Source organism: Pseudophryne corroboree, chromosome 5 (assembly GCF_028390025.1).
Source record: "Pseudophryne corroboree isolate aPseCor3 chromosome 5, aPseCor3.hap2, whole genome shotgun sequence".
Classification (NCBI taxonomy): domain Eukaryota; kingdom Metazoa; phylum Chordata; class Amphibia; order Anura; family Myobatrachidae; genus Pseudophryne; species Pseudophryne corroboree.
Window position 1 is genome coordinate 162,384,151 of NC_086448.1, and position 285,111 is coordinate 162,669,261.

Here is a 285,111-nt window from a genome sequence, read left to right on the forward strand (position 1 = left end):
ACAGGATCCCAAGCCTGAAAAATGGGTTGTCTACGCCACAGGGTCCGAACCCTAAAAAATAGTGTCTCTTCGCTACAGGGTCCGAAGCCTGAAAAATGGGGTCTCTTTGCCACAGGGTTCCACGCCTGAAAAATGGGTTGTCTCTTTGCCACAGGGTCCCAAGCCTGAAAAATGGGTTGTCTCTTTGCCACAGGGTCCGAAGCCTGAAAAATGGGGTATCTTTGACACAGGTTTCGAACCCTGAAAAATTAGGTCTCTTTTCCACAGGGTCCCAAGCCTGAAAAATGGGGTATCTTTGCCACAGGTTCCGAACCCTGAAAAATGGGGTCTCTTCGCTACAGGGTCTGAAGCCTGAAAAATGGAGTCTCTTTGTCACAGGGTCCCAAGCCTGAAAAATGGGGTATCTTCGCCACAGGTTCCGAAGCCTAAAATATGGGGTTTCTTTGCTACAGGATCCCAAGCCTGAAGTAGTGCTGTAAGCTTACCTTGTTAAAGGCTAAAAGATACATTTTCTAACTTACAACATAAAATTAATATTGCGTTGGTCCATGGTGGCTGTGCCACTACCAGTTCTCAAAGAACCGGTAACCTCATCGCCTGGAGGCCACGCCTGATAGCCATGCAATAACAGCCACGGGTAAAAAAGGGGTTTCTTTGGCACAGGATCCCAAGCCTGACATATGGGGTTTCTTTGGCACAGGATCCCAAGCCTGAAAAATGGGGTTTCTTTGGCACAGGATCCCAAGCCTGAAAAATGGGGTCTCTTTGGCACAGGATCCCAAGCCTGAAAAATGGGTAGTCTACGCCACAGGGTCCGAACCCTAAAAAATGGGGTCTCTTCGCAACAGGAGTCGAAGCCTGAAAAATGGGTTGTCTCTTTGCCACAGGGTCCCAAGCCTGAAAAATGGGTTGTCTCTTTGCCACAAGTTCCGAAGCCTGAAAAATGGGGTATCTTTGCCACAGGTTACGAACACTGAAAAATTAGGTCTCTTTGCCACACGGTCCCAAGCCTGAAAAATGGGGTATCTTCGCCACAGGTTCCGAACCCTGAAAAATGTGGTCTCTACGCCACAGGGTCCGAATCCTGAAAAATGGGGTCTCTTCGCTACAGGGTCTGAAGCCTGAAAAATGGGGTCTCTTTGTCACAGGGTCCCAAGCCTGAAAAATGGGGTATCTTCGCCACAGGTTCCAAAGCCTAAAAAATGGGATTTCTTTGCTACAGGATCCCAAGTCTGAAGTAGTGCTGTAAGCTTACCTTGTTAAAGGCTAAAAGATACATTTTCTAACTTACAACATAAAATTAATATTGCGTTGGTCCATGGTGGCTGTGCCACTACCAGTTCTCAAAGAACCGGTAACCTCATCGCCTGGAGGCCACGCCCGATAGCCATGCAATAACAGCCACGGGTAAAAAGGGGTTTCTTTGGCACAGGATCCCAAGCCTGACATATGGGGTTTCTTTGGCACAGGATCCCAAGCCTGACATATGGGGTTTCTTTGGCACAGGATCCCAAGCCTGAAAAATGGGGTTTCTTTGGCACAGGATCCCAAGCCTGAAAAATAGGGTCTCTTTGGCATAGGATCCCAAGCCTGAAAAATGGCTTGTCTACGCCACAGGGTCCGAACCCTAAAAAATAGTGTTTCTTCGCTACAGGGTCCGAAGCCTGAAAAACGGGGTCTCTTTGCCACAGGGTTCCACGCCTGAAAAATGGGTTGTCTCTTTGCCACAGGGTCCCAAGCCTGAAAAATGGGTTGTCTCTTTGCCACAGGGTCCGAAGCCTGAAAAATGGGGTATCTTTGACACAGGTTTCGAACCCTGAAAAATTAGGTATCTTTTCCACAGGGTCCCAAGCCTGAAAAATGGGGTATCTTCGCCACAGGTTCCGAACCCTGAAAAATGTGGTCTCTACGCCACAGGGTCCGAACCCTGAAAAATGGGGTCTCTTCGCTACAGGGTCTGAAGCCTGAAAAATGGAGTCTCTTTGTCACAGGGTCCGAAGCCTGAAAAATGGGGTATCTTCGCCACAGGTTCCGAAGCCTAAAAAATGGGGTTTCTTTGCTACAGGATCCCAAGCCTGAAGTAGTGCTGTAAGCTTACCTTGTTAAAGGCTAAAAGATACATTTTCTAACTTACAACATAAAATTTATATTGCGTTGGTCCATGGTGGCTGTGCCACTACCAGTTCTCAAAGAACCGGTAACCTCATCGCCTGAAGGCCACGCCCGATAGCCATGCAATAACAGCCACGGGTAAAAAAGGGGTTTCTTTGGCACAGGATCCCAAGCCTGACATATAGGGTTTCTTTGGCACAGGATCCCAAGCCTGAAAAATGGGGTTTCTTTGGCACAGGATCCCAAGCCTGAAAAATGGGGTCTCTTTGGCACAGGATCCCAAGCCTGAAAAATGGGTTGTCTACGCCACAGGGTCCGAACCCTAAAAAATGGGGTCTCTTCGCTACAGGGTCCGAAGCCTGAAAAATGGGGTCTCTTTGCCACAGGGTTCCAAGCCTGAAAAATGGGTTGTCTCTTTGCAACAGGGTCCCAAGCCTGAAAAATGGGTTGTCTCTTTGCCACAGGGTCCGAAGCCTGAAAAAGAGGGTATCTTTGCCACAGGGTCCGAATCCTAAAAAATAGGGTCTCTTCGCTACAGGGTCTGAAGCCTGAAAAATGGGGTCTCTTTGTCACAGGGTCCCAAGCCTAAAAAATGGTGTATCTTCGCCACAGGTTCCGAAGCCTAAAAAATGGGGTTTCTTTGCTACAGGATCCCAAGCCTGAAGTAGTGCTGTAAGCTTACCTTGTTAAAGGCTAAAAGATACATTATCTAACTTACAACATAAAATTAATATTGCGTTGGTCCATGGTGGCTGTGCCACTACCAGTTCTCAAAGAACCGGTAACCTCATCGCCTGGAGGCCACGCCCGATAGCCATGCAATAACAGCCACGGGTAAAAAAGGGGTTTCTTTGGCACAGGATCCCAAGCCTGACATATGGGGTTTATTTGGCACAGGATCCCAAGCCTGACATATGGGGTTTCTTTGGCATAGGATCCCAAGCCTGAAAAATGGGGTTTCTTTGGCACAGGATCCCAAGCCTGAAAAATAGGGTCTCTTTGGCACAGGATCCCAAGCCTGAAAAATGGGTTGTCTCTTTGCCACAGGGTCCGAAGCCTGAAAAATGGGGTATCTTTGACACAGGTTTCGAACCCTGAAAAATTAGGTATCTTTTCCACAGGGTCCCAAGCCTGAAAAATGGGGTATCTTCGCCACAGGTTCCGAACCCTGAAAAATGTGGTCTCTACGCCACAGGGTCCGAACCCTGAAAAATGGGGTCTCTTCGCTACAGGGTCTGAAGCCTGAAAAATGGAGTCTCTTTGTCACAGGGTCCGAAGCCTGAAAAATGGGGTATCTTCGCCACAGGTTCCGAAGCCTAAAAAATGGGGTTTCTTTGCTACAGGATCCCAAGCCTGAAGTAGTGCTGTAAGCTTACCTTGTTAAAGGCTAAAAGATACATTTTCTAACTTACAACATAAAATTAATATTGCGTTGGTCCATGGTGGCTGTGCCACTACCAGTTCTCAAAGAACCGGTAAACTCATCGCCTGAAGGCCACGCCCGATAGCCATGCAATAACAGCCACGGGTAAAAAAGGGGTTTCTTTGGCACAGGATCCCAAGCCTGACATATGGGGTTTCTTTGGCACAGGATCCCAAGCCTGAAAAATGGGGTTTCTTTGGCACAGGATCCCAAGCCTGAAAAATGGGGTCTCTTTGGCACAGGATCCCAAGCCTGAAAAATGGGTTGGGTACGCCACAGGGTCCGAACCCTAAAAAATGGGGTCTCTTCGCTACAGGGTCCGAAGCCTGAAAAATGGGGTCTCTTTGCCACAGGGTTCCAAGCCTGAAAAATGGGTTGTCTCTTTGCAACAGGGTCCCAAGCCTGAAAAATGGGTTGTCTCTTTGCCACAGGGTCCGAAGCCTGAAAAAGAGGGTATCTTTGCCACAGGTTCCGAATCCTAAAAAATAGGGTCTCTTCGCTACAGGGTCTGAAGCCTGAAAAATGGGGTCTCTTTGTCACAGGGTCCCAAGCCTAAAAAATGGTGTATCTTCGCCACAGGTTCCGAAGCCTAAAAAATGGGGTTTCTTTGCTACAGGATCCCAAGCCTGAAGTAGTGCTGTAAGCTTACCTTGTTAAAGGCTAAAAGATACATTATCTAACTTACAACATAAAATTAATATTGCGTTGGTCCATGGTGGCTGTGCCACTACCAGTTCTCAAAGAACCGGTAACCTCATCGCCTGGAGGCCACGCCCGATAGCCATGCAATAACAGCCACGGGTAAAAAAGGGGTTTCTTTGGCACAGGATCCCAAGCCTGACATATGGGGTTTCTTTGGCACAGGATCCCAAGCCTGACATATGGGGTTTCTTTGGCATAGGATCCCAAGCCTGAAAAATGGGGTTTCTTTGGCACAGGATCCCAAGCCTGAAAAATAGGGTCTCTTTGGCACAGGATCCCAAGCCTGAAAAATGGGTTGTCTACGCCACAGGGTCCGAACCCTAAAAAATAGTGTCTCTTCGCTACAGGGTCCGAAGCCCGAAAAATGGGGTCTCTTTGCCACAGGGTTCCAAGCCTGAAAAATGGGTTGTCTCTTTGCCACAGGGTCCCAAGCCTGAAAAATGGGTTGTCTCTTTGCCACAGGGTCCGAAGCCTGAAAAATGGGGTATCTTTGACACAGGTTTCGAACCCTGAAAAATTAGGTCTCTTTTCCACAGGGTCCCAAGCCTGAAAAATGGGGTATCTTCGCCACAGGTTCCGAACCCTGAAAAATGTGGTCTCTACGCCACAGGGTCCGAATCCTGAAAAATGGGGTCTCTTCGCTACAGGGTCTGAAGCCTGAAAAATGGAGTCTCTTTGTCACAGGTTCCGAACCCTAAAAAATGGGGTTTCTTTGCTACAGGATCCCAAGCCTGAAGTAGTGCTGTAAGCTTACCTTGTTAAAGGCTAAAAGATACATTTTCTAACTTACAACATAAAATTAATATTGCGTTGGTCCATGGTGGCTGTGCCACTACCAGTTCTCAAAGAACCGGTAACCTCATCGCCTGGAGGCCACGCCCGATAGCCATGCAATAACAGCCACGGGTAAAAAAGGGGTTTCTTTGGCACAGGATCCCAAGCCTGACATATGGGGTTTCTTTGGCACAGGATCCCAAGCCTGAAAAATGGGGTTTCTTTGGCACAGGATCCCAAGCCTGAAAAATGGGGTCTCTTTGGCACAGGATCCCAAGCCTGAAAAATGGGTAGTCTACGCCACAGGGTCCGAACCCTAAAAAATGGGGTCTCTTCGCAACAGGAGTCGAAGCCTGAAAAATGGGTTGTCTATTTGCCACAGGGTCCCAAGCCTGAAAAATTGGTTGTCTCTTTGCCACAGGGTCCGAAGCCTGAAAAATGGGGTATCTTTGCCACAGGTTACGAACACTGAAAAATTAGGTCTCTTTGCCACAGGGTCCCAAGCCTGAAAAATGGGGTATCTTCGCCACAGGTTCCGAACCCTGAAAAATGTGGTCTCTACGCCACAGGGTCCGAATCCTGAAAAATGGGGTCTCTTCGCTACAGGGTCTGAAGCCTGAAAAATGGGGTCTCTTTGTCACAGGGTCCCAAGCCTGAAAAATGGGGTATCTTCGCCACAGGTTCCGAAGCCAAAAAAAATGGGATTTCTTTGCTACAGGATCCCAAGCCTGAAGTAGTGCTGTAAGCTTACCTTGTTAAAGGCTAAAAGATACATTTTCTAACTTACAACATAAAATTAATATTGCGTTGGTCCATGGTGGCTGTGCCACTACCAGTTCTCAAAGAACCGGTAACCTCATCGCCTGGAGGCCACGCCCGATAGCCATGCAATAACAGCCACGGGTAAAAAAGGGGTTTCTTTGGCACAGGATCCCAAGCCTGACATATGGGGTTTCTTTGGCACAGGATCCCAAGCCTGACATATGGGGTTTCTTTGGCACAGGATCCCAAGCCTGAAAAATGGGGTTTCTTTGGCACAGGATCCCAAGCCTGAAAAATGGGGTCTCTTTGGCACAGGATCCCAAGCCTGAAAAATGGGTAGTCTACGCCACAGGGTCCAAACCCTAAAAAATGGGGTCTCTTCGCAACAGGAGTCGAAGCCTGAAAAATGGGTTGTCTATTTGCCACAGGGTCCCAAGCCTGAAAAATTGGTTGTCTCTTTGCCACAGGGTCCGAAGCCTGAAAAATGGGGTATCTTTGCCACAGGTTACGAACACTGAAAAATTAGGTCTCTTTGCCACAGGGTCCCAAGTCTGAAAAATGGGGTATCTTCGCCACAGGTTCCGAACCCTGAAAAATGTGGTCTCTACGCCACAGGGTCCGAATCCTGAAAAATGGGGTCTCTTCGCTACAGGGTCTGAAGCCTGAAAAATGGGGTCTCTTTGTCACAGGGTCCCAAGCCTGAAAAATGGGGTATCTTCGCCACAGGTTCCGAAGCCTAAAAAATGGGATTTCTTTGCTACAGGATCCCAAGCCTGAAGTAGTGCTGTAAGCTTACCTTGTTAAAGGCTAAAAGATACATTTTCTAACTTACAACATAAAATTAATATTGCGTTGGTCCATGGTGGCTGTGCCACTACCAGTTCTCAAAGAACCGGTAACCTCATCGCCTGGAGGCCACGCCCGATAGCCATGCAATAACAGCCACGGGTAAAAAAGGGGTTTCTTTGGCACAGGATCCCAAGCCTGACATATGGGGTTTCTTTGGCACAGGATCCCAAGCCTGACATATGGGGTTTCTTTGGCACAGGATCCCAAGCCTGAAAAATGGGGTTTCTTTGGCACAGGATCCCAAGCCTGAAAAATAGGGTCTCTTTGGCACAGGATCCCAAGCCTGAAAAATGGGTTGTCTACGCCACAGGGTCCGAACCCTAAAAAATAGTGTCTCTTCGCTACAGGGTCCGAAGCCTGAAAAATGGGGTCTCTTTGCCACAGGGTTCCAAGCCTGAAAAATGGGTTGTCTCTTTGCCACAGGGTCCGAAGCCTGAAAAATGGGGTATCTTTGACACAGGTTTCGAACCCTGAAAAATTAGGTCTCTTTTCCACAGGGTCCCAAGCCTGAAAAATGGGGTATCTTCGCCACAGGTTCCGAACCCTGAAAAATGTGGTCTCTACGCCACAGGGTCCGAACCCTGAAAAATTGGGTCTCTTCGCTACAGGGTCTGAAGCCTGAAAAATGGAGTCTCTTTGTCACAGGGTCCCAAGCCTGAAAAATGGGGTATCTTCGCCACAGGTTCCGAACCCTAAAAAATGGGGTTTCTTTGCTACAGGATCCCAAGCCTGAAGTAGTGCTGTAAGCTTACCTTGTTAAAGGCTAAAAGATACATTTTCTTACTTACAACATAAAATTAATATTGCGTTGGTCCATGGTGGCTGTGCCACTACCAGTTCTCAAAGAACCGGTAACCTCATCGCCTGGAGGCCACGCCCGATAGCCATGCAATAACAGCCACGGGTAAAAAAGGGGTTTCTTTGGCACAGGATCCCAAGCCTGACATATGGGGTTTCTTTGGCACAGGATCCCAAGCCTGACATATGGGGTTTCTTTGGCACAGGATCCCAAGCCTGAAAAATGGGGTTTCTTTGGCACAGGATCCCAAGCCTGAAAAATAGGGTCTCTTTGGCACAGGCAGTCCGTCCATAATTGTATACCACCTAACCGTGGTTTTTTTTTCTTTCTTCTTTATACATACATAGTTACATAGACATCTCTTTATCAACCAGTCTATATTAGCAGCAGACACAGTACAGTACGGTAGTTCACGGCTGTGGCTACCTCTGTGTCTGCACTCGGCAGGCAGTCCATAATTGTATACTAGTATCCATCTCCATTGTTTACCTGAGGTGCCTTTTAGTTGTGCCTATTAAAATATGGAGAACAAAAATGTTGAGGTTCCAAAATTAGGGAAAGATCAAGATCCACTTCCACCTCGTGCTGAAGCTGCTGCCACTAGTCATGGCCGAGACGATGAAATGCCAGCAACGTCGTCTGCCAAGGCCGATGCCCAATGTCATAGTACAGAGCATGTCAAATCCAAAACACCAAATATCAGAAAAAAAAGGACTCCAAAACCTAAAATAAAATTGTCGGAGGAGAAGCGTAAACTTGCCAATATGCCATTTACGACACGGAGTGGCAAGGAACGGCTGAGGCCCTGGCCTATGTTCATGGCTAGTGGTTCAGCTTCACATGAGGATGGAAGCACTCAGCCTCTCGCTAGAAAAATGAAAAGACTCAAGCTGGCAAAAGCAGCACAGCAAAGAACTGTGCATTCTTCGAAATCCCAAATCCACAAGGAGAGTCCAATTGTGTCGGTTGCGATGCCTGACCTTCCCAACACTGGACGTGAAGAGCATGCGCCTTCCACCATTTGCACGCCCCCTGCAAGTGCTGGAAGGAGCACCCGCAGTCCAGTTCCTGATAGTCAGATTGAAGATGTCAGTGTTGAAGTACACCAGGATGAGGAGGATATGGGTGTTGCTGGCGCTGGGGAGGAAATTGACCAGGAGGATTCTGATGGTGAGGTGGTTTGTTTAAGTCAGGCACCCGGGGAGACACCTGTTGTCCGTGGGAGGAATATGGCCGTTGATATGCCAGGTGAAAATACCAAAAAAATCAGCTCTTCGGTGTGGAGGTATTTCAACAGAAATGCGGACAACAGGTGTCAAGCCGTGTGTTGCCTTTGTCAAGCTGTAATAAGTAGGGGTAAGGACGTTAACCACCTCGGAACATCCTCCCTTATACGTCACCTGCAGCGCATTCATAATAAGTCAGTGACAAGTTCAAAAACTTTGGGTGACAGCGGAAGCAGTCCACTGACCAGTAAATCCCTTCCTCTTGTAACCAAGCTCACGCAAACCACCCCACCAACTCCCTCAGTGTCAATTTCCTCCTTCCCCAGGAATGCCAATAGTCCTGCAGGCCATGTTACTGGCAATTCTGACGATTCCTCTCCTGCCTGGGATTCCTCCGATGCATCCTTGCGTGTAACGCCTACTGCTGCTGGCGCTGCTGTTGTTGCTGCTGGGAGTCGATGGTCATCCCAGAGGGGAAGTCGTAAGCCCACTTGTACTACTTCCAGTAAGCAATTGACTGTTCAACAGTCCTTTGCGAGGAAGATGAAATATCACAGCAGTCATCCTGCTGCAAAGCGGATAACTGAGGCCTTGACAACTATGTTGGTGTTAGACGTGCGTCCGGTATCCGCCGTTAGTTCACAGGGAACTAGACAATTTATTGAGGCAGTGTGCCCCCGTTACCAAATACCATCTAGGTTCCACTTCTCTAGGCAGGCGATACCGAGAATGTACACGGACGTCAGAAAAAGACTCACCAGTGTCCTAAAAAATGCAGTTGTACCCAATGTCCACTTAACCACGGACATGTGGACAAGTGGAGCAGGGCAGGGTCAGGACTATATGACTGTGACAGCCCACTGGGTAGATGTATGGACTCCCGCCGCAAGAACAGCAGCGGCGGCACCAGTAGCAGCATCTCGCAAACGCCAACTCTTTCCTAGGCAGGCTACGCTTTGTATCACCGCTTTCCAGAATACGCACACAGCTGAAAACCTCTTACGGCAACTGAGGAAGATCATCGCGGAATGGCTTACCCCAATTGGACTCTCCTGTGGATTTGTGGCATCGGACAACGCCAGCAATATTGTGTGTGCATTAAATATGGGCAAATTCCAGCACGTCCCATGTTTTGCACATACCTTGAATTTGGTGGTGCAGAATTTTTTAAAAAACGACAGGGGCGTGCAAGAGATGCTGTCGGTGGCCAGAAGAATTGCGGGACACTTTCGGCGTACAGGCACCACGTACAGAAGACTGGAGCACCACCAAAAACTACTGAACCTGCCCTGCCATCATCTGAAGCAAGAAGTGGTAACGAGGTGGAATTCAACCCTCTATATGCTTCAGAGGTTGGAGGAGCAGCAAAAGGCCATTCAAGCCTATACAATTGAGCACGATATAGTAGGTGGAATGCACCTGTCTCAAGCGCAGTGGAGAATGATTTCAACGTTGTGCAAGGTTCTGATGCCCTTTGAACTTGCCACACGTGAAGTCAGTTCAGACACTGCCAGCCTGAGTCAGGTCATTCCCCTCATCAGGCTTTTGCAGAAGAAGCTGGAGACATTGAAGGAGGAGCTAACACGGAGCGATTCCGCTAGGCATGTGGGACTTGTGGATGGAGCCCTTAATTCGCTTAACAAGGATTCACGGGTGGTCAATCTGTTGAAATCAGAGCACTACATTTTGGCCACCGTGCTCGATCCTAGATTTAAAGCCTACCTTGGATCTCTCTTTCCGGCAGACACAAGTCTGCTGGGGTTGAAAGACCTGCTGGTGACAAAATTGTCAAGTCAAGCGGAACGCGACCTGTCAACATCTCCTCCTTCACATTCTCCGGCAACTGGGGGTGCGAGGAAAAGGCTCAGAATTCCGAGCCCACCCGCTGGCGGTGATGCAGGGCAGTCTGGAGCGACTGCTGATGCTGACATCTGGTCCGGACTGAAGGACCTGACAACGATTACGGACATGTCGTCTACTGTCACTGCATATGATTCTCTCAACATTGATAGAATGGTGGAGGATTATATGAGTGACCGCATCCAAGTAGGCACGTCACACAGTCCGTACTTATACTGGCAGGAAAAAGAGGCAATTTGGAGGCCCTTGCACAAACTGGCTTTATTCTACCTAAGTTGCCCTCCCACAAGTGTGTACTCCGAAAGAGTGTTTAGTGCCGCCGCTCACCTTGTCAGCAATCGGCGTACGAGGTTACATCCAGAAAATGTGGAGAAGATGATGTTCATTAAAATGAATTATAATCAATTCCTCCGCGGAGACATTGACCAGCAGCAATTGCCTCCACAAAGTACACAGGGAGCTGAGATGGTGGATTCCAGTGGGGACGAATTGATAATCTGTGAGGAGGGGGATGTACACGGTGATATATTGGAGGGTGATGATGAGGTGGACATCTTGCCTCTGTAGAGCCAGTTTGTGCAAGGAGAGATTAATTGCTTCTTTTTTGGGGGGGGTCCAAACCAACCCGTCATATCAGTCACAGTCGTGTGGCAGACCCTGTCACTGAAATGATGGGTTGGTTAAAGTGTGCATGTCCTGTTTTGTTTATACAACATAAGGGTGGGTGGGAGGGCCCAAGGACAATTCCATCTTGCACCTCTTTTTTCTTTTCTTTTTCTTTGCATCATGTGCTGATTGGGGAGGGTTTTTTGGAAGGGACATCCTGCGTGACACTGCAGTGCCACTCCTAAATGGGCCCAGTGTTTGTGTCGGCCACTAGGGTCGCTAATCTTACTCACACAGTCAGCTACCTCATTGCGCCTCTTTTTTTCTTTGCGTCATGTGCTGTTTGGGGAGGGTTTTATGGAAGGGACATCCTGCGTGACACTGCAGTGCCACTCCTAGATGGGCCCGGTGTTTGTGTCGGCCACTAGGGTCGCTAATCTTACTCACACAGCTACCTCATTGCGCCTCTTTTTTTCTTTGCGTCATGTGCTGTTTGGGGAGGGTTTTTTGGAAGGGACATCCTGCGTGACACTGCAGTGCCACTCCTAGATGGGCCCGGTGTTTGTGTCGGCCACTAGGGTCGCTAATCTTACTCACACAGCTACCTCATTGCGCCTCTTTTTTTCTTTGCGTCATGTGCTGTTTGGGGAGGGTTTTTTGGAAGGGCCATCCTGCGTGACACTGCAGTGCCACTCCTAGATGGGCCCGGTGTTTGTGTCGGCCACTAGGGTCGCTAATCTTACTCACACAGCTACCTCATTGCGCCTCTTTTTTTCTTTGCGTCATGTGCTGTTTGGGGAGGGTTTTTTGGAAGGGACATCCTGCGTGACACTGCAGTGCCACTCCTAGATGGGCCCGGTGTTTGTGTCGGCCACTAGGGTCGCTTATCTTACTCACACAACGACCTCGGTGCAAATTTTAGGACTAAAAATAATATTGTGAGGTGTGAGGTATTCAGAATAGACTGAAAATGAGTGTAAATTATGGTTTTTGAGGTTAATAATACTTTGGGATCAAAATGACCCCCAAATTCTATGATTTAAGCTGTTTTTTAGTGTTTTTTGAAAAAAACACCCGAATCCAAAACACACCCGAATCCGACAAAAAAAATTCGGTGAGGTTTTGCCAAAACGCGTTCGAACCCAAAATACGGCCGCGGAACCGAACCCAAAACCAAAACACAAAACCCGAAAAATTTCAGGCGCTCATCTCTAGTTTCTTTAGCACAGGATCCCAAGCCTGACATATGGGGTTTCTTTGGCACAGGATCCCAAGCCTGAAAAATGGGGTTTCTTTGGCACAGGATCCCAAGCCTGAAAAATGGGGTCTCTTTGGCACAGGATCCCAAGCCTGAAAAATAGGTTGTCTACGCCACAGGGTCCGAACCTTAAAAAATGGGGTCTCTTCGCTACAGGGTCCGAAGCCTGAAAAATGGGGTCTCTTTGCCACAGGGTTCCAAGCCTGAAAAATGGGTTGTCTCTTTGCCACAGGGTCCCAAGCCTGAAAAATGGGTTGTCTCTTTGCCACAGGGTCCGAAGCCTGAAAAATAGGGTATCTTTGCCACAGGTTCCGAATCCTGAAAAATGGGGTCTCTTCGCTACAGGGTCTGAAGCCTGAAAAATGGGGTCTCTTTGTCACAGGGTCCCAAGCCTGAAAAATGGGGTATCTTCGCCACAGGTTCCGAAGCCTAAAAAATGGGGTTTCTTTGCTACAGGATCCCAAGCCTGAAGTAGTGCTGTAAGCTTACCTTGTTAAAGGCTAAAAGATACATTATCTAACTTACAACATAAAATTAATATTGCGTTGGTCCATGGTGGCTGTGCCACTACCAGTTCTCAAAGAACCGGTAACCTCATCGCCTGGAGGCCACGCCCGATAGCCATGCAATAACAGCCACGGGTAAAAAAGGGGTTTCTTTGGCACAGGATCCCAAGCCTGACATATGGGGTTTCTTTGGCACAGGATCCCAAGCCTGAAAAATGGGGTTTCTTTGGCACAGGATCCCAAGCCTGATGAATAGGGTCTCTTTGGCACAGGATCCCAAGCCTGAAAAATGGGTTGTCTACGCCACAGGGTCCGAACCATAAAACATGGGGTCTCTTCGCTACAGGGTCCGAAGCCTGAAAAACGGGGTCTCTTTGCCACAGGGTTCCAAGCCTGAAAAATGGGTTGTCTCTTTGCCACAGGGTCCCAAGCCTGAAAAATTGGTTTTCTCTTTGCCACAGGGTCCGAAGCCTGAAAAATAGGGTATCTTTGCCACAGGTTCCGAACCCTGAAAAATTAGGTCTCTTTGCCACAGGGTCCCAAGCCTGAAAAATGGGGTATCTTCGCCACAGGTTCCGAACCCTGAAAAATGTGGTCTCTACGCCACAGGGTCCATATCCTGAAAAATGGGGTCTCTTCGCTACAGGGTCTGAAGCCTGAAATATGGGGTCTCTTTGTCACAGGGTCCCAAGCCTGAAAAATGGGGTATCTTCACCACAGGTTCCGAAGCCTAAAAAATGGTGTTTCTTTGCTACAGGATCCCAAGCCTGAAGTAGTGCTGTAAGCTTACCTTGTTAAAGGCTAAAAGATAAATTTTCTAACTTACAACATAAAATTAATATTGCGTTGGTCCATGGTGGCTGTGCAACTACCAGTTCTCAAAGAACCGGTAACCTCATCGCCTGGAGGCCACGCCCGATAGCCATGCAATAACAGCCACGGGTAAAAAAGGGATTTCTTTGGCACAGGATCCCAAGCCTGACATATGGGGTTTCTTTGGCACAGGATCCCAAGCCTGACATATGGGGTTTCTTTGGCACAGGATCCCAAGCCTGAAAAATGGGGTTTCTTTGGCACAGGATCCCAAGCCTGAAAAATAGGGTCTCTTTGGCACAGGATCCCAAGCCTTAAAAATTGGTTGTCTACGCCACAGGGTCCGAACCCTAAAAAATAGTGTCTCTTCGCTACAGGGTCCGAAGCCTGAAAAATGGGGTCTCTTTGCCACAGGGTTCCAAGCCTGAAAAATGGGTTGTCTCTTTGCCACAGGGTCCCAAGCCTGAAAAATGGGTTGTCTCTTTGCCACAGGGTCCGAAGCCTGAAAAATGGGGTATCTTTGACACAGGTTTCGAACCCTGAAAAATTAGGTCTCTTTTCCACAGGGTCCCAAGCCTGAAAAATGGGGTATCTTCGCCACAGGTTCCGAACCCTGAAAAATGTGGTCTCTACGCCACAGGGTCCGAACCCTGAAAAATGGGGTCTCTTCGCTACAGGGTCTGAAGCCTGAAAAATTGAGTCTCTTTGTCACAGGGTCCCAAGCCTGAAAAATGGGGTATCTTCGCCACAGGTTCCGAACCCTAAAAAATGGGGTTTCTTTGCTACAGGATCCCAAGCCTGAAGTAGTGCTGTAAGCTTACCTTGTTAAAGGCTAAAAGATACATTTTCGAACTTACAACATAAAATTAATATTGCGTTGGTCCATGGTGGCTGTGCCACTACCAGTTCTCAAAGAACCGGTAACCTCATCGCCTGGAGGCCACGCCCGATAGCCATGCAATAACAGCCACGGGTAAAAAAGGGGTTTCTTTGGCACAGGATCCCAAGCCTGACATATGGGGTTTCTTTGGCACAGGATCCCAAGCCTGAAAAATGGGGTTTCTTTGGCACAGGATCCCAAGCCTGAAAAATGGGGTCTCTTTGGCACAGGATCCCAAGCCTGAAAAATGGGTTGTCTACGCCACAGGGTCCGAACCCTAAAAAATGGGGTCTCTTCGCTACAGGGTCCGAAGCCTGAAAAATGGGTTGTCTCTTTGCCACAGGGTCCCAAGCCTGAAAAATGGGTTGTCTCTTTGCCACAGGGTCCGAAGCCTGAAAAATAGGGTATCTTTGCCACAGTTTCCGAACCCTGAAAAATTAGGTCTCTTTGCCACAGGGTCCCAAGCCTGAAAAATGGGGTATCTTCGCCACAGGTTCCGAACCCTGAAAAATGTGGTCTCTACGCCACAGGGTCCGAATCCTGAAAAATGGGGTCTCTTCGCTACACGGTCTGAAGCCTGAAAAATGGGGTCTCTTTGTCACAGGGTCCCAAGCCTGAAAAATGGGGTATCTTCGCCACAGGTTCCGAAGCCTAAAAAATGGGGTTTCTTTGCTACAGGATCCCAAGCCTGAAGTAGTGCTGTAAGTTTACCTTGTTAAAGGCTAAAAGATACATTTTCTAACTTACAACATAAAATTAATATTGCGTTGGTCCATGGTGGCTGTGCCACTACCAGTTCTCAAAGAACCGGTAACCTCATCGCCTGGAGGCCACGCCCGATAGCCATGCAATAACAGCCACGGGTAAAAAAGGGGTTTCTTTGGCACAGGATCCCAAGCCTGACATATGGGGTTTCTTTGGCACAGGATCCCAAGCCTGAAAAATGGGGTTTCTATGGCACAGGATCCCAAGCCTGAAAAATGGGGTCTCTTTGGCACAGGATCCCAAGCCTGAAAAATGGGTTGTCTACGCCACAGGGTCCGAACCCTAAAAAATTAGGTCTCTTCGCTACAGGGTCCGAAGCCTGAAAAATGGGGTCTCTTTGCCACAGGGTTCCAAGCCTGAAAAATGGGTTGGCTCTTTGCCACAGGGTCCCAAGCCTGAAAAATGGGTTGTCTCTTTGCCACAGGGTCCGAAGCCTGAAAAATAGGGTATCTTTGCCACAGGTTCCGAATCCTGAAAAATGGGGTCTCTTCGCTACAGGGTCTGAAGCCTGAAAAATGGGGTCTCTTTGTCACAGGGTCCCAAGCCTGAAAAATGGGGTATCTTCGCCACAGGTTCCGAAGCCTAAAAAATGGGGTTTCTTTGCTACAGGATCCCAAGCCTGAAGTAGTGCTGTAAGCTTACCTTGTTAAAGGCTAAAAGATACATTATCTAACTTACAACATAAAATTAATATTGCGTTGGTCCATGGTGGCTGTGCCACTACCAGTTCTCAAAGAACCGGTAACCTCATCGCCTGGAGGCCACGCCCGATAGCCATGCAATAACAGCCACGGGTAAAAAAGGGGTTTCTTTGGCACAGGATCCCAAGCCTGACATATGGGGTTTCTTTGGCACAGGATCCCAAGCCTGAAAAATGGGGTTTCTTTGGCACAGGATCCCAAGCCTGAAAAATGGGGTCTCTTTGGCACAGGATCCCAAGCCTGAATAATGGGTTGTCTACGCCACAGGGTCCGAACCATAAAACATGGTGTCTCTTCGCTACAGGCTCCGAAGCATGAAAAACGGGGTCTCTTTGCCACAGGGTTCCAAGCCTGAAAAATGGGTTGTCTCTTTGCCACAGGGTCCTACTCCTGAAAAATGGGTTGTCTCTTTGCCACAGGGTCCGAAGCCTGAAAAATAGGGTATCTTTGCCACAGGTTCCGAACCCTGAAAAATTAGGTCTCTTTTCCACAGGGTCCCAAGCCTGAAAAATGGGGTATCTTCGCCACAGGTTCCGAACCCTGAAAAATGTGGTCTTTACGCCACAGGGTCCATATCCTGAAAAATGGGGTCTCTTCGCTACAGGGTCTGAAGCCTGAAAAATGGGGTCTCTTTGTCACATGGTCCCAAGCCTGAAAAATGGGGTATCTTCACCACAGGTTCCGAAGCCTAAAAAATTGTGTTTCTTTGCTACAGGATCCCAAGCCTGAAGTATTGCTGTAAGCTTACCTTGTTAAAGGCTAAAAGATACATTTTCTAACTTACAACATAAAATTAATATTGCGTTGGTCCATGGTGGCTGTGCCACTACCAGTTCTCACAGAACCGGTAACCTCATCGCCTGGAGGCCACGCCCGATAGCCATGCAATAACAGCCACGGGTAAAAAAGGGGTTTCTTTGGCACAGGATCCCAAGCCTGACATATGGGGTTTCTTTGGCACAGGATCCCAAGCCTGAAAAATGGGGTTTCTTTGGCACAGGATCCCAAGCCTGAAAAATAGGGTCTCTTTGGCACAGGATCCCAAGCCAGAAAAATAGGGTCTCTTTGGCACAGGATCCCAAGCCTGAAAAATGGGTTGTCTACGCCACAGGGTCCGAACCCTAAAAAATAGTGTCTCTTCGCTACAGGGTCCGAAGCCTGAAAAATGGGGTCTCTTTGCCACAGGGTTCCAAGCCTGAAAAATGGGTTGTCTCTTTGCCACAGGGTCCCAAGCCTGAAAAATGGGTTGTCTCTTTGCCACAGGGTCCAAAGCCTGAAAAATGGGGTATCTTTGACACAGGTTTCGAACCCTGAAAAATTAGGTCTCTTTTCCACAGGGTCCCAAGCCTGAAAAATGGGGTATCTTCGCCACAGTTTCCGAACCCTGAAAAATGTGGTCTCTACGCCACAGGGTCCGAACCCTGAAAAATTGGGTCTCTTCGCTACAGGGTCTGAAGCCTGAAAAATGGAGTCTCTTTGTCACAGGGTCCCAAGCCTGAAAAATGGGGTATCTTCGCCACAGGTTCCGAACCCTAAAAAATGGGGTTTCTTTGCTACAGGATCCCAAGCCTGAAGTAGTGCTGTAACCTTACCTTGTTAAAGGCTAAAAGATACATTTTCTAACTTACAACATAAAATTAATATTGCGTTGGTCCATGGTGGCTGTGCCACTACCAGTTCTCAAAGAACCGGTAACCTCATCGCCTGGAGGCCACGCTCGATAGCCATGCAATAACAGCCACGGGTAAAAAAGGGGTTTCTTTGGCACAGGATCCCAAGCCTGACATATGGGGTTTCTTTGGCACAGGATCCCAAGCCTGAAAAATGGGGTTTCTTTGGCACAGGATCCCAAGCCTGAAAAATGGGTTGTCTACGCCACAGGGTCCGAACCCTAAAAAATGGGGTCTCTTCGCTACAGGTTCCGAAGCCTGAAAAATGGGGTCTCTTTGCCACAGGGTTCCAAGCCTGAAAAATGGGTTGTCTCTTTGCCACAGGGTCCCAAGCCTGAAAAATGGGTTGTCTCTTTGCCACAGGGTCCCAAGCCTGAAAAATAGGGTATCTTTGCCACAGGTTCCGAAACCTGAAAAATTAGGTCTCTTTGCCACAGGGTCCCAAGCCTGAAAAATGGGGTATCTTCGCCACAGGTTCCGAACCCTGAAAAATGTGGTCTCTACGCCACAGGGTCCGAATCCTGAAAAATGGGGTCTCTTCGCTACAGGGTCTGAAGTCTGAAAAATGGGGTCTCTTTGTCACAGGGTCCCAAGCCTGAAAAATGGGGTATCTTCGCCACAGGTTCCGAAGCCTAAAAAATGGGGTTTCTTTGCTACAGGATCCCAAGCCTGAAGTAGTGCTGTAAGCTTACCTTGTTAAAGGCTAAAAGATACATTTTCTAACTTACAACATAAAATTAATATTGCGTTGGTCCATGGTGGCTGTGCCACTACCAGTTCTCAAAGAACCGGTAACCTCATCGCCTGGAGGCCACGCCCGATAGCCATGCAATAACAGCCACGGGTAAAAAAGGGGTTTCTTTGGCACAGGATCCCAAGCCTGACATATGGGGTTTCTTTGGCACAGGATCCCAAGCCTGACATATGGGGTTTCTTTGGCACAGGATCCCAAGCCTGAAAAATGGGGTTTCTTTGGCACAGGATCTCAAGCCTGAAAAATGGGGTCTCTTTGGCACAGGATCCCAAGCCTGAAAAATGATTAGTCTACGCCACAGGGTCCGAACCCTAAAAAATGGGGTCTCTTCGCAACAGGAGTCGAAGCCTGAAAAATGGGTTGTCTCTTTGCCACAGGGTCCCAAGCCTGAAAAATTGGTTGTCTCTTTGCCACAGGGTCCGAAGCCTGAAAAATGGGGTATCTTTGCCACAGGTTACGAACACTGAAAAATTAGGTCTCTTTGCCACAGGGTCCCAAGCCTGAAAAATGGGGTATCTTCGCCACAGGTTCCGAACCCTGAAAAATGTGGTCTCTACGCCACAGGGTCCGAATCCTGAAAAATGGGGTCTCTACGCTACAGGGTCTGAAGCCTGAAAAATGGGGTCTCTTTGTCACAGGGTCCCAAGCCTGAAAAATGGGGTATCTTCGCCACAGGTTCCGAAGCCTAAAAAATGGGATTTCTTTGCTACCGTATCCCAAGCCTGAAGTAGTGCTGTAAGCTTACCTTGTTAAAGGCTAAAAGATACATTTTCTAACTTACAACATAAAATTAATATTGCGTTGGTCCATGGTGGCTGTGCCACTACCAGTTCTCAAAGAACCGGTATCCTCATCGCCTGGAGGCCACGCCCGATAGCCATGCAATAACAGCCACGGGTAAAAAAGGGGTTTCTTTGGCACAGGATCCCAAGCCTGACATATGGGGTTTCTTTGGCACAGGATCCCAAGCCTGACATATGGGGTTTCTTTGGCACAGGATCCCAAGCCTGAAAAATGGGGTTTCTTTGGCACAGGATCCCAAGCCTGGAAAATAGGGTCTCTTTGGCACAGGATCCCAAGCTTGAAAAAAGGGTTGTCTACGCCACAGGGTCCGAACCCTAAAAAATAGTGTCTCTTCGCTACAGGGTCCGAAGCCTGAAAAATGGGGTCTCTTTGCCACAGGGTTCCAAGCCTGAAAAATGGGTTGTCTCTTTGCCACAGGGTTCCAAGCCTGAAAAATGGGTTGTCTCTTTGCCACAGGGTCCCAATCCTGAAAAATGGGTTGTCTCTTTGCCACAGGGTCCGAAGCCTGAAAAATGGGGTATCTTTGCCACAGGTTCCGAACCCTAAAAAATTAGGTCTCTTTGCCACAGGGTCCCAAGCCTGAAAAATGGGGTATCTTCGCCACAGGTTCCGAACCCTGAAAAATGTGGTCTCTACGCCACAGGGTCCGAACCCTGAAAAATGGGGTCTCTTCACTACTGGGTCTGAAGCCTGAAAAATGGGGTCTCTTTGTCACAGGGTCCCAAGCCTGAAAAATGGGGTATCTTCGCCACAGGTTCCGAAGCCTGAAAAATGGGGTTTCTTTGCTACAGGAGCCCAAGCCTGAAGTAGTGCTGTAAGCTTACCTTGTTAAAGGCTAAAAGATACATTTTCTAACTTACAACATAAAATTAATATTGTGTTGGTCCATGGTGGCTGTGCCACTACCAGTTCTCAAAGAACCGGTAACCTCATCGCCTGGAGGCCACGCCCGATAGCCATGCAATAACAGCCACGGGTAAAAAAGGGGTTTCTTTGGCACAGGATCCCAAGCCTGACATATGGGGTTTCTTTGGCACAGGATCCCAAGCCTGAAAAATGGGGTTTCTTTGGCACAGGATCCCAAGCCTGAAAAATGGGGTCTCTTTGGCACAGGATCCCAAGCCTGAAAAATGGGTTGTCTACGCCACAGGGTCCGAACCCTAAAAAATGGGGTCTCTTCGCTACAGGATCCGAAGCCTGAAAAATGGGGTCTCTTTGCCACAGGGTTCCAAGCCTGAAAAATGGGTTGTCTCTTTGCCACAGGGTCCCAAGCCTGAAAAATGGGTTGTCTCTTTGCCACAGGGTCCGAAGCCTGAAAAATAGAGTATCTTTGCCACAGGTTCCGAATCCTGAAAAATGGGGTCTCTTCGCTACAGGGTCTGAAGCCTGAAAAATGGGGTCTCTTTGTCACAGGGTCCCAAGCCTGAAAAATGGGGTATCTTCGCCACAGGTTCCGAAGCCTAAAAAATGGGGTTTCTTTGCTACAGGATCCCAAGCCTGAAGTAGTGCTGTAAGCTTACCTTGTTAAAGGCTAAAAGATACATTTTCTAACTTACAACATAAAATTAATATTGCGTTGGTCCATGGTGGCTGTGCCACTACCAGTTCTCAAAGAACCGGTAACCTCATCGCCTGGAGGCCACGCCCGATAGCCATGCAATAACAGCCACGGGTAAAAAAGGGGTTTCTTTGGCACAGGATCCCAAGCCTGACATATGGGGTTTCTTTGGCACAGGATCCCAAGCCTGAAAAATGGGGTTTCTATGGCACAGGATCCCAAGCCTGAAAAATGGGGTCTCTTTGGCACAGGATCCCAAGCTTGAAAAAAGGGTTGTCTACGCCACAGGGTCCGAACCCTAAAAAATAGTGTCTCTTCGCTACAGGGTCCGAAGCCTGAAAAATGGGGTCTCTTTGCCACAGGGTTCCAAGCCTGAAAAATGGGTTGTCTCTTTGCCACAGGGTCCCAAGCCTGAAAAATGGGTTGTCTCTTTGCCACAGGGTCCAAAGCCTGAAAAATGGGGTATCTTTGCCACAGGTTCCGAACCCTAAAAAATTAGGTCTCTTTGCCACAGGGTCCCAAGCCTGAAAAATGGGGTATCTTCGCCACAGGTTCCGAACCCTGAAAAATGTGGTCTCTACGCCACAGGGTCCGAACCCTGAAAAATGGGGTCTCTTCACTACTGGGTCTGAAGCCTGAAAAATAGAGTATCTTTGCCACAGGTTCCGAATCCTGAAAAATGGGGTCTCTTCGCTACAGGGTCTGAAGCCTGAAAAATGGGGTCTCTTTGTCACAGGGTCCCAAGCCTGAAAAATGGGGTATCTTCGCCACAGGTTCCGAAGCCTAAAAAATGGGGTTTCTTTGCTACAGGATCCCAAGCCTGAAGTAGTGCTGTAAGCTTACCTTGTTAAAGGCTAAAAGATACATTTTCTAACTTACAACATAAAATTAATATTGCGTTGGTCCATGGTGGCTGTGCCACTACCAGTTCTCAAAGAACCGGTAACCTCATAGCCTGGAGGCCACGCCCGATAGCCATGCAATAACAGCCACGGGTAAAAAAGGGGTTTCTTTGGCACAGGATCCCAAGCCTGACATATGGGGTTTCTTTGGCACAGGATCCCAAGCCTGAAAAATGGGGTTTCTATGGCACAGGATCCCAAGCCTGAAAAATGGGGTCTCTTTGGCACAGGATCCCAAGCCTGAAAAATGGGTTGTCTACGCCACAGGGTCCGAACCCTAAAAAATGAGGTCTCTTCGCTACAGGGTCCGAAGCCTGAAAAATGGGGTCTCTTTGCCACAGGGTTCCAAGCCTGAAAAATGGGTTGGCTCTTTGCCACAGGGTCCCAAGCCTGAAAAATGGGTTGTCTCTTTGCCACAGGGTCCGAAGCCTGAAAAATAGGGTATCTTTGCCACAGGTTCCGAATCCTGAAAAATGGGGTCTCTTCGCTACAGGGTCTGAAGCCTGAAAAATGGGGTCTCTTTGTCACAGGGTCCCAAGCCTGAAAAATGGGGTATCTTTGCCACAGGTTCCGAAGCCTAAAAAATGGGGTTTCTTTGCTACAGGATCCCAAGCCTGAAATAGTGCTGTAAGCTTACCTTGTTAAAGGCTAAAAGATACATTATCTAACTTACAACATAAAATTAATATTGCGTTGGTCCATGGTGGCTGTGCCACTACCAGTTCTCAAAGAACCGGTAACCTCATCGCCTGGAGGCCACGCCCGATAGCCATGCAATAACAGCCACGGGTAAAAAAGGGGTTTCTTTGGCACAGGATCCCAAGCCTGACATATGGGGTTTCTTTGGCACAGGATCCCAAGCCTGAAAAATGGGGTTTCTTTGGCACAGGATCCCAAGCCTGAAAAATGGGGTCTATTTGGCACAGGATCCCAAGCCTGAAAAATGGGTTGTCTACGCCACAGGGTCCGAACCATAAAACATGGGGTCTCTTCGCTACAGGCTCCGAAGCCTGAAAAACGGGGTCTCTTTGCCACAGGGTTCCAAGCCTGAAAAATGGGTTGTCTCTTTGCCACAGGGTCCCAAGCCTGAAAAATGGGTTGTCTCTTTGCCACAGGGTCCGAAGCCTGAAAAATAGGGTATCTTTGCCACAGGTTCCGAACCCTGAAAAATTAGGTCTCTTTGCCACAGGGTCCCAAGCCTGAAAAATGGGGTATCTTCGCCACAGGTTCCGAACCCTGAAAAATGTGGTCTTTACGCCACAGGGTCCATATCCTGAAAAATGGGGTCTCTTCGCTACAGGGTCTGAAGCCTGAAAAATGGGGTCTCTTTGTCACAGGGTCCCAAGCCTGAAAAATGGGGTATCTTCACCACAGGTTCCGAAGCCTAAAAAATTGTGTTTCTTTGCTACAGGATCCCAAGCCTGAAGTATTGCTGTAAGCTTACCTTGTTAAAGGCTAAAAGATACATTTTTTAACTTACAACATAAAATTAATATTGCGTTGGTCCATGGTGGCTGTGCCACTACCAGTTCTCAAAGAACCGGTAACCTCATCGCCTGGAGGCCACGCCCGATAGCCATGCAATAACAGCCACGGGTAAAAAAGGGGTTTCTTTGGCACAGGATCCCAAGCCTGACATATGGGGTTTCTTTGGCACAGGATCCCAAGCCTGACATATGGGGTTTCTTTGGCACAGGATCTCAAGCCTGAAAAATGGGGTTTCTTTGGCACAGGATCCCAAGCCTGAAAAATAGGGTCTCTTTGGCACAGGATCCCAAGCCAGAAAAATAGGGTCTCTTTGGCACAGGATCCCAAGCCTGAAAAATGGGTTGTCTACGCCACAGGGTCCGAACCCTAAAAAATAGTGTCTCTTCGCTACAGGGTCCGAAGCCTGAAAAATGGGGTCTCTTTGCCACAGGGTTCCAAGCCTGAAAAATGGGTTGTCTCTTTGCCACAGGGTCCCAAGCCTGAAAAATGGGTTGTCTCTTTGCCACAGGGTCCAAAGCCTGAAAAATGGGGTATCTTTGACACAGGTTTCGAACCCTGAAAAATTAGGTCTCTTTTCCACAGGATCCCAAGCCTGAAAAATGGGGTATCTTCGCCACAGGTTCCGAACCCTGAAAAATGTGGTCTCTACGCCACAGGGTCCGAACCCTGAAAAATTGGGTCTCTTCGCTACAGGGTCTGAAGCCTGAAAAATGGAGTCTCTTTGTCACAGGGTCCCAAGCCTGAAAAATGGGGTATCTTCGCCACAGGTTCCGAACCCTAAAAAATGGGGTTTCTTTGCTACAGGATCCCAAGCCTGAAGTAGTGCTGTAAGCTTACCTTGTTAAAGGCTAAAAGATACATTTTCGAACTTACAACATAAAATTAATATTGCGTTGGTCCATGGTGGCTGTGCCACTACCAGTTCTCAAAGAACCGGTAACCTCATCGCCTGGAGGCCACGCCCGATAGCCATGCAATAACAGCCACGGGTAAAAAAGGGGTTTCTTTGGCACAGGATCCCAAGCCTGACATATAGGGTTTCTTTGGCACAGGATCCCAAGCCTGAAAAATGGGGTTTCTTTGGCACAGGATCCCAAGCCTGAAAAATGGGGTCTCTTTGGCACAGGATCCCAAGCCTGAAAAATGGGTTGTCTACGCCACAGGGTCCGAACCCTAAAAAATGGGGTCTCTTCGCTACAGGGTCCGAAGCCTGAAAAATGGGGTCTCTTTGCCACAGGGTTCCAAGCATGAAAAATGGGTTGTCTCTTTGCCACAGGGTCCCAAGCCTGAAAAATGGGTTGTCTCTTTGCCACAGGGTCCCAAGCCTGAAAAATAGGGTATCTTTGCCACAGGTTCCGAACCCTGAAAAATTAGGTCTCTTTGCCACAGGGTCCCAAGCCTGAAAAATGGGGTATCTTCGCCACAGGTTCCGAACCCTGAAAAATGTGGTCTCTACGCCACAGGGTCCGAATCCTGAAAAATGGGGTCTCTTCGCTACAGGGTCTGAAGCCTGAAAAATGGGGTCTCTTTGTCACAGGGTCCCAAGCCTGAAAAATGGGGTATCTTCGCCACAGGTTCCGAAGCCTAAAAAATGGGGTTTCTTTGCTACAGGATCCCAAGCCTGAAGTAGTGCTGTAAGCTTACCTTGTTAAAGGCTAAAAGATACATTTTCTAACTTACAACATAAAATTAATATTGCGTTGGTCCATGGTGGCTGTGCCACTACCAGTTCTCAAAGAACCGGTAACCTCATCGCCTGGAGGCCACGCCCGATAGCCATGCAATAACAGCCACGGGTAAAAAAGGGGTTTCTTTGGCACAGGATCCCAAGCCTGACATATGGGGTTTCTTTGGCACAGGATCCCAAGCCTGAAAAATGGGGTTTCTTTGGCACAGGATCTCAAGCCTGAAAAATGGGGTCTCTTTGGCACAGGATCCCAAGCCTGAAAAATGGGTAGTCTACGCCACAGGGTCCGAACCCTAAAAAATGGGGTCTCTTCGCAACAGGAGTCGAAGCCTGAAAAATGGGGTCTCTTTGCCACAGGGTCCCAAGCCTGAAAAATTGGTTGTCTCTTTGCCACAGGGTCCGAAGCCTGAAAAATGGGGTATCTTTGCCACAGGTTACGAACACTGAAAAATTAGGTCTCTTTGCCACAGGGTCCCAAGCCTGAAAAATGGGGTATCTTCGCCACAGGTTCCGAACCCTGAAAAATGTGGTCTCTACGCCACAGGGTCCGAATCCTGAAAAATGGGGTCTCTTCGCTACAGGGTCTGAAGCCTGAAAAATGGGGTCTCTTTGTCACAGGGTCCCAAGCCTGAAAAATGGGGTATCTTCGCCACAGGTTCCGAACCCTAAAAAATGGGATTTCTTTGCTACCGGATCCCAAGCCTGAAGTAGTGCTGTAAGCTTACCTTGTTAAAGGCTAAAAGATACATTTTCTAACTTACAACATAAAATTAATATTGCGTTGGTCCATGGTGGCTGTGCCACTACCAGTTCTCAAAGAACCGGTAACCTCATCGCCTGGAGGCCACGCCCGATAGCCATGCAATAACAGCCACGGGTAAAAAAGGGGTTTCTTTGGCACAGGATCCCAAGCCTGACATATGGGGTTTCTTTGGCACAGGATCCCAAGCCTGAAAAATGGGGTCTCTTTGGCACAGGATCCCAAGCCTGAAAAATGGGTAGTCTACGCCACAGGGTCCGAACCCTAAAAAATGGGGTCTCTTCGCAACAGGAGTCGAAGCCTGAAAAATGGGGTCTCTTTGCCACAGGGTCCCAAGCCTGAAAAATTGGTTGTCTCTTTGCCACAGGGTCCGAAGCCTGAAAAATGGGGTATCTTTGCCACAGGTTACGAACACTGAAAAATTAGGTCTCTTTGCCACAGGGTCCCAAGCCTGAAAAATGGGGTATCTTCGCCACAGGTTCCGAACCCTGAAAAATGTGGTCTCTACGCCACAGGGTCCGAATCCTGAAAAATGGGGTCTCTTCGCTACAGGGTCTGAAGCCTGAAAAATGGGGTCTCTTTGTCACAGGGTCCCAAGCCTGAAAAATTGGGTATCTTCGCCACAGGTTCCGAACCCTAAAAAATGGGATTTCTTTGCTACCGGATCCCAAGCCTGAAGTAGTGCTGTAAGCTTACCTTGTTAAAGGCTAAAAGATACATGTTCTAACTTACAACATAAAATTAATATTGCGTTGGTCCATGGTGGCTGTGCCACTACCAGTTCTCAAAGAACCGGTAACCTCATCGCCTGGAGGCCACGCCCGATAGCCATGCAATAACAGCCACGGGTAAAAAAGGGGTTTCTTTGGCACAGGATCCCAAGCCTGACATATGGGGTTTCTTTGGCACAGGATCCCAAGCCTGAAAAATGGGGTTTCTTTGGCACAGGATCCCAAGCCTGAAAAATGGGGTCTCTTTGGCACAGGATCCCAAGCCTGAAAAATGGGTTGTCTACGCCACAGGGTCCGAACCCTAAAAAATGGGGTCTCTTCGCTACAGGGTCCGAAGCCTGAAAAATGGGGTCTCTTTGCCACAGGGTTCCAAGCCTGAAAAATGGGTTGTCTCTTTGCCACAGGGTCCCAAGCCTGAAAAATGGGTTGTCTCTTTGCCACAGGGTCCCAAGCCTGAAAAATAGGGTATCTTTGCCACAGGTTCCGAACCCTGAAAAATTAGGTCTCTTTGCCACAGGGTCCCAAGCCTGAAAAATGGGGTATCTTCGCCACAGGTTCCGAACCCTGAAAAATGTGGTCTCTACGCCACAGGGTCCGAATCCTGAAAAATGGGGTCTCTTCGCTACAGGGTCTGAAGCCTGAAAAATGGGGTCTCTTTGTCACAGGGTCCCAAGCCTGAAAAATGGGGTATCTTCGCCACAGGTTCCGAAGCCTAAAAAATGGGGTTTCTTTGCTACAGGATCCCAAGCCTGAAGTAGTGCTGTAAGCTTACCTTGTTAAAGGCTAAAAGATACATTTTCTAACTTACAACATAAAATTAATATTGCGTTGGTCCATGGTGGCTGTGCCACTACCAGTTCTCAAAGAACCGGTAACCTCATCGCCTGGAGGCCACGCCCGATAGCCATGCAATAACAGCCACGGGTAAAAAAGGGGTTTCTTTGGCACAGGATCCCAAGCCTGACATATGGGGTTTCTTTGGCACAGGATCCCAAGCCTGAAAAATGGGGTTTCTTTGGCACAGGATCTCAAGCCTGAAAAATGGTGTCTCTTTGGCACAGGATCCCGAGCCTGAAAAATGGGTAGTCTACGCCACAGGGTCCGAACCCTAAAAAATGGGGTCTCTTCGCAACAGGAGTCGAAGCCTGAAAAATGGGGTCTCTTTGCCACAGGGTCCCAAGCCTGAAAAATTGGTTGTCTCTTTGCCACAGGGTCCGAAGCCTGAAAAATGGGGTATCTTTGCCACAGGTTACGAACACTGAAAAATTAGGTCTCTTTGCCACAGGGTCCCAAGCCTGAAAAATGGGGTATCTTCGCCACAGGTTCCGAACCCTGAAAAATGTGGTCTCTACGCCACAGGGTCCGAATCCTGAAAAATGGGGTCTCTTCGCTACAGGGTCTGAAGCCTGAAAAATGGGGTCTCTTTGTCACAGGGTCCCAAGCCTGAAAAATGGGGTATCTTCGCCACAGGTTCCGAACCCTAAAAAATGGGATTTCTTTGCTACCGGATCCCAAGCCTGAAGTAGTGCTGTAAGCTTACCTTGTTAAAGGCTAAAAGATACATTTTCTAACTTACAACATAAAATTAATATTGCGTTGGTCCATGGTGGCTGTGCCACTACCAGTTCTCAAAGAACCGGTAACCTCATCGCCTGGAGGCCACGCCCGATAGCCATGCAATAACAGCCACGGGTAAAAAAGGGGTTTCTTTGGCACAGGATCCCAAGCCTGACATATGGGGTTTCTTTGGCACAGGATCCCAAGCCTGACATATGGGGTTTCTTTGGCACAGGATCCCAAGCCTGAAAAATGGGGTTTCTTTGGCACAGGATCCCAAGCCTGGAAAATAGGGTCTCTTTGGCACAGGATCCCAAGCTTGAAAAAAGGGTTGTCTACGCCACAGGGTCCGAACCCTAAAAAATAGTGTCTCTTCGCTACAGGGTCCGAAGCCTGAAAAATGGGGTCTCTTTGCCACAGGGTTCCAAGCCTGAAAAATGGGTTGTCTCTTTGCCACAGGGTCCCAAGCCTGAAAAATGGGTTGTCTCTTTGCCACAGGGTCCGAAGCCTGAAAAATGGGGTATCTTTGCCACAGGTTCCGAACCCTAAAAAATTAGGTCTCTTTGCCACAGGGTCCCAAGCCTGAAAAATGGGGTATCTTCACCACAGGTTCCGAACCCTGAAAAATGTGGTCTCTACGCCACAGGGTCCGAACCCTGAAAAATGGGGTCTCTTCACTACTGGGTCTGAAGCCTGAAAAATGGGGTCTCTTTGTCACAGGGTCCCAAGCCTGAAAAATGGGGTATCTTCGCCACAGGTTCCGAAGCCTAAAAAATGGGGTTTCTTTGCTACAGGAGCCCAAGCCTGAAGTAGTGCTGTAAGCTTACCTTGTTAAAGGCTAAAAGATACATTTTCTAACTTACAACATAAAATTAATATTGCGTTGGTCCATGGTGGCTGTGCCACTACCAGTTCTCAAAGAACCGGTAACCTCATCGCCTGGAGGACACGCCCGATAGCCATGCAATAACAGCCACGGGTAAAAAAGGGGTTTCTTTGGCACAGGATCCCAAGCCTGACATATGGGGTTTCTTTGGCACAGGATCCCAAGCCTGAAAAATGGGGTTTCTTTGGCACAGGATCCCAAGCCTGAAAAATGGGGTCTCTTTGGCACAGGATCCCAAGCCTGAAAAATGGGTTGTCTACGCCACAGGGTCCGAACCCTAAAAAATGGGGTCTCTTCGCTACAGGATCCGAAGCCTGAAAAATGGGGTCTCTTTGCCACAGGGTTCCAAGCCTAAAAATTGGTTGTCTCTTTGCCACAGGGTCCCAAGCCTGAAAAATGGGTTGTCTCTTTGCCACAGGGTCCCAAGCCTGAAAAATAGGGTATCTTTGCCACAGGTTCCGAACCCTGAAAAATTAGGTCTCTTTGCCACAGGGTCCCAAGCCTGAAAAATGGGGTATCTTCGCCACAGGTTCCGAACCCTGAAAAATGTGGTCTCTACGCCACAGGGTCCGAATCCTGAAAAATGGGGTCTCTTCGCTACAGGGTCTGAAGCCTGAAAAATGGGGTCTCTTTGTCACAGGGTCCCAAGCCTGAAAAATGGGGTATCTTCGCCACAGGTTCCGAAGCCTACAAAATGGGGTTTCTTTGCTACAGGATCCCAAGCCTGAAGTAGTGCTGTAAGCTTACCTTGTTAAAGGCTAAAAGATACATTTTCTAACTTACAACATAAAATTAATATTGCGTTGGTCCATGGTGGCTGTGCCACTACCAGTTCTCAAAGAACCGGTAACCTCATCGCCTGGAGGCCACGCCCGATAGCCTTGCAATAACAGCCACGGGTAAAAAAGGGGTTTCTTTGGCACAGGATCCCAAGCCTGACATATGGGGTTTCTTTGGCACAGGATCCCAAGCCTGAAAAATGGGGTTTCTTTGGCACAGGATCTCAAGCCTGAAAAATGGGGTCTCTTTGGCACAGGATCCCAAGCCTGAAAAATGGGTAGTCTACGCCACAGGGTCCGAACCCTAAAAAATGGGGTCTCTTCGCAACAGGAGTCGAAGCCTGAAAAATGGGGTCTCTTTGCCACAGGGTCCCAAGCCTGAAAAATTGGTTGTCTCTTTGCCACAGGGTCCGAAGCCTGAAAAATGGGGTATCTTTGCCACAGGTTACGAACACTGAAAAATTAGGTCTCTTTGCCACAGGGTCCCAAGCCTGAAAAATGGGGTATCTTCGCCACAGGTTCCGAACCCTGAAAAATGTGGTCTCTACGCCACAGGGTCCGAATCCTGAAAAATGGGGTCTCTTCGCTACAGGGTCTGAAGCCTGAAAAATGGGGTCTCTTTGTCACAGGGTCCCAAGCCTGAAAAATGGGGTATCTTCGCCACAGGTTCCGAAGCCTAAAAAATGGGGTTTCTTTGCTACAGGATCCCAAGCCTGAAGTAGTGCTGTAAGCTTACCTTGTTAAAGGCTAAAAGATACATTTTCTAACTTACAACATAAAATTAATATTGCGTTGGTCCATGGTGGCTGTGCCACTACCAGTTCTCAAAGAACCGGTAACCTCATCGCCTGGAGGCCACGCCCGATAGCCATGCAATAACAGCCACGGGTAAAAAAGGGGTTTCTTTGGCACAGGATCCCAAGCCTGACATATGGGGTTTCTTTGGCACAGGATCCCAAGCCTGACATATGGGGTTTCTTTGGCACAGGATCCCAAGCCTGAAAAATGGGGTTTCTTTGGCACAGGATCCCAAGCCTGGAAAATAGGGTCTCTTTGGCACAGGATCCCAAGCTTGAAAAAAGGGTTGTCTACGCCACAGGGTCCGAACCCTAAAAAATAGTGTCTCTTCGCTACAGGGTCCGAAGCCTGAAAAATGGGGTCTCTTTGCCACAGGGTTCCAAGCCTGAAAAATGGGTTGTCTCTTTGCCACAGGGTCCCAAGCCTGAAAAATGGGTTGTCTCTTTGCCACAGGGTCCGAAGCCTGAAAAATGGGGTATCTTTGCCACAGGTTCCGAACCCTAAAAAATTAGGTCTCTTTGCCACAGGGTCCCAAGCCTGAAAAATGGGGTATCTTCACCACAGGTTCCGAAGCCTGAAAAATGTGGTCTCTACGCCACAGGGTCCGAACCCTGAAAAATGGGGTCTCTTCACTACTGGGTCTGAAGCCTGAAAAATGGGGTCTCTTTGTCACAGGGTCCCAAGCCTGAAAAATGGGGTATCTTCGCCACAGGTTCCGAAGCCTAAAAAATGGGGTTTCTTTGCTACAGGAGCCCAAGCCTGAAGTAGTGCTGTAAGCTTACCTTGTTAAAGGCTAAAAGATACATTTTCTAACTTACAACATAAAATTAATATTGCGTTGGTCCATGGTGGCTGTGCCACTACCAGTTCTCAAAGAACCGGTAACCTCATCGCCTGGAGGACACGCCCGATAGCCATGCAATAACAGCCACGGGTAAAAAAGGGGTTTCTTTGGCACAGGATCCCAAGCCTGACATATGGGGTTTCTTTGGCACAGGATCCCAAGCCTGAAAAATGGGGTTTCTTTGGCACAGGATCCCAAGCCTGAAAAATGGGGTCTCTTTGGCACAGGATCCCAAGCCTGAAAAATGGGTTGTCTACGCCACAGGGTCCGAACCCTAAAAAATGGGGTCTCTTCGCTACAGGATCCGAAGCCTGAAAAATGGGGTCTCTTTGCCACAGGGTTCCAAGCCTAAAAATTGGTTGTCTCTTTGCCACAGGGTCCCAAGCCTGAAAAATGGGTTGTCTCTTTGCCACAGGGTCCGAAGCCTGAAAAATAGAGTATCTTTGCCACAGGTTCCGAATCCTGAAAAATGGGGTCTCTTCGCTACAGGGTCTGAAGCCTGAAAAATGGGGTCTCTTTGTCACAGGGTCCCAAGCCTGAAAAATGGGGTATCTTCGCCACAGGTTCCGAAGCCTAAAAAATGGGGTTTCTTTGCTACAGGATCCCAAGCCTGAAGTAGTGCTGTAAGCTTACCTTGTTAAAGGCTAAAAGATACATTTTATAACTTACAACATAAAATTAATATTGCGTTGGTCCATGGTGGCTGTGCCGCTACCAGTTCTCAAAGAACCGGTAACCTCATCGCCTGGAGGCCACGCCCGATAGCCATGCAATAACAGCCACGGGTAAAAAAGGGGTTTCTTTGGCACAGAATCCCAATCCTGACATATGGGGTTTCTTTGGCACAGGATCCCATGCCTGAAAAATGGGGTTTCTTTGGCACAGTATCCCAAGCCTGAAAAATGGGGTCTCTTTGGCACAGGATCCCAAGCCTTAAAAATGGGTAGTCTACGCCACAGGGTCCGAACCCTAAAAAATGGGGTCTCTTCGCTACAGGAGTCGAAGCCTGAAAAATGGGTTGTCTCTTTGCCACAGGGTCCCAAGCCTGAAAAATTGGTTGTCTCTTTGCCACAGGGTCCGAAGCCTGAAAAATGGGGTATCTTTGCCACAGGTTACGAACACTGAAAAATTAGTTCTCTTTGCCACAGGGTCCCAAGCCTGAAAAATGGGGTATCTTCGCCACAAGTTCCGAACCCTGAAAAATGTGGTCTCTACGCCACAGGGTCCGAATCCTGAAAAATGGGGTCTCTTCGCTACAGGGTCTGAAGCCTGAAAAATGGGGTCTCTTTGTCACAGGGTCCCAAGCCTGAAAAATGGGGTATCTTTGCCACAGGTTCCGAAGCCTAAAAAATGGGGTTTCTTTGCTACAGGATCCTAAGCCTGAAGTAGTGCTGTAAGCTTACCTTGTTAAAGGCTAAAAGATACATTTTCTAACTTACAACATAAAATTAATATTGCGTTGGTCCATGGTGGCTGTGCCACTACCAGTTCTCAAGGAACCGGTAACCTCATCGCCTGGAGGCCACGCCCGATAGCCATGCAATAACAGCCATGGGTAAAAAAGGGGTTTCTTTGGCACAGGATCCCAAGCCTGACATATGGGGTTTCTTTGGCACAGGATCCCAAGCCTGACATATGGGGTTTCTTTGGCACAGGATCCCAAGCATGAAAAATGGTGTTTCTTTGGCACAGGATCCCAAGCCTAAAAAATAGGGTCTCTTTGGCACAGGATCCCAAGCCTGAAAAAAGGGTTGTCTACGCCACAGGGTCCGAACCCTAAAAAATAGTGTCTCTTCGCTACAGGGTCCGAAGCCTGAAAAATGGGGTCTCTTTGCCACAGGGTTCCAAGCCTGAAAAATGGGTTGTCTCTTTGCCACAGGGTCCCAAGCCTGAAAAATGGGTTGTCTCTTTGCCACAGGGTCCGAAGCCTGAAAAATGGGGTATCTTTGCCACAGGTTCCGAACCCTAAAAAATTAGGTCTCTTTGCCACAGGGTCCCAAGCCTGAAAAATGGGGTATCTTCGCCACAGGTTCCGAACCCTGAAAAATGTGGTCTCTACGCCACAGGGTCCGAATCCTGAAAAATGGGGTCTCTTCGCTACAGGGTCTGAAGCCTGAAAAATGGGGTCTCTTTGTCACAGGGTCCCAAGCCGGAAAAATGGGGTATCTTCGCCACAGGTTCCGAACCCTAAAAAATGGGATTTCTTTGCTACCGGATCCCAAGCCTGAAGTAGTGCTGTAAGCTTACCTTGTTAAAGGCTAAAAGATACATTTTCTAACTTACAACATAAAATTAATATTGCGTTGGTCCATGGTGGCTGTGCCACTACCAGTTCTCAAAGAACCGGTAACCTCATCGCCTGGAGGCCACGCCCGATAGCCATGCAATAACAGCCACGGGTAAAAAAGGGGTTTCTTTGGCACAGGATCCCAAGCCTGACATATGGGGTTTCTTTGGCACAGGATCCCAAGCCTGACATATGGGGTTTCTTTGGCACAGGATCCCAAGCCTGAAAAATGGGGTTTCTTTGGCACAGGATCCCAAGCCTGGAAAATAGGGTCTCTTTGGCACAGGATCCCAAGCTTGAAAAAAGGGTTGTCTACGCCACAGGGTCCGAACCCTAAAAAATAGTGTCTCTTCGCTACAGGGTCCGAAGCCTGAAAAATGGGGTCTCTTTGCCACAGGGTTCCAAGCCTGAAAAATGGGTTGTCTCTTTGCCACAGGGTCCCAAGCCTGAAAAATGGGTTGTCTCTTTGCCACAGGGTCCGAAGCCTGAAAAATGGGGTATCTTTGCCACAGGTTCCGAACCCTAAAAAATTAGGTCTCTTTGCCACAGGGTCCCAAGCCTGAAAAATGGGGTATCTTCGCCACAGGTTCCGAACCCTGAAAAATGTGGTCTCTACGCCACAGGGTCCGAACCCTGAAAAATGGGGTCTCTTCACTACTGGGTCTGAAGCCTGAAAAATGGGGTCTCTTTGTCACAGGGTCCCAAGCCTGAAAAATGGGGTATCTTCGCCACAGGTTCCGAAGCCTAAAAAATGGGGTTTCTTTGCTACAGGAGCCCAAGCCTGAAGTAGTGCTGTAAGCTTACCTTGTTAAAGGCTAAAAGATACATTTTCTAACTTACAACATAAAATTAATATTGCGTTGGTCCATGGTGGCTGTGCCACTACCAGTTCTCAAAGAACCGGTAACCTCATCGCCTGGAGGACACGCCCGATAGCCATGCAATAACAGCCACGGGTAAAAAAGGGGTTTCTTTGGCACAGGATCCCAAGCCTGACATATGGGGTTTCTTTGGCACAGGATCCCAAGCCTGAAAAATGGGGTTTCTTTGGCACAGGATCCCAAGCCTGAAAAATGGGGTCTCTTTGGCACAGGATCCCAAGCCTGAAAAATGGGTTGTCTACGCCACAGGGTCCGAACCCTAAAAAATGGGGTCTCTTCGCTACAGGATCCGAAGCCTGAAAAATGGGGTCTCTTTGCCACAGGGTTCCAAGCCTAAAAATTGGTTGTCTCTTTGCCACAGGGTCCCAAGCCTGAAAAATGGGTTGTCTCTTTGCCACAGGGTCCGAAGCCTGAAAAATAGAGTATCTTTGCCACAGGTTCCGAATCCTGAAAAATGGGGTCTCTTCGCTACAGGGTCTGAAGCCTGAAAAATGGGGTCTCTTTGTCACAGGGTCCCAAGCCTGAAAAATGGGGTATCTTCGCCACAGGTTCCGAAGCCTAAAAAATGGGGTTTCTTTGCTACAGGATCCCAAGCCTGAAGTAGTGCTATAAGCTGACCTTGTTAAAGGCTAAAAGATACATTTTATAACTTACAACATAAAATTAATATTGCGTTGGTCCATGGTGGCTGTGCCGCTACCAGTTCTCAAAGAACCGGTAACCTCATCGCCTGGAGGCCACGCCCGATAGCCATGCAATAACAGCCACGGGTAAAAAAGGGGTTTCTTTGGCACAGAATCCCAATCCTGACATATGGGGTTTCTTTGGCACAGGATCCCATGCCTGAAAAATGGGGTTTCTTTGGCACAGTATCCCAAGCCTGAAAAATGGGGTCTCTTTGGCACAGGATCCCAAGCCTTAAAAATGGGTAGTCTACGCCACAGGGTCCGAACCCTAAAAAATGGGGTCTCTTCGCTACAGGAGTCGAAGCCTGAAAAATGGGTTGTCTCTTTGCCACAGGGTCCCAAGCCTGAAAAATTGGTTGTCTCTTTGCCACAGGGTCCGAAGCCTGAAAAATGGGGTATCTTTGCCACAGGTTACGAACACTGAAAAATTAGTTCTCTTTGCCACAGGGTCCCAAGCCTGAAAAATGGGGTATCTTCGCCACAAGTTCCGAACCCTGAAAAATGTGGTCTCTACGCCACAGGGTCCGAATCCTGAAAAATGGGGTCTCTTCGCTACAGGGTCTGAAGCCTGAAAAATGGGGTCTCTTTGTCACAGGGTCCCAAGCCTGAAAAATGGGGTATCTTTGCCACAGGTTCCGAAGCCTAAAAAATGGGGTTTCTTTGCTACAGGATCCCAAGCCTGTAGTAGTGCTGTAAGCTTACCTTGTTAAAGGCTAAAAGATACATTTTCTAACTTACAACATAAAATTAATATTGCGTTGGTCCATGGTGGCTGTGCCACTACCAGTTCTCAAAGAACCGGTAACCTCATCGCCTGGAGGCCACGCCCGATAGCCATGCAATAACAGCCATGGGTAAAAAAGGGGTTTCTTTGGCACAGGATCCCAAGCCTGACATATGGGGTTTCTTTGGCACAGGATCCCAAGCCTGACATATGGGGTTTCTTTGGCACAGGATCCCAAGCATGAAAAATGGTGTTTCTTTGGCACAGGATCCCAAGCCTAAAAAATAGGGTCTCTTTGGCACAGGATCCCAAGCCTGAAAAAAGGGTTGTCTACGCCACAGGGTCCGAACCCTAAAAAATAGTGTCTCTTCGCTACAGGGTCCGAAGCCTGAAAAATGGGGTCTCTTTGCCACAGGGTTCCAAGCCTGAAAAATGGGTTGTCTCTTTGCCACAGGGTCCCAAGCCTGAAAAATGGGTTGTCTCTTTGCCACAGGGTCCCAAGCCTGAAAAATAGGGTATCTTTGCCACAGGTTCCGAACCCTGAAAAATTAGGTCTCTTTGCCACAGGGTCCCAAGCCTGAAAAATGGGGTATCTTCGCCACAGGTTCCGAACCCTGAAAAATGTGGTCTCTACGCCACAGGGTCCGAATCCTGAAAAATGGGGTCTCTTCGCTACAGGGTCTGAAGCCTGAAAAATGGGGTCTCTTTGTCACAGGGTCCCAAGCCTGAAAAATGGGGTATCTTCGCCACAGGTTCCGAAGCCTAAAAAATGGGGTTTCTTTGCTACAGGATCCCAAGCCTGAAGTAGTGCTGTAAGCTTACCTTGTTAAAGGCTAAAAGATACATTTTCTAACTTACAACATAAAATTAATATTGCGTTGGTCCATGGTGGCTGTGCCACTACCAGTTCTCAAAGAACCGGTAACCTCATCGCCTGGAGGCCACGCCCGATAGCCATGCAATAACAGCCACGGGTAAAAAAGGGGTTTCTTTGGCACAGGATCCCAAGCCTGACATATGGGGTTTCTTTGGCACAGGATCCCAAGCCTGAAAAATGGGGTTTCTTTGGCACAGGATCTCAAGCCTGAAAAATGGGGTCTCTTTGGCACAGGATCCCAAGCCTGAAAAATGGGTAGTCTACGCCACAGGGTCCGAACCCTAAAAAATGGGGTCTCTTCGCAACAGGAGTCGAAGCCTGAAAAATGGGGTCTCTTTGCCACAGGGTCCCAAGCCTGAAAAATTGGTTGTCTCTTTGCCAAAGGGTCCGAAGCCTGAAAAATGGGGTATCTTTGCCACAGGTTACGAACACTGAAAAATTAGGTCTCTTTGCCACAGGGTCCCAAGCCTGAAAAATGGGGTATCTTCGCCACAGGTTCCGAACCCTGAAAAATGTGGTCTCTAAGCCACAGGGTCCGAATCCTGAAAAATGGGGTCTCTTCGCTACAGGGTCTGAAGCCTGAAAAATGGGGTCTCTTTGTCACAGGGTCCCAAGCCTGAAAAATGGGGTATCTTCGCCACAGGTTCCGAACCCTAAAAAATGGGATTTCTTTGCTACCGGATCCCAAGCCTGAAGTAGTGCTGTAAGCTTACCTTGTGAAAGGCTAAAAGATACATTTTCTAACTTACAACATAAAATTAATATTGCGTTGGTCCATGGTGGCTGTGCCACTACCAGTTCTCAAAGAACCGGTAACCTCATCGCCTGGAGGCCACGCCCGATAGCCATGCAATAACAGCCACGGGTAAAAAAGGGGTTTCTTTGGCACAGGATCCCAAGCCTGACATATGGGGTTTCTTTGGCACAGGATCCCAAGCCTGACATATGGGGTTTCTTTGGCACAGGATCCCAAGCCTGAAAAATGGGGTTTCTTTGGCACAGGATCCCAAGCCTGGAAAATAGGGTCTCTTTGGCACAGGATCCCAAGCTTGAAAAAAGGGTTGTCTACGCCACAGGGTCCGAACCCTAAAAAATAGTGTCTCTTCGCTACAGGGTCCGAAGCCTGAAAAATGGGGTCTCTTTGCCACAGGGTTCCAAGCCTGAAAAATGGGTTGTCTCTTTGCCACAGGGTCCCAAGCATGAAAAATGGGTTGTCTCTTTGCCACAGGGTCCGAAGCCTGAAAAATGGGGTATCTTTGCCACAGGTTCCGAACCCTAAAAAATTAGGTCTCTTTGCCACAGGGTCCCAAGCCTGAAAAATGGGGTATCTTCGCCACAGGGTCCGAACCCTGAAAAATGGGGTCTCTTCACTACTGGGTCTGAAGCCTGAAAAATGGGGTCTCTTTGTCACAGGGTCCCAAGCCTGAAAAATGGGGTATCTTCGCCACAGGTTCCGAAGCCTAAAAAATGGGGTTTCTTTGCTACAGGAGCCCAAGCCTGAAGTAGTGCTGTAAGCTTACCTTGTTAAAGGCTAAAAGATACATTTTCTAACTTACAACATAAAATTAATATTGCGTTGGTCCATGGTGGCTGTGCCACTACCAGTTCTCAAAGAACCGGTAACCTCATCGCCTGGAGGCCACGCCCGATAGCCATGCAATAACAGCCACGGGTAAAAAAGGGGTTTCTTTGGCACAGGATCCCAAGCCTGACATATGGGGTTTCTTTGGCACAGGATCCCAAGCCTGAAAAATGGGGTTTCTTTGGCACAGGATCCCAAGCCTGAAAAATGGGGTCTCTTTGGCACAGGATCCCAAGCCTGAAAAATGGGTTGTCTACGCCACAGGGTCCGAACCCTAAAAAATGGGGTCTCTTCGCTAAAGGATCCGAAGCCTGAAAAATGGGGTCTCTTTGCCACAGGGTTCCAAGCCTAAAAATTGGTTGTCTCTTTGCCACAGGGTCCCAAGCCTGAAAAATGGGTTGTCTCTTTGCCACAGGGTCCGAAGCCTGAAAAATAGAGTATCTTTGCCACAGGTTCCGAATCCTGAAAAATGGGGTCTCTTTGCTACAGGGTCTGAAGCCTGAAAAATGGGGTCTCTTTGTCACAGGGTCCCAAGCCTGAAAAATGGGGTATCTTCGCCACAGGTTCCGAAGCCTAAAAAATGGGGTTTCTTTGCTACAGGATCCCAAGCCTGAAGTAGTGCTGTAAGCTTACCTTGTTAAAGGCTAAAAGATACATTTTATAACTTACAACATAAAATTAATATTGCGTTGGTCCATGGTGGCTGTGCCGCTACCAGTTCTCAAAGAACCGGTAACCTCATCGCCTGGAGGCCACGCCCGATAGCCATGCAATAACAGCCACGGGTAAAAAAGGGGTTTCTTTGGCACAGAATCCCAAGCCTGACATATGGGGTTTCTTTGGCACAGGATCCCATGCCTGAAAAATGGTGTTTCTTTGGCACAGTATCCCAAGCCTGAAAAATGGGGTCTCTTTGGCACAGGATCCCAAGCCTTAAAAATGGGTAGTCTACGCCACAGGGTCCGAACCCTAAAAAATGGGGTCTCTTCGCTACAGGAGTCGAAGCCTGAAAAATGGGTTGTCTCTTTGCCACAGGGTCCCAAGCCTGAAAAATTGGTTGTCTCTTTGCCACAGGGTCCGAAGCCTGAAAAATGGGGTATCTTTGCCACAGGTTACGAACACTGAAAAATTAGTTCTCTTTGCCACAGGGTCCCAAGCCTGAAAAATGGGGTATCTTCGCCACAAGTTCCGAACCCTGAAAAATGTGGTCTCTACGCCACAGGGTCCGAATCCTGAAAAATGGGGTCTCTTCGCTACAGGGTCTGAAGCCTGAAAAATGGGGTCTATTTGTCACAGTGTCCCAAGCCTGAAAAATGGGGTATCTTTGCCACAGGTTCCGAAGCCTAAAAAATGGGGTTTCTTTGCTACAGGATCCCAAGCCTGAAGTAGTGCTGTAAGCTTACCTTGTTAAAGGCTAAAAGATACATTTTCTAACTTACAACATAAAATTAATATTGCGTTGGTCCATGGTGGCTGTGCCACTACCAGTTCTCAAAGAACCGGTAACCTCATCGCCTGGAGGCCACGCCCGATAGCCATGCAATAACAGCCATGGGTAAAAAAGGGGTTTCTTTGGCACAGGATCCCAAGCCTGACATATGGGGTTTCTTTGGCACAGGATCCCAAGCCTGACATATGGGGTTTCTTTGGCACAGGATCCCAAGCATGAAAAATGGTGTTTCTTTGGCACAGGATCCCAAGCCTAAAAAATAGGGTCTCTTTGGCACAGGATCCCAAGCCTGAAAAAAGGGTTGTCTACGCCACAGGGTCCGAACCCTAAAAAATAGTGTCTCTTCGCGGCAGGGTCCGAAGCCTGAAAAATGGGGTCTCTTTGCCACAGGGTTCCAAGCCTGAAAAATGGGTTGTCTCTTTGCCACAGGGTCCCAAGCCTGAAAAATGGGTTGTCTCTTTGCCACAGGGTCCGAAGCCTGAAAAATGGGGTATCTTAGCCACAGGTTCCGAACCCTAAAAAATTAGGTCTCTTTGCCACAGGGTCCCAAGCCTGAAAAATGGGGTATCTTCGCCACAGGTTCCGAACCCTGAAAAATGTGGTCTCTAAGCCACAGGGTCCGAACCCTGAAAAATGGGTTCTCTTCACTACAGGGTCTGAAGCCAGAAAAATGGGGTCTCTTTGTCACAGGGTCCCAAGCCTGAAAAATGGGGTATCTTCGCCACAGGTTACGAAGCCTAAAAAATGGTGTTTCTTTGCTACAGGATCCCAAGCCTGAAGTAGTGCTGTAAGCTTACCTTGTTAAAGGCTAAAAGATACATTTTCTAACTTACAACATAAAATTAATATTGCGTTGGTCCATGGTGGCTGTGCCACTACCAGTTCTCAAAGAACCGGTAACCTCATCGCCTGGAGGCCACGCCCGATAGCCATGCAATAACAGCCACGGGTAAAAAAGGGGTTTCTTTGGCACAGGATCCCAAGCCTGACATATGGGGTTTCTTTGGCACAGGATCCCAAGCCTGACATATGTGGTTTCTTTGGCACAGGATCCCAAGCCTGAAAAATGGGGTTTCTTTGGCACAGGATCCCAATCCTGGAAAATAGGGTCTCTTTGGCACAGGATCCCAAGCTTGAAAAAAGGGTTGTCTACGCCACAGGGTCCGAACCCTAAAAAATAGTGTCTCTTCGCTACAGGGTCCGAAGCCTGAAAAATGGGGTCTCTTTGCCACAGGGTTCCAAGCCTGAAAAATGGGTTGTCTCTTTGCCACAGGGTCCCAAGCCTGAAAAATGGGTTGTCTCTTTGCCACAGGGTCCGAAGCCTGAAAAATGGGGTATCTTTGCCACAGGTTCCGAACCCTAAAAAATTAGGTCTCTTTGCCACAGGGTCCCAAGCCTGAAAAATGGGGTATCTTCGCCACAGGTTCCGAACCCTGAAAAATGTGGTCTCTACGCCACAGGGTCCGAATCCTGAAAAATGGGGTCTCTTCACTACTGGGTCTGAAGCCTGAAAAATGGGGTCTCTTTGTCACAGGGTCCCAAGCCTGAAAAATTGGGTATCTTCGCCACAGGTTCCGAAGCCTAAAAAATGGGGTTTCTTTGCTACAGGAGCCCAAGCCTGAAGTAGTGCTGTAAGCTTACCTTGTTAAAGGCTAAAAGATACATTTTCTAACTTACAACATAAAATTAATATTGCGTTGGTCCATGGTGGCTGTGCCACTACCAGTTCTCAAAGAACCGGTAACCTCATCGCCTGGAGGCCACGCCCGATAGCCATGCAATAACAGCCACGGGTAAAAAAGGGGTTTCTTTGGCACAGGATCCCAAGCCTGACATATGGGGTTTCTTTGGCACAGGATCCCAAGCCTGAAAAATGGGGTTTCTTTGGCACAGGATCCCAAGCCTGAAAAATGGGGTCTCTTTGGCACAGGATCCCAAGCCTGAAAAATGGGTTGTCTACGCCACAGGGTCCGAACCCTAAAAAATGGGGTCTCTTCGCTACAGGATCCGAAGCCTGAAAAATGGGGTCTCTTTGCCACAGGGTTCCAAGCCTGAAAAATGGGTTGTCTCTTTGCCACAGGGTCCCAAGCCTGAAAAATGGGTTGTCTCTTTGCCACAGGGTCCGAAGCCTGAAAAATAGAGTATCTTTGCCACAGGTTCCGAATCCTGAAAAATGGGGTCTCTTCGCTACAGGGTCTGAAGCCTGAAAAATGGGGTCTCTTTGTCACAGGGTCCCAAGCCTGAAAAATGGGGTATCTTCGCCACAGGTTCCGAAGCCTAAAAAATGGGGTTTCTTTGCTACAGGATCCCAAGCCTGAAGTAGTGCTGTAAGCTTACCTTGTTAAAGGCTAAAAGATACATTTTATAACTTACAACATAAAATTAATATTGCGTTGGTCCATGGTTGCTGTGCCGCTACCAGTTCTCAAAGAACCGGTAACCTCATCGCCTGGAGGCCACGCCCGATAGCCATGCAATAACAGCCACGGGTAAAAAAGGGGTTTCTTTGGCACAGGATCCCAAGCTGACATATGGGGTTTCTTTGGCACAGGATCCCATGCCTGAAAAATGGGGTTTCTTTGGCACAGTATCCCAAGCCTGAAAAATGGGGTCTCTTTGGCACAGGATCCCAAGCCTGAAAAATGGGTAGTCTACGCCACAGGGTCCGAACCCTAAAAAATGGGGTTTCTTCGCTACAGGAGTCGAAGCCTGAAAAATGGGTTGTCTCTTTGCCACAGGGTCCCAAGCCTGAAAAATGGGTTGTCTCTTTGCCACAGGGTCCGAAGCCTGAAAAATGGGGTATCTTTGCCACAGGTTACGAACACTGAAAAATTAGTTCTCTTTGCCACAGGGTCCCAAGCCTGAAAAATGGGGTATCTTCGCCACAAGTTCCGAACCCTGAAAAATGTGGTCTCTACGCCACAGGGTCCGAATCCTGAAAAATGGGGTCTCTTCGCTACAGGGTCTGAAGCCTGAAAAATGGGGTCTCTTTGTCACAGTGTCCCAAGCCTGAAAAATGGGGTATCTTTGCCACAGATTCCGAAGCCTAAAAAATGGGGTTTCTTTGCTACAGGATCCCAAGCCTGAAGTAGTGCTGTAAGCTTACCTTGTTAAAGGCTAAAAGATACATTTTCTAACTTACAACATAAAATTAATATTGCGTTGGTCCATGGTGGCTGTGCCACTACCAGTTCTCAAAGAACCGGTAAACTCATCGCCTGGAGGCCACGCCCGATAGCCATGCAATAACAGCCATGGGTAAAAAAGGGGTTTCTTTGGCACAGGATCCCAAGCCTGACATATGGGGTTTCTTTGGCACAGGATCCCAAGCCTGACATATGGGGTTTCTTTGGCACAGGATCCCAAGCATGAAAAATGGTGTTTCTTTGGCACAGGATCCCAAGCCTAAAAAATAGGGTCTCTTTGGCACAGGATCCCAAGCCTGAAAAAAGGGTTGTCTACGCCACAGGGTCCGAACCCTAAAAAATAGTGTCTCTTCGCTACAGGGTCCGAAGCCTGAAAAATGGGGTCTCTTTGCCACAGGGTTCCAAGCCTGAAAAATGGGTTGTCTCTTTGCCACAGGGTCCCAAGCCTGAAAAATGGGTTGTCTCTTTGCCACAGGGTCCGAAGCCTGAAAAATGGGGTATCTTAGCCACAGGTTCCGAACCCTAAAAAATTAGGTCTCTTTGCCACAGGGTCCCAAGCCTGAAAAATGGGGTATCTTCGCCACAGGTTCCGAACCCTGAAAAATGTGGTCTCTACGCCACAGGGTCCGAACCCTGAAAAATGGGTTCTCTTCACTACAGGGTCTGAAGCCTGAAAAATGGGGTCTCTTTGTCACAGGGTCCCAAGCCTGAAAAATGGGGTATCTTCGCCACAGGTTCCGAAGCCTAAAAAATGGGGTTTCTTTGCTACAGGATCCCAAGCCTGAAGTAGTGCTGTAAGCTTACCTTGTTAAAAGCTAAAAGATAAATTTTCTAACTTACAACATAAAATTAATATTGCGTTGGTCCATGGTAGCTGTGCCACTACCAGTTCTCAAAGAACCGGTAACCTCATCGCCTGGAGGCCACGCCCGATAGCCATGCAATAACAGCCACGGGTAAAAAAGGGGTTTCTTTGACACAGGATCCCAAGCCTGACATATGGGGTTTCTTTGGCACAGGATCCCAAGCCTGAAAAATGGGGTTTCTTTGGCACAGGATCCCAAGCCTGAAAAATGGGGTCTCTTTGGCACAGGATCTGAAGCCTGAAAAATGGGTTGTCTACGCCACAGGGTCCAAACCCTAAAAAATGGGGTCTCTTCGCTACAGGGTCCGAAGCCTGAAAAATGGGGTCTCTTTGCCACAGGGTTCCAAGCCTGAAAAATGGGTTGTCTCTTTGCCACAGGGTCCCAAGCCTGAAAAATGGGTTGTCTCTTTGCCACAGGGTCCGAAACCTGAAAAATAGGGTATCTTTGCCACAGGTTCCGAACCCTGAAAAATTAGGTCTCTTTGCCACAGGGTCCCAAGCCTGAAAAATGGGGTATCTTCGCCACAGGTTCCGAACCCTGAAAAATGTGGTCTCTGCGCCACAGGGTCCGAACCCTGAAAAATGGGGTCTCTTCGCTACAGGGTCTGAAGCCTGAAAAATGGGGTCTCTTCGCCACAGGTTCCGAACCCTGAAAAATGTGGTCTCTACACCACAGGGTCCGAACCCTGAAAAATGGGGTCTCTTCGCTACAGGGTCTGAAGCCTGAAAAATGGGGTCTCTTTGTCACAGGGTCCCAAGCCTGAAAAATGGGGTATCTTCGCCACAGGTTCCGAAGCCTAAAAAATGGGGTTTCTTTGCTACAGGATCCCAAGCCTGAAATAGTGCTGTAAGCTTACTTAGTTAAAGGCTAAAAGATACATTTTCTAACTTACAACATAAAATTAATATTGCGTTGGTCCATGGTGGCTGTGCCACTACCAGTTCTCAAAGAACCGGTAACCTCATCGCCTGGAGGCCACGCCCGATAGCCATGCAATAACAGCCACGGGTAAAAAAGGGGTTTCTTTGGCACAGGATCCCAAGCCTGACATATGGGGTTTCTTTGGCACAGGATCCCAAGCCTGAAAATGGGGTTTCTTTGGCACAGGATCCCAAGCCTGAAAAATGGGGTCTCTTTGGCACAGGATCCCAAGCCTGAAAAATGGGTTGTCTACGCCACAGGGTCCGAACCCTAAACCGCTACAGGATCCCAAGCCTGAAAAATGGGGTTTCTTTGGCACAGGATCCCAAGCCTGAAAAATAGGGTCTCTTTGGCACAGGATCCCAAGCCTGAAAAATGGGTTGTCTACGCCACAGGGTCCGAACCCTGAAAAATGGGGTCTCTTCGCTACAGGGTCCGAACCCTGAAAAATGGGGTCTCTTTGCCACAGGGTCCCAAGCCTGAAAAATGGGGTCTCTTTGCCACAGGGTCCCAAGCCTGAAAAATGGGGTCTCTTTGCCACAGGGTCCGAAGCCTGAAAAATGGGGTCTCTTTGCCACAGGGTCCGAAGCCTGAAAAATGGGGTATCTTCGCCACAGGTTCCGAAGCCTGAAAAATGGGGTTTCTTTGCTACAGGATCCCAAGCCTGAAGTAGTGCTGTAAGCTTACTTAGTTAAAGGCTAAAAGATACATTTTCTAACTTACAACATAAAATTAATATTGCGTTGGTCTATGATGGCTGTGCCACTACCAGTTCTCAAAGAACCGGTAACCTCATCGCCTAGAGGCCACGCCCGATAGCCATGCAATAACAGCCACGGGTAAAAAATGGGGTTTCTTTGGCACAGGATCCCAAGCCTGACAAATGGGGTTTCTTTGGCACAGGATCCCAAGCCTGAAAAATTGGGTCTCTTTGGCACAGGATCCCAAGCCTGAAAAATGGGTTGTGTACGCCACAGGGTCCGAACCCTGAAAAATGTGGTCTCTTTGGCACAGGATCCCAAGCCTGAAAAATGGGTTGCCTACGCCACACGGTCCGAACCCTGAAAAATGGGGTCTCTTCGCTACAGGGTCCAAAGCCTGAAAAATGGGGTCTCTTTGCCACAGGGTCCCAAGCCTGAAAAATGGGGTCTCTTTGCCACAGGGTCCGAAGCCTGAAAAATGGGATATCTTTGCCACAGGTTCCGAACCCTGAAAAATGAGGTCTCTTTGCCACAGGGTCCCAAGCCTGAAAAATGGGTTGTGTACGCCACAGGGTCCGAACCCTGAAAAATGGGGTCTCTTTGGCACAGGATCCCAAGCCTGAAAAATGGGTTGTCTACGCCACAGGGTCCGAACCCTGAAAAATGGGGTCTCTTCGCTACAGGGTCCGAAGCCTGAAAAATGGGGTCTCTTTGCTACAGGGTCCCAAGCCTGAAAAATGGGGTCTCTTTGCCACAGGGTCCGAAGCCTCAAAAATGGGGTATCTTCGCCACAGGTTCCGAAGCCTGAAAAATGGGGTTTCTTTGCTACAGGATCCCAAGCCTGAAGTAGTGCTGTAAGCTTACCTTGTTAAAGGCTAAAAGATACATTTTATAACTTACAACATAAAATTAATATTGCGTTGGTCCATGGTGGCTGTGCCACTACCAGTTCTCAAAGAACCGGTAACCTCATCGCCTAGAGGCCACGCCCGATAGCCATGCAATAACAGCCACGGGTAAAAAATGGTGTTTCTTTGGCACAGGATCCCAAGCCTGACAAATGGGGTTTCTTTGGCACAGGATCCCAAGCCTGAAAAATGGGGTTTCTTTGGCACAGGATCCGAAGCCTAAAAAATGGGGTCTCTTTGGCACAGGATCCCAAGCCTGAAAAATGGGTTGTCTACGCCACAGGGTCCGAACCCTGAAAAATTGGGTCTCTTCGCTACAGGGTCCGAAGCCTGAAAAATGGGGTCTCTTTGCCACAGGGTCCCAAGCCTGAAAAATGGGGTCTCTTTGCCACAGGGTCCGCAGCCTGAAAAATGGGGTATCTTTGCCACAGGTTCCGAACCCTGAAAAATGAGGTCTCTTTGCCACAGGGTCCCAAGCCTGAAAAATGGGGTCTCTTTGCCACAGGGTCCGAAGCCTGAAAAATGGGGTATCTTCGCCACAGGATCTGAAGCCTGAAAAATGGGGTTTCTTTGCTACAGGATCCCAAGCCTGAAGAAGTGCTGTAAGCTTACTTAGTTAAAGGCTAAAAGATACATTTTCTAACTTACAACATAAAATTAATTTTGCGTTGGTCCATGGTGGCTGTGCCACTACCAGTTCTCAAAGAACCGGTAACCTCATCGCCTAGAGGCCACACCCGATAGCCATGCAATAACAGCCACGGGTAAAAAATGGGGTTTCTTTGCACAGGATCCCAAGCCTGACAAATGGGGTTTCTTTGGCACAGGATCCCAAGCCTGAAAAATGGGGTTTCTTTGGCACAGGATCCCAAGCCTAAAAAATGGGGTCTCTTTGGCACAGGATCCCAAGCCTGAAAAATGGGTTGTCTACGCCACACGGTCCGAACCCTGAAAAATGGGGTCTCTTCGCTACAGGGTCCGAAGCCTGAAAAATGGGGTCTCTTTGCCACTGGGTCCCAAGCCTGAAAAATGGGGTCTCTTTGCCACAGGGTCCGAAGCCTGAAAAATGGGGTCTCTTTGCCACAGGGTCCGAACCCTGAAAAATGAGGTCTCTTTGCCACAGGGTCCCAAGCCTGAAAAATGGGGTCTCTTTGCCACAGGGTCCGAAGCCTGAAAAATGGGGTATCTTCGCCACAGGATCCGAAGCCTGAAAAATGGGGTTTCTTTGCTACAGGATCCCAAGCCTGAAGTAGTGCTGTAAGCTTACGTTGTAAAAGGCTAAAAGATACATTTTCTAACTTACAACATAAAATGAATATTGCGTTGGTCCATGGTGGCTGTGCCACTACCAGTTCTCAAAGAACCGGTAACCTCATCGCCTAGAGGCCACGCCCGATAGCCATGCAATAACAGCCACGGGTAAAAAATGGGGTTTCTTTGGCACAGGATCCCAAGCCTGACAAATGGGGTTTCTTTGGCACAGGATCCCAAGCCTGACAAATGGGGTTTCTTTGGCACAGGATCCCAAGCCTGAAAAATGGGGTTTCTTTGGCACAGGATCCCAAGCCTAAAAAATGGGGTCTCTTTGGCACAGGATCCCAAGCCTGAAAAATGGGTTGTCTACGCCACAGGGTCCGAACCCTGAAAAATGGGGTCTCTTCGCTACAGGGTCCCAAGCCTGAAAAATGGGGTCTCTTTGCCACAGGGTCCGAAGCCTGAAAAATGGGGTCTCTTTGCCACAGGGTCCGAAGCCTGAAAAATGGTGTCTCTGCCACATGGTTCCATGCCTGAAAAATGGGGTCTCTTTGCCACAGGATCCCAAGCCTGACATATGGGGTTTCTTTGGCACAGGATCCCAAGCCTGAAAAATGGGGTTTCTTTGGCACAGGATCCCAAGCCTAAAAAATTGGGTCTCTTTGGCACAGGATCCCAAGCCTGAAAAATTGGGTCTCTTTGGCACAGGATCCCAAGCCTGAAAAATGGGTTGTCTACGCCACAGGGTCCGAACCCTGAAAAATGGGGTCTCTTCGCTACAGGGTCCGAAGCCTGAAAAATGGGGTCTCTTTGCTACAGGGTCCCAAGCCTGAAAAATGGGGTCTCTTTGCCACAGGGTCCGAAGCCTGAAAAATGGGGTATCTTTGCCACAGGTTCCGAACCCTGAAAAATGAGGTCTCTTTGCCACAGGGTCCCAAGCCTGAAAATGGGGTCTCTTTGCCACAGGGTCCGAAGCCTCAAAAATGGGGTATCTTCGCCACAGGTTCCGAAGCCTGAAAAATGGGGTTTCTTTGCAACAGGATCCCAAGCCTGAAGTAGTGCTGTAAGCTTACCTTGTAAAAGGCTAAAAGATATATTTTCTAACATTCAACATAAAATGAATATTGCGTTGGTCCATGGTGGCTGTGCCACTACCAGTTCTCAAAGAACCGGTAACCTCATCGCCTAGAGGCCACGCCCGATAGCCATGCAATAACAGCCACGGGTAAAAAATGGGGTTTCTTTGGCACAGGATCCCAAGCCTGACAAATGGGGTTTCTTTGGCACAGGATCCCAAGCCTGAAAAATGGGGTTTCTTTGGCACAGGATCCCAAGCCTAAAAAAATGTGGTCTCTTTGGCACAGGATCCCAAGCCTGAAAAATGGGTTGTCTACGCCACAGGGTCCGAACCCTGAAAAATGGGGTCTCTTCGCTACAGGGTCCGAAGCCTGAAAAATGGGGTCTCTTTGCCACAGGGTCCCAAGCCTGAAAAATGGGGTCTCTTTGCCACAGGGTCCGAAGCCTGAAAAATGGGGTATCTTTGCCACAGGTTCCGAACCCTGAAAAATGAGGTCTCTTTGCCACAGGGTCCCGATCCTGAAAAATGGGGTCTCTTTGCCACAGGGTCCGAAGCCTGAAAAATGGGGTATCTTCGCCACAGGTTCCGAAGCCTGAAAAATGGGGTTTCTTTGCTACGGGATCCCAAGCCTGAAGTAGTGCTGTAAGCTTACTTAATTAAAGGCTAAAAGATACATTTTCTAACTTACAACATAAAATTAATATTGCGTTGGTCCATGGTGGCTGTGCCACTACCAGTTCTCAAAGAACGGTAACCTCATCGCCTAGAAGCCACGCCCGATAGCCATGCAATAACAGCCACGGGTAAAAAAGGGGTTTCTTTGGCACAGGATCCCAAGCCTGACATATGGGGTTTCTTTGGCACAGGATCCCAAGCCTGAAAAATGGGGTTTCTTTGGCACAGGATCCCAAGCCTGAAAAATTGGGTCTCTTTGGCACAGGATCCCAAGCCTGAAAAATGGGTTGTGTACGCCACAGGGTCCGAACCCTGAAAAATGGGGTCTCTTTGGCACAGGATCCCAAGCCTGAAAAATGGGTTGTCTACGCCACAGGGTCCGAACCCTGAAAAATGGGGTCTCTTCGCTACAGGGTCCGAAGCAAGAAAAATGGTGTCTTTTTGCCACATGGTTCCATGCCTGAAAAATGGGGTCTCTTTGCCACAGGGTCCGAAGCCTGAAAAATAGGGTATCTTTGCCACAGGTTCTGAACCCTGAAAAATGAGGTCTCTTTGCCACAGGGTCCCAAGCCTGAAAAATGGGGTCTCTTTGCCACAGGGTCCGAAGCCTGAAAAATGGGGTATCTTCGCCACAGGTTCCGAAGCCTGAAAAATGGAGTTTCTTTGCTACAGGATCCCAAGCCTGAAGTAGCGCTGTAAGCTTACTTAGTTAAAGGCTAAAAGATAAATTTTCTAACTTACAACATAAAATGAATATTGCGTTGGTCCATGGTGGCTGTGCCACTACCAGTTCTCAAAGAACCGGTAACCTCATCGCCTAGAGGCCACGCCCGATAGCCATGCAATAACAGCCACGGGTAAAAAATGGGGTTTCTTTGCACAGGATCCCAAGCCTGACAAATGGGGTTTCTTTGGCACAGGATCCCAAGCCTGAAAAATGGGGTTTCTTTGGCACAGGATCCCAAGCCTGAAAAATTGGGTTTCTTTGGCACAGGATCCCAAGCCTGAAAAATGGGTTGTGTACGCCACAGGGTCCGAAGCCTGAAAAATGGGGTCTCTTTGGCACAGGATCCCAAGCCTGAAAAATGGGTTGTCTACGCCACAGGTTCCGAACCCTGAAAAATGGGGTCTCTTCGCTACAGGGTCCGAAGCCTGAAAAATGGGGTCTCTTTGCCACAGGGTCCCAAGCCTGAAAAATGGGGTCTCTTTGCCACAGGGTCCGAAGCCTGAAAAATGGGGTATCTTTGCCACAGGTTCCGAACCCTGAAAAATGAGCTCTCTTTGCCACAGGGTCCCAAGCCTGAAAAATGGGTTGTGTACGCCACAGGGTCAGAACCCTGAAAAATGGGGTCTCTTTGGCACAGAATCCCAAGCCTGAAAAATGGGTTGTCTACGCCACAGGGTCCGAACCCTCAAAAATGGGGTCTCTTCGCTACAGGGTCCGAAGCCTGAAAAATGGGGTCTCTTTGCTACAGGGTCCCAAGCCTGAAAAATGGGGTCTCTTTGCCACAGGGTCCGAAGCCTAAAAAATGGGGTATTTTTGCCACAGGTTCCGAACCCTGAAAAATGAGGTCTCTTTGCCACAAGGTCCCAAGCCTGAAAAATGGGGTCTCTTTGCCACAGGGTCCGAAGCCTCAAAAATGGGGTATCTTCGCCACAAGTTCCAAAGCCTGAAAAATTGGGTTTCTTTGCTACAGGATCCCAAGCCTGAAGTAGTGCTGTAAGCTTACCTTGTAAAAGGCTAAAAGATACATTTTCTAACTTACAACATAAAATGAATATTGCGTTGGTCCATGGTGGCTGTGCCACTACCAGTTCTCAAAGAACCGGTAACCTCATCGCCTAGAGGCCACGCCCGATAGCCATGCAATAACAGCCACGGGTAAAAAATGGTGTTTCTTTGGCACAGGATCCCAAGCCTGACATATAGGGTTTCTTTGGCACAGGATCCCAAGCCTGAAAAATGGGGTTTCTTTGGCACAGGATCCAAAGCCTGAAAAATGGGGTCTCTTTGCCACAGGGTTCCAAGCCTGAAAAATGGGTTGTCTCTTTGCCACAGGGTCCCAAGCCTGAAAAATGGGTTGTCTCTTTGCCACAGGGTCCAAAGCCTGAAAAATGGGGTATCTTTGACACAGGTTTCGAACCCTGAAAAATTAGGTCTCTTTTCCACAGGGTCCCAAGCCTGAAAAATGGGGTATCTTCGCCACAGGTTCCGAACCCTGAAAAATGTGGTCTCTACGCCACAGGGTCCGAACCCTGAAAAATTGGGTCTCTTCGCTACAGGGTCTGAAGCCTGAAAAATGGAGTCTCTTTGTCACAGGGTCCCAAGCCTGAAAAATGGGGTATCTTCGCCACAGGTTCCGAACCCTAAAAAATGGGGTTTCTTTGCTACAGGATCCCAAGCCTGAAGTAGTGCTGTAAGCTTACCTTGTTAAAGGCTAAAAGATACATTTTCTAACTTACAACATAAAATTAATATTGCGTTGGTCCATGGTGGCTGTGCCACTACCAGTTCTCAAAGAACCGGTAACCTCATCGCCTGGAGGCCACGCCCGATAGCCATGCAATAACAGCCACGGGTAAAAAAGGGGTTTCTTTGGCACAGGATCCCAAGCCTGACATATAGGGTTTCTTTGGCACAGGATCCCAAGCCTGAAAAATGGGGTTTCTTTGGCACAGGATCCCAAGCCTGAAAAATGGGGTCTCTTTGGCACAGGATCCCAAGCCTGAAAAATGGGTTGTCTACGCCACAGGGTCCGAACCCTAAAAAATGGGGTCTCTTCGCTACAGGGTCCGAAGCCTGAAAAATGGGGTCTCTTTGCCACAGGGTTCCAAGCCTGAAAAATGGGTTGTCTCTTTGCCACAGGGTCCCAAGCCTGAAAAATGGGTTGTCTCTTTGCCACAGGGTCCCAAGCCTGAAAAATAGGGTATCTTTGCCACAGGTTCCGAACCCTGAAAAATTAGGTCTCTTTGCCACAGGGTCCCAAGCCTGAAAAATGGGGTATCTTCGCCACAGGTTCCGAACCCTGAAAAATGTGGTCTCTACGCCACAGGGTCCGAATCCTGAAAAATGGGGTCTCTTCGCTACAGGGTCTGAAGCCTGAAAAATGGGGTCTCTTTGTCACAGGGTCCCAAGCCTGAAAAATGGGGTATCTTCGCCACAGGTTCCGAAGCCTAAAAAATGGGGTTTCTTTGCTACAGGATCCCAAGCCTGAAGTAGTGCTGTAAGCTTACCTTGTTAAAGGCTAAAAGATACATTTTCTAACTTACAACATAAAATTAATATTGCGTTGGTCCATGGTGGCTGTGCCACTACCAGTTCTCAAAGAACCGGTAACCTCATCGCCTGGAGGCCACGCCCGATAGCCATGCAATAACAGCCACGGGTAAAAAAGGGGTTTCTTTGGCACAGGATCCCAAGCCTGACATATGGGGTTTCTTTGGCACAGGATCCCAAGCCTGAAAAATGGGGTTTCTTTGGCACAGGATCTCAAGCCTGAAAAATGGGGTCTCTTTGGCACAGGATCCCAAGCCTGAAAAATGGGTAGTCTACGCCACAGGGTCCGAACCCTAAAAAATGGGGTCTCTTCGCAACAGGAGTCGAAGCCTGAAAAATGGGGTCTCTTTGCCACAGGGTCCCAAGCCTGAAAAATTGGTTGTCTCTTTGCCACAGGGTCCGAAGCCTGAAAAATGGGGTATCTTTGCCACAGGTTACGAACACTGAAAAATTAGGTCTCTTTGCCACAGGGTCCCAAGCCTGAAAAATGGGGTATCTTCGCCACAGGTTCCGAACCCTGAAAAATGTGGTCTCTACGCCACAGGGTCCGAATCCTGAAAAATGGGGTCTCTTCGCTACAGGGTCTGAAGCCTGAAAAATGGGGTCTCTTTGTCACAGGGTCCCAAGCCTGAAAAATGGGGTATCTTCGCCACAGGTTCCGAACCCTAAAAAATGGGATTTCTTTGCTACCGGATCCCAAGCCTGAAGTAGTGCTGTAAGCTTACCTTGTTAAAGGCTAAAAGATACATTTTCTAACTTACAACATAAAATTAATATTGCGTTGGTCCATGGTGGCTGTGCCACTACCAGTTCTCAAAGAACCGGTAACCTCATCGCCTGGAGGCCACGCCCGATAGCCATGCAATAACAGCCACGGGTAAAAAAGGGGTTTCTTTGGCACAGGATCCCAAGCCTGACATATGGGGTTTCTTTGGCACAGGATCCCAAGCCTGAAAAATGGGGTCTCTTTGGCACAGGATCCCAAGCCTGAAAAATGGGTAGTCTACGCCACAGGGTCCGAACCCTAAAAAATGGGGTCTCTTCGCAACAGGAGTCGAAGCCTGAAAAATGGGGTCTCTTTGCCACAGGGTCCCAAGCCTGAAAAATTGGTTGTCTCTTTGCCACAGGGTCCGAAGCCTGAAAAATGGGGTATCTTTGCCACAGGTTACGAACACTGAAAAATTAGGTCTCTTTGCCACAGGGTCCCAAGCCTGAAAAATGGGGTATCTTCGCCACAGGTTCCGAACCCTGAAAAATGTGGTCTCTACGCCACAGGGTCCGAATCCTGAAAAATGGGGTCTCTTCGCTACAGGGTCTGAAGCCTGAAAAATGGGGTCTCTTTGTCACAGGGTCCCAAGCCTGAAAAATGGGGTATCTTCGCCACAGGTTCCGAACCCTAAAAAATGGGATTTCTTTGCTACCGGATCCCAAGCCTGAAGTAGTGCTGTAAGCTTACCTTGTTAAAGGCTAAAAGATACATTTTCTAACTTACAACATAAAATTAATATTGCGTTGGTCCATGGTGGCTGTGCCACTACCAGTTCTCAAAGAACCGGTAACCTCATCGCCTGGAGGCCACGCCCGATAGCCATGCAATAACAGCCACGGGTAAAAAAGGGGTTTCTTTGGCACAGGATCCCAAGCCTGACATATGGGGTTTCTTTGGCACAGGATCCCAAGCCTGAAAAATGGGGTTTCTTTGGCACAGGATCCCAAGCCTGAAAAATGGGGTCTCTTTGGCACAGGATCCCAAGCCTGAAAAATGGGTTGTCTACGCCACAGGGTCCGAACCCTAAAAAATGGGGTCTCTTCGCTACAGGGTCCGAAGCCTGAAAAATGGGGTCTCTTTGCCACAGGGTTCCAAGCCTGAAAAATGGGTTGTCTCTTTGCCACAGGGTCCCAAGCCTGAAAAATGGGTTGTCTCTTTGCCACAGGGTCCCAAGCCTGAAAAATAGGGTATCTTTGCCACAGGTTCCGAACCCTGAAAAATTAGGTCTCTTTGCCACAGGGTCCCAAGCCTGAAAAATGGGGTATCTTCGCCACAGGTTCCGAACCCTGAAAAATGTGGTCTCTACGCCACAGGGTCCGAATCCTGAAAAATGGGGTCTCTTCGCTACAGGGTCTGAAGCCTGAAAAATGGGGTCTCTTTGTCACAGGTTCCGAAGCCTAAAAAATGGGGTTTCTTTGCTACAGGATCCCAAGCCTGAAGTAGTGCTGTAAGCTTACCTTGTTAAAGGCTAAAAGATACATTTTCTAACTTACAACATAAAATTAATATTGCGTTGGTCCATGGTGGCTGTGCCACTACCAGTTCTCAAAGAACCGGTAACCTCATCGCCTGGAGGCCACGCCCGATAGCCATGCAATAACAGCCACGGGTAAAAAAGGGGTTTCTTTGGCACAGGATCCCAAGCCTGACATATGGGGTTTCTTTGGCACAGGATCCCAAGCCTGAAAAATGGGGTTTCTTTGGCACAGGATCTCAAGCCTGAAAAATGGTGTCTCTTTGGCACAGGATCCCGAGCCTGAAAAATGGGTAGTCTACGCCACAGGGTCCGAACCCTAAAAAATGGGGTCTCTTCGCAACAGGAGTCGAAGCCTGAAAAATGGGGTCTCTTTGCCACAGGGTCCCAAGCCTGAAAAATTGGTTGTCTCTTTGCCACAGGGTCCGAAGCCTGAAAAATGGGGTATCTTTGCCACAGGTTACGAACACTGAAAAATTAGGTCTCTTTGCCACAGGGTCCCAAGCCTGAAAAATGGGGTATCTTCGCCACAGGTTCCGAACCCTGAAAAATGTGGTCTCTACGCCACAGGGTCCGAATCCTGAAAAATGGGGTCTCTTCGCTACAGGGTCTGAAGCCTGAAAAATGGGGTCTCTTTGTCACAGGGTCCCAAGCCTGAAAAATGGGGTATCTTCGCCACAGGTTCCGAACCCTAAAAAATGGGATTTCTTTGCTACCGGATCCCAAGCCTGAAGTAGTGCTGTAAGCTTACCTTGTTAAAGGCTAAAAGATACATTTTCTAACTTACAACATAAAATTAATATTGCGTTGGTCCATGGTGGCTGTGCCACTACCAGTTCTCAAAGAACCGGTAACCTCATCGCCTGGAGGCCACGCCCGATAGCCATGCAATAACAGCCACGGGTAAAAAAGGGGTTTCTTTGGCACAGGATCCCAAGCCTGACATATGGGGTTTCTTTGGCACAGGATCCCAAGCCTGACATATGGGGTTTCTTTGGCACAGGATCCCAAGCCTGAAAAATGGGGTTTCTTTGGCACAGGATCCCAAGCCTGGAAAATAGGGTCTCTTTGGCACAGGATCCCAAGCTTGAAAAAAGGGTTGTCTACGCCACAGGGTCCGAACCCTAAAAAATAGTGTCTCTTCGCTACAGGGTCCGAAGCCTGAAAAATGGGGTCTCTTTGCCACAGGGTTCCAAGCCTGAAAAATGGGTTGTCTCTTTGCCACAGGGTCCCAAGCCTGAAAAATGGGTTGTCTCTTTGCCACAGGGTCCGAAGCCTGAAAAATGGGGTATCTTTGCCACAGGTTCCGAACCCTAAAAAATTAGGTCTCTTTGCCACAGGGTCCCAAGCCTGAAAAATGGGGTATCTTCACCACAGGTTCCGAACCCTGAAAAATGTGGTCTCTACGCCACAGGGTCCGAACCCTGAAAAATGGGGTCTCTTCACTACTGGGTCTGAAGCCTGAAAAATGGGGTCTCTTTGTCACAGGGTCCCAAGCCTGAAAAATGGGGTATCTTCGCCACAGGTTCCGAAGCCTAAAAAATGGGGTTTCTTTGCTACAGGAGCCCAAGCCTGAAGTAGTGCTGTAAGCTTACCTTGTTAAAGGCTAAAAGATACATTTTCTAACTTACAACATAAAATTAATATTGCGTTGGTCCATGGTGGCTGTGCCACTACCAGTTCTCAAAGAACCGGTAACCTCATCGCCTGGAGGACACGCCCGATAGCCATGCAATAACAGCCACGGGTAAAAAAGGGGTTTCTTTGGCACAGGATCCCAAGCCTGACATATGGGGTTTCTTTGGCACAGGATCCCAAGCCTGAAAAATGGGGTTTCTTTGGCACAGGATCCCAAGCCTGAAAAATGGGGTCTCTTTGGCACAGGATCCCAAGCCTGAAAAATGGGTTGTCTACGCCACAGGGTCCGAACCCTAAAAAATGGGGTCTCTTCGCTACAGGATCCGAAGCCTGAAAAATGGGGTCTCTTTGCCACAGGGTTCCAAGCCTAAAAATTGGTTGTCTCTTTGCCACAGGGTCCCAAGCCTGAAAAATGGGTTGTCTCTTTGCCACAGGGTCCGAAGCCTGAAAAATAGAGTGTCTTTGCCACAGGTTCCGAATCCTGAAAAATGGGGTCTCTTCGCTACAGGGTCTGAAGCCTGAAAAATTGGGTCTCTTTGTCACAGGGTCCCAAGCCTGAAAAATGGGGTATCTTCGCCACAGGTTCCGAAGCCTAAAAAATGGGGTTTCTTTGCTACAGGATCCCAAGCCTGAAGTAGTGCTGTAAGCTTACCTTGTTAAAGGCTAAAAGATACATTTTATAACTTACAACATAAAATTAATATTGCGTTGGTCCATGATGGCTGTGCCGCTACCAGTTCTCAAAGAACCGGTAACCTCATCGCCTGGAGGCCACGCCCGATAGCCATGCAATAACAGCCACGGGTAAAAAAGGGGTTTCTTTGGCACAGAATCCCAATCCTGACATATGGGGTTTCTTTGGCACAGGATCCCATGCCTGAAAAATGGGGTTTCTTTGGCACAGTATCCCAAGCCTGAAAAATGGGGTCTCTTTGGCACAGGATCCCAAGCCTTAAAAATGGGTAGTCTACGCCACAGGGTCCGAACCCTAAAAAATGGGGTCTCTTCGCTACAGGAGTCGAAGCCTGAAAAATGGGTTGTCTCTTTGCCACAGGGTCCCAAGCCTGAAAAATTGGTTGTCTCTTTGCCACAGGGTCCGAAGCCTGAAAAATGGGGTATCTTTGCCACAGGTTACGAACACTGAAAAATTAGTTCTCTTTGCCACAGGGTCCCAAGCCTGAAAAATGGGGTATCTTCGCCACAAGTTCCGAACCCTGAAAAATGTGGTCTCTACGCCACAGGGTCCGAATCCTGAAAAATGGGGTCTCTTCGCTACAGGGTCTGAAGCCTGAAAAATGGGGTCTCTTTGTCACAGGGTCCCAAGCCTGAAAAATGGGGTATCTTTGCCACAGGTTCCGAAGCCTAAAAAATGGGGTTTCTTTGCTACAGGATCCTAAGCCTGAAGTAGTGCTGTAAGCTTACCTTGTTAAAGGCTAAAAGATACATTTTCTAACTTACAACATAAAATTAATATTGCGTTGGTCCATGGTGGCTGTGCCACTACCAGTTCTCAAAGAACCGGTAACCTCATCGCCTGGAGGCCACGCCCGATAGCCATGCAATAACAGCCATGGGTAAAAAAGGGGTTTCTTTGGCACAGGATCCCAAGCCTGACATATGGGGTTTCTTTGGCACAGGATCCCAAGCCTGACATATGGGGTTTCTTTGGCACAGGATCCCAAGCATGAAAAATGGTGTTTCTTTGGCACAGGATCCCAAGCCTAAAAAATAGGGTCTCTTTGGCACAGGATCCCAAGCCTGAAAAAAGGGTTGTCTACGCCACACGGTCCGAACCCTAAAAAATAGTGTCTCTTCGCTACAGGGTCCGAAGCCTGAAAAATGGGGTCTCTTTGCCACAGGGTTCCAAGCCTGAAAAATGGGTTGTCTCTTTGCCACAGGGTCCCAAGCCTGAAAAATGGGTTGTCTCTTTGCCACAGGGTCCCAAGCCTGAAAAATAGGGTATCTTTGCCACAGGTTCCGAACCCTGAAAAATTAGGTCTCTTTGCCACAGGGTCCCAAGCCTGAAAAATGGGGTATCTTCGCCACAGGTTCCGAACCCTGAAAAATGTGGTCTCTACGCCACAGGGTCCGAATCCTGAAAAATGGGGTCTCTTCGCTACAGGGTCTGAAGCCTGAAAAATGGGGTCTCTTTGTCACAGGGTCCCAAGCCTGAAAAATGGGGTATCTTCGCCACAGGTTCCGAAGCCTACAAAATGGGGTTTCTTTGCTACAGGATCCCAAGCCTGAAGTAGTGCTGTAAGCTTACCTTGTTAAAGGCTAAAAGATACATTTTCTAACTTACAACATAAAATTAATATTGCGTTGGTCCATGGTGGCTGTGCCACTACCAGTTCTCAAAGAACCGGTAACCTCATCGCCTGGAGGCCACGCCCGATAGCCATGCAATAACAGCCACGGGTAAAAAAGGGGTTTCTTTGGCACAGGATCCCAAGCCTGACATATGGGGTTTCTTTGGCACAGGATCCCAAGCCTGAAAAATGGGGTTTCTTTGGCACAGGATCTCAAGCCTGAAAAATGGGGTCTCTTTGGCACAGGATCCCAAGCCTGAAAAATGGGTAGTCTACGCCACAGGGTCCGAACCCTAAAAAATGGGGTCTCTTCGCAACAGGAGTCGAAGCCTGAAAAATGGGGTCTCTTTGCCACAGGGTCCCAAGCCTGAAAAATTGGTTGTCTCTTTGCCACAGGGTCCGAAGCCTGAAAAATGGGGTATCTTTGCCACAGGTTACGAACACTGAAAAATTAGGTCTCTTTGCCACAGGGTCCCAAGCCTGAAAAATGGGGTATCTTCGCCACAGGTTCCGAACCCTGAAAAATGTGGTCTCTACGCCACAGGGTCCGAATCCTGAAAAATGGGGTCTCTTCGCTACAGGGTCTGAAGCCTGAAAAATGGGGTCTCTTTGTCACAGGGTCCCAAGCCTGAAAAATGGGGTATCTTCGCCACAGGTTCCGAACCCTAAAAAATGGGATTTCTTTGCTACCGGATCCCAAGCCTGAAGTAGTGCTGTAAGCTTACCTTGTTAAAGGCTAAAAGATACATTTTCTAACTTACAACATAAAATTAATATTGCGTTGGTCCATGGTGGCTGTGCCACTACCAGTTCTCAAAGAACCGGTAACCTCATCGCCTGGAGGCCACGCCCGATAGCCATGCAATAACAGCCACGGGTAAAAAAGGGGTTTCTTTGGCACAGGATCCCAAGCCTGACATATGGGGTTTCTTTGGCACAGGATCCCAAGCCTGACATATGGGGTTTCTTTGGCACAGGATCCCAAGCCTGAAAAATGGGGTTTCTTTGGCACAGGATCCCAAGCCTGGAAAATAGGGTCTCTTTGGCACAGGATCCCAAGCTTGAAAAAAGGGTTGTCTACGCCACAGGGTCCGAACCCTAAAAAATAGTGTCTCTTCGCTACAGGGTCCGAAGCCTGAAAAATGGGGTCTCTTTGCCACAGGGTTCCAAGCCTGAAAAATGGGTTGTCTCTTTGCCACAGGGTCCCAAGCCTGAAAAATGGGTTGTCTCTTTGCCACAGGGTCCGAAGCCTGAAAAATGGGGTATCTTTGCCACAGGTTCCGAACCCTAAAAAATTAGGTCTCTTTGCCACAGGGTCCCAAGCCTGAAAAATGGGGTATCTTCACCACAGGTTCCGAACCCTGAAAAATGTGGTCTCTACGCCACAGGGTCCGAACCCTGAAAAATGGGGTCTCTTCACTACTGGGTCTGAAGCCTGAAAAATGGGGTCTCTTTGTCACAGGGTCCCAAGCCTGAAAAATGGGGTATCTTCGCCACAGGTTCCGAAGCCTAAAAAATGGGGTTTCTTTGCTACAGGAGCCCAAGCCTGAAGTAGTGCTGTAAGCTTACCTTGTTAAAGGCTAAAAGATACATTTTCTAACTTACAACATAAAATTAATATTGCGTTGGTCCATGGTGGCTGTGCCACTACCAGTTCTCAAAGAACCGGTAACCTCATCGCCTGGAGGACACGCCCGATAGCCATGCAATAACAGCCACGGGTAAAAAAGGGGTTTCTTTGGCACAGGATCCCAAGCCTGACATATGGGGTTTCTTTGGCACAGGATCCCAAGCCTGAAAAATGGGGTTTCTTTGGCACAGGATCCCAAGCCTGAAAAATGGGGTCTCTTTGGCACAGGATCCCAAGCCTGAAAAATGGGTTGTCTACGCCACAGGGTCCGAACCCTAAAAAATGGGGTCTCTTCGCTACAGGATCCGAAGCCTGAAAAATGGGGTCTCTTTGCCACAGGGTTCCAAGCCTAAAAATTGGTTGTCTCTTTGCCACAGGGTCCCAAGCCTGAAAAATGGGTTGTCTCTTTGCCACAGGGTCCCAAGCCTGAAAAATAGGGTATCTTTGCCACAGGTTCCGAACCCTGAAAAATTAGGTCTCTTTGCCACAGGGTCCCAAGCCTGAAAAATGGGGTATCTTCGCCACAGGTTCCGAACCCTGAAAAATGTGGTCTCTACGCCACAGGGTCCGAATCCTGAAAAATGGGGTCTCTTCGCTACAGGGTCTGAAGCCTGAAAAATGGGGTCTCTTTGTCACAGGGTCCCAAGCCTGAAAAATGGGGTATCTTCGCCACAGGTTCCGAAGCCTACAAAATGGGGTTTCTTTGCTACAGGATCCCAAGCCTGAAGTAGTGCTGTAAGCTTACCTTGTTAAAGGCTAAAAGATACATTTTCTAACTTACAACATAAAATTAATATTGCGTTGGTCCATGGTGGCTGTGCCACTACCAGTTCTCAAAGAACCGGTAACCTCATCGCCTGGAGGCCACGCCCGATAGCCATGCAATAACAGCCACGGGTAAAAAAGGGGTTTCTTTGGCACAGGATCCCAAGCCTGACATATGGGGTTTCTTTGGCACAGGATCCCAAGCCTGAAAAATGGGGTTTCTTTGGCACAGGATCTCAAGCCTGAAAAATGGGGTCTCTTTGGCACAGGATCCCAAGCCTGAAAAATGGGTAGTCTACGCCACAGGGTCCGAACCCTAAAAAATGGGGTCTCTTCGCAACAGGAGTCGAAGCCTGAAAAATGGGGTCTCTTTGCCACAGGGTCCCAAGCCTGAAAAATTGGTTGTCTCTTTGCCACAGGGTCCGAAGCCTGAAAAATGGGGTATCTTTGCCACAGGTTACGAACACTGAAAAATTAGGTCTCTTTGCCACAGGGTCCCAAGCCTGAAAAATGGGGTATCTTCGCCACAGGTTCCGAACCCTGAAAAATGTGGTCTCTACGCCACAGGGTCCGAATCCTGAAAAATGGGGTCTCTTCGCTACAGGGTCTGAAGCCTGAAAAATGGGGTCTCTTTGTCACAGGGTCCCAAGCCTGAAAAATGGGGTATCTTCGCCACAGGTTCCGAAGCCTAAAAAATGGGGTTTCTTTGCTACAGGATCCCAAGCCTGAAGTAGTGCTGTAAGCTTACCTTGTTAAAGGCTAAAAGATACATTTTCTAACTTACAACATAAAATTAATATTGCGTTGGTCCATGGTGGCTGTGCCACTACCAGTTCTCAAAGAACCGGTAACCTCATCGCCTGGAGGCCACGCCCGATAGCCATGCAATAACAGCCACGGGTAAAAAAGGGGTTTCTTTGGCACAGGATCCCAAGCCTGACATATGGGGTTTCTTTGGCACAGGATCCCAAGCCTGACATATGGGGTTTCTTTGGCACAGGATCCCAAGCCTGAAAAATGGGGTTTCTTTGGCACAGGATCCCAAGCCTGGAAAATAGGGTCTCTTTGGCACAGGATCCCAAGCTTGAAAAAAGGGTTGTCTACGCCACAGGGTCCGAACCCTAAAAAATAGTGTCTCTTCGCTACAGGGTCCGAAGCCTGAAAAATGGGGTCTCTTTGCCACAGGGTTCCAAGCCTGAAAAATGGGTTGTCTCTTTGCCACAGGGTCCCAAGCCTGAAAAATGGGTTGTCTCTTTGCCACAGGGTCCGAAGCCTGAAAAATGGGGTATCTTTGCCACAGGTTCCGAACCCTAAAAAATTAGGTCTCTTTGCCACAGGGTCCCAAGCCTGAAAAATGGGGTATCTTCACCACAGGTTCCGAACCCTGAAAAATGTGGTCTCTACGCCACAGGGTCCGAACCCTGAAAAATGGGGTCTCTTCACTACTGGGTCTGAAGCCTGAAAAATGGGGTCTCTTTGTCACAGGGTCCCAAGCCTGAAAAATGGGGTATCTTCGCCACAGGTTCCGAAGCCTAAAAAATGGGGTTTCTTTGCTACAGGAGCCCAAGCCTGAAGTAGTGCTGTAAGCTTACCTTGTTAAAGGCTAAAAGATACATTTTCTAACTTACAACATAAAATTAATATTGCGTTGGTCCATGGTGGCTGTGCCACTACCAGTTCTCAAAGAACCGGTAACCTCATCGCCTGGAGGACACGCCCGATAGCCATGCAATAACAGCCACGGGTAAAAAAGGGGTTTCTTTGGCACAGGATCCCAAGCCTGACATATGGGGTTTCTTTGGCACAGGATCCCAAGCCTGAAAAATGGGGTTTCTTTGGCACAGGATCCCAAGCCTGAAAAATGGGGTCTCTTTGGCACAGGATCCCAAGCCTGAAAAATGGGTTGTCTACGCCACAGGGTCCGAACCCTAAAAAATGGGGTCTCTTCGCTACAGGATCCGAAGCCTGAAAAATGGGGTCTCTTTGCCACAGGGTTCCAAGCCTAAAAATTGGTTGTCTCTTTGCCACAGGGTCCCAAGCCTGAAAAATGGGTTGTCTCTTTGCCACAGGGTCCGAAGCCTGAAAAATAGAGTATCTTTGCCACAGGTTCCGAATCCTGAAAAATGGGGTCTCTTCGCTACAGGGTCTGAAGCCTGAAAAATGGGGTCTCTTTGTCACAGGGTCCCAAGCCTGAAAAATGGGGTATCTTCGCCACAGGTTCCGAAGCCTAAAAAATGGGGTTTCTTTGCTACAGGATCCCAAGCCTGAAGTAGTGCTGTAAGCTTACCTTGTTAAAGGCTAAAAGATACATTTTATAACTTACAACATAAAATTAATATTGCGTTGGTCCATGGTGGCTGTGCCGCTACCAGTTCTCAAAGAACCGGTAACCTCATCGCCTGGAGGCCACGCCCGATAGCCATGCAATAACAGCCACGGGTAAAAAAGGGGTTTCTTTGGCACAGAATCCCAATCCTGACATATGGGGTTTCTTTGGCACAGGATCCCATGCCTGAAAAATGGGGTTTCTTTGGCACAGTATCCCAAGCCTGAAAAATGGGGTCTCTTTGGCACAGGATCCCAAGCCTTAAAAATGGGTAGTCTACGCCACAGGGTCCGAACCCTAAAAAATGGGGTCTCTTCGCTACAGGAGTCGAAGCCTGAAAAATGGGTTGTCTCTTTGCCACAGGGTCCCAAGCCTGAAAAATTGGTTGTCTCTTTGCCACAGGGTCCGAAGCCTGAAAAATGGGGTATCTTTGCCACAGGTTACGAACACTGAAAAATTAGTTCTCTTTGCCACAGGGTCCCAAGCCTGAAAAATGGGGTATCTTCGCCACAAGTTCCGAACCCTGAAAAATGTGGTCTCTACGCCACAGGGTCCGAATCCTGAAAAATGGGGTCTCTTCGCTACAGGGTCTGAAGCCTGAAAAATGGGGTCTCTTTGTCACAGGGTCCCAAGCCTGAAAAATGGGGTATCTTTGCCACAGGTTCCGAAGCCTAAAAAATGGGGTTTCTTTGCTACAGGATCCTAAGCCTGAAGTAGTGCTGTAAGCTTACCTTGTTAAAGGCTAAAAGATACATTTTCTAACTTACAACATAAAATTAATATTGCGTTGGTCCATGGTGGCTGTGCCACTACCAGTTCTCAAAGAACCGGTAACCTCATCGCCTGGAGGCCACGCCCGATAGCCATGCAATAACAGCCATGGGTAAAAAAGGGGTTTCTTTGGCACAGGATCCCAAGCCTGACATATGGGGTTTCTTTGGCACAGGATCCCAAGCCTGACATATGGGGTTTCTTTGGCACAGGATCCCAAGCATGAAAAATGGTGTTTCTTTGGCACAGGATCCCAAGCCTAAAAAATAGGGTCTCTTTGGCACAGGATCCCAAGCCTGAAAAAAGGGTTGTCTACGCCACAGGGTCCGAACCCTAAAAAATAGTGTCTCTTCGCTACAGGGTCCGAAGCCTGAAAAATGGGGTCTCTTTGCCACAGGGTTCCAAGCCTGAAAAATGGGTTGTCTCTTTGCCACAGGGTCCCAAGCCTGAAAAATGGGTTGTCTCTTTGCCACAGGGTCCGAAGCCTGAAAAATGGGGTATCTTTGCCACAGGTTCCGAACCCTAAAAAATTAGGTCTCTTTGCCACAGGGTCCCAAGCCTGAAAAATGGGGTATCTTCGCCACAGGTTCCGAACCCTGAAAAATGTGGTCTCTACGCCACAGGGTCCGAATCCTGAAAAATGGGGTCTCTTCGCTACAGGGTCTGAAGCCTGAAAAATGGGGTCTCTTTGTCACAGGGTCCCAAGCCGGAAAAATGGGGTATCTTCGCCACAGGTTCCGAACCCTAAAAAATGGGATTTCTTTGCTACCGGATCCCAAGCCTGAAGTAGTGCTGTAAGCTTACCTTGTTAAAGGCTAAAAGATACATTTTCTAACTTACAACATAAAATTAATATTGCGTTGGTCCATGGTGGCTGTGCCACTACCAGTTCTCAAAGAACCGGTAACCTCATCGCCTGGAGGCCACGCCCGATAGCCATGCAATAACAGCCACGGGTAAAAAAGGGGTTTCTTTGGCACAGGATCCCAAGCCTGACATATGGGGTTTCTTTGGCACAGGATCCCAAGCCTGACATATGGGGTTTCTTTGGCACAGGATCCCAAGCCTGAAAAATGGGGTTTCTTTGGCACAGGATCCCAAGCCTGGAAAATAGGGTCTCTTTGGCACAGGATCCCAAGCTTGAAAAAAGGGTTGTCTACGCCACAGGGTCCGAACCCTAAAAAATAGTGTCTCTTCGCTACAGGGTCCGAAGCCTGAAAAATGGGGTCTCTTTGCCACAGGGTTCCAAGCCTGAAAAATGGGTTGTCTCTTTGCCACAGGGTCCCAAGCCTGAAAAATGGGTTGTCTCTTTGCCACAGGGTCCGAAGCCTGAAAAATGGGGTATCTTTGCCACAGGTTCCGAACCCTAAAAAATTAGGTCTCTTTGCCACAGGGTCCCAAGCCTGAAAAATGGGGTATCTTCGCCACAGGTTCCGAACCCTGAAAAATGTGGTCTCTACGCCACAGGGTCCGAACCCTGAAAAATGGGGTCTCTTCACTACTGGGTCTGAAGCCTGAAAAATGGGGTCTCTTTGTCACAGGGTCCCAAGCCTGAAAAATGGGGTATCTTCGCCACAGGTTCCGAAGCCTAAAAAATGGGGTTTCTTTGCTACAGGAGCCCAAGCCTGAAGTAGTGCTGTAAGCTTACCTTGTTAAAGGCTAAAAGATACATTTTCTAACTTACAACATAAAATTAATATTGCGTTGGTCCATGGTGGCTGTGCCACTACCAGTTCTCAAAGAACCGGTAACCTCATCGCCTGGAGGACACGCCCGATAGCCATGCAATAACAGCCACGGGTAAAAAAGGGGTTTCTTTGGCACAGGATCCCAAGCCTGACATATGGGGTTTCTTTGGCACAGGATCCCAAGCCTGAAAAATGGGGTTTCTTTGGCACAGGATCCCAAGCCTGAAAAATGGGGTCTCTTTGGCACAGGATCCCAAGCCTGAAAAATGGGTTGTCTACGCCACAGGGTCCGAACCCTAAAAAATGGGGTCTCTTCGCTACAGGATCCGAAGCCTGAAAAATGGGGTCTCTTTGCCACAGGGTTCCAAGCCTAAAAATTGGTTGTCTCTTTGCCACAGGGTCCCAAGCCTGAAAAATGGGTTGTCTCTTTGCCACAGGGTCCGAAGCCTGAAAAATAGAGTATCTTTGCCACAGGTTCCGAATCCTGAAAAATGGGGTCTCTTCGCTACAGGGTCTGAAGCCTGAAAAATGGGGTCTCTTTGTCACAGGGTCCCAAGCCTGAAAAATGGGGTATCTTCGCCACAGGTTCCGAAGCCTAAAAAATGGGGTTTCTTTGCTACAGGATCCCAAGCCTGAAGTAGTGCTATAAGCTGACCTTGTTAAAGGCTAAAAGATACATTTTATAACTTACAACATAAAATTAATATTGCGTTGGTCCATGGTGGCTGTGCCGCTACCAGTTCTCAAAGAACCGGTAACCTCATCGCCTGGAGGCCACGCCCGATAGCCATGCAATAACAGCCACGGGTAAAAAAGGGGTTTCTTTGGCACAGAATCCCAATCCTGACATATGGGGTTTCTTTGGCACAGGATCCCATGCCTGAAAAATGGGGTTTCTTTGGCACAGTATCCCAAGCCTGAAAAATGGGGTCTCTTTGGCACAGGATCCCAAGCCTTAAAAATGGGTAGTCTACGCCACAGGGTCCGAACCCTAAAAAATGGGGTCTCTTCGCTACAGGAGTCGAAGCCTGAAAAATGGGTTGTCTCTTTGCCACAGGGTCCCAAGCCTGAAAAATTGGTTGTCTCTTTGCCACAGGGTCCGAAGCCTGAAAAATGGGGTATCTTTGCCACAGGTTACGAACACTGAAAAATTAGTTCTCTTTGCCACAGGGTCCCAAGCCTGAAAAATGGGGTATCTTCGCCACAAGTTCCGAACCCTGAAAAATGTGGTCTCTACGCCACAGGGTCCGAATCCTGAAAAATGGGGTCTCTTCGCTACAGGGTCTGAAGCCTGAAAAATGGGGTCTCTTTGTCACAGGGTCCCAAGCCTGAAAAATGGGGTATCTTTGCCACAGGTTCCGAAGCCTAAAAAATGGGGTTTCTTTGCTACAGGATCCCAAGCCTGTAGTAGTGCTGTAAGCTTACCTTGTTAAAGGCTAAAAGATACATTTTCTAACTTACAACATAAAATTAATATTGCGTTGGTCCATGGTGGCTGTGCCACTACCAGTTCTCAAAGAACCGGTAACCTCATCGCCTGGAGGCCACGCCCGATAGCCATGCAATAACAGCCATGGGTAAAAAAGGGGTTTCTTTGGCACAGGATCCCAAGCCTGACATATGGGGTTTCTTTGGCACAGGATCCCAAGCCTGACATATGGGGTTTCTTTGGCACAGGATCCCAAGCATGAAAAATGGTGTTTCTTTGGCACAGGATCCCAAGCCTAAAAAATAGGGTCTCTTTGGCACAGGATCCCAAGCCTGAAAAAAGGGTTGTCTACGCCACAGGGTCCGAACCCTAAAAAATAGTGTCTCTTCGCTACAGGGTCCGAAGCCTGAAAAATGGGGTCTCTTTGCCACAGGGTTCCAAGCCTGAAAAATGGGTTGTCTCTTTGCCACAGGGTCCCAAGCCTGAAAAATGGGTTGTCTCTTTGCCACAGGGTCCCAAGCCTGAAAAATAGGGTATCTTTGCCACAGGTTCCGAACCCTGAAAAATTAGGTCTCTTTGCCACAGGGTCCCAAGCCTGAAAAATGGGGTATCTTCGCCACAGGTTCCGAACCCTGAAAAATGTGGTCTCTACGCCACAGGGTCCGAATCCTGAAAAATGGGGTCTCTTCGCTACAGGGTCTGAAGCCTGAAAAATGGGGTCTCTTTGTCACAGGGTCCCAAGCCTGAAAAATGGGGTATCTTCGCCACAGGTTCCGAAGCCTAAAAAATGGGGTTTCTTTGCTACAGGATCCCAAGCCTGAAGTAGTGCTGTAAGCTTACCTTGTTAAAGGCTAAAAGATACATTTTCTAACTTACAACATAAAATTAATATTGCGTTGGTCCATGGTGGCTGTGCCACTACCAGTTCTCAAAGAACCGGTAACCTCATCGCCTGGAGGCCACGCCCGATAGCCATGCAATAACAGCCACGGGTAAAAAAGGGGTTTCTTTGGCACAGGATCCCAAGCCTGACATATGGGGTTTCTTTGGCACAGGATCCCAAGCCTGAAAAATGGGGTTTCTTTGGCACAGGATCTCAAGCCTGAAAAATGGGGTCTCTTTGGCACAGGATCCCAAGCCTGAAAAATGGGTAGTCTACGCCACAGGGTCCGAACCCTAAAAAATGGGGTCTCTTCGCAACAGGAGTCGAAGCCTGAAAAATGGGGTCTCTTTGCCACAGGGTCCCAAGCCTGAAAAATTGGTTGTCTCTTTGCCAAAGGGTCCGAAGCCTGAAAAATGGGGTATCTTTGCCACAGGTTACGAACACTGAAAAATTAGGTCTCTTTGCCACAGGGTCCCAAGCCTGAAAAATGGGGTATCTTCGCCACAGGTTCCGAACCCTGAAAAATGTGGTCTCTAAGCCACAGGGTCCGAATCCTGAAAAATGGGGTCTCTTCGCTACAGGGTCTGAAGCCTGAAAAATGGGGTCTCTTTGTCACAGGGTCCCAAGCCTGAAAAATGGGGTATCTTCGCCACAGGTTCCGAACCCTAAAAAATGGGATTTCTTTGCTACCGGATCCCAAGCCTGAAGTAGTGCTGTAAGCTTACCTTGTTAAAGGCTAAAAGATACATTTTCTAACTTACAACATAAAATTAATATTGCGTTGGTCCATGGTGGCTGTGCCACTACCAGTTCTCAAAGAACCGGTAACCTCATCGCCTGGAGGCCACGCCCGATAGCCATGCAATAACAGCCACGGGTAAAAAAGGGGTTTCTTTGGCACAGGATCCCAAGCCTGACATATGGGGTTTCTTTGGCACAGGATCCCAAGCCTGACATATGGGGTTTCTTTGGCACAGGATCCCAAGCCTGAAAAATGGGGTTTCTTTGGCACAGGATCCCAAGCCTGGAAAATAGGGTCTCTTTGGCACAGGATCCCAAGCTTGAAAAAAGGGTTGTCTACGCCACAGGGTCCGAACCCTAAAAAATAGTGTCTCTTCGCTACAGGGTCCGAAGCCTGAAAAATGGGGTCTCTTTGCCACAGGGTTCCAAGCCTGAAAAATGGGTTGTCTCTTTGCCACAGGGTCCCAAGCATGAAAAATGGGTTGTCTCTTTGCCACAGGGTCCGAAGCCTGAAAAATGGGGTATCTTTGCCACAGGTTCCGAACCCTAAAAAATTAGGTCTCTTTGCCACAGGGTCCCAAGCCTGAAAAATGGGGTATCTTCGCCACAGGGTCCGAACCCTGAAAAATGGGGTCTCTTCACTACTGGGTCTGAAGCCTGAAAAATGGGGTCTCTTTGTCACAGGGTCCCAAGCCTGAAAAATGGGGTATCTTCGCCACAGGTTCCGAAGCCTAAAAAATGGGGTTTCTTTGCTACAGGAGCCCAAGCCTGAAGTAGTGCTGTAAGCTTACCTTGTTAAAGGCTAAAAGATACATTTTCTAACTTACAACATAAAATTAATATTGCGTTGGTCCATGGTGGCTGTGCCACTACCAGTTCTCAAAGAACCGGTAACCTCATCGCCTGGAGGCCACGCCCGATAGCCATGCAATAACAGCCACGGGTAAAAAAGGGGTTTCTTTGGCACAGGATCCCAAGCCTGACATATGGGGTTTCTTTGGCACAGGATCCCAAGCCTGAAAAATGGGGTTTCTTTGGCACAGGATCCCAAGCCTGAAAAATGGGGTCTCTTTGGCACAGGATCCCAAGCCTGAAAAATGGGTTGTCTACGCCACAGGGTCCGAACCCTAAAAAATGGGGTCTCTTCGCTAAAGGATCCGAAGCCTGAAAAATGGGGTCTCTTTGCCACAGGGTTCCAAGCCTAAAAATTGGTTGTCTCTTTGCCACAGGGTCCCAAGCCTGAAAAATGGGTTGTCTCTTTGCCACAGGGTCCGAAGCCTGAAAAATAGAGTATCTTTGCCACAGGTTCCGAATCCTGAAAAATGGGGTCTCTTTGCTACAGGGTCTGAAGCCTGAAAAATGGGGTCTCTTTGTCACAGGGTCCCAAGCCTGAAAAATGGGGTATCTTCGCCACAGGTTCCGAAGCCTAAAAAATGGGGTTTCTTTGCTACAGGATCCCAAGCCTGAAGTAGTGCTGTAAGCTTACCTTGTTAAAGGCTAAAAGATACATTTTATAACTTACAACATAAAATTAATATTGCGTTGGTCCATGGTGGCTGTGCCGCTACCAGTTCTCAAAGAACCGGTAACCTCATCGCCTGGAGGCCACGCCCGATAGCCATGCAATAACAGCCACGGGTAAAAAAGGGGTTTCTTTGGCACAGAATCCCAAGCCTGACATATGGGGTTTCTTTGGCACAGGATCCCATGCCTGAAAAATGGTGTTTCTTTGGCACAGTATCCCAAGCCTGAAAAATGGGGTCTCTTTGGCACAGGATCCCAAGCCTTAAAAATGGGTAGTCTACGCCACAGGGTCCGAACCCTAAAAAATGGGGTCTCTTCGCTACAGGAGTCGAAGCCTGAAAAATGGGTTGTCTCTTTGCCACAGGGTCCCAAGCCTGAAAAATTGGTTGTCTCTTTGCCACAGGGTCCGAAGCCTGAAAAATGGGGTATCTTTGCCACAGGTTACGAACACTGAAAAATTAGTTCTCTTTGCCACAGGGTCCCAAGCCTGAAAAATGGGGTATCTTCGCCACAAGTTCCGAACCCTGAAAAATGTGGTCTCTACGCCACAGGGTCCGAATCCTGAAAAATGGGGTCTCTTCGCTACAGGGTCTGAAGCCTGAAAAATGGGGTCTATTTGTCACAGTGTCCCAAGCCTGAAAAATGGGGTATCTTTGCCACAGGTTCCGAAGCCTAAAAAATGGGGTTTCTTTGCTACAGGATCCCAAGCCTGAAGTAGTGCTGTAAGCTTACCTTGTTAAAGGCTAAAAGATACATTTTCTAACTTACAACATAAAATTAATATTGCGTTGGTCCATGGTGGCTGTGCCACTACCAGTTCTCAAAGAACCGGTAACCTCATCGCCTGGAGGCCACGCCCGATAGCCATGCAATAACAGCCATGGGTAAAAAAGGGGTTTCTTTGGCACAGGATCCCAAGCCTGACATATGGGGTTTCTTTGGCACAGGATCCCAAGCCTGACATATGGGGTTTCTTTGGCACAGGATCCCAAGCATGAAAAATGGTGTTTCTTTGGCACAGGATCCCAAGCCTAAAAAATAGGGTCTCTTTGGCACAGGATCCCAAGCCTGAAAAAAGGGTTGTCTACGCCACAGGGTCCGAACCCTAAAAAATAGTGTCTCTTCGCGGCAGGGTCCGAAGCCTGAAAAATGGGGTCTCTTTGCCACAGGGTTCCAAGCCTGAAAAATGGGTTGTCTCTTTGCCACAGGGTCCCAAGCCTGAAAAATGGGTTGTCTCTTTGCCACAGGGTCCGAAGCCTGAAAAATGGGGTATCTTAGCCACAGGTTCCGAACCCTAAAAAATTAGGTCTCTTTGCCACAGGGTCCCAAGCCTGAAAAATGGGGTATCTTCGCCACAGGTTCCGAACCCTGAAAAATGTGGTCTCTAAGCCACAGGGTCCGAACCCTGAAAAATGGGTTCTCTTCACTACAGGGTCTGAAGCCAGAAAAATGGGGTCTCTTTGTCACAGGGTCCCAAGCCTGAAAAATGGGGTATCTTCGCCACAGGTTACGAAGCCTAAAAAATGGTGTTTCTTTGCTACAGGATCCCAAGCCTGAAGTAGTGCTGTAAGCTTACCTTGTTAAAGGCTAAAAGATACATTTTCTAACTTACAACATAAAATTAATATTGCGTTGGTCCATGGTGGCTGTGCCACTACCAGTTCTCAAAGAACCGGTAACCTCATCGCCTGGAGGCCACGCCCGATAGCCATGCAATAACAGCCACGGGTAAAAAAGGGGTTTCTTTGGCACAGGATCCCAAGCCTGACATATGGGGTTTCTTTGGCACAGGATCCCAAGCCTGACATATGTGGTTTCTTTGGCACAGGATCCCAAGCCTGAAAAATGGGGTTTCTTTGGCACAGGATCCCAATCCTGGAAAATAGGGTCTCTTTGGCACAGGATCCCAAGCTTGAAAAAAGGGTTGTCTACGCCACAGGGTCCGAACCCTAAAAAATAGTGTCTCTTCGCTACAGGGTCCGAAGCCTGAAAAATGGGGTCTCTTTGCCACAGGGTTCCAAGCCTGAAAAATGGGTTGTCTCTTTGCCACAGGGTCCCAAGCCTGAAAAATGGGTTGTCTCTTTGCCACAGGGTCCGAAGCCTGAAAAATGGGGTATCTTTGCCACAGGTTCCGAACCCTAAAAAATTAGGTCTCTTTGCCACAGGGTCCCAAGCCTGAAAAATGGGGTATCTTCGCCACAGGTTCCGAACCCTGAAAAATGTGGTCTCTACGCCACAGGGTCCGAATCCTGAAAAATGGGGTCTCTTCACTACTGGGTCTGAAGCCTGAAAAATGGGGTCTCTTTGTCACAGGGTCCCAAGCCTGAAAAATTGGGTATCTTCGCCACAGGTTCCGAAGCCTAAAAAATGGGGTTTCTTTGCTACAGGAGCCCAAGCCTGAAGTAGTGCTGTAAGCTTACCTTGTTAAAGGCTAAAAGATACATTTTCTAACTTACAACATAAAATTAATATTGCGTTGGTCCATGGTGGCTGTGCCACTACCAGTTCTCAAAGAACCGGTAACCTCATCGCCTGGAGGCCACGCCCGATAGCCATGCAATAACAGCCACGGGTAAAAAAGGGGTTTCTTTGGCACAGGATCCCAAGCCTGACATATGGGGTTTCTTTGGCACAGGATCCCAAGCCTGAAAAATGGGGTTTCTTTGGCACAGGATCCCAAGCCTGAAAAATGGGGTCTCTTTGGCACAGGATCCCAAGCCTGAAAAATGGGTTGTCTACGCCACAGGGTCCGAACCCTAAAAAATGGGGTCTCTTCGCTACAGGATCCGAAGCCTGAAAAATGGGGTCTCTTTGCCACAGGGTTCCAAGCCTGAAAAATGGGTTGTCTCTTTGCCACAGGGTCCCAAGCCTGAAAAATGGGTTGTCTCTTTGCCACAGGGTCCGAAGCCTGAAAAATAGAGTATCTTTGCCACAGGTTCCGAATCCTGAAAAATGGGGTCTCTTCGCTACAGGGTCTGAAGCCTGAAAAATGGGGTCTCTTTGTCACAGGGTCCCAAGCCTGAAAAATGGGGTATCTTCGCCACAGGTTCCGAAGCCTAAAAAATGGGGTTTCTTTGCTACAGGATCCCAAGCCTGAAGTAGTGCTGTAAGCTTACCTTGTTAAAGGCTAAAAGATACATTTTATAACTTACAACATAAAATTAATATTGCGTTGGTCCATGGTTGCTGTGCCGCTACCAGTTCTCAAAGAACCGGTAACCTCATCGCCTGGAGGCCACGCCCGATAGCCATGCAATAACAGCCACGGGTAAAAAAGGGGTTTCTTTGGCACAGGATCCCAAGCTGACATATGGGGTTTCTTTGGCACAGGATCCCATGCCTGAAAAATGGGGTTTCTTTGGCACAGTATCCCAAGCCTGAAAAATGGGGTCTCTTTGGCACAGGATCCCAAGCCTGAAAAATGGGTAGTCTACGCCACAGGGTCCGAACCCTAAAAAATGGGGTTTCTTCGCTACAGGAGTCGAAGCCTGAAAAATGGGTTGTCTCTTTGCCACAGGGTCCCAAGCCTGAAAAATGGGTTGTCTCTTTGCCACAGGGTCCGAAGCCTGAAAAATGGGGTATCTTTGCCACAGGTTACGAACACTGAAAAATTAGTTCTCTTTGCCACAGGGTCCCAAGCCTGAAAAATGGGGTATCTTCGCCACAAGTTCCGAACCCTGAAAAATGTGGTCTCTACGCCACAGGGTCCGAATCCTGAAAAATGGGGTCTCTTCGCTACAGGGTCTGAAGCCTGAAAAATGGGGTCTCTTTGTCACAGTGTCCCAAGCCTGAAAAATGGGGTATCTTTGCCACAGATTCCGAAGCCTAAAAAATGGGGTTTCTTTGCTACAGGATCCCAAGCCTGAAGTAGTGCTGTAAGCTTACCTTGTTAAAGGCTAAAAGATACATTTTCTAACTTACAACATAAAATTAATATTGCGTTGGTCCATGGTGGCTGTGCCACTACCAGTTCTCAAAGAACCGGTAAACTCATCGCCTGGAGGCCACGCCCGATAGCCATGCAATAACAGCCATGGGTAAAAAAGGGGTTTCTTTGGCACAGGATCCCAAGCCTGACATATGGGGTTTCTTTGGCACAGGATCCCAAGCCTGACATATGGGGTTTCTTTGGCACAGGATCCCAAGCATGAAAAATGGTGTTTCTTTGGCACAGGATCCCAAGCCTAAAAAATAGGGTCTCTTTGGCACAGGATCCCAAGCCTGAAAAAAGGGTTGTCTACGCCACAGGGTCCGAACCCTAAAAAATAGTGTCTCTTCGCTACAGGGTCCGAAGCCTGAAAAATGGGGTCTCTTTGCCACAGGGTTCCAAGCCTGAAAAATGGGTTGTCTCTTTGCCACAGGGTCCCAAGCCTGAAAAATGGGTTGTCTCTTTGCCACAGGGTCCGAAGCCTGAAAAATGGGGTATCTTAGCCACAGGTTCCGAACCCTAAAAAATTAGGTCTCTTTGCCACAGGGTCCCAAGCCTGAAAAATGGGGTATCTTCGCCACAGGTTCCGAACCCTGAAAAATGTGGTCTCTACGCCACAGGGTCCGAACCCTGAAAAATGGGTTCTCTTCACTACAGGGTCTGAAGCCTGAAAAATGGGGTCTCTTTGTCACAGGGTCCCAAGCCTGAAAAATGGGGTATCTTCGCCACAGGTTCCGAAGCCTAAAAAATGGGGTTTCTTTGCTACAGGATCCCAAGCCTGAAGTAGTGCTGTAAGCTTACCTTGTTAAAAGCTAAAAGATAAATTTTCTAACTTACAACATAAAATTAATATTGCGTTGGTCCATGGTAGCTGTGCCACTACCAGTTCTCAAAGAACCGGTAACCTCATCGCCTGGAGGCCACGCCCGATAGCCATGCAATAACAGCCACGGGTAAAAAAGGGGTTTCTTTGACACAGGATCCCAAGCCTGACATATGGGGTTTCTTTGGCACAGGATCCCAAGCCTGAAAAATGGGGTTTCTTTGGCACAGGATCCCAAGCCTGAAAAATGGGGTCTCTTTGGCACAGGATCTGAAGCCTGAAAAATGGGTTGTCTACGCCACAGGGTCCAAACCCTAAAAAATGGGGTCTCTTCGCTACAGGGTCCGAAGCCTGAAAAATGGGGTCTCTTTGCCACAGGGTTCCAAGCCTGAAAAATGGGTTGTCTCTTTGCCACAGGGTCCCAAGCCTGAAAAATGGGTTGTCTCTTTGCCACAGGGTCCGAAACCTGAAAAATAGGGTATCTTTGCCACAGGTTCCGAACCCTGAAAAATTAGGTCTCTTTGCCACAGGGTCCCAAGCCTGAAAAATGGGGTATCTTCGCCACAGGTTCCGAACCCTGAAAAATGTGGTCTCTGCGCCACAGGGTCCGAACCCTGAAAAATGGGGTCTCTTCGCTACAGGGTCTGAAGCCTGAAAAATGGGGTCTCTTCGCCACAGGTTCCGAACCCTGAAAAATGTGGTCTCTACACCACAGGGTCCGAACCCTGAAAAATGGGGTCTCTTCGCTACAGGGTCTGAAGCCTGAAAAATGGGGTCTCTTTGTCACAGGGTCCCAAGCCTGAAAAATGGGGTATCTTCGCCACAGGTTCCGAAGCCTAAAAAATGGGGTTTCTTTGCTACAGGATCCCAAGCCTGAAATAGTGCTGTAAGCTTACTTAGTTAAAGGCTAAAAGATACATTTTCTAACTTACAACATAAAATTAATATTGCGTTGGTCCATGGTGGCTGTGCCACTACCAGTTCTCAAAGAACCGGTAACCTCATCGCCTGGAGGCCACGCCCGATAGCCATGCAATAACAGCCACGGGTAAAAAAGGGGTTTCTTTGGCACAGGATCCCAAGCCTGACATATGGGGTTTCTTTGGCACAGGATCCCAAGCCTGAAAATGGGGTTTCTTTGGCACAGGATCCCAAGCCTGAAAAATGGGGTCTCTTTGGCACAGGATCCCAAGCCTGAAAAATGGGTTGTCTACGCCACAGGGTCCGAACCCTAAACCGCTACAGGATCCCAAGCCTGAAAAATGGGGTTTCTTTGGCACAGGATCCCAAGCCTGAAAAATAGGGTCTCTTTGGCACAGGATCCCAAGCCTGAAAAATGGGTTGTCTACGCCACAGGGTCCGAACCCTGAAAAATGGGGTCTCTTCGCTACAGGGTCCGAACCCTGAAAAATGGGGTCTCTTTGCCACAGGGTCCCAAGCCTGAAAAATGGGGTCTCTTTGCCACAGGGTCCCAAGCCTGAAAAATGGGGTCTCTTTGCCACAGGGTCCGAAGCCTGAAAAATGGGGTCTCTTTGCCACAGGGTCCGAAGCCTGAAAAATGGGGTATCTTCGCCACAGGTTCCGAAGCCTGAAAAATGGGGTTTCTTTGCTACAGGATCCCAAGCCTGAAGTAGTGCTGTAAGCTTACTTAGTTAAAGGCTAAAAGATACATTTTCTAACTTACAACATAAAATTAATATTGCGTTGGTCTATGATGGCTGTGCCACTACCAGTTCTCAAAGAACCGGTAACCTCATCGCCTAGAGGCCACGCCCGATAGCCATGCAATAACAGCCACGGGTAAAAAATGGGGTTTCTTTGGCACAGGATCCCAAGCCTGACAAATGGGGTTTCTTTGGCACAGGATCCCAAGCCTGAAAAATTGGGTCTCTTTGGCACAGGATCCCAAGCCTGAAAAATGGGTTGTGTACGCCACAGGGTCCGAACCCTGAAAAATGTGGTCTCTTTGGCACAGGATCCCAAGCCTGAAAAATGGGTTGCCTACGCCACACGGTCCGAACCCTGAAAAATGGGGTCTCTTCGCTACAGGGTCCAAAGCCTGAAAAATGGGGTCTCTTTGCCACAGGGTCCCAAGCCTGAAAAATGGGGTCTCTTTGCCACAGGGTCCGAAGCCTGAAAAATGGGATATCTTTGCCACAGGTTCCGAACCCTGAAAAATGAGGTCTCTTTGCCACAGGGTCCCAAGCCTGAAAAATGGGTTGTGTACGCCACAGGGTCCGAACCCTGAAAAATGGGGTCTCTTTGGCACAGGATCCCAAGCCTGAAAAATGGGTTGTCTACGCCACAGGGTCCGAACCCTGAAAAATGGGGTCTCTTCGCTACAGGGTCCGAAGCCTGAAAAATGGGGTCTCTTTGCTACAGGGTCCCAAGCCTGAAAAATGGGGTCTCTTTGCCACAGGGTCCGAAGCCTCAAAAATGGGGTATCTTCGCCACAGGTTCCGAAGCCTGAAAAATGGGGTTTCTTTGCTACAGGATCCCAAGCCTGAAGTAGTGCTGTAAGCTTACCTTGTTAAAGGCTAAAAGATACATTTTATAACTTACAACATAAAATTAATATTGCGTTGGTCCATGGTGGCTGTGCCACTACCAGTTCTCAAAGAACCGGTAACCTCATCGCCTAGAGGCCACGCCCGATAGCCATGCAATAACAGCCACGGGTAAAAAATGGTGTTTCTTTGGCACAGGATCCCAAGCCTGACAAATGGGGTTTCTTTGGCACAGGATCCCAAGCCTGAAAAATGGGGTTTCTTTGGCACAGGATCCGAAGCCTAAAAAATGGGGTCTCTTTGGCACAGGATCCCAAGCCTGAAAAATGGGTTGTCTACGCCACAGGGTCCGAACCCTGAAAAATTGGGTCTCTTCGCTACAGGGTCCGAAGCCTGAAAAATGGGGTCTCTTTGCCACAGGGTCCCAAGCCTGAAAAATGGGGTCTCTTTGCCACAGGGTCCGCAGCCTGAAAAATGGGGTATCTTTGCCACAGGTTCCGAACCCTGAAAAATGAGGTCTCTTTGCCACAGGGTCCCAAGCCTGAAAAATGGGGTCTCTTTGCCACAGGGTCCGAAGCCTGAAAAATGGGGTATCTTCGCCACAGGATCTGAAGCCTGAAAAATGGGGTTTCTTTGCTACAGGATCCCAAGCCTGAAGAAGTGCTGTAAGCTTACTTAGTTAAAGGCTAAAAGATACATTTTCTAACTTACAACATAAAATTAATTTTGCGTTGGTCCATGGTGGCTGTGCCACTACCAGTTCTCAAAGAACCGGTAACCTCATCGCCTAGAGGCCACACCCGATAGCCATGCAATAACAGCCACGGGTAAAAAATGGGGTTTCTTTGCACAGGATCCCAAGCCTGACAAATGGGGTTTCTTTGGCACAGGATCCCAAGCCTGAAAAATGGGGTTTCTTTGGCACAGGATCCCAAGCCTAAAAAATGGGGTCTCTTTGGCACAGGATCCCAAGCCTGAAAAATGGGTTGTCTACGCCACACGGTCCGAACCCTGAAAAATGGGGTCTCTTCGCTACAGGGTCCGAAGCCTGAAAAATGGGGTCTCTTTGCCACTGGGTCCCAAGCCTGAAAAATGGGGTCTCTTTGCCACAGGGTCCGAAGCCTGAAAAATGGGGTCTCTTTGCCACAGGGTCCGAACCCTGAAAAATGAGGTCTCTTTGCCACAGGGTCCCAAGCCTGAAAAATGGGGTCTCTTTGCCACAGGGTCCGAAGCCTGAAAAATGGGGTATCTTCGCCACAGGATCCGAAGCCTGAAAAATGGGGTTTCTTTGCTACAGGATCCCAAGCCTGAAGTAGTGCTGTAAGCTTACGTTGTAAAAGGCTAAAAGATACATTTTCTAACTTACAACATAAAATGAATATTGCGTTGGTCCATGGTGGCTGTGCCACTACCAGTTCTCAAAGAACCGGTAACCTCATCGCCTAGAGGCCACGCCCGATAGCCATGCAATAACAGCCACGGGTAAAAAATGGGGTTTCTTTGGCACAGGATCCCAAGCCTGACAAATGGGGTTTCTTTGGCACAGGATCCCAAGCCTGACAAATGGGGTTTCTTTGGCACAGGATCCCAAGCCTGAAAAATGGGGTTTCTTTGGCACAGGATCCCAAGCCTAAAAAATGGGGTCTCTTTGGCACAGGATCCCAAGCCTGAAAAATGGGTTGTCTACGCCACAGGGTCCGAACCCTGAAAAATGGGGTCTCTTCGCTACAGGGTCCCAAGCCTGAAAAATGGGGTCTCTTTGCCACAGGGTCCGAAGCCTGAAAAATGGGGTCTCTTTGCCACAGGGTCCGAAGCCTGAAAAATGGTGTCTCTGCCACATGGTTCCATGCCTGAAAAATGGGGTCTCTTTGCCACAGGATCCCAAGCCTGACATATGGGGTTTCTTTGGCACAGGATCCCAAGCCTGAAAAATGGGGTTTCTTTGGCACAGGATCCCAAGCCTAAAAAATTGGGTCTCTTTGGCACAGGATCCCAAGCCTGAAAAATTGGGTCTCTTTGGCACAGGATCCCAAGCCTGAAAAATGGGTTGTCTACGCCACAGGGTCCGAACCCTGAAAAATGGGGTCTCTTCGCTACAGGGTCCGAAGCCTGAAAAATGGGGTCTCTTTGCTACAGGGTCCCAAGCCTGAAAAATGGGGTCTCTTTGCCACAGGGTCCGAAGCCTGAAAAATGGGGTATCTTTGCCACAGGTTCCGAACCCTGAAAAATGAGGTCTCTTTGCCACAGGGTCCCAAGCCTGAAAATGGGGTCTCTTTGCCACAGGGTCCGAAGCCTCAAAAATGGGGTATCTTCGCCACAGGTTCCGAAGCCTGAAAAATGGGGTTTCTTTGCAACAGGATCCCAAGCCTGAAGTAGTGCTGTAAGCTTACCTTGTAAAAGGCTAAAAGATATATTTTCTAACATTCAACATAAAATGAATATTGCGTTGGTCCATGGTGGCTGTGCCACTACCAGTTCTCAAAGAACCGGTAACCTCATCGCCTAGAGGCCACGCCCGATAGCCATGCAATAACAGCCACGGGTAAAAAATGGGGTTTCTTTGGCACAGGATCCCAAGCCTGACAAATGGGGTTTCTTTGGCACAGGATCCCAAGCCTGAAAAATGGGGTTTCTTTGGCACAGGATCCCAAGCCTAAAAAAATGTGGTCTCTTTGGCACAGGATCCCAAGCCTGAAAAATGGGTTGTCTACGCCACAGGGTCCGAACCCTGAAAAATGGGGTCTCTTCGCTACAGGGTCCGAAGCCTGAAAAATGGGGTCTCTTTGCCACAGGGTCCCAAGCCTGAAAAATGGGGTCTCTTTGCCACAGGGTCCGAAGCCTGAAAAATGGGGTATCTTTGCCACAGGTTCCGAACCCTGAAAAATGAGGTCTCTTTGCCACAGGGTCCCGATCCTGAAAAATGGGGTCTCTTTGCCACAGGGTCCGAAGCCTGAAAAATGGGGTATCTTCGCCACAGGTTCCGAAGCCTGAAAAATGGGGTTTCTTTGCTACGGGATCCCAAGCCTGAAGTAGTGCTGTAAGCTTACTTAATTAAAGGCTAAAAGATACATTTTCTAACTTACAACATAAAATTAATATTGCGTTGGTCCATGGTGGCTGTGCCACTACCAGTTCTCAAAGAACGGTAACCTCATCGCCTAGAAGCCACGCCCGATAGCCATGCAATAACAGCCACGGGTAAAAAAGGGGTTTCTTTGGCACAGGATCCCAAGCCTGACATATGGGGTTTCTTTGGCACAGGATCCCAAGCCTGAAAAATGGGGTTTCTTTGGCACAGGATCCCAAGCCTGAAAAATTGGGTCTCTTTGGCACAGGATCCCAAGCCTGAAAAATGGGTTGTGTACGCCACAGGGTCCGAACCCTGAAAAATGGGGTCTCTTTGGCACAGGATCCCAAGCCTGAAAAATGGGTTGTCTACGCCACAGGGTCCGAACCCTGAAAAATGGGGTCTCTTCGCTACAGGGTCCGAAGCAAGAAAAATGGTGTCTTTTTGCCACATGGTTCCATGCCTGAAAAATGGGGTCTCTTTGCCACAGGGTCCGAAGCCTGAAAAATAGGGTATCTTTGCCACAGGTTCTGAACCCTGAAAAATGAGGTCTCTTTGCCACAGGGTCCCAAGCCTGAAAAATGGGGTCTCTTTGCCACAGGGTCCGAAGCCTGAAAAATGGGGTATCTTCGCCACAGGTTCCGAAGCCTGAAAAATGGAGTTTCTTTGCTACAGGATCCCAAGCCTGAAGTAGCGCTGTAAGCTTACTTAGTTAAAGGCTAAAAGATAAATTTTCTAACTTACAACATAAAATGAATATTGCGTTGGTCCATGGTGGCTGTGCCACTACCAGTTCTCAAAGAACCGGTAACCTCATCGCCTAGAGGCCACGCCCGATAGCCATGCAATAACAGCCACGGGTAAAAAATGGGGTTTCTTTGCACAGGATCCCAAGCCTGACAAATGGGGTTTCTTTGGCACAGGATCCCAAGCCTGAAAAATGGGGTTTCTTTGGCACAGGATCCCAAGCCTGAAAAATTGGGTTTCTTTGGCACAGGATCCCAAGCCTGAAAAATGGGTTGTGTACGCCACAGGGTCCGAAGCCTGAAAAATGGGGTCTCTTTGGCACAGGATCCCAAGCCTGAAAAATGGGTTGTCTACGCCACAGGTTCCGAACCCTGAAAAATGGGGTCTCTTCGCTACAGGGTCCGAAGCCTGAAAAATGGGGTCTCTTTGCCACAGGGTCCCAAGCCTGAAAAATGGGGTCTCTTTGCCACAGGGTCCGAAGCCTGAAAAATGGGGTATCTTTGCCACAGGTTCCGAACCCTGAAAAATGAGCTCTCTTTGCCACAGGGTCCCAAGCCTGAAAAATGGGTTGTGTACGCCACAGGGTCAGAACCCTGAAAAATGGGGTCTCTTTGGCACAGAATCCCAAGCCTGAAAAATGGGTTGTCTACGCCACAGGGTCCGAACCCTCAAAAATGGGGTCTCTTCGCTACAGGGTCCGAAGCCTGAAAAATGGGGTCTCTTTGCTACAGGGTCCCAAGCCTGAAAAATGGGGTCTCTTTGCCACAGGGTCCGAAGCCTAAAAAATGGGGTATTTTTGCCACAGGTTCCGAACCCTGAAAAATGAGGTCTCTTTGCCACAAGGTCCCAAGCCTGAAAAATGGGGTCTCTTTGCCACAGGGTCCGAAGCCTCAAAAATGGGGTATCTTCGCCACAAGTTCCAAAGCCTGAAAAATTGGGTTTCTTTGCTACAGGATCCCAAGCCTGAAGTAGTGCTGTAAGCTTACCTTGTAAAAGGCTAAAAGATACATTTTCTAACTTACAACATAAAATGAATATTGCGTTGGTCCATGGTGGCTGTGCCACTACCAGTTCTCAAAGAACCGGTAACCTCATCGCCTAGAGGCCACGCCCGATAGCCATGCAATAACAGCCACGGGTAAAAAATGGTGTTTCTTTGGCACAGGATCCCAAGCCTGACATATAGGGTTTCTTTGGCACAGGATCCCAAGCCTGAAAAATGGGGTTTCTTTGGCACAGGATCCAAAGCCTGAAAAATGGGGTCTCTTTGCCACAGGGTTCCAAGCCTGAAAAATGGGTTGTCTCTTTGCCACAGGGTCCCAAGCCTGAAAAATGGGTTGTCTCTTTGCCACAGGGTCCAAAGCCTGAAAAATGGGGTATCTTTGACACAGGTTTCGAACCCTGAAAAATTAGGTCTCTTTTCCACAGGGTCCCAAGCCTGAAAAATGGGGTATCTTCGCCACAGGTTCCGAACCCTGAAAAATGTGGTCTCTACGCCACAGGGTCCGAACCCTGAAAAATTGGGTCTCTTCGCTACAGGGTCTGAAGCCTGAAAAATGGAGTCTCTTTGTCACAGGGTCCCAAGCCTGAAAAATGGGGTATCTTCGCCACAGGTTCCGAACCCTAAAAAATGGGGTTTCTTTGCTACAGGATCCCAAGCCTGAAGTAGTGCTGTAAGCTTACCTTGTTAAAGGCTAAAAGATACATTTTCTAACTTACAACATAAAATTAATATTGCGTTGGTCCATGGTGGCTGTGCCACTACCAGTTCTCAAAGAACCGGTAACCTCATCGCCTGGAGGCCACGCCCGATAGCCATGCAATAACAGCCACGGGTAAAAAAGGGGTTTCTTTGGCACAGGATCCCAAGCCTGACATATAGGGTTTCTTTGGCACAGGATCCCAAGCCTGAAAAATGGGGTTTCTTTGGCACAGGATCCCAAGCCTGAAAAATGGGGTCTCTTTGGCACAGGATCCCAAGCCTGAAAAATGGGTTGTCTACGCCACAGGGTCCGAACCCTAAAAAATGGGGTCTCTTCGCTACAGGGTCCGAAGCCTGAAAAATGGGGTCTCTTTGCCACAGGGTTCCAAGCCTGAAAAATGGGTTGTCTCTTTGCCACAGGGTCCCAAGCCTGAAAAATGGGTTGTCTCTTTGCCACAGGGTCCCAAGCCTGAAAAATAGGGTATCTTTGCCACAGGTTCCGAACCCTGAAAAATTAGGTCTCTTTGCCACAGGGTCCCAAGCCTGAAAAATGGGGTATCTTCGCCACAGGTTCCGAACCCTGAAAAATGTGGTCTCTACGCCACAGGGTCCGAATCCTGAAAAATGGGGTCTCTTCGCTACAGGGTCTGAAGCCTGAAAAATGGGGTCTCTTTGTCACAGGGTCCCAAGCCTGAAAAATGGGGTATCTTCGCCACAGGTTCCGAAGCCTAAAAAATGGGGTTTCTTTGCTACAGGATCCCAAGCCTGAAGTAGTGCTGTAAGCTTACCTTGTTAAAGGCTAAAAGATACATTTTCTAACTTACAACATAAAATTAATATTGCGTTGGTCCATGGTGGCTGTGCCACTACCAGTTCTCAAAGAACCGGTAACCTCATCGCCTGGAGGCCACGCCCGATAGCCATGCAATAACAGCCACGGGTAAAAAAGGGGTTTCTTTGGCACAGGATCCCAAGCCTGACATATGGGGTTTCTTTGGCACAGGATCCCAAGCCTGAAAAATGGGGTTTCTTTGGCACAGGATCTCAAGCCTGAAAAATGGGGTCTCTTTGGCACAGGATCCCAAGCCTGAAAAATGGGTAGTCTACGCCACAGGGTCCGAACCCTAAAAAATGGGGTCTCTTCGCAACAGGAGTCGAAGCCTGAAAAATGGGGTCTCTTTGCCACAGGGTCCCAAGCCTGAAAAATTGGTTGTCTCTTTGCCACAGGGTCCGAAGCCTGAAAAATGGGGTATCTTTGCCACAGGTTACGAACACTGAAAAATTAGGTCTCTTTGCCACAGGGTCCCAAGCCTGAAAAATGGGGTATCTTCGCCACAGGTTCCGAACCCTGAAAAATGTGGTCTCTACGCCACAGGGTCCGAATCCTGAAAAATGGGGTCTCTTCGCTACAGGGTCTGAAGCCTGAAAAATGGGGTCTCTTTGTCACAGGGTCCCAAGCCTGAAAAATGGGGTATCTTCGCCACAGGTTCCGAACCCTAAAAAATGGGATTTCTTTGCTACCGGATCCCAAGCCTGAAGTAGTGCTGTAAGCTTACCTTGTTAAAGGCTAAAAGATACATTTTCTAACTTACAACATAAAATTAATATTGCGTTGGTCCATGGTGGCTGTGCCACTACCAGTTCTCAAAGAACCGGTAACCTCATCGCCTGGAGGCCACGCCCGATAGCCATGCAATAACAGCCACGGGTAAAAAAGGGGTTTCTTTGGCACAGGATCCCAAGCCTGACATATGGGGTTTCTTTGGCACAGGATCCCAAGCCTGAAAAATGGGGTCTCTTTGGCACAGGATCCCAAGCCTGAAAAATGGGTAGTCTACGCCACAGGGTCCGAACCCTAAAAAATGGGGTCTCTTCGCAACAGGAGTCGAAGCCTGAAAAATGGGGTCTCTTTGCCACAGGGTCCCAAGCCTGAAAAATTGGTTGTCTCTTTGCCACAGGGTCCGAAGCCTGAAAAATGGGGTATCTTTGCCACAGGTTACGAACACTGAAAAATTAGGTCTCTTTGCCACAGGGTCCCAAGCCTGAAAAATGGGGTATCTTCGCCACAGGTTCCGAACCCTGAAAAATGTGGTCTCTACGCCACAGGGTCCGAATCCTGAAAAATGGGGTCTCTTCGCTACAGGGTCTGAAGCCTGAAAAATGGGGTCTCTTTGTCACAGGGTCCCAAGCCTGAAAAATGGGGTATCTTCGCCACAGGTTCCGAACCCTAAAAAATGGGATTTCTTTGCTACCGGATCCCAAGCCTGAAGTAGTGCTGTAAGCTTACCTTGTTAAAGGCTAAAAGATACATTTTCTAACTTACAACATAAAATTAATATTGCGTTGGTCCATGGTGGCTGTGCCACTACCAGTTCTCAAAGAACCGGTAACCTCATCGCCTGGAGGCCACGCCCGATAGCCATGCAATAACAGCCACGGGTAAAAAAGGGGTTTCTTTGGCACAGGATCCCAAGCCTGACATATGGGGTTTCTTTGGCACAGGATCCCAAGCCTGAAAAATGGGGTTTCTTTGGCACAGGATCCCAAGCCTGAAAAATGGGGTCTCTTTGGCACAGGATCCCAAGCCTGAAAAATGGGTTGTCTACGCCACAGGGTCCGAACCCTAAAAAATGGGGTCTCTTCGCTACAGGGTCCGAAGCCTGAAAAATGGGGTCTCTTTGCCACAGGGTTCCAAGCCTGAAAAATGGGTTGTCTCTTTGCCACAGGGTCCCAAGCCTGAAAAATGGGTTGTCTCTTTGCCACAGGGTCCCAAGCCTGAAAAATAGGGTATCTTTGCCACAGGTTCCGAACCCTGAAAAATTAGGTCTCTTTGCCACAGGGTCCCAAGCCTGAAAAATGGGGTATCTTCGCCACAGGTTCCGAACCCTGAAAAATGTGGTCTCTACGCCACAGGGTCCGAATCCTGAAAAATGGGGTCTCTTCGCTACAGGGTCTGAAGCCTGAAAAATGGGGTCTCTTTGTCACAGGTTCCGAAGCCTAAAAAATGGGGTTTCTTTGCTACAGGATCCCAAGCCTGAAGTAGTGCTGTAAGCTTACCTTGTTAAAGGCTAAAAGATACATTTTCTAACTTACAACATAAAATTAATATTGCGTTGGTCCATGGTGGCTGTGCCACTACCAGTTCTCAAAGAACCGGTAACCTCATCGCCTGGAGGCCACGCCCGATAGCCATGCAATAACAGCCACGGGTAAAAAAGGGGTTTCTTTGGCACAGGATCCCAAGCCTGACATATGGGGTTTCTTTGGCACAGGATCCCAAGCCTGAAAAATGGGGTTTCTTTGGCACAGGATCTCAAGCCTGAAAAATGGTGTCTCTTTGGCACAGGATCCCGAGCCTGAAAAATGGGTAGTCTACGCCACAGGGTCCGAACCCTAAAAAATGGGGTCTCTTCGCAACAGGAGTCGAAGCCTGAAAAATGGGGTCTCTTTGCCACAGGGTCCCAAGCCTGAAAAATTGGTTGTCTCTTTGCCACAGGGTCCGAAGCCTGAAAAATGGGGTATCTTTGCCACAGGTTACGAACACTGAAAAATTAGGTCTCTTTGCCACAGGGTCCCAAGCCTGAAAAATGGGGTATCTTCGCCACAGGTTCCGAACCCTGAAAAATGTGGTCTCTACGCCACAGGGTCCGAATCCTGAAAAATGGGGTCTCTTCGCTACAGGGTCTGAAGCCTGAAAAATGGGGTCTCTTTGTCACAGGGTCCCAAGCCTGAAAAATGGGGTATCTTCGCCACAGGTTCCGAACCCTAAAAAATGGGATTTCTTTGCTACCGGATCCCAAGCCTGAAGTAGTGCTGTAAGCTTACCTTGTTAAAGGCTAAAAGATACATTTTCTAACTTACAACATAAAATTAATATTGCGTTGGTCCATGGTGGCTGTGCCACTACCAGTTCTCAAAGAACCGGTAACCTCATCGCCTGGAGGCCACGCCCGATAGCCATGCAATAACAGCCACGGGTAAAAAAGGGGTTTCTTTGGCACAGGATCCCAAGCCTGACATATGGGGTTTCTTTGGCACAGGATCCCAAGCCTGACATATGGGGTTTCTTTGGCACAGGATCCCAAGCCTGAAAAATGGGGTTTCTTTGGCACAGGATCCCAAGCCTGGAAAATAGGGTCTCTTTGGCACAGGATCCCAAGCTTGAAAAAAGGGTTGTCTACGCCACAGGGTCCGAACCCTAAAAAATAGTGTCTCTTCGCTACAGGGTCCGAAGCCTGAAAAATGGGGTCTCTTTGCCACAGGGTTCCAAGCCTGAAAAATGGGTTGTCTCTTTGCCACAGGGTCCCAAGCCTGAAAAATGGGTTGTCTCTTTGCCACAGGGTCCGAAGCCTGAAAAATGGGGTATCTTTGCCACAGGTTCCGAACCCTAAAAAATTAGGTCTCTTTGCCACAGGGTCCCAAGCCTGAAAAATGGGGTATCTTCACCACAGGTTCCGAACCCTGAAAAATGTGGTCTCTACGCCACAGGGTCCGAACCCTGAAAAATGGGGTCTCTTCACTACTGGGTCTGAAGCCTGAAAAATGGGGTCTCTTTGTCACAGGGTCCCAAGCCTGAAAAATGGGGTATCTTCGCCACAGGTTCCGAAGCCTAAAAAATGGGGTTTCTTTGCTACAGGAGCCCAAGCCTGAAGTAGTGCTGTAAGCTTACCTTGTTAAAGGCTAAAAGATACATTTTCTAACTTACAACATAAAATTAATATTGCGTTGGTCCATGGTGGCTGTGCCACTACCAGTTCTCAAAGAACCGGTAACCTCATCGCCTGGAGGACACGCCCGATAGCCATGCAATAACAGCCACGGGTAAAAAAGGGGTTTCTTTGGCACAGGATCCCAAGCCTGACATATGGGGTTTCTTTGGCACAGGATCCCAAGCCTGAAAAATGGGGTTTCTTTGGCACAGGATCCCAAGCCTGAAAAATGGGGTCTCTTTGGCACAGGATCCCAAGCCTGAAAAATGGGTTGTCTACGCCACAGGGTCCGAACCCTAAAAAATGGGGTCTCTTCGCTACAGGATCCGAAGCCTGAAAAATGGGGTCTCTTTGCCACAGGGTTCCAAGCCTAAAAATTGGTTGTCTCTTTGCCACAGGGTCCCAAGCCTGAAAAATGGGTTGTCTCTTTGCCACAGGGTCCGAAGCCTGAAAAATAGAGTGTCTTTGCCACAGGTTCCGAATCCTGAAAAATGGGGTCTCTTCGCTACAGGGTCTGAAGCCTGAAAAATTGGGTCTCTTTGTCACAGGGTCCCAAGCCTGAAAAATGGGGTATCTTCGCCACAGGTTCCGAAGCCTAAAAAATGGGGTTTCTTTGCTACAGGATCCCAAGCCTGAAGTAGTGCTGTAAGCTTACCTTGTTAAAGGCTAAAAGATACATTTTATAACTTACAACATAAAATTAATATTGCGTTGGTCCATGATGGCTGTGCCGCTACCAGTTCTCAAAGAACCGGTAACCTCATCGCCTGGAGGCCACGCCCGATAGCCATGCAATAACAGCCACGGGTAAAAAAGGGGTTTCTTTGGCACAGAATCCCAATCCTGACATATGGGGTTTCTTTGGCACAGGATCCCATGCCTGAAAAATGGGGTTTCTTTGGCACAGTATCCCAAGCCTGAAAAATGGGGTCTCTTTGGCACAGGATCCCAAGCCTTAAAAATGGGTAGTCTACGCCACAGGGTCCGAACCCTAAAAAATGGGGTCTCTTCGCTACAGGAGTCGAAGCCTGAAAAATGGGTTGTCTCTTTGCCACAGGGTCCCAAGCCTGAAAAATTGGTTGTCTCTTTGCCACAGGGTCCGAAGCCTGAAAAATGGGGTATCTTTGCCACAGGTTACGAACACTGAAAAATTAGTTCTCTTTGCCACAGGGTCCCAAGCCTGAAAAATGGGGTATCTTCGCCACAAGTTCCGAACCCTGAAAAATGTGGTCTCTACGCCACAGGGTCCGAATCCTGAAAAATGGGGTCTCTTCGCTACAGGGTCTGAAGCCTGAAAAATGGGGTCTCTTTGTCACAGGGTCCCAAGCCTGAAAAATGGGGTATCTTTGCCACAGGTTCCGAAGCCTAAAAAATGGGGTTTCTTTGCTACAGGATCCTAAGCCTGAAGTAGTGCTGTAAGCTTACCTTGTTAAAGGCTAAAAGATACATTTTCTAACTTACAACATAAAATTAATATTGCGTTGGTCCATGGTGGCTGTGCCACTACCAGTTCTCAAAGAACCGGTAACCTCATCGCCTGGAGGCCACGCCCGATAGCCATGCAATAACAGCCATGGGTAAAAAAGGGGTTTCTTTGGCACAGGATCCCAAGCCTGACATATGGGGTTTCTTTGGCACAGGATCCCAAGCCTGACATATGGGGTTTCTTTGGCACAGGATCCCAAGCATGAAAAATGGTGTTTCTTTGGCACAGGATCCCAAGCCTAAAAAATAGGGTCTCTTTGGCACAGGATCCCAAGCCTGAAAAAAGGGTTGTCTACGCCACACGGTCCGAACCCTAAAAAATAGTGTCTCTTCGCTACAGGGTCCGAAGCCTGAAAAATGGGGTCTCTTTGCCACAGGGTTCCAAGCCTGAAAAATGGGTTGTCTCTTTGCCACAGGGTCCCAAGCCTGAAAAATGGGTTGTCTCTTTGCCACAGGGTCCCAAGCCTGAAAAATAGGGTATCTTTGCCACAGGTTCCGAACCCTGAAAAATTAGGTCTCTTTGCCACAGGGTCCCAAGCCTGAAAAATGGGGTATCTTCGCCACAGGTTCCGAACCCTGAAAAATGTGGTCTCTACGCCACAGGGTCCGAATCCTGAAAAATGGGGTCTCTTCGCTACAGGGTCTGAAGCCTGAAAAATGGGGTCTCTTTGTCACAGGGTCCCAAGCCTGAAAAATGGGGTATCTTCGCCACAGGTTCCGAAGCCTACAAAATGGGGTTTCTTTGCTACAGGATCCCAAGCCTGAAGTAGTGCTGTAAGCTTACCTTGTTAAAGGCTAAAAGATACATTTTCTAACTTACAACATAAAATTAATATTGCGTTGGTCCATGGTGGCTGTGCCACTACCAGTTCTCAAAGAACCGGTAACCTCATCGCCTGGAGGCCACGCCCGATAGCCATGCAATAACAGCCACGGGTAAAAAAGGGGTTTCTTTGGCACAGGATCCCAAGCCTGACATATGGGGTTTCTTTGGCACAGGATCCCAAGCCTGAAAAATGGGGTTTCTTTGGCACAGGATCTCAAGCCTGAAAAATGGGGTCTCTTTGGCACAGGATCCCAAGCCTGAAAAATGGGTAGTCTACGCCACAGGGTCCGAACCCTAAAAAATGGGGTCTCTTCGCAACAGGAGTCGAAGCCTGAAAAATGGGGTCTCTTTGCCACAGGGTCCCAAGCCTGAAAAATTGGTTGTCTCTTTGCCACAGGGTCCGAAGCCTGAAAAATGGGGTATCTTTGCCACAGGTTACGAACACTGAAAAATTAGGTCTCTTTGCCACAGGGTCCCAAGCCTGAAAAATGGGGTATCTTCGCCACAGGTTCCGAACCCTGAAAAATGTGGTCTCTACGCCACAGGGTCCGAATCCTGAAAAATGGGGTCTCTTCGCTACAGGGTCTGAAGCCTGAAAAATGGGGTCTCTTTGTCACAGGGTCCCAAGCCTGAAAAATGGGGTATCTTCGCCACAGGTTCCGAACCCTAAAAAATGGGATTTCTTTGCTACCGGATCCCAAGCCTGAAGTAGTGCTGTAAGCTTACCTTGTTAAAGGCTAAAAGATACATTTTCTAACTTACAACATAAAATTAATATTGCGTTGGTCCATGGTGGCTGTGCCACTACCAGTTCTCAAAGAACCGGTAACCTCATCGCCTGGAGGCCACGCCCGATAGCCATGCAATAACAGCCACGGGTAAAAAAGGGGTTTCTTTGGCACAGGATCCCAAGCCTGACATATGGGGTTTCTTTGGCACAGGATCCCAAGCCTGACATATGGGGTTTCTTTGGCACAGGATCCCAAGCCTGAAAAATGGGGTTTCTTTGGCACAGGATCCCAAGCCTGGAAAATAGGGTCTCTTTGGCACAGGATCCCAAGCTTGAAAAAAGGGTTGTCTACGCCACAGGGTCCGAACCCTAAAAAATAGTGTCTCTTCGCTACAGGGTCCGAAGCCTGAAAAATGGGGTCTCTTTGCCACAGGGTTCCAAGCCTGAAAAATGGGTTGTCTCTTTGCCACAGGGTCCCAAGCCTGAAAAATGGGTTGTCTCTTTGCCACAGGGTCCGAAGCCTGAAAAATGGGGTATCTTTGCCACAGGTTCCGAACCCTAAAAAATTAGGTCTCTTTGCCACAGGGTCCCAAGCCTGAAAAATGGGGTATCTTCACCACAGGTTCCGAACCCTGAAAAATGTGGTCTCTACGCCACAGGGTCCGAACCCTGAAAAATGGGGTCTCTTCACTACTGGGTCTGAAGCCTGAAAAATGGGGTCTCTTTGTCACAGGGTCCCAAGCCTGAAAAATGGGGTATCTTCGCCACAGGTTCCGAAGCCTAAAAAATGGGGTTTCTTTGCTACAGGAGCCCAAGCCTGAAGTAGTGCTGTAAGCTTACCTTGTTAAAGGCTAAAAGATACATTTTCTAACTTACAACATAAAATTAATATTGCGTTGGTCCATGGTGGCTGTGCCACTACCAGTTCTCAAAGAACCGGTAACCTCATCGCCTGGAGGACACGCCCGATAGCCATGCAATAACAGCCACGGGTAAAAAAGGGGTTTCTTTGGCACAGGATCCCAAGCCTGACATATGGGGTTTCTTTGGCACAGGATCCCAAGCCTGAAAAATGGGGTTTCTTTGGCACAGGATCCCAAGCCTGAAAAATGGGGTCTCTTTGGCACAGGATCCCAAGCCTGAAAAATGGGTTGTCTACGCCACAGGGTCCGAACCCTAAAAAATGGGGTCTCTTCGCTACAGGATCCGAAGCCTGAAAAATGGGGTCTCTTTGCCACAGGGTTCCAAGCCTAAAAATTGGTTGTCTCTTTGCCACAGGGTCCCAAGCCTGAAAAATGGGTTGTCTCTTTGCCACAGGGTCCCAAGCCTGAAAAATAGGGTATCTTTGCCACAGGTTCCGAACCCTGAAAAATTAGGTCTCTTTGCCACAGGGTCCCAAGCCTGAAAAATGGGGTATCTTCGCCACAGGTTCCGAACCCTGAAAAATGTGGTCTCTACGCCACAGGGTCCGAATCCTGAAAAATGGGGTCTCTTCGCTACAGGGTCTGAAGCCTGAAAAATGGGGTCTCTTTGTCACAGGGTCCCAAGCCTGAAAAATGGGGTATCTTCGCCACAGGTTCCGAAGCCTACAAAATGGGGTTTCTTTGCTACAGGATCCCAAGCCTGAAGTAGTGCTGTAAGCTTACCTTGTTAAAGGCTAAAAGATACATTTTCTAACTTACAACATAAAATTAATATTGCGTTGGTCCATGGTGGCTGTGCCACTACCAGTTCTCAAAGAACCGGTAACCTCATCGCCTGGAGGCCACGCCCGATAGCCATGCAATAACAGCCACGGGTAAAAAAGGGGTTTCTTTGGCACAGGATCCCAAGCCTGACATATGGGGTTTCTTTGGCACAGGATCCCAAGCCTGAAAAATGGGGTTTCTTTGGCACAGGATCTCAAGCCTGAAAAATGGGGTCTCTTTGGCACAGGATCCCAAGCCTGAAAAATGGGTAGTCTACGCCACAGGGTCCGAACCCTAAAAAATGGGGTCTCTTCGCAACAGGAGTCGAAGCCTGAAAAATGGGGTCTCTTTGCCACAGGGTCCCAAGCCTGAAAAATTGGTTGTCTCTTTGCCACAGGGTCCGAAGCCTGAAAAATGGGGTATCTTTGCCACAGGTTACGAACACTGAAAAATTAGGTCTCTTTGCCACAGGGTCCCAAGCCTGAAAAATGGGGTATCTTCGCCACAGGTTCCGAACCCTGAAAAATGTGGTCTCTACGCCACAGGGTCCGAATCCTGAAAAATGGGGTCTCTTCGCTACAGGGTCTGAAGCCTGAAAAATGGGGTCTCTTTGTCACAGGGTCCCAAGCCTGAAAAATGGGGTATCTTCGCCACAGGTTCCGAAGCCTAAAAAATGGGGTTTCTTTGCTACAGGATCCCAAGCCTGAAGTAGTGCTGTAAGCTTACCTTGTTAAAGGCTAAAAGATACATTTTCTAACTTACAACATAAAATTAATATTGCGTTGGTCCATGGTGGCTGTGCCACTACCAGTTCTCAAAGAACCGGTAACCTCATCGCCTGGAGGCCACGCCCGATAGCCATGCAATAACAGCCACGGGTAAAAAAGGGGTTTCTTTGGCACAGGATCCCAAGCCTGACATATGGGGTTTCTTTGGCACAGGATCCCAAGCCTGACATATGGGGTTTCTTTGGCACAGGATCCCAAGCCTGAAAAATGGGGTTTCTTTGGCACAGGATCCCAAGCCTGGAAAATAGGGTCTCTTTGGCACAGGATCCCAAGCTTGAAAAAAGGGTTGTCTACGCCACAGGGTCCGAACCCTAAAAAATAGTGTCTCTTCGCTACAGGGTCCGAAGCCTGAAAAATGGGGTCTCTTTGCCACAGGGTTCCAAGCCTGAAAAATGGGTTGTCTCTTTGCCACAGGGTCCCAAGCCTGAAAAATGGGTTGTCTCTTTGCCACAGGGTCCGAAGCCTGAAAAATGGGGTATCTTTGCCACAGGTTCCGAACCCTAAAAAATTAGGTCTCTTTGCCACAGGGTCCCAAGCCTGAAAAATGGGGTATCTTCACCACAGGTTCCGAACCCTGAAAAATGTGGTCTCTACGCCACAGGGTCCGAACCCTGAAAAATGGGGTCTCTTCACTACTGGGTCTGAAGCCTGAAAAATGGGGTCTCTTTGTCACAGGGTCCCAAGCCTGAAAAATGGGGTATCTTCGCCACAGGTTCCGAAGCCTAAAAAATGGGGTTTCTTTGCTACAGGAGCCCAAGCCTGAAGTAGTGCTGTAAGCTTACCTTGTTAAAGGCTAAAAGATACATTTTCTAACTTACAACATAAAATTAATATTGCGTTGGTCCATGGTGGCTGTGCCACTACCAGTTCTCAAAGAACCGGTAACCTCATCGCCTGGAGGACACGCCCGATAGCCATGCAATAACAGCCACGGGTAAAAAAGGGGTTTCTTTGGCACAGGATCCCAAGCCTGACATATGGGGTTTCTTTGGCACAGGATCCCAAGCCTGAAAAATGGGGTTTCTTTGGCACAGGATCCCAAGCCTGAAAAATGGGGTCTCTTTGGCACAGGATCCCAAGCCTGAAAAATGGGTTGTCTACGCCACAGGGTCCGAACCCTAAAAAATGGGGTCTCTTCGCTACAGGATCCGAAGCCTGAAAAATGGGGTCTCTTTGCCACAGGGTTCCAAGCCTAAAAATTGGTTGTCTCTTTGCCACAGGGTCCCAAGCCTGAAAAATGGGTTGTCTCTTTGCCACAGGGTCCGAAGCCTGAAAAATAGAGTATCTTTGCCACAGGTTCCGAATCCTGAAAAATGGGGTCTCTTCGCTACAGGGTCTGAAGCCTGAAAAATGGGGTCTCTTTGTCACAGGGTCCCAAGCCTGAAAAATGGGGTATCTTCGCCACAGGTTCCGAAGCCTAAAAAATGGGGTTTCTTTGCTACAGGATCCCAAGCCTGAAGTAGTGCTGTAAGCTTACCTTGTTAAAGGCTAAAAGATACATTTTATAACTTACAACATAAAATTAATATTGCGTTGGTCCATGGTGGCTGTGCCGCTACCAGTTCTCAAAGAACCGGTAACCTCATCGCCTGGAGGCCACGCCCGATAGCCATGCAATAACAGCCACGGGTAAAAAAGGGGTTTCTTTGGCACAGAATCCCAATCCTGACATATGGGGTTTCTTTGGCACAGGATCCCATGCCTGAAAAATGGGGTTTCTTTGGCACAGTATCCCAAGCCTGAAAAATGGGGTCTCTTTGGCACAGGATCCCAAGCCTTAAAAATGGGTAGTCTACGCCACAGGGTCCGAACCCTAAAAAATGGGGTCTCTTCGCTACAGGAGTCGAAGCCTGAAAAATGGGTTGTCTCTTTGCCACAGGGTCCCAAGCCTGAAAAATTGGTTGTCTCTTTGCCACAGGGTCCGAAGCCTGAAAAATGGGGTATCTTTGCCACAGGTTACGAACACTGAAAAATTAGTTCTCTTTGCCACAGGGTCCCAAGCCTGAAAAATGGGGTATCTTCGCCACAAGTTCCGAACCCTGAAAAATGTGGTCTCTACGCCACAGGGTCCGAATCCTGAAAAATGGGGTCTCTTCGCTACAGGGTCTGAAGCCTGAAAAATGGGGTCTCTTTGTCACAGGGTCCCAAGCCTGAAAAATGGGGTATCTTTGCCACAGGTTCCGAAGCCTAAAAAATGGGGTTTCTTTGCTACAGGATCCTAAGCCTGAAGTAGTGCTGTAAGCTTACCTTGTTAAAGGCTAAAAGATACATTTTCTAACTTACAACATAAAATTAATATTGCGTTGGTCCATGGTGGCTGTGCCACTACCAGTTCTCAAAGAACCGGTAACCTCATCGCCTGGAGGCCACGCCCGATAGCCATGCAATAACAGCCATGGGTAAAAAAGGGGTTTCTTTGGCACAGGATCCCAAGCCTGACATATGGGGTTTCTTTGGCACAGGATCCCAAGCCTGACATATGGGGTTTCTTTGGCACAGGATCCCAAGCATGAAAAATGGTGTTTCTTTGGCACAGGATCCCAAGCCTAAAAAATAGGGTCTCTTTGGCACAGGATCCCAAGCCTGAAAAAAGGGTTGTCTACGCCACAGGGTCCGAACCCTAAAAAATAGTGTCTCTTCGCTACAGGGTCCGAAGCCTGAAAAATGGGGTCTCTTTGCCACAGGGTTCCAAGCCTGAAAAATGGGTTGTCTCTTTGCCACAGGGTCCCAAGCCTGAAAAATGGGTTGTCTCTTTGCCACAGGGTCCGAAGCCTGAAAAATGGGGTATCTTTGCCACAGGTTCCGAACCCTAAAAAATTAGGTCTCTTTGCCACAGGGTCCCAAGCCTGAAAAATGGGGTATCTTCGCCACAGGTTCCGAACCCTGAAAAATGTGGTCTCTACGCCACAGGGTCCGAATCCTGAAAAATGGGGTCTCTTCGCTACAGGGTCTGAAGCCTGAAAAATGGGGTCTCTTTGTCACAGGGTCCCAAGCCGGAAAAATGGGGTATCTTCGCCACAGGTTCCGAACCCTAAAAAATGGGATTTCTTTGCTACCGGATCCCAAGCCTGAAGTAGTGCTGTAAGCTTACCTTGTTAAAGGCTAAAAGATACATTTTCTAACTTACAACATAAAATTAATATTGCGTTGGTCCATGGTGGCTGTGCCACTACCAGTTCTCAAAGAACCGGTAACCTCATCGCCTGGAGGCCACGCCCGATAGCCATGCAATAACAGCCACGGGTAAAAAAGGGGTTTCTTTGGCACAGGATCCCAAGCCTGACATATGGGGTTTCTTTGGCACAGGATCCCAAGCCTGACATATGGGGTTTCTTTGGCACAGGATCCCAAGCCTGAAAAATGGGGTTTCTTTGGCACAGGATCCCAAGCCTGGAAAATAGGGTCTCTTTGGCACAGGATCCCAAGCTTGAAAAAAGGGTTGTCTACGCCACAGGGTCCGAACCCTAAAAAATAGTGTCTCTTCGCTACAGGGTCCGAAGCCTGAAAAATGGGGTCTCTTTGCCACAGGGTTCCAAGCCTGAAAAATGGGTTGTCTCTTTGCCACAGGGTCCCAAGCCTGAAAAATGGGTTGTCTCTTTGCCACAGGGTCCGAAGCCTGAAAAATGGGGTATCTTTGCCACAGGTTCCGAACCCTAAAAAATTAGGTCTCTTTGCCACAGGGTCCCAAGCCTGAAAAATGGGGTATCTTCGCCACAGGTTCCGAACCCTGAAAAATGTGGTCTCTACGCCACAGGGTCCGAACCCTGAAAAATGGGGTCTCTTCACTACTGGGTCTGAAGCCTGAAAAATGGGGTCTCTTTGTCACAGGGTCCCAAGCCTGAAAAATGGGGTATCTTCGCCACAGGTTCCGAAGCCTAAAAAATGGGGTTTCTTTGCTACAGGAGCCCAAGCCTGAAGTAGTGCTGTAAGCTTACCTTGTTAAAGGCTAAAAGATACATTTTCTAACTTACAACATAAAATTAATATTGCGTTGGTCCATGGTGGCTGTGCCACTACCAGTTCTCAAAGAACCGGTAACCTCATCGCCTGGAGGACACGCCCGATAGCCATGCAATAACAGCCACGGGTAAAAAAGGGGTTTCTTTGGCACAGGATCCCAAGCCTGACATATGGGGTTTCTTTGGCACAGGATCCCAAGCCTGAAAAATGGGGTTTCTTTGGCACAGGATCCCAAGCCTGAAAAATGGGGTCTCTTTGGCACAGGATCCCAAGCCTGAAAAATGGGTTGTCTACGCCACAGGGTCCGAACCCTAAAAAATGGGGTCTCTTCGCTACAGGATCCGAAGCCTGAAAAATGGGGTCTCTTTGCCACAGGGTTCCAAGCCTAAAAATTGGTTGTCTCTTTGCCACAGGGTCCCAAGCCTGAAAAATGGGTTGTCTCTTTGCCACAGGGTCCGAAGCCTGAAAAATAGAGTATCTTTGCCACAGGTTCCGAATCCTGAAAAATGGGGTCTCTTCGCTACAGGGTCTGAAGCCTGAAAAATGGGGTCTCTTTGTCACAGGGTCCCAAGCCTGAAAAATGGGGTATCTTCGCCACAGGTTCCGAAGCCTAAAAAATGGGGTTTCTTTGCTACAGGATCCCAAGCCTGAAGTAGTGCTATAAGCTGACCTTGTTAAAGGCTAAAAGATACATTTTATAACTTACAACATAAAATTAATATTGCGTTGGTCCATGGTGGCTGTGCCGCTACCAGTTCTCAAAGAACCGGTAACCTCATCGCCTGGAGGCCACGCCCGATAGCCATGCAATAACAGCCACGGGTAAAAAAGGGGTTTCTTTGGCACAGAATCCCAATCCTGACATATGGGGTTTCTTTGGCACAGGATCCCATGCCTGAAAAATGGGGTTTCTTTGGCACAGTATCCCAAGCCTGAAAAATGGGGTCTCTTTGGCACAGGATCCCAAGCCTTAAAAATGGGTAGTCTACGCCACAGGGTCCGAACCCTAAAAAATGGGGTCTCTTCGCTACAGGAGTCGAAGCCTGAAAAATGGGTTGTCTCTTTGCCACAGGGTCCCAAGCCTGAAAAATTGGTTGTCTCTTTGCCACAGGGTCCGAAGCCTGAAAAATGGGGTATCTTTGCCACAGGTTACGAACACTGAAAAATTAGTTCTCTTTGCCACAGGGTCCCAAGCCTGAAAAATGGGGTATCTTCGCCACAAGTTCCGAACCCTGAAAAATGTGGTCTCTACGCCACAGGGTCCGAATCCTGAAAAATGGGGTCTCTTCGCTACAGGGTCTGAAGCCTGAAAAATGGGGTCTCTTTGTCACAGGGTCCCAAGCCTGAAAAATGGGGTATCTTTGCCACAGGTTCCGAAGCCTAAAAAATGGGGTTTCTTTGCTACAGGATCCCAAGCCTGTAGTAGTGCTGTAAGCTTACCTTGTTAAAGGCTAAAAGATACATTTTCTAACTTACAACATAAAATTAATATTGCGTTGGTCCATGGTGGCTGTGCCACTACCAGTTCTCAAAGAACCGGTAACCTCATCGCCTGGAGGCCACGCCCGATAGCCATGCAATAACAGCCATGGGTAAAAAAGGGGTTTCTTTGGCACAGGATCCCAAGCCTGACATATGGGGTTTCTTTGGCACAGGATCCCAAGCCTGACATATGGGGTTTCTTTGGCACAGGATCCCAAGCATGAAAAATGGTGTTTCTTTGGCACAGGATCCCAAGCCTAAAAAATAGGGTCTCTTTGGCACAGGATCCCAAGCCTGAAAAAAGGGTTGTCTACGCCACAGGGTCCGAACCCTAAAAAATAGTGTCTCTTCGCTACAGGGTCCGAAGCCTGAAAAATGGGGTCTCTTTGCCACAGGGTTCCAAGCCTGAAAAATGGGTTGTCTCTTTGCCACAGGGTCCCAAGCCTGAAAAATGGGTTGTCTCTTTGCCACAGGGTCCCAAGCCTGAAAAATAGGGTATCTTTGCCACAGGTTCCGAACCCTGAAAAATTAGGTCTCTTTGCCACAGGGTCCCAAGCCTGAAAAATGGGGTATCTTCGCCACAGGTTCCGAACCCTGAAAAATGTGGTCTCTACGCCACAGGGTCCGAATCCTGAAAAATGGGGTCTCTTCGCTACAGGGTCTGAAGCCTGAAAAATGGGGTCTCTTTGTCACAGGGTCCCAAGCCTGAAAAATGGGGTATCTTCGCCACAGGTTCCGAAGCCTAAAAAATGGGGTTTCTTTGCTACAGGATCCCAAGCCTGAAGTAGTGCTGTAAGCTTACCTTGTTAAAGGCTAAAAGATACATTTTCTAACTTACAACATAAAATTAATATTGCGTTGGTCCATGGTGGCTGTGCCACTACCAGTTCTCAAAGAACCGGTAACCTCATCGCCTGGAGGCCACGCCCGATAGCCATGCAATAACAGCCACGGGTAAAAAAGGGGTTTCTTTGGCACAGGATCCCAAGCCTGACATATGGGGTTTCTTTGGCACAGGATCCCAAGCCTGAAAAATGGGGTTTCTTTGGCACAGGATCTCAAGCCTGAAAAATGGGGTCTCTTTGGCACAGGATCCCAAGCCTGAAAAATGGGTAGTCTACGCCACAGGGTCCGAACCCTAAAAAATGGGGTCTCTTCGCAACAGGAGTCGAAGCCTGAAAAATGGGGTCTCTTTGCCACAGGGTCCCAAGCCTGAAAAATTGGTTGTCTCTTTGCCAAAGGGTCCGAAGCCTGAAAAATGGGGTATCTTTGCCACAGGTTACGAACACTGAAAAATTAGGTCTCTTTGCCACAGGGTCCCAAGCCTGAAAAATGGGGTATCTTCGCCACAGGTTCCGAACCCTGAAAAATGTGGTCTCTAAGCCACAGGGTCCGAATCCTGAAAAATGGGGTCTCTTCGCTACAGGGTCTGAAGCCTGAAAAATGGGGTCTCTTTGTCACAGGGTCCCAAGCCTGAAAAATGGGGTATCTTCGCCACAGGTTCCGAACCCTAAAAAATGGGATTTCTTTGCTACCGGATCCCAAGCCTGAAGTAGTGCTGTAAGCTTACCTTGTTAAAGGCTAAAAGATACATTTTCTAACTTACAACATAAAATTAATATTGCGTTGGTCCATGGTGGCTGTGCCACTACCAGTTCTCAAAGAACCGGTAACCTCATCGCCTGGAGGCCACGCCCGATAGCCATGCAATAACAGCCACGGGTAAAAAAGGGGTTTCTTTGGCACAGGATCCCAAGCCTGACATATGGGGTTTCTTTGGCACAGGATCCCAAGCCTGACATATGGGGTTTCTTTGGCACAGGATCCCAAGCCTGAAAAATGGGGTTTCTTTGGCACAGGATCCCAAGCCTGGAAAATAGGGTCTCTTTGGCACAGGATCCCAAGCTTGAAAAAAGGGTTGTCTACGCCACAGGGTCCGAACCCTAAAAAATAGTGTCTCTTCGCTACAGGGTCCGAAGCCTGAAAAATGGGGTCTCTTTGCCACAGGGTTCCAAGCCTGAAAAATGGGTTGTCTCTTTGCCACAGGGTCCCAAGCATGAAAAATGGGTTGTCTCTTTGCCACAGGGTCCGAAGCCTGAAAAATGGGGTATCTTTGCCACAGGTTCCGAACCCTAAAAAATTAGGTCTCTTTGCCACAGGGTCCCAAGCCTGAAAAATGGGGTATCTTCGCCACAGGGTCCGAACCCTGAAAAATGGGGTCTCTTCACTACTGGGTCTGAAGCCTGAAAAATGGGGTCTCTTTGTCACAGGGTCCCAAGCCTGAAAAATGGGGTATCTTCGCCACAGGTTCCGAAGCCTAAAAAATGGGGTTTCTTTGCTACAGGAGCCCAAGCCTGAAGTAGTGCTGTAAGCTTACCTTGTTAAAGGCTAAAAGATACATTTTCTAACTTACAACATAAAATTAATATTGCGTTGGTCCATGGTGGCTGTGCCACTACCAGTTCTCAAAGAACCGGTAACCTCATCGCCTGGAGGCCACGCCCGATAGCCATGCAATAACAGCCACGGGTAAAAAAGGGGTTTCTTTGGCACAGGATCCCAAGCCTGACATATGGGGTTTCTTTGGCACAGGATCCCAAGCCTGAAAAATGGGGTTTCTTTGGCACAGGATCCCAAGCCTGAAAAATGGGGTCTCTTTGGCACAGGATCCCAAGCCTGAAAAATGGGTTGTCTACGCCACAGGGTCCGAACCCTAAAAAATGGGGTCTCTTCGCTAAAGGATCCGAAGCCTGAAAAATGGGGTCTCTTTGCCACAGGGTTCCAAGCCTAAAAATTGGTTGTCTCTTTGCCACAGGGTCCCAAGCCTGAAAAATGGGTTGTCTCTTTGCCACAGGGTCCGAAGCCTGAAAAATAGAGTATCTTTGCCACAGGTTCCGAATCCTGAAAAATGGGGTCTCTTTGCTACAGGGTCTGAAGCCTGAAAAATGGGGTCTCTTTGTCACAGGGTCCCAAGCCTGAAAAATGGGGTATCTTCGCCACAGGTTCCGAAGCCTAAAAAATGGGGTTTCTTTGCTACAGGATCCCAAGCCTGAAGTAGTGCTGTAAGCTTACCTTGTTAAAGGCTAAAAGATACATTTTATAACTTACAACATAAAATTAATATTGCGTTGGTCCATGGTGGCTGTGCCGCTACCAGTTCTCAAAGAACCGGTAACCTCATCGCCTGGAGGCCACGCCCGATAGCCATGCAATAACAGCCACGGGTAAAAAAGGGGTTTCTTTGGCACAGAATCCCAAGCCTGACATATGGGGTTTCTTTGGCACAGGATCCCATGCCTGAAAAATGGTGTTTCTTTGGCACAGTATCCCAAGCCTGAAAAATGGGGTCTCTTTGGCACAGGATCCCAAGCCTTAAAAATGGGTAGTCTACGCCACAGGGTCCGAACCCTAAAAAATGGGGTCTCTTCGCTACAGGAGTCGAAGCCTGAAAAATGGGTTGTCTCTTTGCCACAGGGTCCCAAGCCTGAAAAATTGGTTGTCTCTTTGCCACAGGGTCCGAAGCCTGAAAAATGGGGTATCTTTGCCACAGGTTACGAACACTGAAAAATTAGTTCTCTTTGCCACAGGGTCCCAAGCCTGAAAAATGGGGTATCTTCGCCACAAGTTCCGAACCCTGAAAAATGTGGTCTCTACGCCACAGGGTCCGAATCCTGAAAAATGGGGTCTCTTCGCTACAGGGTCTGAAGCCTGAAAAATGGGGTCTATTTGTCACAGTGTCCCAAGCCTGAAAAATGGGGTATCTTTGCCACAGGTTCCGAAGCCTAAAAAATGGGGTTTCTTTGCTACAGGATCCCAAGCCTGAAGTAGTGCTGTAAGCTTACCTTGTTAAAGGCTAAAAGATACATTTTCTAACTTACAACATAAAATTAATATTGCGTTGGTCCATGGTGGCTGTGCCACTACCAGTTCTCAAAGAACCGGTAACCTCATCGCCTGGAGGCCACGCCCGATAGCCATGCAATAACAGCCATGGGTAAAAAAGGGGTTTCTTTGGCACAGGATCCCAAGCCTGACATATGGGGTTTCTTTGGCACAGGATCCCAAGCCTGACATATGGGGTTTCTTTGGCACAGGATCCCAAGCATGAAAAATGGTGTTTCTTTGGCACAGGATCCCAAGCCTAAAAAATAGGGTCTCTTTGGCACAGGATCCCAAGCCTGAAAAAAGGGTTGTCTACGCCACAGGGTCCGAACCCTAAAAAATAGTGTCTCTTCGCGGCAGGGTCCGAAGCCTGAAAAATGGGGTCTCTTTGCCACAGGGTTCCAAGCCTGAAAAATGGGTTGTCTCTTTGCCACAGGGTCCCAAGCCTGAAAAATGGGTTGTCTCTTTGCCACAGGGTCCGAAGCCTGAAAAATGGGGTATCTTAGCCACAGGTTCCGAACCCTAAAAAATTAGGTCTCTTTGCCACAGGGTCCCAAGCCTGAAAAATGGGGTATCTTCGCCACAGGTTCCGAACCCTGAAAAATGTGGTCTCTAAGCCACAGGGTCCGAACCCTGAAAAATGGGTTCTCTTCACTACAGGGTCTGAAGCCAGAAAAATGGGGTCTCTTTGTCACAGGGTCCCAAGCCTGAAAAATGGGGTATCTTCGCCACAGGTTACGAAGCCTAAAAAATGGTGTTTCTTTGCTACAGGATCCCAAGCCTGAAGTAGTGCTGTAAGCTTACCTTGTTAAAGGCTAAAAGATACATTTTCTAACTTACAACATAAAATTAATATTGCGTTGGTCCATGGTGGCTGTGCCACTACCAGTTCTCAAAGAACCGGTAACCTCATCGCCTGGAGGCCACGCCCGATAGCCATGCAATAACAGCCACGGGTAAAAAAGGGGTTTCTTTGGCACAGGATCCCAAGCCTGACATATGGGGTTTCTTTGGCACAGGATCCCAAGCCTGACATATGTGGTTTCTTTGGCACAGGATCCCAAGCCTGAAAAATGGGGTTTCTTTGGCACAGGATCCCAATCCTGGAAAATAGGGTCTCTTTGGCACAGGATCCCAAGCTTGAAAAAAGGGTTGTCTACGCCACAGGGTCCGAACCCTAAAAAATAGTGTCTCTTCGCTACAGGGTCCGAAGCCTGAAAAATGGGGTCTCTTTGCCACAGGGTTCCAAGCCTGAAAAATGGGTTGTCTCTTTGCCACAGGGTCCCAAGCCTGAAAAATGGGTTGTCTCTTTGCCACAGGGTCCGAAGCCTGAAAAATGGGGTATCTTTGCCACAGGTTCCGAACCCTAAAAAATTAGGTCTCTTTGCCACAGGGTCCCAAGCCTGAAAAATGGGGTATCTTCGCCACAGGTTCCGAACCCTGAAAAATGTGGTCTCTACGCCACAGGGTCCGAATCCTGAAAAATGGGGTCTCTTCACTACTGGGTCTGAAGCCTGAAAAATGGGGTCTCTTTGTCACAGGGTCCCAAGCCTGAAAAATTGGGTATCTTCGCCACAGGTTCCGAAGCCTAAAAAATGGGGTTTCTTTGCTACAGGAGCCCAAGCCTGAAGTAGTGCTGTAAGCTTACCTTGTTAAAGGCTAAAAGATACATTTTCTAACTTACAACATAAAATTAATATTGCGTTGGTCCATGGTGGCTGTGCCACTACCAGTTCTCAAAGAACCGGTAACCTCATCGCCTGGAGGCCACGCCCGATAGCCATGCAATAACAGCCACGGGTAAAAAAGGGGTTTCTTTGGCACAGGATCCCAAGCCTGACATATGGGGTTTCTTTGGCACAGGATCCCAAGCCTGAAAAATGGGGTTTCTTTGGCACAGGATCCCAAGCCTGAAAAATGGGGTCTCTTTGGCACAGGATCCCAAGCCTGAAAAATGGGTTGTCTACGCCACAGGGTCCGAACCCTAAAAAATGGGGTCTCTTCGCTACAGGATCCGAAGCCTGAAAAATGGGGTCTCTTTGCCACAGGGTTCCAAGCCTGAAAAATGGGTTGTCTCTTTGCCACAGGGTCCCAAGCCTGAAAAATGGGTTGTCTCTTTGCCACAGGGTCCGAAGCCTGAAAAATAGAGTATCTTTGCCACAGGTTCCGAATCCTGAAAAATGGGGTCTCTTCGCTACAGGGTCTGAAGCCTGAAAAATGGGGTCTCTTTGTCACAGGGTCCCAAGCCTGAAAAATGGGGTATCTTCGCCACAGGTTCCGAAGCCTAAAAAATGGGGTTTCTTTGCTACAGGATCCCAAGCCTGAAGTAGTGCTGTAAGCTTACCTTGTTAAAGGCTAAAAGATACATTTTATAACTTACAACATAAAATTAATATTGCGTTGGTCCATGGTTGCTGTGCCGCTACCAGTTCTCAAAGAACCGGTAACCTCATCGCCTGGAGGCCACGCCCGATAGCCATGCAATAACAGCCACGGGTAAAAAAGGGGTTTCTTTGGCACAGGATCCCAAGCTGACATATGGGGTTTCTTTGGCACAGGATCCCATGCCTGAAAAATGGGGTTTCTTTGGCACAGTATCCCAAGCCTGAAAAATGGGGTCTCTTTGGCACAGGATCCCAAGCCTGAAAAATGGGTAGTCTACGCCACAGGGTCCGAACCCTAAAAAATGGGGTTTCTTCGCTACAGGAGTCGAAGCCTGAAAAATGGGTTGTCTCTTTGCCACAGGGTCCCAAGCCTGAAAAATGGGTTGTCTCTTTGCCACAGGGTCCGAAGCCTGAAAAATGGGGTATCTTTGCCACAGGTTACGAACACTGAAAAATTAGTTCTCTTTGCCACAGGGTCCCAAGCCTGAAAAATGGGGTATCTTCGCCACAAGTTCCGAACCCTGAAAAATGTGGTCTCTACGCCACAGGGTCCGAATCCTGAAAAATGGGGTCTCTTCGCTACAGGGTCTGAAGCCTGAAAAATGGGGTCTCTTTGTCACAGTGTCCCAAGCCTGAAAAATGGGGTATCTTTGCCACAGATTCCGAAGCCTAAAAAATGGGGTTTCTTTGCTACAGGATCCCAAGCCTGAAGTAGTGCTGTAAGCTTACCTTGTTAAAGGCTAAAAGATACATTTTCTAACTTACAACATAAAATTAATATTGCGTTGGTCCATGGTGGCTGTGCCACTACCAGTTCTCAAAGAACCGGTAAACTCATCGCCTGGAGGCCACGCCCGATAGCCATGCAATAACAGCCATGGGTAAAAAAGGGGTTTCTTTGGCACAGGATCCCAAGCCTGACATATGGGGTTTCTTTGGCACAGGATCCCAAGCCTGACATATGGGGTTTCTTTGGCACAGGATCCCAAGCATGAAAAATGGTGTTTCTTTGGCACAGGATCCCAAGCCTAAAAAATAGGGTCTCTTTGGCACAGGATCCCAAGCCTGAAAAAAGGGTTGTCTACGCCACAGGGTCCGAACCCTAAAAAATAGTGTCTCTTCGCTACAGGGTCCGAAGCCTGAAAAATGGGGTCTCTTTGCCACAGGGTTCCAAGCCTGAAAAATGGGTTGTCTCTTTGCCACAGGGTCCCAAGCCTGAAAAATGGGTTGTCTCTTTGCCACAGGGTCCGAAGCCTGAAAAATGGGGTATCTTAGCCACAGGTTCCGAACCCTAAAAAATTAGGTCTCTTTGCCACAGGGTCCCAAGCCTGAAAAATGGGGTATCTTCGCCACAGGTTCCGAACCCTGAAAAATGTGGTCTCTACGCCACAGGGTCCGAACCCTGAAAAATGGGTTCTCTTCACTACAGGGTCTGAAGCCTGAAAAATGGGGTCTCTTTGTCACAGGGTCCCAAGCCTGAAAAATGGGGTATCTTCGCCACAGGTTCCGAAGCCTAAAAAATGGGGTTTCTTTGCTACAGGATCCCAAGCCTGAAGTAGTGCTGTAAGCTTACCTTGTTAAAAGCTAAAAGATAAATTTTCTAACTTACAACATAAAATTAATATTGCGTTGGTCCATGGTAGCTGTGCCACTACCAGTTCTCAAAGAACCGGTAACCTCATCGCCTGGAGGCCACGCCCGATAGCCATGCAATAACAGCCACGGGTAAAAAAGGGGTTTCTTTGACACAGGATCCCAAGCCTGACATATGGGGTTTCTTTGGCACAGGATCCCAAGCCTGAAAAATGGGGTTTCTTTGGCACAGGATCCCAAGCCTGAAAAATGGGGTCTCTTTGGCACAGGATCTGAAGCCTGAAAAATGGGTTGTCTACGCCACAGGGTCCAAACCCTAAAAAATGGGGTCTCTTCGCTACAGGGTCCGAAGCCTGAAAAATGGGGTCTCTTTGCCACAGGGTTCCAAGCCTGAAAAATGGGTTGTCTCTTTGCCACAGGGTCCCAAGCCTGAAAAATGGGTTGTCTCTTTGCCACAGGGTCCGAAACCTGAAAAATAGGGTATCTTTGCCACAGGTTCCGAACCCTGAAAAATTAGGTCTCTTTGCCACAGGGTCCCAAGCCTGAAAAATGGGGTATCTTCGCCACAGGTTCCGAACCCTGAAAAATGTGGTCTCTGCGCCACAGGGTCCGAACCCTGAAAAATGGGGTCTCTTCGCTACAGGGTCTGAAGCCTGAAAAATGGGGTCTCTTCGCCACAGGTTCCGAACCCTGAAAAATGTGGTCTCTACACCACAGGGTCCGAACCCTGAAAAATGGGGTCTCTTCGCTACAGGGTCTGAAGCCTGAAAAATGGGGTCTCTTTGTCACAGGGTCCCAAGCCTGAAAAATGGGGTATCTTCGCCACAGGTTCCGAAGCCTAAAAAATGGGGTTTCTTTGCTACAGGATCCCAAGCCTGAAATAGTGCTGTAAGCTTACTTAGTTAAAGGCTAAAAGATACATTTTCTAACTTACAACATAAAATTAATATTGCGTTGGTCCATGGTGGCTGTGCCACTACCAGTTCTCAAAGAACCGGTAACCTCATCGCCTGGAGGCCACGCCCGATAGCCATGCAATAACAGCCACGGGTAAAAAAGGGGTTTCTTTGGCACAGGATCCCAAGCCTGACATATGGGGTTTCTTTGGCACAGGATCCCAAGCCTGAAAATGGGGTTTCTTTGGCACAGGATCCCAAGCCTGAAAAATGGGGTCTCTTTGGCACAGGATCCCAAGCCTGAAAAATGGGTTGTCTACGCCACAGGGTCCGAACCCTAAACCGCTACAGGATCCCAAGCCTGAAAAATGGGGTTTCTTTGGCACAGGATCCCAAGCCTGAAAAATAGGGTCTCTTTGGCACAGGATCCCAAGCCTGAAAAATGGGTTGTCTACGCCACAGGGTCCGAACCCTGAAAAATGGGGTCTCTTCGCTACAGGGTCCGAACCCTGAAAAATGGGGTCTCTTTGCCACAGGGTCCCAAGCCTGAAAAATGGGGTCTCTTTGCCACAGGGTCCCAAGCCTGAAAAATGGGGTCTCTTTGCCACAGGGTCCGAAGCCTGAAAAATGGGGTCTCTTTGCCACAGGGTCCGAAGCCTGAAAAATGGGGTATCTTCGCCACAGGTTCCGAAGCCTGAAAAATGGGGTTTCTTTGCTACAGGATCCCAAGCCTGAAGTAGTGCTGTAAGCTTACTTAGTTAAAGGCTAAAAGATACATTTTCTAACTTACAACATAAAATTAATATTGCGTTGGTCTATGATGGCTGTGCCACTACCAGTTCTCAAAGAACCGGTAACCTCATCGCCTAGAGGCCACGCCCGATAGCCATGCAATAACAGCCACGGGTAAAAAATGGGGTTTCTTTGGCACAGGATCCCAAGCCTGACAAATGGGGTTTCTTTGGCACAGGATCCCAAGCCTGAAAAATTGGGTCTCTTTGGCACAGGATCCCAAGCCTGAAAAATGGGTTGTGTACGCCACAGGGTCCGAACCCTGAAAAATGTGGTCTCTTTGGCACAGGATCCCAAGCCTGAAAAATGGGTTGCCTACGCCACACGGTCCGAACCCTGAAAAATGGGGTCTCTTCGCTACAGGGTCCAAAGCCTGAAAAATGGGGTCTCTTTGCCACAGGGTCCCAAGCCTGAAAAATGGGGTCTCTTTGCCACAGGGTCCGAAGCCTGAAAAATGGGATATCTTTGCCACAGGTTCCGAACCCTGAAAAATGAGGTCTCTTTGCCACAGGGTCCCAAGCCTGAAAAATGGGTTGTGTACGCCACAGGGTCCGAACCCTGAAAAATGGGGTCTCTTTGGCACAGGATCCCAAGCCTGAAAAATGGGTTGTCTACGCCACAGGGTCCGAACCCTGAAAAATGGGGTCTCTTCGCTACAGGGTCCGAAGCCTGAAAAATGGGGTCTCTTTGCTACAGGGTCCCAAGCCTGAAAAATGGGGTCTCTTTGCCACAGGGTCCGAAGCCTCAAAAATGGGGTATCTTCGCCACAGGTTCCGAAGCCTGAAAAATGGGGTTTCTTTGCTACAGGATCCCAAGCCTGAAGTAGTGCTGTAAGCTTACCTTGTTAAAGGCTAAAAGATACATTTTATAACTTACAACATAAAATTAATATTGCGTTGGTCCATGGTGGCTGTGCCACTACCAGTTCTCAAAGAACCGGTAACCTCATCGCCTAGAGGCCACGCCCGATAGCCATGCAATAACAGCCACGGGTAAAAAATGGTGTTTCTTTGGCACAGGATCCCAAGCCTGACAAATGGGGTTTCTTTGGCACAGGATCCCAAGCCTGAAAAATGGGGTTTCTTTGGCACAGGATCCGAAGCCTAAAAAATGGGGTCTCTTTGGCACAGGATCCCAAGCCTGAAAAATGGGTTGTCTACGCCACAGGGTCCGAACCCTGAAAAATTGGGTCTCTTCGCTACAGGGTCCGAAGCCTGAAAAATGGGGTCTCTTTGCCACAGGGTCCCAAGCCTGAAAAATGGGGTCTCTTTGCCACAGGGTCCGCAGCCTGAAAAATGGGGTATCTTTGCCACAGGTTCCGAACCCTGAAAAATGAGGTCTCTTTGCCACAGGGTCCCAAGCCTGAAAAATGGGGTCTCTTTGCCACAGGGTCCGAAGCCTGAAAAATGGGGTATCTTCGCCACAGGATCTGAAGCCTGAAAAATGGGGTTTCTTTGCTACAGGATCCCAAGCCTGAAGAAGTGCTGTAAGCTTACTTAGTTAAAGGCTAAAAGATACATTTTCTAACTTACAACATAAAATTAATTTTGCGTTGGTCCATGGTGGCTGTGCCACTACCAGTTCTCAAAGAACCGGTAACCTCATCGCCTAGAGGCCACACCCGATAGCCATGCAATAACAGCCACGGGTAAAAAATGGGGTTTCTTTGCACAGGATCCCAAGCCTGACAAATGGGGTTTCTTTGGCACAGGATCCCAAGCCTGAAAAATGGGGTTTCTTTGGCACAGGATCCCAAGCCTAAAAAATGGGGTCTCTTTGGCACAGGATCCCAAGCCTGAAAAATGGGTTGTCTACGCCACACGGTCCGAACCCTGAAAAATGGGGTCTCTTCGCTACAGGGTCCGAAGCCTGAAAAATGGGGTCTCTTTGCCACTGGGTCCCAAGCCTGAAAAATGGGGTCTCTTTGCCACAGGGTCCGAAGCCTGAAAAATGGGGTCTCTTTGCCACAGGGTCCGAACCCTGAAAAATGAGGTCTCTTTGCCACAGGGTCCCAAGCCTGAAAAATGGGGTCTCTTTGCCACAGGGTCCGAAGCCTGAAAAATGGGGTATCTTCGCCACAGGATCCGAAGCCTGAAAAATGGGGTTTCTTTGCTACAGGATCCCAAGCCTGAAGTAGTGCTGTAAGCTTACGTTGTAAAAGGCTAAAAGATACATTTTCTAACTTACAACATAAAATGAATATTGCGTTGGTCCATGGTGGCTGTGCCACTACCAGTTCTCAAAGAACCGGTAACCTCATCGCCTAGAGGCCACGCCCGATAGCCATGCAATAACAGCCACGGGTAAAAAATGGGGTTTCTTTGGCACAGGATCCCAAGCCTGACAAATGGGGTTTCTTTGGCACAGGATCCCAAGCCTGACAAATGGGGTTTCTTTGGCACAGGATCCCAAGCCTGAAAAATGGGGTTTCTTTGGCACAGGATCCCAAGCCTAAAAAATGGGGTCTCTTTGGCACAGGATCCCAAGCCTGAAAAATGGGTTGTCTACGCCACAGGGTCCGAACCCTGAAAAATGGGGTCTCTTCGCTACAGGGTCCCAAGCCTGAAAAATGGGGTCTCTTTGCCACAGGGTCCGAAGCCTGAAAAATGGGGTCTCTTTGCCACAGGGTCCGAAGCCTGAAAAATGGTGTCTCTGCCACATGGTTCCATGCCTGAAAAATGGGGTCTCTTTGCCACAGGATCCCAAGCCTGACATATGGGGTTTCTTTGGCACAGGATCCCAAGCCTGAAAAATGGGGTTTCTTTGGCACAGGATCCCAAGCCTAAAAAATTGGGTCTCTTTGGCACAGGATCCCAAGCCTGAAAAATTGGGTCTCTTTGGCACAGGATCCCAAGCCTGAAAAATGGGTTGTCTACGCCACAGGGTCCGAACCCTGAAAAATGGGGTCTCTTCGCTACAGGGTCCGAAGCCTGAAAAATGGGGTCTCTTTGCTACAGGGTCCCAAGCCTGAAAAATGGGGTCTCTTTGCCACAGGGTCCGAAGCCTGAAAAATGGGGTATCTTTGCCACAGGTTCCGAACCCTGAAAAATGAGGTCTCTTTGCCACAGGGTCCCAAGCCTGAAAATGGGGTCTCTTTGCCACAGGGTCCGAAGCCTCAAAAATGGGGTATCTTCGCCACAGGTTCCGAAGCCTGAAAAATGGGGTTTCTTTGCAACAGGATCCCAAGCCTGAAGTAGTGCTGTAAGCTTACCTTGTAAAAGGCTAAAAGATATATTTTCTAACATTCAACATAAAATGAATATTGCGTTGGTCCATGGTGGCTGTGCCACTACCAGTTCTCAAAGAACCGGTAACCTCATCGCCTAGAGGCCACGCCCGATAGCCATGCAATAACAGCCACGGGTAAAAAATGGGGTTTCTTTGGCACAGGATCCCAAGCCTGACAAATGGGGTTTCTTTGGCACAGGATCCCAAGCCTGAAAAATGGGGTTTCTTTGGCACAGGATCCCAAGCCTAAAAAAATGTGGTCTCTTTGGCACAGGATCCCAAGCCTGAAAAATGGGTTGTCTACGCCACAGGGTCCGAACCCTGAAAAATGGGGTCTCTTCGCTACAGGGTCCGAAGCCTGAAAAATGGGGTCTCTTTGCCACAGGGTCCCAAGCCTGAAAAATGGGGTCTCTTTGCCACAGGGTCCGAAGCCTGAAAAATGGGGTATCTTTGCCACAGGTTCCGAACCCTGAAAAATGAGGTCTCTTTGCCACAGGGTCCCGATCCTGAAAAATGGGGTCTCTTTGCCACAGGGTCCGAAGCCTGAAAAATGGGGTATCTTCGCCACAGGTTCCGAAGCCTGAAAAATGGGGTTTCTTTGCTACGGGATCCCAAGCCTGAAGTAGTGCTGTAAGCTTACTTAATTAAAGGCTAAAAGATACATTTTCTAACTTACAACATAAAATTAATATTGCGTTGGTCCATGGTGGCTGTGCCACTACCAGTTCTCAAAGAACGGTAACCTCATCGCCTAGAAGCCACGCCCGATAGCCATGCAATAACAGCCACGGGTAAAAAAGGGGTTTCTTTGGCACAGGATCCCAAGCCTGACATATGGGGTTTCTTTGGCACAGGATCCCAAGCCTGAAAAATGGGGTTTCTTTGGCACAGGATCCCAAGCCTGAAAAATTGGGTCTCTTTGGCACAGGATCCCAAGCCTGAAAAATGGGTTGTGTACGCCACAGGGTCCGAACCCTGAAAAATGGGGTCTCTTTGGCACAGGATCCCAAGCCTGAAAAATGGGTTGTCTACGCCACAGGGTCCGAACCCTGAAAAATGGGGTCTCTTCGCTACAGGGTCCGAAGCAAGAAAAATGGTGTCTTTTTGCCACATGGTTCCATGCCTGAAAAATGGGGTCTCTTTGCCACAGGGTCCGAAGCCTGAAAAATAGGGTATCTTTGCCACAGGTTCTGAACCCTGAAAAATGAGGTCTCTTTGCCACAGGGTCCCAAGCCTGAAAAATGGGGTCTCTTTGCCACAGGGTCCGAAGCCTGAAAAATGGGGTATCTTCGCCACAGGTTCCGAAGCCTGAAAAATGGAGTTTCTTTGCTACAGGATCCCAAGCCTGAAGTAGCGCTGTAAGCTTACTTAGTTAAAGGCTAAAAGATAAATTTTCTAACTTACAACATAAAATGAATATTGCGTTGGTCCATGGTGGCTGTGCCACTACCAGTTCTCAAAGAACCGGTAACCTCATCGCCTAGAGGCCACGCCCGATAGCCATGCAATAACAGCCACGGGTAAAAAATGGGGTTTCTTTGCACAGGATCCCAAGCCTGACAAATGGGGTTTCTTTGGCACAGGATCCCAAGCCTGAAAAATGGGGTTTCTTTGGCACAGGATCCCAAGCCTGAAAAATTGGGTTTCTTTGGCACAGGATCCCAAGCCTGAAAAATGGGTTGTGTACGCCACAGGGTCCGAAGCCTGAAAAATGGGGTCTCTTTGGCACAGGATCCCAAGCCTGAAAAATGGGTTGTCTACGCCACAGGTTCCGAACCCTGAAAAATGGGGTCTCTTCGCTACAGGGTCCGAAGCCTGAAAAATGGGGTCTCTTTGCCACAGGGTCCCAAGCCTGAAAAATGGGGTCTCTTTGCCACAGGGTCCGAAGCCTGAAAAATGGGGTATCTTTGCCACAGGTTCCGAACCCTGAAAAATGAGCTCTCTTTGCCACAGGGTCCCAAGCCTGAAAAATGGGTTGTGTACGCCACAGGGTCAGAACCCTGAAAAATGGGGTCTCTTTGGCACAGAATCCCAAGCCTGAAAAATGGGTTGTCTACGCCACAGGGTCCGAACCCTCAAAAATGGGGTCTCTTCGCTACAGGGTCCGAAGCCTGAAAAATGGGGTCTCTTTGCTACAGGGTCCCAAGCCTGAAAAATGGGGTCTCTTTGCCACAGGGTCCGAAGCCTAAAAAATGGGGTATTTTTGCCACAGGTTCCGAACCCTGAAAAATGAGGTCTCTTTGCCACAAGGTCCCAAGCCTGAAAAATGGGGTCTCTTTGCCACAGGGTCCGAAGCCTCAAAAATGGGGTATCTTCGCCACAAGTTCCAAAGCCTGAAAAATTGGGTTTCTTTGCTACAGGATCCCAAGCCTGAAGTAGTGCTGTAAGCTTACCTTGTAAAAGGCTAAAAGATACATTTTCTAACTTACAACATAAAATGAATATTGCGTTGGTCCATGGTGGCTGTGCCACTACCAGTTCTCAAAGAACCGGTAACCTCATCGCCTAGAGGCCACGCCCGATAGCCATGCAATAACAGCCACGGGTAAAAAATGGTGTTTCTTTGGCACAGGATCCCAAGCCTGACATATAGGGTTTCTTTGGCACAGGATCCCAAGCCTGAAAAATGGGGTTTCTTTGGCACAGGATCCAAAGCCTGAAAAATGGGGTCTCTTTGCCACAGGGTTCCAAGCCTGAAAAATGGGTTGTCTCTTTGCCACAGGGTCCCAAGCCTGAAAAATGGGTTGTCTCTTTGCCACAGGGTCCAAAGCCTGAAAAATGGGGTATCTTTGACACAGGTTTCGAACCCTGAAAAATTAGGTCTCTTTTCCACAGGGTCCCAAGCCTGAAAAATGGGGTATCTTCGCCACAGGTTCCGAACCCTGAAAAATGTGGTCTCTACGCCACAGGGTCCGAACCCTGAAAAATTGGGTCTCTTCGCTACAGGGTCTGAAGCCTGAAAAATGGAGTCTCTTTGTCACAGGGTCCCAAGCCTGAAAAATGGGGTATCTTCGCCACAGGTTCCGAACCCTAAAAAATGGGGTTTCTTTGCTACAGGATCCCAAGCCTGAAGTAGTGCTGTAAGCTTACCTTGTTAAAGGCTAAAAGATACATTTTCTAACTTACAACATAAAATTAATATTGCGTTGGTCCATGGTGGCTGTGCCACTACCAGTTCTCAAAGAACCGGTAACCTCATCGCCTGGAGGCCACGCCCGATAGCCATGCAATAACAGCCACGGGTAAAAAAGGGGTTTCTTTGGCACAGGATCCCAAGCCTGACATATAGGGTTTCTTTGGCACAGGATCCCAAGCCTGAAAAATGGGGTTTCTTTGGCACAGGATCCCAAGCCTGAAAAATGGGGTCTCTTTGGCACAGGATCCCAAGCCTGAAAAATGGGTTGTCTACGCCACAGGGTCCGAACCCTAAAAAATGGGGTCTCTTCGCTACAGGGTCCGAAGCCTGAAAAATGGGGTCTCTTTGCCACAGGGTTCCAAGCCTGAAAAATGGGTTGTCTCTTTGCCACAGGGTCCCAAGCCTGAAAAATGGGTTGTCTCTTTGCCACAGGGTCCCAAGCCTGAAAAATAGGGTATCTTTGCCACAGGTTCCGAACCCTGAAAAATTAGGTCTCTTTGCCACAGGGTCCCAAGCCTGAAAAATGGGGTATCTTCGCCACAGGTTCCGAACCCTGAAAAATGTGGTCTCTACGCCACAGGGTCCGAATCCTGAAAAATGGGGTCTCTTCGCTACAGGGTCTGAAGCCTGAAAAATGGGGTCTCTTTGTCACAGGGTCCCAAGCCTGAAAAATGGGGTATCTTCGCCACAGGTTCCGAAGCCTAAAAAATGGGGTTTCTTTGCTACAGGATCCCAAGCCTGAAGTAGTGCTGTAAGCTTACCTTGTTAAAGGCTAAAAGATACATTTTCTAACTTACAACATAAAATTAATATTGCGTTGGTCCATGGTGGCTGTGCCACTACCAGTTCTCAAAGAACCGGTAACCTCATCGCCTGGAGGCCACGCCCGATAGCCATGCAATAACAGCCACGGGTAAAAAAGGGGTTTCTTTGGCACAGGATCCCAAGCCTGACATATGGGGTTTCTTTGGCACAGGATCCCAAGCCTGAAAAATGGGGTTTCTTTGGCACAGGATCTCAAGCCTGAAAAATGGGGTCTCTTTGGCACAGGATCCCAAGCCTGAAAAATGGGTAGTCTACGCCACAGGGTCCGAACCCTAAAAAATGGGGTCTCTTCGCAACAGGAGTCGAAGCCTGAAAAATGGGGTCTCTTTGCCACAGGGTCCCAAGCCTGAAAAATTGGTTGTCTCTTTGCCACAGGGTCCGAAGCCTGAAAAATGGGGTATCTTTGCCACAGGTTACGAACACTGAAAAATTAGGTCTCTTTGCCACAGGGTCCCAAGCCTGAAAAATGGGGTATCTTCGCCACAGGTTCCGAACCCTGAAAAATGTGGTCTCTACGCCACAGGGTCCGAATCCTGAAAAATGGGGTCTCTTCGCTACAGGGTCTGAAGCCTGAAAAATGGGGTCTCTTTGTCACAGGGTCCCAAGCCTGAAAAATGGGGTATCTTCGCCACAGGTTCCGAACCCTAAAAAATGGGATTTCTTTGCTACCGGATCCCAAGCCTGAAGTAGTGCTGTAAGCTTACCTTGTTAAAGGCTAAAAGATACATTTTCTAACTTACAACATAAAATTAATATTGCGTTGGTCCATGGTGGCTGTGCCACTACCAGTTCTCAAAGAACCGGTAACCTCATCGCCTGGAGGCCACGCCCGATAGCCATGCAATAACAGCCACGGGTAAAAAAGGGGTTTCTTTGGCACAGGATCCCAAGCCTGACATATGGGGTTTCTTTGGCACAGGATCCCAAGCCTGAAAAATGGGGTCTCTTTGGCACAGGATCCCAAGCCTGAAAAATGGGTAGTCTACGCCACAGGGTCCGAACCCTAAAAAATGGGGTCTCTTCGCAACAGGAGTCGAAGCCTGAAAAATGGGGTCTCTTTGCCACAGGGTCCCAAGCCTGAAAAATTGGTTGTCTCTTTGCCACAGGGTCCGAAGCCTGAAAAATGGGGTATCTTTGCCACAGGTTACGAACACTGAAAAATTAGGTCTCTTTGCCACAGGGTCCCAAGCCTGAAAAATGGGGTATCTTCGCCACAGGTTCCGAACCCTGAAAAATGTGGTCTCTACGCCACAGGGTCCGAATCCTGAAAAATGGGGTCTCTTCGCTACAGGGTCTGAAGCCTGAAAAATGGGGTCTCTTTGTCACAGGGTCCCAAGCCTGAAAAATGGGGTATCTTCGCCACAGGTTCCGAACCCTAAAAAATGGGATTTCTTTGCTACCGGATCCCAAGCCTGAAGTAGTGCTGTAAGCTTACCTTGTTAAAGGCTAAAAGATACATTTTCTAACTTACAACATAAAATTAATATTGCGTTGGTCCATGGTGGCTGTGCCACTACCAGTTCTCAAAGAACCGGTAACCTCATCGCCTGGAGGCCACGCCCGATAGCCATGCAATAACAGCCACGGGTAAAAAAGGGGTTTCTTTGGCACAGGATCCCAAGCCTGACATATGGGGTTTCTTTGGCACAGGATCCCAAGCCTGAAAAATGGGGTTTCTTTGGCACAGGATCCCAAGCCTGAAAAATGGGGTCTCTTTGGCACAGGATCCCAAGCCTGAAAAATGGGTTGTCTACGCCACAGGGTCCGAACCCTAAAAAATGGGGTCTCTTCGCTACAGGGTCCGAAGCCTGAAAAATGGGGTCTCTTTGCCACAGGGTTCCAAGCCTGAAAAATGGGTTGTCTCTTTGCCACAGGGTCCCAAGCCTGAAAAATGGGTTGTCTCTTTGCCACAGGGTCCCAAGCCTGAAAAATAGGGTATCTTTGCCACAGGTTCCGAACCCTGAAAAATTAGGTCTCTTTGCCACAGGGTCCCAAGCCTGAAAAATGGGGTATCTTCGCCACAGGTTCCGAACCCTGAAAAATGTGGTCTCTACGCCACAGGGTCCGAATCCTGAAAAATGGGGTCTCTTCGCTACAGGGTCTGAAGCCTGAAAAATGGGGTCTCTTTGTCACAGGTTCCGAAGCCTAAAAAATGGGGTTTCTTTGCTACAGGATCCCAAGCCTGAAGTAGTGCTGTAAGCTTACCTTGTTAAAGGCTAAAAGATACATTTTCTAACTTACAACATAAAATTAATATTGCGTTGGTCCATGGTGGCTGTGCCACTACCAGTTCTCAAAGAACCGGTAACCTCATCGCCTGGAGGCCACGCCCGATAGCCATGCAATAACAGCCACGGGTAAAAAAGGGGTTTCTTTGGCACAGGATCCCAAGCCTGACATATGGGGTTTCTTTGGCACAGGATCCCAAGCCTGAAAAATGGGGTTTCTTTGGCACAGGATCTCAAGCCTGAAAAATGGTGTCTCTTTGGCACAGGATCCCGAGCCTGAAAAATGGGTAGTCTACGCCACAGGGTCCGAACCCTAAAAAATGGGGTCTCTTCGCAACAGGAGTCGAAGCCTGAAAAATGGGGTCTCTTTGCCACAGGGTCCCAAGCCTGAAAAATTGGTTGTCTCTTTGCCACAGGGTCCGAAGCCTGAAAAATGGGGTATCTTTGCCACAGGTTACGAACACTGAAAAATTAGGTCTCTTTGCCACAGGGTCCCAAGCCTGAAAAATGGGGTATCTTCGCCACAGGTTCCGAACCCTGAAAAATGTGGTCTCTACGCCACAGGGTCCGAATCCTGAAAAATGGGGTCTCTTCGCTACAGGGTCTGAAGCCTGAAAAATGGGGTCTCTTTGTCACAGGGTCCCAAGCCTGAAAAATGGGGTATCTTCGCCACAGGTTCCGAACCCTAAAAAATGGGATTTCTTTGCTACCGGATCCCAAGCCTGAAGTAGTGCTGTAAGCTTACCTTGTTAAAGGCTAAAAGATACATTTTCTAACTTACAACATAAAATTAATATTGCGTTGGTCCATGGTGGCTGTGCCACTACCAGTTCTCAAAGAACCGGTAACCTCATCGCCTGGAGGCCACGCCCGATAGCCATGCAATAACAGCCATGGGTAAAAAAGGGGTTTCTTTGGCACAGGATCCCAAGCCTGACATATGGGGTTTCTTTGGCACAGGATCCCAAGCCTGACATATGGGGTTTCTTTGGCACAGGATCCCAAGCCTGAAAAATGGGGTTTCTTTGGCACAGGATCCCAAGCCTGGAAAATAGGGTCTCTTTGGCACAGGATCCCAAGCTTGAAAAAAGGGTTGTCTACGCCACAGGGTCCGAACCCTAAAAAATAGTGTCTCTTCGCTACAGGGTCCGAAGCCTGAAAAATGGGGTCTCTTTGCCACAGGGTTCCAAGCCTGAAAAATGGGTTGTCTCTTTGCCACAGGGTCCCAAGCCTGAAAAATGGGTTGTCTCTTTGCCACAGGGTCCGAAGCCTGAAAAATGGGGTATCTTTGCCACAGGTTCCGAACCCTAAAAAATTAGGTCTCTTTGCCACAGGGTCCCAAGCCTGAAAAATGGGGTATCTTCACCACAGGTTCCGAACCCTGAAAAATGTGGTCTCTACGCCACAGGGTCCGAACCCTGAAAAATGGGGTCTCTTCACTACTGGGTCTGAAGCCTGAAAAATGGGGTCTCTTTGTCACAGGGTCCCAAGCCTGAAAAATGGGGTATCTTCGCCACAGGTTCCGAAGCCTAAAAAATGGGGTTTCTTTGCTACAGGAGCCCAAGCCTGAAGTAGTGCTGTAAGCTTACCTTGTTAAAGGCTAAAAGATACATTTTCTAACTTACAACATAAAATTAATATTGCGTTGGTCCATGGTGGCTGTGCCACTACCAGTTCTCAAAGAACCGGTAACCTCATCGCCTGGAGGACACGCCCGATAGCCATGCAATAACAGCCACGGGTAAAAAAGGGGTTTCTTTGGCACAGGATCCCAAGCCTGACATATGGGGTTTCTTTGGCACAGGATCCCAAGCCTGAAAAATGGGGTTTCTTTGGCACAGGATCCCAAGCCTGAAAAATGGGGTCTCTTTGGCACAGGATCCCAAGCCTGAAAAATGGGTTGTCTACGCCACAGGGTCCGAACCCTAAAAAATGGGGTCTCTTCGCTACAGGATCCGAAGCCTGAAAAATGGGGTCTCTTTGCCACAGGGTTCCAAGCCTAAAAATTGGTTGTCTCTTTGCCACAGGGTCCCAAGCCTGAAAAATGGGTTGTCTCTTTGCCACAGGGTCCGAAGCCTGAAAAATAGAGTGTCTTTGCCACAGGTTCCGAATCCTGAAAAATGGGGTCTCTTCGCTACAGGGTCTGAAGCCTGAAAAATTGGGTCTCTTTGTCACAGGGTCCCAAGCCTGAAAAATGGGGTATCTTCGCCACAGGTTCCGAAGCCTAAAAAATGGGGTTTCTTTGCTACAGGATCCCAAGCCTGAAGTAGTGCTGTAAGCTTACCTTGTTAAAGGCTAAAAGATACATTTTATAACTTACAACATAAAATTAATATTGCGTTGGTCCATGATGGCTGTGCCGCTACCAGTTCTCAAAGAACCGGTAACCTCATCGCCTGGAGGCCACGCCCGATAGCCATGCAATAACAGCCACGGGTAAAAAAGGGGTTTCTTTGGCACAGAATCCCAATCCTGACATATGGGGTTTCTTTGGCACAGGATCCCATGCCTGAAAAATGGGGTTTCTTTGGCACAGTATCCCAAGCCTGAAAAATGGGGTCTCTTTGGCACAGGATCCCAAGCCTTAAAAATGGGTAGTCTACGCCACAGGGTCCGAACCCTAAAAAATGGGGTCTCTTCGCTACAGGAGTCGAAGCCTGAAAAATGGGTTGTCTCTTTGCCACAGGGTCCCAAGCCTGAAAAATTGGTTGTCTCTTTGCCACAGGGTCCGAAGCCTGAAAAATGGGGTATCTTTGCCACAGGTTACGAACACTGAAAAATTAGTTCTCTTTGCCACAGGGTCCCAAGCCTGAAAAATGGGGTATCTTCGCCACAAGTTCCGAACCCTGAAAAATGTGGTCTCTACGCCACAGGGTCCGAATCCTGAAAAATGGGGTCTCTTCGCTACAGGGTCTGAAGCCTGAAAAATGGGGTCTCTTTGTCACAGGGTCCCAAGCCTGAAAAATGGGGTATCTTTGCCACAGGTTCCGAAGCCTAAAAAATGGGGTTTCTTTGCTACAGGATCCTAAGCCTGAAGTAGTGCTGTAAGCTTACCTTGTTAAAGGCTAAAAGATACATTTTCTAACTTACAACATAAAATTAATATTGCGTTGGTCCATGGTGGCTGTGCCACTACCAGTTCTCAAAGAACCGGTAACCTCATCGCCTGGAGGCCACGCCCGATAGCCATGCAATAACAGCCATGGGTAAAAAAGGGGTTTCTTTGGCACAGGATCCCAAGCCTGACATATGGGGTTTCTTTGGCACAGGATCCCAAGCCTGACATATGGGGTTTCTTTGGCACAGGATCCCAAGCATGAAAAATGGTGTTTCTTTGGCACAGGATCCCAAGCCTAAAAAATAGGGTCTCTTTGGCACAGGATCCCAAGCCTGAAAAAAGGGTTGTCTACGCCACACGGTCCGAACCCTAAAAAATAGTGTCTCTTCGCTACAGGGTCCGAAGCCTGAAAAATGGGGTCTCTTTGCCACAGGGTTCCAAGCCTGAAAAATGGGTTGTCTCTTTGCCACAGGGTCCCAAGCCTGAAAAATGGGTTGTCTCTTTGCCACAGGGTCCCAAGCCTGAAAAATAGGGTATCTTTGCCACAGGTTCCGAACCCTGAAAAATTAGGTCTCTTTGCCACAGGGTCCCAAGCCTGAAAAATGGGGTATCTTCGCCACAGGTTCCGAACCCTGAAAAATGTGGTCTCTACGCCACAGGGTCCGAATCCTGAAAAATGGGGTCTCTTCGCTACAGGGTCTGAAGCCTGAAAAATGGGGTCTCTTTGTCACAGGGTCCCAAGCCTGAAAAATGGGGTATCTTCGCCACAGGTTCCGAAGCCTACAAAATGGGGTTTCTTTGCTACAGGATCCCAAGCCTGAAGTAGTGCTGTAAGCTTACCTTGTTAAAGGCTAAAAGATACATTTTCTAACTTACAACATAAAATTAATATTGCGTTGGTCCATGGTGGCTGTGCCACTACCAGTTCTCAAAGAACCGGTAACCTCATCGCCTGGAGGCCACGCCCGATAGCCATGCAATAACAGCCACGGGTAAAAAAGGGGTTTCTTTGGCACAGGATCCCAAGCCTGACATATGGGGTTTCTTTGGCACAGGATCCCAAGCCTGAAAAATGGGGTTTCTTTGGCACAGGATCTCAAGCCTGAAAAATGGGGTCTCTTTGGCACAGGATCCCAAGCCTGAAAAATGGGTAGTCTACGCCACAGGGTCCGAACCCTAAAAAATGGGGTCTCTTCGCAACAGGAGTCGAAGCCTGAAAAATGGGGTCTCTTTGCCACAGGGTCCCAAGCCTGAAAAATTGGTTGTCTCTTTGCCACAGGGTCCGAAGCCTGAAAAATGGGGTATCTTTGCCACAGGTTACGAACACTGAAAAATTAGGTCTCTTTGCCACAGGGTCCCAAGCCTGAAAAATGGGGTATCTTCGCCACAGGTTCCGAACCCTGAAAAATGTGGTCTCTACGCCACAGGGTCCGAATCCTGAAAAATGGGGTCTCTTCGCTACAGGGTCTGAAGCCTGAAAAATGGGGTCTCTTTGTCACAGGGTCCCAAGCCTGAAAAATGGGGTATCTTCGCCACAGGTTCCGAACCCTAAAAAATGGGATTTCTTTGCTACCGGATCCCAAGCCTGAAGTAGTGCTGTAAGCTTACCTTGTTAAAGGCTAAAAGATACATTTTCTAACTTACAACATAAAATTAATATTGCGTTGGTCCATGGTGGCTGTGCCACTACCAGTTCTCAAAGAACCGGTAACCTCATCGCCTGGAGGCCACGCCCGATAGCCATGCAATAACAGCCACGGGTAAAAAAGGGGTTTCTTTGGCACAGGATCCCAAGCCTGACATATGGGGTTTCTTTGGCACAGGATCCCAAGCCTGACATATGGGGTTTCTTTGGCACAGGATCCCAAGCCTGAAAAATGGGGTTTCTTTGGCACAGGATCCCAAGCCTGGAAAATAGGGTCTCTTTGGCACAGGATCCCAAGCTTGAAAAAAGGGTTGTCTACGCCACAGGGTCCGAACCCTAAAAAATAGTGTCTCTTCGCTACAGGGTCCGAAGCCTGAAAAATGGGGTCTCTTTGCCACAGGGTTCCAAGCCTGAAAAATGGGTTGTCTCTTTGCCACAGGGTCCCAAGCCTGAAAAATGGGTTGTCTCTTTGCCACAGGGTCCGAAGCCTGAAAAATGGGGTATCTTTGCCACAGGTTCCGAACCCTAAAAAATTAGGTCTCTTTGCCACAGGGTCCCAAGCCTGAAAAATGGGGTATCTTCGCCACAGGTTCCGAACCCTGAAAAATGTGGTCTCTACGCCACAGGGTCCGAACCCTGAAAAATGGGGTCTCTTCACTACTGGGTCTGAAGCCTGAAAAATGGGGTCTCTTTGTCACAGGGTCCCAAGCCTGAAAAATGGGGTATCTTCGCCACAGGTTCCGAAGCCTAAAAAATGGGGTTTCTTTGCTACAGGAGCCCAAGCCTGAAGTAGTGCTGTAAGCTTACCTTGTTAAAGGCTAAAAGATACATTTTCTAACTTACAACATAAAATTAATATTGCGTTGGTCCATGGTGGCTGTGCCACTACCAGTTCTCAAAGAACCGGTAACCTCATCGCCTGGAGGACACGCCCGATAGCCATGCAATAACAGCCACGGGTAAAAAAGGGGTTTCTTTGGCACAGGATCCCAAGCCTGACATATGGGGTTTCTTTGGCACAGGATCCCAAGCCTGAAAAATGGGGTTTCTTTGGCACAGGATCCCAAGCCTGAAAAATGGGGTCTCTTTGGCACAGGATCCCAAGCCTGAAAAATGGGTTGTCTACGCCACAGGGTCCGAACCCTAAAAAATGGGGTCTCTTCGCTACAGGATCCGAAGCCTGAAAAATGGGGTCTCTTTGCCACAGGGTTCCAAGCCTAAAAATTGGTTGTCTCTTTGCCACAGGGTCCCAAGCCTGAAAAATGGGTTGTCTCTTTGCCACAGGGTCCGAAGCCTGAAAAATAGAGTATCTTTGCCACAGGTTCCGAATCCTGAAAAATGGGGTCTCTTCGCTACAGGGTCTGAAGCCTGAAAAATGGGGTCTCTTTGTCACAGGGTCCCAAGCCTGAAAAATGGGGTATCTTCGCCACAGGTTCCGAAGCCTAAAAAATGGGGTTTCTTTGCTACAGGATCCCAAGCCTGAAGTAGTGCTATAAGCTTACCTTGTTAAAGGCTAAAAGATACATTTTATAACTTACAACATAAAATTAATATTGCGTTGGTCCATGGTGGCTGTGCCGCTACCAGTTCTCAAAGAACCGGTAACCTCATCGCCTGGAGGCCACGCCCGATAGCCATGCAATAACAGCCATGGGTAAAAAAGGGGTTTCTTTGGCACAGAATCCCAATCCTGACATATGGGGTTTCTTTGGCACAGGATCCCATGCCTGAAAAATGGGGTTTCTTTGGCACAGTATCCCAAGCCTGAAAAATGGGGTCTCTTTGGCACAGGATCCCAAGCCTTAAAAATGGGTAGTCTACGCCACAGGGTCCGAACCCTAAAAAATGGGGTCTCTTCGCTACAGGAGTCGAAGCCTGAAAAATGGGTTGTCTCTTTGCCACAGGGTCCCAAGCCTGAAAAATTGGTTGTCTCTTTGCCACAGGGTCCGAAGCCTGAAAAATGGGGTATCTTTGCCACAGGTTACGAACACTGAAAAATTAGTTCTCTTTGCCACAGGGTCCCAAGCCTGAAAAATGGGGTATCTTCGCCACAAGTTCCGAACCCTGAAAAATGTGGTCTCTACGCCACAGGGTCCGAATCCTGAAAAATGGGGTCTCTTCGCTACAGGGTCTGAAGCCTGAAAAATGGGGTCTCTTTGTCACAGGGTCCCAAGCCTGAAAAATGGGGTATCTTTGCCACAGGTTCCGAAGCCTAAAAAATGGGGTTTCTTTGCTACAGGATCCCAAGCCTGAAGTAGTGCTGTAAGCTTACCTTGTTAAAGGCTAAAAGATACATTTTCTAACTTACAACATAAAATTAATATTGCGTTGGTCCATGGTGGCTGTGCCACTACCAGTTCTCAAAGAACCGGTAACCTCATCGCCTGGAGGCCACGCCCGATAGCCATGCAATAACAGCCATGGGTAAAAAAGGGGTTTCTTTGGCACAGGATCCCAAGCCTGACATATGGGGTTTCTTTGGCACAGGATCCCAAGCCTGACATATGGGGTTTCTTTGGCACAGGATCCCAAGCATGAAAAATGGTGTTTCTTTGGCACAGGATCCCAAGCCTAAAAAATAGGGTCTCTTTGGCACAGGATCCCAAGCCTGAAAAAAGGGTTGTCTACGCCACAGGGTCCGAACCCTAAAAAATAGTGTCTCTTCGCTACAGGGTCCGAAGCCTGAAAAATGGGGTCTCTTTGCCACAGGGTTCCAAGCCTGAAAAATGGGTTGTCTCTTTGCCACAGGGTCCCAAGCCTGAAAAATGGGTTGTCTCTTTGCCACAGGGTCCCAAGCCTGAAAAATAGGGTATCTTTGCCACAGGTTCCGAACCCTGAAAAATTAGGTCTCTTTGCCACAGGGTCCCAAGCCTGAAAAATGGGGTATCTTCGCCACAGGTTCCGAACCCTGAAAAATGTGGTCTCTACGCCACAGGGTCCGAATCCTGAAAAATGGGGTCTCTTCGCTACAGGGTCTGAAGCCTGAAAAATGGGGTCTCTTTGTCACAGGGTCCCAAGCCTGAAAAATGGGGTATCTTCGCCACAGGTTCCGAAGCCTAAAAAATGGGGTTTCTTTGCTACAGGATCCCAAGCCTGAAGTAGTGCTGTAAGCTTACCTTGTTAAAGGCTAAAAGATACATTTTCTAACTTACAACATAAAATTAATATTGCGTTGGTCCATGGTGGCTGTGCCACTACCAGTTCTCAAAGAACCGGTAACCTCATCGCCTGGAGGCCACGCCCGATAGCCATGCAATAACAGCCACGGGTAAAAAAGGGGTTTCTTTGGCACAGGATCCCAAGCCTGACATATGGGGTTTCTTTGGCACAGGATCCCAAGCCTGAAAAATGGGGTTTCTTTGGCACAGGATCTCAAGCCTGAAAAATGGGGTCTCTTTGGCACAGGATCCCAAGCCTGAAAAATGGGTAGTCTACGCCACAGGGTCCGAACCCTAAAAAATGGGGTCTCTTCGCAACAGGAGTCGAAGCCTGAAAAATGGGGTCTCTTTGCCACAGGGTCCCAAGCCTGAAAAATTGGTTGTCTCTTTGCCACAGGGTCCGAAGCCTGAAAAATGGGGTATCTTTGCCACAGGTTACGAACACTGAAAAATTAGGTCTCTTTGCCACAGGGTCCCAAGCCTGAAAAATGGGGTATCTTCGCCACAGGTTCCGAACCCTGAAAAATGTGGTCTCTACGCCACAGGGTCCGAATCCTGAAAAATGGGGTCTCTTCGCTACAGGGTCTGAAGCCTGAAAAATGGGGTCTCTTTGTCACAGGGTCCCAAGCCTGAAAAATGGGGTATCTTCGCCACAGGTTCCGAACCCTAAAAAATGGGATTTCTTTGCTACCGGATCCCAAGCCTGAAGTAGTGCTGTAAGCTTACCTTGTTAAAGGCTAAAAGATACATTTTCTAACTTACAACATAAAATTAATATTGCGTTGGTCCATGGTGGCTGTGCCACTACCAGTTCTCAAAGAACCGGTAACCTCATCGCCTGGAGGCCACGCCCGATAGCCATGCAATAACAGCCACGGGTAAAAAAGGGGTTTCTTTGGCACAGGATCCCAAGCCTGACATATGGGGTTTCTTTGGCACAGGATCCCAAGCCTGACATATGGGGTTTCTTTGGCACAGGATCCCAAGCCTGAAAAATGGGGTTTCTTTGGCACAGGATCCCAAGCCTGGAAAATAGGGTCTCTTTGGCACAGGATCCCAAGCTTGAAAAAAGGGTTGTCTACGCCACAGGGTCCGAACCCTAAAAAATAGTGTCTCTTCGCTACAGGGTCCGAAGCCTGAAAAATGGGGTCTCTTTGCCACAGGGTTCCAAGCCTGAAAAATGGGTTGTCTCTTTGCCACAGGGTCCCAAGCATGAAAAATGGGTTGTCTCTTTGCCACAGGGTCCGAAGCCTGAAAAATGGGGTATCTTTGCCACAGGTTCCGAACCCTAAAAAATTAGGTCTCTTTGCCACAGGGTCCCAAGCCTGAAAAATGGGGTATCTTCGCCACAGGGTCCGAACCCTGAAAAATGGGGTCTCTTCACTACTGGGTCTGAAGCCTGAAAAATGGGGTCTCTTTGTCACAGGGTCCCAAGCCTGAAAAATGGGGTATCTTCGCCACAGGTTCCGAAGCCTAAAAAATGGGGTTTCTTTGCTACAGGAGCCCAAGCCTGAAGTAGTGCTGTAAGCTTACCTTGTTAAAGGCTAAAAGATACATTTTCTAACTTACAACATAAAATTAATATTGCGTTGGTCCATGGTGGCTGTGCCACTACCAGTTCTCAAAGAACCGGTAACCTCATCGCCTGGAGGCCACGCCCGATAGCCATGCAATAACAGCCACGGGTAAAAAAGGGGTTTCTTTGGCACAGGATCCCAAGCCTGACATATGGGGTTTCTTTGGCACAGGATCCCAAGCCTGAAAAATGGGGTTTCTTTGGCACAGGATCCCAAGCCTGAAAAATGGGGTCTCTTTGGCACAGGATCCCAAGCCTGAAAAATGGGTTGTCTACGCCACAGGGTCCGAACCCTAAAAAATGGGGTCTCTTCGCTAAAGGATCCGAAGCCTGAAAAATGGGGTCTCTTTGCCACAGGGTTCCAAGCCTAAAAATTGGTTGTCTCTTTGCCACAGGGTCCCAAGCCTGAAAAATGGGTTGTCTCTTTGCCACAGGGTCCGAAGCCTGAAAAATAGAGTATCTTTGCCACAGGTTCCGAATCCTGAAAAATGGGGTCTCTTCGCTACAGGGTCTGAAGCCTGAAAAATGGGGTCTCTTTGTCACAGGGTCCCAAGCCTGAAAAATGGGGTATCTTCGCCACAGGTTCCGAAGCCTAAAAAATGGGGTTTCTTTGCTACAGGATCCCAAGCCTGAAGTAGTGCTGTAAGCTTACCTTGTTAAAGGCTAAAAGATACATTTTATAACTTACAACATAAAATTAATATTGCGTTGGTCCATGGTGGCTGTGCCGCTACCAGTTCTCAAAGAACCGGTAACCTCATCGCCTGGAGGCCACGCCCGATAGCCATGCAATAACAGCCACGGGTAAAAAAGGGGTTTCTTTGGCACAGAATCCCAAGCCTGACATATGGGGTTTCTTTGGCACAGGATCCCATGCCTGAAAAATGGGGTTTCTTTGGCACAGTATCCCAAGCCTTAAAAATGGGTAGTCTACGCCACAGGGTCCGAACCCTAAAAAATGGGGTCTCTTCGCTACAGGAGTCGAAGCCTGAAAAATGGGTTGTCTCTTTGCCACAGGGTCCCAAGCCTGAAAAATTGGTTGTCTCTTTGCCACAGGGTCCGAAGCCTGAAAAATGGGGTATCTTTGCCACAGGTTACGAACACTGAAAAATTAGTTCTCTTTGCCACAGGGTCCCAAGCCTGAAAAATGGGGTATCTTCGCCACAAGTTCCGAACCCTGAAAAATGTGGTCTCTACGCCACAGGGTCCGAATCCTGAAAAATGGGGTCTCTTCGCTACAGGGTCTGAAGCCTGAAAAATGGGGTCTCTTTGTCACAGGGTCCCAAGCCTGAAAAATGGGGTATCTTTGCCACAGGTTCCGAAGCCTAAAAAATGGGGTTTCTTTGCTACAGGATCCTAAGCCTGAAGTAGTGCTGTAAGCTTACCTTGTTAAAGGCTAAAAGATACATTTTCTAACTTACAACATAAAATTAATATTGCGTTGGTCCATGGTGGCTGTGCCACTACCAGTTCTCAAAGAACCGGTAACCTCATCGCCTGGAGGCCACGCCCGATAGCCATGCAATAACAGCCATGGGTAAAAAAGGGGTTTCTTTGGCACAGGATCCCAAGCCTGACATATGGGGTTTCTTTGGCACAGGATCCCAAGCCTGACATATGGGGTTTCTTTGGCACAGGATCCCAAGCATGAAAAATGGTGTTTCTTTGGCACAGGATCCCAAGCCTAAAAAATAGGGTCTCTTTGGCACAGGATCCCAAGCCTGAAAAAAGGGTTGTCTACGCCACACGGTCCGAACCCTAAAAAATAGTGTCTCTTCGCTACAGGGTCCGAAGCCTGAAAAATGGGGTCTCTTTGCCACAGGGTTCCAAGCCTGAAAAATGGGTTGTCTCTTTGCCACAGGGTCCCAAGCCTGAAAAATGGGTTGTCTCTTTGCCACAGGGTCCCAAGCCTGAAAAATAGGGTATCTTTGCCACAGGTTCCGAACCCTGAAAAATTAGGTCTCTTTGCCACAGGGTCCCAAGCCTGAAAAATGGGGTATCTTCGCCACAGGTTCCGAACCCTGAAAAATGTGGTCTCTACGCCACAGGGTCCGAATCCTGAAAAATGGGGTCTCTTCGCTACAGGGTCTGAAGCCTGAAAAATGGGGTCTCTTTGTCACAGGGTCCCAAGCCTGAAAAATGGGGTATCTTCGCCACAGGTTCCGAAGCCTACAAAATGGGGTTTCTTTGCTACAGGATCCCAAGCCTGAAGTAGTGCTGTAAGCTTACCTTGTTAAAGGCTAAAAGATACATTTTCTAACTTACAACATAAAATTAATATTGCGTTGGTCCATGGTGGCTGTGCCACTACCAGTTCTCAAAGAACCGGTAACCTCATCGCCTGGAGGCCACGCCCGATAGCCATGCAATAACAGCCACGGGTAAAAAAGGGGTTTCTTTGGCACAGGATCCCAAGCCTGACATATGGGGTTTCTTTGGCACAGGATCCCAAGCCTGAAAAATGGGGTTTCTTTGGCACAGGATCTCAAGCCTGAAAAATGGGGTCTCTTTGGCACAGGATCCCAAGCCTGAAAAATGGGTAGTCTACGCCACAGGGTCCGAACCCTAAAAAATGGGGTCTCTTCGCAACAGGAGTCGAAGCCTGAAAAATGGGGTCTCTTTGCCACAGGGTCCCAAGCCTGAAAAATTGGTTGTCTCTTTGCCACAGGGTCCGAAGCCTGAAAAATGGGGTATCTTTGCCACAGGTTACGAACACTGAAAAATTAGGTCTCTTTGCCACAGGGTCCCAAGCCTGAAAAATGGGGTATCTTCGCCACAGGTTCCGAACCCTGAAAAATGTGGTCTCTACGCCACAGGGTCCGAATCCTGAAAAATGGGGTCTCTTCGCTACAGGGTCTGAAGCCTGAAAAATGGGGTCTCTTTGTCACAGGGTCCCAAGCCTGAAAAATGGGGTATCTTCGCCACAGGTTCCGAACCCTAAAAAATGGGATTTCTTTGCTACCGGATCCCAAGCCTGAAGTAGTGCTGTAAGCTTACCTTGTTAAAGGCTAAAAGATACATTTTCTAACTTACAACATAAAATTAATATTGCGTTGGTCCATGGTGGCTGTGCCACTACCAGTTCTCAAAGAACCGGTAACCTCATCGCCTGGAGGCCACGCCCGATAGCCATGCAATAACAGCCACGGGTAAAAAAGGGGTTTCTTTGGCACAGGATCCCAAGCCTGACATATGGGGTTTCTTTGGCACAGGATCCCAAGCCTGACATATGGGGTTTCTTTGGCACAGGATCCCAAGCCTGAAAAATGGGGTTTCTTTGGCACAGGATCCCAAGCCTGGAAAATAGGGTCTCTTTGGCACAGGATCCCAAGCTTGAAAAAAGGGTTGTCTACGCCACAGGGTCCGAACCCTAAAAAATAGTGTCTCTTCGCTACAGGGTCCGAAGCCTGAAAAATGGGGTCTCTTTGCCACAGGGTTCCAAGCCTGAAAAATGGGTTGTCTCTTTGCCACAGGGTCCCAAGCCTGAAAAATGGGTTGTCTCTTTGCCACAGGGTCCGAAGCCTGAAAAATGGGGTATCTTTGCCACAGGTTCCGAACCCTAAAAAATTAGGTCTCTTTGCCACAGGGTCCCAAGCCTGAAAAATGGGGTATCTTCGCCACAGGTTCCGAACCCTGAAAAATGTGGTCTCTACGCCACAGGGTCCGAACCCTGAAAAATGGGGTCTCTTCACTACTGGGTCTGAAGCCTGAAAAATGGGGTCTCTTTGTCACAGGGTCCCAAGCCTGAAAAATGGGGTATCTTCGCCACAGGTTCCGAAGCCTAAAAAATGGGGTTTCTTTGCTACAGGAGCCCAAGCCTGAAGTAGTGCTGTAAGCTTACCTTGTTAAAGGCTAAAAGATACATTTTCTAACTTACAACATAAAATTAATATTGCGTTGGTCCATGGTGGCTGTGCCACTACCAGTTCTCAAAGAACCGGTAACCTCATCGCCTGGAGGACACGCCCGATAGCCATGCAATAACAGCCACGGGTAAAAAAGGGGTTTCTTTGGCACAGGATCCCAAGCCTGACATATGGGGTTTCTTTGGCACAGGATCCCAAGCCTGAAAAATGGGGTTTCTTTGGCACAGGATCCCAAGCCTGAAAAATGGGGTCTCTTTGGCACAGGATCCCAAGCCTGAAAAATGGGTTGTCTACGCCACAGGGTCCGAACCCTAAAAAATGGGGTCTCTTCGCTACAGGATCCGAAGCCTGAAAAATGGGGTCTCTTTGCCACAGGGTTCCAAGCCTAAAAATTGGTTGTCTCTTTGCCACAGGGTCCCAAGCCTGAAAAATGGGTTGTCTCTTTGCCACAGGGTCCGAAGCCTGAAAAATAGAGTATCTTTGCCACAGGTTCCGAATCCTGAAAAATGGGGTCTCTTCGCTACAGGGTCTGAAGCCTGAAAAATGGGGTCTCTTTGTCACAGGGTCCCAAGCCTGAAAAATGGGGTATCTTCGCCACAGGTTCCGAAGCCTAAAAAATGGGGTTTCTTTGCTACAGGATCCCAAGCCTGAAGTAGTGCTATAAGCTTACCTTGTTAAAGGCTAAAAGATACATTTTATAACTTACAACATAAAATTAATATTGCGTTGGTCCATGGTGGCTGTGCCGCTACCAGTTCTCAAAGAACCGGTAACCTCATCGCCTGGAGGCCACGCCCGATAGCCATGCAATAACAGCCATGGGTAAAAAAGGGGTTTCTTTGGCACAGAATCCCAATCCTGACATATGGGGTTTCTTTGGCACAGGATCCCATGCCTGAAAAATGGGGTTTCTTTGGCACAGTATCCCAAGCCTGAAAAATGGGGTCTCTTTGGCACAGGATCCCAAGCCTTAAAAATGGGTAGTCTACGCCACAGGGTCCGAACCCTAAAAAATGGGGTCTCTTCGCTACAGGAGTCGAAGCCTGAAAAATGGGTTGTCTCTTTGCCACAGGGTCCCAAGCCTGAAAAATTGGTTGTCTCTTTGCCACAGGGTCCGAAGCCTGAAAAATGGGGTATCTTTGCCACAGGTTACGAACACTGAAAAATTAGTTCTCTTTGCCACAGGGTCCCAAGCCTGAAAAATGGGGTATCTTCGCCACAAGTTCCGAACCCTGAAAAATGTGGTCTCTACGCCACAGGGTCCGAATCCTGAAAAATGGGGTCTCTTCGCTACAGGGTCTGAAGCCTGAAAAATGGGGTCTCTTTGTCACAGGGTCCCAAGCCTGAAAAATGGGGTATCTTTGCCACAGGTTCCGAAGCCTAAAAAATGGGGTTTCTTTGCTACAGGATCCCAAGCCTGAAGTAGTGCTGTAAGCTTACCTTGTTAAAGGCTAAAAGATACATTTTCTAACTTACAACATAAAATTAATATTGCGTTGGTCCATGGTGGCTGTGCCACTACCAGTTCTCAAAGAACCGGTAACCTCATCGCCTGGAGGCCACGCCCGATAGCCATGCAATAACAGCCATGGGTAAAAAAGGGGTTTCTTTGGCACAGGATCCCAAGCCTGACATATGGGGTTTCTTTGGCACAGGATCCCAAGCCTGACATATGGGGTTTCTTTGGCACAGGATCCCAAGCATGAAAAATGGTGTTTCTTTGGCACAGGATCCCAAGCCTAAAAAATAGGGTCTCTTTGGCACAGGATCCCAAGCCTGAAAAAAGGGTTGTCTACGCCACAGGGTCCGAACCCTAAAAAATAGTGTCTCTTCGCTACAGGGTCCGAAGCCTGAAAAATGGGGTCTCTTTGCCACAGGGTTCCAAGCCTGAAAAATGGGTTGTCTCTTTGCCACAGGGTCCCAAGCCTGAAAAATGGGTTGTCTCTTTGCCACAGGGTCCCAAGCCTGAAAAATAGGGTATCTTTGCCACAGGTTCCGAACCCTGAAAAATTAGGTCTCTTTGCCACAGGGTCCCAAGCCTGAAAAATGGGGTATCTTCGCCACAGGTTCCGAACCCTGAAAAATGTGGTCTCTACGCCACAGGGTCCGAATCCTGAAAAATGGGGTCTCTTCGCTACAGGGTCTGAAGCCTGAAAAATGGGGTCTCTTTGTCACAGGGTCCCAAGCCTGAAAAATGGGGTATCTTCGCCACAGGTTCCGAAGCCTAAAAAATGGGGTTTCTTTGCTACAGGATCCCAAGCCTGAAGTAGTGCTGTAAGCTTACCTTGTTAAAGGCTAAAAGATACATTTTCTAACTTACAACATAAAATTAATATTGCGTTGGTCCATGGTGGCTGTGCCACTACCAGTTCTCAAAGAACCGGTAACCTCATCGCCTGGAGGCCACGCCCGATAGCCATGCAATAACAGCCACGGGTAAAAAAGGGGTTTCTTTGGCACAGGATCCCAAGCCTGACATATGGGGTTTCTTTGGCACAGGATCCCAAGCCTGAAAAATGGGGTTTCTTTGGCACAGGATCTCAAGCCTGAAAAATGGGGTCTCTTTGGCACAGGATCCCAAGCCTGAAAAATGGGTAGTCTACGCCACAGGGTCCGAACCCTAAAAAATGGGGTCTCTTCGCAACAGGAGTCGAAGCCTGAAAAATGGGGTCTCTTTGCCACAGGGTCCCAAGCCTGAAAAATTGGTTGTCTCTTTGCCACAGGGTCCGAAGCCTGAAAAATGGGGTATCTTTGCCACAGGTTACGAACACTGAAAAATTAGGTCTCTTTGCCACAGGGTCCCAAGCCTGAAAAATGGGGTATCTTCGCCACAGGTTCCGAACCCTGAAAAATGTGGTCTCTACGCCACAGGGTCCGAATCCTGAAAAATGGGGTCTCTTCGCTACAGGGTCTGAAGCCTGAAAAATGGGGTCTCTTTGTCACAGGGTCCCAAGCCTGAAAAATGGGGTATCTTCGCCACAGGTTCCGAACCCTAAAAAATGGGATTTCTTTGCTACCGGATCCCAAGCCTGAAGTAGTGCTGTAAGCTTACCTTGTTAAAGGCTAAAAGATACATTTTCTAACTTACAACATAAAATTAATATTGCGTTGGTCCATGGTGGCTGTGCCACTACCAGTTCTCAAAGAACCGGTAACCTCATCGCCTGGAGGCCACGCCCGATAGCCATGCAATAACAGCCACGGGTAAAAAAGGGGTTTCTTTGGCACAGGATCCCAAGCCTGACATATGGGGTTTCTTTGGCACAGGATCCCAAGCCTGACATATGGGGTTTCTTTGGCACAGGATCCCAAGCCTGAAAAATGGGGTTTCTTTGGCACAGGATCCCAAGCCTGGAAAATAGGGTCTCTTTGGCACAGGATCCCAAGCTTGAAAAAAGGGTTGTCTACGCCACAGGGTCCGAACCCTAAAAAATAGTGTCTCTTCGCTACAGGGTCCGAAGCCTGAAAAATGGGGTCTCTTTGCCACAGGGTTCCAAGCCTGAAAAATGGGTTGTCTCTTTGCCACAGGGTCCCAAGCATGAAAAATGGGTTGTCTCTTTGCCACAGGGTCCGAAGCCTGAAAAATGGGGTATCTTTGCCACAGGTTCCGAACCCTAAAAAATTAGGTCTCTTTGCCACAGGGTCCCAAGCCTGAAAAATGGGGTATCTTCGCCACAGGGTCCGAACCCTGAAAAATGGGGTCTCTTCACTACTGGGTCTGAAGCCTGAAAAATGGGGTCTCTTTGTCACAGGGTCCCAAGCCTGAAAAATGGGGTATCTTCGCCACAGGTTCCGAAGCCTAAAAAATGGGGTTTCTTTGCTACAGGAGCCCAAGCCTGAAGTAGTGCTGTAAGCTTACCTTGTTAAAGGCTAAAAGATACATTTTCTAACTTACAACATAAAATTAATATTGCGTTGGTCCATGGTGGCTGTGCCACTACCAGTTCTCAAAGAACCGGTAACCTCATCGCCTGGAGGCCACGCCCGATAGCCATGCAATAACAGCCACGGGTAAAAAAGGGGTTTCTTTGGCACAGGATCCCAAGCCTGACATATGGGGTTTCTTTGGCACAGGATCCCAAGCCTGAAAAATGGGGTTTCTTTGGCACAGGATCCCAAGCCTGAAAAATGGGGTCTCTTTGGCACAGGATCCCAAGCCTGAAAAATGGGTTGTCTACGCCACAGGGTCCGAACCCTAAAAAATGGGGTCTCTTCGCTAAAGGATCCGAAGCCTGAAAAATGGGGTCTCTTTGCCACAGGGTTCCAAGCCTAAAAATTGGTTGTCTCTTTGCCACAGGGTCCCAAGCCTGAAAAATGGGTTGTCTCTTTGCCACAGGGTCCGAAGCCTGAAAAATAGAGTATCTTTGCCACAGGTTCCGAATCCTGAAAAATGGGGTCTCTTCGCTACAGGGTCTGAAGCCTGAAAAATGGGGTCTCTTTGTCACAGGGTCCCAAGCCTGAAAAATGGGGTATCTTCGCCACAGGTTCCGAAGCCTAAAAAATGGGGTTTCTTTGCTACAGGATCCCAAGCCTGAAGTAGTGCTGTAAGCTTACCTTGTTAAAGGCTAAAAGATACATTTTATAACTTACAACATAAAATTAATATTGCGTTGGTCCATGGTGGCTGTGCCGCTACCAGTTCTCAAAGAACCGGTAACCTCATCGCCTGGAGGCCACGCCCGATAGCCATGCAATAACAGCCACGGGTAAAAAAGGGGTTTCTTTGGCACAGAATCCCAAGCCTGACATATGGGGTTTCTTTGGCACAGGATCCCATGCCTGAAAAATGGGGTTTCTTTGGCACAGTATCCCAAGCCTGAAAAATGGGGTCTCTTTGGCACAGGATCCCAAGCCTGAAAAATGGGTAGTCTACGCCACAGGGTCCGAACCCTAAAAAATGGGGTCTCTTCGCTACAGGAGTCGAAGCCTGAAAAATGGGTTGTCTCTTTGCCACAGGGTCCCAAGCCTGAAAAATTGGTTGTCTCTTTGCCACAGGGTCCGAAGCCTGAAAAATGGGGTATCTTTGCCACAGGTTACGAACACTGAAAAATTAGTTCTCTTTGCCACAGGGTCCCAAGCCTGAAAAATGGGGTATCTTCGCCACAAGTTCCGAACCCTGAAAAATGTGGTCTCTACGCCACAGGGTCCGAATCCTGAAAAATGGGGTCTCTTCGCTACAGGGTCTGAAGCCTGAAAAATGGGGTCTCTTTGTCACAGTGTCCCAAGCCTGAAAAATAGGGTATCTTTGCCACAGGTTCCGAAGCCTAAAAAATGGGGTTTCTTTGCTACAGGATCCCAAGCCTGAAGTAGTGCTGTAAGCTTACCTAGTTAAAGGCTAAAAGATACATTTTCTAACTTACAACATAAAATTAATATTGCGTTGGTCCATGGTGGCTGTGCCACTACCAGTTCTCAAAGAACCGGTAACCTCATCGCCTGGAGGCCACGCCCGATAGCCATGCAATAACAGCCATGGGTAAAAAAGGGGTTTCTTTGGCACAGGATCCCAAGCCTGACATATGGGGTTTCTTTGGCACAGGATCCCAAGCCTGACATATGGGGTTTCTTTGGCACGGGATCCCAAGCATGAAAAATGGTGTTTCTTTGGCACAGGATCCCAAGCCTAAAAAATAGGGTCTCTTTGGCACAGGATCCCAAGCCTGAAAAAGGGTTGTCTACGCCACAGGGTCCGAACCCTAAAAAATAGTGTCTCTTCGCTACAGGGTCCGAAGCCTGAAAAATGGGGTCTCTTTGCCACAGGGTTCCAAGCCTGAAAAATGGGTTGTCTCTTTGCCACAGGGTCCCAAGCCTGAAAAATGGGTTGTCTCTTTGCCACAGGGTCCGAAGCCTGAAAAATGGGGTATCTTAGCCACAGGTTCCGAACCCTAAAAAATTAGGTCTCTTTGCCACAGGGTCCCAAGCCTGAAAAATGGGGTATCTTCGCCACAGGTTCCGAACCCTGAAAAATGTGGTCTCTAAGCCACAGGGTCCGAACCCTGAAAAATGGGTTCTCTTCACTACAGGGTCTGAAGCCTGAAAAATGGGGTCTCTTTGTCACAGGGTCCCAAGCCTGAAAAATGGGGTATCTTCGCCACAGGTTACGAAGCCTAAAAAATGGTGTTTCTTTGCTACAGGATCCCAAGCCTGAAGTAGTGCTGTAAGCTTACCTTGTTAAAGGCTAAAAGATACATTTTCTAACTTACAACATAAAATTAATATTGCGTTGGTCCATGGTGGCTGTGCCACTACCAGTTCTCAAAGAACCGGTAACCTCATCGCCTGGAGGCCACGCCCGATAGCCATGCAATAACAGCCACGGGTAAAAAAGGGGTTTCTTTGGCACAGGATCCCAAGCCTGACATATGGGGTTTCTTTGGCACAGGATCCCAAGCCTGACATATGTGGTTTCTTTGGCACAGGATCCCAAGCCTGAAAAATGGGGTTTCTTTGGCACAGGATCCCAATCCTGGAAAATAGGGTCTCTTTGGCACAGGATCCCAAGCTTGAAAAAAGGGTTGTCTACGCCACAGGGTCCGAACCCTAAAAAATAGTGTCTCTTCGCTACAGGGTCCGAAGCCTGAAAAATGGGGTCTCTTTGCCACAGGGTTCCAAGCCTGAAAAATGGGTTGTCTCTTTGCCACAGGGTCCCAAGCCTGAAAAATGGGTTGTCTCTTTGCCACAGGGTCCGAAGCCTGAAAAATGGGGTATCTTTGCCACAGGTTCCGAACCCTAAAAAATTAGGTCTCTTTGCAACAGGGTCCCAAGCCTGAAAAATGGGGTATCTTCGCCACAGGTTCCGAACCCTGAAAAATGTGGTCTCTACGCCACAGGGTCCGAACCCTGAAAAATGGGGTCTCTTCACTACTGGGTCTGAAGCCTGAAAAATGGGGTCTCTTTGTCACAGGGTCCCAAGCCTGAAAAATTGGGTATCTTCGCCACAGGTTCCGAAGCCTAAAAAATGGGGTTTCTTTGCTACAGGAGCCCAAGCCTGAAGTAGTGCTGTAAGCTTACCTTGTTAAAGGCTAAAAGATACATTTTCTAACTTACAACATAAAATTAATATTGCGTTGGTCCATGGTGGCTGTGCCACTACCAGTTCTCAAAGAACCGGTAACCTCATCGCCTGGAGGCCACGCCCGATAGCCATGCAATAACAGCCACGGGTAAAAAAGGGGTTTCTTTGGCACAGGATCCCAAGCCTGACATATGGGGTTTCTTTGGCACAGGATCCCAAGCCTGAAAAATGGGGTTTCTTTGGCACAGGATCCCAAGCCTGAAAAATGGGGTCTCTTTGGCACAGGATCCCAAGCCTGAAAAATGGGTTGTCTACGCCACAGGGTCCGAACCCTAAAAAATGGGGTCTCTTCGCTACAGGATCCGAAGCCTGAAAAATGGGGTCTCTTTGCCACAGGGTTCCAAGCCTGAAAAATGGGTTGTCTCTTTGCCACAGGGTCCCAAGCCTGAAAAATGGGTTGTCTCTTTGCCACAGGGTCCGAAGCCTGAAAAATAGAGTATCTTTGCCACAGGTTCCGAATCCTGAAAAATGGGGTCTCTTCGCTACAGGGTCTGAAGCCTGAAAAATGGGGTCTCTTTGTCACAGGGTCCCAAGCCTGAAAAATGGGGTATCTTCGCCACAGGTTCCGAAGCCTAAAAAATGGGGTTTCTTTGCTACAGGATCCCAAGCCTGAAGTAGTGCTGTAAGCTTACCTTGTTAAAGGCTAAAAGATACATTTTATAACTTACAACATAAAATTAATATTGCGTTGGTCCATGGTTGCTGTGCCGCTACCAGTTCTCAAAGAACCGGTAACCTCATCGCCTGGAGGCCACGCCCGATAGCCATGCAATAACAGCCACGGGTAAAAAAGGGGTTTCTTTGGCACAGGATCCCAAGCTGACATATGGGGTTTCTTTGGCACAGGATCCCATGCCTGAAAAATGGGGTTTCTTTGGCACAGTATCCCAAGCCTGAAAAATGGGGTCTCTTTGGCACAGGATCCCAAGCCTGAAAAATGGGTAGTCTACGCCACAGGGTCCGAACCCTAAAAAATGGGGTTTCTTCGCTACAGGAGTCGAAGCCTGAAAAATGGGTTGTCTCTTTGCCACAGGGTCCCAAGCCTGAAAAATGGGTTGTCTCTTTGCCACAGGGTCCGAAGCCTGAAAAATGGGGTATCTTTGCCACAGGTTACGAACACTGAAAAATTAGTTCTCTTTGCCACAGGGTCCCAAGCCTGAAAAATGGGGTATCTTCGCCACAAGTTCCGAACCCTGAAAAATGTGGTCTCTACGCCACAGGGTCCGAATCCTGAAAAATGGGGTCTCTTCGCTACAGGGTCTGAAGCCTGAAAAATGGGGTCTCTTTGTCACAGTGTCCCAAGCCTGAAAAATGGGGTATCTTTGCCACAGATTCCGAAGCCTAAAAAATGGGGTTTCTTTGCTACAGGATCCCAAGCCTGAAGTAGTGCTGTAAGCTTACCTTGTTAAAGGCTAAAAGATACATTTTCTAACTTACAACATAAAATTAATATTGCGTTGGTCCATGGTGGCTGTGCCACTACCAGTTCTCAAAGAACCGGTAAACTCATCGCCTGGAGGCCACGCCCGATAGCCATGCAATAACAGCCATGGGTAAAAAAGGGGTTTCTTTGGCACAGGATCCCAAGCCTGACATATGGGGTTTCTTTGGCACAGGATCCCAAGCCTGACATATGGGGTTTCTTTGGCACAGGATCCCAAGCATGAAAAATGGTGTTTCTTTGGCACAGGATCCCAAGCCTAAAAAATAGGGTCTCTTTGGCACAGGATCCCAAGCCTGAAAAAAGGGTTGTCTACGCCACAGGGTCCGAACCCTAAAAAATAGTGTCTCTTCGCTACAGGGTCCGAAGCCTGAAAAATGGGGTCTCTTTGCCACAGGGTTCCAAGCCTGAAAAATGGGTTGTCTCTTTGCCACAGGGTCCCAAGCCTGAAAAATGGGTTGTCTCTTTGCCACAGGGTCCGAAGCCTGAAAAATGGGGTATCTTAGCCACAGGTTCCGAACCCTAAAAAATTAGGTCTCTTTGCCACAGGGTCCCAAGCCTGAAAAATGGGGTATCTTCGCCACAGGTTCCGAACCCTGAAAAATGTGGTCTCTAAGCCACAGGGTCCGAACCCTGAAAAATGGGTTCTCTTCACTACAGGGTCTGAAGCCTGAAAAATGGGGTCTCTTTGTCACAGGGTCCCAAGCCTGAAAAATGGGGTATCTTCGCCACAGGTTACGAAGCCTAAAAAATGGTGTTTCTTTGCTACAGGATCCCAAGCCTGAAGTAGTGCTGTAAGCTTACCTTGTTAAAGGCTAAAAGATACATTTTCTAACTTACAACATAAAATTAATATTGCGTTGGTCCATGGTGGCTGTGCCACTACCAGTTCTCAAAGAACCGGTAACCTCATCGCCTGGAGGCCACGCCCGATAGCCATGCAATAACAGCCACGGGTAAAAAAGGGGTTTCTTTGGCACAGGATCCCAAGCCTGACATATGGGGTTTCTTTGGCACAGGATCCCAAGCCTGACATATGTGGTTTCTTTGGCACAGGATCCCAAGCCTGAAAAATGGGGTTTCTTTGGCACAGGATCCCAATCCTGGAAAATAGGGTCTCTTTGGCACAGGATCCCAAGCTTGAAAAAAGGGTTGTCTACGCCACAGGGTCCGAACCCTAAAAAATAGTGTCTCTTCGCTACAGGGTCCGAAGCCTGAAAAATGGGGTCTCTTTGCCACAGGGTTCCAAGCCTGAAAAATGGGTTGTCTCTTTGCCACAGGGTCCCAAGCCTGAAAAATGGGTTGTCTCTTTGCCACAGGGTCCGAAGCCTGAAAAATGGGGTATCTTTGCCACAGGTTCCGAACCCTAAAAAATTAGGTCTCTTTGCCACAGGGTCCCAAGCCTGAAAAATGGGGTATCTTCGCCACAGGTTCCGAACCCTGAAAAATGTGGTCTCTACGCCACAGGGTCCGAACCCTGAAAAATGGGGTCTCTTCACTACTGGGTCTGAAGCCTGAAAAATGGGGTCTCTTTGTCACAGGGTCCCAAGCCTGAAAAATTGGGTATCTTCGCCACAGGTTCCGAAGCCTAAAAAATGGGGTTTCTTTGCTACAGGAGCCCAAGCCTGAAGTAGTGCTGTAAGCTTACCTTGTTAAAGGCTAAAAGATACATTTTCTATCTTACAACATAAAATTAATATTGCGTTGGTCCATGGTGGCTGTGCCACTACCAGTTCTCAAAGAACCGGTAACCTCATCGCCTGAAGGCCACGCCCGATAGCCATGCAATAACAGCCACGGGTAAAAAAGGGGTTTCTTTGGCACAGGATCCCAAGCCTGACATATGGGGTTTCTTTGGCACAGGATCCCAAGCCTGAAAAATGGGGTTTCTTTGGCACAGGATCCCAAGCCTGAAAAATGGGGTCTCTTTGGCACAGGATCCCAAGCCTGAAAAATGGGTTGTCTACGCCACAGGGTCCGAACCCTAAAAAATGGGGTCTCTTCGCTACAGGATCCGAAGCCTGAAAAATGGGGTCTCTTTGCCACAGGGTTCCAAGCCTGAAAAATGGGTTGTCTCTTTGCCACGGGGTCCCAAGCCTGAAAAATGGGTTGTCTCTTTGCCACAGGGTCCGAAGCCTGAAAAATAGAGTATCTTTGCCACAGGTTCCGAATCCTGAAAAATGGGGTCTCTTCGCTACAGGGTCTGAAGCCTGAAAAATGGGGTCTCTTTGTCACAGGGTCCCAAGCCTGAAAAATGGGGTATCTTCGCCACAGGTTCCGAAGCCTAAAAAATGGGGTTTCTTTGCTACAGGATCCCAAGCCTGAAGTAGTGCTGTAAGCTTACCTTGTTAAAGGCTAAAAGATACATTTTATAACTTACAACATAAAATTAATATTGCGTTGGTCCATGGTGGCTGTGCCACTACCAGTTCTCAAAGAACCGGTAACCTCATCGCCTGGAGGCCACGCCCGATAGCCATGCAATAACAGCCACGGGTAAAAAAGGGGTTTCTTTGGCACAGGATCCCAAGCCTGACATATGGGGTTTCTTTGGCACAGGATCCCAAGCCTGAAAAATGGGGTTTCTTTGGCACAGGATCCCAAGCCTGAAAAATGGGGTCTCTTTGGCACAGGATCCCAAGCCTGAAAAATGGGTTGTCTACGCCACAGGGTCCGAACCCTAAAAAATGGGGTCTCTTCGCTACAGGATCCGAAGCCTGAAAAATGGGGTCTCTTTGCCACAGGGTTCCAAGCCTGAAAAATGGGTTGTCTCTTTGCCACAGGGTCCCAAGCCTGAAAAATGGGTTGTCTCTTTGCCACAGGGTCCGAAGCCTGAAAAATAGAGTATCTTTGCCACAGGTTCCGAATCCTGAAAAATGGGGTCTCTTCGCTACAGGGTCTGAAGCCTGAAAAATGGGGTCTCTTTGTCACAGGGTCCCAAGCCTGAAAAATGGGGTATCTTCGCCACAGGTTCCGAAGCCTAAAAAATGGGGTTTCTTTGCTACAGGATCCCAAGCCTGAAGTAGTGCTGTAAGCTTACCTTGTTAAAGGCTAAAAGATACATTTTATAACTTACAACATAAAATTAATATTGCGTTGGTCCATGGTTGCTGTGCCGCTACCAGTTCTCAAAGAACCGGTAACCTCATCGCCTGGAGGCCACGCCCGATAGCCATGCAATAACAGCCACGGGTAAAAAAGGGGTTTCTTTGGCACAGGATCCCAAGCTGACATATGGGGTTTCTTTGGCACAGGATCCCATGCCTGAAAAATGGGGTTTCTTTGGCACAGTATCCCAAGCCTGAAAAATGGGGTCTCTTTGGCACAGGATCCCAAGCCTGAAAAATGGGTAGTCTACGCCACAGGGTCCGAACCCTAAAAAATGGGGTTTCTTCGCTACAGGAGTCGAAGCCTGAAAAATGGGTTGTCTCTTTGCCACAGGGTCCCAAGCCTGAAAAATGGGTTGTCTCTTTGCCACAGGGTCCGAAGCCTGAAAAATGGGGTATCTTTGCCACAGGTTACGAACACTGAAAAATTAGTTCTCTTTGCCACAGGGTCCCAAGCCTGAAAAATGGGGTATCTTCGCCACAAGTTCCGAACCCTGAAAAATGTGGTCTCTACGCCACAGGGTCCGAATCCTGAAAAATGGGGTCTCTTCGCTACAGGGTCTGAAGCCTGAAAAATGGGGTCTCTTTGTCACAGTGTCCCAAGCCTGAAAAATGGGGTATCTTTGCCACAGATTCCGAAGCCTAAAAAATGGGGTTTCTTTGCTACAGGATCCCAAGCCTGAAGTAGTGCTGTAAGCTTACCTTGTTAAAGGCTAAAAGATACATTTTCTAACTTACAACATAAAATTAATATTGCGTTGGTCCATGGTGGCTGTGCCACTACCAGTTCTCAAAGAACCGGTAAACTCATCGCCTGGAGGCCACGCCCGATAGCCATGCAATAACAGCCATGGGTAAAAAAGGGGTTTCTTTGGCACAGGATCCCAAGCCTGACATATGGGGTTTCTTTGGCACAGGATCCCAAGCCTGACATATGGGGTTTCTTTGGCACAGGATCCCAAGCATGAAAAATGGTGTTTCTTTGGCACAGGATCCCAAGCCTAAAAAATAGGGTCTCTTTGGCACAGGATCCCAAGCCTGAAAAAAGGGTTGTCTACGCCACAGGGTCCGAACCCTAAAAAATAGTGTCTCTTCGCTACAGGGTCCGAAGCCTGAAAAATGGGGTCTCTTTGCCACAGGGTTCCAAGCCTGAAAAATGGGTTGTCTCTTTGCCACAGGGTCCCAAGCCTGAAAAATGGGTTGTCTCTTTGCCACAGGGTCCGAAGCCTGAAAAATGGGGTATCTTAGCCACAGGTTCCGAACCCTAAAAAATTAGGTCTCTTTGCCACAGGGTCCCAAGCCTGAAAAATGGGGTATCTTCGCCACAGGTTCCGAACCCTGAAAAATGTGGTCTCTAAGCCACAGGGTCCGAACCCTGAAAAATGGGTTCTCTTCACTACAGGGTCTGAAGCCTGAAAAATGGGGTCTCTTTGTCACAGGGTCCCAAGCCTGAAAAATGGGGTATCTTCGCCACAGGTTACGAAGCCTAAAAAATGGTGTTTCTTTGCTACAGGATCCCAAGCCTGAAGTAGTGCTGTAAGCTTACCTTGTTAAAGGCTAAAAGATACATTTTCTAACTTACAACATAAAATTAATATTGCGTTGGTCCATGGTGGCTGTGCCACTACCAGTTCTCAAAGAACCGGTAACCTCATCGCCTGGAGGCCACGCCCGATAGCCATGCAATAACAGCCACGGGTAAAAAAGGGGTTTCTTTGGCACAGGATCCCAAGCCTGACATATGGGGTTTCTTTGGCACAGGATCCCAAGCCTGACATATGTGGTTTCTTTGGCACAGGATCCCAAGCCTGAAAAATGGGGTTTCTTTGGCACAGGATCCCAATCCTGGAAAATAGGGTCTCTTTGGCACAGGATCCCAAGCTTGAAAAAAGGGTTGTCTACGCCACAGGGTCCGAACCCTAAAAAATAGTGTCTCTTCGCTACAGGGTCCGAAGCCTGAAAAATGGGGTCTCTTTGCCACAGGGTTCCAAGCCTGAAAAATGGGTTGTCTCTTTGCCACAGGGTCCCAAGCCTGAAAAATGGGTTGTCTCTTTGCCACAGGGTCCGAAGCCTGAAAAATGGGGTATCTTTGCCACAGGTTCCGAACCCTAAAAAATTAGGTCTCTTTGCCACAGGGTCCCAAGCCTGAAAAATGGGGTATCTTCGCCACAGGTTCCGAACCCTGAAAAATGTGGTCTCTACGCCACAGGGTCCGAACCCTGAAAAATGGGGTCTCTTCACTACTGGGTCTGAAGCCTGAAAAATGGGGTCTCTTTGTCACAGGGTCCCAAGCCTGAAAAATTGGGTATCTTCGCCACAGGTTCCGAAGCCTAAAAAATGGGGTTTCTTTGCTACAGGAGCCCAAGCCTGAAGTAGTGCTGTAAGCTTACCTTGTTAAAGGCTAAAAGATACATTTTCTAACTTACAACATAAAATTAATATTGCGTTGGTCCATGGTGGCTGTGCCACTACCAGTTCTCAAAGAACCGGTAACCTCATCGCCTGGAGGCCACGCCCGATAGCCATGCAATAACAGCCACGGGTAAAAAAGGGGTTTCTTTGGCACAGGATCCCAAGCCTGACATATGGGGTTTCTTTGGCACAGGATCCCAAGCCTGAAAAATGGGGTTTCTTTGGCACAGGATCCCAAGCCTGAAAAATGGGGTCTCTTTGGCACAGGATCCCAAGCCTGAAAAATGGGTTGTCTACGCCACAGGGTCCGAACCCTAAAAAATGGGGTCTCTTCGCTACAGGATCCGAAGCCTGAAAAATGGGGTCTCTTTGCCACAGGGTTCCAAGCCTGAAAAATGGGTTGTCTCTTTGCCACGGGGTCCCAAGCCTGAAAAATGGGTTGTCTCTTTGCCACAGGGTCCGAAGCCTGAAAAATAGAGTATCTTTGCCACAGGTTCCGAATCCTGAAAAATGGGGTCTCTTCGCTACAGGGTCTGAAGCCTGAAAAATGGGGTCTCTTTGTCACAGGGTCCCAAGCCTGAAAAATGGGGTATCTTCGCCACAGGTTCCGAAGCCTAAAAAATGGGGTTTCTTTGCTACAGGATCCCAAGCCTGAAGTAGTGCTGTAAGCTTACCTTGTTAAAGGCTAAAAGATACATTTTATAACTTACAACATAAAATTAATATTGCGTTGGTCCATGGTTGCTGTGCCGCTACCAGTTCTCAAAGAACCGGTAACCTCATCGCCTGGAGGCCACGCCCGATAGCCATGCAATAACAGCCACGGGTAAAAAAGGGGTTTCTTTGGCACAGGATCCCAAGCTGACATATGGGGTTTCTTTGGCACAGGATCCCATGCCTGAAAAATGGGGTTTCTTTGGCACAGTATCCCAAGCCTGAAAAATGGGGTCTCTTTGGCACAGGATCCCAAGCCTGAAAAATGGGTAGTCTACGCCACAGGGTCCGAACCCTAAAAAATGGGGTTTCTTCGCTACAGGAGTCGAAGCCTGAAAAATGGGTTGTCTCTTTGCCACAGGGTCCCAAGCCTGAAAAATGGGTTGTCTCTTTGCCACAGGGTCCGAAGCCTGAAAAATGGGGTATCTTTGCCACAGGTTACGAACACTGAAAAATTAGTTCTCTTTGCCACAGGGTCCCAAGCCTGAAAAATGGGGTATCTTCGCCACAAGTTCCGAACCCTGAAAAATGTGGTCTCTACGCCACAGGGTCCGAATCCTGAAAAATGGGGTCTCTTCGCTACAGGGTCTGAAGCCTGAAAAATGGGGTCTCTTTGTCACAGTGTCCCAAGCCTGAAAAATGGGGTATCTTTGCCACAGATTCCGAAGCCTAAAAAATGGGGTTTCTTTGCTACAGGATCCCAAGCCTGAAGTAGTGCTGTAAGCTTACCTTGTTAAAGGCTAAAAGATACATTTTCTAACTTACAACATAAAATTAATATTGCGTTGGTCCATGGTGGCTGTGCCACTACCAGTTCTCAAAGAACCGGTAAACTCATCGCCTGGAGGCCACGCCCGATAGCCATGCAATAACAGCCATGGGTAAAAAAGGGGTTTCTTTGGCACAGGATCCCAAGCCTGACATATGGGGTTTCTTTGGCACAGGATCCCAAGCCTGACATATGGGGTTTCTTTGGCACAGGATCCCAAGCATGAAAAATGGTGTTTCTTTGGCACAGGATCCCAAGCCTAAAAAATAGGGTCTCTTTGGCACAGGATCCCAAGCCTGAAAAAAGGGTTGTCTACGCCACAGGGTCCGAACCCTAAAAAATAGTGTCTCTTCGCTACAGGGTCCGAAGCCTGAAAAATGGGGTCTCTTTGCCACAGGGTTCCAAGCCTGAAAAATGGGTTGTCTCTTTGCCACAGGGTCCCAAGCCTGAAAAATGGGTTGTCTCTTTGCCACAGGGTCCGAAGCCTGAAAAATGGGGTATCTTAGCCACAGGTTCCGAACCCTAAAAAATTAGGTCTCTTTGCCACAGGGTCCCAAGCCTGAAAAATGGGGTATCTTCGCCACAGGTTCCGAACCCTGAAAAATGTGGTCTCTACGCCACAGGGTCCGAACCCTGAAAAATGGGTTCTCTTCACTACAGGGTCTGAAGCCTGAAAAATGGGGTCTCTTTGTCACAGGGTCCCAAGCCTGAAAAATGGGGTATCTTCGCCACAGGTTCCGAAGCCTAAAAAATGGGGTTTCTTTGCTACAGGATCCCAAGCCTGAAGTAGTACTGTAAGCTTACCTTGTTAAAAGCTAAAAGATAAATTTTCTAACTTACAACATAAAATTAATATTGCGTTGGTCCATGGTAGCTGTGCCACTACCAGTTCTCAAAGAACCGGTAACCTCATCGCCTGGAGGCCACGCCCGATAGCCATGCAATAACAGCCACGGGTAAAAAAGGGGTTTCTTTGACACAGGATCCCAAGCCTGACATATGGGGTTTCTTTGGCACAGGATCCCAAGCCTGAAAAATGGGGTTTCTTTGGCACAGGATCCCAAGCCTGAAAAATGGGGTCTCTTTGGCACAGGATCTGAAGCCTGAAAAATGGGTTGTCTACGCCACAGGGTCCAAACCCTAAAAAATGGGGTCTCTTCGCTACAGGGTCCGAAGCCTGAAAAATGGGGTCTCTTTGCCACAGGGTTCCAAGCCTGAAAAATGGGTTGTCTCTTTGCCACAGGGTCCCAAGCCTGAAAAATGGGTTGTCTCTTTGCCACAGGGTCCGAAACCTGAAAAATAGGGTATCTTTGCCACAGGTTCCGAACCCTGAAAAATTAGGTCTCTTTGCCACAGGGTCCCAAGCCTGAAAAATGGGGTATCTTCGCCACAGGTTCCGAACCCTGAAAAATGTGGTCTCTGCGCCACAGGGTCCGAACCCTGAAAAATGGGGTCTCTTCGCTACAGGGTCTGAAGCCTGAAAAATGGGGTCTCTTCGCCACAGGTTCCGAACCCTGAAAAATGTGGTCTCTACGCCACAGGGTCCGAACCCTGAAAAATGGGGTCTCTTCGCTACAGGGTCTGAAGCCTGAAAAATGGGGTCTCTTTGTCACAGGGTCCCAAGCCTGAAAAATGGGGTATCTTCGCCACAGGTTCCGAAGCCTAAAAAATGGGGTTTCTTTGCTACAGGATCCCAAGCCTGAAATAGTGCTGTAAGCTTACTTAGTTAAAGGCTAAAAGATACATTTTCTAACTTACAACATAAAATTAATATTGCGTTGGTCCATGGTGGCTGTGCCACTACCAGTTCTCAAAGAACCGGTAACCTCATCGCCTGGAGGCCACGCCCGATAGCCATGCAATAACAGCCACGGGTAAAAAAGGGGTTTCTTTGGCACAGGATCCCAAGCCTGACATATGGGGTTTCTTTGGCACAGGATCCCAAGCCTGAAAATGGGGTTTCTTTGGCACAGGATCCCAAGCCTGAAAAATGGGGTCTCTTTGGCACAGGATCCCAAGCCTGAAAAATGGGTTGTCTACGCCACAGGGTCCGAACCCTAAACCGCTACAGGATCCCAAGCCTGAAAAATGGGGTTTCTTTGGCACAGGATCCCAAGCCTGAAAAATAGGGTCTCTTTGGCACAGGATCCCAAGCCTGAAAAATGGGTTGTCTACGCCACAGGGTCCGAACCCTGAAAAATGGGGTCTCTTTGCTACAGGGTCCCAAGCCTGAAAAATGGGGTCTCTTTGCCACAGGGTCCCAAGCCTGAAAAATGGGGTCTCTTTGCCACAGGGTCCGAAGCCTGAAAAATGGGGTCTCTTTGCCACAGGGTCCGAAGCCTGAAAAATGGGGTATCTTCGCCACAGGTTCCGAAGCCTGAAAAATGGGGTTTCTTTGCTACAGGATCCCAAGCCTGAAGTAGTGCTGTAAGCTTACTTAGTTAAAGGCTAAAAGATACATTTTCTAACTTACAACATAAAATTAATATTGCGTTGGTCTATGATGGCTGTGCCACTACCAGTTCTCAAAGAACCGGTAACCTCATCGCCTAGAGGCCACGCCCGATAGCCATGCAATAACAGCCACGGGTAAAAAATGGGGTTTCTTTGGCACAGGATCCCAAGCCTGACAAATGGGGTTTCTTTGGCACAGGATCCCAAGCCTGAAAAATTGGGTCTCTTTGGCACAGGATCCCAAGCCTGAAAAATGGGTTGTGTACGCCACAGGGTCCGAACCCTGAAAAATGTGGTCTCTTTGGCACAGGATCCCAAGCCTGAAAAATGGGTTGCCTACGCCACAGGGTCCGAACCCTGAAAAATGGGGTCTCTTCGCTACAGGGTCCAAAGCCTGAAAAATGGGGTCTCTTTGCCACAGGGTCCCAAGCCTGAAAAATGGGGTCTCTTTGCCACAGGGTCCGAAGCCTGAAAAATGGGATATCTTTGCCACAGGTTCCGAACCCTGAAAAATGAGGTCTCTTTGCCACAGGGTCCCAAGCCTGAAAAATGGGTTGTGTACGCCACAGGGTCCGAACCCTGAAAAATGGGGTCTCTTTGGCACAGGATCCCAAGCCTGAAAAATGGGTTGTCTACGCCACAGGGTCCGAACCCTGAAAAATGGGGTCTCTTCGCTACAGGGTCCGAAGCCTGAAAAATGGGGTCTCTTTGCTACAGGGTCCCAAGCCTGAAAAATGGGGTCTCTTTGCCACAGGGTCCGAAGCCTCAAAAATGGGGTATCTTCGCCACAGGTTCCGAAGCCTGAAAAATGGGGTTTCTTTGCTACAGGATCCCAAGCCTGAAGTAGTGCTGTAAGCTTACCTTGTTAAAGGCTAAAAGATACATTTTATAACTTACAACATAAAATTAATATTGCGTTGGTCCATGGTGGCTGTGCCACTACCAGTTCTCAAAGAACCGGTAACCTCATCGCCTAGAGGCCACGCCCGATAGCCATGCAATAACAGCCACGGGTAAAAAATGGTGTTTCTTTGGCACAGGATCCCAAGCCTGACAAATGGGGTTTCTTTGGCACAGGATCCCAAGCCTGAAAAATGGGGTTTCTTTGGCACAGGATCCGAAGCCTAAAAAATGGGGTCTCTTTGGCACAGGATCCCAAGCCTGAAAAATGGGTTGTCTACGCCACAGGGTCCGAACCCTGAAAAATTGGGTCTCTTCGCTACAGGGTCCGAAGCCTGAAAAATGGGGTCTCTTTGCCTCAGGGTCCCAAGCCTGAAAAATGGGGTCTCTTTGCCACAGGGTCCGCAGCCTGAAAAATGGGGTATCTTTGCCACAGGTTCCGAACCCTGAAAAATGAGGTCTCTTTGCCACAGGGTCCCAAGCCTGAAAAATGGGGTCTCTTTGCCACAGGGTCCGAAGCCTGAAAAATGGGGTATCTTCGCCACAGGATCTGAAGCCTGAAAAATGGGGTTTCTTTGCTACAGGATCCCAAGCCTGAAGAAGTGCTGTAAGCTTACTTAGTTAAAGGCTAAAAGATACATTTTCTAACTTACAACATAAAATTAATTTTGCGTTGGTCCATGGTGGCTGTGCCACTACCAGTACTCAAAGAACCGGTAACCTCATCGCCTAGAGGCCACACCCGATAGCCATGCAATAACAGCCACGGGTAAAAAATGGGGTTTCTTTGCACAGGATCCCAAGCCTGACAAATGGGGTTTCTTTGGCACAAGATCCCAAGCCTGAAAAATGGGGTTTCTTTGGCACAGGATCCCAAGCCTAAAAAATGGGGTCTCTTTGGCACAGGATCCCAAGCCTGAAAAATGGGTTGTCTACGCCACACGGTCCGAACCCTGAAAAATGGGGTCTCTTCGCTACAGGGTCCGAAGCCTGAAAAATGGGGTCTCTTTGCCACTGGGTCCCAAGCCTGAAAAATGGGGTCTCTTTGCCACAGGGTCCGAAGCCTGAAAAATGGGGTCTCTTTGCCACAGGGTCCGAACCCTGAAAAATGAGGTCTCTTTGCCACAGGGTCCCAAGTATGAAAAATGGGGTCTCTTTGCCACAGGGTCCGAAGCCTGAAAAATGGGGTATCTTCGCCACAGGATCCGAAGCCTGAAAAATGGGGTTTCTTTGCTACAGGATCCCAAGCCTGAAGTAGTGCTGTAAGCTTACGTTGTAAAAGGCTAAAAGATACATTTTCTAACTTACAACATAAAATGAATATTGCGTTGGTCCATGGTGGCTGTGCCACTACCAGTTCTCAAAGAACCGGTAACCTCATCGCCTAGAGGCCACGCCCGATAGCCATGCAATAACAGCCACGGGTAAAAAATGGGGTTTCTTTGGCACAGGATCCCAAGCCTGACAAATGGGGTTTCTTTGGCACAGGATCCCAAGCCTGACAAATGGGGTTTCTTTGGCACAGGATCCCAAGCCTGAAAAATGGGGTTTCTTTGGCACAGGATCCCAAGCCTAAAAAATGGGGTCTCTTTGGCACAGGATCCCAAGCCTGAAAAATGGGTTGTCTACGCCACAGGGTCCGAACCCTGAAAAATGGGGTCTCTTCGCTACAGGGTCCCAAGCCTGAAAAATGGGGTCTCTTTGCCACAGGGTCCGAAGCCTGAAAAATGGGGTCTCTTTGCCACAGGGTCCGAAGCCTGAAAAATGGTGTCTCTTTGCCACATGGTTCCATGCCTGAAAAATGGGGTCTCTTTGCCACAGGATCCCAAGCCTGACATATGGGGTTTCTTTGGCACAGGATCCCAAGCCTGAAAAATGGGGTTTCTTTGGCACAGGATCCCAAGCCTAAAAAATTGGGTCTCTTTGGCACAGGATCCCAAGCCTGAAAAATTGGGTCTCTTTGGCACAGGATCCCAAGCCTGAAAAATGGGTTGTCTACGCCACAGGGTCCGAACCCTGAAAAATGGGGTCTCTTCGCTACAGGGTCCGAAGCCTGAAAAATGGGGTCTCTTTGCTACAGGGTCCCAAGCCTGAAAAATGGGGTCTCTTTGCCACAGGGTCCGAAGCCTGAAAAATGGGGTATCTTTGCCACAGGTTCCGAACCCTGAAAAATGAGGTCTCTTTGCCACAGGGTCCCAAGCCTGAAAATGGGGTCTCTTTGCCACAGGGTCCGAAGCCTCAAAAATGGGGTATCTTCGCCACAGGTTCCGAAGCCTGAAAAATGGGGTTTCTTTGCAACAGGATCCCAAGCCTGAAGTAGTGCTGTAAGCTTACCTTGTAAAAGGCTAAAAGATATATTTTCTAACATTCAACATAAAATGAATATTGCGTTGGTCCATGGTGGCTGTGCCACTACCAGTTCTCAAAGAACCGGTAACCTCATCGCCTAGAGGCCACGCCCGATAGCCATGCAATAACAGCCACGGGTAAAAAATGGGGTTTCTTTGGCACAGGATCCCAAGCCTGACAAATGGGGTTTCTTTGGCACAGGATCCCAAGCCTGAAAAATGGGGTTTCTTTGGCACAGGATCCCAAGCCTAAAAAATGTGGTCTCTTTGGCACAGGATCCCAAGCCTGAAAAATGGGTTGTCTACGCCACAGGGTCCGAACCCTGAAAAATGGGGTCTCTTCGCTACAGGGTCCGAAGCCTGAAAAATGGGGTCTCTTTGCCACAGGGTCCCAAGCCTGAAAAATGGGGTCTCTTTGCCACAGGGTCCGAAGCCTGAAAAATGGGGTATCTTTGCCACAGGTTCCGAACCCTGAAAAATGAGGTCTCTTTGCCACAGGGTCCCGATCCTGAAAAATGGGGTCTCTTTGCCACAGGGTCCGAAGCCTGAAAAATGGGGTATCTTCGCCACAGGTTCCGAAGCCTGAAAAATGGGGTTTCTTTGCTACGGGATCCCAAGCCTGAAGTAGTGCTGTAAGCTTACTTAATTAAAGGCTAAAAGATACATTTTCTAACTTACAACATAAAATTAATATTGCGTTGGTCCATGGTGGCTGTGCCACTACCAGTTCTCAAAGAACGGTAACCTCATCGCCTAGAAGCCACGCCCGATAGCCATGCAATAACAGCCACGGGTAAAAAAGGGGTTTCTTTGGCACAGGATCCCAAGCCTGACATATGGGGTTTCTTTGGCACAGGATCCCAAGCCTGAAAAATGGGGTTTCTTTGGCACAGGATCCCAAGCCTGAAAAATTGGGTCTCTTTGGCACAGGATCCCAAGCCTGAAAAATGGGTTGTGTACGCCACAGGGTCCGAACCCTGAAAAATGGGGTCTCTTTGGCACAGGATCCCAAGCCTGAAAAATGGGTTGTCTACGCCACAGGGTCCGAACCCTGAAAAATGGGGTCTCTTCGCTACAGGGTCCGAAGCAAGAAAAATGGTGTCTTTTTGCCACATGGTTCCATGCCTGAAAAATGGGGTCTCTTTGCCACAGGGTCCGAAGCCTGAAAAATGGGGTATCTTTGCCACAGGTTCTGAACCCTGAAAAATGAGGTCTCTTTGCCACAGGGTCCCAAGCCTGAAAAATGGGGTCTCTTTGCCACAGGGTCCGAAGCCTGAAAAATGGGGTATCTTCGCCACAGGTTCCGAAGCCTGAAAAATGGAGTTTCTTTGCTACAGGATCCCAAGCCTGAAGTAGCGCTGTAAGCTTACTTAGTTAAAGGCTAAAAGATAAATTTTCTAACTTACAACATAAAATGAATATTGCGTTGGTCCATGGTGGCTGTGCCACTACCAGTTCTCAAAGAACCGGTAACCTCATCGCCTAGAGGCCACGCCCGATAGCCATGCAATAACAGCCACGGGTAAAAAATGGGGTTTCTTTGCACAGGATCCCAAGCCTGACAAATGGGGTTTCTTTGGCACAGGATCCCAAGCCTGAAAAATGGGGTTTCTTTGGCACAGGATCCCAAGCCTGAAAAATTGGGTTTCTTTGGCACAGGATCCCAAGCCTGAAAAATGGGTTGTGTACGCCACAGGGTCCGAAGCCTGAAAAATGGGGTCTCTTTGGCACAGGATCCCAAGCCTGAAAAATGGGTTGTCTACGCCACAGGTTCCGAACCCTGAAAAATGGGGTCTCTTCGCTACAGGGTCCGAAGCCTGAAAAATGGGGTCTCTTTGCCACAGGGTCCCAAGCCTGAAAAATGGGGTCTCTTTGCCACAGGGTCCGAAGCCTGAAAAATGGGGTATCTTTGCCACAGGTTCCGAACCCTGAAAAATGAGCTCTCTTTGCCACAGGGTCCCAAGCCTGAAAAATGGGTTGTGTACGCCACAGGGTCAGAACCCTGAAAAATGGGGTCTCTTTGGCACAGAATCCCAAGCCTGAAAAATGGGTTGTCTACGCCACAGGGTCCGAACCCTCAAAAATGGGGTCTCTTCGCTACAGGGTCCGAAGCCTGAAAAATGGGGTCTCTTTGCTACAGGGTCCCAAGCCTGAAAAATGGGGTCTCTTTGCCACAGGGTCCGAAGCCTAAAAAATGGGGTATTTTTGCCACAGGTTCCGAACCCTGAAAAATGAGGTCTCTTTGCCACAAGGTCCCAAGCCTGAAAAATGGGGTCTCTTTGCCACAGGGTCCGAAGCCTCAAAAATGGGGTATCTTCGCCACAAGTTCCAAAGCCTGAAAAATTGGGTTTCTTTGCTACAGGATCCCAAGCCTGAAGTAGTGCTGTAAGCTTACCTTGTAAAAGGCTAAAAGATACATTTTCTAACTTACAACATAAAATGAATATTGCGTTGGTCCATGGTGGCTGTGCCACTACCAGTTCTCAAAGAACCGGTAACCTCATCGCCTAGAGGCCACGCCCGATAGCCATGCAATAACAGCCACGGGTAAAATAATGTGGTTTCTTTGGCACAGGATCCCAAAACCTGACAAATGGGGTTTCTTTGGCACAGGATCCCAAGCCTGAAAAATGGGGTTTCTTTGGCACAGGATCCCAAGCCTAAAAAATGGGGTCTTTTTGGCACAGAATCCCAAGCCTGAAAAATGGGTTGTCTACGCCACAGGGTCCGAACCCTGAAAAATGGGGTCTCTTCGCTACAGGGTCCGAAGCCTGAAAAATGGGGTCTCTTTGCCACAGGGTCCCAAGCCTGAAAAATGGGGTCTCTTTGCCACAGAGTCCGAAGCCTGAAAAATGGGGTATCTTTGCCACAGGTTCCGAACCCTGAAAAATGAGGTCTCTTTGCCACAGGTCCCGATCCTGAAAAATGGGGTCTCTTTGCCACAGGGTCCGAAGCCTGAAAAATGGGGTATCTTCGCCACAGGTTCTGAAGCCTGAAAAATGGGGTTTCTTTGCTACAGGATCCCAAGCCTGAAGTAGTGCTGTAAGCTTACTTAGTTAAAGGCTAAAAGATACATTTTCTAACTTACAACATAAAATGAATATTGCGTTGGTCCATGGTGGCTGTGCCACTACCAGTTCTCAAAGAACCGGTAACCTCATCGCCTGGAGGCCACGCCCGATAGCCATGCAATAACAGCCATGGGTAAAGAAGGGGTTTCTTTGGCACAGGATCCCAAGCCTGACATATGGGGTTTCTTTGGCACAGGATCCCAAGCCTGACATATGGGGTTTCTTTGGCACAGGATCCCAAGCATGAAAAATGGGGTTTCTTTGGCACAGGATCCCAAGCCTAAAAAATAGGGTCTCTTTGGCACAGGATCCCAAGCCTGAAAAAAGGGTTGTCTACGCCACAGGGTCCGAACCCTAAAAAATAGTGTCTCTTCGCTACAGGGTCCGAAGCCTGAAAAATGGGGTCTCTTTGCCACAGGGTTCCAAGCCTGAAAAATGGGTTGTCTCTTTGCCACAGGGTCCCAAGCCTGAAAAATGGGTTGTCTCTTTGCCACAGGGTCCGAAGCCTGAAAAATGGGGTATCTTAGCCACAGGTTCCGAACCCTAAAAAATTAGGTCTCTTTGCCACAGGGTCCCAAGCCTGAAAAATGGGGTATCTTCGCCACAGGTTCCGAACCCTGAAAAATGTGGTCTCTACGCCACAGGGTCCGAACCCTGAAAAATGGGTTCTCTTCACTACAGGGTCCGAACCCTGAAAAATGGGTTCTCTTCACTACAGGGTCTGAAGCCTGAAAAATGGGGTCTCTTTGTCACAGGGTCCCAAGCCTGAAAAATGGGGTATCTTCGCCACAGGTTCCGAAGCCTAAAAAATGGGGTTTCTTTGCTACAGGATCCCAAGCCTGAAGTAGTGCTGTAAGCTTACCTTGTTAAAAGCTAAAAGATAAATTTTCTAACTTACAACATAAAATTAATATTGCGTTGGTCCATGGTGGCTGTGCCACTACCAGTTCTCAAAGAACCGGTAACCTCATCGCCTGGAGGCCACGCCCGATAGCCATGCAATAACAGCCACGGGTAAAAAAGGGGTTTCTTTGACACAGGATCCCAAGCCTGACATATGGGGTTTCTTTGGCACAGGATCCCAAGCCTGAAAAATGGGGTTTCTTTGGCACAGGATCCCAAGCCTGAAAAATGGGGTCTCTTTGGCACAGGATCTGAAGCCTGAAAAATGGGTTGTCTACGCCACAGGGTCCAAACCCTAAAAAATGGGGTCTCTTCGCTACAGGGTCCGAAGCCTGAAAAATGGGGTCTCTTTGCCACAGGGTTCCAAGCCTGAAAAATGGGTTGTCTCTTTGCCACAGGGTCCCAAGCCTGAAAAATGGGTTGTCTCTTTGCCACTGGGTCCGAAACCTGAAAAATAGGGTATCTTTGCCACAGGTTCCGAACCCTGAAAAATTAGGTCTCTTTGCCACAGGGTCCCAAGCCTGAAAAATGGGGTATCTTCGCCACAGGTTCCGAACCCTGAAAAATGTGGTCTCTGCGCCACAGGGTCCGAACCCTGAAAAATGGGGTCTCTTCGCTACAGGGTCTGAAGCCTGAAAAATGGGGTCTCTTCGCCACAGGTTCCGAACCCTGAAAATGTGGTCTCTACGCCACAGGGTCCGAACCCTGAAAAATGGGGTCTCTTCACTACAGGGTCTGAAGCCTGAAAAATGGGGTCTCTTTGTCACAGGGTCCCAAGCCTGAAAAATGGGGTATCTTCGCCACAGGTTCCGAAGCCTAAAAAATGGGGTTTCTTTGCTACAGGATCCCAAGCCTGAAATAGTGCTGTAAGCTTACTTAGTTAAAGGCTAAAAGATACATTTTCTAACTTACAACATAAAATTAATATTGCGTTGGTCCATGGTGGCTGTGCCACTACCAGTTCTCAAAGAACCGGTAACCTCATCGCCTGGAGGCCACGCCCGATAGCCATGCAATAACAGCCATGGGTAAAGAAGGGGTTTCTTTGGCACAGGATCCCAAGCCTGACATATGGGGTTTCTTTGGCACAGGATCCCAAGCCTGACATATGGGGTTTCTTTGGCACAGGATCCCAAGCATGAAAAATGGGGTTTCTTTGGCACAGGATCCCAAGCCTAAAAAATAGGGTCTCTTTGGCACAGGATCCCAAGCCTGAAAAAAGGGTTGTCTACGCCACAGGGTCCGAACCCTAAAAAATAGTGTCTCTTCGCTACAGGGTCCGAAGCCTGAAAAATGGGGTCTCTTTGCCACAGGGTTCCAAGCCTGAAAAATGGGTTGTCTCTTTGCCACAGGGTCCCAAGCCTGAAAAATGGGTTGTCTCTTTGCCACAGGGTCCGAAGCCTGAAAAATGGGGTATCTTAGCCACAGGTTCCGAACCCTAAAAAATTAGGTCTCTTTGCCACAGGGTCCCAAGCCTGAAAAATGGGGTATCTTCGCCACAGGTTCCGAACCCTGAAAAATGTGGTCTCTACGCCACAGGGTCCGAACCCTGAAAAATGGGTTCTCTTCACTACAGGGTCCGAACCCTGAAAAATGGGTTCTCTTCACTACAGGGTCTGAAGCCTGAAAAATGGGGTCTCTTTGTCACAGGGTCCCAAGCCTGAAAAATGGGGTATCTTCGCCACAGGTTCCGAAGCCTAAAAAATGGGGTTTCTTTGCTACAGGATCCCAAGCCTGAAGTAGTGCTGTAAGCTTACCTTGTTAAAAGCTAAAAGATAAATTTTCTAACTTACAACATAAAATTAATATTGCGTTGGTCCATGGTGGCTGTGCCACTACCAGTTCTCAAAGAACCGGTAACCTCATCGCCTGGAGGCCACGCCCGATAGCCATGCAATAACAGCCACGGGTAAAAAAGGGGTTTCTTTGACACAGGATCCCAAGCCTGACATATGGGGTTTCTTTGGCACAGGATCCCAAGCCTGAAAAATGGGGTTTCTTTGGCACAGGATCCCAAGCCTGAAAAATGGGGTCTCTTTGGCACAGGATCTGAAGCCTGAAAAATGGGTTGTCTACGCCACAGGGTCCAAACCCTAAAAAATGGGGTCTCTTCGCTACAGGGTCCGAAGCCTGAAAAATGGGGTCTCTTTGCCACAGGGTTCCAAGCCTGAAAAATGGGTTGTCTCTTTGCCACAGGGTCCCAAGCCTGAAAAATGGGTTGTCTCTTTGCCACTGGGTCCGAAACCTGAAAAATAGGGTATCTTTGCCACAGGTTCCGAACCCTGAAAAATTAGGTCTCTTTGCCACAGGGTCCCAAGCCTGAAAAATGGGGTATCTTCGCCACAGGTTCCGAACCCTGAAAAATGTGGTCTCTGCGCCACAGGGTCCGAACCCTGAAAAATGGGGTCTCTTCGCTACAGGGTCTGAAGCCTGAAAAATGGGGTCTCTTCGCCACAGGTTCCGAACCCTGAAAATGTGGTCTCTACGCCACAGGGTCCGAACCCTGAAAAATGGGGTCTCTTCACTACAGGGTCTGAAGCCTGAAAAATGGGGTCTCTTTGTCACAGGGTCCCAAGCCTGAAAAATGGGGTATCTTCGCCACAGGTTCCGAAGCCTAAAAAATGGGGTTTCTTTGCTACAGGATCCCAAGCCTGAAATAGTGCTGTAAGCTTACTTAGTTAAAGGCTAAAAGATACATTTTCTAACTTACAACATAAAATTAATATTGCGTTGGTCCATGGTGGCTGTGCCACTACCAGTTCTCAAAGAACCGGTAACCTCATCGCCTGGAGGCCACGCCCGATAGCCATGCAATAACAGCCACGGGTAAAAAAGGGGTTTCTTTGGCACAGGATCCCAAGCCTGACATATGGGGTTTCTTTGGCACAGGATCCCAAGCCTGAAAATGGGGTTTCTTTGGCACAGGATCCCAAGCCTGAAAAATGGGGTCTCTTTGGCACAGGATCCCAAGCCTGAAAAATGGGTTGTCTACGCCACAGGGTCCGAACCCTAAACCGCTACAGGATCCCAAGCCTGAAAAATGGGGTTTCTTTGGCACAGGATCCCAAGCCTGAAAAATAGGGTCTCTTTGGCACAGGATCCCAAGCCTGAAAAATGGGTTGTCTACGCCACAGGGTCCGAACCCTGAAAAATGGGGTCTCTTCGCTACAGGGTCCGAACCCTGAAAAATGGGGTCTCTTTGCCACAGGGTCCCAAGCCTGAAAAATGGGGTCTCTTTGCCACAGGGTCCCAAGCCTGAAAAATGGGGTCTCTTTGCCACAGGGTCCGAAGCCTGAAAAATGGGGTCTCTTTGCCACAGGGTCCGAAGCCTGAAAAATGGGGTATCTTCGCCACAGGTTCCGAAGCCTGAAAAATGGGGTTTCTTTGCTACAGAATCCCAAGCCTGAAGTAGTGCTGTAAGCTTACTTAGTTAAAGGCTAAAAGATACATTTTCTAACTTACAACATAAAATTAATATTGCGTTGGTCTATGATGGCTGTGCCACTACCAGTTCTCAAAGAACCGGTAACCTCATCGCCTAGAGGCCACGCCCGATAGCCATGCAATAACAGCCACGGGTAAAAAATGGGGTTTCTTTGGCACAGGATCCCAAGCCTGACAAATGGGGTTTCTTTGGCACAGGATCCCAAGCCTGAAAAATTGGGTCTCTTTGGCACAGGATCCCAAGCCTGAAAAATGGGTTGTGTACGCCACAGGGTCCGAACCCTGAAAAATGTGGTCTCTTTGGCACAGGATCCCAAGCCTGAAAAATGGGTTGCCTACGCCACAGGGTCCGAACCCTGAAAAATGGGGTCTCTTCGCTACAGGGTCCAAAGCCTGAAAAATGGGGTCTCTTTGCCACAGGGTCCCAAGCCTGAAAAATGGGGTCTCTTTGCCACAGGGTCCGAAGCCTGAAAAATGGGATATCTTTGCCACAGGTTCCGAACCCTGAAAAATGAGGTCTCTTTGCCACAGGGTCCCAAGCCTGAAAAATGGGTTGTGTACGCCACAGGGTCCGAACCCTGAAAAATGGGGTCTCTTTGGCACAGGATCCCAAGCCTGAAAAATGGGTTGTCTACGCCACAGGGTCCGAACCCTGAAAAATGGGGTCTCTTCGCTACAGGGTCCGAAGCCTGAAAAATGGGGTCTCTTTGCTACAGGGTCCCAAGCCTGAAAAATGGGGTCTCTTTGCCACAGGGTCCGAAGCCTCAAAAATGGGGTATCTTCGCCACAGGTTCCGAAGCCTGAAAAATGGGGTTTCTTTGCTACAGGATCCCAAGCCTGAAGTAGTGCTGTAAGCTTACCTTGTTAAAGGCTAAAAGATACATTTTCTAACTTACAACATAAAATTAATATAGCGTTGGTCCATGGTGGCTGTGCCACTACCAGTTCTCAAAGAACCGGTAACCTCATCGCCTAGAGGCCACGCCCGATAGCCATGCAATAACAGCCACGGGTAAAAAATGGTGTTTCTTTGGCACAGGATCCCAAGCCTGACAAATGGGGTTTCTTTGGCACAGGATCCCAAGCCTGAAAAATGGGGTTTCTTTGGCACAGGATCCCAAGCCTAAAAAATGGGGTCTCTTTGGCACAGGATCCCAAGCCTGAAAAATGGGTTGTCTACGCCACACGGTCCGAACCCTGAAAAATGGGGTCTCTTCGCTACAGGGTCCGAAGCCTGAAAAATGGGGTCTCTTTGCCACTGGGTCCCAAGCCTGAAAAATGGGGTCTCTTTGCCACAGGGTCCGAAGCCTGAAAAATGTGGTATCTTTGCCACAGGTTTCCGAACCCTGAAAAATGAGGTCTCTTTGCCACAGGGTCCCAAGCCTGAAAAATGGGGTCTCTTTGCCACAGGGTCCGAAGCCTGAAAAATGGGGTATCTTCGCCACAGGATCCGAAGCCTGAAAAATGGGGTTTCTTTGCTACAGGATCCCAAGCCTGAAGTAGTGCTGTAAGCTTACGTTGTAAAAGGCTAAAAGATACATTTTCTAACTTACAACATAAAATGAATATTGCGTTGGTCCATGGTGGCTGTGCCACTACCAGTTCTCAAAGAACCGGTAACCTCATCGCCTAGAGGCCACGCCCGATAGCCATGCAATAACAGCCACGGGTAAAAAATGGGGTTTCTTTGGCACAGGATCCCAAGCCTGACAAATGGGGTTTCTTTGGCACAGGATCCCAAGCCTGAAAAATGGGGTTTCTTTGGCACAGGATCCCAAGCCTAAAAAATGGGGTCTCTTTGGCACAGGATCCCAAGCCTGAAAAATGGGTTGTCTACGCCACAGGGTCCGAACCCTGAAAAATGGGGTCTCTTCGCTACAGGGTCCCAAGCCTGAAAAATGGGGTCTCTTTGCCACAGGGTCCGAAGCCTGAAAAATGGGGTCTCTTTGCCACAGGGTCCGAAGCCTGAAAAATGGTGTCTCTTTGCCACATGGTTCCATGCCTGAAAAATGGGGTCTCTTTGCCACAGGATCCCAAGCCTGACATATGGGGTTTCTTTGGCACAGGATCCCAAGCCTGAAAAATGGGGTTTCTTTGGCACAGGATCCCAAGCCTGAAAAATGGGGTCTCTTTGGCACAGGATCCCAAGCCTGAAAAATTGGGTCTCTTTGGCACAGGATCCCAAGCCTGAAAAATGGGTTGTCTACGCCACAGGGTCCGAACCCTGAAAAATGGGGTCTCTTCGCTACAGGGTCCGAAGCCTGAAAAATGGGGTCTCTTTGCTACAGGGCCCCAAGCCTGAAAAATGGGGTCTCTTTGCCACAGGGTCCGAAGCCTGAAAAATGGGGTATCTTTGCCACAGGTTCCGAACCCTGAAAAATGAGGTCTCTTTGCCACAGGGTCCCAAGCCTGAAAATGGGGTCTCTTTGCCACAGGGTCCGAAGCCTCAAAAATGGGGTATCTTCGCCACAGGTTCCGAAGCCTGAAAAATGGGGTTTCTTTGCAACAGGATCCCAAGCCTGAAGTAGTGCTGTAAGCTTACCTTGTAAAAGGCTAAAAGATATATTTTCTAACATTCAGCATAAAATGAATATTGCGTTGGTCCATGGTGGCTGTGCCACTACCAGTTCTCAAAGAACCGGTAACCTCATCGCCTAGAGGCCACGCCCGATAGCCATGCAATAACAGCCACGGGTAAAAAATGGGGTTTCTTTGGCACAGGATCCCAAGCCTGACAAATGGGGTTTCTTTGGCACAGGATCCCAAGCCTGAAAAATGGGGTTTCTTTGGCACAGGATCCCAAGCCTAAAAAATGTGGTCTCTTTGGCACAGGATCCCAAGCCTGAAAAATGGGTTGTCTACGCCACAGGGTCCGAACCCTGAAAAATGGGGTCTCTTCGCTACAGGGTCCGAAGCCTGAAAAATGGGGTCTCTTTGCCACAGGGTCCCAAGCCTGAAAAATGGGGTCTCTTTGCCACAGGGTCCGAAGCCTGAAAAATGGGGTATCTTTGCCACAGGTTCCGAACCCTGAAAAATGAGGTCTCTTTGCCACAGGGTCCCGATCCTGAAAAATGGGGTCTCTTTGCCACAGGGTCCGAAGCCTGAAAAATGGGGTATCTTCGCCACAGGTTCCGAAGCCTGAAAAATGGGGTTTCTTTGCTACAGGATCCCAAGCCTGAAGTAGTGCTGTAAGCTTACTTAATTAAAGGCTAAAAGATACATTTTCTAACTTACAACATAAAATTAATATTGCGTTGGTCCATGGTGGCTGTGCCACTACCAGTTCTCAAAGAACGGTAACCTCATCGCCTAGAAGCCACGCCCGATAGCCATGCAATAACAGCCACGGGTAAAAAAGGGGTTTCTTTGGCACAGGATCCCAAGCCTGACATATGGGGTTTCTTTGGCACAGGATCCCAAGCCTGAAAAATGGGGTTTCTTTGGCACAGGATCCCAAGCCTGAAAAATTGGGTCTCTTTGGCACAGGATCCCAAGCCTGAAAAATGGGTTGTGTACGCCACAGGGTCCGAACCCTGAAAAATGGGGTCTCTTTGGCACAGGATCCCAAGCCTGAAAAATGGGTTGTCTACGCCACAGGGTCCGAACCCTGAAAAATGGGGTCTCTTCGCTACAGGGTCCGAAGCAAGAAAAATGGTGTCTTTTTGCCACATGGTTCCATGCCTGAAAAATGGGGTCTCTTTGCCACAGGGTCCGAAGCCTGAAAAATGGGGTATCTTTGCCACAGGTTCTGAACCCTGAAAAATGAGGTCTCTTTGCCACAGGGTCCCAAGCCTGAAAAATGGGGTCTCTTTGCCACAGGGTCCGAAGCCTGAAAAATGGGGTATCTTCGCCACAGGTTCCGAAGCCTGAAAAATGGAGTTTCTTTGCTACAGGATCCCAAGCCTGAAGTAGCGCTGTAAGCTTACTTAGTTAAAGGCTAAAAGATAAATTTTCTAACTTACAACATAAAATGAATATTGCGTTGGTCCATGGTGGCTGTGCCACTACCAGTTCTCAAAGAACCGGTAACCTCATCGCCTAGAGGCCACGCCCGATAGCCATGCAATAACAGCCACGGGTAAAAAATGGGGTTTCTTTGCACAGGATCCCAAGCCTGACAAATGGGGTTTCTTTGGCACAGGATCCCAAGCCTGAAAAATGGGGTTTCTTTGGCACAGGATCCCAAGCCTGAAAAATTGGGTTTCTTTGGCACAGGATCCCAAGCCTGAAAAATGGGTTGTGTACGCCACAGGGTCCGAAGCCTGAAAAATGGGGTCTCTTTGGCACAGGATCCCAAGCCTGAAAAATGGGTTGTCTACGCCACAGGTTCCGAACCCTGAAAAATGGGGTCTCTTCGCTACAGGGTCCGAAGCCTGAAAAATGGGGTCTCTTTGCCACAGGGTCCCAAGCCTGAAAAATGGGGTCTCTTTGCCACAGGGTCCGAAGCCTGAAAAATGGGGTATCTTTGCCACAGGTTCCGAACCCTGAAAAATGAGCTCTCTTTGCCACAGGGTCCCAAGCCTGAAAAATGGGTTGTGTACGCCACAGGGTCAGAACCCTGAAAAATGGGGTCTCTTTGGCACAGAATCCCAAGCCTGAAAAATGGGTTGTCTACGCCACAGGGTCCGAACCCTCAAAAATGGGGTCTCTTCGCTACAGGGTCCGAAGCCTGAAAAATGGGGTCTCTTTGCTACAGGGTCCCAAGCCTGAAAAATGGGGTCTCTTTGCCACAGGGTCCGAAGCCTAAAAAATGGGGTATTTTTGCCACAGGTTCCGAACCCTGAAAAATGAGGTCTCTTTGCCACAAGGTCCCAAGCCTGAAAAATGGGGTCTCTTTGCCACAGGGTCCGAAGCCTCAAAAATGGGGTATCTTCGCCACAAGTTCCAAAGCCTGAAAAATTGGGTTTCTTTGCTACAGGATCCCAAGCCTGAAGTAGTGCTGTAAGCTTACCTTGTAAAAGGCTAAAAGATACATTTTCTAACTTACAACATAAAATGAATATTGCGTTGGTCCATGGTGGCTGTGCCACTACCAGTTCTCAAAGAACCGGTAACCTCATCGCCTAGAGGCCACGCCCGATAGCCATGCAATAACAGCCACGGGTAAAATAATGTGGTTTCTTTGGCACAGGATCCCAAAACCTGACAAATGGGGTTTCTTTGGCACAGGATCCCAAGCCTGAAAAATGGGGTTTCTTTGGCACAGGATCCCAAGCCTAAAAAATGGGGTCTTTTTGGCACAGAATCCCAAGCCTGAAAAATGGGTTGTCTACGCCACAGGGTCCGAACCCTGAAAAATGGGGTCTCTTCGCTACAGGGTCCGAAGCCTGAAAAATGGGGTCTCTTTGCCACAGGGTCCCAAGCCTGAAAAATGGGGTCTCTTTGCCACAGAGTCCGAAGCCTGAAAAATGGGGTATCTTTGCCACAGGTTCCGAACCCTGAAAAATGAGGTCTCTTTGCCACAGGTCCCGATCCTGAAAAATGGGGTCTCTTTGCCACAGGGTCCGAAGCCTGAAAAATGGGGTATCTTCGCCACAGGTTCTGAAGCCTGAAAAATGGGGTTTCTTTGCTACAGGATCCCAAGCCTGAAGTAGTGCTGTAAGCTTACTTAGTTAAAGGCTAAAAGATACATTTTCTAACTTACAACATAAAATGAATATTGCGTTGGTCCATGGTGGCTGTGCCACTACCAGTTCTCAAAGAACCGGTAACCTCATCGCCTGGAGGCCACGCCCGATAGCCATGCAATAACAGCCATGGGTAAAGAAGGGGTTTCTTTGGCACAGGATCCCAAGCCTGACATATGGGGTTTCTTTGGCACAGGATCCCAAGCCTGACATATGGGGTTTCTTTGGCACAGGATCCCAAGCATGAAAAATGGGGTTTCTTTGGCACAGGATCCCAAGCCTAAAAAATAGGGTCTCTTTGGCACAGGATCCCAAGCCTGAAAAAAGGGTTGTCTACGCCACAGGGTCCGAACCCTAAAAAATAGTGTCTCTTCGCTACAGGGTCCGAAGCCTGAAAAATGGGGTCTCTTTGCCACAGGGTTCCAAGCCTGAAAAATGGGTTGTCTCTTTGCCACAGGGTCCCAAGCCTGAAAAATGGGTTGTCTCTTTGCCACAGGGTCCGAAGCCTGAAAAATGGGGTATCTTAGCCACAGGTTCCGAACCCTAAAAAATTAGGTCTCTTTGCCACAGGGTCCCAAGCCTGAAAAATGGGGTATCTTCGCCACAGGTTCCGAACCCTGAAAAATGTGGTCTCTACGCCACAGGGTCCGAACCCTGAAAAATGGGTTCTCTTCACTACAGGGTCCGAACCCTGAAAAATGGGTTCTCTTCACTACAGGGTCTGAAGCCTGAAAAATGGGGTCTCTTTGTCACAGGGTCCCAAGCCTGAAAAATGGGGTATCTTCGCCACAGGTTCCGAAGCCTAAAAAATGGGGTTTCTTTGCTACAGGATCCCAAGCCTGAAGTAGTGCTGTAAGCTTACCTTGTTAAAAGCTAAAAGATAAATTTTCTAACTTACAACATAAAATTAATATTGCGTTGGTCCATGGTGGCTGTGCCACTACCAGTTCTCAAAGAACCGGTAACCTCATCGCCTGGAGGCCACGCCCGATAGCCATGCAATAACAGCCACGGGTAAAAAAGGGGTTTCTTTGACACAGGATCCCAAGCCTGACATATGGGGTTTCTTTGGCACAGGATCCCAAGCCTGAAAAATGGGGTTTCTTTGGCACAGGATCCCAAGCCTGAAAAATGGGGTCTCTTTGGCACAGGATCTGAAGCCTGAAAAATGGGTTGTCTACGCCACAGGGTCCAAACCCTAAAAAATGGGGTCTCTTCGCTACAGGGTCCGAAGCCTGAAAAATGGGGTCTCTTTGCCACAGGGTTCCAAGCCTGAAAAATGGGTTGTCTCTTTGCCACAGGGTCCCAAGCCTGAAAAATGGGTTGTCTCTTTGCCACTGGGTCCGAAACCTGAAAAATAGGGTATCTTTGCCACAGGTTCCGAACCCTGAAAAATTAGGTCTCTTTGCCACAGGGTCCCAAGCCTGAAAAATGGGGTATCTTCGCCACAGGTTCCGAACCCTGAAAAATGTGGTCTCTGCGCCACAGGGTCCGAACCCTGAAAAATGGGGTCTCTTCGCTACAGGGTCTGAAGCCTGAAAAATGGGGTCTCTTCGCCACAGGTTCCGAACCCTGAAAATGTGGTCTCTACGCCACAGGGTCCGAACCCTGAAAAATGGGGTCTCTTCACTACAGGGTCTGAAGCCTGAAAAATGGGGTCTCTTTGTCACAGGGTCCCAAGCCTGAAAAATGGGGTATCTTCGCCACAGGTTCCGAAGCCTAAAAAATGGGGTTTCTTTGCTACAGGATCCCAAGCCTGAAATAGTGCTGTAAGCTTACTTAGTTAAAGGCTAAAAGATACATTTTCTAACTTACAACATAAAATTAATATTGCGTTGGTCCATGGTGGCTGTGCCACTACCAGTTCTCAAAGAACCGGTAACCTCATCGCCTGGAGGCCACGCCCGATAGCCATGCAATAACAGCCATGGGTAAAGAAGGGGTTTCTTTGGCACAGGATCCCAAGCCTGACATATGGGGTTTCTTTGGCACAGGATCCCAAGCCTGACATATGGGGTTTCTTTGGCACAGGATCCCAAGCATGAAAAATGGGGTTTCTTTGGCACAGGATCCCAAGCCTAAAAAATAGGGTCTCTTTGGCACAGGATCCCAAGCCTGAAAAAAGGGTTGTCTACGCCACAGGGTCCGAACCCTAAAAAATAGTGTCTCTTCGCTACAGGGTCCGAAGCCTGAAAAATGGGGTCTCTTTGCCACAGGGTTCCAAGCCTGAAAAATGGGTTGTCTCTTTGCCACAGGGTCCCAAGCCTGAAAAATGGGTTGTCTCTTTGCCACAGGGTCCGAAGCCTGAAAAATGGGGTATCTTAGCCACAGGTTCCGAACCCTAAAAAATTAGGTCTCTTTGCCACAGGGTCCCAAGCCTGAAAAATGGGGTATCTTCGCCACAGGTTCCGAACCCTGAAAAATGTGGTCTCTACGCCACAGGGTCCGAACCCTGAAAAATGGGTTCTCTTCACTACAGGGTCCGAACCCTGAAAAATGGGTTCTCTTCACTACAGGGTCTGAAGCCTGAAAAATGGGGTCTCTTTGTCACAGGGTCCCAAGCCTGAAAAATGGGGTATCTTCGCCACAGGTTCCGAAGCCTAAAAAATGGGGTTTCTTTGCTACAGGATCCCAAGCCTGAAGTAGTGCTGTAAGCTTACCTTGTTAAAAGCTAAAAGATAAATTTTCTAACTTACAACATAAAATTAATATTGCGTTGGTCCATGGTGGCTGTGCCACTACCAGTTCTCAAAGAACCGGTAACCTCATCGCCTGGAGGCCACGCCCGATAGCCATGCAATAACAGCCACGGGTAAAAAAGGGGTTTCTTTGACACAGGATCCCAAGCCTGACATATGGGGTTTCTTTGGCACAGGATCCCAAGCCTGAAAAATGGGGTTTCTTTGGCACAGGATCCCAAGCCTGAAAAATGGGGTCTCTTTGGCACAGGATCTGAAGCCTGAAAAATGGGTTGTCTACGCCACAGGGTCCAAACCCTAAAAAATGGGGTCTCTTCGCTACAGGGTCCGAAGCCTGAAAAATGGGGTCTCTTTGCCACAGGGTTCCAAGCCTGAAAAATGGGTTGTCTCTTTGCCACAGGGTCCCAAGCCTGAAAAATGGGTTGTCTCTTTGCCACTGGGTCCGAAACCTGAAAAATAGGGTATCTTTGCCACAGGTTCCGAACCCTGAAAAATTAGGTCTCTTTGCCACAGGGTCCCAAGCCTGAAAAATGGGGTATCTTCGCCACAGGTTCCGAACCCTGAAAAATGTGGTCTCTGCGCCACAGGGTCCGAACCCTGAAAAATGGGGTCTCTTCGCTACAGGGTCTGAAGCCTGAAAAATGGGGTCTCTTCGCCACAGGTTCCGAACCCTGAAAATGTGGTCTCTACGCCACAGGGTCCGAACCCTGAAAAATGGGGTCTCTTCACTACAGGGTCTGAAGCCTGAAAAATGGGGTCTCTTTGTCACAGGGTCCCAAGCCTGAAAAATGGGGTATCTTCGCCACAGGTTCCGAAGCCTAAAAAATGGGGTTTCTTTGCTACAGGATCCCAAGCCTGAAATAGTGCTGTAAGCTTACTTAGTTAAAGGCTAAAAGATACATTTTCTAACTTACAACATAAAATTAATATTGCGTTGGTCCATGGTGGCTGTGCCACTACCAGTTCTCAAAGAACCGGTAACCTCATCGCCTGGAGGCCACGCCCGATAGCCATGCAATAACAGCCACGGGTAAAAAAGGGGTTTCTTTGGCACAGGATCCCAAGCCTGACATATGGGGTTTCTTTGGCACAGGATCCCAAGCCTGAAAATGGGGTTTCTTTGGCACAGGATCCCAAGCCTGAAAAATGGGGTCTCTTTGGCACAGGATCCCAAGCCTGAAAAATGGGTTGTCTACGCCACAGGGTCCGAACCCTAAACCGCTACAGGATCCCAAGCCTGAAAAATGGGGTTTCTTTGGCACAGGATCCCAAGCCTGAAAAATAGGGTCTCTTTGGCACAGGATCCCAAGCCTGAAAAATGGGTTGTCTACGCCACAGGGTCCGAACCCTGAAAAATGGGGTCTCTTCGCTACAGGGTCCGAACCCTGAAAAATGGGGTCTCTTTGCCACAGGGTCCCAAGCCTGAAAAATGGGGTCTCTTTGCCACAGGGTCCCAAGCCTGAAAAATGGGGTCTCTTTGCCACAGGGTCCGAAGCCTGAAAAATGGGGTCTCTTTGCCACAGGGTCCGAAGCCTGAAAAATGGGGTATCTTCGCCACAGGTTCCGAAGCCTGAAAAATGGGGTTTCTTTGCTACAGAATCCCAAGCCTGAAGTAGTGCTGTAAGCTTACTTAGTTAAAGGCTAAAAGATACATTTTCTAACTTACAACATAAAATTAATATTGCGTTGGTCTATGATGGCTGTGCCACTACCAGTTCTCAAAGAACCGGTAACCTCATCGCCTAGAGGCCACGCCCGATAGCCATGCAATAACAGCCACGGGTAAAAAATGGGGTTTCTTTGGCACAGGATCCCAAGCCTGACAAATGGGGTTTCTTTGGCACAGGATCCCAAGCCTGAAAAATTGGGTCTCTTTGGCACAGGATCCCAAGCCTGAAAAATGGGTTGTGTACGCCACAGGGTCCGAACCCTGAAAAATGTGGTCTCTTTGGCACAGGATCCCAAGCCTGAAAAATGGGTTGCCTACGCCACAGGGTCCGAACCCTGAAAAATGGGGTCTCTTCGCTACAGGGTCCAAAGCCTGAAAAATGGGGTCTCTTTGCCACAGGGTCCCAAGCCTGAAAAATGGGGTCTCTTTGCCACAGGGTCCGAAGCCTGAAAAATGGGATATCTTTGCCACAGGTTCCGAACCCTGAAAAATGAGGTCTCTTTGCCACAGGGTCCCAAGCCTGAAAAATGGGTTGTGTACGCCACAGGGTCCGAACCCTGAAAAATGGGGTCTCTTTGGCACAGGATCCCAAGCCTGAAAAATGGGTTGTCTACGCCACAGGGTCCGAACCCTGAAAAATGGGGTCTCTTCGCTACAGGGTCCGAAGCCTGAAAAATGGGGTCTCTTTGCTACAGGGTCCCAAGCCTGAAAAATGGGGTCTCTTTGCCACAGGGTCCGAAGCCTCAAAAATGGGGTATCTTCGCCACAGGTTCCGAAGCCTGAAAAATGGGGTTTCTTTGCTACAGGATCCCAAGCCTGAAGTAGTGCTGTAAGCTTACCTTGTTAAAGGCTAAAAGATACATTTTCTAACTTACAACATAAAATTAATATAGCGTTGGTCCATGGTGGCTGTGCCACTACCAGTTCTCAAAGAACCGGTAACCTCATCGCCTAGAGGCCACGCCCGATAGCCATGCAATAACAGCCACGGGTAAAAAATGGTGTTTCTTTGGCACAGGATCCCAAGCCTGACAAATGGGGTTTCTTTGGCACAGGATCCCAAGCCTGAAAAATGGGGTTTCTTTGGCACAGGATCCCAAGCCTAAAAAATGGGGTCTCTTTGGCACAGGATCCCAAGCCTGAAAAATGGGTTGTCTACGCCACACGGTCCGAACCCTGAAAAATGGGGTCTCTTCGCTACAGGGTCCGAAGCCTGAAAAATGGGGTCTCTTTGCCACTGGGTCCCAAGCCTGAAAAATGGGGTCTCTTTGCCACAGGGTCCGAAGCCTGAAAAATGTGGTATCTTTGCCACAGGTTTCCGAACCCTGAAAAATGAGGTCTCTTTGCCACAGGGTCCCAAGCCTGAAAAATGGGGTCTCTTTGCCACAGGGTCCGAAGCCTGAAAAATGGGGTATCTTCGCCACAGGATCCGAAGCCTGAAAAATGGGGTTTCTTTGCTACAGGATCCCAAGCCTGAAGTAGTGCTGTAAGCTTACGTTGTAAAAGGCTAAAAGATACATTTTCTAACTTACAACATAAAATGAATATTGCGTTGGTCCATGGTGGCTGTGCCACTACCAGTTCTCAAAGAACCGGTAACCTCATCGCCTAGAGGCCACGCCCGATAGCCATGCAATAACAGCCACGGGTAAAAAATGGGGTTTCTTTGGCACAGGATCCCAAGCCTGACAAATGGGGTTTCTTTGGCACAGGATCCCAAGCCTGAAAAATGGGGTTTCTTTGGCACAGGATCCCAAGCCTAAAAAATGGGGTCTCTTTGGCACAGGATCCCAAGCCTGAAAAATGGGTTGTCTACGCCACAGGGTCCGAACCCTGAAAAATGGGGTCTCTTCGCTACAGGGTCCCAAGCCTGAAAAATGGGGTCTCTTTGCCACAGGGTCCGAAGCCTGAAAAATGGGGTCTCTTTGCCACAGGGTCCGAAGCCTGAAAAATGGTGTCTCTTTGCCACATGGTTCCATGCCTGAAAAATGGGGTCTCTTTGCCACAGGATCCCAAGCCTGACATATGGGGTTTCTTTGGCACAGGATCCCAAGCCTGAAAAATGGGGTTTCTTTGGCACAGGATCCCAAGCCTGAAAAATGGGGTCTCTTTGGCACAGGATCCCAAGCCTGAAAAATTGGGTCTCTTTGGCACAGGATCCCAAGCCTGAAAAATGGGTTGTCTACGCCACAGGGTCCGAACCCTGAAAAATGGGGTCTCTTCGCTACAGGGTCCGAAGCCTGAAAAATGGGGTCTCTTTGCTACAGGGCCCCAAGCCTGAAAAATGGGGTCTCTTTGCCACAGGGTCCGAAGCCTGAAAAATGGGGTATCTTTGCCACAGGTTCCGAACCCTGAAAAATGAGGTCTCTTTGCCACAGGGTCCCAAGCCTGAAAATGGGGTCTCTTTGCCACAGGGTCCGAAGCCTCAAAAATGGGGTATCTTCGCCACAGGTTCCGAAGCCTGAAAAATGGGGTTTCTTTGCAACAGGATCCCAAGCCTGAAGTAGTGCTGTAAGCTTACCTTGTAAAAGGCTAAAAGATATATTTTCTAACATTCAGCATAAAATGAATATTGCGTTGGTCCATGGTGGCTGTGCCACTACCAGTTCTCAAAGAACCGGTAACCTCATCGCCTAGAGGCCACGCCCGATAGCCATGCAATAACAGCCACGGGTAAAAAATGGGGTTTCTTTGGCACAGGATCCCAAGCCTGACAAATGGGGTTTCTTTGGCACAGGATCCCAAGCCTGAAAAATGGGGTTTCTTTGGCACAGGATCCCAAGCCTAAAAAATGTGGTCTCTTTGGCACAGGATCCCAAGCCTGAAAAATGGGTTGTCTACGCCACAGGGTCCGAACCCTGAAAAATGGGGTCTCTTCGCTACAGGGTCCGAAGCCTGAAAAATGGGGTCTCTTTGCCACAGGGTCCCAAGCCTGAAAAATGGGGTCTCTTTGCCACAGGGTCCGAAGCCTGAAAAATGGGGTATCTTTGCCACAGGTTCCGAACCCTGAAAAATGAGGTCTCTTTGCCACAGGGTCCCGATCCTGAAAAATGGGGTCTCTTTGCCACAGGGTCCGAAGCCTGAAAAATGGGGTATCTTCGCCACAGGTTCCGAAGCCTGAAAAATGGGGTTTCTTTGCTACAGGATCCCAAGCCTGAAGTAGTGCTGTAAGCTTACTTAATTAAAGGCTAAAAGATACATTTTCTAACTTACAACATAAAATTAATATTGCGTTGGTCCATGGTGGCTGTGCCACTACCAGTTCTCAAAGAACGGTAAGCTCATCGCCTAGAAGCCACGCCCGATAGCCATGCAATAACAGCCACGGGTAAAAAAGGGGTTTCTTTGGCACAGGATCCCAAGCCTGACATATGGGGTTTCTTTGGCACAGGATCCCAAGCCTGAAAAATGGGGTTTCTTTGGCACAGGATCCCAAGCCTGAAAAATTGGGTCTCTTTGGCACAGGATCCCAAGCCTGAAAAATGGGTTGTGTACGCCACAGGGTCCGAACCCTGAAAAATGGGGTCTCTTTGGCACAGGATCCCAAGCCTGAAAAATGGGTTGTCAACGCCACAGGGTCCGAACCCTGAAAAATGGGGTCTCTTCGCTACAGGGTCCGAAGCAAGAAAAATGGTGTCTTTTTGCCACATGGTTCCATGCCTGAAAAATGGGGTCTCTTTGCCACAGGGTCCGAAGCCTGAAAAATGGGGTATCTTTGCCACAGGTTCTGAACCCTGAAAAATGAGGTCTCTTTGCCACAGGGTCCCAAGCCTGAAAAATGGGGTCTCTTTGCCACAGGGTCCGAAGCCTGAAAAATGGGGTATCTTCGCCACAGGTTCCGAAGCCTGAAAAATGGAGTTTCTTTGCTACAGGATCCCAAGCCTGAAGTAGTGCTGTAAGCTTACTTAGTTAAAGGCTAAAAGATAAATTTTCTAACTTACAACATAAAATGAATATTGCGTTGGTCCATGGTGGCTGTGCCACTACCAGTTCTCAAAGAACCGGTAACCTCATCGCCTAGAGGCCACGCCCGATAGCCATGCAATAACAGCCACGGGTAAAAAATGGGGTTTCTTTGCACAGGATCCCAAGCCTGACAAATGGGGTTTCTTTGGCACAGGATCCCAAGCCTGAAAAATGGGGTTTCTTTGGCACAGGATCCCAAGCCTGAAAAATTGGGTTTCTTTGGCACAGGATCCCAAGCCTGAAAAATGGGTTGTGTACGCCACAGGGTCCGAACCCTGAAAAATGGGGTCTCTTTGTCACAGGATCCCAAGCCTGAAAAATGGGTTGTCTACGCCACAGGTTCCGAACCCTGAAAAATGGGGTCTCTTCGCTACAGGGTCCGAAGCCTGAAAAATGGGGTCTCTTTGCCACAGGGTCCCAAGCCTGAAAAATGGGGTCTCTTTGCCACAGGGTCCGAAGCCTGAAAAATGGGGTATCTTTGCCACAGGTTCCGAACCCTGAAAAATGAGGTCTCTTTGCCACAGGGTCCCAAGCCTGAAAAATGGGTTGTGTACGCCACAGGGTCCGAACCCTGAAAAATGGGGTCTCTTTGGCACAGAATCCCAAGCCTGAAAAATGGGTTGTCTACGCCACAGGGTCCGAACCCTCAAAAATGGGGTCTCTTCGCTACAGGGTCCGAAGCCTGAAAAATGGGGTCTCTTTGCTACAGGGTCCCAAGCCTGAAAAATGGGGTCTCTTTGCCACAGGGTCCGAAGCCTAAAAAATGGGGTATCTTCGCCACAGGTTCCGAAGCCTGAAAAATTGGGTTTCTTTGCTACAGGATCCCAAGCCTGAAGTAGTGCTGTAAGCTTACCTTGTAAAAGGCTAAAAGATACATTTTCTAACTTACAACATAAAATGAATATTGCGTTGGTCCATGGTGGCTGTGCCACTACCAGTTCTCAAAGAAACGGTAACCTCATCGCCTAGAGGCCACGCCCGATAGCCATGCAATAACAGCCACGGGTAAAATAATGTGGTTTCTTTGGCACAGGATCCCAAAACCTGACAAATGGGGTTTCTTTGGCACAGGATCCCAAGCCTGAAAAATGGGGTTTCTTTGGCACAGGATCCCAAGCCTAAAAAATGGGGTCTTTTTGGAACAGAATCCCAAGCCTGAAAAATGGGTTGTCTACGCCACAGGGTCCGAACCCTGAAAAATGGGGTCTCTTCGCTACAGGGTCCGAAGCCTGAAAAATGGGGTCTCTTTGCCACAGGGTCCCAAGCCTGAAAAATGGGGTCTCTTTGCCACAGAGTCCGAAGCCTGAAAAATGGGGTATCTTTGCCACAGGTTCCGAACCCTGAAAAATGAGGTCTCTTTGCCACAGGTCCCGATCCTGAAAAATGGGGTCTCTTTGCCACAGGGTCCGAAGCCTGAAAAATGGGGTATCTTCGCCACAGGTTCTGAAGCCTGAAAAATGGGGTTTCTTTGCTACAGGATCCCAAGCCTGAAGTAGTGCTGTAAGCTTACTTAGTTAAAGGCTAAAAGATACATTTTCTAACTTACAACATAAAATTAATATTGCGTTGGTCCATGGTGGCTGTGCCACTACCAGTTCTCAAAGAACCGGTAACCTCATCGCCTAGAGGCCACGCCCGATAGCCATGCAATAACAGCCACGGGTAAAAAATGGGGTTTCTTTGCACAGGATCCCAAGCCTGACAAATGGGGTTTCTTTGGCACAGGATCCCAAGCCTGAAAAATGGGGTTTCTTTGGCACAGGATCCCAAGCCTAAAAAATGGGGTCTCTTTGGCACAGGATCCCAAGCCTGAAATATGGGTTGTCTACGCCACAGGGTCCGAACCTTTAAAAATGGTGTCTCTTCGCTACAGGGTCCGAAGCCTGAAAAATGGGGTCTCTTTGCCACAGGGTCCCAAGCCTGAAAAATGGGGTCTCTTTGCCACAGGGTCCGAACCCTGAAAAATGGGGTATCTTTGCCACAGGTTCTGAACCCTGAAAAATGAGGTCTCTTTGCCACAGGGTCCCAAGCCTGAAAAATGGGGTCTCTTTGCCACAGGGTCCGAAGCCTGAAAAATTGGGTATCTTCGCCACAGGTTCCGAAGCCTGAAAAATGGGGTTTCTTTGCTACAGGATCCCAAGCCTGAAGTAGTGCTGTAAGCTTACTTAGTTAAAGGCTAAAAGATACATTTTCTAACTTACAACATAAAAATTTATATTGCGTTGGTCCATGGTGGCTGTGCCACTACCAGTTCTCAAAGAACCGGCAACCTCATCGCCTAGAGGCCACGCCCGATAGCCATGCAATAACAGCCACGGGTAAAAAATGGGGTTTCTTTGCACAGGATCCCAAGCCTGACAAATGGGGTTTCTTTGGCACAGGATCCCAAGCCTGAAAAATGGGGTTTCTTTGGCACAGGATCCTAAGCCTGAAAAATTGGGTCTCTTTGGCACAGGATCCCAAGCCTGAAATATGGGTTGTCTACGCCACAGGATCCGAACCCTTAAAAATGGGGTCTCTTCGCTACAGGGTCCGAAGCCTGAAAAATGGGGTCTCTTTGCCACAGGGTCCCAAGCCTGAAAAATGAGGTCTCTTTGCCACAGGGTCCGAAGCCTGAAAAATGGGGTATCTTTGCCACAGGGTCCGAAGCCTCAAAAATGAGGTCTCTTTGCCACAGGGTCCCAAGCCTGAAAAATGGGGTTTCTTTGCTACAGGATCCCAAGCCTGAAATAGTGCTGTAAGCTTACTTAGTTAAAGGCTAAAAGATACATTTTTTAACTTACAACATAAAATTAATATTGCGTTGGTCCATGGTGGCTGTGCCACTACCAGTTCTCAAAGAACCGGTAACCTCATCGCCTAGAGGCCACGCCCGATAGCCATGCAATAACAGCCACGGGTAAAAAATGGTGTTTCTTTGGCACAGGATCCCAAGCCTGACAAATGGGGTTTCTTTGGCACAGGATCCCAAGCCTGAAAAATGGGGTTTCTTTGGCACAGGATCCTAAGCCTAAAAAATGGGGTCTCTTTGGCACAGGATCCCAAGCCTGAAAAATGGGTTGTCTACGCCACAGGGTCCGAACCCTGAAAAATGGGGTCTCTTTGCTACAGGGTCCGAAGCCTGAAAAATGGGGTCTACTTGCCACAGGGTCCCAAGCCTGAAAAATGGGGTCTCTTTGCCACAGGGTCCGAAGCCTGAAAAATGGGGTATCTTTGCCACAGGTTCCGAAGCCTGAAAAATGAGGTCTCTTTGCCACAGGGTCCCAAGCCTGAAAAATTGGGTCTCTTTGCCACAGGGTCCGAAGCCTGAAAAATGGGGTATCTTCGCCACAGGTTCCGAAGCCTGAAAAATGGGGTTTCTTTGCTACAGGATCCCAAGCCTGAAGTAGTGCTGTAAGCTTACTTAGTTAAAGGCTAAAAGATACATTTTCTAACTTACAAAATAAAATTAATATTGCGTTGGTCTATGGTGGCTGTGCCACTACCAGTTCTCAAAGAACCGGTAACCTCATCGCCTAGAGGCCACGCCCGATAGCCATGCAATAACAGCCACGGGTAAAATAATGGGGTTTCTTTGGCACAGGATCCCAAAACCTGACAAATGGGATTTCTTTGGCACAGGATCCCAAGCCTGAAAAATGGGGTTTCTTTGGCACAGGATCCCAAGCCTGAAAAATGGGGTCTCTTTGGCACAGGATCCCAAGCCTGAAAAATGGGTTGTCTACGCCACAGGGTCCGAACCCTGAAAAATTGGGTTTCTTTGCTACAGGATCCCAAGCCTGAAGTAGTGCTGTAAGCTTACCTTGTAAAAGGCTAAAAGATACATTTTCTAACTTACAACATAAAATTAATATTGCGTTGGTCCATGGTGGCTGTGCCACTACCAGTTCTCAAAGAAACGGTAACCTCATCGCCTAGAGGCCACGCCCGATAGCCATGCAATAACAGCCACGGGTAAAATAATGTGGTTTCTTTGGCACAGGATCCCAAAACCTGACAAATGGGGTTTCTTTGGCACAGGATCCCAAGCCTGAAAAATGGGGTTTCTTTGGCACAGGATCCCAAGCCTAAAAAATGGGGTCTTTTTGGCACAGAATCCCAAGCCTGAAAAATGGGTTGTCTACGCCACAGGGTCCGAACCCTGAAAATGGGGTCTCTTCGCTACAGGGTCCGAAGCCTGAAAAATGGGGTCTCTTTGCCACAGGGTCCCAAGCCTGAAAAATGGGGTCTCTTTGCCACAGAGTCCGAAGCCTGAAAAATGGGGTATCTTTGCCACAGGTTCCGAACCCTGAAAAATGAGGTCTCTTTGCCACAGGTCCCGATCCTGAAAAATGGGGTCTCTTTGCCACAGGGTCCGAAGCCTGAAAAATGGGGTATCTTCGCCACAGGTTCTGAAGCCTGAAAAATGGGGTTTCTTTGCTACAGGATCCCAAGCCTGAAGTAGTGCTGTAAGCTTACTTAGTTAAAGGCTAAAAGATACATTTTCTAACTTACAACATAAAATTAATATTGCGTTGGTCCATGGTGGCTGTGCCACTACCAGTTCTCAAAGAACCGGTAACCTCATCGCCTAGTGGCCACGCCCGATAGCCATGCAATAACAGCCACGGGTAAAAAATGGGGTTTCTTTGCACAGGATCCCAAGCCTGACAAATGGGGTTTCTTTGGCACAGGATCCCAAGCCTGAAAAAATGGGGTTTCTTTGGCACAGGATCCCAAGCCTAAAAAATGGGGTCTCTTTGGCACAGGATCCCAAGCCTGAAATATGGGTTGTCTACGCCACAGGGTCCGAACCTTTAAAAATGGTGTCTCTTCGCTACAGGGTCCGAAGCCTGAAAAATGGGGTCTCTTTGCCACAGGGTCCCAAGCCTGAAAAATGGGGTCTCTTTGCCACAGGGTCCGAACCCTGAAAAATGGGGTATCTTTGCCACAGGTTCTGAACCCTGAAAAATGAGGCCTCTTTGCCACAGGGTCCCAAGCCTGAAAAATGGGGTCTCTTTGCCACAGGGTCCGAAGCCTGAAAAATTGGGTATCTTCGCCACAGGTTCCGAAGCCTGAAAAATGGGGTTTCTTTGCTACAGGATCCCAAGCCTGAAGTAGTGCTGTAAGCTTACTTAGTTAAAGGCTAAAAGATACATTTTCTAACTTACAACATAAAAATTTATATTGCGTTGGTCCATGGTGGCTGTGCCACTACCAGTTCTCAAAGAACCGGCAACCTCATCGCCTAGAGGCCACGCCCGATAGCCATGCAATAACAGCCACGGGTAAAAAATGGGGTTTCTTTGCACAGGATCCCAAGCCTGACAAATGGGGTTTCTTTGGCACAGGATCCCAAGCCTGAAAAATGGGGTTTCTTTGGCACAGGATCCTAAGCCTGAAAAATTGGGTCTCTTTGGCACAGGATCCCAAGCCTGAAATATGGGTTGTCTACGCCACAGGATCCGAACCCTTAAAAATGGGGTCTCTTCGCTACAGGGTCCGAAGCCTGAAAAATGGGGTCTCTTTGCCACAGGGTCCCAAGCCTGAAAAATGAGGTCTCTTTGCCACAGGGTCCGAAGCCTGAAAAATGGGGTATCTTTGCCACAGGGTCCGAAGCCTCAAAAATGAGGTCTCTTTGCCACAGGGTCCCAAGCCTGAAAAATGGGGTTTCTTTGCTACAGGATCCCAAGCCTGAAATAGTGCTGTAAGCTTACTTAGTTAAAGGCTAAAAGATACATTTTTTAACTTACAACATAAAATTAATATTGCGTTGGTCCATGGTGGCTGTGCCACTACCAGTTCTCAAAGAACCGGTAACCTCATCGCCTAGAGGCCACGCCCGATAGCCATGCAAAAAAAGCCACGGGTAAAAAATGGTGTTTCTTTGGCACAGGATCCCAAGCCTGACAAATGGGGTTTCTTTGGCACAGGATCCCAAGCCTGAAAAATGGGGTTTCTTTGGCACAGGATCCTAAGCCTAAAAAATGGGGTCTCTTTGGCACAGGATCCCAAGCCTGAAAAATGGGTTGTCTACGCCACAGGGTCCGAACCCTGAAAAATGGGGTCTCTTTGCTACAGGGTCCGAAGCCTGAAAAATGGGGTCTACTTGCCACAGGGTCCCAAGCCTGAAAAATGGGGTCTCTTTGCCACAGGGTCCGAAGCCTGAAAAATGGGGTATCTTTGCCACAGGTTCCGAAGCCTGAAAAATGAGGTCTCTTTGCCACAGGGTCCCAAGCCTGAAAAATTGGGTCTCTTTGCCACAGGGTCCGAAGCCTGAAAAATGGGGTATCTTCGCCACAGGTTCCGAAGCCTGAAAAATGGGGTTTCTTTGCTACAGGATCCCAAGCCTGAAGTAGTGCTGTAAGCTTACTTAGTTAAAGGCTAAAAGATACATTTTCTAACTTACAAAATAAAATTAATATTGCGTTGGTCTATGGTGGCTGTGCCACTACCAGTTCTCAAAGAACCGGTAACCTCATCGCCTAGAGGCCACGCCCGATAGCCATGCAATAACAGCCACGGGTAAAAAATGGGGTTTCTTTGGCACAGGATCCCAAGCCTGACAAATGGGGTTTCTTTGGCACAGGATCCCAAGCCTGAAAAATGGGGTTTCTTTGGCACAGGATCCCAAGCCTGAAAAATTGAGTCTCTTTGGCACAGGATCCCAAGCCTGAAAAATGGGTTGTGTACGCCCCAGGGTCCGAACCCTGAAAAATGGGGTGTCTTTGGCACAGGATCCCAAGCCTGAAAAATGGGTTGTCTACGCCACAGGGTCCGAACCCTGAAAAATGGGGTCTCTTCGCTACAGGGTCCGAAGCCTGAAAAATGGGGTCTCTTTGCCACAGGGTCCCAAGCCTGAAAAATGGGGTCTCTTTGCCACAGGGTCCGAAGCCTGAAAAATGGGGTATCTTTGCCACAGGTTCCGAACCCTGAAAAATGAGGTCTCTTTGCCACAGGGTCCAAAGCCTGAAAAATGGGTTGTGTACACCACAGGGTCCGAACCCTGAAAAATGAGGTCTCTTTGGCACAGAATCCCAAGCCTGAAAAATGGGATGTCTACGCCACAGGGTCCGAACCCTCAAAAATGGGGTCTCTTCGCTACAGGGTCCGAAGCCTGAAAAATGGGGTCTCTTTGCTACAGGGTCCCAAGCCTGAAAAATGGGGTCTCTTTGCCACAGGGTCCGAAGCCTGAAAAATGGGGTATTTTTGCCACAGGTTCCGAACCCTGAAAAATGAGGTCTCTTTGCCACAAGGTCCCAAGCCTGAAAAATGGGGTCTCTTTGCCACAGGGTCCGAAGCCTCAAAAATGGGGTATCTTCGCCACAGGTTCCGAAGCCTGAAAAATGGGGTTTCTTTGCTACAGGATCCCAAGCCTGAATTAGTGCTGTAAGCTTACCTTGTAAAAGGCTAAAAGATACATTTTCTAACTTACAACATAAAATGAATATTGCGTTGGTCCATGGTGGCTGTGCCACTACCAGTTCTCAAAGAACCGGTAACCTCATCGCCTAGAGGCCACGCCCGATAGCCATGCAATAACAGCCACGGGTAAAATAATGGGGTTTCTTTGGCACAGGATCCCAAAACCTGACAAATGGGATTTCTTTGGCACAGGATCCCAAGCCTGAAAAATGGGGTTTCTTTGGCACAGGATCCCAAGCCTAAAAAATGGGGTCTCTTTGGCACAGGATCCCAAGCCTGAAAAATGGGTTGTCTACGCCACAGGGTCCGAACCCTGAAAAATGGGGTCTCTTCGCTACAGGGTCCGAAGCCTGAAAAATGGGGTCTCTTTGCCACAGGGTCCCAAGCCTGAAAAATGGGGTCTCTTTGCCACAGGGTCCGAAGCCTGAAAAATGGGGTATCTTTGCCACAGGTTCCGAACCCTGAAAAATGAGGTCTCTTTGCCACAGGGTCCCGATCCTGAAAAATGGGGTCTCTTTGCCACAGGGTCCGAAGCCTGAAAAATGGGGTATCTTCGCCACAGGTTCTGAAGCCTGAAAAATGGGGTTTCTTTGCTACAGGATCCCAAGCCTGAAGTAGTGCTGTAAGCTTACTTAGTTAAAGGCTAAAAGATACATTTTCTAACTTACAACATAAAATTAATATTGCGTTGGTCCATGGTGGCTGTGCCACTACCAGTTCTCAAAGTACCGGTAACCTCATCACCTAGAGGCCACGCCCGATAGCCATGCAATAACAGTCACGGGTAAAAAAATGGGGTTTCTTTGGCACAGGATCCCAAGCCTGACAAATAGGGTTTCTTTGGCACAGGATCCCAAGCCTGAAAAATGGGGTTTCTTTGGCACAGGATCCCAAGCCTTAAAAATTGGGTCTCTTTGGCACAGGATCCCAAGCCTGAAAAATGGGTTGTCTACGCCACAGGGTCCGAACCCTGAAAAATGGGGTCTCTTCGCTACAGGGTCCAAAGCCTGAAAAATGGGGTCTCTTTGCTACAGGGTCCCAAGTCTGAAAAATGGGGTCTCTTTGCCACAGGGTCCGAAGCCTGAAAAATGGGGTATCTTTGCCACAGGTTCCGAACCCTGAAAAATTAGGTCTCTTTGCAACAGGGTACAAGCCTGAAAAATGGGGTCTCTTTGCCACAGGTTCCGAACCCTGAAAAATTAGGTCTCTTAGCCACAGGGTCCCGATCCTGAAAAATTGGGTCTCTTTGCCACAGGTTCTGAAGCCTGAAAAATGGGGTTTCTTTGCTACAGGATCCCAAGCCTGAAGTAGTGCTGTAAGCTTACTTAGTTAAAGGCTAAAAGATACATTTTCTAACTTACGACATAAAATTTATATTGCGTTGGTCCATGGTGGCTGTGCCACTACCAGTTCTCAAAGAACCGGTAACCTCATCGCCTAGAGGCCACGCCCGATAGCCATGCAATAACAGTCATGGGTAAAAAATGGGGTTTCTTTGGCACAGGATCCCAAGCCTGACAAATGGGGTTTCTTTGGCACAGGATCCCAAGCCTGAAAAATGGGGTTTCTTTGGCACAGGATCCCAAGCCTTAAAAATTGGGTCTCTTTGGCACAGGATCCCAAGCCTGAAAAATGGGTTGTCTACGCCACAGGGTCCGAACCCTGAAAAATGGGGTCTCTTCGCTACAGGGTCCGAAGCCTGAAAAATGGGGTCTCTTTGCTACAGGGTCCAAACCCTGAAAAATGAGGTCTCTTTGCCACAGGGTACAAGCCTGAAAAATGGGGTCTCTTTGCCACAGGGTCCGAAGCCTCAAAAATGGGGTATCTTTGCCACAGGTTCCGAACCCTGAAAAATTAGGTCTCTTTGCCACAGGGTCCCGATCCTGAAAAATGGGGTCTCTTTGCCACAGGGTCCGAAGCCTGAAAAATGGGGTATCTTCGCCACAGGTTCCGAAGCCTGAAAAATGGGGTTTCTTTGCTACAGGATCCCAAGCCTGAAGTAGTGATGTAAGCTTACCCTGTAAAAGGCTAAAAGATACATTTTCTAACTTACAACATAAAATGAATATTGCGTTGGTCCATGGTGGCTGTGCCACTACCAGTTCTCAAAGAACCGGTAACCTCATCGCCTAGAGGCCACGCCCGATAGCCATGCAATAACAGCCACGGGTAAAAAATGGGGTTTCTTTGGCACAGGATCCCAAAACCTGACAAATGGGGTTTCTTTGGCACAGGATCTGTTATGCACACCAGTGCCTGCAGGAATGTACTGGTGTTTGAACTGTAATACACACCAGTGCCTGCAGGAATGTACTGGTGTCTGAACAGAGAGGGATGCAAAACAAATGAACTCACAGACAGACTGGGAAATATGACATAACGTACACAGAAGGTGATAGGGTAACAAAACCAACACAGAGTGAACAGAGAAGCCCAGAGGCTAAGAAACTGGGTGTCTCCCTAGTATTAGAAATGCTCAGATGGAAAAAGCAAGATGTTGTGTTTTAATACGTAGAGAACCCGAAATGCTGTTGCTAAGGGCAACAGCAAAACCCTAAAGGGTTACCAACGGGTGTGGCAGTAAACTCCTTGGTCAGAGATGGAATAATAGACACAAGGGGAGTCTCCACAATCCTAATTCTCACTTGCAGGGCCCAGGTTCAGCTTACTGCCACTAAACTGACACATGGACGCCCTGCACAGTGAGAGAGGATTATGCAGGCAGGTCTGAAAGTACAGCCACAAACCTGCTGGGTTCACAGAATAGCAAAAGAACCTCAGCAGGCTAAACGACTGACTCCAGTCTTACTGCTAGGTCTGGATTGGCAGAGTGTAGTACCAAATGCCCAGGCCTATTTGCAGTAAGCAACAACAAAATACAAAGCTACACAGTACTGGCTAACTTTCAGGAACTGACTAACCAACAAAGATTCAGCAGCATCTGCTTAACCTGAGAAGAGGCCTTATAAAGCAGGTGCTGTCCACGCCCCCCTCAGACCTCACAGACTGTGAGCACAAAAACCAGCACCGGATCCCATGCCTGTAACCACTGCACAGCAAAAGACCCGAACCGGAGTATCAGCTGCGCTCAGGTTACTCCGCTAGCACTTGTCTCCCGGTTGCCATGACGACGTGGCAGCACAGGGCAGGAGACCCTAACAGTACCCCCCCTCTGACGAGGGGTCAAAGAACCCCTACCACCGGGTTTATCGGGGAACTGCGAGAAGAAAGAGCGTATCAGTCTGGGGGCATGAAGATCACAACTGCGCACCCACGACCGCTCCTCCTGGCCATACCCCTTCCAGTGCACCAAAAATGACAGCCGACCCCGAACCATCTTGGAGTCAAGAATCCTTTCAACAACAAACTCCCTCTGGCCACGTATCAGAAGAGGGGAAGGTCTTCCTCTGGAAGAAGGATTACTAATCGCCCATTTTAAAAGGGAACAATGAAATGTTTTATTGATACCCAAAGAACGGGGCAGATCTAACTGAAATGCCACCGGATTGATAACCCTGGTGATCTTATAAGGGCCGATGAACCGGGGGCCTAACTTATGAGATGGCTGTTTCAACTTCAAATTCTTGGTAGACAACCAGACGAAGTCTCCTAATTTGAAGCTGCAGGGTCTTTTCCGCTCATCAAAAACCCTTTTGGTCACTAATGACACAGACACAAGGGCTTTCTTCACTTTCCTCCAAATACCTCTAAGGACCGAAACGACAGAGGAACCACCAGGCGTGGAGTCCAGGGGGTCAAAAGAATTGGCCTTAGGATGATGCCCATACACACAAAGGAAGGGAGAGATCCCTGTAGCAGAGTGAGCCGCGTTGTTATAGGCAAACTTCGCCATTGACAGATGAGCAACCCAGTCAGTCTGACACTTGGAGACATAACACCTGAGGAACTGCTCCAAGGTCTGGTTCACCCTTTCAGTCTGCCCATTAGACTGCGGATGGTAGCCTGACGATAAGCTGACAGAAATCTGGAGATCGGAACAAAATGCCCTCCAGAATTTGGCCACAAACTGGGATCCGCGGTCAGAGACCACATCAAGTGGCAACCCGTGGAGGCGCACAACATGCAGCATAAATAATTCAGACAGGCGTCTGGCCGATGGCAGCCCAACCAGTGGAACGAAGTGCGCCATCTTCGAAAACCTGTCAACGACAACCCAGATGGCTGTCATCCCAGAGGATTTGGGCAAGTCCACAACAAAATCCATTGAAATGTGGGTCCATGGCTTAGATGGAATAGAGAGTGGATGTAATGGGCCAACAGGAACCCCTCTAGGAGTCTTATTTCGGGCACAGATGTCACATGCCCGAACCCACTGATCCACATCCTTAGCCTCCGAGGGCCACCACACCGCCCTAGATAGCAACTCCCGAGTTCTGGCAATACCCGGGTGACCTGCCGACTTCTTGGCATGGAATTCCAGGAACACTCGCTGTCTTAACCTAGGAGGCACAAACAAAAGACCTACCGGAAGGTCTGGAGGAGCCTGCTCCTGTGCTCTAAGGACTAATGACAAGAGGTCCTGGGTAATGCCCACTTTAATACATGATGGGGACACAATGGGCAACGGCTCCTCGGTGGTCTCCTGGATTGGAGCAAAACTCCGCGAGAGCGCATCAGCCTTGATGTTTTTTGACCCAGGGCGATATGTTATCAAAAAATTAAAGCGAGCAAAAAACAAAGCCCATCGTGCCTGCCTGGCATTGAGACGCTTCGCTGACTCTAAATATGCCAAATTCTTATGGTCGGTGAGAATTGAGACCACAAACTTAGCCCCCTCAAGCCAGTGTCTCCACTCCTCGAGTGCATCCTTAATAGCCAACAATTCCCGGTTACCCACGTCATAATTCATCTCGGCAGGCGAAAATTTACGGGAAAAGTAAGCACAGGGATGAAGGCGATTATCAGACACTCCCATCTGAGAGAGCACTGCCCCAATACCCATCTCAGAGGCATCCACCTCCACCACAAAAGGACGCTCTGGATCTGGGTGTCGCAGCACCTTGGCCGAGACAAATGCCCTTTTGAGACGGGCAAAAGCCGCTTTGGCCTCACGAGACCAGTGAGCAACATCCGCCCCTTTCTTAGTGAGTGCCACCAAGGGCGCCACTATAGACGAAAATCCAGCGATAAATCGTCTATAAAAATTTGCAAAGCCCAGGAAACGCTGAAGCGCCTTCAAACTAGTGGGCTGCACCCAATCCAGGACTGCCTGTACCTTGGAACCCTCCATTTGGAAACCTTCTGAGGAGATAATATACCCTAGAAATGCGATTTGCTGGACTTCAAACTCGCACTTCTCCAGCTTCGCCCCAAGCCGGTGGTCTCTGAGTTTCTGGAGGACTAAGCGTACATGCTTCCGATGTTCCTCCAGGGAATGGGAGAAAATTAGGATGTCATCTAAGTATACAACTAAGAATCTATCCAAATATTCCCTGAGCACATCGTTCATGAAATCCTGGAAGACTGCCGGGGCATTACAGAGCCCAAAAGGCATCACCAAATATTCATAATGCCCTGAGTGGGTATTAGAGGCAGTCTTCCATTCATCCCCCTCTCTTATTCGGATTAGATTGTACGCACCGCGTAGGTCAATCTTAGAAAAAATGGTGGCAGTACGAAGCTGGTCAAACAAGACCGAAATGAGAGGCAGTGGGTATGAGTTTTTAATCGTGATACGGTTCAATTCCCTGAAGTCGATGCAGGGTCGCAATGAACCGTCCTTTTTACCCACGAAGAAGAACCCCGACCCAACTGGAGACTGTGAAGGTCTGATAAATCCTTTAGCCAAGTTCTCCTGAATGTACTCTGCCATAGCCTGAGTCTCAGGACGTGACAGGGAGTACAACCTGCTCTTGGGAAGCTTAGCATTCGGCAACAAATCAATGGCACAGTCATAGGGGCGATGGGGAGGTAGTACCTCTGCAACTTTTTTGGAGAACACGTCCGCAAAATCTGCATAACACCCTGGCAATCCTGGCAAACTTAGCTGCGAGAGCCTGACTGGAAGGCTCAAGCAACTCCTGAAACAATCAGTACCCCAACTAAGAATCTCCCCAGAGACCCAGTCAAATTGAGGATTGTGGACCCTTAACCAGGGTAACCCCAACACCAATGGGGCAAAAGTACAGACAGTCACATAAAAGGACAATTTTTCAGAGTGTGTGGCTCCAATAAACAAAGAAATCTGGCTAGTGCAAGAGGTAATTTTACCCTGGGATAATGGTTCCCCGTTTAACCCACAAATCTCAATTTCCGACGCCAAGGGTACTAAGGAAACATTCTGACTTCTGGCCTGACAGGATATTTCCCATCACCCTCAGGCCCTGAAGTTTTCCGGCTTTTCTGGGCATGATACTACCACATGACCCTTATTCCCACAGTACAAACACAACCCCTGCTGTCTCCTCCGCGTTTTCTCACGCGAGGAGAGGCGGGTAGCCCCAATCTGCATAGGCTCCTCGGAAAATTCCTCAGAGTCTGAGGTTCCCTTGGGAAAGAAGGAAACCTCGGTCTCCCTTTCAAGCCTACGCTCTCTCAGCCGTCTATCCACCCGGATGGATAACTGCATGAGCTGATCCAAGCTATCAGGCAAGGGATATTGTACCAGTTGGTCTTTTATCTGGTTAGAAAGACCTCTTCGGTACTGGTGTCTCAGGGCTGGGTCATTCCACTGGGTATCATGGGCCAACCTCCGAAACTCCGTACAGTAAACCTCAACTGGCCTTCTCCCTTGCTTAAGGATCGAAATCTGAGCCTCGGCTGAGGCCGTCTTGTCAGGGTCATCATACAACATGCCCAGTGCCGTAAAAAAAGCATCAACACTTTTAAGCAACGGACAGTCAGGCTGCAACCCATATGCCCAGACCTGTGGGTCTCCTTGTAGCAAGGAAATCACTATGCCCACCCGCTGAATCTCTGACCCAGAAGACTGAGGCCTAAGCTGGAAATATAACTTGCAGCTCTCCTTGAAACAAAAGAACTGCGAGCGATCTCCAGAAAAACGATCCGGAAGATTTACTTTCGGCTCCTTAACCCCTGAAGGTGCTGCTGCTGCGGGAGCTCCGCCAGCGGCCTGGGAGGTGTGCATTTTAATGGACAAATCATTAAATTGACGAGTCAGGACCTGCACCTGATCGACCACCTGTTGCAACGTATTTTGAGGGGTATGCTCCATATTCCCACAAAATTTCAACAGGAGTATTGGGCTGCTGAATATGTTATGCACACCAGTGCCTGCAGGAATGTACTGGTGTTTGAACTGTTATACACACCAGTGCCTGCAGGAATGTACTGGTGTCTGAACAGAGAGGGATGCAAAACAAATGAACTCACAGACAGACTGGGAAATATGACATAACGTACACAGAAGGTGATAGGGTAACAAAACCAACACAGAGTGAACAGAGAAGCCCAGAGGCTAAGAAACTGGGTGTCTCCCTAGTATTAGAAATGCTCAGATGGAAAAAGCAAGATGTTGTGTTTTAATACGTAGAGAACCCGAAATGCTGTTGCTAAGGGCAACAGCAAAACCCTAAAGGGTTACCAACGGGTGTGGCAGTAAACTCCTTGGTCAGAGATGGAATAATAGACACAAGGGGAGTCTCCACAATCCTAATTCTCACTTGCAGGGCCCAGGTTCAGCTTACTGCCACTAAACTGACACATGGACGCCCTGCACAGTGAGAGAGGATTATGCAGGCAGGTCTGAAAGTACAGCCACAAACCTGCTGGGTTCACAGAATAGCAAAAGAACCTCAGCAGGCTAAACGACTGACTCCAGTCTTACTGCTAGGTCTGGATTGGCAGAGTGTAGTACCAAATGCCCAGGCCTATTTGCAGTAAGCAACAACAAAATACAAAGCTACACAGTACTGGCTAACTTTCAGGAACTGACTAACCAACAAAGATTCAGCAGCATCTGCTTAACCTGAGAAGAGGCCTTATAAAGCAGGTGCTGTCCACGCCCCCCTCAGACCTCACAGACTGTGAGCACAAAAACCAGCACCGGATCCCATGTCTGTAACCACTGCACAGCAAAAGACCCGAACCGAAGTATCAGCAGCGCTCAGGTTACTCCGCTAGCACTTGTCTCCCGGTTGCCATGACGACGTGGCAGCACAGGGCAGGAGACCCTAACTGGATCCCAAGCCTGAAAAATGGGGTTTCTTTGGCACAGGATCCCAAGCCTAAAAAATGGGGTCTCTTTGGCACAGGATCCCAAGCCTGAAAAATGGGTTGTCTACGCCACAGGGTCCGAACCCTGAAAAATGGTGTCTCTTCGCTACAGGGTCCGAAGCCTGAAAAATGGGGTCTCTTTGCCACAGGGTCCCAAGCCTGAAAAATGGGGTCTCTTTGCCACAGGGTCCGAAGAATGAAAAATGGGGTATCTTTGCCAAAGGTTCCGAACCCTGAAAAATGAGGTCTCTTTGCCACAGGGTCCCGATCCTGAAAAATGGGGTCTCTTTGCCACAGGGTCCGAAGCCTGAAAAATGGGGTATCTTCGCCACAGGTTCTGAAGCCTGAAAAATGGGGTTTCTTTGCTACAGGATCCCAAGCCTGAAGTAGTGCTGTAAGCTTACTTAGTTAAAGGCTAAAAGATACATTTTCTAACTTACAACATAAAATTAATATTGCGTTGATTCATGGTGGCTGTGCCACTACCAGTTCTCAAAGAACCGGTAACCTCATCGCCCAGAGGCCATGCCTGATAGCAATGCAATAACAGTCACGGGTAAAAAATGGGGTTTATTTGGCACAGGATCCCAAGCCTGACAAATAGGGTTTCTTTGGCACAGGATCCCAAGCCTGAAAAATGGGGTTTCTTTGGCACAGGATCCCAAGCCTTAAAAATTGGGTCTCTTTGGCACAGGATCCCAAGCCTGAAAAATGGGTTGTCTACGCCACAGGGTCTGAACCCTGAAAAATGGGGTCTCTTCGCTACAGGGTCCGAAGCCTGAAAAATGGGGTCTCTTTGCTACAGGGTCCCTAGTCTCAAAAATGGGGTTTCTTTGCCACAGGGTCCGAAGCCTGAAAAATAAGGTATCTTTGCCACAGGTTCCGAACCCTGAAAAATTAGGTCTCTTTGCCACAGGGTACAAGCCTGAAAAATGGGGTCTCTTTGCCACAGGTTCCGAACCCTGAAAAATGAGGTCTCTTTGCCACAGGTTCCGAACCCTGAAAAATGAGGTCTCTTTGCCACAGGGTCCCGATCCTGAATAATGGGGTCTCTTTGCCACAGGGTTCGAAGCCTGAAAAATGGGGTATCTTCGCCACAGGTTCTGAAGCCTGACAAATGGTGTTTCCTTGCTACAGGATCCCAAGCCTGAAGTAGTGCTGTAAGCTTACTTAGTTAAAGGCTAAAAGATACATTTTCTAACTTACAACATAAAATTTATATTGCGTTGGTACATGGTGGCTGTGCCACTACCAGTTCTCAAAGAACCGTTAACCTCATCGCCTAGAGGCCACGCCCGATAGCCATGCAATAACAGCCACGGGTAAAAAATGGGTTTCTTTGGCACAGGATCCCAAGCCTGACAAATGGGGTTTCTTTGGCACAGGATCCCAAGCCTGAAAAATGGGGTTTCTTTGGGACAGGATCCCAAGCCTTAAAAATTGGGTCTCTTTGGCACAGGATCCCAAGCCTGAAAAATGGGTTGTCTACGCCACAGGGTCCGAACCCTGAAAAATGGGGTCTCTTCGCTACAGGGTCCGAAGCCTGAAAAATGGGGTCTCTTTGCTACAGGGTCCCAAGTCTGAAAAATGGGGTCTCTTTGCCACAGGGTCCGAAGCCTGAAAAATGGGGTATCTTTGCCACAGGTTCCAAACCCTGAAAAATGAGGTCTCTTTGCCACAGAGTACAAGCCTGAAAAATGGGGTCTCTTTGCCACAGGGTCCGAAGCCTCAAAAATGGGGTATCTTTGCCACAGGTTCCGAACCCTGAAAAATGAGGTCTCTTTGCCACAGGGTCCCGATCCTGAAAAATGGGGTCTCTTTGCCACAGGCTCCGAAGCCTGAAAAATGGGGTATCTTCGCCACAGGTTCCGAAGCCTGAAAAATGGGGTTTCTTTGCTACAGGATCCCAAGCCTGAAGTAGTGATGTAAGCTTACCCTGTAAAAGGCTAAAAGATACATTTTCTAACTTACAACATAAAATGAATATTGCGTTGGTCCATGGTGGCTGTGCCACTACCAGTTCTTAAAGAACCGGTAACCTCATCGCCTAGAGGCCACGCCCGATAGCCATGCAATAACAGCCACGGGTAAAAAATGGGGTTTCTTTGGCACAGGATCCCAAGCCTGACAAATGGGGTTTCTTTGGCACAGGATCCCAATCCTGAAAAATGGGGTTTCTTTGGCACAGGATCCCAAGCCTAAAAAATGGGGTCTCTTTGGCACAGGATCCCAAGCCTGAAAAATGGGTTGTCTACGCCACAGGGTCCGAACCCTGAAAAATGGGGTCTCTTCGCTACAGGGTCCGAAGCCTGAAAAATGGGGTCTCTTTGCCACAGGGTCCCAAGCCTGAAAAATGGGGTCTCTTTGCCACAGGGTCCGAACCCTGAAAAATGGGGTATCTTTGCCACAGGTTCCGAACCCTGAAAAATTAGGTCTCTTTGCCACAGGGTCCCAAGCCTGAAAAATGGGGTCTCTTTGCCACAGGGTCCGAAGCCTGAAAAATGGGGTTTCTTCGCCACAGGTTCCGAAGCCTGAAAAATGGGGTTTCTTTGCTACAGGATCCCAAGCCTGTAGTAGTGCTGTAAGCTTACTTAGTTAAAGGCTAAAAGATACATTTTCTAACTTACAACATAAAATTAATATTGCGTTGGTCCATGGTGGCTGTGCCACTACCAGTTCTAAAAGAACCGGTAACCTCATCGCCTAGAGGCCACGTCTGATAGCCATGCAATAACAGCCACGGGTAAAAAATGGGGTTTCTTTGGCACAGGATCCCAAGCCTGACAAATGGGGTTTCTTTGGCACAGGATCCCAAGCCTGAAAAATGGGGTTTCTTTGGCACAGGATCCCAAGCCTAAAAAATGGGGTCTCTTTGGCACAGGATCCCAAGCCTGAAAAATGGGTTGTCTACGCCACAGGGTCCGAACCCTGAAAAATGGGGTCTCTTCGCTACAGGGTCCGAAGCCTGAAAAATGGGGTCTCTTTGCCACAGGGTCCCAAGCCTGAAAAATGGGGTCTCTTTGCCACAGGGTCCGAACCCTGAAAAATGGGGTATCTTTGCCACAGGTTCCGAACCCTGAAAAATTAGGTCTCTTTGCCACAGGGTCCCAAGCCTGAAAAATGGGGTCTCTTTGCCACAGGGTCCGAAGCCTGAAAAATGGGGTTTCTTCGCCACAGGTTCCGAAGCCTGAAAAATGGGGTTTCTTTGCTACAGGATCCCAAGCCTGTAGTAGTGCTGTAAGCTTACTTAGTTAAAGGCTAAAAGATACATTTTCTAACTTACAACATAAAATTAATATTGTGTTGGTCCATGGTGGCTGTGCCACTACCAGTTCTCAAAGAACCGGTAACCTCATCGCCTAGAGGCCACGTCCGATAGCCATGCAATAACAGCCACGGGTAAAAAATGGGGTTTCTTTGGCACAGGATCCCAAGCCTGACAAATGGGGTTTCTTTGGCACAGGATCCCAAGCCTGACAAATGGGGTTTCTTTGGCACAGGATCCCAAGCCTAAAAATGGGGTCTCTTTGGCACAGGATCCCAAGCCTGAAAAATGGGTTGTCTACGCCACAGGGTCCGAACCCTGAAAATGGTGTCTCTTCCAAACAGGGTCCGAAGCCTGAAAAATGGGGTCTCTTTGCCACAGGGTCCCAAGCCTGAAAAATGGGGTCTCTTTGCCACAGGGTCCGAAGCCTGAAAAATGGGGTATCTTTGCCTCAGGTTCGGAACCCTGAAAAATTAGGTCTCTTCGCCACAGGGTCCCGATCCTGAAAAATGGGGTCTCTTTGCCACAGGGTCCGAAGCCTGAAAAATGGGGTATCTTCGCCACAGGTTCTGAAGCCTGAAAAATGGGGTTTCTTTGCTACAGGATCCCAAGCCTGAAGTAGTGCTGTAAGCTTACTTAGTTAAAGGCTAAAAGATACATTTTCTAACTTACAACATAAAATTAATATTGCGTTGATTCATGGTGGCTGTGCCACTACCAGTTCTCAAAGAACCGGTAACCTCATCGCCCAGAGGCCACGCCTGATAGCAATGCAATAACAGTCACGGGTAAAAAATGGGGTTTATTTGGCACAGGATCCCAAGCCTGACAAATAGGGTTTCTTTGGCACAGGATCCCAAGCCTGAAAAATGGGGTTTCTTTGGCACAGGATCCCAAGCCTTAAAAATTGGGTCTCTTTGGCACAGGATCCCAAGCCTAAAAAATGGGTTGTCTACGCCACAGGGTCTGAACCCTGAAAAATGGGGTCTCTTCGCTACAGGGTCCGAAGCCTGAAAAATGGGGTCTCTTTGCTACAGGGTCCCTAGTCTCAAAAATGGGGTTTCTTTGCCACAGGGTCCGAAGCCTGAAAAATAGGGTATCTTTGCCACAGGTTCCGAACCCTGAAAAGTGAGGTCTCTTTGCCACAGGGTCCCAAGCCTGAAAAATGGGGTCTCTTTGCCACTGGTTCCGAACCCTGAAAAATGAGGTCTCTTTGCCACAGGGTCCCGATCCTGAATAATGGGGTCTCTTTGCCACAGGGTCCGAAGCCTGAAAAATGGGGTATCTTCGCCACAGGTTCTGAAGCCTGACAAATGGTGTTTCCTTGCTACAGGATCCCAAGCCTGAAGTAGTGCTGTAAGCTAACTTAGTTAAAGGCTAAAAGATACATTTTCTAACTTACAACATAAAATTTATATTGCGTTGGTCCATGGTGGCTGTGCCACTACCAGTTCTCAAAGAACCGGTAACCTCATCGCCTAGAGGCCACGCCCGATAGCCATGCAATAACAGCCACGGGTAAAAAATGGGTTTCTTTGGCACAGGATCCCAAGCCTGACAAATGGGGTTTCTTTGGCACAGGATCCCAAGCCTGAAAAATGGGGTTTCTTTGGGACAGGATCCCAAGCCTTAAAAATTGGGTCTCTTTGGCACAGGATCCCAAGCCTGAAAAATGGGTTGTCTACGCCACAGGGTCCGAACCCTGAAAAATGGGGTCTCTTCGCTACAGGGTCCGAAGCCTGAAAAATGGGGTCTCTTTGCTACAGGGTCCCAAGTCTGAAAAATGGGGTCTCTTTGCCACAGGGTCCGAAGCCTGAAAAATGGGGTATCTTTGCCACAGGTTCCAAACCCTGAAAAATGAGGTCTCTTTGCCACAGGGTACAAGCCTGAAAAATGGGGTCTCTTTGCCACAGGGTCCGAAGCCTCAAAAATGGGGTATCTTTGCCACAGGTTCCGAACCCTGAAAAATGAGGTCTCTTTGCCACAGGGTCCCGATCCTGAAAAATGGGGTCTCTTTGCCACAGGCTCCGAAGCCTGAAAAATGGGGTATCTTCGCCACAGGTTCCGAAGCCTGAAAAATGGGGATTCTTTGCTACAGGATCCCAAGCCTGAAGTAGTGATGTAAGCTTACCCTGTAAAAGGCTAAAAGATACATTTTCTAACTTACAACATAAAATGAATATTGCGTTGGTCCATGGTGGCTGTGCCACTACCAGTTCTTAAAGAACCGGTAACCTCATCGCCTAGAGGCCACGCCCGATAGCCATGCAATAACAGCCACGGGTAAAAAATGGGGTTTCTTTGGCACAGGATCCCAAGCCTGACAAATGGGGTTTCTTTGGCAAAGGATCCCAAGCCTGAAAAATGGGGTTTCTTTGGCACAGGATCCCAAGCCTAAAAATGGGGTCTCTTTGGCACAGGATACCAAGCCTGAAAAATGGGTTGTCTACGCCACAGGGTCCGAACCCTGAAAAATGGGGTCTCTTCGCTACAGGGTCCGAAGCCTGAAAAATGGGGTCTCTTTGCCACAGGGTCCCAAGCCTGAAAAATGGGGTCTCTTTGCCACAGGGTCCCAAGCCTGAAAAATGGGGTCTCTTTGCCACAGGGTCCGAACCCTGAAAAATGGGGTATCTTTGCCACAGGTTCCGAACCCTGAAAAATTAGGTCTCTTTGCCACAGGGTCCCAAGCCTGAAAAATGGGGTCTCTTTGCCACAGGGTCCGAAGCCTGAAAAATGGGGTTTCTTCGCCACAGGTTCCGAAGCCTGAAAAATGGGGTTTCTTTGCTACAGGATCCCAAGCCTGTAGTAGTGCTGTAAGCTTACTTAGTTAAAGGCTAAAAGATACATTTTCTAACTTACAACATAAAATTAATATTGCGTTGGTCCATGGTGGCTGTGCCACTACCAGTTCTCAAAGAACCGGTAACCTCATCGCCTAGAGGCCACGTCCGATAGCCATGCAATAACAGCCACGGGTAAAAAATGGGGTTTCTTTGGCACAGGATCCCAAGCCTGACAAATGGGGTTTCTTTGGCACAGGATCCCAAGCCTGACAAATGGGGTTTCTTTGGCACAGGATCCCAAGCCTGAAAAATGGGGTCTCTTTGGCACAGGATCCCAAGCCTGAAAAATGGGTTGTCTACGCCACAGGGTCCGAACCCTGAAAAATGGTGTCTCTTCCAAACAGGGTCCGAAGCCTGAAAAATGGGGTCTCTTTGCCACAGGGTCCCAAGCCTGAAAAATGGGGTCTCTTTGCCACAGGGTCCGAAGCCTGAAAAATGGGGTATCTTTGCCTCAGGTTCCGAACCCTGAAAAATGAGTTCTCTTTGCCACAGGGTCCCAAGCCTGAAAAATGGGGTCTCTTTGCCACAGGGTCCGAAGCCTCAAAAATGGGGATTCTTCGCCACAGGTTCCGAAGCCTGAAAAATGGGGTTTCTTTGCTACAGGATCCCAAGCCTGAAGTAGTGCTGTAAGCTTACTTAGTTAAAGGCTAAAAGATACATTTTCTAACTTGCAACATAAAATTAATATTGCGTTGGTCCATGGTGGCTGTGCCACTACCAGTTCTCAAAGAACCGGTAACCTCATCGCCTAGAGGCCACGCCCGATAGCCATGCAATAACAGCCACGGGTAAAAAATGGGGTTTCTTTGGCACAGGATCCCAAGCCTGACAAATGGGGTTTCTTTGGCACAGGATCCCAAGCCTGAAAAATGGGGTTTCTTTGGCACAGGATCCCAAGCCTAAAAAATGAGGTCTCTTTGGCACAGGATCCCAAGCTTGAAAAATGGGTTGTCTACGCCACAGGGTCCGAACCCTGAAAAATGGGGTCTCTTCGCTACAGGGTCCGAAGCCTGAAAAATGGGGTATCTTTGCCACAGGGTCCCAAGCCTGAAAAATGGGGTCTCTTTGCCACAGGGTCCGAACCCTGAAAAATGGGGTATCTTTGCCACAGGTTCCGAACCCTGAAAAATTAGATCTCTTTGCCACAGGGTCCCAAGCCAGAAAAATGGGGTCTCTTTGCCACAGGGTCCGAAGCCTGAAAAATGGGGTTTCTTCGCCACAGGTTCCAAAGCCTGAAAAATGGTGTTTCTTTGCTACAGGATCCCAAGCCTGTAGTAGTGCTGTAAGCTTACTTAGTTAAAGGCTAAAAGATACATTTTCTAACTTACAACATAAAATTAATATTGCGTTGGTCCATGGTGGCTGTGCCACTACCAGTTCTCAAAGAACCGGTAACCTCATCGCCTAGAGGCCACGCCCGATAGCCATGCAATAACAGCCACGGGTAAAAAATGGGGTTTCTTTGGCACAGGATCCCAAGACTGACAAATGGGGTTTCTTTGGCACAGGATCCCAAGCCTGACAAATGGTGTTTCTTTGGCACAGGATCCCAAGCCTGAAAAATGGTGTCTCTTTGGCACAGGATCCCAAGCCTGAAAAATGGGTTGTCTACGCCACAGGGTCCGAACCCTGAAAAATGGTGTCTCTTCGCTACAGGGTCCGAAGCCTGAAAAATGGGGTCTCTTTGCCACAGGGTCCCAAGCCTGAAAAATGGGGTCTCTTTGCCACAGGGTCCGAAGCCTGAAAAATGGGGTATCTTTGCCACAGGTTCCGAACCCTAAAAAATGAGGTCTCTTTGCCACAGGGTCCCAAGCCTGAAAAATGGGGTCTCTTTGCCACAGGGTCCGAAGCCTGAAAAATGGGGTATCTTTGCCACAGGTTCCGAACCCTGAAAAATGAGGTCTCTTTGCCACAGGGTCCCAAGCCTGAAAAATTGGGTCTCTTTGCCACAGGTTCCGAAGCCTAAAAAATGGGGTATCTTCGCCACAGGTTCCGAAGCCTGAAAAATGGTGTTTCTTTGCTACAGGATCCCAAGCCTGTAGTAGTGCTGTAAGCTTACTTAGTTAAAGGCTAAAAGATACATTTTCTAACTTACAACATAAAATTAATATTGCGTTGGTCCATGGTGGCTGTGCCACTACCAGTTCTCAAAGAACCGGTAACCTCATCGCCTAGAGGCCACGTCCGATAGCCATGCAATAACAGCCACGGGTAAAAAATGGGGTTTATTTGGCACAGGATCCCAAGCCTGACAAATGGGGTTTCTTTGGCACAGGATCCCAAGCCTGACAAATGGGGTTTCTTTGGCACAGGATCCCAAGCCTGAAAAATGGGGTCTCTTTGGCACAGGATCCCAAGCCTGAAAAATGGGTTGTCTACGCCACAGGGTCCGAACCCTGAAAAATGGTGTCTCTTCCAAACAGGGTCCGAAGCCTGAAAAATGGGGTCTCTTTGCCACAGGGTCCCAAGCCTGAAAAATGGGGTCTCTTTGCCACAGGGTCCGAAGCCTGAAAAATGGGGTATCTTTGCCTCAGGTTCCGAACCCTGAAAAATGAGGTCTCTTTGCAACAGGGTCCCAAGCCTGAAAAATGGGGTCTCTTTGCCACAGGGTCCGAAGCCTCAAAAATGGGGTATCTTCGCCACAGGTTCCGAAGCCTGAAAAATGGTGTTTCTTTGGCACAGGATCCCAAGCCTGAAGTAGTGCTGTAAGCTTACTTAGTTAAAGGCTAAAAGATACATTTTCTAACTTACAACATAAAATTAATATTGCGTTGGTCCATGGTGGCTGTGCCACTACCAGTTCTCAAAGAACCGGTAACCTCATCGCCTAGAGGCCACGCCCGATAGCCATGCAATAACAGCCACGGGTAAAAAATGGGGTTTCTTTGGCACAGGATCCCAAGCCTTACAAATGGGGTTTCTTTGGCACAGGATCCCAAGCCTAAAAAATGAGGTCTCTTTGGCACAGGATCCCAAGCTTGAAAAATGGGTTGTCTACGCCATAGGGTCCGAAGCCTGAAAAATGGGGTCTCTTTGCCACAGGGTCCCAAGCCTGAAAAATGGGGTCTCTTTGCCACAGGGTCCGAACCCTGAAAAATGGGGTATCCTTGCCACAGGTTCCGAACCCTGAAAAATTAGATCTCTTTGCCACAGGGTCCCAAGCCAGAAAAATGGGGTCTCTTTGCCACAGGGTCCGAAGCCTGAAAAATGGGGTTTCTTCGCCACAGGTTCCAAAGCCTGAAAAAGGGTGTTTCTTTGCTACAGGATCCCAAGCCTGTAGTAGTGCTGTAAGCTTACTTAGTTAAAGGCTAAAAGATACATTTTCTAACTTACAACATAAAATTAATATTGCGTTGGTCCATGGTGGCTGTGCCACTACCAGTTCTCAAAGAACCGGTAACCTCATCGCCTAGAGGCCACGCCCGATAGCCATGCAATAACAGCCACGGGTAAAAAATGGGGTTTCTTTGGCACAGGATCCCAAGCCTGACAAATGGGGTTTCTTTGGCACAGGATCCCAAGCCTGACAAATGGGGTTTCTTTGGCACAGGATCCCAAGCCTGAAAAATGGGGTCTCTTTGGCACAGGATCCCAAGCCTGAAAAATGGGTTGTCTACGCCACAGGGTCCGAACCCTGAAAAATGGTGTCTCTTCGCTACAGGGTCCGAAGCCTGAAAAATGGGGTCTCTTTGCCACAGGGTCCCAAGCCTGAAAAATGGGGTCTCTTTGCCACAGGGTCCGAAGCCTGAAAAATGGGGTATCTTTGCCACAGGTTCCGAACCCTAAAAAATGAGGTCTCTTTGCCACAGGGTCCCAAGCCTGAAAAATGGGGTCTCTTTGCCACAGGGTCCGAAGCCTGAAAAATGGGGTATCTTCGCCACAGGTTCCGAAGCATGAAAAATGGGGTTTCTTTGGCACAGGATCCCAAGCCTGAAAAATGGGGTTTCTTTGGCACAGGATCCCAAGCCTGAAAAATGGGGTCTCTTTAGCACAGGATCCCAATCCTGAAAAATGGGTTGTCTACGCCACAGGGTCCGAACCCTGAAAAATGGTGTCTCTTCGCTACAGGGTCCGAAGCCTGAAAAATGGGGTCTCTTTGCCACAGGGTCCCAAGCCTGAAAAATGGGGTCTCTTTGCCACAGGGTCCGAAGCCTGAAAAATGGGGTATCTTTGCCACAGGTTCCGAACCCTGAAAAATGAGGTCTCTTTGCCACAGGGTCCCAAGCCTGAAAAATGGGGTCTCTTTGCCACAGGGTCCGAAGCCTCAAAAATGAGGTATCTTTGCCACATGTTCCAAAGCCTGACAAATGGGGTTTCTTAGGCACAGGATCCCAAGCCTGACAAATGGGGTTTCTTTGGCACAGGATCCCAAGCCTGAAAAATGGGGTCTCTTTGGCACAGGATCCCAAGCCTGAAAAATGGGTTGTCTACGCCACAGGGTCCGAACCCTGAAAAATGGTGTCTCTTCGCTACAGGGTCCGAAGCCTGAAAAATGGGGTCTCTTTGCCACAGGGTCCGAAGCCTGAAAAATGGGGTATCTTTGCCACAGGGTCCGAAGCCTGAAAAATGGGGTATCTTTGCCACAGGTTCCGAACCCTAAAAAATTAGGTCTCTTTGCCACAGGGTCCCAAGCCTGAAAAATGGGGTCTCTTTGCCACAGGGTCCGAAGCCTGAAAAATGGGGTATCTTCGCCACAGGATCCCAAGCCTGAAAAATGGGGTTTCTTTGGCACAGGATCCCAAGCCTGAAAAATGGGGTTTCTTTGGCACAGGATCCCAAGCCTGAAAAATGCGGTCTCTTTGGCACAGGATCCCAAGCCTGAAAAATGGGTTGTCTACGCCACAGGGTCCGAACCCTGAAAAATGGTGTCTCTTCGCTACAGGGTCCGAAGCCTGAAAAATGGGGTCTCTTTGCCACAGGGTCCCAAGCCTGAAAAATGGGGTCTCTTTGCCACAGGGTCCGAAGCCTGAAAAATGGGGTATCTTTGCCACAGGTTCCGAACCCTGAAAAATGAGGTATCTTTGCCACAGGGTCCCAAGACTGAAAAATGGGGTCTCTTTGCCACAGGGTCCGAAGCCAGAAAAATGGGGTATCTTCGCCACAGGTTCCGAAGCCTGAAAAATGGGGTTTCTTTGGCACAGGATCCCAAGCCTGAAAAATGGGGTTTCTTTGGCACAGGATCCCAAGCCTGAAAAATGGGGTCTCTTTGGCACAGGATCCCAATCCTGAAAAATGGGTTGTCTACGCCACAGGGTCAGAACCCTGAAAAATGGTGTCTCTTCGCTACAGGGTCCGAAGCCTGAAAAATGGTGTCTCTTCGCTACAGGGTCCCAAGCCTGAAAAATGGGGTCTCTTTGCCACAGGGTCCGAAGCCTGAAAAATGGGGTATCTTTGCCACAGGTTCCGAACCCTGAAAAATGAGGTCTCTTTGCCACAGGGTCCCAAGCCTGAAAAATGGGGTCTCTTTGCCACAGGGTCCGAAGCCTCAAAAATGGGGTATCTTTGCCACAGGTTCCAAAGCCTGAAAAATTGGGTTTCTTTGCTACAGGATCCCAAGCCTGAGGTAGTGCTGTAAGCTTACTTAGTTAAAGGCTAAAAAATAAATTTTCTAACTTACAACATAAAATTAATATTGCGTTGGTCCATGGTGGCTGTGCCACTACCAGTTCTCAAAGAACCGGTAACCTCATTGCCTAGAGGCCACGCCCGATAGCCATGCAATATCAGCCACGGGTAAAAAATGGGGTTTCTTTGGCACAGGATCCCAAGCCTGACAAATGGGGTTTCTTTGGCACAGGATCCCAAGCCTGAAAAATGGGGTTTCTTTGGCACAGGATCCCAAGCCTGAAAAATGGGGTCTCTTTGGCACAGGATACCAAGCCTGAAAAATGGGTTGTCTACGCCACAGGGTCCGAACCCTGAAAAATGGGGTCTCTTCGCTACAGGGTCCGAAGCCTGAAAAATGGGGTCTCTTTGCCACAGGGTCCCAAGCCTGAAAAATGGGGTCTCTTTGCCACAGGGTCCGAAGCCTGAAAAATGGGGTCTCTTTGCCACAGGGTCCGAAGCCTGAAAAATGGGGTATCTTTGCCACAGGTTCCGAACCCTGAAAAATGAGGTCTCTTTGCCACAGGGTCCGAAGCCTGAAAAATGGGGTCTCTTTGCCACAGGGTCCGAAGCCTGAAAAATGGGGTATCTTCGCCACAGGGTCCGAAGCCTGAAAAATGGGGTATCTTCGCCACAGGTTCCGAAGCCTGAAAAATGGTGTTTCTTTGCTACAGGATCCCAAGCCTGAAGTAGTGCTGTAAGCTTACTTAGTTAAAGGCTAAAAGATAAATTTTCTAACTTACAACATAAAATTAATATTGCGTTGGTCCATGGTGGCTGTGCCACTACCAGTTCTCAAAGAACCGGTAACCTCATCGCCTAGCGGCCACGCCCGATAGCCATGCAATAACAGCCACGGGTAAAAAATGGGGTTTCTTTGGCACAGGATCCCAAGCCTGACAAATGTGGTTTCTTTGGCACAGGATCCCAAGCCTGAAAAATGGGGTTTCTTTGGCACAGGATCCCAAGCCTGAAAAATGGGGTCTCTTTGGCACAGGATCCCAAGCCTGAAAAATGGGTTGTCTACGCCACAGGGTCCGAACCCTGAAAAATGGTGTCTCTTCGCTACAGGGTCCGAAGCCTGAAAAATGGGGTCTCTTTGCCACAGGGTCCCAAGCCTGAAAAATGGGGTCTCTTTGCCACAGGGTCCGAAGCCTGAAAAATGGGGCCTCTTTGCCACAGGGTCCCAAGCCTGAAAAATGGGGTCTCTTTGCCACAGGGTCCGAAGCCTGAAAAATGGGGCATCTTCGCCACAGGTTCCGAAGCATGAAAAATGGGGTTTCTTTGGCACAGGATCCCAAGCCTGAAAAATGGGGTTTCTTTGGCACAGGATCCCAAGCCTGAAAAATGGGGTCTCTTTAGCACAGGATCCCAATCCTGAAAAATGGGTTGTCTACGCCACAGGGTCCGAACCCTGAAAAATGGTGTCTCTTCGCTACAGGGTCCGAAGCCTGAAAAATGGGGTCTCTTTGCCACAGGGTCCCAAGCCTGAAAAATGGGGTCTCTTTGCCACAGGGTCCGAAGCCTGAAAAATGGGGTATCTTTGCCACAGGTTCCGAACCCTGAAAAATGAGGTCTCTTTGCCACAGGGTCCCAAGCCTGAAAAATGGGGTCTCTTTGCCACAGGGTCCGAAGCCTCAAAAATGAGGTATCTTTGCCACAGGTTCCAAAGCCTGACAAATGGGGTTTCTTAGGCACAGGATCCCAAGCCTGACAAATGGGGTTTCTTTGGCACAGGATCCCAAGCCTGAAAAATGGGGTCTCTTTGGCACAGGATCCCAAGCCTGAAAAATGGGTTGTCTACGCCACAGGGTCCGAACCCTGAAAAATGGTGTCTCTTCGCTACAGTGTCCGAAGCCTGAAAAATGGGGTCTCTTTGCCACAGGGTCCGAAGCCTGAAAAATGGGGTATCTTTTCCACAGGTTCCGAACCCTGAAAAATTAGGTCTCTTTGCCACAGGGTCCCAAGACTGAAAAATGGGGTCTCTTTGCCACAGGGTCCGAAGCCTGAAAAATGGGGTATCTTCGCCACAGGTTCCGAAGCCTGAAAAATGGGGTTTCTTTGGCACAGGATCCCAAGCCTGACAAATGGGGTTTCTTTGGCACAGGATCCCAAGCCTGAAAAATGGGGTCTCTTTGGCACAGGATCCCAATCCTGAAAAATGGGTTGTCTACACCACAGGGTCAGAACCCTGAAAAATGGGGTCTCTTCGCTACAGGGTCCGAAGCCTGAAAAATGGGGTCTCTTTGCCACAGGGTCCCAAGCCTGAAAAATGGGGTCTCTTTGCCACAGGGTCCGAACCCTGAAAAATGGGGTATCTTTGCCACAGGTTCCGAACCCTCAAAAATTAGATCTCTTTGCCACAGGGTCCCAAGCCTGAAAAATGGGGTCTCTTTGCCACAGGGTCCGAAGCCTGAAAAATGGGGTTTCTTCGCCACAGGTTCCAAAGCCTGAAAAATGGGGTTTCTTTGCTACAGGATCCCAAGCCTGTAGTAGTGCTGTAAGCTTACTTAGTTAAAGGCTAAAAGATACATTTTCTAACTTACAACATAAAATTAATATTGCGTTGGTCCATGGTGGCTGTGCCACTACCAGTTCTCAAAGAACCGGTAACCTCATCGCCTAGAGGCCACGCCCGATAGCCATGCAATAACAGCCACGGGTAAAAAATGGGGTTTCTTTGGCACAGGATCCCAAGCCTGACAAATGGGGTTTCTTTGGCACAGGATCCCAAGCCTGACAAATGGGGTTTCTTTGGCACAGGATCCCAAGCCTGACAAATGGGGTTTCTTTGGCACAGGATCCCAAGCCTGAAAAATGGTGTCTCTTTGGCACAGGATCCCAAGCCTGAAAAATGGGTTGTCTACGCCACAGGGTCCGAACCCTGAAAAATGGTGTCTCTTCGCTACAGGGTCCGAAGCCTGAAAAATGGGGTCTCTTTGCCACAGGGTCCCAAGCCTGAAAAATGGGGTCTCTTTGCCACAGGGTCCGAAGCCTGAAAAATGGGGTATCTTTGCCTCAGGTTCCGAACCCTAAAAAATGAGGTCTCTTTGCCACAGGGTCCCAAGCCTGAAAAATGGGGTCTCTTTGCCACAGGGTCCGAAGCCTGAAAAATGGGGTATCTTCGCCACAGGTTCCGAAGCATGAAAAATGGGGTTTCTTTGGCACAGGATCCCAAGCCTGAAAAATGGGGTTTCTTTGGCACAGGATCCCAAGCCTGAAAAATGGGGTCTCTTTGGCACAGGATCCCAATCCTGAAAAATGGGTTGTCTACGCCACAGAGTCCGAACCCTAAAAAATGGTGTCTCTTCGCTACAGGGTCCGAAGCCTGAAAAATGGGGTCTCTTTGCCACAGGGTCCCAAGCCTGAAAAATGGGGTCTCTTTGCCACAGGGTCCGAAGTCTGAAAAATGGGGTATCTTTGCCACAGGTTCCGAACCCTGAAAAATGAGGTCTCTTTGCCACAGGGTCCCAAGCCTGAAAAATGGGGTCTCTTTGCCACAGGGTCCGAAGCCTCAAAAATGGGGTATCTTTGCCAGAGGTTCCAAAGCCTGACAAATGGGGTTTCTTTGGCACAGGATCCCAAGCCTGACAAATGGGGTTTCTTTGGCACAGGATCCCAAGCCTGAAATATGCGGTCTCTTTGGCACAGGATCCCAAGCCTGAAAAATGGGTTGTCTACGCCACAGGGTCCGAACCCTGAAAAATGGTGTCTCTTCGCTACAGGGTCCGAAGCCTGAAAAATGGGGTCTCTTTGCCACAGGGTCCCAAGCCTGAAAAATGGGGTCTCTTTGCCACAGGGTCCGAAGCCTGAAAAATGGGGTATCTTTGCCACAGGTTCCGAACCCTGAAAAATGAGGTCTCTTTGCCACAGGGTCCCAAGACTGAAAAATGGGGTCTCTTTGCCACAGGGTCCGAAGCCAGAAAAATGGGGAATCTTCGCCACAGGTTCCGAAGCCTGAAAAATGGGGTTTCTTTGGCACAGGATCCCAAGCCTGAAAAATGGGGTTTCTTTGGCACAGGATCCCAAGCCTGAAAAATGGGGTCTCTTTGGCACAGGATCCCAATCCTGAAAAATGGGTTGTCTACGCCACAGGGTCAGAACCCTGAAAAATGGTGTCTCTTCGCTACAGGGTCCGAAGCCTGAAAAATGGTGTCTCTTTGCCACAGGGTCCCAAGCCTGAAAAATGGGGTCTCTTTGCCACAGGGTCCGAAGCCTGAAAAATGGGGTATCTTTGCCACAGGTTCCGAACCCTGAAAAATGAGGTCTCTTTGCCACAGGGTCCCAAGCCTGAAAAATGGGGTCTCTTTGCCACAGGGTCCGAAGCCTCAAAAATGGGGTATCTTTGCCACAGGTTCCAAAGCCTGAAAAATTGGGTTTCTTTGCTACAGGATCCCAAGCCTGAGGTAGTGCTGTAAGCTTACTTAGTTAAAGGCTAAAAAATAAATTTTCTAACTTACAACATAAAATTAATATTGCGTTGGTCCATGGTGGCTGTGCCACTACCAGTTCTCAAAGAACCGGTAACCTCATCGCCTAGAGGCCACGCCCGATAGCCATGCAATATCAGCCACGGGTAAAAAATGGGGTTTCTTTGGCACAGGATCCCAAGCCTGACAAATGGGGTTTCTTTGGCACAGGATCCCAAGCCTGAAAAATGGGGTTTCTTTGGCACAGGATCCCAAGCCTGAAAAATGGGGTCTCTTTGGCACAGGATCCCAAGCCTGAAAAATGGGTTGTCTACGCCACAGGGTCCGAACCCTGAAAAATGGGGTCTCTTCGCTACAGGGTCCGAAGCCTGAAAAATGGGGTCTCTTTGCCACAGGGTCCCAAGCCTGAAAAATGGGGTCTCTTTGCCACAGGGTCCGAAGCCTGAAAAATGGGGTCTCTTTGCCACAGGGTCCGAAGCCTGAAAAATGGGGTATCTTTGCCACAGGTTCCGAACCCTGAAAAATGAGGTCTCTTTGCCACAGGGTCCGAAGCCTGAAAAATGGGGTCTCTTTGCCACAGGGTCCGAAGCCTGAAAAATGGGGTATCTTCGCCACAGGTTCCGAAGCCTGAAAAATGGTGTTTCTTTGCTACAGGATCCCAAGCCTGAAGTAGTGCTGTAAGCTTGCTTAGTTAAAGGCTAAAAGATAAATTTTCTAACTTACAACATAAAATTAATATTGCGTTGGTCCATGGTGGCTGTGCCACTACCAGTTCTCAAAGAACCGGTAACCTCATCGCCTAGCGGCCACGCCCGATAGCCATGCAATAACAACCACGGGTAAAAAATGGGGTTTCTTTGGCACAGGATCCCAAGCCTGACAAATGTGGTTTCTTTGGCACAGGATCCCAAGCCTGAAAAATGGGGTTTCTTTGGCACAGGATCCCAAGCCTAAAAAATGGGGTCTCTTTGGCACAGGATCCCAAGCCTGAAAAATGGGTTGTCTACGCCACAGGGTCCGAACCCTGAAAAATGGTGTCTCTTCGCTACAGGGTCCGAAGCCTGAAAAATGGGGTCTCTTTGCCACAGGGTCCCAAGCCTGAAAAATGGGGTCTCTTTGCCACAGGGTCCGAAGCCTGAAAAATGGGGTATCTTTGCCACAGGTTCCGAACCCTGAAAAATGAGGTCTCTTTGCCACAGGTTCCGAACCCTGAAAAATGAGGTCTCTTTGCCACAGGGTCCAAAGCCTGAAAAATTGGGTCTCTTTGCCACAGGGTCCGAAGCCTGAAAAATGGGGTATCTTCGCCACAGGTTCCGAAGCCTGAAAAATGGTGTTTCTTTGCTACAGGATCCCAAGCCTGAAGTAGTGCTGTAAGCTTACTTAGTTAAAGGCTAAAAGATAAATTTTCTAACTTACAACATAAAATTAATATTGCGTTGGTCCATGGTGGCTGTGCCACTACCAGTTCTCAAAGAACCGGTAACCTCATCGCCTAGAGGCCACGCCCGATAGCCATGCAATAACAGCCACGGGTAAAAAATGGGGTTTCTTTGGCACAGGATCCCAAGCCTAACTAATGGGGTTTCTTTGGCACAGGATCCCAAGCCTGACAAATGGGGATTCTTTGGCACAGGATCCCAAGCCTGAAAAATGGGGTTTCTTTGGCACAGGATCCCAAGCCTGAAAAATGGGGTCTCTTTGGAACAGGATCCCAAGCCTGAAAAATGGGTTGTCTACGCCACAGGGTCCGAACCCTGAAAAATGAGGTCTCTTCGCTACAGGGTCCGAAGCCTGAGAAATGGGGTTTCTTTGCCACAGGGTCCCAATCCTGAAAATGGAGACTCTTTGCCACAGGGTCCGAAGCCTGAAAAATTGTGTTTCTTTGACACAGGATCCCAAGCCTGAAAAATGGGGTTTCTTTGGCATAGGATCCCAAGCCTGAAAAATGGGGTCTCTTTGGCACAGGATCCCAATCCTGAAAAATGGGTTGTCTACGCCACAGGGTCCGAACCCTGAAAAATGGTGTCTCTTTGCTACAGGGTCCGAAGCCTGAAAAATGGGGTCTCTTTGCCATAGGGTCCCAAGCCTGAAAAATGGGGTCTCTTTGCCACAGGGTCCGAAGCCTGAAAAATGGGGTATCTTTGCCACAGGCTCCGAACCCTGAAAAATGAGGTCTCTTTGCCACAGGGTCCCAAGCCTGAAAAATGGGGTCTCTTTGCCACAGGGTCCGAAGCCTCAAAAATGGGGTATCTTTGCCACAGGTTCCAAAGCCTGACAAATGGGGTTTCTTTGGCACAGGATCCCAAGCCTGACAAATGGGGTTTCTTTGGCACAGGATCCCAAGCCTGAAAAATGGGGTCTCTTTGGCACAGGATCCCAAGCCTGAAAAATGGGTTGTCTACGCCATAGGGTCCGAACCCTGAAAAATGGTGTCTCTTCGCTACAGGGTCCGAAGCCTGAAAAATGGGGTCTCTTTGCCACAGGGTCCCAAGCCTGAAAAATGGGGTCTCTTTGCCACAGGGTCCGAAGCCTGAAAAATGAGGTATCTTTGCCACAGGTTCCGAACCCTGAAAAATGAGGTCTCTTTGCCACAGGGTCCCAAGACTGAAAAATGGGGTCTCTTTGCCACGGGTCCGAAGCCTGAAAAATGGGGTATCTTCGCCACAGGTTCCGAAGCCTGAAAAATGGGGTTTCTTTGGCACAGGATCCCAAGCCTGAAGTAGTGCTGTAAGCTTACTTAGTTAAAGGCTAAAAGATACATTTTCTAACTTACAACATAAAATTAATATTGCGTTGGTCCATGGTGGCTGTGCCACTACCAGTTCTCAAAGAACCGGTAACCTCATCGCCTGGAGGCCACGCCCGATAGCCATGCAATAACAGCCACGGGTAAAAAATGGGGTTTCTTTGGCACAGGATCCCAAGCCTGACAAATGGGGTTTCTTTGGCACAGGATCCCAAGCCTGAAAAATGGGGTTTCTTTGGCACAGGATCCCAAGCCTAAAAAATTAGGTCTCTTTGGCACAGGATCCCAAGCTTGAAAAATGGGTTGTCTACGCCACAGGGTCCGAACCCTGAAAAATGGGGTCTCTTCGCTACAGGGTCCGAAGCCTGAAAAATGGGGTCTCTTTGCCACAGGGTCCCAAGCCTGAAAAACGGGGTCTCTTTGCCACAGGGTCCGAACCCTGAAAAATGGGGTATCTTTGCCACAGGTTCTGAACCCTGAAAAATTAGATCTCTTTGCCACAGGGTCCCAAGCCAGAAAAATGGAGTCTCTTTGCCACAGGGTCCGAAGCCTGAAAAATGGGGTTTCTTCGCCACAGGTTCCAAAGCCTGAAAAATGGTGTTTCTTTGCTACAGGATCCCAAGCCTGTAGTAGTGCTGTAAGCTTACTTAGTTAAATGCTAAAAGATACATTTTCTAACTTACAACATAAAATTAATATTGCGTTGGTCCATGGTGGCTGTGCCACTACCAGTTCTCAAAGAACCGGTAACCTCATCGCCTAGAGGCCACGCCCGATAGCCATGCAATAACAGCCACGGGTAAAAAATGGGGTTTCTTTGGCACAGGATCCCAAGCCTGACAAATGGGGTTTCTTTGGCACAGGATCCCAAGCCTGACAAATGGGGTTTCTTTGGCACAGGATCCCAAGCCTGAAAAATGGTGTCTCTTTGGCACAGGATCCCAAGCCTGAAAAATGGGTTGTCTACGCCACAGGGTCCGAACCCTGAAAAATGGTGTCTCTTCGCTACAGGGTCCGAAGCCTGAAAAATGGGGTCTCTTTGCCACAGGGTCCCAAGCCTGAAAAATGGGGTCTCTTTGCCACAGGGTCCGAAGCCTGAAAAATGGGGTATCTTTGCCACAGGTTCCGAACCCTAAAAAATGAGGTCTCTTTGCCACAGGGTCCCAAGCCTGAAAAATGGGGTCTCTTTGCCACAGGGTCCGAAGCCTGAAAAATGGGGTATCTTTGCCACAGGTTCCGAACCCTGAAAAATGAGGTCTCTTTGCCACAGGGTCCCAAGCCTGAAAAATTGGGTCTCTTTGCCACAGGGTCCGAAGCCTAAAAAATGGGGTATCTTCGCCACAGGTTCCGAAGCCTGAAAAATGGTGTTTCTTTGCTACAGGATGCCAAGCCTGAAGTAGTGCTGTAAGCTTACTTAGTTAAAGGCTAAAAGATACATTTTCTAACTTACAACATAAAATTAATATTGCGTTGGTCCATGGTGGCTGTGCCACTACCAGTTCTCAAAGAACCGGTAACCTCATCGCCTAGAGGCCACGCCCGATAGCCATGCAATAACAGCCACGGGTAAAAAATGGGTTTTCTTTGGCACAGGATCCCAAGCCTGACAAATGGGGTTTCTTTGGCACAGGATCCCAAGCCTGAAAAATGGGGTTTCTTTGGCACAGGATCCCAAGCCTAAAAAATGGGGTCTCGTTGGCACAGGATCCCAAGCCTGAAAAATGGGTTGTCTACGCCACAGGGTCCGAACCCTGAAAAATGGGGTCTCTTCGCTACAGGGTCCGAAGCCTGAAAAATGGGGTCTCTTTGCAACAGGGTCCCAAGCCTGAAAAATGGGTTGTCTACGCCACAGGGTCCGAACCCTGAAAAATGGGGTCTCTTCGCTACAGGGTCTGAAGCCTGAAAAATGGGGTCTCTTTGCCACAGGATCCCAAGCCTGAAAAATGGGGTTTCTTTGGCACAGGATCCCAAGCCTAAAAAATGGGGTCTCGTTGGCACAGGATCCCAAGCCTGAAAAATGGGTTGTCTACGCCACAGGGTCCGAACCCTGAAAAATGGGGTCTCTTCGCTACAGGGTCCGAAGCCTGAAAAATGGGGTCTCTTTGCCACAGGGTCCCAAGCCTGAAAAATGGGGTCTCTTTGCCACAGGGTCCGAAGCCTGAAAAATGGGGTATCTTTGCCACAGGTTCCGAACCCTGAAAAATGAGGTCTCTTTGCCACAGGGTCCCAAGACTGAAAAATGGGGTCTCTTTGCCACGGGTCCGAAGCCTGAAAAATGGGGTATCTTCGCCACAGGTTCCGAAGCCTGAAAAATGGGGTTTCTTTGGCACAGGATCCCAAGCCTGAAGTAGTGCTGTAAGCTTACTTAGTTAAAGGCTAAAAGATACATTTTCTAACTTACAACATAAAATTAATATTGCGTTGGTCCATGGTGGCTGTGCCACTACCAGTTCTCAAAGAACCGGTAACCTCATCGCCTAGAGGCCACGCCCGATAGCCATGCAATAACAGCCACGGGTAAAAAATGGGGTTTCTTTGGCACAGGATCCCAAGCCTGACAAATGGGGTTTCTTTGGCACAGGATCCCAAGCCTGAAAAATGGGGTTTCTTTGGCACAGGATCCCAAGCCTAAAAAATTAGGTCTCTTTGGCACAGGATCCCAAGCTTGAAAAATGGGTTGTCTACGCCACAGGGTCCGAACCCTGAAAAATGGGGTCTCTTCGCTACAGGGTCCGAAGCCTGAAAAATGGGGTCTCTTTGCCACAGGGTCCCAAGCCTGAAAAACGGGGTCTCTTTGCCACAGGGTCCGAACCCTGAAAAATGGGGTATCTTTGCCACAGGTTCTGAACCCTGAAAAATTAGATCTCTTTGCCACAGGGTCCCAAGCCAGAAAAATGGGGTCTCTTTGCCACAGGGTCCGAAGCCTGAAAAATGGGGTTTCTTCGCCACAGGTTCCAAAGCCTGAAAAATGGTGTTTCTTTGCTACAGGATCCCAAGCCTGTAGTAGTGCTGTAAGCTTACTTAGTTAAAGGCTAAAAGATACATTTTCTAACTTACAACATAAAATTAATATTGCGTTGGTCCATGGTGGCTGTGCCACTACCAGTTCTCAAAGAACCGGTAACCTCATCGCCTAGAGGCCACGCCCGATAGCCATGCAATAACAGCCACGGGTAAAAAATGGGGTTTCTTTGGCACAGGATCCCAAGCCTGACAAATGGGGTTTCTTTGGCACAGGATCCCAAGCCTGACAAATGGGGTTTCTTTGGCACAGGATCCCAAGCCTGAAAAATGGTGTCTCTTTGGCACAGGATCCCAAGCCTGAAAAATGGGTTGTCTACGCCACAGGGTCCGAACCCTGAAAAATGGTGTCTCTTCGCTACAGGGTCCGAAGCCTGAAAAATGGGGTCTCTTTGCCACAGGGTCCCAAGCCTGAAAAATGGGGTCTCTTTGCCACAGGGTCCGAAGCCTGAAAAATGGGGTATCTTTGCCACAGGTTCCGAACCCTAAAAAATGAGGTCTCTTTGCCACAGGGTCCCAAGCCTGAAAAATGGGGTCTCTTTGCCACAGGGTCCGAAGCCTGAAAAATGGGGTATCTTTGCCACAGGTTCCGAACCCTGAAAAATGAGGTCTCTTTGCCACAGGGTCCCAAGCCTGAAAAATTGGGTCTCTTTGCCACAGGGTCCGAAGCCTAAAAAATGGGGTATCTTCGCCACAGGTTCCGAAGCCTGAAAAATGGTGTTTCTTTGCTACAGGATCCCAAGCCTGAAGTAGTGCTGTAAGCTAACTTAGTTAAAGGCTAAAAGATACATTTTCTAACTTACAACATAAAATTAATATTGCGTTGGTCCATGGTGGCTGTGCCACTACCAGTTCTCAAAGAACCGGTAACCTCATCGCCTAGAGGCCACGCCCGATAGCCATGCAATAACAGCCACGGGTAAAAAATGGGTTTTCTATGGCACAGGATCCCAAGCCTGACAAATGGGGTTTCTTTGGCACAGGATCCCAAGCCTAAAAAATGGGGTTTCTTTGGCACAGGATCCCAAGCCTAAAAAATGGGGTCTCGTTGGCACAGGATCCCAAGCCTGAAAAATGGGTTGTCTACGCCACAGGGTCCGAACCCTGAAAAATGGGGTCTCTTCGCTACAGGGTCCGAAGCCTGAAAAATGGGGTCTCTTTGCCACAGGGTCCCAAGCCTGAAAAATGGGGTCTCTTTGCCACAGGGTCCGAACCCTGAAAAATGGGGTATCTTTGCCACAGGTTCCGAACCCTGAAAAATTAGATCTCTTTGCCACAGGGTCCCAAGCCTGAAAAATGGGGTTTCTTTGCCACAGGGTCCGAAGCCTGAAAAATGGGGTTTCTTCACCACAGGTTCCGAAGCCTGAAAAATGGGGTTTCTTTGCTACAGGATCCCAAGCCTGTAGTAGTGCTGTAAGCTTACTTAGTTAAAGGCTAAAAGATACATTTTCTAACTTACAACATAAAATTAATATTGCGTTGGTCCATGGTGGCTGTGCCACTACCAGTTCTCAAAGAACCGGTAACCTCATCGCCTAGAGGCCACGTCCGATAGCCATGCAATAACAGCCACGGGTAAAAAATGGGGTTTCTTTGGCACAGGATCCCAAGCCTGACAAATGGGGTTTCTTTGGCACAGGATCCCAAGCCTGACAAATGGGGTTTCTTTGGCACAGGATCCCAAGCCTGAAAAATGGGGTCTCTTTGGCACAGGATCCCAAGCCTGAAAAATGGGTTGTCTACGCCACAGGGTCCGAACCCTGAAAAATGGTGTCTCTTCGCTACAGGGTCCGAAGCCTGAAAAATGGGGTCTCTTTGCCACAGGGTCCCAAGCCTGAAAAATGGGGTCTCTTTGCCACAGGGTCCGAAGCCTGAAAAATGGGGTATCTTTGCCTCAGGTTCCGAACCCTGAAAAATGAGGTCTCTTTGCAACAGGGTCCCAAGCCTGAAAAATGGGGTCTCTTTGCCACAGGGTCCGAAGCCTCAAAAATGGGGTATCTTCGCCACAGGTTCCGAAGCCTGAAAAATGGGGTTTCTTTGCTACAGGATCCCAAGCCTGAAGTAGTGCTGTAAGCTTACTTAGTTAAAGGCTAAAAGATACATTTTCTAACTTACAACATAAAATTAATATTGCGTTGGTCCATGGTGGCTGTGCCACTACCAGTTCTCAAAGAACCGGTAACCTCATCGCCTAGAGGCCACGCCCGATAGCCATGCAATAACAGCCACGGGTAAAAAATGGGGTTTCTTTGGCACAGGATCCCAAGCCTGACAAATGGGGTTTCTTTGGCACAGGATCCCAAGCCTGAAAAATGGGGTTTCTTTGGCACAGGATCCCAAGCCTAAAAAATGAGGTCTCTTTGGCACAGGATCCCAAGCTTGAAAAATGGGTTGTCTACGCCACAGGGTCCGAACCCTGAAAAATGGGGTCTCTTCGCTACAGGGTCCGAAGCCTGAAAAATGGGGTCTCTTTGCCACAGGGTCCCAAGCCTGAAAAATGGGGTCTCTTTGCCACAGGGTCCGAACCCTGAAAAATGGGGTATCTTTGCCACAGGTTCCGAACCCTGAAAAATTAGATCTCTTTGCCACAGGGTCCCAAGCCAGAAAAATGGGGTCTCTTTGCCACAGGGTCCGAAGCCTGAAAAATGGGGTTTCTTCGCCACAGGTTCCAAAGCCTGAAAAATGGGGTTTCTTTGCTACAGGATCCCAAGCCTGAAAAATTGGGTCTCTTTGCCACAGGATCCCAAGCCTGAAAAATTGGGTCTCTTTGCCACAGGGTCCGAAGCCTAAAAAACGGGGTATCTTCGCCACAGGTTCCGTAGCCTGAAAAATGGTGTTTCTTTGCTACAGGATCCCAAGCCTGACGTAGTGCTGTAAGCTTACTTAGTTAAAGGCTAAAAGATACATTTTCTAACTTACAACATAAAATTAATATTGCGTTGGTCCATGGTGGCTGTGCCACTACCAGTTCTCAAAGAACCGGTAACCTCATCGCCTAGAGGCCACGCCCGATAGCCATGCAATAACAGCCACGGGTAAAAAATGGGTTTTCTTTGGCACAGGATCCCAAGCCTGACAAATGGGGTTTCTTTGGCACAGGATCCCAAGCCTGAAAAATGGGGTTTCTTTGGCACAGGATCCCAAGCCTAAAAAATGGGGTCTCGTTGGCACAGGATCCCAAGCCTGAAAAATGGGTTGTCTACGCCACAGGGTCCGAAGCCTGAAAAATGGGGTCTCTTCGCTACAGGGTCCGAAGCCTGAAAAATGGGGTCTCTTTGCCACAGGGTCCCAAGCCTGAAAAATGGGGTCTCTTTGCCACAGGGTCCGAACCCTGAAAAATGGGGTATCTTTGCCACAGGTTCCGAACCCTGAAAAATTAGATCTCTTTGCCACAGGGTCCCAAGCCTGAAAAATGGGGTCTCTTTGCCACAGGGTCCGAAGCCTGAAAAATGGGGTTTCTTCACCACAGGTTCCGAAGCCTGAAAAATGGGGTTTCTTTGCTACAGGATCCCAAGCCTGTAGTAGTGCTGTAAGCTTACTTAGTTAAAGGCTAAAAGATACATTTTCTAACTTTCAACATAAAATTAATATTGCGTTGGTCCATGGTGGCTGTGCCACTACCAGTTCTCAAAGAACCGGTAACCTCATCGCCTAGAGGCCACGTCCGATAGCCATGCAATAACAGCCACGGGTAAAAAATGGGGTTTCTTTGGCACAGGATCCCAAGCCTGACAAATGGGGTTTCTTTGGCACAGGATCCCAAGCCTGACAAATGGGGTTTCTTTGGCACAGGATCCCAAGCCTGAAAAATGGGGTCTCTTTGGCACAGGATCCCAAGCCTGAAAAATGGGTTGTCTACGCCACAGGGTCCGAACCCTGAAAAATGGTGTCTCTTCCAAACAGGGTCCGAAGCCTGAAAAATGGGGTCTCTTTGCCACAGGGTCCCAAGCCTGAAAAATGGGGTCTCTTTGCCACAGGGTCCGAAGCCTGAAAAATGGGGTATCTTTGCCTCAGGTTCCGAACCCTGAAAAATGAGGTCTCTTTGCAACAGGGTCCCAAGCCTGAAAAATGGGGTCTCTTTGCCACAGGGTCCGAAGCCTCAAAAATGGGGTATCTTCGCCACAGGTTCCGAAGCCTGAAAAATGGGGTTTCTTTGCTACAGGATCCCAAGCCTGAAGTAGTGCTGTAAGCTTACTTAGTTAAAGGCTAAAAGATACATTTTCTAACTTACAACATAAAATTAATATTGCGTTGGTCCATGGTGGCTGTGCCACTACCAGTTCTCAAAGAACCGGTAACCTCATCGCCTAGAGGCCACGCCCGATAGCCATGCAATAACAGCCACGGGTAAAAAATGGGGTTTCTTTGGCACAGGATCCCAAGCCTGACAAATGGGGTTTCTTTGGCACAGGATCCCAAGCCTGAAAAATGGGGTTTCTTTGGCACAGGATCCCAAGCCTGAAAAATGAGGTCTCTTTGGCACAGGATCCCAAGCTTGAAAAATGGGTTGTCTACGCCACAGGGTCCGAACCCTGAAAAATGGGGTCTCTTCGCTACAGGGTCCGAAGCCTGAAAAATGGGGTCTCTTTGCCACAGGGTCCCAAGCCTGAAAAATGGGGTCTCTTTGCCACAGGGTCCGAACCCTGAAAAATGGGGTATCTTTGCCACAGGTTCCGAACCCTGAAAAATTAGATCTCTTTGCCACAGGGTCCCAAGCCAGAAAAATGGGGTCTCTTTGCCACAGGGTCCGAAGCCTGAAAAATGGGGTTTCTTCGCCACAGGTTCCAAAGCCTGAAAAATGGTGTTTCTTTGCTACAGGATCCCAAGCCTGTAGTAGTGCTGTAAGCTTACTTAGTTAAAGGCTAAAAGATACATTTTCTAACTTACAACATAAAATTAATATTGCGTTGGTCCATGGTGGCTGTGCCACTACCAGTTCTCAAAGAACCGGTAACCTCATCGCCTAGAGGCCACGCCCGATAGCCATGCAATAACAGCCACGGGTAAAAAATGGGGTTTCTTTGGCACAGGATCCCAAGCCTGACAAATGGGGTTTCTTTGGCACAGGATCCCAAGCCTGACAAATGGGGTTTCTTTGGCACAGGATCCCAAGCCTGAAAAATGGTGTCTCTTTGGCACAGGATCCCAAGCCTGAAAAGTGGGTTGTCTACGCCACAGGGTCCGAACCCTGAAAAATGGTGTCTCTTCGCTACAGGGTCCGAAGCCTGAAAAATGGGGTCTCTTTGCCACAGGGTCCCAAGCCTGAAAAATGGGGTCTCTTTGCCACAGGGTCCGAAGCCTGAAAAATGGGGTATCTTTGCCACAGGTTCCGAACCCTAAAAAATGAGGTCTCTTTGCCACAGGGTCCCAAGCCTGAAAAATGGGGTCTCTTTGCCACAGGGTCCCAAGCCTGAAAAATGGGGTATCTTTGCCACAGGTTCCGAACCCTGAAAAATGAGGTCTCTTTGCCACAGGGTCCCAAGCCTGAAAAATTGGGTCTCTTTGCCACAGGGTCCGAAGCCTAAAAAATGGGGTATCTTCGCCACAGGTTCCGAAGCCTGAAAAATGGTGTTTCTTTGCTACAGGATCCCAAGCCTGAAGTAGTGCTGTAAGCTTACTTAGTTAAAGGCTAAAAGATACATTTTCTAACTTACAACATAAAATTAATATTGCGTTGGTCCATGGTGGCTGTGCCACTACCAGTTCTCAAAGAACCGGTAACCTCATCGCCTAGAGGCCACGCCCGATAGCCATGCAATAACAGCCACGGGTAAAAAATGGGTTTTCTTTGGCACAGGATCCCAAGCCTGACAAATGGGGTTTCTTTGGCACAGGTTCCCAAGCCTGAAAAATGGGGTTTCTTTGGCACAGGATCCCAAGCCTGAAAAATGGGGTTTCTTTGGCACAGGATCCCAAGCCTAAAAAATGGGGTCTCGTTGGCACAGGATCCCAAGCCTGAAAAATGGGTTGTCTACGCCACAGGGTCCGAACCCTGAAAAATGGGGTCTCTTCGCTACAGGGTCCGAAGCCTGAAAAATGGGGTCTCTTTGCCACAGGGTCCCAAGCCTGAAAAATGGGGTCTCTTTGCCACAGGGTCCGAAGCCTGAAAAATGGGGTATCTTTGCCACAGGTTCCGAACCCTAAAAAATTATATCTCTTTGCCACAGGGTCCCAAGCCTGAAAAATGGGGTCTCTTTGCCACAGGGTCCGAAGCCTGAAAAATGGGGTTTCTTCACCACAGGTTCCGAAGCCTGAAAAATGGGGTTTCTTTGCTACAGGATCCCAAGCCTGTAGTAGTGCTGTAAGCTTACTTAGTTAAAGGCTAAAAGATACATTTTCTAACTTACAACATAAAATTAATATTGCGTTGGTCCATGGTGGCTGTGCCACTACCAGTTCTCAAAGAACCGGTAACCTCATCGCCTAGAGGCCACGGCCGATAGCCTTGCAATAACAGCCACGGGTAAAAAATGGGGTTTCTTTGGCACAGGATCCCAAGCCTGACAAATGGGGTTTCTTTGGCACAGGATCCCAAGCCTGACAAATGGGGTTTCTTTGGCACAGGATCCCAAGCCTGAAAAATGGGGTCTCTTTGGCACAGGATCCCAAGCCTGAAAAATGGGTTGTCTACGCCACAGGGTCCGAACCCTGAAAAATGGTGTCTCTTCCAAACAGGGTCCGAAGCCTGAAAAATGGGGTCTCTTTGCCACAGGGTCCCAAGCCTGAAAAATGGGGTCTCTTTGCCACAGGGTCCGAAGCCTGAAAAATGGGGTATCTTTGCCTCAGGTTCCGAACCCTGAAAAATGAAGTCTCTTTGCAACAGGGTCCCAAGCCTGAAAAATGGGGTCTCTTTGCCACAGGGTCCGAAGCCTCAAAAATGGGGTATCTTCGCCACAGGTTCCGAAGCCTGAAAAATGGGGTTTCTTTGCTACAGGATCCCAAGCCTGAAGTAGTGCTGTAAGCTTACTTAGTTAAAGGCTAAAAGATACATTTTCTAACTTACAACATAAAATTAATATTGCGTTGGTCCATGGTGGCTGTGCCACTACCAGTTCTCAAAGAACCGGTAACCTCATCGCCTAGAGGCCACGCCCGATTGCCATGCAATAACAGCCACGGGTAAAAAATGGGGTTTCTTTGGCACAGGATCCCAAGCCTGACAAATGGGGTTTCTTTGGCACAGGATCCCAAGCCTGAAAAATGGGGTTTCTTTGGCACAGGATCCCAAGCCTAAAAAATGAGGTCTCTTTGGCACAGGATCCCAAGCTTGAAAAATGGGTTGTCTACGCCACAGGGTCCGAACCCTGAAAAATGGGGTCTCTTCGCTACAGGGTCCGAAGCCTGAAAAATGGGGTCTCTTTGCCACAGGGTCCCAAGCCTGAAAAATGGGGTCTCTTTGCCACAGGGTCCGAACCCTGAAAAATGGGGTATCTTTGCCACAGGTTCCGAACCCTGAAAAATTAGATCTCTTTGCCACAGGGTCCCAAGCCAGAAAAATGGGGTCTCTTTGCCACAGGGTCCGAAGCCTGAAAAATGGGGTTTCTTCGCCACAGGTTCCAAAGCCTGAAAAATGGTGTTTCTTTGCTACAGGATCCCAAGCCTGTAGTAGTGCTGTAAGCTTACTTAGTTAAAGGCTAAAAGATACATTTTCTAACTTACAACATAAAATTAATATTGCGTTGGTCCATGGTGGCTGTGCCACTACCAGTTCTCAAAGAACCGGTAACCTCATCGCCTAGAGGCCACGCCCGATAGCCATGCAATAGCAGCCACGGGTAAAAAATGGGGTTTCTTTGGCACAGGATCCCAAGCCTGACAAATGGGGTTTCTTTGGCACAGGATCCCAAGCCTGACAAATGGGGTTTCTTTGGCACAGGATCCCAAGCCTGAAAAATTGTGTCTCTTTGGCACAGGATACCAAGCCTGAAAAATGGGTTGTCTACGCCACAGGGTCCGAACCCTGAAAAATGGTGTCTCTTCGCTACAGGGTCCGAAGCCTGAAAAATGGGGTCTCTTTGCCACAGGGTCCCATTCCTGAAAATGGGGTCTCTTTGCCACAGGGTCCGAAGCCTGAAAAATGGGGTATCTTTGCCACAGGTTCCGAACCCTAAAAAATGAGGTCTCTTTGCCACAGGGTCCCAAGCCTGAAAAATGGGGTCTCTTTGCCACAGGGTCCGAAGCCTGAAAAATGGTGTCTCTTCGCTACAGGGTCCGAAGCCTGAAAAATGGGGTCTCTTTGCCACAGGGTCCCAAGCCTGAAAAATGGGGTATCTTTGCCACAGGTTCCGAACCCTGAAAAATGAGGTCTCTTTGCCACAGGGTCCCAAGCCTGAAAAATGGGGTCTCTTTGCCACAGGGTCCGAAGCCTCAAAAATGAGGTATCTTTGCCACAGGTTCCAAAGCCTGACAAATGGGGTTTCTTTGGCACAGGATCCCAAGCCTGACAAATGGGGTTTCTTTGGCACAGGATCCCAAGCCTGAAAAATGGGGTCTCTTTGGCACAGGATCCCAAGCCTGAAAAATGGGTTGTCTACGCCACAGGGTCCGAACCCTGAAAAATGGTGTCTCTTCGCTACAGGGTCCGAAGCCTGAAAAATGGGGTCTCTTTGCCACAGGGTCCGAAGCCTGAAAAATGGGGTATCTTTGCCACAGGTTCCGAACCCTGAAAAATGAGGTCTCTTTGCCACAGGGTCCCAAGACTGAAAAATGGGGTCTCTTTGCCACAGGGTCCGAAGCCTGAAAAATGGGGTATCTTCGCCACAGGTTCCGAAGCCTGAAAAATGGGGTTTCTTTGGCACAGGATCCCAAGCCTGAAAAATGGGGTTTCTTTGGCACAGGATCCCAAGCCTGAAAAATGGGGTCTCTTTGGCACAGGATCCCAATCCTGAAAAATGGGTTGTCTACGCCACAGGGTCAGAACCCTGAAAAATGGGGTCTCTTCGCTACAGGGTCCGAAGCCTGAAAAATGGGGTCTCTTTGCCACAGGGTCCCAAGCCTGAAAAATGGGGTCTCTTTGCCACAGGGTCCGAACCCTGAAAAATGGGGTATCTTTGCCACAGGTTCCGAACCCTCAAAAATTAGATCTCATTGCCACAGGGTCCCAAGCCTGAAAAATGGGGTCTCTTTGCCACAGGGTCCGAAGCCTGAAAAATGGGGTTTCTTCGCCACAGGTTCCAAAGCCTGAAAAATGGGGTTTCTTTGCTACAGGATCCCAAGCCTGAAGTAGTGCTGTAAGCTTACTTAGTTAAAGGCTAAAAGATACATTTTCTAACTTACAACATAAAATTAATATTGCGTTGGTCCATGGTGGCTGTGCCACTACCAGTTCTCAAAGAACCGGTAACCTCATCGCCTAGAGGCCACGCCCGATAGCCATGCAATAACAGCCACGGGTAAAAAATGGTGTTTCTTTGGCACAGGATCCCAAGCCTGACAAATGGGGTTTCTTTGGCACAGGATCCCAAGCCTGACAAATGGGGTTTCTTTGGCACAGGATCCCAAGCCTGAAAAATGGTGTCTCTTTGGCACAGGATCCCAAGCCTGAAAAATGGGTTGTCTACGCCACAGGGTCTGAACCCTGAAAAATGGTGTCTCTTCGCTACAGGGTCCGAAGCCTGAAAAATGGGGTCTCTTTGCCACAGGGTCCCAAGCCTGAAAAATGGGGTATCTTTGCCACAGGTTCCGAACCCTAAAAAATGAGGTCTCTTTGCCACAGGGTCCCAAGCCTGAAAAATGGGGTCTTTTTGCCACAGGGTCCGAAGCCTGAAAAATGGGGTATCTTCGCCACAGGTTCCGAAGCATGAAAAATGGGGTTTCTTTGGCACAGGATCCCAAGCCTGAAAAATGGGGTTTCTTTGGCACAGGATCCCAAGCCTGAAAAATGGGGTCTCTTTGGCACAGGATCCCAATCCTGAAAAATGGGTTGTCTACGCCACAGGGTCCGAACCCTAAAAAATGGTGTCTCTTCGCTACAGGGTCCGAAGCCTGAAAAATGGGGTCTCTTTGCCACAGGGTCCCAAGCCTGAAAAATGGGGTCTCTTTGCCACAGGGTCCGAAGCCTGAAAAATGGGGTATCTTTGCCACAGGTTCCGAACCCTGAAAAATGAGGTCTCTTTGCCACAGGGTCCCAAGCCTGAAAAATGGGGTCTCTTTGCCACAGGGTCCGAAGCCTCAAAAATGGGGTATCTTTGCCACAGGTTCCAAAGCCTGACAAATGGGGTTTCTTTGGCACAGGATCCCAAGCCTGACAAATGGGGTTTCTTTGGCACAGGATCCCAAGCCTGAAAAATGCGGTCTCTTTGGCACAGGATCCCAAGCCTGAAAAATGGGTTGTCTACGCCACAGGGTCCGAACCCTGAAAAATGGTGTCTCTTCGCTACAGGGTCCGAAGCCTGAAAAATGGGGTCTCTTTGCCACAGGGTCCCAAGCCTGAAAAATGGGGTCTCTTTGCCACAGGGTCCGAAGCCTGAAAAATGGGGTATCTTTGCCACAGGGTCCGAAGCCTGAAAAATGGGGTATCTTTGCCACAGGTTCCGAACCCTGAAAAATGAGGTATCTTTGCCACAGGGTCCCAAGACTGAAAAATGGGGTCTCTTTGCCACAGGGTCCGAAGCCAGAAAAATGGGGTATCTTCGCCACAGGTTCCGAAGCCTGAAAAATGGGGTTTCTTTGGCACAGGATCCCAAGCCTGAAAAATGGGGTTTCTTTGGCACAGGATCCCAAGCCTGAAAAATGGGGTCTCTTTGGCACAGGATCCCAATCCTGAAAAATGGGTTGTCTACGCCACAGGGTCAGAACCCTGAAAAATGGTGTCTCTTCGCTACAGGGTCCGAAGCCTGAAAAATTGTGTCTCTTTGCCACAGGGTCCCAAGCCTGAAAAATGGGGTCTCTTTGCCACAGGGTCCGAAGCCTGAAAAATGGGGTATCTTTGCCACAGGTTCCGAACCCTCAAAAATTAGATCTCATTGCCACAGGGTCCCAAGCCTGAAAAATGGGGTCTCTTTGCCACAGGGTCCGAAGCCTGAAAAATGGGGTTTCTTCGCCACAGGTTCCAAAGCCTGAAAAATGGGGTTTCTTTGCTACAGGATCCCAAGCCTGTAGTAGTGCTGTAAGCTTACTTAGTTAAAGGCTAAAAGATACATTTTCTAACTTACAACATAAAATTAATATTGCGTTGGTCCATGGTGGCTGTGCCACTACCAGTTCTCAAAGAACCGGTAACCTCATCGCCTAGAGGCCACGCCCGATAGCCATGCAATAACAGCCACGGGTAAAAAATGGTGTTTCTTTGGCACAGGATCCCAAGCCTGACAAATGGGGTTTCTTTGGCACAGGATCCCAAGCCTGACAAATGGGGTTTCTTTGGCACAGGATCCCAAGCCTGAAAAATGGTGTCTCTTTGGCACAGGATCCCAAGCCTGAAAAATGGGTTGTCTACGCCACAGGGTCTGAACCCTGAAAAATGGTGTCTCTTCGCTACAGGGTCCGAAGCCTGAAAAATGGGGTCTCTTTGCCACAGGGTCCCAAGCCTGAAAAATGGGGTATCTTTGCCACAGGTTCCGAACCCTAAAAAATGAGGTCTCTTTGCCACAGGGTCCCAAGCCTGAAAAATGGGGTCTCTTTGCCACAGGGTCCGAAGCCTGAAAAATGGGGTATCTTCGCCACAGGTTCCGAAGCATGAAAAATGGGGTTTCTTTGGCACAGGATCCCAAGCCTGAAAAATGGGGTTTCTTTGGCACAGGATCCCAAGCCTGAAAAATGGGGTCTCTTTGGCACAGGATCCCAATCCTGAAAAATGGGTTGTCTACGCCACAGGGTCCGAACCCTAAAAAATGGTGTCTCTTCGCTACAGGGTCCGAAGCCTGAAAAATGGGGTCTCTTTGCCACAGGGTCCCAAGCCTGAAAAATGGGGTCTCTTTGCCACAGGGTCCGAAGCCTGAAAAATGGGGTATCTTTGCCACAGGTTCCGAACCCTGAAAAATGAGGTCTCTTTGCCACAGGGTCCCAAGCCTGAAAAATGGGGTCTCTTTGCCACAGGGTCCGAAGCCTCAAAAATGGGGTATCTTTGCCACAGGTTCCAAAGCCTGACAAATGGGGTTTCTTTGGCACAGGATCCCAAGCCTGACAAATGGGGTTTCTTTGGCACAGGATCCCAAGCCTGAAAAATGCGGTCTCTTTGGCACAGGATCCCAAGCCTGAAAAATGGGTTGTCTACGCCACAGGGTCCGAACCCTGAAAAATGGTGTCTCTTCGCTACAGGGTCCGAAGCCTGAAAAATGGGGTCTCTTTGCCACAGGGTCCCAAGCCTGAAAAATGGGGTCTCTTTGCCACAGGGTCCGAAGCCTGAAAAATGGGGTATCTTTGCCACAGGGTCCGAAGCCTGAAAAATGGGGTATCTTTGCCACAGGTTCCGAACCCTGAAAAATGAGGTATCTTTGCCACAGGGTCCCAAGACTGAAAAATGGGGTCTCTTTGCCACAGGGTCCGAAGCCAGAAAAATGGGGTATCTTCGCCACAGGTTCCGAAGCCTGAAAAATGGGGTTTCTTTGGCACAGGATCCCAAGCCTGAAAAATGGGGTTTCTTTGGCACAGGATCCCAAGCCTGAAAAATGGGGTCTCTTTGGCACAGGATCCCAATCCTGAAAAATGGGTTGTCTACGCCACAGGGTCAGAACCCTGAAAAATGGTGTCTCTTCGTTACAGGGTCCGAAGCCTGAAAAATTGTGTCTCTTTGCCACAGGGTCCCAAGCCTGAAAAATGGGGTATCTTTGCCTCAGGTTCCGAACCCTGAAAAATGAGGTTTCTTTGCCACAGGGTCCCAAGCCTGAAAAATGGGGTCTCTTTGCCACAGGGTCCGAAGCCTCAAAAATGGGGTATCTTCGCCACAGGTTCCGAAGCCTGAAAAATGGGGTTTCTTTGCTACAGGATCCCAAGCCTGAAGTAGTGCTGTAAGCTTACTTAGTTAAAGGCTAAAAGATACATTTTCTAACTTACAACATAAAATTAATATTGCGTTGGTCCATGGTGGCTGTGCCACTACCAGTTCTCAAAGAACCGGTAACCTCATCGCCTAGAGGCCACGCCCGATAGCCATGCAATAACAGCCACGGGTAAAAAATGGGGTTTCTTTGGCACAGGATCCCAAGCCTGACAAATGGGGTTTCTTTGGCACAGGATCCCAAGCCTGACAAATGGGGTTTCTTTGGCACAGGATCCCAAGCCTGAAAAATGGTGTCTCTTTGGCACAGGATCCCAAGCCTGAAAAATGGGTTGTCTACGCCACAGGGTCCGAACCCTGAAAAATGGTGTCTCTTCGCTACAGGGTCCGAAGCCTGAAAAATGGGGTATCTTTGCCACAGGGTCCCAAGCCTGAAAAATGGGGTCTCTTTGCCACAGGGTCCGAAGCCTGAAAAATGGGGTATCTTTGCCACAGGTTCCGAACCCTAAAAAATGAGGTCTCTTTGCCACAGGGTCCCAAGCCTGAAAAATGGGGTCTCTTTGCCACAGGGTCCGAAGCCTGAAAAATGGGGTATCTTCGCCACAGGTTCCGAAGCATGAAAAATGGGGTTTCTTTGGCACAGGATCCCAAGCCTGAAAAATGGGGTTTCTTTGGCACAGGATCCCAAGCCTGAAAAATGGGGTCTCTTTGGCACAGGATCCCAATCCTGAAAATTGGGTTGTCTACGCCACAGGGTCCGAACCCTGAAAAATGGTGTCTCTTCGCTACAGGGTCCGAAGCCTGAAAAATGGGGTCTCTTTGCCACAGGGTCCCAAGCCTGAAAAATGGGGTCTCTTTGCCACAGGGTCCCAAGCCTGAAAAATTTGGTCTCTTTGCCACAGGGTCCGAAGCCTGAAAAATGGGGTATCTTTGCCACAGGTTCCGAACCCTGAAAAATGAGGTCTCTTTGCCACAGGGTCCCAAGCCTGAAAAATGGGGTCTCTTTGCCACAGGGTCCGAAGCCTCAAAAATGAGGTATCTTTGCCACAGGTTCCAAAGCCTGACAAATGGGGTTTCTTTGGCACAGGATCCCAAGCCTGACAAATGGGGTTTCTTTGGCACAGGATCCCAAGCCTGAAAAATGGGGTCTCTTTGGCACAGGATCCCAAGCCTGAAAAATGGGTTGTCTACGCCACAGGGTCCGAACCCTGAAAAATGGTGTCTCTTCGCTACAGGGTCCGAAGCCTGAAAAATGGGGTCTCTTTGCCACAGGGTCCGAAGCCTGAAAAATGGGGTATCTTTGCCACAGGTTCCGAACCCTGAAAAATGAGGTCTCTTTGCCACAGGGTCCCAAGACTGAAAAATGGGGTCTCTTTGCCACAGGGTCCGAAGCCTGAAAAATGGGGTATCTTCGCCACAGGTTCCCAAGCCTGAAAAATGGGGTATTTTTGCCACAGGGTCCGAACCCTGAAAAATTGGGTATCTTTGCCACAGGTTCCGAACCCTCAAAAATTAGATCTCATTGCCACAGGGTCCCAAGCCTGAAAAATGGGGTCTCTTTGCCACAGGGTCCGAAGCCTGAAAAATGGGGTTTCTTCGCCACAGGTTCCAAAGCCTGAAAAATTGGGTTTCTTTGCTACAGGATCCCAAGCCTGTAGTAGTGCTGTAAGCTTACTTAGTTAAAGGCTAAAAGATACATTTTCTAACTTACAACATAAAATTAATATTGCGTTGGTCCATGGTGGCTGTGCCACTACCAGTTCTCAAAGAACCGGTAACCTCATCGCCTAGAGGCCACGCCCGATAGCCATGCAATAACAGCCACGGGTAAAAAATGGGGTTTCTTTGGCACAGGATCCCAAGCCTGACAAATGGGGTTTCTTTGGCACAGGATCCCAAGCCTGACAAATGGGGTTTCTTTGGCACAGGATCCCAAGCCTGAAAAATGGTGTCTCTTTGGCACAGGATCCCAAGCCTGAAAAATGGGTTGTCTACGCCACAGGGTCTGAACCCTGAAAAATGGTGTCTCTTCGCTACAGGGTCCGAAGCCTGAAAAATGGGGTCTCTTTGCCACAGGGTCCCAAGCCTGAAAAATGGGGTATCTTTGCCACAGGTTCCGAACCCTAAAAAATGAGGTCTCTTTGCCACAGGGTCCGAAGCCTGAAAAATGGGGTCTCTTTGCCACAGGGTCCGAAGCCTGAAAAATGGGGTATCTTCGCCACAGGTTCCGAAGCATGAAAAATGGGGTTTCTTTGGCACAGGATCCCAAGCCTGAAAAATGGGGTTTCTTTGGCACAGGATCCCAAGCCTGAAAAATGGGGTCTCTTTGGCACAGGATCCCAATCCTGAAAAATGGGTTGTCTACGCCACAGGGTCCGAACCCTAAAAAATGGTGTCTCTTCGCTACAGGGTCCGAAGCCTGAAAAATGGGGTCTCTTTGCCACAGGGTCCCAAGCCTGAAAAATGGGGTCTCTTTGCCACAGGGTCCGAAGCCTGAAAAATGGGGTATCTTTGCCACAGGTTCCGAACCCTGAAAAATGAGGTCTCTTTGCCACAGGGTCCCAAGCCTGAAAAATGGGGTCTCTTTGCCACAGGGTCCGAAGCCTCAAAAATGGGGTATCTTTGCCACAGGTTCCAAAGCCTGACAAATGGGGTTTCTTTGGCACAGGATCCCAAGCCTGACAAATGGGGTTTCTTTGGCACAGGATCCCAAGCCTGAAAAATGCGGTCTCTTTGGCACAGGATCCCAAGCCTGAAAAATGGGTTGTCTACGCCACAGGGTCCGAACCCTGAAAAATGGTGTCTCTTCGCTACAGGGTCCGAAGCCTGAAAAATGGGGTCTCTTTGCCACAGGGTCCCAAGCCTGAAAAATGGGGTCTCTTTGCCACAGGGTCCGAAGCCTGAAAAATGGGGTATCTTTGCCACAGGGTCCGAAGCCTGAAAAATGGGGTATCTTTGCCACAGGTTCCGAACCCTGAAAAATGAGGTATCTTTGCCACAGGGTCCCAAGACTGAAAAATGGGGTCTCTTTGCCACAGGGTCCGAAGCCAGAAAAATGGGGTATCTTCGCCACAGGTTCCGAAGCCTGAAAAATGGGGTTTCTTTGGCACAGGATCCCAAGCCTGAAAAATGGGGTTTCTTTGGCACAGGATCCCAAGCCTGAAAAATGGGGTCTCTTTGGCACAGGATCCCAATCCTGAAAAATGGGTTGTCTACGCCACAGGGTCAGAACCCTGAAAAATGGTGTCTCTTCGCTACAGGGTCCGAAGCCTGAAAAATTGTGTCTCTTTGCCACAGGGTCCCAAGCCTGAAAAATGGGGTCTCTTTGCCACAGGGTCCGAAGCCTGAAAAATGGGGTATCTTTGCCACAGGTTCCGAACCCTGAAAAATGAGGTTTCTTTGCCACAGGGTCCCAAGCCTGAAAAATGGGGTCTCTTTGCCACAGGGTCCGAAGCCTCAAAAATGGGGTATCTTCGCCACAGGTTCCGAAGCCTGAAAAATGGGGTTTCTTTGCTACAGGATCCCAAGCCTGAAGTAGTGCTGTAAGCTTACTTAGTTAAAGGCTAAAAGATACATTTTCTAACTTACAACATAAAATTAATATTGCGTTGGTCCATGGTGGCTGTGCCACTACCAGTTCTCAAAGAACCGGTAACCTCATCGCCTAGAGGCCACGCCCGATAGCCATGCAATAACAGCCACGGGTAAAAAATGGGGTTTCTTTGGCACAGGATCCCAAGCCTGACAAATGGGGTTTCTTTGGCACAGGATCCCAAGCCTGACAAATGGGGTTTCTTTGGCACAGGATCCCAAGCCTGAAAAATTGTGTCTCTTTGGCACAGGATACCAAGCCTGAAAAATGGGTTGTCTACGCCACAGGGTCCGAACCCTGAAAAATGGTGTCTCTTCGCTACAGGGTCCGAAGCCTGAAAAATGGGGTCTCTTTGCCACAGGGTCCCAATCCTGAAAATGGGGTCTCTTTGCCACAGGGTCCGAAGCCTGAAAAATGGGGTATCTTTGCCACAGGTTCCGAACCCTAAAAAATGAGGTCTCTTTGCCACAGGGTCCCAAGCCTGAAAAATGGGGTCTCTTTGCCACAGGGTCCGAAGCCTGAAAAATGGTGTCTCTTCGCTACAGGGTCCGAAGCCTGAAAAATGGGGTCTCTTTGCCACAGGGTCCCAAGCCTGAAAAATGGGGTATCTTTGCCACAGGTTCCGAACCCTGAAAAATGAGGTCTCTTTGCCACAGGGTCCCAAGCCTGAAAAATGGGGTCTCTTTGCCACAGGGTCCGAAGCCTCAAAAATGAGGTATCTTTGCCACAGGTTCCAAAGCCTGACAAATGGGGTTTCTTTGGCACAGGATCCCAAGCCTGACAAATGGGGTTTCTTTGGCACAGGATCCCAAGCCTGAAAAATGGGGTCTCTTTGGCACAGGATCCCAAGCCTGAAAAATGGGTTGTCTACGCCACAGGGTCCGAACCCTGAAAAATGGTGTCTCTTCGCTACAGGGTCCGAAGCCTGAAAAATGGGGTCTCTTTGCCACAGAGTCCGAAGCCTGAAAAATGGGGTATCTTTGCCACAGGTTCCGAACCCTGAAAAATGAGGTCTCTTTGCCACAGGGTCCCAAGACTGAAAAATGGGGTCTCTTTGCCACAGGGTCCGAAGCCTGAAAAATGGGGTATCTTCGCCACAGGTTCCGAAGCCTGAAAAATGGGGTTTCTTTGGCACAGGATCCCAAGCCTGAAAAATGGGGTTTCTTTGGCACAGGATCCCAAGCCTGAAAAATGGGGTCTCTTTGGCACAGGATCCCAATCCTGAAAAATGGGTTGTCTACGCCACAGGGTCAGAACCCTGAAAAATGGGGTCTCTTCGCTACAGGGTCCGAAGCCTGAAAAATGGGGTCTCTTTGCCACAGGGTCCCAAGCCTGAAAAATGGGGTCTCTTTGCCACAGGGTCCGAACCCTGAAAAATGGGGTATCTTTGCCACAGGTTCCGAACCCTCAAAAATTAGATCTCATTGCCACAGGGTCCCAAGCCTGAAAAATGGGGTCTCTTTGCCACAGGGTCCGAAGCCTGAAAAATGGGGTTTCTTCGCCACAGGTTCCAAAGCCTGAAAAATGGGGTTTCTTTGCTACAGGATCCCAAGCCTGAAGTAGTGCTGTAAGCTTACTTAGTTAAAGGCTAAAAGATACATTTTCTAACTTACAACATAAAATTAATATTGCGTTGGTCCATGGTGGCTGTGCCACTACCAGTTCTCAAAGAACCGGTAACCTCATCGCCTAGAGGCCACGCCCGATAGCCATGCAATAACAGCCACGGGTAAAAAATGGTGTTTCTTTGGCACAGGATCCCAAGCCTGACAAATGGGGTTTCTTTGGCACAGGATCCCAAGCCTGACAAATGGGGTTTCTTTGGCACAGGATCCCAAGCCTGAAAAATGGTGTCTCTTTGGCACAGGATCCCAAGCCTGAAAAATGGGTTGTCTACGCCACAGGGTCTGAACCCTGAAAAATGGTGTCTCTTCGCTACAGGGTCCGAAGCCTGAAAAATGGGGTCTCTTTGCCACAGGGTCCCAAGCCTGAAAAATGGGGTATCTTTGCCACAGGTTCCGAACCCTAAAAAATGAGGTCTCTTTGCCACAGGGTCCCAAGCCTGAAAAATGGGGTCTCTTTGCCACAGGGTCCGAAGCCTCAAAAATGGGGTATCTTTGCCACAGGGTCCCAAGCCTGAAAAATGGGGTCTCTTTGCCACAGGGTCCGAAGCCTGAAAAATGGGGTATCTTCGCCACAGGTTCCGAAGCATGAAAAATGGGGTTTCTTTGGCACAGGATCCCAAGCCTGAAAAATGGGGTTTCTTTGGCACAGGATCCCAAGCCTGAAAAATGGGGTCTCTTTGGCACAGGATCCCAATCCTGAAAAATGGGTTGTCTACGCCACAGGGTCCGAACCCTAAAAAATGGTGTCTCTTCGCTACAGGGTCCGAAGCCTGAAAAATGGGGTCTCTTTGCCACAGGGTCCCAAGCCTGAAAAATGGGGTCTCTTTGCCACAGGGTCCGAAGCCTGAAAAATGGGGTATCTTTGCCACAGGTTCCGAACCCTGAAAAATGAGGTCTCTTTGCCACAGGGTCCCAAGCCTGAAAAATGGGGTCTCTTTGCCACAGGGTCCGAAGCCTCAAAAATGGGGTATCTTTGCCACAGGTTCCAAAGCCTGACAAATGGGGTTTCTTTGGCACAGGATCCCAAGCCTGACAAATGGGGTTTCTTTGGCACAGGATCCCAAGCCTGAAAAATGCGGTCTCTTTGGCACAGGATCCCAAGCCTGAAAAATGGGTTGTCTACGCCACAGGGTCCGAACCCTGAAAAATGGTGTCTCTTCGCTACAGGGTCCGAAGCCTGAAAAATGGGGTCTCTTTGCCACAGGGTCCCAAGCCTGAAAAATGGGGTCTCTTTGCCACAGGGTCCGAAGCCTGAAAAATGGGGTATCTTTGCCACAGGGTCCGAAGCCTGAAAAATGGGGTATCTTTGCCACAGGTTCCGAACCCTGAAAAATGAGGTATCTTTGCCACAGGGTCCCAAGACTGAAAAATGGGGTCTCTTTGCCACAGGGTCCGAAGCCAGAAAAATGGGGTATCTTCGCCACAGGTTCCGAAGCCTGAAAAATGGGGTTTCTTTGGCACAGGATCCCAAGCCTGAAAAATGGGGTTTCTTTGGCACAGGATCCCAAGCCTGAAAAATGGGGTCTCTTTGGCACAGGATCCCAATCCTGAAAAATGGGTTGTCTACGCCACAGGGTCAGAACCCTGAAAAATGGTGTCTCTTCGCTACAGGGTCCGAAGCCTGAAAAATTGTGTCTCTTTGCCACAGGGTCCCAAGCCTGAAAAATGGGGTCTCTTTGCCACAGGGTCCGAAGCCTGAAAAATGGGGTATCTTTGCCACAGGTTCCGAACCCTCAAAAATTAGATCTCATTGCCACAGGGTCCCAAGCCTGAAAAATGGGGTTTCTTCGCCACAGGTTCCAAAGCCTGAAAAATGGGGTTTCTTTGCTACAGGATCCCAAGCCTGTAGTAGTGCTGTAAGCTTACTTAGTTAAAGGCTAAAAGATACATTTTCTAACTTACAACATAAAATTAATATTGCGTTGGTCCATGGTGGCTGTGCCACTACCAGTTCTCAAAGAACCGGTAACCTCATCGCCTAGAGGCCACGCCCGATAGCCATGCAATAACAGCCACGGGTAAAAAATGGTGTTTCTTTGGCACAGGATCCCAAGCCTGACAAATGGGGTTTCTTTGGCACAGGATCCCAAGCCTGACAAATGGGGTTTCTTTGGCACAGGATCCCAAGCCTGAAAAATGGTGTCTCTTTGGCACAGGATCCCAAGCCTGAAAAATGGGTTGTCTACGCCACAGGGTCTGAACCCTGAAAAATGGTGTCTCTTCGCTACAGGGTCCGAAGCCTGAAAAATGGGGTCTCTTTGCCACAGGGTCCCAAGCCTGAAAAATGGGGTATCTTTGCCACAGGTTCCGAACCCTAAAAAATGAGGTCTCTTTGCCACAGGGTCCCAAGCCTGAAAAATGGGGTCTCTTTGCCACAGGGTCCGAAGCCTGAAAAATGGGGTATCTTCGCCACAGGTTCCGAAGCATGAAAAATGGGGTTTCTTTGGCACAGGATCCCAAGCCTGAAAAATGGGGTTTCTTTGGCACAGGATCCCAAGCCTGAAAAATGGGGTCTCTTTGGCACAGGATCCCAATCCTGAAAAATGGGTTGTCTACGCCACAGGGTCCGAACCCTAAAAAATGGTGTCTCTTCGCTACAGGGTCCGAAGCCTGAAAAATGGGGTCTCTTTGCCACAGGGTCCCAAGCCTGAAAAATGGGGTCTCTTTGCCACAGGGTCCGAAGCCTGAAAAATGGGGTATCTTTGCCACAGGTTCCGAACCCTGAAAAATGAGGTCTCTTTGCCACAGGGTCCCAAGCCTGAAAAATGGGGTCTCTTTGCCACAGGGTCCGAAGCCTCAAAAATGGGGTATCTTTGCCACAGGTTCCAAAGCCTGACAAATGGGGTTTCTTTGGCACAGGATCCCAAGCCTGACAAATGGGGTTTCTTTGGCACAGGATCCCAAGCCTGAAAAATGCGGTCTCTTTGGCACAGGATCCCAAGCCTGAAAAATGGGTTGTCTACGCCACAGGGTCCGAACCCTGAAAAATGGTGTCTCTTCGCTACAGGGTCCGAAGCCTGAAAAATGGGGTCTCTTTGCCACAGGGTCCCAAGCCTGAAAAATGGGGTCTCTTTGCCACAGGGTCCGAAGCCTGAAAAATGGGGTATCTTTGCCACAGGGTCCGAAGCCTGAAAAATGGGGTATCTTTGCCACAGGTTCCGAACCCTGAAAAATGAGGTATCTTTGCCACAGGGTCCCAAGACTGAAAAATGGGGTCTCTTTGCCACAGGGTCCGAAGCCAGAAAAATGGGGTATCTTCGCCACAGGTTCCGAAGCCTGAAAAATGGGGTTTCTTTGGCACAGGATCCCAAGCCTGAAAAATGGGGTTTCTTTGGCACAGGATCCCAAGCCTGAAAAATGGGGTCTCTTTGGCACAGGATCCCAATCCTGAAAAATGGGTTGTCTACGCCACAGGGTCAGAACCCTGAAAAATGGTGTCTCTTCGTTACAGGGTCCGAAGCCTGAAAAATTGTGTCTCTTTGCCACAGGGTCCCAAGCCTGAAAAATGGGGTATCTTTGCCTCAGGTTCCGAACCCTGAAAAATGAGGTTTCTTTGCCACAGGGTCCCAAGCCTGAAAAATGGGGTCTCTTTGCCACAGGGTCCGAAGCCTCAAAAATGGGGTATCTTCGCCACAGGTTCCGAAGCCTGAAAAATGGGGTTTCTTTGCTACAGGATCCCAAGCCTGAAGTAGTGCTGTAAGCTTACTTAGTTAAAGGCTAAAAGATACATTTTCTAACTTACAACATAAAATTAATATTGCGTTGGTCCATGGTGGCTGTGCCACTACCAGTTCTCAAAGAACCGGTAACCTCATCGCCTAGAGGCCACGCCCGATAGCCATGCAATAACAGCCACGGGTAAAAAATGGGGTTTCTTTGGCACAGGATCCCAAGCCTGACAAATGGGGTTTCTTTGGCACAGGATCCCAAGCCTGACAAATGGGGTTTCTTTGGCACAGGATCCCAAGCCTGAAAAATGGTGTCTCTTTGGCACAGGATCCCAAGCCTGAAAAATGGGTTGTCTACGCCACAGGGTCCGAACCCTGAAAAATGGTGTCTCTTCGCTACAGGGTCCGAAGCCTGAAAAATGGGGTATCTTTGCCACAGGGTCCCAAGCCTGAAAAATGGGGTCTCTTTGCCACAGGGTCCGAAGCCTGAAAAATGGGGTATCTTTGCCACAGGTTCCGAACCCTAAAAAATGAGGTCTCTTTGCCACAGGGTCCCAAGCCTGAAAAATGGGGTCTCTTTGCCACAGGGTCCGAAGCCTGAAAAATGGGGTATCTTCGCCACAGGTTCCGAAGCATGAAAAATGGGGTTTCTTTGGCACAGGATCCCAAGCCTGAAAAATGGGGTTTCTTTGGCACAGGATCCCAAGCCTGAAAAATGGGGTCTCTTTGGCACAGGATCCCAATCCTGAAAAATGGGTTGTCTACGCCACAGGGTCCGAACCCTGAAAAATGGTGTCTCTTCGCTACAGGGTCCGAAGCCTGAAAAATGGGGTATCTTTGCCACAGGGTCCCAAGCCTGAAAAATGGGGTCTCTTTGCCACAGGGTCCCAAGCCTGAAAAATGGGGTCTCTTTGCCACAGGGTCCGAAGCCTGAAAAATGGGGTATCTTTGCCACAGGTTCCGAACCCTGAAAAATGAGGTCTCTTTGCCACAGGGTCCCAAGCCTGAAAAATGGGGTCTCTTTGCCACAGGGTCCGAAGCCTCAAAAATGAGGTATCTTTGCCACAGGTTCCAAAGCCTGACAAATGGGGTTTCTTTGGCACAGGATCCCAAGCCTGACAAATGGGGTTTCTTTGGCACAGGATCCCAAGCCTGAAAAATGGGGTCTCTTTGGCACAGGATCCCAAGCCTGAAAAATGGGTTGTCTACGCCACAGGGTCCGAACCCTGAAAAATGGTGTCTCTTCGCTACAGGGTCCGAAGCCTGAAAAATGGGGTCTCTTTGCCACAGGGTCCGAAGCCTGAAAAATGGGGTATCTTTGCCACAGGTTCCGAACCCTGAAAAATGAGGTCTCTTTGCCACAGGGTCCCAAGACTGAAAAATGGGGTCTCTTTGCCACAGGGTCCGAAGCCTGAAAAATGGGGTATCTTCGCCACAGGTTCCCAAGCCTGAAAAATGGGGTATTTTTGCCACAGGGTCCGAACCCTGAAAAATGGGGTATCTTTGCCACAGGTTCCGAACCCTCAAAAATTAGATCTCATTGCCACAGGGTCCCAAGCCTGAAAAATGGGGTCTCTTTGCCACAGGGTCCGAAGCCTGAAAAATGGGGTTTCTTCGCCACAGGTTCCAAAGCCTGAAAAATTGGGTTTCTTTGCTACAGGATCCCAAGCCTGTAGTAGTGCTGTAAGCTTACTTAGTTAAAGGCTAAAAGATACATTTTCTAACTTACAACATAAAATTAATATTGCGTTGGTCCATGGTGGCTGTGCCACTACCAGTTCTCAAAGAACCGGTAACCTCATCGCCTAGAGGCCACGCCCGATAGCCATGCAATAACAGCCACGGGTAAAAAATGGGGTTTCTTTGGCACAGGATCCCAAGCCTGACAAATGGGGTTTCTTTGGCACAGGATCCCAAGCCTGACAAATGGGGTTTCTTTGGCACAGGATCCCAAGCCTGAAAAATGGTGTCTCTTTGGCACAGGATCCCAAGCCTGAAAAATGGGTTGTCTACGCCACAGGGTCTGAACCCTGAAAAATGGTGTCTCTTCGCTACAGGGTCCGAAGCCTGAAAAATGGGGTCTCTTTGCCACAGGGTCCCAAGCCTGAAAAATGGGGTATCTTTGCCACAGGTTCCGAACCCTAAAAAATGAGGTCTCTTTGCCACAGGGTCCCAAGCCTGAAAAATGGGGTCTCTTTGCCACAGGGTCCGAAGCCTGAAAAATGGGGTATCTTCGCCACAGGTTCCGAAGCATGAAAAATGGGGTTTCTTTGGCACAGGATCCCAAGCCTGAAAAATGGGGTTTCTTTGGCACAGGATCCCAAGCCTGAAAAATGGGGTCTCTTTGGCACAGGATCCCAATCCTGAAAAATGGGTTGTCTACGCCACAGGGTCCGAACCCTAAAAAATGGTGTCTCTTCGCTACAGGGTCCGAAGCCTGAAAAATGGGGTCTCTTTGCCACAGGGTCCCAAGCCTGAAAAATGGGGTCTCTTTGCCACAGGGTCCGAAGCCTGAAAAATGGGGTATCTTTGCCACAGGTTCCGAACCCTGAAAAATGAGGTCTCTTTGCCACAGGGTCCCAAGCCTGAAAAATGGGGTCTCTTTGCCACAGGGTCCGAAGCCTCAAAAATGGGGTATCTTTGCCACAGGTTCCAAAGCCTGACAAATGGGGTTTCTTTGGCACAGGATCCCAAGCCTGACAAATGGGGTTTCTTTGGCACAGGATCCCAAGCCTGAAAAATGCGGTCTCTTTGGCACAGGATCCCAAGCCTGAAAAATGGGTTGTCTACGCCACAGGGTCCGAACCCTGAAAAATGGTGTCTCTTCGCTACAGGGTCCGAAGCCTGAAAAATGGGGTCTCTTTGCCACAGGGTCCCAAGCCTGAAAAATGGGGTCTCTTTGCCACAGGGTCCGAAGCCTGAAAAATGGGGTATCTTTGCCACAGGGTCCGAAGCCTGAAAAATGGGGTATCTTTGCCACAGGTTCCGAACCCTGAAAAATGAGGTATCTTTGCCACAGGGTCCCAAGACTGAAAAATGGGGTCTCTTTGCCACAGGGTCCGAAGCCAGAAAAATGGGGTATCTTCGCCACAGGTTCCGAAGCCTGAAAAATGGGGTTTCTTTGGCACAGGATCCCAAGCCTGAAAAATGGGGTTTCTTTGGCACAGGATCCCAAGCCTGAAAAATGGGGTCTCTTTGGCACAGGATCCCAATCCTGAAAAATGGGTTGTCTACGCCACAGGGTCAGAACCCTGAAAAATGGTGTCTCTTCGCTACAGGGTCCGAAGCCTGAAAAATTGTGTCTCTTTGCCACAGGGTCCCAAGCCTGAAAAATGGGGTCTCTTTGCCACAGGGTCCGAAGCCTGAAAAATGGGGTATCTTTGCCACAGGTTCCGAACCCTGAAAAATGAGGTTTCTTTGCCACAGGGTCCCAAGCCTGAAAAATGGGGTCTCTTTGCCACAGGGTCCGAAGCCTCAAAAATGGGGTATCTTCGCCACAGGTTCCGAAGCCTGAAAAATGGGGTTTCTTTGCTACAGGATCCCAAGCCTGAAGTAGTGCTGTAAGCTTACTTAGTTAAAGGCTAAAAGATACATTTTCTAACTTACAACATAAAATTAATATTGCGTTGGTCCATGGTGGCTGTGCCACTACCAGTTCTCAAAGAACCGGTAACCTCATCGCCTAGAGGCCACGCCCGATAGCCATGCAATAACAGCCACGGGTAAAAAATGGGGTTTCTTTGGCACAGGATCCCAAGCCTGACAAATGGGGTTTCTTTGGCACAGGATCCCAAGCCTGACAAATGGGGTTTCTTTGGCACAGGATCCCAAGCCTGAAAAATGGTGTCTCTTTGGCACAGGATCCCAAGCCTGAAAAATGGGTTGTCTACGCCACAGGGTCCGAACCCTGAAAAATGGTGTCTCTTCGCTACAGGGTCCGAAGCCTGAAAAATGGGGTATCTTTGCCACAGGGTCCCAAGCCTGAAAAATGGGGTCTCTTTGCCACAGGGTCCGAAGCCTGAAAAATGGGGTATCTTTGCCACAGGTTCCGAACCCTGAAAAATGAGGTCTCTTTGCCACAGGGTCCCAAGCCTGAAAAATGGGGTCTCTTTGCCACAGGGTCCGAAGCCTGAAAAATGGGGTATCTTCGCCACAGGTTCCGAAGCATGAAAAATGGGGTTTCTTTGGCACAGGATCCCAAGCCTGAAAAATGGGGTTTCTTTGGCACAGGATCCCAAGCCTGAAAAATGGGGTCTCTTTGGCACAGGATCCCAATCCTGAAAAATGGGTTGTCTACGCCACAGGGTCCGAACCCTGAAAAATGGTGTCTCTTCGCTACAGGGTCCGAAGCCTGAAAAATGGGGTCTCTTTGCCACAGGGTCCCAAGCCTGAAAAATGGGGTCTCTTTGCCACAGGGTCCGAAGCCTGAAAAATGGGGTATCTTTGCCACAGGTTCCGAACCCTGAAAAATGAGGTCTCTTTGCCACAGGGTCCCAAGCCTGAAAAATGGGGTCTCTTTGCCACAGGGTCCGAAGCCTCAAAAATGAGGTATCTTTGCCACAGGTTCCAAAGCCTGACAAATGGGGTTTCTTTGGCACAGGATCCCAAGCCTGACAAATGGGGTTTCTTTGGCACAGGATCCCAAGCCTGAAAAATGGTGTCTCTTCGCTACAGGGTCCGAAGCCTGAAAAATGGGGTCTCTTTGCCACAGGGTCCGAAGCCTGAAAAATGGGGTATCTTTGCCACAGGGTCCGAAGCCTGAAAAATGGGGTCTCTTTGCCACAGGGTCCGAAGCCTGAAAAATGGGGTTTCTTTGCCACAGGTTCCAAAGCCTGAAAAATGGGGTTTCTTCGCCACAGGGTCCGAAGCCTGAAAAATGGGGTTTCTTCGCCACAGGTTCCAAAGCCTGAAAAATGGGGTTTCTTTGCTACAGGATCCCAAGCCTGTAGTAGTGCTGTAAGCTTACTTAGTTAAAGGCTAAAAGATACATTTTCTAACTTACAACATAAAATTAATATTGCGTTGGTCCATGGTGGCTGTGCCACTACCAGTTCTCAAAGAACCGGTAACCTAATCGCCTAGAGGCCACGCCCGATAGCCATGCAATAACAGCCACGGGTAAAAAATGGGGTTTCTTTGGCACAGGATCCCAAGCCTGACAAATGGGGTTTCTTTGGCACAGGATCCCAAGCCTGACAAATGGGGTTTCTTTGGCACAGGATCCCAAGCCTGAAAAATGGTGTCTCTTTGGCACAGGATCCCAAGCCTGAAAAATGGGTTGTCTACGCCACAGGGTCCGAAGCCTGAAAAATGGGGTCTCTTTGCCACAGGGTCCCAAGCCTGAAAAATGGGGTCTCTTTGCCACAGGGTCCGAAGCCTGAAAAATGGGGTATCTTTGCCACAGGTTCCGAACCCTAAAAAATGAGGTCTCTTTGCCACAGGGTCCCAAGCCTGAAAAATGGGGTCTCTTTGCCACAGGGTCCGAAGCCTGAAAAATGGGGTATCTTCGCCACAGGTTCCGAAGCATGAAAAATGGGGTTTCTTTGGCACAGGATCCCAAGCCTGAAAAATGGGGTCTCTTTGGCACAGGATCCCAATCCTGAAAAATGGGTTGTCTACGCCACAGGGTCCGAACCCTAAAAAATGGTGTCTCTTCGCTACAGGGTCCGAAGCCTGAAAAATGGGGTCTCTTTGCCACAGGGTCCCAAGCCTGAAAAATGGGGTCTCTTTGCCACAGGGTCCGAAGCCTGAAAAATGGGGTATCTTTGCCACAGGTTCCGAACCCTGAAAAATGAGGACTCTTTGCCACAGGGTCCCAAGCCTGAAAAATGGGGTCTCTTTGCCACAGGGTCCGAAGCCTCAAAAATGGGGTATCTTTGCCACAGGTTCCAAAGCCTGACAAATGGGGTTTCTTTGGCACAGGATCCCAAGCCTGACAAATGGGGTTTCTTTGGCACAGGATCCCAAGCCTGACAAATGGGGTTTCTTTGGCACAGGATCCCAAGCCTGAAAAATGCGGTCTCTTTGGCACAGGATCCCAAGCCTGAAAAAAGGGTTGTCTACGCCACAGGGTCAGAACCCTGAAAAATGGTGTCTCTTCGCTACAGGGTCCGAAGCCTGAAAAATTGTGTCTCTTTGCCACAGGGTCCCAAGCCTGAAAAATGGGGTCTCTTTGCCACAGGGTCCGAAGCCTGAAAAATGGGGTATCTTTGCCACAGGTTCCGAACCCTGAAAAATGAGGTTTCTTTGCCACAGGGTCCCAAGCCTGAAAAATGGGGTCTCTTTGCCACAGGGTCCGAAGCCTCAAAAATGGGGTATCTTTGCCACAGGTTCCAAAGCCTGAAAAATTGGGTTTCTTTGCTACAGGATCCCAAGCCTGAGGTAGTGCTGTAAGCTTACTTAGTTAAAGGCTAAAAAATAAATTTTCTAACTTACAACATAAAATTAATATTGCGTTGGTCCATGGTGGCTGTGCCACTACCAGTTCTCAAAGAACCGGTAACCTCATCGCCTAGAGGCCACGCCCGATAGCCATGCAATATCAGCCACGGGTAAAAAATGGGGTTTCTTTGGCACAGGGTCCGAAGCCTGAAAAATGGGGTTTCTTTGGCACAGGGTCCGAAGCCTCAAAAATGAGGTATCTTTGCCACAAGTTCCAAAGCCTGACAAATGGGGTTTCTTTGGCACAGGATCCCAAGCCTGACAAATGGGGTTTCTTTGGCACAGGATCCCAAGCCTGAAAAATGGGGTCTCTTTGGCACAGGATCCCAAGCCTGAAAAATGGGTTGTCTACGCCACAGGGTCCGAACCCTGAAAAATGGTGTCTCTTCGCTACAGGGTCCGAAGCCTGAAAAATGGGGTCTCTTTGCCACAGGGTCCGAAGCCTGAAAAATGGGGTATCTTTGCCACAGGTTCCGAACCCTGAAAAATGAGGTCTCTTTGCCACAGGGTCCCAAGACTGAAAAATGGGGTCTCTTTGCCACAGGGTCCGAAGCCTGAAAAATGGGGTATCTTCGCCACAGGTTCCCAAGCCTGAAAAATGGGGTCTCTTTGCCACAGGGTCCGAACCCTGAAAAATGGGGTATCTTTGCCACAGGTTCCGAACCCTCAAAAATTAGATCTCATTGCCACAGGGTCCCAAGCCTGAAAAATGGGGTCTCTTTGCCACAGGGTCCGAAGCCTGAAAAATGGGGTTTCTTCGCCACAGGTTCCAAAGCCTGAAAAATGGGGTTTCTTTGCTACAGGATCCCAAGCCTGTAGTAGTGCTGTAAGCTTACTTAGTTAAAGGCTAAAAGATACATTTTCTAACTTACAACATAAAATTAATATTGCGTTGGTCCATGGTGGCTGTGCCACTACCAGTTCTCAAAGAACCGGTAACCTCATCGCCTAGAGGCCACGCCCGATAGCCATGCAATAACAGCCACGGGTAAAAAATGGGGTTTCTTTGGCACAGGATCCCAAGCCTGACAAATGGGGTTTCTTTGGCACAGGATCCCAAGCCTGACAAATGGGGTTTCTTTGGCACAGGATCCCAAGCCTGAAAAATGGTGTCTCTTTGGCACAGGATCCCAAGCCTGAAAAATGGGTTGTCTACGCCACAGGGTCTGAACCCTGAAAAATGGTGTCTCTTCGCTACAGGGTCCGAAGCCTGAAAAATGGGGTCTCTTTGCCACAGGGTCCCAAGCCTGAAAAATGGGGTCTCTTTGCCACAGGGTCCGAAGCCTGAAAAATGGGGTATCTTTGCCACAGGTTCCGAACCCTAAAAAATGAGGTCTCTTTGCCACAGGGTCCCAAGCCTGAAAAATGGGGTCTCTTTGCCACAGGGTCCGAAGCCTGAAAAATGGGGTATCTTCGCCACAGGTTCCGAAGCATGAAAAATGGGGTTTCTTTGGCACAGGATCCCAAGCCTGAAAAATGGGGTTTCTTTGGCACAGGATCCCAAGCCTGAAAAATGGGGTCTCTTTGGCACAGGATCCCAATCCTGAAAAATGGGTTGTCTACGCCACAGGGTCCGAACCCTAAAAAATGGTGTCTCTTCGCTACAGGGTCCGAAGCCTGAAAAATGGGGTCTCTTTGCCACAGGGTCCCAAGCCTGAAAAATGGGGTCTCTTTGCCACAGGGTCCGAAGCCTGAAAAATGGGGTATCTTTGCCACAGGTTCCGAACCCTGAAAAATGAGGACTCTTTGCCACAGGGTCCCAAGCCTGAAAAATGGGGTCTCTTTGCCACAGGATCCGAAGCCTCAAAAATGGGGTATCTTTGCCACAGGTTCCAAAGCCTGACAAATGGGGTTTCTTTGGCACAGGATCCCAAGCCTGACAAATGGGGTTTCTTTGGCACAGGATCCCAAGCCTGAAAAATGCGGTCTCTTTGGCACAGGATCCCAAGCCTGAAAAATGGGTTGTCTACGCCACAGGGTCCGAACCCTGAAAAATGGTGTCTCTTCGCTACAGGGTCCGTAGCCTGAAAAATGGGGTCTCTTTGCCACAGGGTCCCAAGCCTGAAAAATGGGGTCTCTTTGCCACAGGGTCCGAAGCCTGAAAAATGGGGTATCTTTGCCACAGGTTCCGAACCCTGAAAAATGAGGTATCTTTGCCACAGGGTCCCAAGACTGAAAAATGGGGTCTCTTTGCCACAGGGTCCGAAGCCAGAAAAATGGGGTATCTTCGCCACAGGTTCCGAAGCCTGAAAAATGGGGTTTCTTTGGCACAGGATCCCAAGCCTGAAAAATGGGGTTTCTTTGGCACAGGATCCCAAGCCTGAAAAATGGGGTTTCTTTGGCACAGGATCCCAAGCCTGAAAAATGGGGTCTCTTTGGCACAGGATCCCAATCCTGAAAAATGGGTTGTCTACGCCACAGGGTCAGAACCCTGAAAAATGGTGTCTCTTCGCTACAGGGTCCGAAGCCTGAAAAATTGTGTCTCTTTGCCACAGGGTCCCAAGCCTGAAAAATGGGGTCTCTTTGCCACAGGGTCCGAAGCCTGAAAAATGGGGTATCTTTGCCACAGGTTCCGAACCCTGAAAAATGAGGTTTCTTTGCCACAGGGTCCCAAGCCTGAAAAATGGGGTCTCTTTGCCACAGGGTCCGAAGCCTCAAAAATGGGGTATCTTTGCCACAGGTTCCAAAGCCTGAAAAATTGGGTTTCTTTGCTACAGGATCCCAAGCCTGAGGTAGTGCTGTAAGCTTACTTAGTTAAAGGCTAAAAAATAAATTTTCTAACTTACAACATAAAATTAATATTGCGTTGGTCCATGGTGGCTGTGCCACTACCAGTTCTCAAAGAACCGGTAACCTCATCGCCTAGAGGCCACGCCCGATAGCCATGCAATATCAGCCACGGGTAAAAAATGGGGTTTCTTTGGCACAGGATCCCAAGCCTGAAAAATGGGGTTTCTTTGGCACAGGATCCCAAGCCTGAAAAATGGGGTTTCTTTGGCACAGGATCCCAAGCCTGAAAAATGGGGTCTCTTTGGCACAGGATCCCAAGCCTGAAAAATGGGTTGTCTACGCCACAGGGTCCTAACCCTGAAAAATGGGGTCTCTTCGCTACAGGGTCCGAAGCCTGAAAAATGGGGTCTCTTTGCCACAGGGTCCCAAGCCTGAAAAATGGGGTCTCTTTGCCACAGGGTCCGAAGCCTGAAAAATGGGGTATCTTTGCCACAGGTTCCGAACCCTGAAAAATGTGGTCTCTTTGCCACATGGTCCGAAGCCTGAAAAATGGGGTCTCTTTGCCACAGGGTCCGAAGCCTGAAAAATGGGGTATCTTCGCCACAGGTTCCGAAGCCTGAAAAATTGTGTTTCTTTGCTACAGGATCCCAAGCCTGAAGTAGTGCTGTAAGCTTACTTAGTTAAAGGCTAAAAGATAAATTTTCTAACTTACAACATAAAATTAATATTGCGTTGGTCCATGGTGGCTGTGCCACTACCAGTTCTCAAAGAACCGGTAACCTTATCGCCTAGAGGCCACGCCCGATAGCCATGCAATAACAGCCACGGGTAAAAAATGGGGTTTCTTTGGCACAGGATCCCAAGCCTGACAAATGAGGTTTCTTTGGCACAGGATCCCAAGCCTGAAAAATGGGGTTTCTTTGGCACAGGATCCCAAGCCTGAAAAATGGGGTCTCTTTGGCACAGGATCCCAAGCCTGAAAAATGGGTTGTCTACGCCACAGGGTCCGAACCCTGAAAAATGGGGTCTCTTCGCTACAGGGTCCGAAGCCTGAAAAATGGGGTCTCTTTGCCACAGGGTCCCAAGCCTGAAAAATGGGGTCTCTTTGCCACAGGGTCCGAAGCCTGAAAAATGGGGTATCTTTGCCACAGGTTCCGAACCCTGAAAAATGAGGTCTCTTTGCCACAGGGTCCGAAGCCTGAAAAATTGGGTCTCTTTGCCACAGGGTCCGAAGCCTGAAAAATGGGGTATCTTCGCCACAGGTTCCGAAGTCTGAAAAATGGTGTTTCTTTGCTACAGGATCCCAAGCCTGAAGTAGTGCTGTAAGCTTACTTAGTTAAAGGCTAAAAGATAAATTTTCTAACCTACAACATAAAATTAATATTGCGTTGGTCCATGGTGGCTGTGCCACTACCAGTTCTCAAAGAACCGGTAACCTCATCGCCTAGAGGCCACGCCCGATAGCCATGCAATAACAGCCACGGGTAAAAAATTGGGTTTCTTTGGCACAGGATCCCAAGCCTAACTAATGGGGTTTCTTTGGCACAGGATCCCAAGCCTGACAAATGGGGATTCTTTGGCACAGGATCCCAAGCCTGAAAAATGGGGTTTCTTTGGCACAGGATCCCAAGCCTGAAAAATGGGGTCTCTTTGGAACAGGATCCCAAGCCTGAAAAATGGGTTGTCAACGCCACAGGGTCCGAACCCTGAAAAATGAGGTCTCTTCGCTACAGGGTCCGAAGCCTGAGAAATGGGGTTTCTTTGCCACAGGGTCCCAATCCTGAAAATGGGGTCTCTTTGCCACAGGGTCCGAAGCCTGAAAAATTGGGTTTCTTTGACACAGGATCCCAAGCCTGAAAAATGGGGTTTCTTTGGCATAGGATCCCAAGCCTGAAAAATGGGGTCTCTTTGGCACAGGATCCCAATCCTGAAAAATGGGTTGTCTACGCCACAGGGTCCGAACCCTGAAAAATGGTGTCTCTTTGCTACAGGGTCCGAAGCCTGAAAAATGGGGTCTCTTTGCCACAGGGTCCCAAGCCTGAAAAATGGGGTCTCTTTGCCACAGGGTCCGAAGCCTGAAAAATGGGGTATCTTTGCCACAGGCTCCGAACCCTGAAAAATGAGGTCTCTTTGCCACAGGGTCCCAAGCCTGAAAAATGGGGTCTCTTTGCCACAGGGTCCGAAGCCTCAAAAATGGGGTATCTTTGCCACAGGTTCCAAAGCCTGACAAATGGGGTTTCTTTGGCACAGGATCCCAAGCCTGAAAAATGGGGTTTCTTTGGCACAGGATCCCAAGCCTGAAAAATGGGGTTTCTTTGGCACAGGATCCCAAGCCTGAAAAATGGGGTCTCTTTGGCACAGGATCCCAAGCCTGAAAAATGGGTTGTCTACGCCACAGGGTCCGAACCCTGAAAAATGGGGTCTCTTCGCTACAGGGTCCGAAGCCTGAAAAATGGGGTCTCTTTGCAACAGGGTCCCAAGCCTGAAAAATGGGGTCTCTTTGCCACAGGGTCCGAAGCCTGAAAAATGGGGTCTCTTTGCCACAGGGTCCGAAGCCTGAAAAATGGGGTATCTTTGCCACAGGTTCCGAAGCCTGAAAAATGAGGTCTCTTTGCCACAGGGTCCGAAGCCTGAAAAATGGGGTCTCTTTGCCACAGGGTCCCAAGCCTGAAAAATGGGGTATCTTCGCCACAGGTTCCGAAGCCTGAAAAATGGTGTTTCTTTGCTACAGGATCCCAAGCCTGAAGTAGTGCTGTAAGCTTACTTAGTTAAAGGCTAAAAGATAAATTTTCTAACTTACAACATAAAATTAATATTGCTTTGGTCCATGGTGGCTGTGCCACTACCAGTTCTCAAAGACACCTCATCGCCTAGAGGCAACGCCCGATAGCCATGCAATAACAGCCATGGGTAAAAAATGGGGTTTCTATGGCACAGGATCCCAAGCCTGACAAATGGGGTTTCTTTGGCACAGGATCCCAAGCCTGAAAAATGGGGTTTCTTTGGCACAGGATCCCAAGCCTGAAAAATGGGGTCTCTTTGGCACAGGATCCCAAGCCTGAAAAATGGGTTGTCTACGCCACAGGGTCCGAACCCTGAAAAATTGGGTCTCTTCGCTACAGGGTCCGAAGCCTGAAAAATGGGGTCTCTTTGCCACAGGGTCCCAAGCCTGAAAAATGGGGTCTCTTTGCCACAGGGTCCGAAGCCTGAAAAATGGGGTATCTTTGCCACAGGTTCCGAACCCTGAAAAATGAGGTCTCTTTGCCACAGGGTCCGAAGCCTGAAAAATTGGGTCTCTTTGCCACAGGGTCCGAAGCCTGAAAAATGGGGTATCTTCGCCACAGGTTCCGAAGCCTGAAAAATGGTGTTTCTTTGCTACAGGATCCCAAGCCTGAAGTAGTGCTGTAAGCTTACTTAGTTAAAGGCTAAAAGATAAATTTTCTAACTTACAACATAAAATTAATATTGCGTTGGTCCATGGTGGCTGTGCCACTACCAGTTCTCAAAGAACCGGTAACCTCATCGCCTAGAGGCCACGCCCGATAGCCATGCAATAACAGCCACGGGTAAAAAATGGGGTTTCTTTGGCACAGGATCCCAAGCCTAACTAATGGGGTTTCTTTGGCACAGGATCCCAAGCCTGACAAATGGGGATTCTTTGGCACAGGATCCCAAGCCTGAAAAATGGGGTTTCTTTGGCACAGGATCCCAAGCCTGAAAAATGGGGTCTCTTTGGAACAGGATCCCAAGCCTGAAAAATGGGTTGTCTACGCCACAGGGTCCGAACCCTGAAAAATGAGGTCTCTTCGCTACAGGGTCCGAAGCCTGAGAAATGGGGCTTCTTTGCCACAGGGTCCCAATCCTGAAAATGGGGTCTCTTTGCCACAGGGTCCGAAGCCTGAAAAATTGGGTTTCTTTGACACAGGATCCCAAGCCTGAAAAATGGGGTTTCTTTGGCATAGGATCCCAAGCCTGAAAAATGGGGTCTCTTTGGCACAGGATCCCAATCCTGAAAAATGGGTTGTCTACGCCACAGGGTCCGAACCCTGAAAAATGGTGTCTCTTTGCTACAGGGTCCGAAGCCTGAAAAATGGGGTCTCTTTGCCACAGGGTCCCAAGCCTGAAAAATGGGGTCTCTTTGCCACAGGGTCCGAAGCCTGAAAAATGGGGTATCTTTGCCACAGGCTCCGAACCCTGAAAATTGAGGTCTCTTTGCCACAGGGTCCGAAGCCTCAAAAATGGGGTATCTTTGCCACAGGTTCCAAAGCCTGACAAATGGGGTTTCTTTGGCACAGGATCCCAAGCCTGACAAATGGGGTTTCTTTGGCACAGGATCCCAAGCCTGACAAATGGGGTTTCTTTGGCACAGGATCCCAAGCCTGAAAAATGGGGTCTCTTTGGCACAGGATCCCAAGCCTGAAAAATGGGGTCTCTTTGCCACAGGGTCCGAAGCCTGAAAAATGGGGTATCTTTGCCACAGGTTCCGAACCCTGAAAAATGAGGTCTCTTTGCCACAGGGTCCCAAGACTGAAAAATGGGGTCTCTTTGCCACAGGGTCCGAAGCCTGAAAAATGGGGTATCTTCGCCACAGGTTCCGAAGCCTGAAAAATGGGGTTTCTTTGGCACAGGATCCCAAGCCTCAAAAATGGGGTTTCTTTGCTACAGGATCCCAAGCCTGAAGTAGTGCTGTAAGCTTACTTAGTTAAAGGCTAAAAGATAAATTTTCTAACTTACAACATAAAATTAATATTGCGTTGGTCCATGGTGGCTGTGCCACTACCAGTTCTCAAAGAACCGGTAACCTCATCGCCTAGAGGCCACGCCCGATAGCCATGCAATAACAGCCACGGGTAAAAAATGGGGTTTCTTTGGCACAGGATCCCAAGCCTAACTAATGGGGTTTCTTTGGCACAGGATCCCAAGCCTGACAAATGGGGATTCTTTGGCACAGGATCCCAAGCCTGAAAAATGGGGTTTCTTTGGCACAGGATCCCAAGCCTGAAAAATGGGGTCTCTTTGGAACAGGATCCCAAGCCTGAAAAATGGGTTGTCTACGCCACAGGGTCCGAACCCTGAAAAATGAGGTCTCTTCGCTACAGGGTCCGAAGCCTGAGAAATGGGGCTTCTTTGCCACAGGGTCCCAATCCTGAAAATGGGGTCTCTTTGCCACAGGGTCCGAAGCCTGAAAAATTGGGTTTCTTTGACACAGGATCCCAAGCCTGAAAAATGGGGTTTCTTTGGCATAGGATCCCAAGCCTGAAAAATGGGGTCTCTTTGGCACAGGATCCCAATCCTGAAAAATGGGTTGTCTACGCCACAGGGTCCGAACCCTGAAAAATGGTGTCTCTTTGCTACAGGGTCCGAAGCCTGAAAAATGGGGTCTCTTTGCCACAGGGTCCCAAGCCTGAAAAATGGGGTCTCTTTGCCACAGGGTCCGAAGCCTGAAAAATGGGGTATCTTTGCCACAGGCTCCGAACCCTGAAAATTGAGGTCTCTTTGCCACAGGGTCCGAAGCCTCAAAAATGGGGTATCTTTGCCACAGGTTCCAAAGCCTGACAAATGGGGTTTCTTTGGCACAGGATCCCAAGCCTGACAAATGGGGTTTCTTTGGCACAGGATCCCAAGCCTGACAAATGGGGTTTCTTTGGCACAGGATCCCAAGCCTGAAAAATGGGGTCTCTTTGCCACAGGGTCCGAAGCCTGAAAAATGGGGTATCTTTGCCACAGGTTCCGAACCCTGAAAAATGAGGTCTCTTTGCCACAGGGTCCCAAGACTGAAAAATGGGGTCTCTTTGCCACAGGGTCCGAAGCCTGAAAAATGGGGTATCTTCGCCACAGGTTCCGAAGCCTGAAAAATGGGGTTTCTTTGGCACAGGATCCCAAGCCTCAAAAATGGGGTTTCTTTGCTACAGGATCCCAAGCCTGAAGTAGTGCTGTAAGCTTACTTAGTTAAAGGCTAAAAGATAAATTTTCTAACTTACAACATAAAATTAATATTGCGTTGGTCCATGGTGGCTGTGCCACTACCAGTTCTCAAAGAACCGGTAACCTCATCGCCTAGAGGCCACGCCCGATAGCCATGCAATAACAGCCACGGGTAAAAAATGGGGTTTCTTTGGCACAGGATCCCAAGCCTGACAAATGGGGTTTCTTTGGCACAGGATCCCAAGCCTGAAAAATAGGGTCTCTTTGGCACAGGATCCCAAGCCTGAAAAATGGGTTGTCTACGCCACAGGGTCCGAACCCTGAAAAATTGTGTCTCTTCGCTACAGGGTCCGAAGCCTGAAAAATGGGGTCTCTTTGCCACAGGGTCCCAAGCCTGAAAAAATGGGGTCTCTTTGCCACAGGGTCCGAAGCCTGAAGAATGGGGTATCTTTGCCACAGGTTCCGAACCCTGAAAAATGAGGTCTCTTTGCCACAGGGTCCGAAGCCTGAAAAATGGGGTATCTTTGCCACAGGGTCCCAAGCCTGAAAAATGGGGTATCTTTGCCACAGGTTCCGAAGCCTGAAAAATGGGGTTTCTTTGCTACAGGATCCCAAGCCTGAAGTAGTGCTGTAAGCTTACTTAGTTAAAGGCTAAAAGATACATTTTCTAACTTACAACATAAAATTAATATTGCATTGGTCCATGGTGGCTGTGCCACTACCAGTTCTCAAAGACACCTCATCGCCTAGAGGCCACGCCCGATAGCCATGCAATAACAGCCATGGTTAAAAAATGGGGTTTCTTTGGCACAGGATCCCAAGCCTGACAAATGGGGTTTCTTTGGCACAGGATCCCAAGCCTGAAAAATGGGGTTTCTTTGGCACAGGATCCCAAGCCTGAAAAATGGGGTCTCTTTGGCACAGGATCCCAAGCCTGAAAAATGGGTTGTCTACCCACAGGGTCCGAACCCTGAAAAATGGGGTCTCTTCGCTACAGGGTCCGAAGCCTGATTAATGGGGTCTCTTTGCAAGAGGGTCCCAAGCCTGAAAAATTGGGTCTCTTTGCCACAGGGTCCGAAGCCTGAAAAATGGGGTATCTTTGCCACAGGTTCCGAACCCTGAAAAATGAGGTCTCTTTGCCACAGGGTCCCAAGCCTGAAAAATGGGGTCTCTTTGCCACAGGGTCCGAAGCCTCAAAAATGGGGTATCTTTGCCACAGGTTCCAAAGCCTGACAAATGGGGTTTCTTTGGCACAGGATCCCAAGCCTGACAAATGGGGTTTCTTTGGCACAGGATCCCAAGCCTGAAAAATGCGGTCTCTTTGGCACAGGATCCCAAGCCTGAAAAATGGGTTGTCTACGCCACAGGGTCCGAACCCTGAAAAATGGTGTCTCTTCGCTACAGGGTCCGAAGCCTGAAAAATGGGGTCTCTTTGCCACAGGGTCCCAAGCCTGAAAAATGGGGTCTCTTTGCCACAGGGTCCGAAGCCTGAAAAATGGGGTATCTTTGCCACAGGTTCCGAACCCTGAAAAATGAGGTATCTTTGCCACAGGGTCCCAAGACTGAAAAATGGGGTCTCTTTGCCACAGGGTCCGAAGCCAGAAAAATGGGGTATCTTCGCCACAGGTTCCGAAGCCTGAAAAATGGGGTTTCTTTGGCACAGGATCCCAAGCCTGAAAAATGGGGTTTCTTTGGCACAGGATCCCAAGCCTGAAAAATGGGGTCTCTTTGGCACAGGATCCCAATCCTGAAAAATGGGTTGTCTGCGCCACAGGGTCAAAACCCTGAAAAATGGTGTCTCTTCGCTACAGGGTCCGAAGCCTGAAAAATTGTGTCTCTTTGCCACAGGGTCCCAAGCCTGAAAAATGGGGTCTCTTTGCCACAGGGTCCGAAGCCTGAAAAATGGGGTATCTTTGCCACAGGTTCCGAACCCTGAAAAATGAGGTTTCTTTGCCACAGGGTCCCAAGCCTGAAAAATGGGGTCTCTTTGCCACAGGGTCCGAAGCCTCAAAAATGGGGTATCTTTGCCACAGGTTCCAAAGCCTGAAAAATTGGGTTTCTTTGCTACAGGATCCCAAGCCTGAGGTAGTGCTGTAAGCTTACTTAGTTAAAGGCTAAAAAATAAATTTTCTAACTTACAACATAAAATTAATATTGCGTTGGTCCATGGTGGCTGTGCCACTACCAGTTCTCAAAGAACCGGTAACCTCATCGCCTAGAGGCCACGCCCGATAGCCATGCAATATCAGCCACGGGTAAAAAATGGGGTTTCTTTGGCACAGGATCCCAAGCCTGACAAATTGGGTTTCTTTGGCACAGGATCCCAAGCCTGAAAAATGGGGTTTCTTTGGCACAGGATCCCAAGCCTGAAAAATGGGGTCTCTTTGGCACAGGATCCCAAGCCTGAAAAATGGGTTGTCTACGCCACAGGGTCCTAACCCTGAAAAATGGGGTCTCTTCGCTACAGGGTCCGAAGCCTGAAAAATGGGGTCTCTTTGCCACAGGGTCCCAAGCCTGAAAAATGGGGTCTCTTTGCCACAGGGTCCGAAGCCTGAAAAATGGGGTATCTTTGCCACAGGTTCCGAACCCTGAAAATGTGGTCTCTTTGCCACAGGGTCCGAAGCCTGAAAAATGGGGTCTCTTTGCCACAGGGTCCGAAGCCTGAAAAATGGGGTATCTTCGCCACAGGTTCCGAAGCCTGAAAAATTGTGTTTCTTTGCTACAGGATCCCAAGCCTGAAGTAGTGCTGTAAGCTTACTTAGTTAAAGGCTAAAAGATAAATTTTCTAACTTACAACATAAAATTAATATTGCGTTGGTCCATGGTGGCTGTGCCACTACCAGTTCTCAAAGAACCGGTAACCTCATCGCCTAGAGGCCACGCCCGATAGCCATGCAATAACAGCCACGGGTAAAAAATGGGGTTTCTTTGGCACAGGATCCCAAGCCTGACAAATGAGGTTTCTTTGGCACAGGATCCCAAGCCTGAAAAATGGGGTTTCTTTGGCACAGGATCCCAAGCCTGAAAAATGGGGTCTCTTTGGCACAGGATCCCAAGCCTGAAAAATGGGTTGTCTACGCCACAGGGTCCGAACCCTGAAAAATGGGGTCTCTTCGCTACAGGGTCCGAAGCCTGAAAAATGGGGTCTCTTTGCCACAGGGTCCCAAGCCTGAAAAATGGGGTCTCTTTGCCACAGGGTCCGAAGCCTGAAAAATGGGGTATCTTTGCCACAGGTTCCGAACCCTGAAAAATGAGGTCTCTTTGCCACAGGGTCCGAAGCCTGAAAAATTGGGTCTCTTTGCCTCAGGGTCCGAAGCCTGAAAAATGGGGTATCTTCGCCACAGGTTCCGAAGTCTGAAAAATGGTGTTTCTTTGCTACAGGATCCCAAGCCTGAAGTAGTGCTGTAAGCTTACTTAGTTAAAGGCTAAAAGATAAATTTTCTAACTTACAACATAAAATTAATATTGCGTTGGTCCATGGTGGCTGTGCCACTACCAGTTCTCAAAGAACCGGTAACCTCATCGCCTAGAGGCCACGCCCGATAGCCATGCAATAACAGCCACGGGTAAAAAATTGGGTTTCTTTGGCACAGGATCCCAAGCCTAACTAATGGGGTTTCTTTGGCACAGGATCCCAAGCCTGACAAATGGGGATTCTTTGGCACAGGATCCCAAGCCTGAAAAATGGGGTTTCTTTGGCACAGGATCCCAAGCCTGAAAAATGGGGTCTCTTTGGATCAGGATCCCAAGCCTGAAAAATGGGTTGTCAACGCCACAGGGTCCGAACCCTGAAAAATGAGGTCTCTTCGCTACAGGGTCCGAAGCCTGAGAAATGGGGTTTCTTTGCCACAGGGTCCCAATCCTGAAAATGGGGTCTCTTTGCCACAGGGTCCGAAGCCTGAAAAATTGGGTTTCTTTGACACAGGATCCCAAGCCTGAAAAATGGGGTTTCTTTGGCATAGGATCCCAAGCCTGAAAAATGGGGTCTCTTTGGCACAGGATCCCAATCCTGAAAAATGGGTTGTCTACGCCACAGGGTCCGAACCCTGAAAAATGGTGTCTCTTTGCTACAGGGTCCGAAGCCTGAAAAATGGGGTCTCTTTGCCACAGGGTCCCAAGCCTGAAAAATGGGGTCTCTTTGCCACAGGGTCCCAAGCCTGAAAAATGGGGTCTCTTTGCCACAGGGTCCGAAGCCTGAAAAATGGGGTATCTTTGCCACAGGCTCCGAACCCTGAAAAATGAGGTCTCTTTGCCACAGGGTCCCAAGCCTGAAAAATGGGGTCTCTTTGCCACAGGGTCCGAAGCCTCAAAAATGGGGTATCTTTGCCACAGGTTCCAAAGCCTGACAAATGGGGTTTCTTTGGCACAGGATCCCAAGCCTGAAAAATGGGGTTTCTTTGGCACAGGATCCCAAGCCTGAAAAATGGGGTCTCTTTGGCACAGGATCCCAAGCCTGAAAAATGGGTTGTCTACGCCACAGGGTCCGAACCCTGAAAAATGGGGTCTCTTCGCTACAGGGTCCGAAGCCTGAAAAATGGGGTCTCTTTGCCACAGGGTCCCAAGCCTGAAAAATGGGGTCTCTTTGCCACAGGGTCCGAAGCCTGAAAAATGGGGTCTCTTTGCCACAGGGTCCGAAGCCTGAAAAATGGGGTATCTTTGCCACAGGTTCCGAAGCCTGAAAAATGAGGTCTCTTTGCCACAGGGTCCGAAGCCTGAAAAATGGGGTCTCTTTGCCACAGGGTCCCAAGCCTGAAAAATGGGGTATCTTCGCCACAGGTTCCGAAGCCTGAAAAATGGTGTTTCTTTGCTACAGGATCCCAAGCCTGAAGTAGTGCTGTAAGCTTACTTAGTTAAAGGCTAAAAGATAAATTTTCTAACTTACAACATAAAATTAATATTGCGTTGGTCCATGGTGGCTGTGCCACTACCAGTTCTCAAAGACACCTCATCGCCTAGAGGCCACGCCCGATAGCCATGCAATAACAGCCATGGGTAAAAAATGGGGTTTCTTTGGCACAGGATCCCAAGCCTGACAAATGGGGTTTCTTTGGCACAGGATCCCAAGCCTGAAAAATGGGGTTTCTTTGGCACAGGATCCCAAGCCTGAAAAATGGGGTCTCTTTGGCACAGGATCCCAAGCCTGAAAAATGGGTTGTCTACGCCACAGGGTCCGAACCCTGAAAAATGGGGTCTCTTCGCTACAGGGTCCGAAGCCTGAAAAATGGGGTCTCTTTGCCACAGGGTCCCAAGCCTGAAAAATGGGGTCTCTTTGCCACAGGGTCCGAAGCCTGAAAAATGGGGTATCTTTGCCACAGGTTCCGAACCCTGAAAAATGAGGTCTCTTTGCCACAGGGTCCGAAGCCTGAAAAATTGGGTCTCTTTGCCACAGGGTCCGAAGCCTGAAAAATGGGGTATCTTCGCCACAGGTTCCGAAGCCTGAAAAATGGTGTTTCTTTGCTACAGGATCCCAAGCCTGAAGTAGTGCTGTAAGCTTACTTAGTTAAAGGCTAAAAGATAAATTTTCTAACTTACAACATAAAATTAATATTGCGTTGGTCCATGGTGGCTGTGCCACTACCAGTTCTCAAAGAACCGGTAACCTCATCGCCTAGAGGCCACGCCCGATAGCCATGCAATAACAGCCACGGGTAAAAAATGGGGTTTCTTTGGCACAGGATCCCAAGCCTAACTAATGGGGTTTCTTTGGCACAGGATCCCAAGCCTGACAAATGGGGATTCTTTGGCACAGGATCCCAAGCCTGAAAAATGGGGTTTCTTTGGCACAGGATCCCAAGCCTGAAAAATGGGGTCTCTTTGGAACAGGATCCCAAGCCTGAAAAATGGGTTGTCTACGCCACAGGGTCCGAACCCTGAAAAATGAGGTCTCTTCGCTACAGGGTCCGAAGCCTGAGAAATGGGGCTTCTTTGCCACAGGGTCCCAATCCTGAAAATGGGGTCTCTTTGCCACAGGGTCCGAAGCCTGAAAAATTGGGTTTCTTTGACACAGGATCCCAAGCCTGAAAAATGGGGTTTCTTTGGCATAGGATCCCAAGCCTGAAAAATGGGGTCTCTTTGGCACAGGATCCAAATCCTGAAAAATGGGTTGTCTACGCCACAGGTTCCGAAGCCTGAAAAATGGGGTTTCTTTGCTACAGGATCCCAAGCCTGAAGTAGTGCTGTAAGCTTACTTAGTTAAAGGCTAAAAGATAAATTTTCTAACTTACAACATAAAATTAATATTGCGTTGGTCCATGGTGGCTGTGCCACTACCAGTTCTCAAAGAACCGGTAACCTCATCGCCTAGAGGCCACGCCCGATAGCCATGCAATAACAGCCACGGGTAAAAAATGGGGTTTCTTTGGCACAGGATCCCAAGCCTGACAAATGGGGTTTCTTTGGCACAGGATCCCAAGCCTGAAAAATAGGGTCTCTTTGGCACAGGATCCCAAGCCTGAAAAATGGGTTGTCTACGCCACAGGGTCCGAACCCTGAAAAATGGTGTCTCTTCGCTACAGGGTCCGAAGCCTGAAAAATGGGGTCTCTTTGCCACAGGGTCCGAAGCCTGAAAAAATGGGGTCTCTTTGCCACAGGGTCCGAAGCCTGAAAAATGGGGTATCTTTGCCACAGGTTCCGAACCCTGAAAAATGAGGTCTCTTTGCCACAGGGTCCCAAGCCTGAAAAATGGGGTATCTTTGCCACAGGGTCCCAAGCCTGAAAAATGGGGTATCTTTGCCACAGGTTCCGAAGCCTGAAAAATGGGGTTTCTTTGCTACAGGATCCCAAGCCTGAAGTAGTGCTGTAAGCTTACTTAGTTAAAGGCTAAAAGATACATTTTCTAACTTACAACATAAAATTAATATTGCATTGGTCCATGGTGGCTGTGCCACTACCAGTTCTCAAAGACACCTCATCGCCTAGAGGCCACGCCCGATAGCCATGCAATAACAGCCATGGTTAAAAAATGGGGTTTCTTTGGCACAGGATCCCAAGCCTGACAAATGGGGTTTCTTTGGCACAGGATCCCAAGCCTGAAAAATGGGGTTTCTTTGGCACAGGATCCCAAGCCTGAAAAATGGGGTCTCTTTGGCACAGGATCCCAAGCCTGAAAAATGGGTTGTCTACGCCACAGGGTCCGAACCCTGAAAAATGGGGTCTCTTCGCTACAGGGTCCGAAGCCTGATTAATGGGGTCTCTTTGCAAGAGGGTCCCAAGCCTGAAAAATTGGGTCTCTTTGCCACAGGGTCCGAAGCCTGAAAAATGGGGTCTCTTTGCCACAGGGTCCCAAGCCTGAAAAATGGGGTCTCTTTGCCACAGGGTCCCAAGCCTGAAAAATGGGGTCTCTTTGCCACAGGGTCCGAAGCCTGAAAAATGGGGTATCTTTGCCACAGGTTCCGAACCCTGAAAAATGAGGTCTCTTTGCCACAGGGTCCCAAGACTGAAAAATGGGGTCTCTTTGCCACAGGGTCCGAAGCCTGAAAAATGGGGTATCTTCGCCACAGGTTCCGAAGCCTGAAAAATGGGGTTTCTTTGGCACAGGATCCCAAGCCTCAAAAATGGGGTTTCTTTGCCACAGGATCCCAAGCCTGAAGTAGTGCTGTAAGCTTACTTAGTTAAAGGCTAAAAGATAAATTTTCTAACTTACAACATAAAATTAATATTGCGTTGGTCCATGGTGGCTGTGCCACTACCAGTTCTCAAAGAACCGGTAACCTCATCGCCTAGAGGCCACGCCCGATAGCCATGCAATAACAGCCACGGGTAAAAAATGGGGTTTCTTTGGCACAGGATCCCAAGCCTGACAAATGGGGTTTCTTTGGCACAGGATCCCAAGCCTGAAAAATAGGGTCTCTTTGGCACAGGATCCCAAGCCTGAAAAATGGGTTGTCTACGCCACAGGGTCCGAACCCTGAAAAATGGTGTCTCTTCGCTACAGGGTCCGAAGCCTGAAAAATGGGGTCTTTTTGCCACAGGGTCCCAAGCCTGAAAAAATGGGGTCTCTTTGCCACAGGGTCCGAAGCCTGAAAAATGGGGTATCTTTGCCACAGGTTCCGAACCCTGAAAAATGAGGTCTCTTTGCCACAGGGTCCCAAGCCTGAAAAATGGGGTATCTTTGCCACAGGGTCCCAAGCCTGAAAAATGGGGTCTCTTTGCCACAGGTTCCGAAGCCTGAAAAATGGGGTTTCTTTGCTACAGGATCCCAAGCCTGAAGTAGTGCTGTAAGCTTACTTAGTTAAAGGCTAAAAGATACATTTTCTAACTTACAACATAAAATTAATATTGCATTGGTCCATGGTGGCTGTGCCACTACCAGTTCTCAAAGACACCTCATCGCCTAGAGGCCACGCCCGATAGCCATGCAATAACAGCCATGGGTAAAAAATGGGGTTTCTTTGGCACAGGATCCCAAGCCTGACAAATGGGGTTTCTTTGGCACAGGATCCCAAGCCTGAAAAATGGGGTTTCTTTGGCACAGGATCCCAAGCCTGAAAAATGGGGTCTCTTTGGCACAGGATCCCAAGCCTGAAAAATGGGTTGTCTACGCCACAGGGTCCGAACCCTGAAAAATGGGGTCTCTTCGCTACAGGGTCCGAAGCCTGATTAATGGGGTCTCTTTGCAAGAGGGTCCCAAGCCTGAAAAATTGGGTCTCTTTGCCACAGGGTCCGAAGCCTGAAAAATGGGGTATCTTTGCCACAGGTTCCGAACCCTGAAAAATGAGGTCTCTTTGCCACAGGGTCCCAAGCCTGAAAAATGGGGTCTCTCTGCCACAGGGTCCGAAGCCTGAAAAATGTGGTTACTTCGCCACAGGTTCCAAAGCCTGAAAAATGGGGTTTCTTTGCTACAGGATCCCAAGCCTGAAGTAGTGCTGTAAGCTTACTTAGTTAAAGGCTAAAAGATAAATTTTCTAACTTACAACATAAAATTAATATTGCGTTGGTCCATGGTGGCTGTGCCACTACCAGTTCTCAAAGAACCGGTAACCTCATCGCCTAGAGGCCACGCCCGATAGCCATGCAATAACAGCCACGGGTAAAAAATGGGGTTTCTTTGGCACAGGATCCCAAGCCTGACAAATGGGGTTTCTTTGGCACAGGATCCCAAGCCTGAAAAATGGGGTTTCTTTGGCACAGGATCCCAAGCCTGAAAAATGGGGTCTCTTTGGCACAGGATCCCAAGCCTGAAAAATGGGTTGTCTACGCCACAGGGTCCGAACCCTGAAAAATGGGGTCTCTTCGCTACTGGGTCCGAAGCCTGAAAAATGGGGTCTCTTTGCCACAGGGTCCCAAGCCTGAAAAATTGGGTCTCTTTGCCACAGGGTCCGAAGCCTGAAAAATGGGGTATCTTTGCCACAGGTTCCGAACCCTGAAAAATGGGGTATCTTCGCCCCAGGTTCCGAAGCCTGAAAAATGGTGTTTCTTTGCTACAGGATCCCAAGCCTGAAGTAGTGCTGTAAGCTTACTTAGTTAAAGGCTAAAAGATAAATTTTCTAACTTACAACATAAAATTAATATTGCGTTGGTCCATGGTGGCTGTGCCACTACCAGTTCTCAAAGAACCGGTAACCTCATCGCCTAGAGGCCACGCCCGATAGCCATGCAATAACAGCCACGGGTAAAAAATGGGGTTTCTTTGGCACAGGATCCCAAGCCTAACTAATGGGGTTTCTTTGGCACAGGATCCCAAGCCTGACAAATGGGGATTCTTTGGCACAGGATCCCAAGCCTGAAAAATGGGGTTTCTTTGGCACAGGATCCCAAGCCTGAAAAATGGGGTTTCTTTGGCACAGGATCCCAAGCCTGAAAAATGGGGTCTCTTTGGCACAGGATCCCAAGCCTGAAAAATGGGTTGTCTACGCCACAGGGTCCGAACCCTGAAAAATGAGGTCTCTTCGCTACAGGGTCCGAAGCCTGAGAAATTGGGTTTCTTTGCCACAGGGTCCCAATCCTGAAAATGGGGTCTCTTTGCCACAGGGTCCGAAGCCTGAAAAATTGGGTTTCTTTGCCACAGGTTCCGAACCCTGAAAAATGAGGTCTCTTTGCCACCGGGTCCCAAGCCTTTAAAATGAGGTCTCTTTGCCACAGGGTCCGAAGCCCCAAAAATGGGGTATCTTCGCCTCAGGTTCCGAAGCCTGAAAAATGGGGTTTCTTTGCTACAGGATCCCAAGCCTGAAGTAGTGCTGTAAGCTAACCTTGTAAAAGGCTAAGATACATTTTCTAACTTACAACATAAAATTAATATTGCGTTGGTCCATGGTGGCTGTGCCACTACCAGTTCTCAAAGAACCGGTAACCTCATCGCCTAGAGGCCACGCCCAATAGCCATGCAATAACAGCCACGGGTAAAAAATGGGGTTTCTTTGGCACAGGATCCCAAGCCTGACAAATGGGGTTTCTTTGGCACAGGATCCCAAGCCTGAAAAATGGGGTTTCTTTGGCACAGGATCCCAAGCCTGAAAAATGGGGTCTCTTTGGCACAGGATCCCAAGCCTGAAAAATGGGTTGTCTACGCCACAGGGTCCGAACCCTGAAAAATGGTGTCTCTTCGCTACAGGGTCCGAAGCCTGAAAAATGGGGTCTCTTTGCCACAGGGTCCCAAGCCTGAAAAATGGGGTCTCTTTGCCACAGGGTCCGAAGCCTGAAAAATGGGGTATCTTTGCCACAGGTTACAAACCCTGAAAAATGAGGTCTCTTTGCCACAGGGTCCCAAGCCTGAAAAATGGGGTCTCTTTGCCACAGGGTCCGAAGCCTGAAAAATGTGGTTTCTTCGCCACAGGTTCCAAAGCCTGAAAAATGGGGTTTCTTTGCTACATGATCCCAAGCCTGAAGTAGTGCTGTAAGCTTACTTAGTTAAAGGCTAAAAGATAAATTTTCTAACTTACAACATAAAATTAATATTGCGTTGGTCCATGGTGGCTGTGCCACTACCAGTTCTCAAAGAACCGGTAACCTCATCGCCTAGAGGCCACGCCCGATAGCCATGCAATAACAGCCACGGGTAAAAAAATGGGGTTTCTTTGGCACAGGATCCCAAGCCTGACAAATGGGGTTTCTTTGGCACAGGATCCCAAGCCTGAAAAATGGGGTTTCTTTGGCACAGGATCCCAAGCCTGAAAAATGGTGTCTCTTTGGCACAGGATCCCAAGCCTGAAAAATGGGTTGTCTACGCCACAGGGTCAGAACCCTGAAAAATGGGGTCTCTTCGCTACAGGGTCCGAAGCCTGAAAAATGGGGTCTCTTTGCCACAGGGTCCCAAGCCTGAAAAATGGGGTCTCTTTGCCACAGGGTCCGAACCCTGAAAAATGGGTTGTCTACGCCACAGGTTCCAAAGCCTGACAAATGGGGTTTCTTTGGCACAGGATCCCAAGCCTGACAAATGGGGTTTCTTTGGCACAGGATCCCAAGCCTGAAAAATGGGGTCTCTTTGGCACAGGATCCCAAGCCTGAAAAATGGGTTGTCTACGCCACAGGGTCCGAACCCTGAAAAATGGTGTCTCTTCGCTACAGGGTCCGAAGCCTGAAAAATGGGGTCTCTTTGCCACAGGGTCCCAAGCCTGAAAAATGGGGTCTCTTTGCCACAGGGTCCGAAGCCTGAAAAATGGGGTATCTTTGCCACAGGGTCCGAAGCCTGAAAAATGGGGTATCTTTGCCACAGGTTCCAAACCCTGAAAAATGAGGTATCTTTGCCACAGGGTCCCAAGACTGAAAAATGGGGTCTCTTTGCCACAGGGTCCGAAGCCAGAAAAATGGGGTATCTTCGCCACAGGTTCCGAAGCCTGAAAAATGGGGTTTCTTTGGCACAGGATCCCAAGCCTGAAAAATGGGGTTTCTTTGGCACAGGATCCCAAGCCTGAAAAATGGGGTCTCTTTGGCACAGGATCCCAATCCTGAAAAATGGGTTGTCTACGCCACAGGGTCAGAACCCTGAAAAATGGTGTCTCTTCGCTACAGGGTCCGAAGCCTGAAAAATTGTGTCTCTTTGCCACAGGGTCCCAAGCCTGAAAAATGGGGTCTCTTTGCCACAGGGTCCGAAGCCTGAAAAATGGGGTATCTTTGCCACAGGTTCCGAACCCTCAAAAATTAGATCTCATTGCCACAGGGTCCCAAGCCTGAAAAATGGGGTCTCTTTGCCACAGGGTCCGAAGCCTGAAAAATGGGGTTTCTTCGCCACAGGTTCCAAAGCCTGAAAAATGGGGTTTCTTTGCTACAGGATCCCAAGCCTGTAGTAGTGCTGTAAGCTTACTTAGTTAAAGGCTAAAAGATACATTTTCTAACTTACAACATAAAATTAATATTGCGTTGGTCCATGGTGGCTGTGCCACTACCAGTTCTCAAAGAACCGGTAACCTCATCGCCTAGAGGCCATGCCCGATAGCCATGCAATAACAGCCACGGGTAAAAAATGGTGTTTCTTTGGCACAGGATCCCAAGCCTGACAAATGGGGTTTCTTTGGCACAGGATCCCAAGCCTGACAAATGGGGTTTCTTTGGCACAGGATCCCAAGCCTGAAAAATGGTGTCTCTTTGGCACAGGATCCCAAGCCTGAAAAATGGGTTGTCTACGCCACAGCGTCTGAACCCTGAAAAATGGTGTCTCTTCGCTACAGGGTCCGAAGCCTGAAAAATGGGGTCTCTTTGCCACAGGGTCCCAAGCCTGAAAAATGGGGTATCTTTGCCACAGGTTCCGAACCCTAAAAAATGAGGTCTCTTTGCCACAGGGTCCCAAGCCTGAAAAATGGGGTCTCTTTGCCACAGGGTCCGAAGCCTGAAAAATGGGGTTTCTTCGCCACAGGTTCCAAAGCCTGAAAAATGGGGTTTCTTTGCTACAGGATCCCAAGCCTGTAGTAGTGCTGTAAGCTTACTTAGTTAAAGGCTAAAAGATACATTTTCTAACTTACAACATAAAATTAATATTGCGTTGGTCCATGGTGGCTGTGCCACTACCAGTTCTCAAAGAACCGGTAACCTCATCGCCTAGAGGCCACGCCCGATAGCCATGCAATAACAGCCACGGGTAAAAAATGGGGTTTCTTTGGCACAGGATCCCAAGCCTGACAAATGGGGTTTCTTTGGCACAGGATCCCAAGCCTGACAAATGGGGTTTCTTTGGCACAGGATCCCAAGCCTGAAAAATGGTGTCTCTTTGGCACAGGATCCCAAGCCTGAAAAATGGGTTGTCTACGCCACAGGGTCCGAACCCTGAAAAATGGTGTCTCTTCGCTACAGGGTCCGAAGCCTGAAAAATGGGGTATCTTTGCCACAGGGTCCCAAGCCTGAAAAATGGGGTCTCTTTGCCACAGGGTCCGAAGCCTGAAAAATGGGGTATCTTTGCCACAGGTTCCGAACCCTAAAAAATGAGGTCTCTTTGCCACAGGGTCCCAAGCCTGAAAAATGGGGTCTCTTTGCCACAGGGTCCGAAGCCTGAAAAATGGGGTATCTTCGCCACAGGTTCCGAAGCATGAAAAATGGGGTTTCTTTGGCACAGGATCCCAAGCCTGAAAAATGGGGTTTCTTTGGCACAGGATCCCAAGCCTGAAAAATGGGGTCTCTTTGGCACAGGATCCCAATCCTGAAAAATGGGTTGTCTACGCCACAGGGTCCGAACCCTGAAAAATGGTGTCTCTTCGCTACAGGGTCCGAAGCCTGAAAAATGGGGTCTCTTTGCCACAGGGTCCCAAGCCTGAAAAATGGGGTCTCTTTGCCACAGGGTCCCAAGCCTGAAAAATGGGGTCTCTTTGCCACAGGGTCCGAAGCCTGAAAAATGGGGTATCTTTGCCACAGGTTCCGAACCCTGAAAAATGAGGTCTCTTTGCCACAGGGTCCCAAGCCTGAAAAATGGGGTCTCTTTGCCACAGGGTCCGAAGCCTCAAAAATGAGGTATCTTTGCCACAGGTTCCAAAGCCTGACAAATGGGGTTTCTTTGGCACAGGATCCCAAGCCTGACAAATGGGGTTTCTTTGGCACAGGATCCCAAGCCTGAAAAATGGGGTCTCTTTGGCACAGGATCCCAAGCCTGAAAAATGGGTTGTCTACGCCACAGGGTCCGAACCCTGAAAAATGGTGTCTCTTCGCTACAGGGTCCGAAGCCTGAAAAATGGGGTCTCTTTGCCACAGGGTCCGAAGCCTGAAAAATGGGGTATCTTTGCCACAGGTTCCGAACCCTGAAAAATGAGGTCTCTTTGCCACAGGGTCCCAAGACTGAAAAATGGGGTCTCTTTGCCACAGGGTCCGAAGCCTGAAAAATGGGGTATCTTCGCCACAGGTTCCCAAGCCTGAAAAATGGGGTCTCTTTGCCACAGGGTCCGAACCCTGAAAAATGGGGTATCTTTGCCACAGGTTCCGAACCCTCAAAAATTAGATCTCATTGCCACAGGGTCCCAAGCCTGAAAAATGGGGTCTCTTTGCCACAGGGTCCGAAGCCTGAAAAATGGGGTTTCTTCGCCACAGGTTCCAAAGCCTGAAAAATGGGGTTTCTTTGCTACAGGATCCCAAGCCTGTAGTAGTGCTGTAAGCTTACTTAGTTAAAGGCTAAAAGATACATTTTCTAACTTACAACATAAAATTAATATTGCGTTGGTCCATGGTGGCTGTGCCACTACCAGTTCTCAAAGAACCGGTAACCTCATCGCCTAGAGGCCACGCCCGATAGCCATGCAATAACAGCCACGGGTAAAAAATGGTGTTTCTTTGGCACAGGATCCCAAGCCTGACAAATGGGGTTTCTTTGGCACAGGATCCCAAGCCTGACAAATGGGGTTTCTTTGGCACAGGATCCCAAGCCTGAAAAATGGTGTCTCTTTGGCACAGGATCCCAAGCCTGAAAAATGGGTTGTCTACGCCACAGGGTCTGAACCCTGAAAAATGGTGTCTCTTCGCTACAGGGTCCGAAGCCTGAAAAATGGGGTCTCTTTGCCACAGGGTCCCAAGCCTGAAAAATGGGGTATCTTTGCCACAGGTTCCGAACCCTAAAAAATGAGGTCTCTTTGCCACAGGGTCCCAAGCCTGAAAAATGGGGTCTCTTTGCCACAGGGTCCGAAGCCTGAAAAATGGGGTATCTTCGCCACAGGTTCCGAAGCATAAAAAATGGGGTTTCTTTGGCACAGGATCCCAAGCCTGAAAAATGGGGTTTCTTTGGCACAGGATCCCAAGCCTGAAAAATGGGGTCTCTTTGGCACAGGATCCCAATCCTGAAAAATGGGTTGTCTACGCCACAGGGTCCGAACCCTAAAAAATGGTGTCTCTTCGCTACAGGGTCCGAAGCCTGAAAAATGGGGTCTCTTTGCTACAGGATCCCAAGCCTGAAGTAGTGCTGTAAGCTTACTTAGTTAAAGGCTAAAAGATACATTTTCTAACTTACAACATAAAATTAATATTGCGTTGGTCCATGGTGGCTGTGCCACTACCAGTTCTCAAAGAACCGGTAACCTCATCGCCTAGAGGCCACGCCCGATAGCCATGCAATAACAGCCACGGGTAAAAAATGGGGTTTCTTTGGCACAGGATCCCAAGCCTGACAAATGGGGTTTCTTTGGCACAGGATCCCAAGCCTGACAAATGGGGTTTCTTTGGCACAGGATCCCAAGCCTGAAAAATGGTGTCTCTTTGGCACAGGATCCCAAGCCTGAAAAATGGGTTGTCTACGCCACAGGGTCCGAACCCTGAAAAATGGTGTCTCTTCGCTACAGGGTCCGAAGCCTGAAAAATGGGGTATCTTTGCCACAGGGTCCCAAGCCTGAAAAATGGGGTCTCTTTGCCACAGGGTCCGAAGCCTGAAAAATGGGGTATCTTTGCCACAGGTTCCGAACCCTAAAAAATGAGGTCTCTTTGCCACAGGGTCCCAAGCCTGAAAAATGGGGTCTCTTTGCCACAGGGTCCGAAGCCTGAAAAATGGGGTATCTTCGCCACAGGTTCCGAAGCATGAAAAATGGGGTTTCTTTGGCACAGGATCCCAAGCCTGAAAAATGGGGTTTCTTTGGCACAGGATCCCAAGCCTGAAAAATGGGGTCTCTTTGGCACAGGATCCCAATCCTGAAAAATGGGTTGTCTACGCCACAGGGTCCGAACCCTGAAAAATGGTGTCTCTTCGCTACAGGGTCCGAAGCCTGAAAAATGGGGTCTCTTTGCCACAGGGTCCCAAGCCTGAAAAATGGGGTCTCTTTGCCACAGGGTCCCAAGCCTGAAAAATGGGGTCTCTTTGCCACAGGGTCCGAAGCCTGAAAAATGGGGTATCTTTGCCACAGGTTCCGAACCCTGAAAAATGAGGTCTCTTTGCCACAGGGTCCCAAGCCTGAAAAATGGGGTCTCTTTGCCACAGGGTCCGAAGCCTCAAAAATGAGGTATCTTTGCCACAGGTTCCAAAGCCTGACAAATGGGGTTTCTTTGGCACAGGATCCCAAGCCTGACAAATGGGGTTTCTTTGGCACAGGATCCCAAGCCTGAAAAATGGGGTCTCTTTGGCACAGGATCCCAAGCCTGAAAAATGGGTTGTCTACGCCACAGGGTCCGAACCCTGAAAAATGGTGTCTCTTCGCTACAGGGTCCGAAGCCTGAAAAATGGGGTCTCTTTGCCACAGGGTCCGAAGCCTGAAAAATGGGGTATCTTTGCCACAGGTTCCGAACCCTGAAAAATGAGGTCTCTTTGCCACAGGGTCCCAAGACTGAAAAATGGGGTCTCTTTGCCACAGGGTCCGAAGCCTGAAAAATGGGGTATCTTCGCCACAGGTTCCCAAGCCTGAAAAATGGGGTCTCTTTGCCACAGGGTCCGAACCCTGAAAAATGGGGTATCTTTGCCACAGGTTCCGAACCCTCAAAAATTAGATCTCATTGCCACAGGGTCCCAAGCCTGAAAAATGGGGTCTCTTTGCCACAGGGTCCGAAGCCTGAAAAATGGGGTTTCTTCGCCACAGGTTCCAAAGCCTGAAAAATGGGGTTTCTTTGCTACAGGATCCCAAGCCTGTAGTAGTGCTGTAAGCTTACTTAGTTAAAGGCTAAAAGATACATTTTCTAACTTACAACATAAAATTAATATTGCGTTGGTCCATGGTGGCTGTGCCACTACCAGTTCTCAAAGAACCGGTAACCTCATCGCCTAGAGGCCACGCCCGATAGCCATGCAATAACAGCCACGGGTAAAAAATGGGGTTTCTTTGGCACAGGATCCCAAGCCTCACAAATGGGGTTTCTTTGGCACAGGATCCCAAGCCTGACAAATGGGGTTTCTTTGGCACAGATCCCAAGCCTGAAAAATGGTGTCTCTTTGGCACAGGATCCCAAGCCTGAAAAATGGGTTGTCTACGCCACAGGGTCTGAACCCTGAAAAATGGTGTCTCTTCGCTACAGGGTCCGAAGCCTGAAAAATGGGGTCTCTTTGCCACAGGGTCCCAAGCCTGAAAAATGGGGTATCTTTGCCACAGGTTCCGAACCCTAAAAAATGAGGTCTCTTTGCCACAGGGTCCCAAGCCTGAAAAATGGGGTCTCTTTGCCACAGGGTCCGAAGCCTGAAAAATGGGGTATCTTCGCCACAGGTTCCGAAGCATGAAAAATGGGGTTTCTTTGGCACAGGATCCCAAGCCTGAAAAATGGGGTTTCTTTGGCACAGGATCCCAAGCCTGAAAAATGGGGTCTCTTTGGCACAGGATCCCAATCCTGAAAAATGGGTTGTCTACGCCACAGGGTCCGAACCCTAAAAAATGGTGTCTCTTCGCTACAGGGTCCGAAGCCTGAAAAATGGGGTCTCTTTGCCACAGGGTCCCAAGCCTGAAAAATGGGGTCTCTTTGCCACAGGGTCCGAAGCCTGAAAAATGGGGTATCTTTGCCACAGGTTCCGAACCCTGAAAAATGAGGTCTCTTTGCCACAGGGTCCCAAGCCTGAAAAATGGGGTCTCTTTGCCACAGGGTCCGAAGCCTCAAAAATGGGGTATCTTTGCCACAGGTTCCAAAGCCTGACAAATGGGGTTTCTTTGGCACAGGATCCCAAGCCTGACAAATGGGGTTTCTTTGGCACAGGATCCCAAGCCTGAAAAATGCGGTCTCTTTGGCACAGGATCCCAAGCCTGAAAAATGGGTTGTCTACGCCACAGGGTCCGAACCCTGAAAAATGGTGTCTCTTCGCTACAGGGTCCGAAGCCTGAAAAATGGGGTCTCTTTGCCACAGGGTCCCAAGCCTGAAAAATGGGGTCTCTTTGCCACAGGGTCCGAAGCCTGAAAAATGGGGTATCTTTGCCACAGGGTCCGAAGCCTGAAAAATGGGGTATCTTTGCCACAGGTTCCGAACCCTGAAAAATGAGGTATCTTTGCCACAGGGTCCCAAGACTGAAAAATGGGGTCTCTTTGCCACAGGGTCCGAAGCCAGAAAAATGGGGTATCTTCGCCACAGGTTCCGAAGCCTGAAAAATGGGGTTTCTTTGGCACAGGATCCCAAGCCTGAAAAATGGGGTTTCTTTGGCACAGGATCCCAAGCCTGAAAAATGGGGTCTCTTTGGCACAGGATCCCAATCCTGAAAAATGGGTTGTCTACGCCACAGGGTCAGAACCCTGAAAAATGGTGTCTCTTCGCTACAGGGTCCGAAGCCTGAAAAATTGTGTCTCTTTGCCACAGGGTCCCAAGCCTGAAAAATGGGGTCTCTTTGCCACAGGGTCCGAAGCCTCAAAAATGGGGTATCTTCGCCACAGGTTCCGAAGCCTGAAAAATGGGGTTTCTTTGCTACAGGATCCCAAGCCTGAAGTAGTGCTGTAAGCTTACTTAGTTAAAGGCTAAAAGATACATTTTCTAACTTACAACATAAAATTAATATTGCGTTGGTCCATGGTGGCTGTGCCACTACCAGTTCTCAAAGAACCGGTAACCTCATCGCCTAGAGGCCACGCCCGATAGCCATGCAATAACAGCCACGGGTAAAAAATGGGGTTTCTTTGGCACAGGATCCCAAGCCTGACAAATGGGGTTTCTTTGGCACAGGATCCCAAGCCTGACAAATGGGGTTTCTTTGGCACAGGATCCCAAGCCTGAAAAATGGTGTCTCTTTGGCACAGGATCCCAAGCCTGAAAAATGGGTTGTCTACGCCACAGGGTCCGAACCCTGAAAAATGGTGTCTCTTCGCTACAGGGTCCGAAGCCTGAAAAATGGGGTATCTTTGCCACAGGGTCCCAAGCCTGAAAAATGGGGACTCTTTGCCACAGGGTCCGAAGCCTGAAAAATGGGGTATCTTTGCCACAGGTTCCGAACCCTAAAAAATGAGGTCTCTTTGCCACAGGGTCCCAAGCCTGAAAAATGGGGTCTCTTTGCCACAGGGTCCGAAGCCTGAAAAATGGGGTATCTTCGCCACAGGTTCCGAAGCATGAAAAATGGGGTTTCTTTGGCACAGGATCCCAAGCCTGAAAAATGGGGTTTCTTTGGCACAGGATCCCAAGCCTGAAAAATGGGGTCTCTTTGGCACAGGATCCCAATCCTGAAAAATGGGTTGTCTACGCCACAGGGTCCGAACCCTGAAAAATGGTGTCTCTTCGCTACAGGGTCCGAAGCCTGAAAAATGGGGTCTCTTTGCCACAGGGTCCCAAGCCTGAAAAATGGGGTCTCTTTGCCACAGGGTCCGAAGCCTGAAAAATGGGGTATCTTTGCCACAGGTTCCGAACCCTGAAAAATGAGGTCTCTTTGCCACAGGGTCCCAAGCCTGAAAAATGGGGTCTCTTTGCCACAGGGTCCGAAGCCTCAAAAATGAGGTATCTTTGCCACAGGTTCCAAAGCCTGACAAATGGGGTTTCTTTGGCACAGGATCCCAAGCCTGACAAATGGGGTTTCTTTGGCACAGGATCCCAAGCCTGAAAAATGGTGTCTCTTCGCTACAGGGTCCGAAGCCTGAAAAATGGGGTCTCTTTGCCACAGGGTCCGAAGCCTGAAAAATGGGGTATCTTTGCCACAGGTTCCGAACCCTGAAAAATGAGGTCTCTTTGCCACAGGGTCCCAAGACTGAAAAATGGGGTCTCTTTGCCACAGGGTCCGAAGCCTGAAAAATGGGGTATCTTCGCCACAGGTTCCCAAGCCTGAAAAATGGGGTCTCTTTGCCACAGGGTCCGAACCCTGAAAAATGGGGTATCTTTGCCACAGGTTCCGAACCCTCAAAAATTAGATCTCATTGCCACAGGGTCCCAAGCCTGAAAAATGGGGTCTCTTTGCCACAGGGTCCGAAGCCTGAAAAATGGGGTTTCTTCGCCACAGGTTCCAAAGCCTGAAAAATGGGGTTTCTTTGCTACAGGATCCCAAGCCTGTAGTAGTGCTGTAAGCTTACTTAGTTAAAGGCTAAAAGATACATTTTCTAACTTACAACATAAAATTAATATTGCGTTGGTCCATGGTGGCTGTGCCACTACCAGTTCTCAAAGAACCGGTAACCTCATCGCCTAGAGGCCACGCCCGATAGCCATGCAATAACAGCCACGGGTAAAAAATGGGGTTTCTTTGGCACAGGATCCCAAGCCTGACAAATGGGGTTTCTTTGGCACAGGATCCCAAGCCTGACAAATGGGGTTTCTTTGGCACAGGATCCCAAGCCTGAAAAATGGTGTCTCTTTGGCACAGGATCCCAAGCCTGAAAAATGGGTTGTCTACGCCACAGGGTCTGAACCCTGAAAAATGGTGTCTCTTCGCTACAGGGTCCGAAGCCTGAAAAATGGGGTCTCTTTGCCACAGGGTCCCAAGCCTGAAAAATGGGGTCTCTTTGCCACAGGGTCCGAAGCCTGAAAAATGGGGTATCTTTGCCACAGGTTCCGAACCCTAAAAAATGAGGTCTCTTTGCCACAGGGTCCCAAGCCTGAAAAATGGGGTCTCTTTGCCACAGGGTCCGAAGCCTGAAAAATGGGGTATCTTCGCCACAGGTTCCGAAGCATGAAAAATGGGGTTTCTTTGGCACAGGATCCCAAGCCTGAAAAATGGGGTCTCTTTGGCACAGGATCCCAATCCTGAAAAATTGGTTGTCTACGCCACAGGGTCCGAACCCTAAAAAATGGTGTCTCTTCGCTACAGGGTCCGAAGCCTGAAAAATGGGGTCTCTTTGCCACAGGGTCCCAAGCCTGAAAAATGGGGTCTCTTTGCCACAGGGTCCGAAGCCTGAAAAATGGGGTATCTTTGCCACAGGTTCCGAACCCTGAAAAATGAGGACTCTTTGCCACAGGGTCCCAAGCCTGAAAAATGGGGTCTCTTTGCCACAGGGTCCGAAGCCTCAAAAATGGGGTATCTTTGCCACAGGTTCCAAAGCCTGACAAATGGGGTTTCTTTGGCACAGGATCCCAAGCCTGACAAATGGGGTTTCTTTGGCACAGGATCCCAAGCCTGAAAAATGCGGTCTCTTTGGCACAGGATCCCAAGCCTGAAAAATGGGTTGTCTACGCCACAGGGTCCGAACCCTGAAAAATGGTGTCTCTTCGCTACAGGGTCCGAAGCCTGAAAAATGGGGTCTCTTTGCCACAGGGTCCCAAGCCTGAAAAATGGGGTCTCTTTGCCACAGGGTCCGAAGCCTGAAAAATTGGGTATCTTTGCCACAGGTTCCGAACCCTGAAAAATGAGGTATCTTTGCCACAGGGTCCCAAGACTGAAAAATGGGGTCTCTTTGCCACAGGGTCCGAAGCCAGAAAAATGGGGTATCTTCGCCACAGGTTCCGAAGCCTGAAAAATGGGGTTTCTTTGGCACAGGATCCCAAGCCTGAAAAATGGGGTTTCTTTGGCACAGGATCCCAAGCCTGAAAAATGGGGTCTCTTTGGCACAGGATCCCAATCCTGAAAAATGGGTTGTCTACGCCACAGGGTCAGAACCCTGAAAAATGGTGTCTCTTCGCTACAGGGTCCGAAGCCTGAAAAATTGTGTCTCTTTGCCACAGGGTCCCAAGCCTGAAAAATGGGGTCTCTTTGCCACAGGGTCCGAAGCCTGAAAAATGGGGTATCTTTGCCACAGGTTCCGAACCCTGAAAAATGAGGTTTCTTTGCCACAGGGTCCCAAGCCTGAAAAATGGGGTCTCTTTGCCACAGGGTCCGAAGCCTCAAAAATGGGGTATCTTTGCCACAGGTTCCAAAGCCTGAAAAATTGGGTTTCTTTGCTACAGGATCCCAAGCCTGAGGTAGTGCTGTAAGCTTACTTAGTTAAAGGCTAAAAAATAAATTTTCTAACTTACAACATAAAATTAATATTGCGTTGGTCCATGGTGGCTGTGCCACTACCAGTTCTCAAAGAACCGGTAACCTCATCGCCTAGAGGCCACGCCCGATAGCCATGCAATATCAGCCACGGGTAAAAAATGGGGTTTCTTTGGCACAGGGTCCGAAGCCTGAAAAATGGGGTTTCTTTGGCACAGGGTCCGAAGCCTCAAAAATGAGGTATCTTTGCCACAGGTTCCAAAGCCTGACAAATGGGGTTTCTTTGGCACAGGATCCCAAGCCTGACAAATGGGGTTTCTTTGGCACAGGATCCCAAGCCTGAAAAATGGGGTCTCTTTGGCACAGGATCCCAAGCCTGAAAAATGGGTTGTCTACGCCACAGGGTCCGAACCCTGAAAAATGGTGTCTCTTCGCTACAGGGTCCGAAGCCTGAAAAATGGGGTCTCTTTGCCACAGGGTCCGAAGCCTGAAAAATGGGGTATCTTTGCCACAGGTTCCGAACCCTGAAAAATGAGGTCTCTTTGCCACAGGGTCCCAAGACTGAAAAATGGGGTCTCTTTGCCACAGGGTCAGAAGCCTGAAAAATGGGGTATCTTCGCCACAGGTTCCCAAGCCTGAAAAATGGGGTCTCTTTGCCACAGGGTCCGAACCCTGAAAAATGGGGTATCTTTGCCACAGGTTCCGAACCCTCAAAAATTAGATCTCATTGCCACAGGGTCCCAAGCCTGAAAAATGGGGTCTCTTTGCCACAGGGTCCGAAGCCTGAAAAATGGGGTTTCTTCGCCACAGGTTCCAAAGCCTGAAAAATGGGGTTTCTTTGCTACAGGATCCCAAGCCTGTAGTAGTGCTGTAAGCTTACTTAGTTAAAGGCTAAAAGATACATTTTCTAACTTACAACATAAAATTAATATTGCGTTGGTCCATGGTGGCTGTGCCACTACCAGTTCTCAAAGAACCGGTAACCTCATCGCCTAGAGGCCACGCCCGATAGCCATGCAATAACAGCCACGGGTAAAAAATGGGGTTTCTTTGGCACAGGATCCCAAGCCTGACAAATGGGGTTTCTTTGGCACAGGATCCCAAGCCTGACAAATGGGGTTTCTTTGGCACAGGATCCCAAGCCTGAAAAATGGTGTCTCTTTGGCACAGGATCCCAAGCCTGAAAAATGGGTTGTCTACGCCACAGGGTCTGAACCCTGAAAAATGGTGTCTCTTCGCTACAGGGTCCGAAGCCTGAAAAATGGGGTCTCTTTGCCACAGGGTCCCAAGCCTGAAAAATGGGGTCTCTTTGCCACAGGGTCCGAAGCCTGAAAAATGGGGTATCTTTGCCACAGGTTCCGAACCCTAAAAAATGAGGTCTCTTTGCCACAGGGTCCCAAGCCTGAAAAATGGGGTCTCTTTGCCACAGGGTCCGAAGCCTGAAAAATGGGGTATCTTCGCCACAGGTTCCGAAGCATGAAAAATGGGGTTTCTTTGGCACAGGATCCCAAGCCTGAAAAATGGGGTTTCATTGGCACAGGATCCCAAGCCTGAAAAATGGGGTCTCTTTGGCACAGGATCCCAATCCTGAAAAATGGGTTGTCTACGCCACGGGGTCCGAACCCTAAAAAATGGTGTCTCTTCGCTACAGGGTCCGAAGCCTGAAAAATGGGGTCTCTTTGCCACAGGGTCCCAAGCCTGAAAAATGGGGTCTCTTTGCCACAGGGTCCGAAGCCTGAAAAATGGGGTATCTTTGCCACAGGTTCCGAACCCTGAAAAATGAGGACTCTTTGCCACAGGGTCCCAAGCCTGAAAAATGGGGTCTCTTTGCCACAGGGTCCGAAGCCTCAAAAATGGGGTATCTTTGCCACAGGTTCCAAAGCCTGACAAATGGGGTTTCTTTGGCACAGGATCCCAAGCCTGACAAATGGGGTTTCTTTGGCACAGGATCCCAAGCCTGAAAAATGCGGTCTCTTTGGCACAGGATCCCAAGCCTGAAAAATGGGTTGTCTACGCCACAGGGTCCGAACCCTGAAAAATGGTGTCTCTTCGCTACAGGGTCCGTAGCCTGAAAAATGGGGTCTCTTTGCCACAGGGTCCCAAGCCTGAAAAATGGGGTCTCTTTGCCACAGGGTCCGAAGCCTGAAAAATGGGGTCTCTTTGCCACAGGTTCCGAACCCTGAAAAATGAGGTATCTTTGCCACAGGGTCCCAAGACTGAAAAATGGGGTCTCTTTGCCACAGGGTCCGAAGCCAGAAAAATGGGGTATCTTCGCCACAGGTTCCGAAGCCTGAAAAATGGGGTTTCTTTGGCACAGGATCCCAAGCCTGAAAAATGGGGTTTCTTTGGCACAGGATCCCAAGCCTGAAAAATGGGGTTTCTTTGGCACAGGATCCCAAGCCTGAAAAATGGGGTCTCTTTGGCACAGGATCCCAATCCTGAAAAATGGGTTGTCTACGCCACAGGGTCAGAACCCTGAAAAATGGTGTCTCTTCGCTACAGGGTCCGAAGCCTGAAAAATTGTGTCTCTTTGCCACAGGATCCCAAGCCTGAAAAATGGGGTCTCTTTGCCACAGGGTCCGAAGCCTGAAAAATGGGGTATCTTTGCCACAGGTTCCGAACCCTGAAAAATGAGGTTTCTTTGCCACAGGGTCCCAAGCCTGAAAAATGGGGTCTCTTTGCCACAGGGTCCGAAGCCTCAAAAATGGGGTATCTTTGCCACAGGTTCCAAAGCCTGAAAAATTGGGTTTCTTTGCTACAGGATCCCAAGCCTGAGGTAGTGCTGTAAGCTTACTTAGTTAAAGGCTAAAAAATAAATTTTCTAACTTACAACATAAAATTAATATTGCGTTGGTCCATGGTGGCTGTGCCACTACCAGTTCTCAAAGAACCGGTAACCTCATCGCCTAGAGGCCACGCCCGATAGCCATGCAATATCAGCCACGGGTAAAAAATGGGGTTTCTTTGGCGCAGGATCCCAAGCCTGAAAAATGGGGTTTCTTTGGCACAGGATCCCAAGCCTGAAAAATGGGGTTTCTTTGGCACAGGATCCCAAGCCTGAAAAATGGGGTCTCTTTGGCACAGGATCCCAAGCCTGAAAAATGGGTTGTCTACGCCACAGGGTCCTAACCCTGAAAAATGGGGTCTCTTCGCTACAGGGTCCGAAGCCTGAAAAATGGGGTCTCTTTGCCACAGGGTCCCAAGCCTGAAAAATGGGGTCTCTTTGCCACAGGGTCCGAAGCCTGAAAAATGGGGTATCTTTGCCACAGGTTCCGAACCCTGAAAAATGTGGTCTCTTTGCCACAGGGTCCGAAGCCTGAAAAATGGGGTCTCTTTGCCACAGGGTCCGAAGCCTGAAAAATGGGGTATCTTCGCCACAGGTTCCGAAGCCTGAAAAATTGTGTTTCTTTGCTACAGGATCCCAAGCCTGAAGTAGTGCTGTAAGCTTACTTAGTTAAAGGCTAAAAGATAAATTTTCTAACTTACAACATAAAATTAATATTGCGTTGGTCCATGGTGGCTGTGCCACTACCAGTTCTCAAAGAACCGGTAACCTTATCGCCTAGAGGCCACGCCCGATAGCCATGCAATAACAGCCACGGGTAAAAAATGGGGTTTCTTTGGCACAGGATCCCAAGCCTGACAAATGAGGTTTCTTTGGCACAGGATCCCAAGCCTGAAAAATGGGGTTTCTTTGGCACAGGATCCCAAGCCTGAAAAATGGGGTCTCTTTGGCACAGGATCCCAAGCCTGAAAAATGGGTTGTCTACGCCACAGGGTCCGAACCCTGAAAAATGGGGTCTCTTCGCTACAGGGTCCGAAGCCTGAAAAATGGGGTCTCTTTGCCACAGGGTCCCAAGCCTGAAAAATGGGGTCTCTTTGCCACAGGGTCCGAAGCCTGAAAAATGGGGTCTTTTTGCCACAGGTTCCGAACCCTGAAAAATGAGGTCTCTTTGCCACAGGGTCCGAAGCCTGAAAAATTGGGTCTCTTTGCCACAGGGTCCGAAGCCTGAAAAATGGGGTATCTTCGCCACAGGTTCCGAAGTCTGAAAAATGGTGTTTCTTTGCTACAGGATCCCAAGCCTGAAGTAGTGCTGTAAGCTTACTTAGTTAAAGGCTAAAAGATAAATTTTCTAACTTACAACATAAAATTAATATTGCGTTGGTCCATGGTGGCTGTGCCACTACCAGTTCTCAAAGAACCGGTAACCTCATCGCCTAGAGGCCACGCCCGATAGCCATGCAATAACAGCCACGGGTAAAAAATTGGGTTTCTTTGGCACAGGATCCCAAGCCTAACTAATGGGGTTTCTTTGGCACAGGATCCCAAGCCTGACAAATGGGGATTCTTTGGCACAGGATCCCAAGCCTGAAAAATTGGGTTTCTTTGGCACAGGATCCCAAGCCTGAAAAATGGGGTCTCTTTGGAACAGGATCCCAAGCCTGAAAAATGGGTTGTCAACGCCACAGGGTCCGAACCCTGAAAAATGAGGTCTCTTCGCTACAGGGTCCGAAGCCTGAGAAATGGGGTTTCTTTGCCACAGGGTCCCAATCCTGAAAATGGGGTCTCTTTGCCACAGGGTCCGAAGCCTGAAAAATTGGGTTTCTTTGACACAGGATCCCAAGCCTGAAAAATGGGGTTTCTTTGGCACAGGATCCCAAGCCTGAAAAATGGGGTCTCTTTGGCACAGGATCCCAATCCTGAAAAATGGGTTGTCTACGCCACAGGGTCCGAACCCTGAAAAATGGTGTCTCTTTGCTACAGGGTCCGAAGCCTGAAAAATGGGGTCTCTTTGCCACAGGGTCCCAAGCCTGAAAAATGGGGTCTCTTTGCCACAGGGTCCGAAGCCTGAAAAATGGGGTATCTTTGCCACAGGCTCCGAACCCTGAAAAATGAGGTCTCTTTGCCACAGGGTCCCAAGCCTGAAAAATGGGGTCTCTTTGCCACAGGGTCCGAAGCCTCAAAAATGGGGTATCTTTGCCACAGGTTCCAAAGCCTGACAAATGGGGTTTCTTTGGCACAGGATCCCAAGCCTGAAAAATGGGGTTTCTTTGGCACAGGATCCCAAGCCTGAAAAATGGGGTCTCTTTGGCACAGGATCCGAAGCCTGAAAAATGGGTTGTCTACGCCACAGGGTCCGAACCCTGAAAAATGGGGTTTCTTCGCTACAGGGTCCGAAGCCTGAAAAATGGGGTCTCTTTGCAACAGGGTCCCAAGCCTGAAAAATGGGGTCTCTTTGCCACAGGGTCCGAAGCCTGAAAAATGGGGTCTCTTTGCCACAGGGTCCGAAGCCTGAAAAATGGGGTATCTTTGCCACAGGTTCCGAAGCCTGAAAAATGAGGTCTCTTTGCCACAGGGTCCGAAGCCTGAAAAATGGGGTCTCTTTGCCACAGGGTCCCAAGCCTGAAAAATGGGGTATCTTCGCCACAGGTTCCGAAGCCTGAAAAATGGTGTTTCTTTGCTACAGGATCCCAAGCCTGAAGTAGTGCTGTAAGCTTACTTAGTTAAAGGCTAAAAGATAAATTTTCTAACTTACAACATAAAATTAATATTGCGTTGGTCCATGGTGGCTGTGCCACTACCAGTTCTCAAAGACACCTCATCGCCTAGAGGCAACGCCCGATAGCCATGCAATAACAGCCATGGGTAAAAAATGGGGTTTCTTTGGCACAGGATCCCAAGCCTGACAAATGGGGTTTCTTTGGCACAGGATCCCAAGCCTGAAAAATGGGGTTTCTTTGGCACAGGATCCCAAGCCTGAAAAATGGGGTCTCTTTGGCACAGGATCCCAAGCCTGAAAAATGGGTTGTCTACGCCACAGGGTCCGAACCCTGAAAAATGGGGTCTCTTCGCTACAGGGTCCGAAGCCTGAAAAATGGGGTCTCTTTGCCACAGGGTCCCAAGCCTGAAAAATGGGGTCTCTTTGCCACAGGGTCCGAAGCCTTAAAAATGGGGTATCTTTGCCACAGGTTCCGAACCCTGAAAAATGAGGTCTCTTTGCCACAGGGTCCGAAGCCTGAAAAATTGGGTCTCTTTGCCACAGGGTCCGAAGCCTGAAAAATGGGGTATCTTCGCCACAGGTTCCGAAGCCTGAAAAATGGTGTTTCTTTGCTACAGGATCCCAAGCCTGAAGTACTGCTGTAAGCTTACTTAGTTAAAGGCTAAAAGATAAATTTTCTAACTTACAACATAAAATTAATATTGCGTTGGTCCATGGTGGCTGTGCCACTACCAGTTCTCAAAGAACCGGTAACCTCATCGCCTAGAGGCCACGCCCGATAGCCATGCAATAACAGCCACGGGTAAAAAATGGGGTTTCTTTGGCACAGGATCCCAAGCCTAACTAATGGGGTTTCTTTGGCACAGGATCCCAAGCCTGACAAATGGGGATTCTTTGGCACAGGATCCCAAGCCTGAAAAATGGGGTTTCTTTGGCACAGGATCCCAAGCCTGAAAAATGGGGTCTCTTTGGAACAGGATCCCAAGCCTGAAAAATGGGTTGTCTACGCCACAGGGTCCGAACCCTGAAAAATGAGGTCTCTTCGCTACAGGGTCCGAAGCCTGAGAAATGGGGCTTCTTTGCCACAGGGTCCCAATCCTGAAAATGGGGTCTCTTTGCCACAGGGTCCGAAGCCTGAAAAATTGGGTTTCTTTGACACAGGATCCCAAGCCTGAAAAATGGGGTTTCTTTGGCATAGGATCCCAAGCCTGAAAAATGGGGTCTCTTTGGCACAGGATCCCAATCCTGAAAAATGGGTTGTCTACGCCACAGGGTCCGAACCCTGAAAAATGGTGTCTCTTTGCTACAGGGTCCGAAGCCTGAAAAATGGGGTCTCTTTGCCACAGGGTCCCAAGCCTGAAAAATGGGGTCTCTTTGCCACAGGGTCCGAAGCCTGAAAAATGGGGTATCTTTGCCACAGGCTCCGAACCCTGAAAATTGAGGTCTCTTTGCCACAGGGTCCCAAGCCTGAAAAAATGGGGTCTCTTTGCCACAGGGTCCGAAGCCTGAAAAATGGGGTATCTTTGCCACAGGTTCCGAACCCTGAAAAATGAGGTCTCTTTGCCACAGGGTCCCAAGCCTGAAAAATGGGGTATCTTTGCCACAGGGTCCCAAGCCTGAAAAATGGGGTATCTTTGCCACAGGTTCCGAAGCCTGAAAAATGGGGTTTCTTTGCTACAGGATCCCAAGCCTGAAGTAGTGCTGTAAGCTTACTTAGTTAAAGGCTAAAAGATACATTTTCTAACTTACAACATAAAATTAATATTGCATTGGTCCATGGTGGCTGTGCCACTACCAGTTCTCAAAGACACCTCATCGCCTAGAGGCCACGCCCGATAGCCATGCAATAACAGCCATGGTTAAAAAATGGGGTTTCTTTGGCACAGGATCCCAAGCCTGACAAATGGGGTTTCTTTGGCACAGGATCCCAAGCCTGAAAAATGGGGTTTCTTTGGCACAGGATCCCAAGCCTGAAAAATTGGGTCTCTTTGGCACAGGATCCCAAGCCTGAAAAATGGTTTGTTTATGCCACAGGGTCCGAACCCTGAAAAATGGGGTCTCTTCGCTACAGGGTCCGAAGCCTGATTAATGGGGTCTCTTTGCAAGAGGGTCCCAAGCCTGAAAAATTGGGTCTCTTTGCCACAGGGTCCGAAGCCTGAAAAATGGGGTATCTTTGCCACAGGTTCCGAATCCTGAAAAATGAGGTCTCTTTGCCACAGGGTCCCAAGCCTGAAAAATGGGGTCTCTTTGCCACAGGGTCCGAAGCCTCAAAAATGGGGTATCTTTGCCACAGGTTCCAAAGCCTGACAAATGGGGTTTCTTTGGCACAGGATCCCAAGCCTGACAAATGGGGTTTCTTTGGCACAGGATCCCAAGCCTGAAAAATGGGGTCTCTTTGGCACAGGATCCCAAGCCTGAAAAATGGGTTGTCTACGCCATAGGGTCCGAACCCTGAAAAATGGTGTCTCTTCGCTACAGGGTCCGAAGCCTGAAAAATGGGGTCTCTTTGCCACAGGGTCCCAAGCCTGAAAAATGGGGTCTCTTTGCCACAGGGTCTGAAGCCTGAAAAATGGGGTATCTTTGCCACAGGTTCCGAACCCTGAAAAATGGGGTCTCTTTGCCACAGGGTCCCAAGACTGAAAAATGGGGTCTCTTTGCCACAGGGTCCGAAGCCTGAAAAATGGGGTATCTTCGCCACAGGTTCCGAAGCCTGAAAAATGGGGTTTCTTTGGCACAGGATCCCAAGCCTCAAAAATGGGGATTCTTTGCTACAGGATCCCAAACCTGAAGTAGTGCTGTAAGCTTACTTAGTTAAAGGCTAAAAGATAAATTTTCTAACTTACAACATAAAATTAATATTGCGTTGGTCCATGGTGGCTGTGCCACTACCAGTTCTCAAAGAACCGGTAACCTCATCGCCTAGAGGCCACGCCCGATAGCCATGCAATAACAGCCACGGGTAAAAAATGGGGTTTCTTTGGCACAGGATCCCAAGCCTGACAAATGGGGTTTCTTTGGCACAGGATCCCAAGCCTGAAAAATAGGGTCTCTTTGGCACAGGATCCCAAGCCTGAAAAATGGGTTGTCTACGCCACAGGGTCCGAACCCTGAAAAATGGTGTCTCTTCGCTACAGGGTCCGAAGCCTGAAAAATGGGGTCTCTTTGCCACAGGGTCCCAAGCCTGAAAAAATGGGGTCTCTTTGCCACAGGGTCCGAAGCCTGAAAAATGGGGTATCTTTGCCACAGGTTCCGAACCCTGAAAAATGAGGTCTCTTTGCCACAGGGTCCCAAGCCTGAAAAATGGGGTATCTTTGCCACAGGTTCCGAAGCCTGAAAAATGGTGTTTCTTTGCTACAGGATCCCAAGCCTGAAGTAGTGCTGTAAGCTTACTTAGTTAAAGGCTAAAAGATAAATTTTCTAACTTACAACATAAAATTAATATTGCGTTGGTCCATGGTGGCTGTGCCACTACCAGTTCTCAAAGACACCTCATCGCCTAGAGGCAACGCCCGATAGCCATGCAATAACAGCCATGGGTAAAAAATGGGGTTTCTTTGGCACAGGATCCCAAGCCTGACAAATGGGGTTTCTTTGGCACAGGATCCCAAGCCTGAAAAATGGGGTTTCTTTGGCATAGGATCCCAAGCCTGAAAAATGGGGTCTCTTTGGCACAGGATCCCAATCCTGAAAAATGGGTTGTCTACGCCACAGGGTCCGAACCCTGAAAAATGGTGTCTCTTTGCTACAGGGTCCGAAGCCTGAAAAATGGGGTCTCTTTGCCACAGGGTCCCAAGCCTGAAAAATGGGGTCTCTTTGCCACAGGGTCCGAAGCCTGAAAAATGGGGTATCTTTGCCACAGGCTCCGAACCCTGAAAATTGAGGTCTCTTTGCCACAGGGTCCGAAGCCTCAAAAATGGGGTATCTTTGCCACAGGTTCCAAAGCCTGACAAATGGGGTTTCTTTGGCACAGGATCCCAAGCCTGAAAAATGGGGTCTCTTTGCCACAGGGTCCGAAGCCTCAAAAATGGGGTATCTTTGCCACAGGTTCCAAAGCCTGACAAATGGGGTCTCTTTGGCACAGGATCCCAAGCCTGAAAAATGGGGTCTCTTTGCCACAGGGTCCGAAGCCTGAAAAATGGGGTATCTTTGCCACAGGTTCCGAACCCTGAAAAATGAGGTCTCTTTGCCACAGGGTCCCAAGACTGAAAAATGGGGTCTCTTTGCCACAGGGTCCGAAGCCTGAAAAATGGGGTATCTTCGCCACAGGTTCCGAAGCCTGAAAAATGGGGTTTCTTTGGCACTGGATCCCAAGCCTCAAAAATGGGGTTTCTTTGCTACAGGATCCCAAGCCTGAAGTAGTGCTGTAAGCTTACTTAGTTAAAGGCTAAAAGATAAATTTTCTAACTTACAACATAAAATTAATATTGCGTTGGTCCATGGTGGCTGTGCCACTACCAGTTCTCAAAGAACCGGTAACCTCATCGCCTAGAGGCCACGCCCGATAGCCATGCAATAACAGCCACGGGTAAAAAATGGGGTTTCTTTGGCACAGGATCCCAAGCCTGACAAATGGGGTTTCTTTGGCACAGGATCCCAAGCCTGAAAAATAGGGTCTCTTTGGCACAGGATCCCAAGCCTGAAAAATGGGTTGTCTACGCCACAGGGTCCGAACCCTGAAAAATGGTGTCTCTTCGCTACAGGGTCCGAAGCCTGAAAAATGGGGTCTCTTTGCCACAGGGTCCCAAGCCTGAAAAAATGGGGTCTCTTTGCCACAGGGTCCGAAGCCTGAAAAATGGGGTATCTTTGCCACAGGTTCCGAACCCTGAAAAATGAGGTCTCTTTGCCACAGGGTCCCAAGCCTGAAAAATGGGGTATCTTTGCCACAGGGTCCCAAGCCTGAAAAATGGGGTATCTTTGCCACAGGTTCCGAAGCCTGAAAAATGGGGTTTCTTTGCTACAGGATCCCAAGCCTGAAGTAGTGCTGTAAGCTTACTTAGTTAAAGGCTAAAAGATACATTTTCTAACTTACAACATAAAATTAATATTGCATTGGTCCATGGTGGCTGTGCCACTACCAGTTCTCAAAGACACCTCATCGCCTAGAGGCCACGCCCGATAGCCATGCAATAACAGCCATGGTTAAAAAATGGGGTTTCTTTGGCACAGGATCCCAAGCCTGACAAATGGGGTTTCTTTGGCACAGGATCCCAAGCCTGAAAAATGGGGTTTCTTTGGCACAGGATCCCAAGCCTGAAAAATGGGGTCTCTTTGGCACAGGATCCCAAGCCTGAAAAATGGGTTGTCTACGCCACAGGGTCCGAACCCTGAAAAATGGGGTCTCTTCGCTACAGGGTCCGAAGCCTGATTAATGGGGTCTCTTTGCAAGAGGGTCCCAAGCCTGAAAAATTGGGTCTCTTTGCCACAGGGTCCGAAGCCTGAAAAATGGGGTATCTTTGCCACAGGTTCCGAACCCTGAAAAATGAGGTCTCTTTGCCACAGGGTCCCAAGCCTGAAAAATGGGGTCTCTTTGCCACAGGGTCCGAAGCCTCAAAAATGGGGTATCTTTGCCACAGGTTCCAAAGCCTGACAAATGGGGTTTCTTTGGCACAGGATCCCAAGCCTGACAAATGGGGTTTCTTTGGCACAGGATCCCAAGCCTGAAAAATGGGGTCTCTTTGGCACAGGATCCCAAGCCTGAAAAATGGGTTGTCTACGCCATAGGGTCCGAACCCTGAAAAATGGTGTCTCTTCGCTACAGGGTCCGAAGCCTGAAAAATGGGGTCTCTTTGCCACAGGGTCCCAAGCCTGAAAAATGGGGTCTCTTTGCCACAGGGTCTGAAGCCTGAAAAATGGGGTATCTTTGCCACAGGTTCCGAACCCTGAAAAATGGGGTCTCTTTGCCACAGGGTCCCAAGACTGAAAAATGGGGTCTCTTTGCCACAGGGTCCGAAGCCTGAAAAATGGGGTATCTTCGCCACAGGTTCCGAAGCCTGAAAAATGGGGTTTCTTTGGCACAGGATCCCAAGCCTCAAAAATGGGGATTCTTTGCTACAGGATCCCAAGCCTGAAGTAGTGCTGTAAGCTTACTTAGTTAAAGGCTAAAAGATAAATTTTCTAACTTACAACATAAAATTAATATTGCGTTGGTCCATGGTGGCTGTGCCACTACCAGTTCTCAAAGAACCGGTAACCTCATCGCCTAGAGGCCACGCCCGATAGCCATGCAATAACAGCCACGGGTAAAAAATGGGGTTTCTTTGGCACAGGATCCCAAGCCTGACAAATGGGGTTTCTTTGGCACAGGATCCCAAGCCTGAAAAATAGGGTCTCTTTGGCACAGGATCCCAAGCCTGAAAAATGGGTTGTCTACGCCACAGGGTCCGAACCCTGAAAAATGGTGTCTCTTCGCTACAGGGTCCGAAGCCTGAAAAATGGGGTCTCTTTGCCACAGGGTCCCAAGCCTGAAAAAATGGGGTCTCTTTGCCACAGGGTCCGAAGCCTGAAAAATGGGGTATCTTTGCCACAGGTTCCGAACCCTGAAAAATGAGGTCTCTTTGCCACAGGGTCCCAAGCCTGAAAAATGGGGTATCTTTGCCACAGGGTCCCAAGCCTGAAAAATGGGGTATCTTTGCCACAGGTTCCGAAGCCTGAAAAATGGTGTTTCTTTGCTACAGGATCCCAAGCCTGAAGTAGTGCTGTAAGCTTACTTAGTTAAAGGCTAAAAGATAAATTTTCTAACTTACAACATAAAATTAATATTGCGTTGGTCCATGGTGGCTGTGCCACTACCAGTTCTCAAAGACACCTCATCGCCTAGAGGCAACGCCCGATAGCCATGCAATAACAGCCATGGGTAAAAAATGGGGTTTCTTTGGCACAGGATCCCAAGCCTGACAAATGGGGTTTCTTTGGCACAGGATCCCAAGCCTGAAAAATGGGGTTTCTTTGGCACAGGATCCCAAGCCTGAAAAATGGGGTCTCTTTGGCACAGGATCCCAAGCCTGAAAAATGGGTTGTCTACGCCACAGGGTCCGAACCCTGAAAAATGGGGTCTCTTCGCTACAGGGTCCGAAGCCTGAAAAATGGGGTCTCTTTGCCACAGGGTCCCAAGCCTGAAAAATGGGGTCTCTTTGCCACAGGGTCCGAAGCCTGAAAAATGGGGTATCTTTGCCACAGGTTCCGAACCCTGAAAAATGAGGTCTCTTTGCCACAGGGTCCGAAGCCTGAAAAATTGGGTCTCTTTGCCACAGGGTCCGAAGCCTGAAAAATGGGGTATCTTCGCCACAGGTTCCGAAGCCTGAAAAATGGTGTTTCTTTGCTACAGGATCCCAAGCCTGAAGTAGTGCTGTAAGCTTACTTAGTTAAAGGCTAAAAGATAAATTTTCTAACTTACAACATAAAATTAATATTGCGTTGGTCCATGGTGGCTGTGCCACTACCAGTTCTCAAAGAACCGGTAACCTCATCGCCTAGAGGCCACGCCCGATAGCCATGCAATAACAGCCACGGGTAAAAAATGGGGTTTCTTTGGCACAGGATCCCAAGCCTAACTAATGGGGTTTCTTTGGCACAGGATCCCAAGCCTGACAAATGGGGATTCTTTGGCACAGGATCCCAAGCCTGAAAAATGGGGTTTCTTTGGCACAGGATCCCAAGCCTGAAAAATGGGGTCTCTTTGGAACAGGATCCCAAGCCTGAAAAATGGGTTGTCTACGCCACAGGGTCCGAACCCTGAAAAATGAGGTCTCTTCGCTACAGGGTCCGAAGCCTGAGAAATGGGGCTTCTTTGCCACAGGGTCCCAATCCTGAAAATGGGGTCTCTTTGCCACAGGGTCCGAAGCCTGAAAAATTGGGTTTCTTTGACACAGGATCCCAAGCCTGAAAAATGGGGTTTCTTTGGCATAGGATCCCAAGCCTGAAAAATGGGGTCTCTTTGGCACAGGATCCCAATCCTGAAAAATGGGTTGTCTACGCCACAGGGTCCGAACCCTGAAAAATGGTGTCTCTTTGCTACAGGGTCCGAAGCCTGAAAAATGGGGTCTCTTTGCCACAGGGTCCCAAGCCTGAAAAATGGGGTCTCTTTGCCACAGGGTCCGAAGCCTGAAAAATGGGGTATCTTTGCCACAGGCTCCGAACCCTGAAAATTGAGGTCTCTTTGCCACAGGGTCCGAAGCCTCAAAAATGGGGTATCTTTGCCACAGGTTCCAAAGCCTGACAAATGGGGTTTCTTTGGCACAGGATCCCAAGCCTGACAAATGGGGTTTCTTTGGCACAGGATCCCAAGCCTGAAAAATGGGGTCTCTTTGGCACAGGATCCCAAGCCTGAAAAATGGGGTCTCTTTGCCACAGGGTCCGAAGCCTGAAAAATGGGGTATCTTTGCCACAGGTTCCGAACCCTGAAAAATGAGGTCTCTTTGCCACAGGGTCCCAAGACTGAAAAATGGGGTCTCTTTGCCACAGGGTCCGAAGCCTGAAAAATGGGGTATCTTCGCCACAGGTTCCGAAGCCTGAAAAATGGGGTTTCTTTGGCACAGGATCCCAAGCCTCAAAAATGGGGTTTCTTTGCTACAGGATCCCAAGCCTGAAGTAGTGCTGTAAGCTTACTTAGTTAAAGGCTAAAAGATAAATTTTCTAACTTACAACATAAAATTAATATTGCGTTGGTCCATGGTGGCTGTGCCACTACCAGTTCTCAAAGAACCGGTAACCTCATCGCCTAGAGGCCACGCCCGATAGCCATGCAATAACAGCCACGGGTAAAAAATGGGGTTTCTTTGGCACAGGATCCCAAGCCTGACAAATGGGGTTTCTTTGGCACAGGATCCCAAGCCTGAAAAATAGGGTCTCTTTGGCACAGGATCCCAAGCCTGAAAAATGGGTTGTCTACGCCACAGGGTCCGAACCCTGAAAAATGGTGTCTCTTCGCTACAGGGTCCGAAGCCTGAAAAATGGGGTCTCTTTGCCACCGGGTCCCAAGCCTGAAAAAATGGGGTCTCTTTGCCACAGGGTCCGAAGCCTGAAAAATGGGGTATCTTTGCCACAGGTTCCGAACCCTGAAAAATGAGGTCTCTTTGCCACAGGGTCCCAAGCCTGAAAAATGGGGTATCTTTGCCACAGGGTCCCAAGCCTGAAAAATGGGGTATCTTTGCCACAGGTTCCGAAGCCTGAAAAATGGGGTTTCTTTGCTACAGGATCCCAAGCCTGAAGTAGTGCTGTAAGCTTACTTAGTTAAAGGCTAAAAGA